The sequence below is a fragment of the Phacochoerus africanus genome, chromosome 3 (assembly GCF_016906955.1).
Source record: "Phacochoerus africanus isolate WHEZ1 chromosome 3, ROS_Pafr_v1, whole genome shotgun sequence".
Classification (NCBI taxonomy): domain Eukaryota; kingdom Metazoa; phylum Chordata; class Mammalia; order Artiodactyla; family Suidae; genus Phacochoerus; species Phacochoerus africanus.
Genome location: NC_062546.1, coordinates 9,964,255 through 10,208,047, shown reverse-complemented (window position 1 = coordinate 10,208,047; position 243,793 = coordinate 9,964,255). Strand labels below are relative to the sequence as shown.

The 243,793-nt window shown below is 47.8% G+C and overlaps 2 protein-coding genes and 1 non-coding gene across 4 annotated transcripts; all 3 read right to left on the bottom strand.

Moving 5' to 3' along the window:
- Positions 1-1,116: 1,116 nt before the first annotated feature.
- On the bottom strand, positions 1,117-144,264 carry ATP9A (ATPase phospholipid transporting 9A (putative)). 2 transcript variants are annotated; one of them, XM_047770852.1, is made up of 28 exons: positions 143,973-144,264; positions 115,540-115,684; positions 113,431-113,544; positions 109,768-109,876; positions 94,577-94,635; positions 93,020-93,071; positions 90,767-90,861; positions 87,175-87,255; positions 85,572-85,647; positions 68,760-68,836; positions 65,874-66,034; positions 63,203-63,345; positions 61,827-61,939; positions 52,827-53,039; positions 39,481-39,642; positions 27,578-27,670; positions 26,516-26,599; positions 24,633-24,803; positions 22,181-22,279; positions 19,061-19,150; positions 18,828-18,972; positions 18,036-18,100; positions 14,653-14,808; positions 11,165-11,229; positions 9,609-9,717; positions 8,961-9,018; positions 7,072-7,275; positions 1,117-5,727 (listed from the first exon to the last, which is right to left on the bottom strand). In XM_047770852.1, the coding sequence occupies exons 1-28, from the start codon at positions 144,257-144,259 to the stop codon at positions 5,591-5,593; spliced, it is 3,363 nt and encodes a 1,120-aa protein (XP_047626808.1). In that variant the 5' UTR covers positions 144,260-144,264; the 3' UTR covers positions 1,117-5,590. The 2 variants fall into 2 exon arrangements, with proteins under 2 accessions (XP_047626808.1, XP_047626809.1); XM_047770853.1 differs by lacking the exon at positions 143,973-144,264 and adding an exon at positions 143,543-143,565 and having other exon boundaries at positions 3,870-5,727.
- Positions 144,265-154,128: 9,864 nt separating this feature from the next.
- Positions 154,129-174,419, bottom strand: SALL4 (spalt like transcription factor 4). Its single transcript, XM_047770850.1, has 4 exons — positions 174,139-174,419; positions 160,546-162,864; positions 158,754-159,034; positions 154,129-156,237 (listed from the first exon to the last, which is right to left on the bottom strand). Exons 1-4 carry the CDS (start codon positions 174,266-174,268, stop codon positions 155,815-155,817), a joined length of 3,153 nt encoding a protein of 1,050 aa, XP_047626806.1. The 5' UTR covers positions 174,269-174,419; the 3' UTR covers positions 154,129-155,814.
- A 9,006-nt stretch (positions 174,420-183,425) lies between these two features.
- Positions 183,426-183,560, bottom strand: LOC125123820 (small nucleolar RNA SNORA11). Its single transcript, XR_007134196.1, has one exon. It is a non-coding gene; the product is annotated as a small nucleolar RNA SNORA11 (small nucleolar RNA).
- Positions 183,561-243,793: the final 60,233 nt, after the last annotated feature.

Here is a 243,793-nt window from a genome sequence, read left to right as displayed (position 1 = left end):
GCACAGGAAAAGTACTGTCCCGCTGCTCCTGAGCGCATGCGTCCCCAGAGGGCCCAGGGAGCCCCCCCGGACGGAGGCACAGCTCGTGTACAAACCCCTTTCTAACCCTTAAGCTGAGAAGGGCCCTTGCAGCTGAGAGCCAGGGAGCGGATAGCAGCGGCCCACCGCGCCCAGAGCTGCAAATGCAAACGCCGGGCCAGGTGGATGCGGCACTGGCTTCTTGAGGCAGGAGTTTCCACGGCCGGGCCCCTTTGGAAGTGAGGACAGCGGCTTACAAATGGCGGAAGGCACACGTGCAGACTACATGCGGCTTTCTCAACCTCGGCACTTTTGCTGTTGGGCGGGTGATCCATCCTCTGCTGTGGGGCAGTCCTATGCACCGAAGAGCAGTGTCCCAGCATTGTCCTCGTTAGACGTCAGCAGAGCACCACCCCCCACGCTGTGACAACCAGAAATGACGTCAGACATGACCCCATGTCCCCGGCGGGACAAAATCACCCCTGGTTGAGGATCACTGGATTAAAGGACTAGAACACGATGTCCTTTGCATCCTACATAACAGCTTAAAATCCACTTTTCCCTAAAACTTAAGCGACCGGGTTCCTAAATCTTCTATTACTCGGTGGGAAAAAAAAGAGGGATCTACTCAATACTCTGTGGTGACCTAAATGGGAAAGGAATCTGAAGAGGAACAGACATATAACTGATCCACCCTGCTGCACACCTGGAACTAAGACAACATTTTTAAGTCAACTACACTCCAATTAAATTTTTAAAAAATAAAAAAAAAAAATTGAAAAGAGGATCCAAAGCAATCAAGGACTGTGTGCATAAATAAAATATGAATCACAAAATATGTTTGCCTTTTTTCTATTTATATAGATCATGTTTTGAAATTCTGACACGTCTGGAATAGTCAACAGCACAGAATAATAAATAATGCATGGGTCTGGGGGTTTTGTTTTGCTGAAATTAAAATACTCTAACTGGAGAAAAAGCTATTTACAGTTTACGTACCACGAGATACACACAAAACAGGAGCATTGTAAGAAAAAGCCCTCATTTTGACACCAGAATTTCATGTTTCTGCACAAATTAAAATGATCCCCGAAGGCAGAAAGTACACAAGCTTTATTGGGCAACAGCGACAAGCCACGCTGGCAGACAATGAAAGTCGAACCGCTCAAATCACGCAGGATCACATGTGTCATCACAGGATCAAGAATTTAAATCATCTGGGAGTTCCTGCTACATTCAAGCTCTGTACCAGAGCTTCCCTCTAATCAAAAAATGCTGTCCTGGTGAACACTTGCCATGAGGATCACAGATAATCTACTACTGAGGACGTCGAGACCTCGAGAAGTTCACGGTCCCCCCCCACGCCAACGAGATAACACAGGAGCCGCAAGTTGGGGGACAAATGCCGCGCTCCCCACCTGCCCCCCACAAATACAATATTCAGGGACACTGCCCAGTGACACCAAGAGACAGTGTCTCCAACCACACGGCCTTGGAGAAGACAGAGTCACGGGGATGACGCGCTCCATGAGACGGTGCCGCACAGCTCCAAGTGCGAGCAGGGCTGCTCACGTGCGTCTCGGTTCCGCCCCAAAGCACAAAGTACATTTTTTTTCCAAGATGGAATGGGCATAGTAAATGGAAATCTTTCCTAAGAAGTATATATCAACAACTGCAAGGAAGTTTTACATTAAAAGAAAGGGAGAGGGAAAAAAAGCTGTAAAGCTCCTTGTATATTTCTTAATGAGAACACAGCCAAGAGGGACGGGACTTTAATGCAATAAAACCAAGAAAGTCTTCAAAACACTTGAGGTGACCTCAAACACACGTACACACGTTTCGAACACACAAAAAAGGTCAAAGATACAAACGGCTGATGGCTGTGACCTCAAGTCGGACGGAGCACAAGAACGTGTAGGTCCCATCTGCAGTTTCGGCAGAGGTTTAAAATGCTGCCCCACAAAGGCGTGACCGCGTTCCCAACCCCACCCCAATAAAAGCAAAAGAAAGTATAAAAGCAAAGGTCTGGAGGAAGAAAAACAGGCATAATCGTGTCAATTTCCAATGAGCACAAAAGCCAAAATACACTCAAAAATATTGTCAATACAACCCAAACTTTCAGCAGAAAACATGGAGGAATGGGTAATCAGACGCTGGTCTTTAAGATAACGGCTACGAAAAAGGGTTTCACTTAAAGGAATCGAGTCTGGGATCTGGATGTAATAAAGCTAAAAGTGGGAGGAATCCCCGCTCCGGGCCTCCCAGCTGCAGGTGGCTATACACAGATGGTTTGCTCCAACGCCCAGCCGGGCCCCAGAGGCTCTTCATCGCGCTGGAGTGAAGTCCTTTGCCCCAAGCAGCCCGAGTCAGTGCCATCCAGTCTCATCAAGCACCAATGACAACACACTCAAATGCACGTGCCCATTCGCAAAATTAGACAGGCAGAAAGAAGAAATCCCTCAAGATGGAGAGGCTTGGAAATTCCCACTGTGGCTCAGTGGGTTAAGAACCCACCATAGTATCCACGAGGACGCAGGTTCGATCCCTGGCCTCGCTCAGTGGGTTAAGGATCTGGCATTGCGGCAAGCTGCAGTGTACGTGGCAGATGAGGCTCGGCCCCCGAGTGGCTGTGGTGTAGCCTGGCCGTTGCAGCTCTGATTCGACCCCTAGCCTGGGAACTTCCATAGACCACAGGTGCGGCCATAAAGACAAGTGGGGGGTGGGGGGGAGATGGAGATGAACATCTGGCCATTTTCCCAAAAGAAGGGAGGTAGGTAGGAAGGAGAAAGAGATGCCAAACGGATCCCTCGCTTCCCCACGCACACAACCTCATCCAAAACTGTAAGAAGAATAACCGTAAAATAATAAAAGTCAGCTATTTCGACAGAAAACACCTAGTATGGTTGAAGGGCAGGGGGAGTGGTCATTTTTTCTTTGAGGAAAAGTATTTAAACCGAGCTGTGTGCCCGGGGGCCTCTGGCCTCACATTAAACTGGCTGTCGGAGACTTGGGGCCACTGAGTTCCAAGGCGAGGGGCGTCTTACGGTGTCCAGGCTGTCTCCTCGGCTCCTCCCCGACCGGTGAACAGAATCCTTCTGCTTAAGGTTTAAGAACTCAGGAGCGTCCTGTGCGTACGACAGCTCAGGTTTGGGGTTTGTTTCTCTGCCTTCTGCCCACCTCCCCGCCAGGAAAGCGCCGTGTGTGCTGGTGCCCTGCCGGGGTGCAGCCTGCTGCGTGCAGGGCAGGGGCAGACCTTCTCTGTGACTCTGGGCTCCCGCCCTGGGGGGGGCTCCGGGGTTGGAGAAGCAGGCGCGCGTCAGGCCCAGACACTCAGGACCTGAAGCGGGGGGTGCGAGCAGGCTGCCCGCAGGCGGGGTGGCTCTCCAACACGGCCACGGCTGCCCCTCGCCCTGGACTGCCTCCCCCAGGACAGCCTGGACAGGGTGTGGTTGAGACGACAAAACAAGGAGGTTCACTGACAGCAGAAATAGGCACCTGTGACTTCTAGGCACGGCTCCGATCACATTTGGGAATTAAGGGAAAGAGGCCATTTTCTTTCCCCGTCTCTGCTGGAAACATATAAACATTTCCCAACGAGGGATCCACAATCAAGACCTACCTGCAGGAGCCACCACCGGTCTGTGAACAAGGTCAAGTTCAGGGCTTGGCAACTCAGAGCAGAACTACCTTTAGACTCTCAGTTTTACAGGCTGACTTCCAAGCTGACAGGTGCAAAGATGCTGGGCACACCTTTCCGCTGCTCCACCTCTGAAAGCACATGAGCCACCCAGCTAAAAAGTCAGACTGGCTCACCCTTTCTCACAGTTTTGGACAAAGATCTTCATCTTAAATAACCATGCATTCAACACAACGTTTATTTTCTGTAGATGCTTTCTGTGTGGCAGAGATGGCTGGAACAGAAGGGGGGAAAAAACTGCAAAACTGCAAGCTTGAAACACAAAGAGACGTGATGTCATAGCTAATTTACCCGTGCCCACAACGTACTGTTATTCTGGAAAGCTGTAAAAGGGCAACAGAAATACATGAGCATGGCGAGGGCTCCAAAGTCGAGGACCATCTGCTCCTCGGGTCCCCAGCTCTCCGAGAGCGAGCCTACCCTAGCTCGGGTGCTGGCCATAACCTATACCTGTGAAGCACATGAGGAAGTACCAGGCTGACGGGGTGGAAGGTACAGACTCATAAAGACTCAATCACAAACCGAAGCTCTCACAAGTCAGCTCCTGCAGATCCAGCAGCTTGACCGTTAGGGCACATGCACATGTGGCCTCTGCCAGGAGAGACTTGAAAACCCCAGAAAGCCTTGCCCTGCCACGTCCAGTGCTTGCAAATTCTCCTCTTGCTCTGAAACAAGAAGCCACAGCTTTATAAGAAACACACCCGCCTGGGCCCCAGCCCGGAGGGGAGAAGCATCTCTATTCCCAGCTGCCTTTCAGCCAGTCCCCCCCGCCCCCCCAGAACCTGCAGGCAGCAGGACGGAGCCCGGTCCCCTCCCAGTGGGGCTCCTTGCTCGAAGCTGCCACTGATGAGTGGTAATGCTCAGAGATGCCTCTGCCTCTGTCCCTCTGTCCTGGGTGACTCCTCCTAACAGGAAACAGATTTCGGTGGCAGAGCCCAGTCCCTGACCCTTTCACTTTGGACTTGGAAGGTCTGAGCCACATGTGCTGCGCTGTCTGAAGAATGAGCCCAGTCTCTTATCACACTGTCGACACATTTAGGGGCTGCTCAGTGGCACGTCTCCTGCTAAGACAAGGCTGCTGAAAATGCCTGAGGGTGTCCTCAGACAGCCCCGGGCTTTATAATCAATACCAGGTCTGAACAAAGCAAGACAACACCTCGGAAACTTTTTTACGAGGTGGCAGGTGAAGTTAACTCTGGGGCTGCAGATGCTGAATCAGAACAAGGGTGACGTGTTAGATTTACGTCGCGCGTGCGCTCTCCTCGTTCACTTTTCTGTGATCCTGGGAATCCAGTACCATTTCAGGGAGCAAGGCTGCCTTAAAGAGGATACTTAGCGTTTCCAAGTTGAGATTATCGTCTGGTTAACTTTTTACCAAACATCACTGTCTTTCCCCCCAAACCTACACCAAGAGCTTCATCTTGCTCTGAAACCAGCTTTTGAAGAGCAGAAAGACGCAAAAAGGGCACACACATTAGGGTTGCTGAAAACACCAACAACGAAATGCCCGCTACCATCTTCCACGAGACAGCCACTTTTATCACAGGACAACAAAATTCAAGTCATGAGGAAGCCTGCACAGTGACCCCATACGCAAATCTCTCGGCCGAGTCACCAGTGTTCATGCGGTCACATTCACTCGACTCCGCATCCCCAGAGGTGCGGCCAGGCTGGCATGGGCACCGCCGAGGAGCCCCCCCCTCCTGTCTCCCTGGTGTTGGGGCCCCGAGGACGCGCAGAGCCTCTTCACGGGGAGGGGGGGCTGCGCCGGGGAGCCGCTGCTGTACAATCCACAGGCGGCGGGTCGTAGGAACGCAACGTGAACTCCGCCCGCCGGGAAAGCGCGGAGACCGGGTCCTCTGCCCAGCACACGGCCTAGGACGTGAGCTTCGAGTAGCTGGGAGGGGAGAACCGTCGTCGCAGGTACTTGAGGACGTAGAGGGGCAGGCAGCTGACCAGCGTGATGACAGACACCTTCCACAGGAACGACAAGGTGGCGATGAAGTACACGTCTGCAAGCAAACGGGGGACGGCGGTGAGCGGGCAGGGCCGTGGCCGGGGGGCGGGGGGACACGCACAGGTGGCTGCCCCCCCCACCCCCACCCCAGGGGATGCGCTGCTCGGTCCACCGGCCGCCTCCATCCTCCTCCCTCTGAGCGGCCTCAGGAGCTCCTGGATCTTCCGTGAAATGCTATTTTCACCAACTCAGAAAACTACCGGCAAAAAGAAAAACCCTTCCAGGTGCTTTTGATTTGGACTCTGACAGCTGGCGCTCTTCCTTCTCAACCCAGCAGCAAGCGATGCAAAAACCCGCGTTTCTGCTCGCCAGCAACTTTCTCCCGTCACCTCAGGGATGGTCACAGACGCCAGAGCTGGGCCTGAGGGGGGTGTGCGAAGGGGGCGGAGGCCCCTCCTCAGGAAGCGCGTGACCTTGGGGGGTGGGCCAACTCCCCTTCCCCCTGCAGGACAGTGAACCCTGTAGCTACAAGGTTTTTGCACAAGGGGAGTGACAGCTAGTGGTCTGCAACAGCACCAGGAGTGGACACCACGACAGATACCTTCCCCGCCTCTGGAGCACAGGCCGAGGAAATGCAGCAGACACTGAGAGAGCACCTACTAAGTGCCAGGCCCAGGGCCCCACCTATGTGCTGCTCACCCAGTCCTCTGGCTGGTCCACGTCTAAGGCCACCAGCCAAAGCTTCCTGAGGGCAAAACTCACATCTTCTAAGCCTCTGTGACTCCTCGGCCTCGAACTGAGGGGCACACAGTAGGTGCTCACAAAATCCATTCAGAGGGACTTTTCAAACAACTATGAAACTGTTCTAAGACTACGATTTTTGTGGGACTGATCTTTCTTCCTTGATCAAGACCGACTTAAGGAGCATCTGCTGATAAACAAGAGGTGTGATGGAAGACACTTCGTTACGGCAGTTTCTCAAGCTACCGACAGTGCTGTCCTGCTGGACTATCATTTACTCTCCGGCAGGACAGGGATGCTCACATGTCCATCGCTCCACAGGGCCCAGCACAGTGACCAGCTGCCCGGAGAAGCCCACCAGGTCCTTGCAGGATTAAACAAATCCCCGTCTAAGCCTGTGGGCATGGCGTGGTTTTAAAGAAAGTACTCCATATGGAGATTATGGCCCAAGGGTCTCAGTTCCAAGAGGCTGATTCTCAGTTGCCACTTGTCCCAAGGGATGCTGGGAAGAAAGGGGGGCAGTGAGGACCGAGGCCTGGTGGACCAGGGGCCCAGGACACCAGCGCTGGCAAGACTGCCTTCCCTCCTAGGTTGGTGGAACCCCTGGACCTGACAGGTGGGCTTTAAATGTGGGGGGGTGGGGGGTGGGGGTTCTTACCGATAAACTCATGCAGGAACACCAGGGAAGCGATGTAGCAGGCCAGGCTGAGCAGCTCCGCCACCGTCATAAGCCAGTGCCAGGTCTGGATGGTCAAGGCCACCATCAGCAGCTCCGTGAGGATCAGCGACGTGAAGGAAATCGCCACGATGTGCACGAACTCTGACTCAAAGAGCAGCAGCGCCCCGTACATGATGGTGCTCCCTGCAAACACGGGCCGAGGCCGGAGCACAGGGGTTCACTTGTCCGAGCAGCCCTTTCTGCTGGCAGCCGGAGCCCCACTCTTTTTTTTTTTTTCCGCTCACAGCCCGTTCCTTTTTTTTTCCCCCCATTCAGACACGAAAGGTACCACTTGCTAAAGAGGTTAACGAGAGGTACTTTATGGAGGTTTCAGAAAGAGGCATTTTCCTACGTTCCCTGCTGACCTCATATCATACAGAGTCTACAACTGGACAGAGAAGGAGAGAGAGGAAGAAAGAAAGAGAGGGGAGGGGAGGGGAAAAGCAAGAGAGGCAGAGGGGGAGTAACTAGCTGGACTGGGTGAAATCAGAAATAGAAGTTTTTAATGACAGACACAGCCATCCACCAAAGTACAGATACCATACGCTCCCACTTAGATGAGGGATCTAAAGCCGTTCTATTCACAGGGGCAGGAGTAGGCCGGGGCTTACTAGGGGCCACGGGGAAGAAGGAAAGAGGCCTCTGTGGCTGAGTGGAGTTTCGGTTCTGCAAGAGGTGAACATTCTGGAGATCTATTTCACAACAATGTGAATATGCAGAACACTACGGAATGGCCTATCTTCAAAAGGTATGATGGTAAATATTATGTTGTCTCCTTTCCACCCTACACACACACACACACATGCACACACAATGATAGAGGCAACCAAGAGAGACACTCAAAGAATTAGGCATTTACACTGAGGAGAAAAGTATAGGTAAGTCTTATCCAGTGTCACAGGAACTGAATGGATAATATCCCCCATTGATCAGAAACACTAGCAGCAGGAGAATATTACTGAAAAACAGAGACAGGAGACCTTAAACCCGAAAACGCCTCAAGGGACTGCCTTTTATAACAGCCCTGGGGACGGGGCAGGTGCAATGAAGCACCCCCGCCTGTCGCTATAAACTTTCATGCAGGATTGGTTTCTTCAACCAGACACGCGTCTCTCGCTTTGCTATCCTTCACGTCGTCTTAATGACACCTTAGCCTCCTGCTGACAAATCCAACTGTCTCTACACTTTGACTGTGCATCCCACCGGTTTACAAAAAGAAAAAGAGCAGATCCCTAATGTACAATGTATATTTGTAACTTACATGTGCTCCTGCGCAGACACAGATGGCAGGAGCACCGTGCGAGTTTGTCAGCTACCATCATAAAACATACCTAGAGACAGAGACTCTAAAAGGAGTGAGGAAAAAACACTAGGAGAGGTTCTGCTATTTTCTTCTCCCAGTCCAGCAAGTCGTTTTCCAAAGCCTCTACGGTCTGAAGGACCCTCTCTGGAGGAGACACGTAAATAATGTTTTTCAAAAACTATAATTTGACCTCAGGAAAAAAATAGCAGAACATTCCAGAAACCAACCACTTTTTGTTACAATGACTGGAACACCCTAGCAGGCTTGGTTCGTACGAGTTCTATTTTTCGCTGACTTCGTCTCGGTTACGCTGACAGCCCCACCTGGCCCGTGTGACTTTGTACCGAGTGATCAAGTCCTTAGAACAGCCTGAGAGGGGTCTCCTCGGGGCTCAAGGCCACACTCCTGACTGCGCTTTTAGGATTCTAGCTGCTTCTCTTCGTGTTCTACAGACAAGAGAGCGGTAACGTTGACCCCTGGGCCAAGGCCAGGGCACAGGACAACAGGCGGTCTCCCTCTCCCTTACCTTGATAGATGCTGATCAAAACCCAGATTAAGAATGTCTTGTAGGACAACGGCCGCCCCTGAGGGAGGGAGAGGAAGACAGAGCAGGTGACCGCGGGCTCCTCCAGCCGCCCTTAAGCCACTCTTCACCCACCAGACAAGGCAAGCTGCCTGTCTGCCTCGAAAAAGTGGCGCGCACACATCTAAATACATTCGAGAAATTATGTGTTTTAAAGAGAGTGAATACCAGATAGAAACAAATGCTCTTTATTAAAAACCCCTGGAGGACAAATGCTCTTTATTAAAAACCCCTGGAGGACAGATACATGAAATTACTCACCCACATGTTTTCAGAAGTGCACACAAGAGCATTTCGAGGGATAGACACAAGCTGCAGCTATGAAATGAGACTCTTGGGGGCTTTTTAAAAAGTCCTAGTTGGTCTGTTTTCATTTCATATCCCTGCACAGTTTAATATTCTTTACGTGTGCATAGGTTACTTTAAGAAGAAATATTAACCCCCAGGCCTTCCTCCCAAAGGTAAGAAAGCCTCCAGGTCACGTATTCACATTGGACACGGAGGGTGTGTGTGAAATACGGTGCGAGAAGGAGAGATGGAGAGAAGGAAGAAGAAATGAGGGCTGGGAGGGGAGGAGGGGGCTCCACGAACCTTGAGGAGATCCTTGTAGAGCTCGGGGTACAGCATGGCGACTTCTGACTTGACGTCTTTGTCCAGAACCAGAGAAAACACGGGAAACATGGTGTAAATGGTGGAGTACCTGGGAGAAAAAACCACCACAGGTAAGACTCATCCAGGGGAACCGAGCGATGGGGTCCCCCCCGGGCCCCCCCACCACCCCCAACCACCTCTGGAGCCCAATTTCCACTCATTCATTCAACTGTGTACGGAGTGCCTAGAAGGTGCCAGGGCCACTCTGAAGCAGTGGAGACTCAAGATGAAAAAGAGAGAAAAATGCCTGCCCTCGGAAAGCGTCCGTGCTAGTCAGTGAGTCAACAACCAAATGTAGTAAACGTACCGTGTGCGGGAGGTAAGGGTGGAGGAGGAAGACAGGATGCAGAAGGGGAAGTAGTCATGGGAGGGGTGCGATTTTTCAGGGAGTGAACCAGAGATGCGACATTTGAGGAAACACCCACGAGAGTGAGAGGCAGCTACGCCAGTATCCGAGGGAAGAGCATCCCAGGCAGAGAAAACAGCAAGTGCAAAGGCCCTGGGGTGGAAGCGTGTCCATCCTGTTTGGTGAATAGCAAGGTGGCCAGCGTGGCTGGAGGTGAGGGGGGAAAAGAGGAGACAAAAACCAGGAGGGAAGAGGGCGCAAATGACGGGAGGCTGTGTGGAGCATGGCTCAGGGGATCCCTGGCTCTATTCTGGCAGGTTCTGCCACTTTTCCAGAAACGGACTAAGGACAGTCTGTTTTTCCAATTAGAAGCAGGCAGGATGTCAGTGCCTCCTTGCAGGCTGAACATAAGAAGACAAGAGGTACTTTGTAGGACTGCCCTGGGACCACCGGCCTCTCTGTGCTTCCCAGCCTTGGGACCCAGGAGAGCCCCCGCTAGCATCTCTCTCTAGGGCATGCGGTACCCAGACTCCACCTACCTGCATAACGCAGAGACTGAGCACATCCTCAGGAAAGGCCAAAAGGAACGTCACAAATTCCAGGTCAGGAACAGGGGTGGGTTTCATGGCAGTAAATGCCCAAGGGACACTGTGTGTCACAGGTCCATGGCACGCAGTGGCCAAGCTCTATGAGGGGTACCCCAGAGAGACCACGGCTCCAGCCCGCCTCAGAGACCCAATGGTGGGGACAGTTTGCTGCGGGCAGCCATGGGGGGGGGGTACGTTCCAGATCCCCCTTCCACTATTCCTAAGACTCCAGTGAAATTACCGAGACTGTGAAGCTTCAAGCCTGCCTGGCTTGCCAATGAGCTGACAGCTCAGGGTCTTGAGGGCAGGCATTTTTCACTCGCCAGGTACAAAGGTGGGCCAAGCGTTCTGGACCAGGAGCACGGTGGACTCCACGTCCGCAGCCCGCTCAAGGGCTTCCCAGTTCAAAACATATCATTCAATCAGGTTCTCAACCACTTGGCCAGACCTGCCTTGACTGGCACCTTGGGGACGGCAGGGTCTTTATACAATGTTGCTTTTTTCTTCCCCGGCATTTTAGGGAGGTTTCACTGAAAATTAATACCTTGCCTGGGCTTCCTTACCCAATGATGAGGAATCCTTGATAGAGAGGAACGGAGGCAAAGTAAAACACAGAGGAAAAGACAGCCTGTGCCAAAGAAAAAGGAGGACGTTACCAGAATCCATGACCAAAGCCCTTATGCTGCATAATAAAAATAACCGCCCCTGGGGGAAGGATGGAGCGGGAGCTGGGGATCGGCAGGTGTAAACTCTGATAGTAACAGATGCATACACAACAAGGTCCTCCTGTGCAGCCCAGGGAGCCATACTCAATACCCTCTCATAAACCATAATGGAAAAGAACGTGAAAAAAGTACATGTATGCATAACTAAATCACTACGCTGTAAGAGCAGGCGTTCATACACTATAAATCAACCGAACCTCAAGAAAACGAGTTTTCAAAACACTTAACACTGTACTTACATCTGCACTGTTACGGTGCTCATTTAATTCTCACAGCAACACCACGAAGCAGGTACTGTTATCATCATCCCCGTTTCACAAATGATGGAAGTCAGGCACAGAGAGGTTAAGTGACTTTCCCAAGACAGCACAGCTCATCGGTGACAGAGCCAGGAGCCACAGCCTTGGCATTTAGCTGCAGAGTCCTCTCTCAGCCCCTCTGTGACCATTCATTACCTTCTATGAGCTGCTCGGGAATACTCTGTATCTGATCTCAGTGAATCTTCAGAACAACCCATGAGATCAACTCCTAATACCCCCTACATCTTACAGAAGGGGAGACTAAGCAGATAAATGGCCCTGCAGGACTCAAGCCTAGGTCTGACCACGACCATTCAGAATGACTGCTCCTCCAGTAGCGCAACCAATAAACAAGCTGGCGTGTGTACGGAAAACAGACAGCAAAGAATGTCCTCCACCAGGAGGCTATGCCCCTGCTACTCTGGAGGGTAGCACCACAGGAAACGTTTCGCTTCTCAGATTACATGTTTCACTGTTCTTGGACATTTTTAAAGAGCCCGTAGTTTGTGCTTTTGCAATTAGACAAAAGCAATAAAGACATTTACAGGCCCCCACTGAAATGTCTGCCTCCTGATTTGGAAAGTATTAGCTATATGAGCTACTGGGAGTGAAAAAAATGGGCTGGGGAGGTAAAATCAGGTTGGCTGCTCTTCCCTGTTTCTCTGAACATCTACTGGCCATCAGAGGCCAAGGGACTTCAAAGCTAATGTCTATGGTATAAAACCCAGGGCAGGCCAGGGAAAACTGTTACCTAAAGACTTTATAAAAAACTGAACACGGAAGGAAAAGGCTGGGCCAGCCTCAGGATGTGAACACGCATGTAACACATCACCTCCTCATCACCTGCCAGGGGCTCAGAACAGGGGGCATCTAGGCCCTGGTCATGGGCAGCCCTGGCTGCACCACGGTCATGATATCAGAATGGAAAGGTACAAACCACTTTTCAAATGACTGCTCACCCGGGCTGGCAGCAAAGATGTCAGGGGTTCAGTTTGGCATCAACAACAGGAGTCTCTTTCTCTAAAAGGGCCAGACTGACCACAAAGCCCTCACCTTGGAAAGAGCACCACGTAAAACAAAAACACCATGTCTTCGAGTTCCCACTGTGGCACAACAGGATTGACAGCCTCTGGGAGGCACTGGGGTACAGGTTCGATCCCTGGCCAGGCACAGTGGGTTAAGGATCCAGCATTGCTGCAGCTGCAGCTTTGGTAGCAGCTGCAGCTTGGATCTGATCCCTGGCCCAGGAACTCCATATGCCACAGGGCAGCCAAAAAAAAAAAAAAAAAAAACCCACCTTGTCTTTATCTAAGAGGCCACTGTCAAGGTACAATTCTAATGGAACTTGCTCTCAGCCAGCCACTTTCAGCACAGTGGACAGGTGGGTTTTTTGTTTTGGGGGGTTTCTTCTTTTTTTCTAAAGTGCAAACAACAGCTCCTCTTCCTAAAATGTTTTTTTCTGAATCGCTGTTCAGGGTAACACACGGGCCTTACAGAAATCAGCTCATCCAGCCAGCTTTTGTGTGCTTGCCCAGGGACAAGCTGATTAATCTCCCAGTGATTAAAACCATGACATTACCCAGTTCAGTTGATGAGCTAACATTAACGAAAAGTACAGATGTGGTCTGATGAACCATAGCAGCTGTTAGAGTTTAGATCGTGTCAATGAAAATCACTTTAAGGCTCCCTCACTCATAAATGCAATGGATATTGAAAACATAAACCCCCAAAGGCATGAGGAGGCCAGTGGAGGGTGAATTAAGCCACACCACTTGACCCCTGAAGGCAGGGTGTCTTTCAAGTATGATTAAACACCTTTGCCATAAATTAAAACAACGCTGTAGTTTATTTGCTGGCCTGTTTTGTTGTTATTAATAACGGTAAGGATGCCTTTAGCACCTGATGCCTTATAAACCTCCCTGCTTTTCAAAGGAGCCCTGTCAGAGGGGCAAAGGCCAAGATGCTTGAACGGAGGGATGGAGAGACCTGATCCCCAGTTTTCAGGTGGAAAGACTGAAGCCCAGAGTGACAACGGGACTGGCTCCAGGTCCCAGAGGCAGCTGGTAACATGGTCAGGGCCACGGCTTCCAAGATACATCATTCCTATGTCCTCGTCCCTTTAACTGGGGGTATTTTTCACCTAAATGCCCAAGGAAGGAAATGTGCCGGTAGTTGTTCAACACCCAGAAGGTTTTCTTCCCCTCCCTGTGGCCTCCTTCTTAGGACACACTTCATTGCTCCTGCCTGAGGACAGACTCCGAAGGGGCCTGTGGCCGACAAGGCGGGAAGTACCTAGAAGCCACAGCCTAGAACCCCTCTGTGAAAAGGCAAGACCTAACTCGCTGGGAAGCCTGAGGCCTGAGCTAATGAAGCCAGGCTGCGCCCACCAGGCACTCCCTGCGATGGTGGCCACATGCCCCCTGGATGGAGGCAGAGGGGAGACCCTGATCGAGAGGGAGGGGCCGCGGGGCCCTGCCTGGGTGGACTAACTCTCCGAGGGACAGTGCCTCAGCCTTTCCTTCTGCAGAATGGCCACGGGCTACCGTGAGGACCGCAGGGGACCCTGCCCTGTGAACACTCAGCCTGACGCCTAAGGCAGAGGACACACTCAAGACAAGCAAGTTGTGCTTCTTTTGTGGCTGTTCTCCGCTGGTCCCGAACTCTGCATGTGGAAAACCCAGGGCTGGCATTTTCATGTGGCATTTAACTCTGCAAATTTCCCTCTGGCAAACCAATGAAAATGACTCGCCCCAATTATAAGAGCCCCAGTCATCTACCCTACCACCCCCTTTGCACCAAGCCCCAACCAGGCACCAGTGCCAACGCTCACAGCCGCTCCACACAGCAAGAGTGGCCTTCGCCCCCAACACAGGAAGGCTGTGGGGCACTCTGAGCGCTAGCACCTGAAATGTGGTGGTGGCTGGGGGTTGGACTTAAATTGGCCAGGTGGGGTAACAGCCCCAAAGCAGAGAAGGAGTCTCAGGTATGGACCATGCCAACCACACGACCGTGCACCTGCCCACCCACCTGCATGGTGCTGATGCAGAGGCTCCTGTGAATCACAAACTGGCTGAGGGCGGCCGAGCGCTTGTAGCTGTTGCGGCCGTGCACCATGAGCAGCCGGCCAAGGTGCTTGAACTGAGTGATGGAGAAGTCTGCGGCCAGCGAAGCCTGCTTGCCTTCCTAAAATCCAAGGAAATCAGGCACCATCAGGAGCGCGAGAGGTCAAGGCAGACTTTTTTTTTTTTTTTTTTTAATTGAAAAAGCAAGACACTCTAAGGAGATCTTTGAAGAACTTCAATAGAGAAATTCTTTGGTTTCCAGCTATACGCAGTTGGTGGTCTGAGTCTGAATCTGATTTTAAAAGAGGAATTTATTTAAATAAAAAACATTCTAAATCACAGTCATAATTGGGAGGTCGAATGACTGAATAGTAAGCCTTGGGGGTTAGGCCCAACCTCTAATGTGTATCAGAAGCAATGAATTGGAGTTCCCATCACAGCTTAGCAGAAATGAATCTGACTAGCATCCATGAGGACACAGGTTCAATCCCTGGCCTTGCTCAGAGGGTCAAGGATCCGGTGTTGCAGTGATCTGTGGTATACGTTGCAGATGCAGCTCAGATTCTGCGTTGCTGGGGCTGTGGTGTAAGCCAGTGGCTACAGCTCCAATTTAACCCCAAGCATGGGAACACTCAGATGCTGCGGGTGCGGCCCTAAAAAGACCAAGAAAAAAAAATTAAAAAAAATAAAAAAAATAAAAAGACCAAGAAGAAGAAGAAGAAGAAGCAATGAATCCTTCAAAGATAGGTATTCAACACTCAGCTCTCTTAAAAGTTAAACATAAGACAGGGAAACTGAAGCTACTAACAGTACTAAATTGAACATTCCCAAACGTACAGCTTCACACATTCACAGAACTGGAAATAATTTATAATGCAGCCGTGGAATGGGATTCTCTAATTTGTAAAGGTACATGACAGATGTCACTAACGAGACCAAAGGACGTCACAGCCTCCAGGTGTGGTGCAACAGCAAGGCATGAACTCCCCTTATGCACTCCTGATGCCAAAAACACAGAACCTGAATCCAACCCATCTGTCCCAAAGACAACCTGGGATGTCCTACAGCTGTCGCAATGCTTCAAAAATATCAATACGCTGCCTCCCCCTACCCACACACAAAAAAGATGGAGAAAAGTGCTCTCCGTTAAAGAAAAGTAAAGAGATGTGAAGACACGCTAATAAATGCAACGGGTGATCCTTCACTAGTTGTCGGCGAGTTCTTTTCAAATGTTCTAGGGACAACGAGGGAGATCCAACCATGTTATAATATTATCAGAGCAGCGGTGCACTTGCGGTGATGCTACTGCTTTCCTCATGCAGACAGAATGCCCCTGTTCTTAAGAGATCCAAGCTGAGCTATACGGAGGGAACGTTATTATATCTGCACCCTACTTTCAAACGTCTCAGAGAGAGAGGGGTGAGCAGGGAGAGGGAGAATGTGGCAAATGTTAGCAACTAGAAAATTAAAGCAAAGAGCAGGCAGGAGCTCCGTGTTCTACTCCAACTTTTCTGAAGGAGTTACGTTTTTCAAAATAAAAAGTTTAAGGGAACTAATGATGTATCTACAAGTTCTGATGTAGAAGGAAGTCGAAGATTTAAGCAAGTTGAGTTTAAAAATGGAGAGTATGTTTTTAATTTCAAATTATACATAAAAATAGTATATATACAAGTTTAGGATGTGTATTATGCATCTACACATGTGTGTGTGTGTATATAATTGTATATATACCCATAACTAATAGCCTGCACATAAACAAAAATTCCAGAAGAATAACCAATGATACTAGTTTGATACAGCAGTCTAAAAGGATAGGAGTTCCCTTCATGGCTCAGCAGTTAATGAACCCAACTGGGATCCATGAGGATGCAGGTTGAATCCCTGGCCTCCCTCAGTGGGTTAAGGATCCATCGCTGCTATGAGTTGTGGTGTAGGTTGCAGACTCAGCCTGGATCTGGCGTTGCTGTGGCGGTGGTGTAGACCAGCAGCCGCAGCTCTGATTCAGCCCCTAGCCTGGGAACCTCCATGTGGCGCGAGTGAGGCCCTAAAAAGCAAAAAATAAATACATTAAATAAAATTAAATAAAGGATGTACTTGTCCATTTCTAAATTGTTTCAAATTTTTACAGTGAGCGCTTTTTACTTTTATATTCCCAAACCCAAAGAAACCAGAATATAATTTATTTTATTTTATTTATTTATTTTTTTTTGCTATTTCTTTGGGCCGCTTCTGCGGCATATGGAGGTTCCCAGGCTAGGGGTCGAATCGGAGCTGTAGCCGCCGGCCTACACCAGAGCCACAGCAACGTGAGATCTGAGCCGCGTCTGCAACCTACACCACAGCTCACGGCAATGCCGGATCGTTAACCCACTAAGCAAGGGCAGGGACTGAACCCGCAACCTCATGGTTCCTAGTCGGATTCGTTAACCACTGCGCCACGACGGGAACTCCCCAGAATATAATTTTTAATAGAAAGAACAATGTTTTAGTTCTATGCATCATCGTGTAAAGAATTCTATGAATATAGATTTCAGACTTCACATCTTCCAGGATCACTTAACTCTGCAACTTCAAATAACTGTCAACTGGACGAGAACCAGAAAACCAGAAAGAAAAAAAAAAGGGGGAGGTGAAAAAGAAAAAAAAAAAAAAAACAACATTTTTGGATTAGCCAAGTGCATGAATATATGGAAGGAAATGCAAAGAGGGACATCTCTGGCCCTCACTCGAGGCCTCTGTACTCTTACTGTACATAGAATGCTAACAAAAGTGGTGCCCAACCTTCTCGCCTACAGTCATTTTGAAATCAGAGACAAGAGAGAGCAGGGTGAACTATGAGGCAAGCACACAGATGACAGGGAAGGAAAGAGAAAAACTACTATATTGCAACATACAAACTAAAAAATTGCAGCTGTCACAGCCTTTTAGAGAGGGGCAAACCAGGCCACATTCTTCCATAATCGCCCAGAGATCATCCCACGGCGTGGTAACTGACAACGCCACCAGGGAAAAGTTTGAAGCACATTCGCTATATCCTAAGAACGGAGCAAAACACTGTTTTAAAAAAAATTAGGTTTTGGCAAGCAAAGACTCAGCATTTGTCTGTCTGTAAGATACAGCTGGATCTCTGGCTTCGAGGTAGTAATACGAGGTAATTACGATACATGGCTCCTTATGCTCTGTAATTCTAATCTAGAATTTCCAGAAGCATTCAAGCTGCGTCTTGGAGGGAAGAAGAAACTCCAGCTGGTGCAGCAGGGCAGCTCCCAGCCCAACAACACAACCACCTAACATCCCGACAACGACCGCTCTGGAGAAACCAGCACCCCCCCCCCGCCACGTGCTCACCTTTCCCTCGACGCCCACGCCACAGTCGGACTCCTGGATCATACTGACATCATTGCCTCCATCCCCTGGGACCAGAGAGAGAAAGACGGCAAGAGGGGAGAAGCAGAAACGTGACCCCACCATTCACTGTGACTTTAAATCATCACACACCCATCGCCTTTCATTGCATGCTAAGTGCCTTTTCTGCTGTTTCACTTAACCGCTCCACCAGGCCACAGTACCAGGTTCCTATTTTACAGGCAGAGGAGCTGAGAGAGATCAGGTGACCGGCCCAGGGTCCCAGCCACCAAGGGGCAGCAGGGGGACCGCGTCGGCATGTGCTGGTGCCCTGCCTCTGAGGTGCGGGTGCTGTGTCATCAGCATTGACAGACACCCTAAGTAGGGAACTTTTACTGTGACTGCAGCTAGCACTTCTTAAAATGTCCTTTGAATCCCCATAAGCAGCACTTGAGGGAACCGCTGTTACTCTCCCTCTCTACCGAAGTGCAGGCCAAGGCTCCCAGAACCCCCAGCTAGGCAAAACCAGCAGATCGGGGGCTCTAGGCAGCGCGGTCTTTGCCCCCATGCATTGCTGTGTCCCATGTCACCTCAAAGGAAGTGCAAGCGAAGGAGGAAAGCCCTCGGCATGCTTTTAATATTTCAAAGCGAAATAGTAGAAATAATAACAATAAAACAAAACTAGGGCCAAAGACGGTATGGGGTAAATGTCATGACCTCAGGACCCCTGTGGCAGAGCCCAGCCACCGCGCTGGAAGGCGGCTCTGCGCAGGTGCGGGCACCGCGCAGCCCTACCTACTGCGCAGGTGAGCTTCCCGGTGCGCTCCTGGAGCAGGCGCACGATCTGGGCCTTCTGGGTGGGCGCGCAGCGGCAGCAGACCACGGCCGGGCACTGGCAGGCCAGCTCCATGAACTCGTACTCGTAGTACTTGAGGCAAACCTGGCGGGGATGGGGGAGAGCAGGGTCGGCCCAGGTGCCCTCCCCCACCGCAGCTCCCCGCCAGCCAGCAGGGTGCGCCCGCGCCCACCTCCAGGGAGTCTCCGGAGATGACCAGGGCGCAGTCGTGCTTCCTGCGGAAGGCGTTCAGCTCAAGGTGGGCCTCGCCGCGGTTGGTCACCTGGAAGGGAAGACAGGGTGAAGGAGGCCTTGCTGTCCGGAGCTGGGGGAACAACAAACAGCAGCTTCCTGCAGGCAGCGGGAAGACAATGGGCACCGGCGGGGACCCCCGCCCCTCCCTGCCACCAGACCCAGAGCCAAGTTAAACCCTGCTTGTTATGATTCTGTGGGAATCCGCAGCGCCTGTGTACCAACCACCCCCCTGCGCTTCCCCCAGAGTGGCTGTGACCCGCATAACACAAACAAGAGAAAAGGCGACTGTACTTTCAGTCTGTGCCAGGCGCTGTGCTAAACGCTTTTCATGCATTTTCACAATTCTTCCGAGGTGCACGATGATAACAGCTCTACTTTGCCCCTCGGGAAACTGACGCAGAGCATGCTGTGGTAGCCTGCCCACAGTGACACAGCCCGCCCAGGGCTGAGCAGACCTCAGGAGCCAGGCATCTAACAAAGGCAATCAGCTTTTCTATAAAGGACCAGATGGTAAATATTATACGCTTTGTGGATCATACAGTCTGCCACGAGTACCCAACCCTGCTGCTATAGTGCCAAGGCAGCCACAGACAATACCTACAAGTGGGTGGATTTGGGGTTTAAATAAAACTTTATTTACAAAATCAGGTGGCCAGCACGCCAGCCACAGATTGCAATCCCTGAATCCTACAGCATACCGTGTATTCTCATTATGTGCAAGAGTCATGCTCTGTAAAGTCGCTGTGAACACTGAGTTAGTGACTACTGACCCACTGCTCCTGGGGGAGATACAGGGCAAGGCTATGAGCCTCTGGTCACAATATTTTTGTCCATCAGTCAATATACAACCTCATTTTTCTAAGTGTCTCTGTTTAAAGACATCTTTTAAAATACATATTTTTGAAATAAGTCAGAGAAAGAAAAATGCTGTATGATATCACTTATGTGTGGGATATTAAAAAAAAATCAAACTAGTGAATATAACAAATACAGACTCACAGATACAGAGAAAAAATCAGTGGTTACCAGTGGGGAGAGGGAAGAGGTGGGGGGGGGCAAGCTAGGGTGGAGGACAAAGAGGTATTAAGAGGGTTAAGAGGATTAAACTACTATGTATAAAATAAATAAGCCACAAGGATATATTGTACAGAGAGTTCCCGTCGTGGCTTACCGGAAATGAATCTGACTAGTATCTATGAGGATGCAGGTTCGATCCCTGGCCTTGCTCAGTGGGTTAAGGATCTGGAGTTGCCGTGAGCTGTGGTGTAGGTTGCAGACATAGCTCGAATCTGGCGTTGCTGTGGCTGTGGCACAGACCGGCACCTACATCTCTGATTCGACCCCTAGCCTGGGAACTTCCATGTGAGGCAGGTACTCCCCCTAAAAGACCAAAAAGCGGGGGGGGGGGAGAGGGGAAATTGTACAGCACAAGGAATATAGCCAATATTTTGTAGTAACTATAAATGGAGCATAATCTTTAAAAATTGTGAATAACTCTGTTGCACACTTGAAACAATATTATACATCAATTATACCAGGGTATGTAGATATGTATGGTTTTAACTTAAAAATGTTTATTGAGGAGTCCCCTTCGTGGCACAGTTGGAAACGAATCCAACTAGGAATGATGAGGTTGCGGGTTCGATCCCTGTCCTTGCTCAGTGGGTTAAGGATCCGGCGATGCCCTGAGCGGTGGTGTAAGTCATAGACATGGCTCGGATCCCCTGTTGCTGTGGCTGTGGTGTAGGCCAGCAGCTGTAGCTCCGATTTGACCCCGAGCCTGGGAACCTCCATATACTGCAGGTGCGGCTCTAAAAAGCAAAATAAATAAATAAAATAAATTTTAAAATGTCGATGGAGATACACGTCTACACAAACACACATACACAGACATGTATGGTTGATTCACTGACACTGGATTCATGGCCGGCAGCTCTGTAAGTCACGCCTGCAGGAAGCTCACCTCCAGGAGGCACATCGCAGCCTTCTTGTGCTTAGGAACACGGTCAGCCCACTCCAGCTCTGTGCTGGGAACCGTCTTAAAGAGTGAAATTGCTAACACACACACACACACACACACAAATGCAAAAAATCGCACGACTACGTCAACTGAAAAGCTGAGACAAGGAACCAGAGTGTCGCCTTGCTCCACCTCGGCAGGAACACACACACATCTGGCGACTCAAATTTTCCCCCGATGTGCGTGTGTCCGTACGTGACTCTGGCAGAACCTCCAGTACCATTTTATGGGCTACAAACACATTTTAGCCAGTAGGCTAATTTGCAAGTACGGAACTCAAGAAGAATGAGGATCTACCGTCCCTGCCTCTACACGCTGCTGGTTGTGCTCTTCCCCCAAAGTGCTGGGTTTCTCAGTGTGCTGTGGACCAAAAGCAGGGGTGCGGTCCCCCCAGAGCACCTCTGGTTGTGTGGCTTGGTGGCTCTGATGGCATATGAGTGGGACCACCACATCCTGCCCCTCACCTCCCGACTCCTAAGGCCACTCACAGCCCTCAGCTTCTAGCTCCGGAGCAGCTCCGAAAGCTGGCACTGTCAGTGCAGGGCTGGTGCCCAGGGCAGGGGCTTCTCACCGCCCTCCCTACACAACCTCCTTCCAAAAGCCCGTCAAGGTCTTCCTCCAGGAGGGCAGACAGGCCAGTATCTGCAATCCGGGATTATTTCCTTTCCTTTCCAAGGACGTGGTTTTCAAGGGTTCAGAGAAATCCCGGATGTGCAATCTCACGTGTACAAGCTTATCTACTTCCTTCATGCTGATGGTGCCTGACTTCCAGCAGCTTCTCCAAGGGACCGCAGCCCCCACCAGGTTAAGAACACAGGTTAACCCAGCGCGGTCACCACTTGCTCCTGCTCCGCCGCTGGAAGGAATCCTTCAGCCTTGCCTGGGTCATTCAGTAATTCCACCCAAACCAACGATGGGCGCGTCCCCCCACCCAGGGTGCTTCCCCCTCCCCCCGGGAGGGGCTCATTCAAGGTTACGAGGTTACAGGGCAAACGGCAGCATCACCCCCACGAGGCCCCAAAGCAGAGAACACTTTACCAGCCGAAAAATGTGGATGTCTTGGTTTCTGGTCACCAGATGTGCATTCTTGGCTGTGCATGTGGCTGTCTCCAGCTTGTCCCCCGTCAGCATCCAAACCTGAAATTACAGCGTGGAAGAGATTCTCTTTGTTAGCGTTTGAGGCCGGCCTGTTCCCTGTGTCAGCTGACTTTCCAAACACATCAAGCTGAACTTGATACATTCCACTGACCTCCTAGAAGCCTATGATGTCCCCAACGTACTGAGGAAAAGTCCCGGTTCAAGGGCTTCCAGACTCCGGGCAACCACTGCTGGGGGCGGCAACAGCCGGGACAGCACTTTTGGAAAACTGGCCACATGCTACAGCGGACCCCAGGAAGCTCAGCCTCTGACCTCCTAATCCCCCTGCTGGGAATTCTTCTTAAAGCAGATAGATAAGAAGTCTGACGGCTGAGGGTCGCTTCTACAACCCACGAGAAGCACCGATTTGTCACGTCACACAGGGTCTTTCCACGCGTCGGGAGCCCCCATGCAACCTCGGGGGGCTTAACCCTGACTATAAACCCCCACCAGTAAATGTGCCAGGTCCTTCCTCAGGCTGTCCGAGAGCATTCTGCATCTGACTGCTGTGGGCTCAGAGAGGGTGGGCGACTGGCCCCGGGGCCACACAGCTAGCGCCTGTCCTGACCAGGCCCAGCACCCAGGTCTTCCTGCTCTGCTGGTTTACAGTTAACCCCTGGTCTCTCTGCTGCCAGCAGGGGTTGAGTGGTTGGAGTCATTGGACAAAGGAACTCCCAGTGGTAGGATGACTGCAGGAAGGAAATTAACCAGGAAGGTTCCCCGGGGTTCGCCGTGCCGGGTACCTGTCAGATGCCATGCATTTAATTACATGTTCTGGGCACTGTACCTTCCCCATAGCATCATGAGGCGGGAAACGGAGGTGCTGAGGCATCTGGCCACTTGCCAAGGGCCCCAGAAGTGGTGGATGGGGAGGTGGGATCCGAACCCAGGCAGCAAGTTGTCCGGGATGAAGGCAGGGGACCAGGCTGGGGGGCTCTTGCCTCTAGGTTTGACTCTAATACGCATCAGCATTTTCCCTCAATGTCCCATCTGGCCTTAAAAATCATGTTATTTTACGTGATCTCGGTTTGGTGCCAGTTTTCAGGGTTCGCTGTAAGAAAGCAACACTCGGGGGGAACCTGGGAGGCTCAGGTAGGTTCTAGAAAACCATGGATGAGGCATCGGCACGCTGAGGCTCACGTCCCATGAGGGGACAAGAGGAGGACGCCTCGGGGACACTCTAGTCCCAGGTCTGCACTTCCCAGCATGAGAACCTGCACCGGGAACCCTCCTGGCTCGGTCTCAGGTGCTGCACATGCAAACAGGTGAAGAAGGAAGTTCCCAGGTCCTCACACCTCCCGGCCTGTGAAAGACCCACCTTAGACCCCAAGGACAAAGGAGCCTGACCCCCAGCTACACACTCCCACCCCTCCTGCAACGAGGGGACCCAGGAAGAAAAGTCCAGAGCACACCCTGCCGATAAAACACTTCCACTTTTAGAGCAAAAACCCTCGGGATGCAGCCAGCAGCAGAAACTGGACTCTCCTGCACTCCAAGAGGAGAGATCTTAGAAAACGCCGGGGACAAACACCAAACACCCTGATGCGGCACAAACGGGCCTTTCTGACCTCAGGCTTTTCCCCCAAACAGGTCTCACCGGCGACTTCCTTGCCAAGAGCCAGGTCCCTGAGCCAAAGATACGCGATGGAATTCGGTTTACAGGCCACGCACCCACACAGGCAAGTGAGCCTCCCCGGGGCTGGAAGGCAACAGGGGCTGCTTTGTGACAGCAGGCTCATCCCTCCTCTCACAGCCAACCCGCCAGCGAGCCCTCCTGCCGGACACGGCCCCAGGACACGGCCCAAGCAGGAGCTCCCGAAGGGGCAGGCGGCAAATGCACTTGTTTTCAGGACAAGCTGTTGAGAGAAGCCGCGCCCCAGGCGCCCTCTACTGGCCGATCTCAGGATGAAACTCCTGGCTACATATTTTTTGGTTCCAAACAGCCAAGTACAAAAATGTAAATACAGCAGTTTGCTGCGGCAGGCAGTCCCTCTGGTGGGTGGTCACTCCTTCATCCAGACCACCAGACAGATGGCAGGCGAGCCGGTCACTCAACAAGAATGTAACAAGCATCCCAAGCGTGCAGGACCAGAGCTGGTCCTGAGAGCAGAGGACATGCTCGTGGTCCTGCCTTCACAGAGCACCTGCCAGTGAAGCAAACACACCAGACGTCTGCCGACCCGGCGGAAGTGACGTCAGGGCTCCAGGTCGCTGTCCACGCGAGCCTGGCTCCAGCACGCCTCCACCCTGCCCATCTCCCCCTCTGCTGGAGGATCCCCGGGCTGCTCTAAGTCTGGGATTCATCTCCCTGCGACAGGCCCCTGCAGCAGTGGGTCCCGGAGGCTCGGCCTACCTTGATGCCGGCATTCCTCAGGGTCTCCAGGGTGGGCCTCACGTCTGCCTGCAGCTGGTCCTCCACCCCCGTCAGGCACAGCAGCTCCATCTCCATCTCCAGGCTCTCGATCACCGTGGCCACTTTGAGGGAGCGGTCGTGCACGCTCAGCTTGGCCTGGACGTAGCGGGCCTGAGACACACCCGGGGACATGGTCACCACTCAGGGTGGGAGGCTCAAGGCGGACCAACTGGCACGAGGAACGTCTCATCCCCCAACACTGGGCAGGGACCCCAGCACCTGGGTGAACCTCAAAGGGGTGAAACCAAGACCTTCCTGCCTCCTTCCAAGTTCCTCAGTCCAGATGCTGGAGCCGAAGCTGCCAGAGTTCCACCCTTGCTCTATATGCATCTGCTGTGCAATTTCCAGCAAGCTGCTTAACTTCTCTGATCCTTAACTGTTTTTCTCCATGAAGCAGCAATAACAGCCCCAACAGCACAACTCAAGATCTTGAAACACAGTGGGTTCTCCCCACACAAAACACACTCTGTAACCAAGAACACTTGACCACCAGGTTTTCTTAAGACAAAGTCCCACCTCCAAAGATCACTGAGGCAGCCCTTCTGTTTACTCCCTTTAAAAAAAAAAAAATATTCTTTTTAGGGCTATACCCGCAGTACATGCAAGTTCCTGGGCTACAGGTTGAATCAGAGTTGCAGCTGCCAGTCTATGTCACAGCCACAGCAACACTGGATCCGAGCCACATCTGTGACCTAAGCCATAGTGGCAACACCAAATCCGTAACCCACTGAGACAGGCCGGGGATCGAACCTGCATCCTCACAGAGACAACACTGGTCCTTAACCCACTGAGTCATGTCAGGAACCCCCATGTCCCCTCTTTACAGTGTTAGCAAAGATACGGTCGTCTCAAAATTGGAAGAATTTATCAGGGCTAGAACTCTTTTTATTTTTCTTTTTGAGGACTTGATGTTTCTCCCTCTTTTTTTTACTTTTTTTTTTACTATAGCTGATTTACAATGTTGTTCCAATTTCTGCTGCAGAGCAAAGTGATTTGGTTACACATATATATAATTCTTTTTAGAGTTCTCTGTGCTACTGAAGGGCTAAAACTCTTGTTAAATAAAACTTTACAAAGAACTCAAGCATATAAAAGAGACAGACCCAAGCACGGTTTCTCTGGGGAGAGCAGAAAAAGCCCCCGCAGCCTTTCCCCTGAACCTCGCCTCTCCCCGTTCCTGCCACATGTAAATACATTCAGTCAGCTCTGAGCTGGGACTAGGCGTACAAAGGCCTTCCCCTCAAGGAACACACAATCCATGGCACAAAATGAAAACTAGCAGGACACATTTATACTGGAAGCCTTGGCCACAAAAGTCCATGATCTGGTTCAAGTCCAACATTTTTTACAGCTTAAAGATATGAGGGCTCCCAGAAAGCTCACTACTTCAAATTTGAAACTTTCATTTCAAAGTTTCCAGGAGCTTTATAATGACTGCCCTTAGTGTGGGCTGGTAGTATAGGAGCAAACCGGACTGATAAAGTCTCTGCTGTCAGAAAGACTTTATTCTGGAAGGAAGATACATTTTAAAAAGTTAAAATATATACATAAAAGAAGTCATTACGTTGATGATAAATGCCCTGAAGGCAGTTCACCAGGGTGATGGCTGGGGAGGGATGAGGTGGGGCTGCTTAGATGAGGGATCCAAGGCAGAATGCTCGGAGGAAGCGGCATCTGAGCGCCGACCCAAAGGAAGGGGTGGGTGCACGGAGCAGCGGGAGCTCCAGGTGCAGAGGAGAACGCGTGGCTCAGAAACCACGTGGGTGCGGCCAGAGCCGAACGCGGGAGCGGGAGGGCTAAGAATGACAAGAACGTCCACTCACCTCAAAGTCCTGATACTGCTCCTCCGCCAGCGACTTCTTTGCCACCACGAGCACCCGCAGCCCTTCCCGGGCCATGTTTCCACACTGCGGAGCAGACCGCGGTCAGCGGGAGCCGCGCCCAGGGCGCACGAAGCCCTGACGCCCCGCGGGGGCCAAGGCTGCGGCAGCGGCGGCGGCGGCGGCTACTGGAGCACTGGCCCCCCCAAAGCATCTCTCTCAGCAGAGCTTCTGGGGGGTCCCAAATTGAAGTCAAGGCAGTAGGATGTCACAGACGACTCTGGGTTTCTGGCTCGCTGGAAAGACTGAGCCTGTGACCAACACGGGGGCGCCTCCCCAAATGACCACAGTCGGTGACGCAGAAAGGTGGCCGCTTCCATGGGGTCCCAATGGAAACGACCTGAAAAACGGAGGGGTCCTGCCCCCCGCCCCACCCCCACCCACTGCAGCCACTTCCCACTGCCCGCCCTGGGACAAGGCGGCCTGTGACTTGGCCCCATGACGCTCAGTCCCAGTAGCCACACCCTTGTCTGATCTGCTGCCCTGAGTGCAGGCTGGACCCCGGGCCTGGTTCCTAACAGCACAGGGCAAGGCGAGGGGAGGTCCCCTGTGAGAAGGTGGCTTCCGCCTGCTCTTGGCTCCCTCACATGCTCTCTCTGGCGAAGCCAGGGCCACACTGTAAGCTGCCCTGGGGACAGACCCACATGGCAAAGAATGTGCCACCTCCAGCCAAGAGCCACTGAGCAGCTGAACCCTGGCCATGACCACGAAGTGAGCTTGGAAACAGGTCCTGCCCCGGTTGAGCCCTCAGATGAAACCCCAGCCCAGGCAACCCCCTGACTGCAGCCTAACAGAGACCCTGCGCTGAGGACCCCGCGAAGCTGTGCTTGGATTCCTGACTGTAAGAAGTGACACATGACATTCTAAGCTGCTAAGAAGCTTTGGTGTGATGCGTTAACACAGCCACAGAAAATGAATCCGGGGACCCAGCCGGTTATCCCACGCCAGGGACCGACCCCAGAACACTCTCCCAAGCCCCGTTTTCACGGCCCGTGTCCCACGTACCTCTTCCTCCAGCCAGTCGTTGTACTGCACGATGCCAGCCATGACGACATCCGCTCCCTTCATGTAAAATGTAATCTCTCCAGTTGACTCATCCTGGGGGGGGAGGGGGGCAGGAGGAATGAATAACCAAGAGGGGCACCCGCCTCCTGCTCCAGTGCCCGCTTCCCAGCGGAGCTGCTGCACAAAGTGTCCCCAGCGGACGCCAGTGTTTTCTCATTTGGCCCAAGATAAAAAGCAAAGGGGGGCTCACTTTGGGGCGAAGGCTACAGAAAAGTAGAAGAAAAGTCAAAGCATGAGGAGAATCGTTCAAGGATGAACGCAAGATCAAAAGGACTTCAGCACTTGGTTTTGAAGGCTACTCCTACTCTAACGGGAATGGACTCCCACGCCACGAGATAATTTCAAATTTATACATGGGTCTGTCACGATCACCAAAATGTGGGCCACCAGAAAGAGCTGGGAAGTAAGATAATTCTCGAGCTCAGGGTTTCTCGACTTGGGCGCTGTGAACATGTGGGGCTGGAGGAGTCTTGGCTGTGAGGGGCTGGACCCGGCACTGCACCATCTTCTGCAGCATCCCTGGGCCTCTGCCACTAGATGCCACCCTCAGCCCCCACAATGACAACCAAAAGGTCTCCAGGCATTAACAAACGTCCCCTGGGGGCCACTCTGCCTCAGCAGAGAACCACTGACCTAGATGATGCCAGACCCTCACGTCTGCCCGAGCACGTAGCTCGAGAGCCACTCCTCCGATTTTCAGTTCACACCAACCAGACTTCCTGGGGAGAGGGTGACCTCCCAGCACAGGCATCGGATGCTGAGTCCTGGCACCAGCTCCCGGCTGTGTGCGCGGGGACAAGCTACTTGTCCGCTAGATCTCAGTTTCCTCATCGATAAGACAGGGACCCTCACAACCTTTCCTGCAGAGACGGTTGTGGCTTCAATGAAATCATCTACACAAAGCAGGGGGCAAAGGACCACCACAGGCAGAAGATGCTCCGCCAGCGTTCACAGGCCTGTTGGGATGACAGGAACTCAAGACCCACAATCGCAGGGCACTGTAGGCAGTCCTGGGGCTCAGAATGGTGTGGTTTTGCCCCCAGGGGACTTTGGCAATGTCTGGAGATGTGTGTGGCTGTCTCAACAGGGAAGGACTCCTGGCATCTAGCGGGCAGAGACCAAGGATGCCGTTCACATCCTCCGGGCACAGGACAATCCCCGCGGAAGAGAACCATCCCGCCCTAAATGGCTGAGAAGCCCTGGCTTTAAGGACCACTGGTTCCTTTTCCCATGACTCTTCCTCAGTGACCTTCACCAGGGAGCCTGGAGGCAGCAGAGACGGGCAAGGGTAACTGAGCTCAGCCATGACCACCTCGCGCCTAAATCCTCCTACCCCAGGAGCCCCGAACGCAAGCCTGTGAGCTCCTCATGGGATGTGAAAGAATACCCAAGGTCAAAGCAGTGGTACAGGTTCATCCTCTAAAGCCACGTCTGGATGCTGCGACTCACTGATAATCTTTTAGAACAACAAGCTTACTCATAAAAGCACCCGCAGGCCACAAAGAGGCACCTGCACGTTGAAGCTGTCAGACGTGCAGGCTGCCGCTTTGACGGATGGCATCTATGCTTGCTTGTGACTCGGGCCAAAGACAGCGGTGGGGTCTGAACATGAAAGCATCCAAGTTGGTTTTTTTTTCCTTTCCCCTTCACCCAAATGGTGCTATGGGAAATAACGCCCCCTCCGCAGCTTCCTCTACTGCAGAGGGGGCTCAAGAGGGCTCGGACATCACGGCCAGCATAAACACTGTATCGTCCGTCTCCGCCCATTAGTCATTTCCTCTCACCAAGTTCAGCACAAGGTTACTAGGTTCCCATGTTATGGCAAGATTACGCCATAAATTTACAGAGATGGGCTGGGTGTGTTGCATTGTTTTGGGGCCTCGTCTTTTTCCACTGTGGTCTGATTCTGGCACCTGTTCCAAGGCCTCTTTTCAGCAGACAATGGCAGGGCATGATCTGATCTGTACCAACCATCCAACTTCACCTTGCCACGTGGGAAGAGTGTCGGGAGGGCAGGGCGGCGGCACATCTTGAAACAACAAAAACAAAACCGGCGACAGAGACGAATCCGCAAGGCCCAAGGAAAGCAGCTTCTCTGCCCTCACCAACCTTCTCAGAAGAGAGGTGCAGGCAAAGACCAGACCCTGCTCAGGGAGGGCTAAGAAGATTCTGCCAAGTACCGTCTCACCCACGGTCAAGAGGGTTGAGGACCCAGGCGACAACAAAACTAACTGGCACCAGTCACCAAAGCAAGTCGAGAAACGTTTTTATAACTGAGTAAAAACCTCCTCACTTTGGGTAACCAGGCGGTTATTTTCAAATAACAGACAGGAGAGAGGGACACGTTAGGACAGACTTTCTCAGGAGCTCCCTGGTGGCTCAGTGGGTTAAGGATCAACACTGTCGCTGTTGTGCAGATTTGATCCCTGGCCTGGGAACTTCCTCATGCTGTGGGGAAAAAAAGAAGAAGAAGAACAGAGTTTCTTAGCCCTGGCACAATGAACATTTGGGCTGGGAAATTCTTGGTTGGGAAGCTATCCTGGCCTCTACCCACTAGAGGCCAGTGGCACCATCCTGAGTTGTGACAACCGAAACTGTCTCTAGATGTGTTCCCACAGCCCCTGGGAGCAAGACGACCCCAGGAGGAGAACCGCTCATCCTGGAAAGGAGAGGCAGATTTCTGCAAGTGGAGAACTAGCCCAAGAGCCTTGATTGCCACCCAGAAAAACCAGAGATAAAGTGGGAAATAGGTCAGAAAGCAAAAATACTAGCAAAATAATATGCATTTCATTAAAGACAGATGGATGTGCCCGGATTCGCTGTTGGCAGTAAGAAATGGAAAACAACTTAAGCATCCAAGAAAGGAATATTTAACTCAATAAAGCTACATTCTTTTCAGCAAAACCCCATGCACACATTAAAATCATAAAAATGATGTTTTAATGATACGAGAACATGTTCACCATACTTATTGTTGGAGGGGTTTATTTAGGAAGATTTACGTGGAGTTTGGTGCCAATTTTATCAAAATGGTGTAGATGTTTACACGCATTTATGCTTAGAGAAAAACAGAAGGGAAATGCCCTGAAAAGGTAATTTGGGGTGGCGAAAATACAGATGATTGGTTCTGATCCCCGTCTTTACATATTTATTTGTTCTGAATGCCTTAATGCAATACTGATTTTTTTAAACTGTAATCTGGGAAAAGCAAAGTGCTTTTTTTTTTCTTCTTTTTTTTGTCTTTTTGCCTTTTCTAGGGCCACTCCCAAGGCATATGGAGGTTCCCAGGCTAGGGTGGAATCGGAGCTGTAGCCGCCGGCCTACGCCAGAGGCACAGCACCATGGGTCCGAGCCATGACTGCGACCTACACCACAGCTCACGGCAACACCGGATCCTTAACCCACTGAGCGAGGCCAGGGATCGAACTCACAACCTCATGGTTCCTAGTCGGATTCGTTAACCACTGAGCTAGGATGGGAAGTCCTGCAAAGTGCTATTTTAAATAATGATGGATTTGCCCATCCAACAGCAATCCACACTTCGAAGCACAAGGTCCCGTTTTCTTGCTATGGGGAGACGCACAGGTCACACCTCATGAAAAATGACGTGTGGTATCTGGACACGACAGCCCTCCGAGACTAAAGGAGGGGTGACGTACGCCAGCTACTTATTCTAGAATGGCTGATAGTGGGCACTATGGGATGATGATTCAACCCTCCAATGACTTCAGCAGAGCCCACGGCCCTAGGCCTTGAAAAAAGGAAGGCTGGACCAAAATGAAAGTAAGTTCACGGGAGGTGGTGACTCTCATCCCCAGGAAACACCCACCCACAGGATATGTGCGGCTGCTCCCAGGCCACGGATGCTCCTGCTGTCGGAGCTGTACTCACGATACGGTTTAGAAGGCGGGGCCAGGCCGGGTGTGGACCAGTGCAAAGAGCAGCAGCTGCATCTCACGCCAAAAACTGCCCAGGATATACATTTGGTAGGGTCTGAGGACCTGCCGGCCTCAGGGACACAAAAACCCTCTAAAATGTGCTGTTTTCAAAGCACATTCATTCTGTGTCACTGGATCGGCAGAACAACAGCTCATGGGGCTATTTCTTTTCTTTTTTTTCTTTTCTTTTTTTTTTTTTTTTCTTTTTAGGGCCACACTTGAGGCATATGGAGGTTCCCAGGCTAGGGGTCAAATCGGAGCAACAGCTGCCAGCCTACACCACAGCCACAGCAGCGTGGGATCCAAGCTGTGTCTACGACCTACACCACAGCTCACGGCAACACACCATATCCTTAACCCACTGAGCAAGGCCAGGGATCAAGCCTGCGTCTTCATGGTTTCTGGACAGATTCGTTTCTGCTGCGTCACGACGGGAACTCCCATGGAGCTATTTCCGACCTTCACCTGCAGAAGCGGTCTCTTCAACGGCTCCCACTTTCCCTGTCTCCTGGTGTTCACACCCCTGTGTGGTCCCTGCCCCCCAAGTGACCTGCTTCCACTAACAGAATGAGGCCAAAGTTCTGCAACCATATGCCGTCTGTCCTGTTTACATCTCACAGACTCACTATGACGAAGCCAGCTGACGCGAGAGCCGGTCCAAGGAGAGGCACAGCACGAGGGGGGCCTCTGCCCATCAGTCCAATGACCACAAGGAACTGACCCTGCTGACAACACTGATTCACCTGGAAGAGGATCCTGTCCCAAATGAACCTTGGATGTCTGCAGCCCCCGAGACCCCGAGACAGAGTGAGGCTGCGCCCAGACTCCTGGGCCCAGAAACCATCAGATAACATCTCCGGTGGTTTTCAGCTGCCACATGCAGGATAATCTGTCATGACGCCGTATGTAATTAACATGCTGCCTCAACATCACCACGGGTACTCTACGGGCTTTTAAACCACGTCCCTCTCATCATACCCAACCCCAGGTCCCGGCAGTGATGAGTATGACCTGGGAGACAGACATCCTAAGGCGGAAGCCAGTGCCGACTCTTATAAGTAGGTGAACCTGGGGGGGATTCTTCATCTCCCCATGCATACTTCCCTTTCTCCTCTGTCAAATACCAACCACGACGGTATCATGAGAATTAGATGAGTATTCATAACAAACAAAATAGACTTTGAAATGAAGAATATTTTAAGGGACAAGGAAGATCACTACATAATGATCAAAGGATCAATCCAAGAAGATACAACTTTAAATATCTATGCACCCAACATAGGTTCACCACAATATATAAGGCAACTGCTAACAACCTTAAAAGGACAAATCGACAATAACACAATCATAGTGGGGGACTTTAACACCCCACTTACAACAATGGACAGAGGAACCAGACTGAAAATCAATAAGGAAACACAGGCCCTGAATGAAGCAAGAGACCAGATGGACCTAATAGGTATTTATAGGACATTCCATCCAAAAGCAACAGAATACACATTCTTCTCAAGTGCACATGGAACATACTCTAAGATTGATCACATCCTGGGCTACAAATCAAACCTCAGTAACTTTAAGAAAATTGAAATCACATCAAGCATCTTTTCCAACACAACACTATACAACTGGAAATCAGCAACAAGAAAAAAACTGCAAAAAAAAAAACACAAACACACACACCCATAAAAAAAAAAAAAAAAAGAGTTCCTGTCATGGCTCAGTGGTTAACAAATCTGACTAGGGACCATGAGGTTGCAGGTTCGGTCCCTGGCCTTGCTCAGTGGGTTAAGGATCTGGTGTTGCCATGAGCTGTGGTGTAGGTCACAGACACGGCTCGGATCTGGCATTGCTGTGGCTCTGGTATAGGCCAGTGGCTACAGCTCTGATTCGACCCCTAGCCTGGGAACCTCCATATGCTGCGGGTGCGGCCCTGGAAAAGACAAAACGACAAAACAACAACAACAACAACAAGAAAAAACACACAAACACATGGAGACTAAACAACATGCTACTAAACAACCAACAGATCACTGAAGAAATCACAGAGGAAATTAAAAAATACCTAGAAGTTGGAGTTCCCATAGTGGCTCAGTGGTTAATGAATCCGACTAGGAACCATGAGGTTGCGGGTTCGAACCCTGGCCTTGCTCAGTGGGTTAAGAATCCAGCGTTGCTGTGAGCTATGGTGCAGGTTGCAGACACAGCTCAGATCTGGCATTGCTGCAGCTCTGGCATAGGCCAGCGGCGGCAGCTCCAATTAGTCCCCTAGCCTGGGAACCTCCATATGCTGCGGGCAGCCTTGGAAAAGACAAAAAGACAAAAAAAACAAACAACAACAAAAAAAACCACCTAGAAGCAAATGACAAAAAAGACACAACACTCCAAAACCTATGGGATGCAGCAAAAGCTGTTCTAAGAGGAACGTTTATAGCAATACAAGCCCACCTCAGGAAACAAGAAAAAGCTCATATAAACAAGCTAACTTTACATCTAAAGCAGCTCAAGAGAGAAGAACAGACAAGACCTAAAGTTAGTAGAAGGAAAAAGATCAAAAAGATCAGAGCAGACATCAACGAACTAGAAACAAAGAAAACCATAGCAAAGATCAATGAAACGAAAAGCTGGTTCTTTGAAAAGATCAACAAAATTGATAAACCCTTAGCCAGACTTATCAAGAAAAAAAGAGAGAGGACTCAGATCAATAAAATTAGAAATGAAAAAGGAGAAGTAACAACAGACATCACAGAAATACAAAGGATCATAAGAGACTATTATATGCAACTATACGCCAATAAAATGGAAAACCTAGAAGAAATGGACAAATTCTTAGAAAGGTACAATCTTCCAAGACTAAACCAAGATGAAATAGAAAAGATGAACGGACCAATCACAAGAACTGAAATTGAAACTGTGATTAAAAAACTTCCAACAAACAAAAGCCCAGGACCAGATGGCTTCACAGGTAAATTCTATCAAACATTTAGAGAAGAGCTAAAACCTATCCTTCTGACAAAATCCAACACCCATTTCTGATAAAAACCCTTCAGAAAGTGGGCATAGAGGGAACCTACCTCAACATAATAAAGGCCATATATGAGAAACCCACAGCTAACGTCACTCTCAATGGTGAAAAGCTGAAAGAATTCTGGCTGAGATCAGGAACAAGACAAGGATGTCCACTCTCACCACTACTTTTCAACATAGTTTTGGAAGTCCTAGCCACAGCAATCAGAGAAGTAAAAGAGATAAAAGGAATCCAAATTGGAAAGGAAGAAGTAAAACTATCCCTATTTGCAGATGGCATGATACTATACCTAGAGAATCCTAAAGACTCTACCAGAAAACTGTTAGAGCTCATCCATGAATTTGGCAAAGTTGCAGGATATAAAATTAATACACAGAAATTGATGACATTTCTATATACTAACAATGAAAGATCAGAAAGAGAAAGTAGGGAAGCAATCCCGTTTACCATCGCATCCAAAAGAATAAAATACCTAGGAGTAAACCTACCTAAAGAGACAAAAGACCTGTACTCTGAAAACTATAAGACATTGATGAAAGAAATCAAAGATGACACAAATAGATGGAAAGACATACCATGCTCTTGGATTGGAAGAGTTAATATTATCAAAATGACTATACTACCCAAGGCAATCTATAGATTCAATGCAATCCCTATCAAATTACCAAGGATATTTTTCACAGAACACGAACAAAATATTTTAAAGACTGTTTAGAAGCACAAAAGACCCAGGATAGCCAAAGACATCCTGAAAAATAAAAATGGAGCTGGAGGAATCAGGCTCCAGGACTTCAGATTATACTACAAAGCAACAGTCATCAAAACCGTATGGTACTGGCACAAAGACAGAAACATAGATCAGTGGGACAGGATAGAAAGCCCAGAATTCAACCCACGCACCTACAGCCAACTAATCTATGACAAAGGAGGCAAGAATATACAATGGAGAAAAGACAGCCTGTTCAATAAGTGGTGCTGGGAAAACTGGACAGCCACATGGAAAAGAATGAAATCAGAACACTCCCTAACACCATACACAAAAATAAACTCAAAACGGATTAAAGACCTAGATATAAGACCAGACACTGTAAAACTCTTAGAGGAAAACATAGGCCAAACACTCTCTGACATAAACAACAGCAACATCTTCTCAGATCCACCTCTTAATGACAGTTAAAACAAAAAAAAAAAAAACAAATGGGACCTAATTAAACTTCAAAGTTTCTGCACAGCAAAGGAAACTCTAAACAAAATGAAAAGACAACCCACAGAGTGGGAGAAATTCTTCGCAAATGAATCCACTGACATTCCTATTACTGATATTCCTATTACATTCCTATTACCTCCATTCCTATTACTACTTACTCTTACTACTAATTATTAATACCACTATCACTAATTTGCTATAATACAATCAACAACCCTGACCCCTAAGGCATGAAATACTTATGTAGACAGGATGGAAGAGATTCTCATTTGGTTTTTAAAAAACCTAGAAAAAAGGGTTCCCTTCATGGCTCAATGGTAATGAACCTGACTAGTAACCATGGGGACACAGGTTCGATCCCTGGCCTCACTCAGTGGGTTAAGGATCTAGCATTGCTATGTCTGGTGTGGGTCACAGACACAGCTCAGATCTGGTATTGCTGTGGCTGTGACACAAGCCAGCAGCTATAGCTCCAATTCGACCCCTAGCCTGGGAACTTCCATATGCCACCAGAGCGGCCCTAAAAAGACCCCCAAAAAACCAGAAAAGATGAGAGAGTCTTATTCCCAAGATTCTCATGATCTGAGGCAGAGTTTTTTCCAGCCAAGCCAAACAATGTGAAGAACCTTTAAAAATACCAGGGAACCTTCCCAATACCAAAATAGGACTGGGCTCAAGGATGCTGCAATTTTTTAAGCTCCTATGGTAATTCTGATGAACAGCCAGGTTTAAGAACCACTGAGCTGAGTGGCTTATGAACACAAGGCTTCCAGACTTCCTAGAAAGGAAAGTGTAAGTAAAACCACAAAAAAGACAACAAGATATTAATTCAGATGCTTCCGATTGGCAAAATTTTAAAAGTCTGACACTATCAAGTGCTGCTGAGGATGGCGAAATACAATGGGACTAAGATGAGACGAGCTCTTTGGAGAAAATGTTGACAACATCTGACAGAGTTAAAGATGTATACATTCTACACCCCAGAGAGTCTACCTGAAAAACACAGACATATGTACAGTGCAGACTTGAGCAGACAAGGCTATGCATGGCAGTGCTCTTTCTCCTGGTTAAAAAATGTGGCAACAACCTAAATGTCTATCAACAGGGAATGGCAAGAGACAGAGGAAATGAGGTCTATTTGCAAGATGTAATACCTTAAGTCACCTAAGAATAAATAAAGTGGAATTATGTGTATGAATACAATTTCTTTTAAATGTTAAATGAAAAACAGGAAGTGGAATAATGATACCTATACTATGATGGCATTCATAGAATAAAAACATGAAAATCCATGATACATAGTATTTATACCCAAATATGCCTGATAATAGTATTTTGAAATTCACAGGAATGATGAAGAACTTAGGGTAAGAATGGAGAAGACACACATCTAGAAAGGGCAGATGGGACTTCCATGGCGTGCACAACATTTTGTTCATAAAAATTTTCAAACGACAATACAAACCAAAACATGGATGAGTACACAAATACAAGTTTGAGCAAGTGAACTCAAATTCTGAGGGTATCCACTGTACCACTTCCTTTACATGAGGTTCAAAAGGAGACGAGCCAGTGGTAGAAGTGGGGACAGTGGTGGTATCCATGGGGGGAGGAAGGATGCGGTCATGAGAATGGGGCAGGAGGGAGCTGCTGGCCTGATGGCGGGAGGGCCTCTGCTCCTTGCCCCGGATGCCAGCTGCATGGGCGTGTTCACTTGAGCTGTACACTTCTGAAGTTTGCACTTTTCTCTGTGTATGCTGTACCTCGGTAAAGTTCCAAAAAATATAAAAAGAATATCCAAAGTACCATGAATGCTAAGGGATTGCTGTATTTTTTCCCATACCTTTTGTGATCATGTGAATGAACTATCATCAAAAATATTTAATGACAAGGATGTCAAGACTGTTCAATAGGGAAACAACAGTCTCTGCAGAAAACGGGGCTGGAACAAGTCCATATACCCACCCGCAAAAGAATGAAGTTAAACCCCTACCTCATGCCATATATAAAAATAACTCAAAATGAGAGTTCCTGTTGTGGCTTAGTGGGTTAAGGACCCAATACTGTCTCTATGAGGATGTGGGTCCTATCCCTGGCTTGGCTCAGTGGGTTAAGGACCCAGTCTGCAGCAAACTGTGGCATACATCATGGATGTGGCTTGGATCCACTGTTGCCATCGCTGTGGCCACAGCTGCAGCTCCAATTCGACCCCTAGACTGGGATTCCCCTACACTGTAGGTGTGACCATAAAAAGAAAAGGAAAGAAAAAAAAAAAAAAAAACTCAAAATGGATCAATGACCTCAAAAGATAAAACTACCAAAAACTTCTAAAAGAAAATATAAGGGTAAATTTTCATGACCTCAGATTTAGCGATGGACAATCAGATATGACACCAAAGTCAAGAACAACAAAGGAAAAAATAAACTGGACTTCATCAGAATCAGTAATTTCTGCGCCTCAAAGGAATTTTATCAAGAAAGTGACAAGACAAGCTACAGAATAAAAGCAAATGTTTGTATATCATAACTCTGATAAGCATCTAGTATCCAGACTATATAAAGACCTCTTAACCCAACAAGAAAGACAGCCCAATTAAAAAGTGGGCAAAGGGCTTGAACAGACATTTCTCCAAGGAAGAAATACAGGTGGCCAATAAATATAAGAAAAGACGCTCAGTATTCCTAGCCATTAGGGAAACACAAATCAAAACAATGAAATACCATTTCCTAACAACTAGGAGGGCTACAATTTTAAAAAATAGGAAAATAACAGGTGTTGATGAGGATGTGGAGAAACTAGAGCCTTCATACATTGCTGGTGGGATATAAAAGGTGCAGCATTTTGCAGAAAACTTTGTAGGGTCCTCATAAAGTTAAAAGATAGAATTATCTAGCAATTAGGAAAAGGACTCAGCTATTCCATTCCTAGGTATTCACTTGAAAGAAGTGAAAACACATATTCAAATCCTCATATACAAATGTTCACAGTCACACTATTCACAATAGCCAAAAGGTAGAAACAACCCAAATGTCTGTCGATGGATGAATGGATAATCAGCGTGAAATATTATTGGCCATTAAAAAGAAGGACGTACAGATAAATGCTGCAAGACGGATGTGTATCTTACAGATACACAAGGTCACATACCCTGTGATGCCATTTATATGAAATACCCAGAATAGGGAAATCCTAGAGACAGAAAAGAGATTGGAGATTTGCAAGGACGAGGAGGAAGGTGGTGGTATGGTAGGGACTGCTTTATGGGTACAAGGTTTCCTTTTGAGGTGATGCAAATGTTTCAAAACTTGACAGCAGCCCTGGCTGCAGGAGAGATCCTGAAGATACTCAATGCCAACAGATGACACGTTTAAATAATGTGGATTCCACCGCGGTAGAAAACAACATTTAATAAAAGAAGAGCGTGTACAAGAGAAATGCCCAACCCACACCCATTAGACCTTCCCCTCTGGACCTGGGTTAACCAAAAGCTGATCAGCAATCCGAGACCTGTCCAGTGGAGGAACTACCTCTCTCTGCTGAGGGAAGCCTGGACCACAGACATCACGATAGAATCACAAAGGGATGAAAAAGCGTGTGGTGCCACAGGGACACACACAGCCGATTTGGGGCATTTTTTAAGCCAATTTAAGTCATAAAGCAAAGCTCACTCACCCTCACGATGATGCCCATGCGTTTGCTCTCGTAGGTGAAAGGGAAGATCTGCAAGATGGTGAAGTTCAGGATCTGGTCGCCAGGGGTCCTCAGCTGCATGGACGACTGGTCGCGGCCCACAAGCGTTAAGCCCACACTCTCGGTCCACTGCACCAGGGCCACCTAAAAGGGAGAAGGGTCAAAGGTCAGACATACAGCCGTGGGTGCCTGTTCACAGGTCAAGCAAATGAACGCAACGGTGGACAGAGGAGCAGAGACGGGTGGCGTGAGCAGTGAGTGCCCAGTGACAGCCCAGCAAAGGCTCCTCTGGTCCCGCCGGAGCTCCGCGCTTACAGCTGCCTTCTCCAGGCCCAGTAGCGGGCCACATACCAGAGCCGCGGCAGAGAGAGACGCACGGGTTCAAAGTGATCCGTGCAAGCACGGAGCAGGACTGGAAGAATCTGCACCAGGCGGGCGGCAACTATCGGGAAGAGCGGAGGTGCAGCCGGCTGGGACCGGTGCCGCCCCCGTCAGGCTCCCCGTAGCGCTTCGGGCACACTCTGCCGGGAGGGAGTCCACAGCAGTCCTCCACTGGGCAATCCGGCCCCCCAAGGACCACGTGGCAAAGTCTGGGTCATTTTTAGTTGACCCTCCACTGGGGAAGGGGTATCTGCTACTGGCATCTCGTGGGTGGAGCCAGGGATTCTGCGAAACATCCTCCAACACGCAGGACAGCCACTACCACCGAGAGCCACCACATCGCAAATGGCAGCACTGCTGAGAACAAGGACGCCAATCTGCAGGGAGGAGGACACTGAGGCTCGGAGAAACTTATTATCGGGGCCTGGGGTGATGGTCCGAGGGAATGGCCAGGCCGGGCGAGACCCCGGATCTACCCGGCACAGTCCCGCCCCCCAGAACCCTCCGCACTTCTGGACGCGTGGTTTCCTCGCTGGCTGGGAGGGACTTTCTCACAGCCTGAGCAAGGCTCGCTTCACTTCAGGTCAAAGGCATGGAGGAAGCAAATTGCACGACAGGGGCCAAGCTGGTCAGGCCAGAGGTGGAGAGGGCCAGGTGGGGACTGCACGGGGGCGGCAGGGGAATAGACAAGAGCCCCATCGGACGGAGGCTGCGAGAATGCGGCTCCAGGCTGGCCAGGCTTCCAGTTTCTCAGGAAAAGCCAGAAATGTGACCTTGTGCCTGAGATCTCTACTTCTAAATGTGAGCAATGAAGCTGCATGCCTTAAACACCCATGAAGAAAGAAAATAAATCGCTGTCCACAGAGGCATCTGGTCTGGGTCTTCAGACAAAGAAGCAAACAGCAGTGGAAAAGGTGGGGGCAGAATGGGGAGCTGGGGAGGGGAGCCCACCAAGCCCTCACCCGCACTGCCACCTGGAGGGGGGCCCTCCGTGCTGGGGCTGGGGGAGGCGGGGCTAAGTATGAAGACCCTCGGTGTGGGGACCAGCTGCAGGACAAGGTCATCTGCTTACTGGTCAGAACAGCCCACGGAGGCGGGAGTGAGCAGCCGGCTCTACCTGAGGGATGAAGAAACACTCAGACAAGGTGAGACGAGCGGCTCTCAGCGGTCTGAGATGAGATCCGATCCCAGGTCTAGCTGACCCAAGTAGGAGGCCCGAGGCAAAAGGCAAACCCGGGTCCCGCAGACGCCCGTCCTCCAAACAGAGGCGCATGCACCTCGCGCGTCCTCAGTGCCTGCCCGGCCACCGCTGGCTCACTGTCACCGTTAGGCAGTTGATGAGAGGCATGGCGGGCAGAGCAACAGCCCCCAGAGATGCCCACAGCCTAATGCGCACTGAGCTCCACCTCCAAAAAAGGGGCTAATCAAGTAATCGTCAATTATTTGTGGTTATTGGGGGGGGGGTTGCTATTAACCTGCATAATTTTTGGAAACTCATTCTCTGTTTAATCTAACCACTCTGAATTTCAACATCACATGTCTTCTCTGCTAACAATCTTCTTTCAGAGTTTAAAATGAACAAATCTGGGAGTTCCCGTTGTGGTGCGGCAGAAACAAATCCGACTAGTATCCATGAGGATGCAGGTTCGATCCCTGATCAGTGGGTTGGCACCTGGCATTGCCGTGAGCTGTGGTGTAGGTTGAAGATGCAGCTCGGCATCTTCTAGGCCAGCAGCTGTAGCTCCGATATGTCCCCTAGCCTGGGTACTACCATATGCTGCGGGTTTGGCCCTAAAAAGCAAATAAGTAAATAAAAGTAAAATAAAATAAAATGAACAAATCTGGGAGTTCTCTGGTAGCCTAACAGTTAAGGATTCAGTGTTGCCACTGCTGTGGTATGGGGTTCAATCCCTGGCCCAGGAACTTCTGCATGCCCTGGGTGTGGCCAAAAAAATAAACTAAAATGAACAAATTTGTAAACATCAGTATATGTAAAATAATCCCATCTGTATATATAAAAAAAACTTGGGTATATGCATTAAAATGCTTATAGGATTAAGAGAAATTACTTCTGGCTTTTATTTTTCTCTGTACTACGAAAATATTCTAGCAACTACATGCATGTTTTATTTTTAATTGTGATTAAATAAATGTCCCAGCACAAGATAACACACACACAGGTATCTGCCAGCCCCAAAAGCTTGACTAAATTTACCCCTTCCTTTACAGACTCGTTTAGTAAAAAGAAGAAAATTCTTTTCTGGGTGCTTTCTAACACTAACTGGGTTCATCCTTGCTTTTAAGCACCTGTTACTTCGCCCCTTAAAAACTGACTTCATTGTTCTGCAAAGATGTGAAAAGCCTGTGACACTGGGCTTCAAGGAGATATGATTATTCCCCTAAAGCCTGTTCTTAACTTCAATCAAGAAAGAATCTGGAATTCCAGGATGGCATGGCTTTCAGGGCTGTGAAGGCAGTTCTGGCCTTGGCCATCCAGGGACACCCCTTTCTCCCCAAGCCCTGGACCCCACAGGACGGTGCTGGAGGGCAGGTTGAGCCATAAATCTGAAATGATCAGCAGTGACAGTTGTTCGTGGGGAAGAGTGAATTACAAATGGAGGCAAACACCTTCTCACGGGCTTTCTTCTAGCACAGCCCCCTCCCCACCTCCACCCGTGGGTCCTAATCAAAACCTCACAGGCCTCCCTGGGGGCTGATTCCGACAGGATATGAGCTCTGCGGGGGCTTTTCTTTCTCACCTTCCACTCTCTAACTCCGACCCACATCCAGACTGCCTTCATTTAAAGCTGCTTTCCAGCAGAACACATCAAATGCCCCGGGCTCCTAGTGGGAAGAGACCGGTTTAGAACTGGGGGGGGGGGGGCTCACCAACCCTTCTCAACTGCAGCGGGGACAAACATTTCAGGGGGCAAGTGAGACAACTCCGCTCCTGCCCCAAACAAGATGCTAGAAACGAGGCTGCTGCGTCTAGTGGGGCTGAGCTTCCACTCCAGAGAATCCTTCATGTCACCAAATCAGAAAGGATTCCAGGGTCCTGAGTTCACTGCCCTTAACAGCGCGAGTTGAGGTCTCAGGGCGCCTTGGGTCTGAAAACCCACAGGTCAGAAGGGCAGCAGAAAGAAATCTCTCAGAAGGTAAGTGAAGGAACAAATAAACTGGACACAAATTCAAGTGCTGGAAGCCAAGAAAGGGGCAGAGGGGGATTCTGGGCTCCGTGAGTCAGCTGTGTGTTCTGGTTTTGGGGTTAGGAAATCAAAAAACAGCGCCTGCTTACCCCCACTCCAGCTTCCCCTCACCCACCCTGCCCCCTGAAGAAAAGCCTATCTGAAAAATTCTTGCCAGAGCCGTCCATGAAAGGGCTTTTTCATCATTTCTTGGTCAGCAATGCGCCACCTGTGACAAGTTTTAATAATTTTCCCTTTGTACCTGGGAATGTGCGTTTGGGAATTCCGCCAGGAGGCCTAAGAGCCTTGAATTCTTGTCAAAAGCAGGAAGCAGGGCACATACTAATCATGAGAACATGCATGAATTCGATATCTCATTAAAGGGGTTGGTTCTCCGGTGGCATTCGACAAGATAAACAGGCTTACAGAGAGTGGCCAGTCTTCCTGAATCCAGGCTTTCAAGATGAGAGGTGTATCCACGGACCTCGGGTATTTTTTGCTTAGGAATTAAGAAACAGAAGTTCCCACGGTGGCTCAGTGGGTTAAGAACCTGACTAATATTCATGAGGATGCAGGTTCGATCCCTGGCCTCCCTCGGTGGGTTAAGTATCTGGCATTGCCATGAGCTGCAGTGTAGGCACCAGACACGGTTCGGTGTTGCTGTGGCTGTGGGGTAGGCTGGCAGCTGCAGCTCCAATTGGACCCCTAGCCTGGGAACTTTCATATGTTGTGGGTGAGGCCCTTAAAAAAGAAAAAAAATCAATGGACAAGATGGTAGAATTGAAAGACCATTCCTTGATCCAAATTTCTTGGCTCCTACTTGAAATTCAGCCTCCTATCATTTAACTGATAAAAATAAATCTTTGAGAAGGAAGAATGGCGTCACCTCCATAAATACACAGCCCTTTAGCAACAACTATTTACTTAGGCCCATGTTGGGCCAACAGTAAGGTTACATGGGACAGAGCTTTTGCGTGTATGGCCCCAGATGACCTCATAGCGAACACCTGGGAAAGCTCATTTGACCGTTTTCTACAGTGTCCTGAAAACCCCACCGTCTTGTCTTATGCAGAACGCCCCTCCTCTGAGCAACCCAAATCCTATTTCAAGATCATACCCCAGTGGTTAATCAGTAACACGACGGAGGATTTTTTCCCTTAAGGTCCCGACCTCTGTGCTCTGACCTCACCCTTGGGTCCGAGGGCCTGGCCATGTGACGGTGGAGCCCCAGCAGCCTCTTAAATCTCTCTAAGTCAACACCCCACACTCAGCGGTGCACGCGTCTGAATGCTGGCATTGTCCGGGCCCGGAGCTGAGGCTCAGGCACGAGGAGGCATTCGGGGAACCCAAGAGGATGTGGTCGTGGAGGAAAAAACAAACCTCAAGGCTGCAAATGGGCTGGAAGAGGGCTGGCCCCGCTCAAGGCCATGGGCTTGCCTTTCCCCGGGGCGGGGCGGGGGGGGGGGCTTATCCTCACTCTTTGCAACGGGGTTAAGCAAAATGTAAAATGAGACAACTGGGACCTTTCATACATGCTCAGAGATGTGCAAAGAGACGGAACACGCAAGGCAGTATTCAGGACACTATTTATGAAGGTCAAAAGTGGGGGTCCACCTACATGTCATGCTTGGGAGAGAGAAAAAATAACCCATGGTTATCTAAGCAGGAGAACAGAGTGCAGCCACTAAGAATCTTCTTATCGTGGCCGGTCCAGAAGGGGTAACACAAGGCACAAATTGAGGTCATCCAACGTATACTATGTTTGTTACATATGCACACATGTAAGATTGGGAGAAAAGACATCAAAATACTTTTGGCTTTTTTCTTCTCTAATTTTCTTCCTTTTCTATAACTAACAAGTTTATGTGACTCTCATACCTAGGGGGGAAACTAAAAATAAAATCTGCGGTGTACCTTCACTGTCCACCCCTTTTTTGTATCACCCCACCGCATTACTCCAGCTCTGTGACATCTTCACGGATGCAGGAATGCCCTCCATCCAGAGCCTGTGCGCCAGGAGAGACCCACTCGCTCCTTGCCCATCTCTCACGACGGCACGCAAGTGGCGCCTTTCTCGAGGAGAGGAGAAACGCCTCCTTCTCAGTTTTCCTTTCTAAGAGCAGGATCCCGAAGAGATGGACCGTAAAGCAAGACACTCAGGAGGCAGGTTTCTGGGGTCTGACAGAAGACAGCTGCGGTCACCAAGCTTGGAAGCTTTTCAAGATGAGAAGAGAAAGAATGGATCCACACAGACAGTGCCACTGAGCTGGGGAGAACTCACTCTGGAACCTCGCCCGGGTCCTCCACGAGCTCCCCAAACACAGGTGTTCACCTCACTGTGGCACCTGTGAGTTTACAAAGAACGTTCCAGCCACCATTCCGTGGTGGGGAAGCCGTCGCTCAGGTTACGAGCCCCGCCTCTGGACGAGGGCCGCCTGGTTTTAGTCTCACCCGCCATGCAGGCTTGCAGGCAACTCCTCAGCCGTCTACACCTCATTTGCAAACTGGGCACAATGAGTCACTCTGGGTCATGAGGAATCCCCATCGCACAGGTGCCCCCTTCTTGCCACTGTCAGCATCACTGCTCCCTCTCGTCTCAAAGGCCAAGAGCTCAGTGTACTGTATCGGCCCCTCTTCGCCAAGGAGGAGGAGGCCGAGGACGGCCTAAAGTCACAGGCTAATCGATCAGACCGGGCAGTTACACCTGCCGGTAGCTGCCCTGCGGGTGAGGGGCCGTGTGGGGCCCTCGTCTATCAGGAAAATTAGTGAAAAGGAGGGTCTTGAAATGCAGATTCTCATTTACGCCATTGCAAGGTGACAAGAGAAGACACGGTGACCCAACATTTTAGTAAAACTCAGCCTTCCGCTGACACCCCTGCAGAGCGACACTGCCACGCCAACGTGCTTGAGAAGACGAGGTCCTTTTGGAAAGCAAAGTGCAGAACCGTATCTACAACCGACAACGGTGCACTTAAATTTTTAAAACAGGTTAATAATTAAAGGGTAAGGGAAATTCTAAGAGTGCAAAGAGTTATCTCTGCAAAGACAGACCTTGAAAACATTGGGTGGCTCAGAGGCAGGAGTCTGAGGGAGGAGGCCCTGGGGAGACAAAGAACGGGGGTGCCGGGGTAGGACAGAGACGGGGGTGCCGGGGTGGCCACACAGGACATTCTAAACATTACCTAGAACTGGTAAGTAATGACTCTGAAATTACTGAGCTAGCACAGCCACATACACAGAGAAACTTTTGGAAGTTGCCATCATGGCTCAGTAGTTAACGAACCCGGCTAGTATCCATGAGGATGCAGGTTTGATCCCTGGCCTTGCTCAGTGGGTTAAGGATCCAGCACTGCCGTGAGCTATGGTATATGTAGGTTGCAGACACAGCTCAGATCCCAAGTTGCTGTGGCTGTGGCTGTGGCATAAGTGGCTACATGTGCTCAAACAGTACCTGGGCACACGTCATGGGCACATGTGTTCAGGCGCACACACACCCACCTGTATACATATGTGCCCAAGGAGACGAACATACACATACGCACACTTAGGCCCTACAGGACCATGAAAACCACCTGACTTCCTCAAGGATGCTCCTTAAGCCAGTTCACCCTCCTCCGTCCTCGTACCACAGGCTGATTCTATTCCCCAGACACATACAACTCAACTGCGTGTCGACTTAAACGCCCACATTTAGGCAAAACCTGGGAAACTATACCAGAACATAAAAAGCGGTCACCACCAAGGTGAGAATTGGAGGTCATGTTCCTTTTTTGAATCTACAATTTCTAATTTTTCTGTAATGAGGACATTAGTACTTGTGATTTTAAAGGCAAAAAAAAAAACCCTATCTCAATATGAAAGAATTCATGGAAAAGAAAAAAAAAAAAAATGGGTCCCAGGGTGGCTCCTACCTGCTCATAGGAGGCACTTCCTTGACCACTCACACCAAGAAACAGGCACATTAAAAGTCGTGTCAGGAGTTCCCGTCGTGGCGCAGTGGTTAACGAATCCGACTAGGAACCATGAGGCCGCGCGTTCAGTCCCTGCCCTTGCTCAGTGGGTTAAGGATCTGGCGTTGCCGTGAGCTATGGTATAGGTTGCAGACGCGGCTCGGATCCCGCGTTGCTGTGGCTCTGGCATAGGCCGGTGGCTGCAGCTCCGATTCAACCCCTAGCCTGTGAATCTCCATATGCCGCGGGAGCGGCCAAAGAAATAGCAACAACAACAACAACAGACAAAAAAAAAAAAAAAAAAAAAAGTCGTGTCACCGTGAGCCCCTCTCCTGCACCCCACCTCTACCGCTGCCAATACCCTGGAAACACAGAATGCCATCAGGGCTGAAACCTGCTTGCTCGAGCATCTTAGGGACACTTCTGGGCCACATGACATCTCTTTCGCTTCCCCTGGGAGTTACTGTACATGCAGGGAGGGCCTGGCCTCCCTCCCACCCTCCGCCAGGGCTGTAATCAATAGCTGGAGAAAGACGCTTCAAGGCTCCCCAGGCGGAACGTGCACAGGAAACAAGCTTAGGAAATCCTGCTTTCTGTTACAGGAAATGAATCCTACGCCAACTGGTAGAAATTACTCTGGCAGCTCCAACGTAAAACGGATACTGGCTTCTGTGTGTATTCCAGCCACTGACCTTGCCCGCGCCAGCAATGTTTTATTGATATAGAATTTCAAAGGTAGGATTCTAGACCCAGCCACGTCTACATGGATTCCTATAGGGACCGGGAAACAGAACGGCTTTCTAAAAGGTTTCACTGGAACTGGATTTAGCCTAGGTTCTGTCACGCATATTTACATAAACAGATTTATACTTGGAGGTACACATCTTTTGAAGGAGTTTAAAAGGCTGGCGAGGAAAACACTAACAATGGGTATATTTTTGGTTTAGTAGCATGATGGTTTACTTTTTTCTGATCTATATATGCATGTGTTCTATCCTAAGCATGACATAACTGTGTAACAACAAATAATAAAGTTGTGGGGGAAAAGGGATTCCAAGAAAGTCACACGGACCTCTGTGAAGACACCAGAGACCAAAAGAATCTCTTAAACAAACAGGAGTTCCCATCACGGTGCAGCGAAAACGAATCCAACTAGGAACCATGAGGTTGTGGGTTCGATCCCTGGCCTTGCTCAGTGAGTTAAGGATCCGGCATTGCTGTGAGCTGCGGTGTAGGTCTCAAACTCGGCTCAGATCTGGAGTTGCTGTGGCTGTGGTGTAGGCCCGTAGCTGTAGCTCTGATTTGACGCCTAGCCTGGGAACCTCCATATGCCGAGGGTATGGCCCTAAAAAGACAAAAGACAGAACAAACAAACAAAAAAAAACAAACCACTACTCAGAATCTTAGAAAAATGAGACCAATCTGAATCCAAGTATAATTAATGGACAGAAAGAGATGAAGGGTTAGCCTCTTCGACAAAAAGGAGCTGAGATGCACACAGCATTCCATGGAAGATGTGCCTTTATGGAAAAGTCTTTGCACAGCCCTGAAGCAAATATAGCAAAGTTCAGTGGGATGGGGGCGGGGGGGGGGGGGCGGGGACAGGCAGTAAAGACCATCACACGTGCACGTCCACACCCAAAAGGAGCCCAAAGGCACCAGTGCGGATCAGATTGCCACCATCTGGAACTTGTTCCAACTCTATCAGATACCCACAAGCTATGGGCCCCTAGTCCTACCCACCCAGAATCTAGTCCTTTTTCACCCTGACATTCTGCAGTATCCCCCTCCCATTCCCCAGTGGAAAAGCAAGATCAAACAGACTCACCCTGGCGGAGAAATGGCGACAAACGTGATGAGCTCTGGGAGTCAGGGCACAAGTCCCAATACAACAGTAGGCGCAGGCGAACCTCTCCTCTCCCCTCCGCCTTCTCTCCCTCTGCACACAATTCCCATCTCAGCACTGGGACCAGGGCTACCACATTCTTCACCCCCAAAAGCCCAGTTCCAATATTAATGGTCACAGATGAACTGGGCTTCGCAGCTCAGGCTGGTCCACGAATACGGAGCAGAGGGGTAGCAGGAGTCTCCCAGGGGACACAGCCCATTGCCCCAGAAAAGGAAGAAGGAGGGACTGGGCAGGGAAAAACACACCCAAGCGTCCTTCCATTTCTGAGCCCCGGAAAAGATTCCTCGTGCCATCCGCCCCAACCACATCAACCACGGCTCACTGATACTCGGATGAGTCCAGGCCCTCAGGACACTTCAGGTACCAGCGAAGCCCGTCCTTTAAATGATTAAAAAGAAAAATGCTGGGGAGTTCTCGTCGTGGCGCAGCAGAAACGAATCCGACTAGGAACCATGAGGTTGCAGGTTTGATTCCTGGCCTCGCTCAGTGGGTTAAGGATCTGGTGTTGCCGTGAGCTGTGGCGTTGGTCACAGACGTGGCTCAGATCCTGCATTGCTGTGGCTGTGGTGTAGGCCAGCAGGTATTGCTCTGATTCAACCCCTAGCCTGGGAACCTCCATATGCCACAGGTGCAGTGCTAAAAAAGACAAAAAAGAAAAAAGAAAAGAAAAATTCTGGGAAGCACTCTGGTAATTTACTTCACGAGCCTTAAACACACTCACTCAGTGTGACGCCAGGATTAAGTGACTACTAACTAAGGGCCACCCAACACCCTCTTCTGGGTCCCACGTAATAGACACACAGTGAGAACAAGGAAGCTGCCCAGGTGTGGAGCTGGGAACCCGAGAGTCATGCGCTCAACTGTCTCCCTCCTGCAGCCCCGGGGGTGCGGGCTGTTGTCTAATTTAACGTGGAAGCCACAGTGCTGGCCGCGGGAGGCCCTGAAAAATATCTGTCGAATTAATGAACCCAATCCCATCATTTCTAGAAATATCAGCTGTAAGGATGCTCACTGCAAATGTTTATAAGCAGTGTGGCTCAAAAACAGAAATAACTGAAATTCCAAAAATATGAGAACAGTTAAAGATATTGGGGTCCATACACAGGCAGTGAGTCTGAAAAACTGTGTTTTAGCAATATTCAAGAAAATTGAGAATGAGGCATGATAAAATATTAGGTGAAAAAAAGGAGGATTCAAGCCATGCCTATATTAAAATTCTCAGGGTTGTTTTGGGGTGGTTTTTTTTTTTTTTTTTTGGCTTTTTACGGCCGCACCTATGGCATACAGAGGTTTCCAGGCGAGGGGTTGAATCGGAGCTACAGCTGCCAGCCTACACCACAGCCACAGCAACGCTAGATTCGAGTCATGTCTGCAACCTACACCACAGCTCACGGCAACGCCGGATCTTAACCACTGAGCAAGGTCAGGGATCGAACTTGCAACCTCATGCATACTAGTCAGGTTCGCAAACCACTGAGCCACAAATTCTCAATTTTTTAGGAAAATGAAAACATAGTGGAAAGTGTACATATCAAAGTAATAAAAACTAATATTTAGTAGCTTCTGAAAAATAGTTACATAAAAGTTTTAGTAAAAACAAAATTAAGAGTGGGAGTCCCTGCTGTGGCACAGTGGGTTACGAATCCAATTGCAGCAGCTCAGGTTGTTGCAGAGGCTCAGGCTTGATCTCTGCCCCATCACAGTAGGTTAAGGATCTGGCATTGCCCCAGCTGCAAAGTGGGTCAGAGCTGCAGCTCAGGTTCAGTCTCTGGCCTGGGAACCTCTCTGTGCTTTGCTCTTCTCTTCCAAAAATAGGGGGATAATGGTCCCTCTTAGTTGACGATTGAGACCATATGCAGAAAGTTCTTCAGAGAGACCTGATGCACCCAATGCTCCAGGAAAGCTACCTACTGTTATCTTCTACGAGTGAGGCTGCAAATAACCCATTTCCCTCTAGAAAGAGAAATTTCTTCTGAAATTTCTAAATGTTCCATACTCCAAAAAAAAAAGAAATGCTTTCATACCCAGAATAGAAGATTTCTTTAAGAAAGAAGAAAGGACGGAAGACCAAAAAGAAAAAACATCCAAATGTTAACAGGCTGGTAAAACACAAACCTATGTCTAAACTACACTTAATTTGGCGGCAAAGGATACAAGACTATTTTCCTGCCGGGCAAGTGGGTTCCCTGCCGACACTTATGCAGAAAGCATTTCATTGGATGACACCCTAAAAGAAGGAGTCGGGGGTTTCTTACAGAAAACACTACACAGGCAACTGTATCACCAGGTCCTATGCTCTCGAACATGGAATCACATAAATTCTTTCTGTTTTAACAGGAGTTGATGCTTAGATATGCACAGCAACTTAAAACTATGTGGCCTCCTGGACTTCTTCAAAATTTCAAATTTCCATGTTTCAAAAGACACCACCAAAAACATAAAAGATAGACTTCAGAATGGGAGAAAAGAGTTAGAAATCATAGCTCGGATAGGAGGCTCTTTTCTTTTTTGGCCACCCCATGGTATAGGGAGTTTCCAGGCCAAGGATCAGATCTGAGCTGCATTTGCAACCTGTGCCACAGCTGTAGCAACACAGGATCCTTAACCCACTGTGTCGGGCTGGGGATCAAACATGCATCCCGGTGCTCCAGGGGCACTGCAGAATCCACTGCACCACAACAGAAACTCCCTGATAGCAGGCTTTTATCTCGAATTCATGAAGAACTCCTACAACCCCGTAACAAAAAGGCACACAGCACAATTAAATATGGGCCAAGGGTACAAATATAACTTTCTCCAAAGAAGACACACAAACAGCCAACAAGCACATAAAAAGATACTCAACATTGTCAGCCATGGGAAACACAAATCAAAATCACAGTGAGACTGGAGTTCCCTGGTGGCCTAGCAGTTCAGGATTCAGCGTGGTCACTGCTGAGGCTCAGGTTCGATCCCCGCCCCAGGAACTTCAGCATGCCATAGGCATGGCCAAAAAAAAAAAACAAAAAAAAAACACAACGAGATTTCACTTCAAACTCACTAGATGGCCTAGAATCAAAAGGCTGGACAGCGACAGGTGTCAGCAAAGAGGCAGAGAAACTGGAATCCTCGTACCTGGCAGGTGGGAATTTAAAAGAGTGCAGCCTTTGTAGGAAACAATGTGGCAGTTTTGCAAAAGGTTAAATATAAATTTGGCATGACCTCCCAACCCCTCTCTTATGTGTACACCAAGAGAAATGAATACATATACATCCCCTCAAAAATCTGGACACAAAGGTTCACAGCATAATAGCCAAAAAAAAATGAAAAGAGAGACAGAAACTATCCAAACACCCACCAACCAATGAATGGCTCAACAAAACATAGTACTAGCCCTTCGATGAAATATTATCCATCCATCAAAAGGCATGAAGTGTTGATACACGCTGCGTGAAAGAAGCCAGACACAAAATGTCTCATCTCACAAAATGTCTCCCCCTCATGGGTTGGGGGGAGTGTTAGGGGATCGTGGGCAGAGAGTACTTCCTTTGGGGCTGATAAAAATGCTCTGAAATTGATTACGGTAATGACTGCATAACTCCACGAAAATACTGGAAAGAAACCCATTGAACTTGTATCCAGTAAATGGAGGACTTACAGTCTAGGCATGTGGTTTTACCAGGACCCGTGCCCCTTACACCCTGGCTGTTTAAACCACAAGCGAGATCTCCTGCTCTCTCCTAATTCAGGATGTATCTCAGATCCAAGCTCTACATCCTCCAGAGGAAGATCAAGCCCCGCAGGCACTTGAAAGCGTGCTTCCCCGGCAGCCCAGCCTCATCCCGGCTCCGACTGCCCTGCCAGGTTCCCCCTCAGGATCAGGTGGAGAACGGGCAAGGGGGCCCCTGTGTGCCCTAGGCTTACCTCGTCCGGGCTGGACGCCTGGTACACGCGGCAGGAGTCCTCGTACTGCTTCTCGGCCTCAGCCTGGTCAGTCACGCCGTTGGACTCGTACACGGGGGTCACGTTGTGGCAGAGCGCGATGGCTTTGACGGCTTCGTGCACACGGCTGCTCATGGTCCTCCGTACTTTGGTGGTGAGCGCTGGGCCCTTCTGAGCCGGCGGGTCCTGGGACTGCTGCGGGAAGAAGAAGTGGAGGAGAAGGATGACCAGAGGCACAGAAGGACCTGGAAAGGGAGGAAGAACCACCATGCAGACGCCCTTCTTTCTGCTGCCCTGACGCTTGTCACTCTCAGCGATGCCCACAGAGACCCTGCCCATGTGCGTATAATCCTCAGGGATCCAATCATTAGCACCTGGACCAAAAAACAAGTGCAAAATAAATAGAGGGAAAAAATGACAATTTGGTGAGTGTGGGTGATTCTAGCTGGGACCGTGTGAACCTGTCTGCCTTTCAGTGGTGTTGGGGGCCCCAGGGCACTCCAAGAGATGCTGGGGCTTCAGACCAGGGCTCCTGGACCTCAGCACCGCTGACATCGGGGGCGCCTGTGAACAGCAGGATGGTTAGCAGCTTCTCGGGCCTCCATCTGCTGGATGCCACCTACTCCACCCTCTCCATCTACTCCACCCTCTCCATCTGCTCCTTCTACTCCACCTACTCCTTCTACTCCATCTACTGGATGCCATCTACTCCGTGCCATCTACTCCATCTATTCCATCTCCAGGTATAACAGAAGCAACCCTTCAGATGTTGCCAAATGCCCCATGGAAACCAAAATCATCCCCTATTTAGCACCACTGTTTTAAATGAACATTCCTCTTGGGTTAAAACTGAAGACAACAGGGTCAATGGGGGTCTAGAAGGTGACAAGCAACCCAGGGCCAGTCCAGGGAAAATACCGGTAATCACCAGAAGGAAGCCTGGCTGGATGAACACACCACAAAAGGTACTGAGAACTCCACTTAGGGTGGCTTTTAATGAGTAAATTTAAAAGTGCTCAAGCCTTGCCTTCCACATGGACTAGACCTAACTCCTGTCTCAGGAGCAGTTCCGGTGCTTATCCAGCCCTCCATTCATACCTTTCAACACATGGCTTGACCTCCTAATGGGTAAGAAATGGTTTTAAGGGTTGAGAAATCTGAGTTTTATTCGTGGATGGGGTGTGAACAGCTGTGGGACCTTGAATAAGTCCCATCTGCCCTCTGGGCCTCAGTTTCCTATAAACGAGAGGAGTGGGCTAAGGAGTGGTGTTCAGCCCATGGACCGAACAGGGGAAACTGAGAAACGCAGCACCAGCAAACGTGGAGGAAAAGCCACCCCATTCCCACCCGTGCTACACGTCAGGCACTAGGAAGGCCTTGCTTTGAAAGAAAGGGTTCTATTGCCTTAAAATGTCATTGTAAAAAAATTAAGACCACTGGAAAGAGACCACTTGTTAATAGTCTACAGCTTAGGGTTCAATAAAATTCAGATCCCCTAAGAGATCCAGGCGATTAGCCTCAACTTGCGTTGCCCATTGCCTAGAACGCAGTTCCCCAGATCCTTGCAGACCTAGCTCACTCCACCTTATGACTCAGACCTTAATTCAAATGTTGCCTCCTCCAAGACACCTTCCCCGAGCCCCCTAATCCACGCGGCCCCACGTGCCCTCCCCACCGGAAGCCATGCTTCCCTGTTACCATATGTCTTATTGTCTCTCCTGGCTGGCTTGCTTACCTGATAGTTTTTGGTACACCATGAAAACAGATAGCTTGTCCACTGAATTCTAGTACCTAGGGCAGTAAATACTCGCAACAGACATTCGCTGAACAGATGCACCACTTAATCTTCCTGAGATGATGGTGAAAAGTCCTCGCTTGACACAAATTTTTTTTCCATCTCCAAGCAGAAATAAATATCAAATTGACCAACATCCGTTCCAGATTTTAAATCACAGTTTGGGACAAAGGAGCTGCAATAGTCTTCCTGCCTCCCTAACTGAGTCTCGGAAGCTAGAGATGTTGGCAGACTGACAGAATGCTATGTTCCATTAAAAACATGTTTCATCCCACCGAGGAGAAGCAATTGGATCTTTGAGAATGGATCGAGTTTTATACCCATGAACACATGGGTGCCCAAAATAGAGAACAGATGGGTTATGAGAAACAAGAAAAGGACTTTCATTTCATTTTTTAATACTATTTTTAGCAGTGGCATTAGACTCCTCAGGTAATTAGACAATTACTAAATTATTCTGGTCATACGGGCACACACATTGCTCTGGCTTCCTGCTCTGTTAACCTCTGGTGTCAAAAGGACACGAGTTTCACTTCCAGGCCAAAGGGCACTGCATGGTAACAATAATTAGAGTAATATATCAGAACTACAGTTTAAATGAATCATTATTTGCCAAGTGCTTTTAATTATAAAGAATTTAACTAAGATTATAACGAGGAAGAAGATTTACAGAAAGGTTCCCTCTCCTGGAGAGACTAAATCAAGAACGTTTTTCCGAGTTCTGTAATTTATGTTGTGGCCATGGACGCGTGTCTTCATTTTTTCGCCCACATTCCTCAGCACCTGGACCAAATTATTATTTACCATCAGGAGCAATAACAAGACCTTTGACAAAGTAATTGCTCTGGCTGGCAAGTTTTAGGAACAGTGGGCTTGAGCGAAAGGCTGAGTGAAGCGCGTCTCTCACGAACCTCCCGTTTATAAGCAATCTGATTGTGTCCACAGACGCCAAATACTCCCGCTAACACTTCAACTGTGGGAGAAGGCAGAACGTTGGGGGTTTGCATTCCAGGTGGAACCACGTCAGGGCAAGGCAGAAAGAGAAACAGTCCGGATTTTTGCAAAGACCTCACGCTCAGATCAGGGGACCACTGGACAAGAAACGAGACGATGAGGGCCATGACCCCAGCCCAGCATCGCAGGTGACGGGTTGACGGTCTCTGCGTTCATTGATCGCTCTCTGAAATTGATGCTAATCCTCTCCCCTTTTTCCTGCGAAGACGTTTCAGGGAAGGGGGGGGTCACAAGCACTGATTCTGCAATTCTCCTTTAACCTGCAAATAAAAGGCTCACACACACACCAAATGGTAATCCGCCTACAACGATGTAGTCGTTAAGGCTCTAGGAATTCCCAGGGCTCGGCTAGTGGTCCTATGAGGTCCAGTCTTCAGACATCCCCACATTCCCCATATGGAAGAGTTTCACATTGTACAGTGTTTATCTCCAGCCTCCTCCCCATAGGCCCTTTAACCTACACACATTTCTTCCTACTTAAAAAATACCAGGGGAAAATAAAAACAGATGTGGTAGCCACAGAGGCAGGGTGCGACTCTTTTTGCCCTGAGGGAGAAGGCACGGGTCCTCTTAGGGAGGAGGGCAAGACGGCTCCAAAACAGCTCCTCGCGAGTCACGAGCTGGATGAGGAATCGAGGGCTCCACGTGTGCACGGACTGGGGCCTTTGGGTGGGGACCTCGCGCCGTATAACGCTTCCATCATCCTAGGGCCCCCCAGCCAAGAAACCAGACTCAGGGACTCAACGGGAAAAGAGGTCTCCCTTTCTCACTAAGAACCATGGCAGGGGCATCTCCCAGGGAGAACTCCTGCCTGTGTTTCAGGAAGGAGTAACACAAAAGTTATCTGCGGAGTCACCACGATCGTCAGTTTTCTTTCTAAAAGCAGTGAAAACATCGCCCCTTATGGACATCCACAGTATTAATGCACAGCGCGGATGGGTTGCAGTTGGTAAAAATATATTATTGAAGAGAAGGCGTTCTTGTTTCGACAGGCCCCCTTTTCTCCCCAAATAGAGCTCAGAGGTGATAACCCATTAACCTCAAAGGGCCACCCCCACAGAGACACGCTCAGAGCTGCTACCTGCAAATGAATGAACTGACTTACAGGCTGATTAAGTGACTGCCTCAATACAATGTTTACTATTTAATAGCAGGCGTCTAGCGGCATGGCAAAGGCCACACATTTCAATTTGTTGAAATTGAACCACATATAACACAAGGGTTCTCAACTTGGGAGATTCTGCCCCGAGCCGTGTCTGAAGATATTGTGGGTTGTCCCAAGCGGGGGAGGAGTGCGGTCCAGGCATCGAGATGGGAGAGGGCAAGGATGCTGCTGAATATCCCACAGTGCACCGGGCGGCCCCCTGTGACAAAGAATGAGGGACATCCTGAGCCACATATAAAGCCACTGCCACCATAAAAACCAAGGTCAGGACAGTAAGGTCAAACTGTGTGCTAAAATGGATCCCGTCAATTTAGGATTTGGATTTTTTTGCATGTTGAGTTTTTGTTTATTTGTTTGTTTTTGTCTTTTTAGGGCCACACCCACAGCATATGGAGGTTCCCAGGCTAGGAGTCCAATGGGAGCTGTAAGCCGTGGGCCTACACCACAGCCACAGCAACACCAGAGCCGAGCCGTGTCTGTGACCTACACCACAGCTCACATTAACGCCGGATCCTTAACCCACTGAGCGAGGCCAGGGATCAAACTGCATCCTCATGGATGCTCATCAGGTTCGTTTCTGCTGAGCCAGGATAGGAACTCCCTACACATATTTTTAAACTTTACACATGATTTTGATGCTCAACTCCATTTAAAAAGAAAATATGGTGACTTGTTGAAAAGAAAATGAAACGAGAGAGAGAGAGAAACAAAGTACCCATCTCCGCAGACACACAAAGGCAGAGAAATAGCTTGGCATTTTATACACCTAGTTGTTAACACTGGTTATCTCTGAGTGCTGTGAATACAGGTGATTTCAAAGTTTTTTCTTTGCACTTATCCATATTATTTTTTCCCTGCACAAACAGCAAAACATATATCCTAAGAAAGTATTAGAATTTTTTAAAAGAGAAAAAATAAAGTAAGCTCTATGTCCCAGAGACAAACACACAGACAAAAAAATTCTTCCTCAAAAAAACAAAAACAAAACAAAACAAAACAAAAAAAACAAAAAAACACATAACCTGCTCTCTAATTCCTAGGGATGCAGAAAGCAAGAAGCACACTGTCTGGGCTGCAGTACATACTGACAAACTGAATGTAACCTGTGTGGATACGTCTTTTTGCGGGGATGTACGCCACAAATGCACACTTTCACCAACATTAAAAAGAAGAAGAAAAAAATGCTCAGTAGATTCCAACTCTAACAAACCCTAAAACAATATGAGAGAAAAATATGAAGTGAAAAAAATCACAGTTCACAGAGCAACATAAGTGAAATAATATCAACTGGCTCTTTTTGGAAAATAGGAAGGTACAGGAACAAAACAACCTAGAAGAGCACTCGACAGCCCTGGTCATGGTCTTCCCTGCAGGAGAACATCCCAAGGCCCCACTTTCCATAACAAGTAACAGACATAAAACACATGACTATACACCTCAGGTAACACAGACTAAGTGTCTCAAAATATTTTGAACATGTTGCGAAAAAATTTAAGTACCTTCCACATATGTATATTTAAAGTGTATAAATAGTGCACTGGAGTTCCTGTTGTGGCACAGTGGTTAACGAATCCGACTAGGAACCATGAGGTTGCAGGTTCAATCCCTGGCCTCACTCAGTGGGTTAAGGATCCGGCGTTAATGTGAGCTGTGGTGTAGGTCACAGATGCGGCTCAGATCTGGCGGTGCTGTAGGCTGGTAGCAACAGCTCCAATTAGACCCCTAGCCTAGGAACCTCCATATGCTGTGGGTGCAGCCCTAAAAAAAAGACAAAAAAGCAAAAACAAACAAACAAAAAAAAGGTAGACAGGTAGTTGCCAGGGGCTGGGGTAGAGGTGAGGAATCTAAGAGATGGCGGTTCCTTTTGGGGGTGACGAAAATATTCTGAAATTAGAGAGTCGTGAGGATCTGAGCAGTATAGAGCATCTACTAAGAAATGCTGAACTGTACACCTTAAAAGGTAAAACTCATGGGTTGTGAATCATCTCTCAATGTTTTCAGGGTGCCAACACATAAATAAGTCAAAGAAAAAAATCATCAAATCTCCGTAGCCTGTCATGCATTTATCTCATAATGTGTTGGCCATTTTCTTGTGGGTTCCTTGGGCTGGTACTTATTTAATAAGCTGGAGCTTCCCTGCGGGGACCTTGTAAAGCCACCTGCCCTCTTTATGAGGTTAGTTAAATAACATCCCTAAAACCAGTCACGTGGACAATCATAAAACACAATCTGTATTTCAACGTTCTGAAGACAAACAATCGTGGAATTTTGACCCCTTCCGCGGGACACCCCGAGGACCAGAGCTGACAAAGATTTGTCCGCTCTACAGAGTGAGGGTCCCGGGCTCACTCTGAGTGCTAGCAGTAAGCGTTAAATTTTGCTTTCATTTGGAAGATGAAAACGAAATGTGGACACTCTAGTCTGCACCCCTCTGCACCCCACCAGGCACCCAGAAAGCTCTGTTCTGGAGTCCACACACTTAGAGGAGTGATGGTCTGAAAAATCTCAGATCGCGGTAGCTATTCTCAAACGCTGCTCTACTTTGGAATCTCCTGGTTTACCTGTTACAACTGTAGGTCCAGGCACTACTCCTAGAGATTCTGCCTCTGTCCCACAGTGATCTGATCCAGGAGTTCCAAATATTCTACTTTAGGAAACACTGTTACAAAATCCTACCATTAAACGCTAAAGGTCGGATGAGCGACTGTAACAACCTCAGGAGAATCATTTCGGGGTGGTTGGTGCAGAGAGTGGACAGTGGTGGTGCTTCCACAACTCTCTAAGTTTCCAAAAAAAAAAAAAATCAATGAATAGCACATTTCACATGGCTGAATTTTACAGTGTATATTATACCTCAATAAAGTTGTTCAAAAACACGGGGGAGGAGCTCCCGCTGTGGTGCAACAAGATTGGCGGCGTCCTGGGAGCCAGTGGATGTGGATTTGCTCCCCAGCCCCGGGGCTTAGAACATGACTGTGGCTCCAATCTGATCCCTGGCCCAGGAGCTCCATATGCCAACGGGTAGACAAAAACTACAGGAAAAAACAAACAAACAAACAAAAAACCCACAGGGAAGGCTTCATACTTGTCACGTAGCTACTGCAGGGTTTTTACATGTCAGAAGGATACACACGGCCTCACTGGGGCGGCTGGTGTGCACACACCCCCCACATACCACACTCAGCTGTTTAAAACCCGAGGTCAGGATGGGCAAATCAATTTATGAGCTTCCACTAAGGAAGCGTGATGAGCTAGAGTCCCCAGTCAGAAAGGTTGTTTTTTGACTTTTAACACTTTATGAAGAGCGTTATCTGTGCTAGACGAAGATCAGACCACAAAAGCTGAACTATACAAATATTCTGGGAGAGTCTGGCTTCTGTAAATACCACAAGCTCTTAAAAATCCCCCCGGGATGGGCAAGGGTGTGCCTCCGCCCGGGGTTCACACCGTGCGGTCTATGAAGCTGTCTCATTAACCATCAGCACCTGAGAGGGGGCGCCTGAGAGGGAGGGGCTGAGAGGGAGGAGGGACTCAGCGAATGACAATTCACGCGGTGACCCTGCAGGAGCCCAGAGGCACAAGGACTGATGGTTCAAAGGGAAAAATATCCCAAGACACAGGAAGCCTCAAACCCCGAGAGGCAGCTCCCACTACAAGGAAGCAGAGAACCCACAGAGGGGGGCCCGTGCAGACAGCCAGGCAAGGGACCGTGTGGTTCCTGCCCGGCGAGCGAGAGGGAGTGACAACACAGGCCAAGTAGGTGACCTGGGGGAGCGAGGCGGTGACTGAGGGCTGGCGGTGACGGGGCAGGGAGCAGGGGCACGTGCCACACCCTTGGATGGAGCTAGCAGGGTAACCAGGAGTGGGCCTAAGACAGGAGCATCCCGGAGGAGCGGGCAGAGGGGGTGCAGGAAGAAAGCAGGGGTGGGGGACACCAGCCTCGTCACCCACAAGCAGCGGTGCCGAGCGTGCAGGTGGATTCCAGGCAGGACGGACACACACAGGAGCCACCAGCAGGGCAAGGAAGCTGGCAAAGAAGAGACCACCCAGAGGGTGACACTCAGGGCCCACCCTGGACCCCACGTCACCTCGCAGAGGAAGACGGGTCAAGGGAAGGGAAGGAACCAGGGCTGCCTGTGGCTTTTCCTCCGGGACCAATTGAGTCCCTGTGATTTTTTCATCATCTTCCACAAGACCGTCGAGTGGAAAAGAGACAGGACCTAGAGCTGCCGAGCTGATGACTGTTTCACAAGCAGCCCATTAACTACAGCTGCTTTGGCTCATAACCAGGGAAAAGGGAAAAAACAAGCTGTTAGTAAACTTAAAGCAAAAGCAACCATTAGGCTCTCGAAGCTCTTTCTGGCACCAGTTACTGGCAAAGAACTTGTTCTTGTGTTTTCCTCAACATCCTTAGTGTTTCGGCAGATTAGCCCTGGGGATGAGGCAGATGGGGAAAAGCCTCAACGGCAGGTTTATTCAAAATGTGAAGAATGAGGGGACGCCAGGGATTTGGAAGGAAACGGGGGTGGCGAGGAGGAAGGGCTGCTCATGGGGATGGGGTTTCTTTTGGGGGTGATGAAAATAAAACAGACTGTGGTGGTGGTTACATAACTGTAAATACACCCCAAAACACTGAATTGTATACTTTTTTTTTTTTTGTCCTTTTAGGGCCGCACCCACGGCATACGGAGGTTCCCAGGCTAGGGGTCTAATTGGAGCTGTTGCTGCCAGCCTACACCAGAGCCACAGCAATGCCAAATCCGAGCCACGTCTGCGACCTACACCACAGCTCATGGCAACGCCGGATCCCTAACCCACTGAGCAAGGCCAGGGATCGAACCCACCACCTCATGGTTCCTCGTTGGATAGATTTCTGCTGCGCCATGACAGGAACTCCCTGAATTGTATACTTTCAATGGGTGAATCGCATGGTATTACAAATTCTTCTCAACATGGTGTTAATAAATGTAAAACAATCGTTTTGGGGTATCAAAAGCAAAGGCTTTACCTGGGTGTAAATACTAAAAATGTGGCTTTGAACTTCATCCATTGAGTCGAGTCCATAGGCCACGGTGCCCAGATGGAGCCGCTTGAAAACCATCTCATTCTGGGTCAGTGTTCCTAAAACACAAGACAAATGAGTAACTGTGCCTACATCCTGGAGCTCTTATTATTATCAATAGTAATGACAGTGTTTTGTTTTGTTTTGTGAGAGTTTACTATACATCACACGCTAATTTCCATATTGCTCCCGCCAAATTACACATCTGTGATATTTTGTCAGCCAGGAATCCCAGAATTTCTTCTGAAAATAGAAGCCCAGGGTTCCAGGGGAAATTATCACCCTCGTTCCCTGGGATGGTCCAGAGAGTGTCGATCAGGGTGCCTGACTCATTCCATTGGCCAAGAGGGTGCCACGTGACATACATGAGGCCAATCAGAGTCTGTCTTGAAAGAATCTAAACCTTGAGCAGACATATCCAAGGATGAGTAAGGTCCAGTCACAAAACTATCCTGGGTTCCTGATGCTGACACAGCCAGAACTTTCCTGGCTGCTCTGCTTCCTGAAACCTAGTGTTCCTCTGATTTCCCAGATCTTTGCAATAGATTCCCTTTTGTCACATGGTCACTAGTGGTAGAGATGAAGCTTAAACCCAGGTCTCCCCACTTGCTCTCAACAACCAGTATGACAACCTCATAACTTGGCAACGTTAAACTGCGGGACAGCATTTTGAGATGTGGTTATGAGGTCAGGACTTGAAGCCAGACTGAGTTCAAAGCCTGCTTCTGCCACCATGTGCTTCTGACAAGTAACTTAACCACCTAACCTGTAAGTGACTTAACAAGTCCTAACTCACAATGTCAGGGGTTGGAGTAAGTATGTGACTATATATCAATACCCAGGACAGTGCTTTTGCACATAATTAGCACTAAGTACGGCTTCGCTGCTACTGTCATCATCACCAAACATCATCCGTCAATCTTCATCGAAAAATGAAGAACGGGAGTTCCCGTCCTGGCTCGGTGGAAACAAATCTGACTAGTTTCCACGAGGACGCAGGTTCGATCCCTGGCCTCACTCAATGGGTTACGGATCGAACCCATTGAGTTCGATGGGTTACATCCAGTGTCGCCGGATGTAACGTTGCAGACGAGGCTCAGATCTGGCGTGGCTGTGGCTGTGGTGTAGGCCGGCGGCAGCGGCGGCTATAGCTCCAATTCAATCCCTAACCTGGAGACCTCCTTATGCTGCTGGTGTGACCCTAGAAAGACAAAAAAAAAAAAACCACCAAAGAGCAACCGCATGCATCTCTCCTGTCTCCAGAAAGAGATACCAAGCACCCTCTCTGACCCTGAATCCCCGTGAAGGCCCCGGAAACTCACCGGTCTTATCCGTGAGTAGGTAGGAGATCCGCCCCAGCTGCTCCGGAATCGTGCTGGAGCGCACCACGGTGCCGGGGATCTTGGAATCCCGGCGGATCACCCAGCTGTACACGATCTTGCCCATGTCCAGGTTCACACGCAGGCTGGTCAGAAAAGCAGAGCACACGGCTTCACAGGACAGACCTGAGACCCCCGGATCTCTCTTTTTCGTCAACAGCAAGGACTCTAAATACACGTCATTTGTGCCCTAACACCTGGGGCTGCTCCCTGCGAAGCGGGCCGGCCGCGGCCGCTGGGACTCAAGCCACAGAGGACACGAGATGTCGGTCACCACGCTCAAGTTTCCGCGAAGCTATTCCGTCATGGCCCAAAATAAAATAGGGCAATTTAGGAGTTCCCATTGTGGCGCAGCGGAAACAAGTCCAACTAGGAACCATGAGGTTGTGGGTTCAATCCCTGGCCTCGCTCCGTGGGTGAGGGATCTGGCGTTGCCGAGAGCTGTGGAGTCGATCACAGATGAGACCTGGTGGTCTGGATCCCGAGCTGCTGCGGCTGTGGCAGAGGCCGGCAGCTACAGCTCCAATTCGACCCCTGGCCTGGGAACCTCCATAAACCCCAGGTGTGGCTCTAAAAAAGCAAAAACATAAAAATTACTGAATTTTTTAAAATACGAAAATTTAAAATACTTCTCAACTGCTGAAAAGGTGGCTGGTTTAACTTTACTTTGTAAAAAAAAGAAAAATGACTAGTCCTCTGAGCTTATATATGTTGATACTTTATCCTTTTGTTGTTGTTGTTGTTGAATTGTGGTAAAATACACGCAACATAAAATTTACCATTTAAGGCATTTTAAGTCTAGAGTTCAGGGACCATCAGCACCTTCCCCTCCAAAACCTTGTCGTCTTTCCACACTGAAATCTCACATCCATTCAACAATATTTCCCACGTCCCCTGCTCCAACCACCACTCCAGGCTCTGTCTCGATGAACCTCACGGTTCTAGACCCTTCGTGTTGTCCAATCACACACGATTTGCTCTTCTGTGTCTGGCTTATTTCACTTAGCGTAATGTTTTCAGGGTTCATCCATGTGGCAGCATGTGTCACAATTTTCTTTCCTCTTTAAGGCTGAAGGATATTCTATTTTATGTATTACACTCATTTTAAAATATCTTATTGGCATTCCCGTCGTGGCTCAGCAGTAAAGAACCCAACTAGCATCAATGAGGATGCGGGTTCCATCCCTGGCCTTGCTCAGTGGGTTCAGGATCCGGCGTTGCCGGGAGCTGTGGTGTGGGTCGCAGATGCGTCTCGGATCCCGCGTTGCTGTGGCTGTGGTGCAGGCCGGTGGCCACAGCTCCGATTAGACCCCTAGCCTGGGAACCTCCATGTGCCGCAGGTGGGGCCCTAAAAATACAAAAACGAAATGTAATGAAATAAAATATCTTATTGCAAAAAAGTAAAAACAAATCTTCAAACTCATTCGTAATCCTATAAACTGGTCAAATTGCTATTTCACTAGCTAGCCCTGAAGAAGATTCAACACACAAATTTTCTGTCACGTTGCAGACAGAACTGTAAAGACGATAAAGACATATGCTGCGGCACAACCACTTTTTTGCTGGCGATAAACTAGACTTATTTATTCTCTGAAACCATCATCCATCCAGAGCATGATGGCGAGGGGGTTCATTTCCTTCTGCTGGTCATGTTTTTGCACCAAAACCACAATCTCTGTCCTCGGAAAAAGACAAAGTCTAAGTGGGATGACATAAATACACAGAAGAACAAAACAAAAAACAGAGCACGACATCAAGGGTAAGACAGAGAGTATAAAGTTCTGAGGGAAAAAGACACGGCTTATGTTAACCATTGTTTACTGATTGTTCATCACGGCGGAGGAAACAAGTATCCGACAATATGGGTACAAATAAATTATTAGGCAAAGAATATCTACTTGGGCAGTTCCAATAAATGATGAAGTATATCTGATGCAGAAAGATATTCGCAACACATCCTCTGTTAGAAAAAAAGTATGCAGTGGATTGTTATGCAGAGCAAAAATCTCCTTTTTCTAAAATGGAAAGCAGTCTAGAAAAAATATATCCCAAAATATTAACAGCAATTATCACTTAGTTGTGAGATTAGAGGTGATTTTTATTTTATTTTATTTTATTTTGCTACTATGAACCTTCTTTTTTTTTTCCTACTATGATGATCTCCTACTCGTACTATTTTTTTTAACTATTTCTTCAGCCTTCAAATGAAGTGGGGAAACAACCATCTGGCATGTGCCACCAAAGCCTATATTGCTAATCACTCACACTGAGCCCAGACTCAGGCTCAGAATCCTTCTCAACACAGCACTGCCAAGAGCCACCACCAACCTCTTAGAGCTGGCGGACGAGATGAATCTACGTGGCACGCGTGGTGTAGACTGGACAGGACAAGGCCTTTTGAGATGAGAGTAATTCAAGGACGGATGGTCCAGGGAGGAACGAGCCCATCCAGTGCTCCAGCCACAGAGCGCAGCCCACACCCCTGACCCTGCCTGTTCTCGGTCAGCACTCTACGAAGGACCAGCCCCTTCTCGAAACCACGAAACCACAACCTTTGAATGTGCAGAGAGGAGAAAATGCCACAGCACTTGCACGCGAGCTCGTTTCTGCTTACCTGATAGGAATGATGTTGGAAAACAAGAGGAGGAAGCGGATGATCTGCAGGTACCAACGTCCGGCAAAGTGCTGCAGGGCCACCATGACCAGTGACACCACCACCAGAGCGCCGAAGAGGATCTTTGTGAGGCAGTTCACTTCCAGGTCAAACAGGCCGATCTGTGGGACAAGGCGCCGAGGCACACCTGTGCTGAGCTGGTGCCACCCACAGCCCACCTGGAGAACTGGTCCTGCAGCCACGGTCACCCCGGGTGTGACAGTGGGCTCCACAGGCTGCCAGACATCCAAGGGACCTCAGTGATTTTTTTTTTCCCTCTTTTTAGAGCCACACCCATGGCATATGTAAGTTCCCAGGGTAGGGATTAAATTGGAGCTGCAGCAGCTGGACTGCACCACAGCCGCAGCCACACCAGATCCAGACCACATCTACGACCTACACCAAAGCCTGCAGCAACGCTGGATCCTTAATCCACTGAGTGAGGCCAGAGATCAAACCCGCAGCCTCACGGACACTATGTTGGGATCTGAACCTGCTAAGCACAACGGGCACGCCCGCAGAGGTTTCTGATTTCAGTTTTTTCTCAATGACTTAAGGCCTAGTCTGGGGCTCATACAAGCAGTTGACTGCCTCCTTGGGAGGTGCTGCTGTGCCTGGCGGGGTCTCTACCGTCCTACACAGGGGCTGTGAGCGACACACCACACGCCAAGTCAGTGCTGCCTGGAAATTCGGGGCACACACCACTGGTGGCACCTGATTTTTAGGTGCCGCATTAATGAGCGGTGTTGTTTTCATCGTTACATATTTATTCGAATGCGTATTTTTCAAAAGTGGAACCAGCCCATGAAGCTCCTAACTCTGCAGAAACATGACCCCGGAGAAGGCTAAAACATCAAACAGGTGACACGTGCAGCTGTGAGGACAGTCGTCAGGGTGGCTGGAACGAGGGCCGAACTGACTGGCATCTGTTCACGGGACTGGCGGGACTCACTCCGCGAAACTCCAACCCTGAGACTCCAGAGGAGGGGTGGGGCTGAGAGCGGGGGTCATGATGTCAAAGGAGCAGTAACGGGGGCAGGGGACAAGGGACAAAAGGCAGCCTGCAGAGCTGGGCATGGGTTTGAATCCAGGTCTACACCACTTGGCCAGAGGGAAGCACTTCTCCAGGCCACTTCTTTTTTTTTTTTTTGTCTTTTTGCTTTTTCTAGGGCAGCACCCATGGCACATGGAGATTCCCAGGCCAAAGGCCCGATCGGTGCTGTAGTTGCTGGCCACAGCCACAGCAATGCGAGATCCGAGCCGCGTCTTCAACCTGCACCACGGCTCAGGGCAACACCGGATCCTCAACCCACTGAGCAAGGCCAGGGATCGAACGAGCAATCTCATGGTTCCTAGTCGGATTTGTTAACCACTGAGCCATGACGGGAACTCCATCCAGGCCACTTCTTTTCTTTTCTTTTCTTTTTTTTTTTTTTGTCTTTTTGTCTTTTTAGGGCTGCATCCGGGGCATACAGAGGTTCCCTGGTTAGGGGTCCAATCAGAACTACAGCCACCGGCCACAGACACACAGGATTCGAGCCACGTCTGTGACCTACACCACAGCTCACAGCAACACCAGATCCATAACCGAGCGAGGTCAGGTATTGAACTCGAGTCCTCATGGATCCTACTCAGGTTGGTTAATCTCTGGCCATGATGGGAACTCCTCTCCAGGCCACTTCTTGAGGCTGTAAGAGCACCTATGCTCACATGCAGGGGTGGGGAGGGGGGAGTGAGGATTCAATAGGATATACATGGAGGACACCGCACGAGACACGGCAAACAGCAAGGACTAACAACTCACTTTAAAAGCTTTTAGGAGTTCTCATCGTGGCACAGTGGAAATGAATCAGACTAGGAACCATGAGGTTGCAAGTTCGATCCCTGGCCTTGCTCACTGGGTTAAGGATCTGGCGTTGCCGTGAGCTGTGGTGTAGGTCCCAGATGTGGCACAGATCCTGCCTTGCTGTGGCTGTGGCGTAGGCCGGCAGCTGCAGCTCTGATTCGACCCCTAGCCTGAGAACCTCCACATGCCGTGGGTGCAGCCCTAAAAGACAATAAATAAATAGACGCTTTTACAGTGTTATGTGTTCCTTCTCCGGCAGCCCTGCTAACTGCACTGCACTTTGCAGATACTGCATTTACCAGCTGCAGGTGTGTGGCAACCCCGTGCTGCCAGATGACAGTTAGTGTATTTTGGCCATAAAGTTTTTTGTTGTTGTTGTTTTGCTTTTTTAGGGCCCCACCCATGGCATATGGAGGTTCCCAGGCTAGGGGTCCAATGGGAGCTACAGCTGTCGGCCTACACCACAGCCACAGGCAACATAGGATGTGAGCTGCGTCTGCCACCTCCACCATAGCTCATGGCAATGCTGGATCCTTAACCCACTGAGCGAGGCCAGGGATCGAACCCACAATCTCATGGTTCCTAGTCAGATTCGTTTCCGCAGCAACGAATTTTTTAATTAAGTATGTACATTGCTTTTTTGACATTGTGCTTTCACTGCACACTTACCAGACGACAGAATCATGTAAACATGATATTAGGAAACCCAAAATTCGTGACTTGCTTTACTGTGATAGCCTCTCTGTGGTGGTGATCTAGAACCCGACCACAGCATCTCTGCGAGCTGCCTGAACAGAAGAACACACACGGATGTGTTACACGTGTGTGTGAGTGTCTAGTCACATAGATACCTAGGCGCATATCTGTGCATGAAAAGGCAGTAAGTTTGTCTAAATGAAATCATCCTGTCACGTGTTCTTGGTTTTAAATCCAGGGCCTCGCCCCCCAACACCAACCATCAAACTACATCAGGTCAGAAGGTTCTGTGACCACGTACGCACCTTACTTCGAGGATTGGAGGTGTTCATGACACTCCGGAGCTCTCTCCCCGTGTAAAGAACAACACCCACAACGGTACCTGGGACGAGAAAAACACGCGCCCAGGAATCGTGAGTACAGGCCGGCTCGCACGTGGAAGAGTCAGACCCGCCTGAAAGGTTTCCTCCACCCAGTGCCCACTCCGTGAGCCCGTCACAAAGACCTGGCAAGACCCATGTCCACACGGAGTGTATGAAAGCCCCCAGCCACATGCGGCCCCTGACATTTAAATTCAACCAAACTCAAAGAAAATACAGCCTCCCTTTTTCACCAGCCCCATTTCAGGTGCAAGAGTTGCGTGAGAGTGGCCGCCAGGTGGGACTTTGAAGCCAGCGTTTCCACTACTGCTCCAAGCTGTACTGGTCGGTGCTGGCCTATGAGGTCTGACACCTCTGCAGCAGGAGAGGTGGGGGAACAGTGGCCTGAGGTGTCCAGAGGTGTAACCAGAACATTCGGGAGCTGTCTGTCCAGATGACAATTCCTTCCCACCAACTTCCCCACCACTCCCCTTGCATTCTGCGCCCCCCTGCCCCAATCATAATGAGAGGCATCAACCCTTAGAAACAATTAATAGAAGAAACACAAATGGCCAATGAACATGAGAAGAGATGCTTAACCTAGGAAAACACCAAAGAAATGCCAGATAAACCATTTTTATCTCCATCCTGTTAATTAAAGACCTGAGAACACTCGGTGTCAGCTAAGAGCTGCGGAAATGGACTCCGTCACACAGGCTGCTGGCTGGGGTGTAAACTGGAATAGCCTGCTTTGGAGGGAAAGGGGCAGTATCTATCACAAATTTCCCTTTTGTCTCCCCTGTTGAGTATGTGTGCCAAGAAAACACTCCACACAGTGGGACAGATGGACAATCAAGACGGAAAGCAAGACGCTGGCAGGCATGGGGCATGGCGGGCGCCACTGTCAGAGGCCAGAGAGGCGACCCGTTTGTCCTGGGCGGCCGGGGACGCCGTCTCTGAGCTGAAACCTGAAACATGAGAGGGGAGCAGCCCTGCCACGCTCTCGGGAAAGACCCCAGGAATCCAAACAAGCTGGCCTCTGCTGGATAAAGAAAATGCAACCTCTCTCGCCCCTTCCCCTCGGATACCACATCAGAGGGGGGGACCAAAAAAGCCACGAGTGTAAACGGGGTCGGTAAAAGAGCCCAACCCTGGATGAAGTGCTGGGGCTGTGTCTGCAGGACAAAGAGGCCTGGGGGGAGACACGGAGCCCCCCCAGCTCTATGCACACAGTGCTTTCTATAACGGGACTCCCTTCCAGGGAGGCTCCGGGCAGATGGCAGGCCAGGGAGGGTGCCCGCCTGCTCCTGGGCAGATGGCAGGCTCTGGCGAGCACAGGCTCGGCCCTGTGGCAGATGGTCAGACCATGGGAGCTGGTGGGAGCCAAGCCTGGGCCAAGCAGGGGCGGCTGCACGGCCATGGCCCTCATCCCAGGGTGGACGTGCTCGACTCAAGCCCAATATCCAGGGTTCGAGAGGGTCTTAATAATAGGGACCCCAAGGGGAGTGCCCCCATCCAGCACCTGCCAGTCTCAAGGCCTGCAAAAGCTGTAGGAAATGCCCCTTCCCCCGACGCCTCTGTGCCCAAGACCACAACTGTCTCCAGGGGACAGGAACCCGCCTCAGCCATGCTGAGAGCTGTACTGGGTTGGTCCGCTCTGTGCACGAAACAGTTTTTTGCTTTCTTTTCTTTTTCTTTTCTGGCTGCCCCACAGCATATGGAGTTCCCAGGCCAGGGATCAGTAAAGGTTTTGAATTAGTTGCCAACTTTTAAACAAAGGAGCTTCCATATAAAAAACAGAGATTTCTGGCTCCTGGAAAACGAGAAGATCTGGTGCTGCTGTGTCCTCACTGCACGACCAGCAGGTGCTGAGCTCAGCCACTCCCTTTAGCCAGGCTTCTGCTCTCCGCTCCCCTCAATCCCCAGCCAGCCCGTGAAGACCTCCCCACCTACACGCCCCCGGACCTCTGAGCCCGCTTCCTAGGCTGCTCCCCCGCAGTCCTCCTCGCCCTCTACTGCCCGCAGACCGTGCCATCCTCTCCATTCTGCTGGCCAGGTCTCCAACGAGCCAGGCTGCTGTGGTCGGATATTTCTCCAAGTCCTCTGGAGCCCTCCGCAGTAGTGTGCTGCTGGGGTCGGACCTACACTGTGACCCCTTTAACCCCACCCGTGACAAGATAAACGGCGAACCCCAGAGAGCAGGCTTCCAAAACATTGACAGCAACTGGACGCCGCTCTGACGGTGGAGCGTGCAATCCCAGGACAAGTCCCGAGGAACAGAGGACACACCAGCTGGCATTACGAGACCTGTGTGGCATGACCTGCATGCTGGACATACACAGCAGTGCCACAGATGGATCAACCTGCTACAGACTGGGGGTGGGGGCAGGGGACCAGGAACTGGTCCCTCTCCACAGAGTCTAAGAAGAACAGAGGTCTGTTACATCCAGGCTCCTTCTCTGCCAGGCCCCCTGGCCGCCCCCACCCCTTCACTGTCATCATCCCAGTGGCTCAGCCTAGCAGCACGGAGAAGAGGTACCATGGCAACTGTATCCTCTACACACTGATGCCAGCCAATGCAGCTGGACCTTTAGCCCTGCGTGGCAAGCTTTTTTATTCTTTAAACTTCCAGTGGGTACCAGTGGAATGACCAAGACACAGGAGGGAGATTCTGAAGGGAACACAAAAATAAAATCTCATATAATTAAGATGACTCTTGATGGCCGTTTCTAGAGTTGAGCACCAAGAGTAAACGGCTTGCATTTAGCTCCATGTTTATTACATTAGAATCAGAGTATAGTCAGACGTCTACGTGGGGAGAAGCAGGGGAAACTGAGACCAGCTAAGGAAATGGTAACTGCCTAGCTTCTTCGACTCACTCCAAGATATACGCCCACGGAAGGGCACGGCAACCCAGGCCCCGGATCAGAAATCACTGCTCTCCTTCTCTCCCCACATCACCAAGCACAAAGAGAAGAATTTGCACACGTGAAATAAAATGCATGTTTTAACTCCACAAGGCATTTCTGATGAACAGTTTGAAATCTTTCATCGTCAAGATTCCAATTTGTCTTAATCTCTCTAAGGCTGTGGGACCTTAGGCAAGTGGCCTAACCTCTCTGAGACTCGTCTTCATTCCATTAAATGTCCTTCTTTAATGTTGTGAGAAACATTAAAGAAAATGGCAGCAAAATACTTTGTCAATAAAAAGTACCTGATAGGGAACCACATCCAATCACTCGTGATGGAACAGGATGGAAGACATCATGAGAAAAAGAACGTACACATACATGTAACTGGGTCACTTTGCTGTACAGCAGAAATTGACACGTTATAAACGAACTATAGTAAATTTTTTAAATAAGACTTATTAATCTCTGGAACTAAGGCTGATAAGCCTTCTCAAACTCATTCCCTCCACCCTCAGAATTCTCCACCCTTTCATTAAATCACTTTCCTCTAACTGGGTCCAGAGGAAATTCATACACCATTCTCCTTTTTCCTCCCATCGCCTCTGCAATTTATATTAAGTTCAGAAAAAACCATAAATCCATGAATGTGGAGACAAGGATCTTTGGGTAGGACCTAGCAAGAGCTTGGCATTAGTATAAACAGGTGCTCAAGAAAGGTTTGCTGCGTGGAAAGAAGAAAGCAGGAAGGAAGGGGAAAAAAATTATCAGGATTGGGAGTTCCCATTATGGCTCAGTGGAAACAAATCTGACTAGCATCCATGAGGACGCAGGTTTGATCCCTGGCCTCGCTCAGTGGGTTAAGGATCCGGCGATGCCGTGAGCTGTGGTGTGGGTTGAAGACGTGGCTCAGATCCCATATTGCTGTGGCTGTGGTGTAGGCCAGGAGCTACAGCTCCGATTTGACCCCTAGCCTGGGAACCTCCACAGGTGCAACCCTAAAAAGACAAAAAGAAAAAAGAAAAGAAATCACCAGGATGAAAACCATGCATGTGGACATGTATTTCTTATTGAATATTAAAATGATCAAAACAAGTACCTAAGCAAACAAACCGTCCATCACCCCTATCCCCACCCACCCACGAGTAAGCACTAGCCAGACTGCGAGAAATGAAGTGTGTGCTCTTCATGTTCTCGCCTGGGAAGGAGGCGGGCATGGCACAAGCCTCCCCGAATGAATTTCAGTCCCATCTGTGCCAGGTGCAATGCCACCCACGGCTTTTAGCCCCATCTGCTCTGATCTCCTCTAAGAGCTCCCCCGTTCCGCCTGAAGAGATGGGCATCTGACCCAGGATGCTCCCCATCCCGGGGTGTGTGCTTTCTCATGTTACATGTCCATTCCCCCCGCCCCAACGCTGTCTCTCTACCCAGGGCCACAAACGCAAACTGGCACAAGTGTCCAGAGCTGTGGTTTGAGCCAAGGTAAGACCCTTTGCTAGTTATCCTAACTTCACTCCTTAAAGCAAGACGATTCTCAGAGGAAATCCAAATACAAATCCACATCAACACGCCAAGAAAACACTGGTGTATTCTCATAATTTTACAGCAGGGAAGACTTTTCTCAGCATGTCACAAAAAACAGAAACCATAAAGAAAAAAACATCAATAGGTCTGACAATATAGAAATTTTAAAATTTGTGCCAAAATATCATTGAGATCAACTGGAAAATAGTCATTGCAATTAAGATAACAAACTAAAGGACAATATTCTTACCATCCTTATAAAGAGTTCTTAGAAACCATTTTTGAGTTTTTCAAATGAACTCATCAACAGAAAAAAAAAAAATGGGTATGGGGCATAGAGTGGCAATTCATACAAATTTTTTTTTTGTCTTTTTGCATTTTCTTGAACCACTCCCACGGCATATGGAGGTTCCCAGGCTAGGGGTCTAATCGGAGCTGTAGCCACTGGCCTACACCAGAGCCACAGCAACGCGGGATCTGAGCCACGTCTGCGACCCACACCACAGTTCATGGCAACGCCGGATCCTTAACCCACTGAGTAAGGCCAGGGATCGAACCCGCAACCTCATGGTTCTTAGATTCGTTAACCACTGTGCCATGATGGGAACTCCATACAAATATTTTTTTTAAACTGCAAGTAAACTGTAAATATAAAGAGAAATGTTTAACTTTACAATTTTTTTTTTTTTTTTTTTAGGGCCATAGGTATGGCATATGGAAGTTTCCAGGCTAGGGTTTAAATCAGAGCTGCAGCTGCTGGCCTACGCTACAGCTCAAGGCAACCCCAGAACCTTAACCCACTGAGCAGAGCCAGGCATCGAACCCGTATCCTCATGGGTACTAGTCGGGTTTGTTTCTGCTGAGCCACAACAGGAACTCCACAAATTATTTTGAAAAGGCAATTCAATACGTTAGATAGTTATTCAATGTCCATCAGGTGGGCAAAAATTTGAAAGTCCAACAGAACATGGTACTGGTTAAAGGTGTATATATAAGACTGTCAGGAGTGTGAATCAGAAAAGGGAAGTTTGTGTGAATCAATTTTTGTACAATGAATGTGTGTATATATGTGTGTATACCTATGCATTGCATGTGTGTGTGATTATATAGATTGGCCCTTTCACCTAGTAATCCCCTTTCTATAGGGGATTTCCACGACATCAACATTGAGACCTTCTATCTGGAAAAACCAAATAAAGGCAAACAATAAACTGTAAGAAAACGTTTGTGACACATGAGAGATGATAGCTTGATGCCCTTTCTTTTATAAAGGACTCCTACAAGTCAATAAGAAAAAGAGGAACCCAGGAGTTCCCTTCGTGGCTCAGAGGTTAACAAACCCGATTAGGATCCATGAGAAGGCGGGTTCAATCCCAGGCCTCTCTCAGTCGGTTGAGGATCCAGTGTTGCCATGAGCTGTGGTGTAGGTCGAGGATGTGGCTCGGATCTGGCGTTGCTGTGGCTGCAGTGTAGGCCAGCAGCTACAGCTCCGATTCGACCCTTAGCCCGGGAACCTCCACATGCCACGGGTATGGCCCTAAAATAGCAAAAAAAAAAAGGGGGGGGGGGAGAAGAACCCAGAAGGAAAGTAGATAGGCAAAAATATTCACAAATGATTTACATGGGGAAAGATGTTCAACCATATTCACAGATAAAGAAATACGTACAACAATAACAAGATACCATTTATCACCTAACAGACTGGAGACAAACAAAAATAGTAATTTTTAACTCCTGCATATTAAATACACCCTAACATTTTTAAAAGCCGGATGACATATAAACGGAATCTACAAAATAAAACTAACTAGTGAACATAACCAAACAGAAACAGACTCACAGATAGGGAGAATCAGTGGTTACCAGTGGGGAGAAGGAAGGTGGGAGGGGCTAGACAGGGGTGGGGGCCTAAGAGGTACAAATGTATAAAATATATAAGCAACAAGGCTAAGCTGCACGACAGGGAATGCAGCCAGTATCTTCTCATAACCATAAATGGAATACGACCTTTAAAAACTGTGACTGTGTTGACACCTGAAACCTATGTATTACTGGACATCAACTATACCTCAACAGAAGAAGCTTTGAAAAAGGAAAAGGAACAGATGACAAACTGGATGGGGGGAAAATGATATATATGAGGTTTAGGCACCAAAATAAGAAACTCAGAGTTCCCATTCGTGGCTCAACCGTGGCAAACCCAACAAGTATCCGTGAGGATGCAGGTTCGACCCCTGGCCCCACTCAGTGGGTTAAAGATCTGGCGTTGGCGTGAGCTGTGGTGTAGGCTGGCAGCTGCAGCTCTGATTCAACCCCTGGCCTGGAAACTTCCTCCATATGCTATGGGTGTGGCTCTAAAAGGACAAAAAAGGGAGAGAGAGGACAAGATGGCGGAGGAGTAGGGGGACACGCTCGCCCTCTCCCACAAACACAACAAAAAAAAGCACATCTACAGAATAAATGACTCGCACAGAACAGCAACCAATCGCTGGCAGAAGAACCTAAACTCCAATAACGGCAAGAAGTTGGTGACATTACGGGGCAGAACGGGAGAAAAGAGGAGAGTGAGAGAAGGTGAATCCGAGCGGGACGGGCGCTCCCGAAAGGGAACTGCGGAGGAGAAAGGGATCCCGCACCCTGGAAAGTCACCTACACGGGGGAAAGATCAAAGGAACCGGAGGAATCTCCAGATGCAGAGAAGAGTGTAGCAGTAAGTTGCAGTACGGAAAAGCTGATCAAGAACCGAACGGACCATCTGAACTACGGGCACAGTCACCAAAAATTGAGACGCCTGGGTGGGGGCTGGGCACCGAGACCTCGCCTCCAAAGGTTGGTCCCCGAGAAAGGGCCAGGGGACGCCTGGGTGGGGGCTGGGCACCGAGACCTAGGCTCCAGAGGTTAGTCCCCGGGCTGGGGGGTGCTGGGCGGAGCAGAAACTGCTTGGGAGGTCTAGAAACCATTTGACGGGGCAGAGACTGCCTGGGAAACTAGAAAACAAAGCTGTCGCAGAGGAAGGGAGCAATACTCTAGGGGCAGGGAAGTGGAAAGCCGAATCAGAGGGAACCTGGGAAAAGAGCCTGGTCTGTGCCCGTGCTGGGGAGGGGAGAGAAGAAGGGGTGGGTCCCCATAGAATACCCCCCACGCCACAGCAAGCTTACAGGCCCGCTAGCTAGCTGAAAGCTGTGCTTCCCAGTGCATCCCCTCCCCCCACCCCCACCACCCCCTACTCTCTCGCCGAACCTGGGGCTGCCTGCCATCCAGGAGGGCTGGCCTCAACAATTGCCTGAAGCCTACCACCGCAGGGGCTGCCCCTGCACAGGCCTGCTTGCCCTTTGGAGGGGCTACACTTCCGCAGAGTAGCACCAAACACCACCAGCCCCCGAGAAAAGGCCTGCAGCCCAGAAAAGCTAGAACAAGCCTAGCTAGGCAGTGAATAGATCTGCCTAATTCCCGGACGGTTATTCTGAGTTGGGCTGCCCCGGGGAGGAGCCTCTTTGGTTTCCAACAGCCCTGCTACCGGCCCAAGCCCCCAGGGGGTGCCCTAGTGGATCAGCTGCATAGGACTGCCAGCTCCAGGCAGGACCCCCTACAGCCCAGAAAAGCTGCAACAAGCCTGGCCGAGTCAGGAAAAGATCTCAGATGGTCTTTCTGAGTCGGGCTGCCCTGCGGAGGAGCCTCTTGGGTTTCCAGTGGCCCTGCTACCCGCCCAAGCCCCTAAGGGGTGCCCCACTCCCACGGAATAGCTGCTCAGCACCACCAGCCCCCTAGAAGAGCCCCGGCAGCCCAGAAAAGCTGCAACAAGCTTGGCCAGACTATGAAAAGATCTGCCTACATTCTCAGGCCAGCCTTCTCAGTTGGGCTGCCCTAGGGAAGAGCCTCTTAGGTTCTCAGTGACCCAGATAGATGCTCCAGCCCCCAGGGGGTGCTGCACTCCTGAGGAACAGCTGCCCAACACCGCCAACCCCCTGCAAGAACCCCACAGCCTAAGAACACCAGAGCAAGCTCTGCATGACCAAGTGAAATCTGCTACCATCGTGGTGTGGACCTCCCAGTCCTGTCTGCCCTCAGGAAGTCCTCCTTTGCTTCAAAGAAACACTGTTAGCCCCATCAACACTCCAGAAAAGCCACACTGCCTCAAAAAAGATTGACCAACAACGCCAGCCCTCAGGAAATATTCCACGGCAGTGACAAGGCAAACACTGCCCGATAACGGAGAGTACAACTCCCTCAGGAGAAAGAAAACAACAAGCAATATGAAGAAGCAGAGAAATCACCCCCAGTCAAACCAACAGGAGAACTCACCTAAAACAGTCAACAATGAAACAGATCTCTGCAGTCTGACAGACCTGGAGTTCAAAAGAGAAATAGTGAAAATACTGAAGGAATTAAGAGAAGATATGAACAGTAATGCAGATACCCTCAGAAAGGAACTAGAAAATATAAGGAGGAGCCAGGAAAAACTAGAACATTCATTTGCAGAGATGCAAACTGAACTAAGGGCAGTAAAAACCAGAATGAATAATGCAGAAGAACGAATCAGTGATATGGAAGATAGAATAATGGAAATCACTCAATCCGGTCAACAGACAGAAAACCGAATCAAAAAACTGAAAAGCAATATAAGAGACCTATGGGATAATATAAAGCGGGCCAATCTACGCATAATAGGAATTCCAGAAGGAGTAGAAAAAGATAAGGGGATGGAAAATATATTTGAAGAAATTATCGCTGGAAACTTCCCAAATCTAAAGGATGCTGGGTTCAAGATACAAGAAGCACAGAGGGCCCCAAACAAACTGAACCCAAATAGACCCACAGCAAGACACATCATAATAAAAATGGCAAAAGTTAGTGATAAAGAGAGGATCCTAAAGGCAGCAAGAGAAAAACAGAATGTTACCTACAAGGGAACCCCCATAAGAATATCAGCTGACTTCTCTACAGAAACACTACAGGCCAGGAGGGAATGGCAAGAGATATTTAAAGTGCTAAAAGGAAAAAATATGCAATCTACACTACTCTATCCAGCAAGAATATCATTTAAAATAGAAGGGGAAATAAAAATTTTTTCCAACAAACAAAAACTTAAAGAATACTGCAACACAAAACCCAGGTTAAAGGAAATATTGAAAGGGCTTCTCTAAACCAAAAAGAAAGGAAGGAAAGGGAAGAAAAAAGAAAAGGAAAAAAAAAAAAGAAGAAGAAGAGGAAGAACTAGGACTGAGGAAACCACAATCAGAGAGCAGTCACTCAAATAAGCCAGCATGCAGATTTAATCATGAACAGGCCTCAAACAAAATAAAATTAAAAAGAAAAAAATAAAAAAGAGTCATCAAAACCATAAAATGTGAGCAAGGGATGTTAGGAAGTAAATAACCCTTTTTGTTTGTTTGTTTGTATGTTTCTCTTCTTAATTTTAATATAGTAATGAAGTGTTTGAACTTACAGGACCATCAGGTTAAAACACACAATTATGGGAAGGGGTTAGCATACTTAAAAAACAGGGCAACCACAAGCCAAAACCAAATATTGCATTTGCAAAAAATGAAAAAAAAAATACACTCAAGCAGATAATAACAGGAGACCATCCAACCAAAAAAAAAAAAAAAAGAAAGGAAGAATGGAGAACCATAGAATCAACTGGAACACAAGGTTCAAATGGCAATAAATAATCATCTATCAATTATCACCTTAAATGTCAATGGACTGAACGCCCCAATCAAAAGACACAGAGTGGCTGAGTGGATAAAAAGGCAAAAACCTTCAATATGCTGCCTACAAGAAACTCACCTTAGGACAAAAGATACATATAGATTGAAAGTGAAAGGGTGGGGAAAAATATTTCACGCCAATAGACATGACAGAAAAGCAGCAGTTGCAACGCTCATATCAGACAAAATAGACTTTAAAACAAAAGACATAAAGAAAGACAAAGAAGGACACTACTTAATGATTAAGGGATCCATCCAAGGAGAGGATGTTACTATCGTCAACATATATGCCCCAAATACAGGAGCACCCAGCTACATACAACAAATATTAACAGACATAAAGGGAGATATTGATGAGAATACAATCATAGTAGGAGACCTTCTTTCCCCCCTCACATCAATGGACAGATCCTCTAGACAGAAAACCAATAAAGCAACAGAGATCCTAAAGGAAACAATAGAAAAGTTAGACTTCATTGATATCTTCAGGACACTACATCCAAAAAAAGCAGAATACACATTCTTCTCAAATGCTCATGGAACATTCTCAAGAATCGACCACATATTGGGACACAAAGCGCATCTCAGTAAATTTAGGAGCATAGAAATTGTCTCAAGTATCTTCTCTGACCACAATGCCATGAAATTAGAAATCAACCATGGGAAAAGGAAAGAGAAAAAACCTACTGCATGGAGACTAAACAACATGCTACTAAAAAACCAATGGGTCAATGAGGAAATCAAGAAGGAAATTAAAAACTACCTTGAAACAAATGATAATGAAGACACAACCGCTCAAAATCTATGGGATGCTGCGAAAGCAGTGCTCAGAGGGAAATTTATAGCAATACAGGCCTTTCTCAAAAAAGAAGAAAGATCCCAAATTGACAACTTAACCCTCCACCTAAATGAACTAGAAAAAGAAGAACAAAAAAGTCCTAAAGTCAGCAGAAGGAAGGAAATTATAAAGATCAAAGAAGAAATCAATAAAATAGAGACTCAAGAAACAATAGAGAAAATTAATAAAACCAAGAGCTGGTTCTTTGAAAAGGTAAACAAAATTGACAAACCCCTGGCCAGACTCGCTAAAAAGAGGAGAGAAAGAACCCAAATAACCAAAATTATAAATGAAAAAGGAGAAATCACAACGGATACAGCAGAAATACAAAAAACCATAAGAGAATACTATGAACAACTCCATGCCAACAAGTTTGACAATCTGGAAGAAATGGACAATTTTCTAGAATCTTACAGCCTGCCAAAACTGAATCAAGTAGAAACAGACCAACTGAACAGACTGATCACTAGAAGTGAAATTGAAGAGGTCATAAAATCACTCCCTACAAATAAAAGTCCAGGACCAGATGGCTTCACAGGTGAATTTTATCAAACATATAAAGAGGAATTGGTGCCCATCCTCCTTAAACTCTTTCAAAAGGTTGAAGAAGAAGGAATACTCCCAAAGACATTCTATGATGCCACCATCACCCTCATTCCAAAACCAGACAGAGATACCACCAAAAAAGAAAACTATCGCCCAATATCATTGATGAATATAGATGCAAAAATTCTCAACAAAATCTTAGCCAACCGAATCCAACAACATATCAAAAAAATTATACACCATGACCAGGTAGGGTTCATCCCAGGTTCACAAGGATGGTTCAACATACGCAAATCAATCAGCATCATACACCACATTAACAAAAAAAAAAGGTCAAAAATCATGTGATCATCTCAATAGACGCAGAAAAAGCATTTGACAAAGTCCAACATCCATTCATGATCAAGACCCTCGCCAAAGTGGGTATAGAGGGAACATTCCTGAATATAATCAAAGCCATTTATGATAAACCCACAGCAAATATAATCCTCAATGGGGAAAAACTGAACGCCTTCTCACTCAAATCTGGAACAAGACAGGGATGCCCACTCTCACCACTGCTCTTCAACATCGTTTTGGAAGTCCTAGCCACAGCAATTAGACAAACAAAAGAAATAAAAGGCATCCATATAGGAAGAGAAGAGCTAAAACTGTCACTGTATGCAGATGACATGATACTATACATAGAAAACCCTAAGGACTCAACCCCAAAACTACTTGAACTGATTAATAAATTCAGCAAAGTAGCAGGATATAAGATTAACATTCAGAAGTCAGTTGCATTTCTGTATACCAGCAATGAAATATTAGAAAAGGAATACAAAAATACGATACCTTTTAAAATTGCACCTCACAAAATCAAATACCTCGGAATACACCTGACCAAGGAGGTAAAGGACCTATAGGCCGAGAACTATAAAACTTTAATCAAAGAAATCAAAGAAGATGTAAAGAAATGGAGGGATATTCCATGTTCCTGGATTGGGAAAATCAATATTGTAAAAATGGCCATACTACCCAAAACAATCTACAGATTCAATACAATCCCTATCAAATGACCCATGACATTTTTCACAGAACTAGAACAAACAATCCAAACATTTATATGGAACAACAAAAGACCCAGAATCGCCAAAGCAATCCTGAGAAACAAAAACCAAGCAGGAGGCATCACTCTCCCAGACTTCAAGAAATACTACAAAGCCACAGTCATCAAAACAGTGTGGTACTGGTATCAAAACAGACAGACAGACCAATGGAACAGAATAGAGAACCCGGAAATAAACCCTGACACCTATGGTCAATTAATCTTTGACAAGGGAGGCAAAAACATAAAATGGGAAAAAGAAAGTCTATTCAGCAAGCATTGCTGGGAAACCTGGACAGCTGCATGCAAAGCAATGAAACTAGAACACACCCTCACACCATGCACAAAAATAAACTCAAAATGGCTGAAAGACTTAAATATACGACAGGACACCATCAAACTCCTAGAAGAAAACATAGGCAAAACACTCTCTGACATCACCATCATGAATATTTTCTCAGGTCAGTCTCCCAAAGCAATCGAAATTAGAGCAAAAATAAACCCATGGGACCTCATCAAACTGAAAAGCTTTTGCACAGCAAAGGAAACCCAAAAGAAAACAAAAAGACAACTTACAGAATGGGAGAAAACAGTTTCAAATGATGCAACCGACAAGGGCTTAATCTCTAGAATATATAAACAACTTATACAACCCAACAGCAAAAAAGCCAATCAATCAATGGAAAAATGGGCAAAAGACCTGAATAGACATTTCTCCAAAGAAGATATACAGATGGCCAGCAAACACATGAAAAAATGCTCAACATCGCTGGTTATAAGAGAAATGCAAATCAAAACTACCATGAGATATCACCTCACACCAGTCAGAATGGCCATCATTAATAAATCCACAAATAACAAGTGCTGGAGGGGGTGTGGAGAAAAGGGAACCCTCCTACACTGTTGGTGGGAATGTCAACTGGTACAGCCACTATGGAGAACCGTTTGGAGATACCTGAGAAATCTATACATAGAACTTCCATATGACCCCGCAATCCCACTCTTGGGCATCTATCCGGACAAAACTCTACTTAAAAGAGACACATGCACCCGCATGTTCATTGCAGCACTATTCACAATAGCCAAGACATGGAAACAACCCAAATGTCCATCGACAGATGATTGGATTTGGAAGATGCGGTATATATACACAATGGAATACTACTCAGCCATAAAAAAGAATGACATCATGCCATTTGCAGCAACATGGATGGAACTAGAGAATCTCATACTGAGTGAAATGAGCCAGAAAGACAAGGACAAATACCATATGATATCACTTATAACTGGAATCTAATATCCAGCACAAATGAAAATCTCCTTAGAAAAGAAAATCATGGACTTGGAGAAGAGACTTGTGGCTGGCTGCCTGATGGGAGGGGGAGGGAGTGGGAGGGATCGGGAGCTTGGGCTTATCAGACACAACTTAGAATAGATTTACAAGGAGATCCTGCTGAATAGCATTGAGAACTTTGTCTAGATACTCATGTTGCAACAGAAGAAAGGGTGGGGGAAAAATGTAATTGTAATGTATACATGTAAGGATAACCTGACCCCCTTGCTGTACAGTGGGAAAATTAAAAAAAAAAAAAATACAAATCATCTAATCTTACTCAGCTTTTGAAAACTTTTCCACAACTTCCCATTGGACCTAGAATAAAAATAAAACTGCTCACATTCGTGCAACTTAAAAAAAATAATAATAATAATAAAAAAATAGGAGTTCCTGTCATGGCTCAGTGGTCAACGAATCCGACTAGGAACCATGAGGTTGTGAGTTCGATCGCTGGCCTTGCTCAGTGGGTTAAGGACCTGACGTTGCCCTGAGCTGTGGTGTAGGTTGCAGACATAGCTCAGATCCTGCGTTGCTGTGGCTGTGGTGTAGGCCTGCGGCTACAGCTCCAATTCGACCCCTAGCCTGGGAACCTCCATATGCCGCAGGAGCGGCTCTAGAAAAAGACCAAAAAAAAAAAAAAATCTATTAGGGAGTTCCCGTCGTGGCGCAGTGGTTAACGAATCCGACTAGGAACCATGAGGTTGCGGGTTCGGTCCCTGCCCTTGCTCAGTGGGTTAACAATCCGGCGTTGCTGTGAGCTGTGGTGTAGGTTGCAGACGCGGCTTGGATCCCGCATCACTGTGGCTGTGGCGTAGGCCGGTGGCTACAGCTCCAATTCAAGCCCTAGCCTGGGAACCTCCATATGCCGAGGGAGCGGCCCAAGAAATAGCAACAACAACAAAAAAGACAAAAAAATAAAAAAATTAAAAAAAATAAAAGGACAAAAAAAAGAAAAGAAAATGAGAAACTCTCACAAATTATTGAGAAAAAGATAAGAACAGAAAAACCACTAAAGGACACAAAAAAGTAACTGACCAAGAAAGAGACAAAACACCTGCAAAGACAGCCAACTTTCCCAATAATCTAGGATGAGCAAGTTGAAACAAATTATTTTTTAGTCAAATTATAAAAGATTAAAAAGAGTATCAAAATACTTGTTAGCAAATGATTTCAAAGTGGAGAAAAACAGGTGAGAAAGAGTAATTAGTTCCAAGAGATTTGGGTGGACAGGTGGCCGGGGAGACGTAGAAGTGAAAGGACTGCTGCCCGCCTGGGGTGGCCGCGGCTGTGGGCGTGGCCTTGGTGTGACCAGGCAGGGGGCAGTGGGCTGTGCTGGATCCTAAGGACCAATTTCTTTTCTTTTTTTTTGTTTTTTGCTTTTTAGGGCTGCACTTGCGGCATATGGAGGTTCTCAGGCTGGGGGTCGAATCAGAGCTGTAGCTGCCAGCCTACGCCACAGCCACAGCAACGCAGGAGCCAAGCTGCATCTGCAACCTATACCACAGCTCACGACAACACCAGATCCTCAACTCAGTGAGCGAGGCCAGGGATCGAACTTGCAACCTCATGGTTCCTAGTTGGATTCGTTTCTGCTGTGCCACGATGGGAACACCTAAGAACCGATTTCTTACTTCTTTAGTCGCCAGGGGAACTGAGGTGCCTGATGATGCTGCAAACACAGACCAGCAAGGGAAAGGAAACACGGCAAAAACCGTACAGGGAGAGCTCAGCTCTGTCCATCTGCACGGAGTGCATCCATGCTGGTCCTTCCCTTACTTGTCAGAGAGCATCCTGACTGAGCACATGCTGTACTAAAGAGCCACAACACAGCAGCAAGCAGAGGAAAACAGGCTGGTGGGAGAGAGAGCATGTTTAAAAAAGGAAAAGAAACTGATTCCTCCCACATTAAAGACAGAAAGTTACCAGTAGTGGAATTACATGTTAATAATGATACATATTTTATGTATCTATAGTAATGTAGATCTATAATAGATACTATAGATTATGTTGTGAACATATGTAATATAATAACAGCTGCACAGTGAGTTCTGCTTTGGGGGCAAAGGGCCTGGGTTCAAGTCCCAACTTTGCCTTTTCTGTGCTGTGTGACCTTGGGCAAGTCACTTAACCTCACTGAGCATCTGTTTCCTCATCTGCAGAATGAAGACAATACTAGCACCTGCCTGTTGGGCAGGTTAAGCGAAACAAGTAACACCTAGCAGGGGCCCCCGCACAGTGCCTGACAGATGGGTCCCCCCCCCCATTGCTCCCCCACATCAATGCCAGCTGCTACAGTAACGCTCAGCCCTTGGAACCACTTCTGCCTGGGTTCATCCCAGTGATCGAATCTTTCCTTCCTACACCCCAACAGGTCATCCTACAAACTCTACTTTGGCCTCAGAGATTTAGACAATTTCTACATCTTCTTGGAGTGTTAAACCCCGAGGCTGCCCCCGGGCAGGACTGGGTGGGCAGCCCTCACGGACACAACTTCCAGCCAGAGCATCCAGGCGGACCCGATCTCTGGTACAGATTAGGATGTCCATCTCAAGCGGCAATTAGGGGCTCTTCCCAGAGTGGAGGCTGTGGCAGAGTCACAGGCCAGGACAGCTCCCTCTCCAGACGTCCCCGAGGGTCCAAGGGGCAATGAGACGTCAGCCTAAGTCCCCCGAGGTGCAGAAACCCATGGAAAACACCATTTGACCGACAGCCAATTTTCCCAAGGGACAGATGATTATTCTCATTATACGAAAGGACTGTCTTTCCTTTCCAAATTGCTAACACATTCCTCCCCAAGGGCGCCGTACCTGACGCGATGACCGTGCCGGCCCAGAGCGCGTTCTCTATGCTCAGGCTCTCGCTGATCGGAGGGTCGCTGTCCTCCTGCAAAAGGCCGAATGGACACAGGCTTTAGCCACCGACGTCTGAGCAGAACCCATGTCTCCAGCCTGCCCGTCTCGAGAAAGGAAGAGAGGACGACCCGTGATGGACGTCGACGGCCCGGCCAGGGGAGAAGGGCCCAGCTCTGAAACACTTATCCTTGGAGGCTGAAAAGGATGGTTCGTGATCTGAGATATGCGGGCGTCTAACCCTGAAACAACGCTTTACAATGTGAGAACTAAAACGAAGGGGCAAACCAAACAGAAACGGCCCTTTGCTGGCCAATCTTAGGGCTCACAGAACAAGAAGGGGAACAACTCCATTCCCATTCTACAGATTTACTATCCAAATTTAATTCTGAAATCCAAATTTAATTTCTATTCTGAAAGGCTGGGACATGGCTTAAAAATTATAACCACGCACAGAATTTCCTTGTGGCTCAGCAGGTTAAGGATCCAGTGTTGCAAAGCTCCCGGTGTGGCTCGGCAGTAACGAACCCAACTAGTAACCATGAGGACTTGGGTTCAATCCCTGGCCTTGCTCATGGGTTAAGGATCCGGCATTGCCATCAGCTGTGGTGTAGGTTACAGGCGTGGCTCGGATCTGACGTTGCTGTGGCTGTGGCGTAGGCCGGCAGCTATAGCTTCGATTCGACCCCTAGCTTGGGAACCTCCATAGGCCGCGGGTGAGGCCCTAAGAGACAAAAAACAAAAACAAAACAAGGATCCAGCATTGTCACTGCAGCGGCTCAAGTCACTCCCCGATCCCTGGCTCAGGAACCTCCTCATGCCGTGGGTGTGGCCCAAAAAAAAAATTTGGACAATGCTGGTCGCTGGTCAACCGGACCTGTAGGAACAGCAGAGGATGCAGGTTCATGTGAAGGAGACGGAAAGAGTAACTGCTTTCAGACACGGGAATTAACTTGAATTACAACACGTAGCTCTAAGCTGTCAGGTCGTTCAAGCTGTTCAGAGGCCGAAAGAAAATCCCACTTGTGTCACTTTTCCTAAGAAACAAGGTCAGCTTTCAAGACAGGTCCTTCTGAAGGGAACTTCACCCCCACCTGGCATAAAGCTACCCCCCCCCAACAAGACTTGTCCACACGCTGTTCCAGCTGGGCAGTGAGCAACAACGGCCTGCATAAAACAACTGCCTGCACAGATGAACCACCTACAAAGATTAACTGCCCTCTGTAGGTCTACTCCTGGTACAAAATCGCTCAGTCATGGGACTCGACCCCCTCCCCACCCCGGATTGCGTAACCTTCCCCTCCTTTTTACTGTTCCTGCCATAAACTGCCCCCCCGCCCCCCGATTTCCGCCAGGGATCCCTTATTAGCCTAACACTCCTTGCCGCTGCTGCTGGCACCATGTTGAGCTCAGCCCATCCGTTTCAGATGCCTTAATAAACCTTGCTTTGCTGGGGGGAAAAAAAAAAAAGAAAAAAAAGACCTGTCCACACTTCCGAGCAGACCACCACCCCTGACACACACGCCAGGACCAGGGTCTGCCCGGAGCGAGGCTCACTTACTCTGGTAAAAGTGCCCACGAAGTTGTGGATGTCGATGTTCGGCTCTTCGGCGTAGACATACGATCGAATCTGAAGAAGATCCTGTTCCACGGAGGAGACGTTTCGGAGGCACGATAAGGTGAAACAAAAACAGTGTATGATTAAAAGGGATTTCAGGGAGTTCCCGTCGTGGCGCAGTGGTTAACGAATCCGACTAGGAACCATGAGGTTGTGGGTTCGGTCCCTGCCCTTGCTCAGTGGGTTAACGATCTGGCGTTGCCGTGAGCTGTGGTGTAGGTTGCAGACGCGGCTCGGATCCCGCGTTGCTGTGGCTCTGGTGTAGGCCGGTAGCTACGGCTCCGATTAGACCCCTAGCCTGGGAACCTCCATATGCCGCAGGAGCAGCCCAAGAAATAGCAAAAAGACAAAAAAAAGGGGGGGATTTCAGGAAGCATCCACTGCTTTTCAAAAGGAACTGTATTTTCCAAACAGGCTCTCAAAGTCATGGGGCAGGTGGAAAAAAGACGGAAAGCCTCCAGTAAATAAGTTGAGAAGTCACCACCTGCAATCTCCCAGGACACTCCGAGACCCTAACGTGAAGGCTGCGTGTTTACCTGCGTCACCCCCCAGCCGGCATTTCCAGAAGTAATCAACAATGCAGCTCCCCCACCGCCTCACCCTGGCTCCCGAGAGCTGCTCCTATTCACTGAAATACTCGCTCATTCAACAAGGGGGCTCTAGGGCACCTACTCTGTCCCAAGCCCATTGAGGAGAAGCCACTGGAAAGGGCAGTGAGGTGAGAGAGTTTTAAGAACATCTTACACCCATTAGGACAGCTACTGTCCAAGAACAGGAGACACGTATTGCTGAGAATGTAGGGAAGCTGGAAGCCTTGTGCCCTGATGGGGGAAATGTAAAGTGGGGCAGCTACTGGGGAAACCATGAGCCAGTGCATCCAAAAAATTACATGCAAAATTACTGCATAAATAGCAATTCCACTTGAGGACTGAAAGCAGGGCCTCAAAGAGATATTTATACACCCAGGTTCACAGCAGCATTATTCACAAGAGCCAAGGGTGGCAACAGCCTGAGGGCCCAGTGACGGTTATGTGGACAAACAAAATGTGGCATGTACATGCAACGGAATATCACGCAGCCATGAAAAGGAGGGAAGGGAATTCTGACACACGCTGCAGCAGGGACGAATTTTGAAGATGCTGAGATAAGCCGGTCACAGATAACTACCATGGGAGTCCAGTTATCTGAGGCCCCACAGTGTGAACTTCACAGAGACAGAAGAAGAATGGTGAGGGGAGAGGGGAGACAGGAGGTGGTGGGTAGCAGACAGTCAGTGTTCCATGACGAGGAGTCTGAGGCTGGAAGGTGGTGACGGCTGCATGGCGACGGGAGCATCCTGAACACCACGGAACTGCTGGTGATTCCATGTGTTCTGCCACATCGCTCCTTAGCGCCAAGGGCCTGGAGTGCAGTCGAGGCTACTGGCCACCCCTCAGCAGGCCCAGCACTCGCTGCCAACCCCCCATATGCAGACGTGCACACCGCTGCTCCCCGGTGCTGGTAAGAAAAGGCCCAAAGGGTAAGAAAAGACCATGCAAAGGGGAAAAGTCGCAGGATCCCATTGAGGAGAAGCCACACTCCACCACCACGTGTGCATTTGTACATCTGTAAGAAAGCACATGAAAAAGGACCTGGAAAAACTGCTGCTGACTTCCCAGGAGCCCTGGGCAAACGGGGTAAGATCCGGGGCAGAGGCTGCAAGCAACACACTTCACTCTTTCCTCCAAGAGCCCTCCAAATAATTTGAGGGGTTTTTAAATAAGAATGTATTTGCGTGTTAGGTAAATAGCTCCATACAATTCTTTTCATCTATATGTCTGTCAAAACGCAGCTCCCCAGTTAGAGCTGTTCAGCCACGAAGGCTGAGAGCTCCCTGCTGGCACCACCGGGGGAGCCCGCCTCTCTCTGGACGGCAGCCAAGGCCTGGAGCAACCCATGTTCAGTAAACGGGGTGACGCTCCCAAGGGCACATGGAGAAGGGAACTCAGAGCCGCGGACCCGGCGGGCACCTGCATGATTCCAGGCTCTTCTGGACTGTCTCCCGAAAAGAGCGCCTCAACCATTCTGAGGATCAGAACCTTTCTTGGGAGAAATCTTGCCAGGAAGTGAAAGACATCACCCAGACACAAAGAGAACCCCTTTGCTGAAGGAGCCCCATCTCAGGGGTTTGACAGCACCTCTGAGGATTTCCTGGGGCTCCTGATGGATTAGAAACTCATCTGAATTCCTGGTCTAAAAAAATAATAATACTGATGGTGCTATAGGCTACTTCTTTTTTTTTAATCTTTTTCTAGGGCCGCACCCAAGGCATATGGAGGTTCCTAGGCTAGGGGTCTAATCGGAGCTGTAGTTGCCAGCCTACACCAGAGCCATAGCAACGCGGGATCTGAGCCGCATCTGCGACCTACACCACAGCTCACTGCAATATCAGATCCTTAACCCACTGAGCGAGGTCAGGGATCGAACCCGCAACCTCATGGTTCCTAGTCAGATTTGTTCCTAATCTGTCCACTGAGCCACAACAGGAACTCCCAGGCTACTTCCTACTGGCCGTGAAAAAGCATCAATTCCATGGGCATATTTATTATTACGTTAACGCCCCTAAGACACAGAACTTTCTCTTCAGAGTCCTCCCTCACAGGATGCTGGACAGAGCGGCTGTGATCAACGGTGGCACAAGCCCAAGAGAAGCTTCTGGGTTGTGCTCGATCCTTTCCCACCACCCCTGGGCCATGTCAGCCTCTGGGCATTAAATGACACTCTGTGAGTCCGTGACCTGGTCCACGGGCCACGTCGAAGCCACGTGGCTTACATTTAAACGTCTTCTTTGGCTCCCTCCCTACCTCACTCTGCAGATGAAGGCATGAGTGACTTGGGACTGAGGGAGAAGTGTGGGGCCCCAGGGAGTTTTGAGGGCCTGTTGGTTCTAACTGCTGTGGTCACCCCCTTAGACAGGGCCTGTGTGCTGTGCCATGCACCGGGTACAGAGCCGTGAACACACCAGACGGGACCCTGCTCTCGACGACACCGCCGTGAGGTCAGCGGAGGGGGACCGATACAGGGACTTGTGCACAGAACGTGGGAGACGGGGCTCTGACTGTTCCCGGGGGGCAAGGGCAAATGTCGCAGGCAGAGCGTGCCTGGCGGAGAGGCCCTGGAGCCAGTGGGCAGAGGGGAAGAGCCAGAAGTGGAGCTCGAGGCCTTGGCAGAGAGACAAGGACCACAGGAGCAACTCTCAGGATGCCGAGACACCTGTGGAAGATGCTAGCATGGGAGCGACATGCTCCGGGCTGTCTTTTAATTTCATGTCAGGCTCCCTGCAAAGGTTTCCTAAGTGTCTAAGCTTCCCTCGGAAGAGCGCCCTCCCCATGGGCCAGGTCTGCAGTCGCACGGTCACATGGTTTGGGACCCACGAGCACCCCACCAGCCCCTTCCTCACACCTGATGGCCCGTGTCTGGGCCCTGAGGGGTCTGGGTGTGAAAGCCCCGCTGTGACACAGTCACCAGCAGGGCTTCTGCAGGGCAGGCTACTCACGGCGGCAGTGGGCAGCCTCTGCGTGCAGGCCACGGGAAGCCGAAGCTTCCAGTCCGTCTCCCCGTCCAGCTGATCCGTCCGCAAGAAGCAAGACCCTGTGGAAGGAAGTGGGGCGCCGTCCGTTCACCTGCGATTCAAGAATCCTTCCCTTGGCAGCTCTCAGCAGCACCTGCTCTTGATTCTTGTAAAAACAGCCGTCAGTGGCCAGGGACCAAGAGGGAAAAATAAATAACTCGGTTTCCCACTTCCTCCAGAAGCTCTGGGGTCAGAAAGATGGGGGTTCAAATCCTCGCTCTGCCACTCACAGCAGGAGCCTAGGCTAGCTCCTGAACCGTGCTAAGCCTTGGTGTGTCCTATCTATAAAACAGGGAGAAACGCAGGCCTCATAAGCTTGTGGTCAAGGGTTCAGTGGCAGCTGGCACAGGGTAACCAGCACGCCAGTCCTCACAGGGCAGTGGGGGAGGCACACCCTCGCAGGAACCGGACCTCCTGGGTTCAAGCCCAGGCTCCCCTCTCGCCAGCTACAAGGCTCGGAGGCAGACACGTGGCCCCTCTGGGCCTCAGTCTCCTCGACTGCACAAAGGAAGGTGTGACAGTGCCAAGCTCACGCTGTATGGACTGAAGAGCTGATCCAGGCACACTGCTCAGAACACGTAAAGGACCACGGGCTGTGGGCACGCTGTGTGGACTCACGGCTCAGTCTGAGGCGTGCGAGTCAGCCTGAGCTCCACGTGTCATCAGACAGAGAAGGTACTCGATTCGCTGACACTGCAGTTAGACCTCAGAGCTTTCAGCAAGATCCCTTCTGCTCTTTTTTCCATTTTGTTTTTGGAAGAAAGAACACCTGAGGAGCCTAATCCCTAATGCTCCATTTTCACTGGCTAGGACCCAAGAACCAACTTGGAGACAAAGCTGCAGGGCGTCAAAGTTGTTGGCATCGAGGCCCTCCCACCCCCACCCCCACCCCCACCCCCGGATTATTATTGTATTATTAGTATAAAGTGTTACCCAAATTCAATTCATAATAAAACAGAGTGCAGCAACCTCAAGGAACGTAAATGTGAATTTTTCCCAAATTCAAAGATCTCTGATTGGGTCTGACAGGCAAGAGAAAACCAGCCTTATTTCTACAGAACAGATTAAATAATAACAAATAAGAGGAAAGGACATCGGAGTCAGCCGAGGGGGTGGGCAGGTGGCAGTGGGGCAGCCGCTCGCTCGGGAAGTACAGCCTCCAAGCGGCCCTGTGCTCAGAGCCTGGGGGTGCTCCGTCGTTTCAGACAAGGGGCTTGAACACCCATGGGTCTGGGTTCCACAAGGCGTCTTGTGCCGACTGCCCTCAGACACCGAGGGACCCCTGTAGCCACAGTGAGGAGGGCCTCAGAAGAGGCTTGAGAGGCTCACTCAAGCCAACAGGCTGTAACAATAAATAAATTAACAGGGAGGGGCAACTACAGCCCCACCACTCATGAGCCAAGGTGGGGAGAGGCCACCCACCCCTCTCCCCAGCTTCCCTACTGCCCCATCTTGTGACCTACTCCCAGGACCTCCTCAGAAGAGAGCTCATGTCTCTTTGCTTCTGTTCATCAGACACACTTCCTCACCCGGCCAGCTCCTGAGGTTGAGCTCAGCGCAGCCCAGAGGGAGAACCACAGCCACCGCGCGCGACCTGCCCAGCTGTGCCTCCGCAGAGGCCCGACTACATTTGTCTGGATCAAAATCGACTGACCTCCACACACTGAAAATCCTTTTTTCTTTTTTCTTTTTTGCTTTTTAGGGCCATACCTGCGGCATATGGAAGCTCCCAGGTTAGCGGTCGAATCTCGGGATCTGAGCCACGTCTGCGACCTACACCACAGCTCACAGCAACACTGGATCCTTAACCCACTGAGCGAGGCCAGGGGTCAAACCGGCATCCTCATGGATACTAGTCGTACTAGTCAGATTCATTTCCACTGCACCCACACGGCTGGGATCCCGTGTTGCTGTGGCCGTGGGGCTGTGGCCTAGGCCAGTAGCTGTAGCTCCGATGGGACCACTAGCCTGGGAACTTCCATATGCCACGGGTGCAGCCCTAAAAAAATAAAATAAAATAAAATAAAAAAGAGACTGTTCTATGAAAAGAAACGTTTTTGATTTGCCTTCATGGCTCCAAAATGATCATCTACTTTTGTTACACTTTCAAATGATTATTTTGCCAAATTACCACTGAAAGGTTAATGGTTATTTTCCAAATTGATCCCAGATGTTTACCGTTTTTTTCTGATGTCCTCAGGAAGATCATGTCAGCAGGGACCCGCTGGTTCTGTGTCAGGAACAGAAAGACTGTTACTGGGGTCACCCCCAAGTCCCCTCGCTGCAGAGGGGGCAGCCCCAACCCACAGCCCCTCTGCAGCTTCTGCCTTAGTCGAAGACAGGTCTGGGGATTTACCTGCTTTGTCAATCGGAAAAATCCTGCACGCGGCTGTTACATTACTAATCCCCTATTGAAATCTTATCTCGGAAAGAGAGCTTCTAGTTTTCTGGCGAATCCAACCATTACCTCCTGAAATTCCAGCCAGCGGACCTCGGGGCCGAAAGCCTGCTCCCCGGGCTGGCTCTCTTCCAGGCTGTCTGCTGAAACTAAAGACACACACACACTCGCCTCACGCGCTCTGCTTCGACCAATTTTCCGGCGTGATGTTTGGCTTCAAGGGGGATTTTAATAAGGCAGTCAGGTAGTAAGAAGCAACAAAAGCCGGTCTCCAAAAAAGAGGGTGGCCAATGGCAGCCCTCATTTCATTGTGAACAGAAGGCATGTGACGACATAAAAGGGGTTTGTGGGGCTCTCTGAGCTGCCCTCCAGAAGAGCTTCCCTTTACCTCCACCCAACGGTGAGTTCTCGCATTTAATCCCTTTAAAAGAGCATAGTGCCCTTCCTACAGAAAGAAGCTGGGGTACAATCCTTGTGGAATCACATATTATTCCAAGTCTCTCCAGGGCCGCCCCCCCAATGCAGTACCTCCCAACTACACACAGTGAAAAGTGGTGTGAGTGTTTGTGGAATAACAAACACATCAACGGTGCTGTCTTAAACACGAAATTTTGCCCTTTTTGCTCTTCTTATATTACCCTTAACCTCTACTCCCCATAAAACGACAGAAAAGCACAATGTTTAAGTCAAAAAACGGGAGCCAAAATCCTTCAAAAGGTAAATGACAAACATTTCCATGTCCTTATGCAACCAGCAGACTTCTAGGAAAAACTTTGTAAGTTATAAAAATAAACTTTTTTTAAAAAAGGAGTTCCCATCGTGGCTCAATGGCAAAGAACATGACCAGCATCCATGAGGAAGCAGGTTCAATCCCTGACTCCACTCAGTGGGTCAAGGATCCTGCATTGCCGGGTGAGCTGTGGTGTAGGTCACAGATGTAGTAGCTCGGATCCAGCATTACTGTGGCTGTGGTGTAGGCCTGCAGCCGTAGCTCTGATTCGACCCCTAGCCTGGGAACTTTCATATGCCATGAGCGTGGCCCTAAAATGACAAAAACAAAAACAAACCCTCCAAAACAACAAACAGGAAATCAAAATTAATTGTGCTTATAAGTGGGACTTCTGGCCAACCAGTACCCAAAAACCTTGAAAAAAATACTGTGTGTGTGCATCTCATGGAAAAGAAAGATTCTTCTCCCGATAAGCTGCTGAGTGGAATCCCAGAAAGCAAACATTCAGTAAGGCCACCAGAGACACAATACACGTCAGGACGCGTGAAGCAGTGGCCAGGGCTCACCGCCCCCCACCGCAGAGTCACAAGCTGCCACACCCACTCACCTTTTCCACGATGATAAGATCTCCAACCTGGATGCTGCAGCTCTTCACCTTCACTGTCCCTGCAAAGAAACGGGCCCAAGAGACGTGACGTCTGACTTCATTTCAATTCTGACCAACTCCACAGTGTCCACCAGCCTACAGACCCAGAAGTGTGTCCCCCACCCCCACGCCCACCCCGGCCACACCCACCCACACACACACACACACACACACACGAGAGAAGAGGGAATACGGTCAACACTTAACTCTCGATACCTCCACCAAGAAAGAGGCTACCCCAAAATGACGGATTTTTGTTAAATTTGCAGCTGCTAGGGAGCCTTGCTCTATATGACTATGATGAGACCACACGACTCTTGCCGACTGTTTATCTGGATAACAGGAGCTGACATTAAACACTAATTCTGTGCTAATATAGATACGGACACACTGGTGGCTTCACTCGCGCCCCTCTACGGCCCCAGAAGATCCCATCTCTAGTTTTCCGACAAGGAAAGTGGGCTCAGAGACGCCCCACCTTCCGGGAGCCCACAGTTAGAAGAGGCCAGCCCCAAGAGTCCACGCCCAGCAACTCCAGAAGATGGAAGAAAGAACAAGGAGTTCCGATCGACTCGAAAAACATTTACTGAGCATCAGGTCCTAGGAATTCAAAGATCAAAGACAGTCCTCCCCCCGTGAAAAAGCTCACAGTCTCAGAGAGGAATCGGCAGGCCTGTCCGGGGAAGAGCAGGACAGGAGGTGGTGTGGCTGTGCAGGCCAACAGGCGGCCTTGGCATTCCCAGCAACTTTCTCCCCAAAGGCCAACAGTCTTCGTGTGTGTGTGTGTGTGTGTGTGTGTGTTTGTGTGTGTGTGTGTGTGTGTATCTTATTTTTGTCTTATTTTTTATTTTCCTGTCTTTCGTCTTTTTTAGGGCCACACCTGCAGCATGGAAGTCTCCAGGCTAGGGGTCGAATCGGAGCTACAGCTGCCAGCCTACACCACAACCACAGCAACTCGGGATCTGAGCCACATCTGTGACCTACACCACAGCTCACGGCAACGCCCGATCCTTAATCCACTGAGTGAGGCCAGGGATCGAACCTGCAGCCCCATGGATGCTAGTCAGATTTGTTTCCACTGAGCCACAATGAGAACTCCTGTACATTTATATGTTAAAACGTAAGAGCTGTTCTTGGTTCCTGGACTGTAGCAAACAAAAAGAAAGGTGGTGAGCTGACTTGGCCCACTGGCTACAGTCTCCAAACCCAAGAGCTGGTAAAAAAGACAGCCAGACAGATGCTGTTAGTGCAAAATAGCATATGAAGTGATGGAGTGAGTCCAGTGCATGAAGGGAGCAGAGGAAGGAGACCTCTTCCTCTGAAGGCGGACAGGGACCAGGGCCCGGCACCCAGAAGGCTCTGCACTCACCACTCAAGCACCATTAACTGGCACACCTACTGGAGGCCAGGCCTTCTAAAGGTGGGGACACGTGGGACGCACGCTGGAGCGGAGGGAAGGCGGCAATAGACAATAACGAATGAACAGGTCAGGGGTGGGGAGGTGTCAGCAAGTGCTTTACAGGAGAGTCCGGGTCAGCTTTAACCAGATGGCGGATGCTGGTTACCAGCATCAGATAAAAGGAAGGCACAAGATGGGAGAGACGGATGAGTACACGTGTGTGCGCCTGCAGACCGGAAGCACCGCATGGAAGAGGAAGAGATGAGGGGCTGGTGGGGCCAGGTGGTCCCGCATCCAGGGAGCAAGCCTATAAAGGAGGTGCGCCTTGATCCTGGTGATGAGTCAAATTCCCATACAAGGGAGCAACAGCATTAAACCTCTTCATGTTATGGGCGTCTCATAATAAGCCCATTTAACTTATAAACATTCAGCAGAGAGAGGAAACAGAGTAACGACCCTCAGTCCTCCTCGATAAAACAGATGTCCCAGAGCAAGGGTGACCGGGAGTCAGGAATCTCCTGTCCCTCACTGTGGACTCCGTCATTCAACCCATACCCAGCATCCACCACCTGGGAACTGGCGGGAGTTTCTTTAGGGTTAAATGGAACTTAAAGACGCTAATGAAATAATCGCAGTGTGCAACTCTAGATTTTTAGGATTTTCCACACTATTGGACACTTTTCACCTAATTTAATGCCGTGGGTCACTTTAGCAATTCCCCACTGTTGGGCTGTTGCAAAGCATTCCAATGACTTCCAGAAAGCCCATGGCCAATGGCATGAGCTGGACAACCCTCCACTGCTTGCAAGATGTTTAAATCCTCCCCGTTAGAGCAGCTCCCAGTACGAGGTCAGCTTGTGATAGAGTCTCGCCTTCCTAAAGCACAACTCGGACCCAATGGCCTGAGCCTGGGCACCCTCACGAGAGACCCATCAGCCTCAACCGTCCACAACGTCAAAGCCTTTACAGAAGGAATGTAGAACAAACGCCAACCCTAGGAGGCGGCTCCTTAGAAATGGCGAAAGGAACAGGGAGCCAGATGCGCAGAACTATGTTCCTGCCAGAACAATTCCTCTTGTCCCACTAGGGGGCAGCAGGACAAACACACACAGACACATGGTGCTTTCTGGGGAGCCATCAAGGCCTTCCTCGAAGGAAGCTCGTAAATTCAGCGTGGCCCCCTGCGCCGGCGAACTTTCCCTTCCCCTGGGCTCCCCTCAACTTTCCCAAACATAAATTTACACGTTGTCTTGGGGTTTACGACCAAAATTTATGCTGGTGGCCTGACCCAAATCATCAGTGAGCCTGTGTTCTGATCTTTCAGAGCTACTTACGGGATTTCTCTTAATATTGAGCCCTAAGAAGGACACTGTTATACTGCTTATGAAATAATAACCGCTATGGATACGTGTGTGTTAGGGAGACAGAGGCCAAAACCAGGGGGCTTAGACTGAAAGGGTTAATGGGGACTGTTTCTGAGATGAAAGGAGATCAATCCTTTTCTTTGGCATACCTCCTTTCTGAATTCTTCAAGGATTTTTCTAAAATAAGCATGAGCTGCTCTTCCAATAAGAAAAAATATATACAATAAATTAACGTCGCTCTAACTTTTAAGTGGCTGGGCCCAGATTTTCCCTTCTACGACGGAGTCCTGATTTATGATCTCGGTTCATCTGAACTCTGCCTCTCTGTCCATCTGCTCTACCTCAACCAAAAAAACCTTTCATCTGCCATGTTTGCAGAGCAGTGTCTGACTCACCCCAGCAGGCCGATCCCTCCCACAAACCCTCCTACTGTAACGGGCCGTCGGGCACCCGGCCGCCGGCTCCATCTCGGGAGCCAGCCACGCCACCACGAGGTCACAGGCATTTCTCAGCCACAGCTCCCTCCTTAGCAGCTTGGTGCTCAGCGGGCATAAGCCTCAGCTCCGCAGCCTCCACAACCACAACGGGAGACCCTCAGACTATTGAGCTAACACACGAGCGGGTCCCGACCTTCGTAAATTTGGGCTTCCAGGACCACGGTGACATTTCTGGGTGATCAAAAATGTGATGTTTGGGCCTGCATGCAGGACACGCATTTAGTGGGTATCGGTGTGCCTGTGTGTCCTTTCTGAGAAAAGACAGAAAAGCCCAGAAGCATGAAAGGAGGCAGAGCGGCAGGAAGGAAAGAGAAGGGACGCAGACACCGCTACCCGCGTGCAGCGTTCATCTGATAAAACGCCCGTCTCCGAGGAAGCGGCAGGTTGGTGGGAAGGCACAGCCGGGGCACGAGGAAGAGGAGGCAGAGAAAGCGGACCACAGTGGGAACTGAAGGGCCCGACCGGCAGCCGCTGGAATGAACTCCCGGAACAAGACAACTCTTGAGACTGTGGAGGAGGCCCCCCCCCCGCCACGATTTCTAGTCTCATGCGAACCACCGTTCTGAGTCTTCTACCAACGTCCTTGCACAAAAAGGAAGAACAAGAAACTCTCACACTCTGGCAGAGCTTCCCAGCATCCCAGTAAAGGAATATGAGAAATGAAAAAGAGCCTTTTTTTTTTTTTTTTTTTTTGATAAATAGCATATTGGGAGTTCCCGTCGTGGCTCAGTGGTTAGTGAATCTGAATAGAAACCATGAGGTTGCGGGTTCAATCCCTGGCCTCGCTCAGTGGGTTAAGGATCTGGTGTTGCTGTGGCTGTGGTGTAGGTCGGTGGCTACAGCTCCGATTTGACCCCTAGCCTGGGAACCTCCATATGCCGAGGGAGCAGCTCAAGAAACGGCAAAAAGACAAAAAAAAAAAGAAAAATAGCATATTGATAGCAATTATCACCTACCTCGAAAGAGGCGCTCTCCCTACAGTCCATTACCTGGTGGTTGGAAGGAAATTCGCTCCCAGCCCCACAAACTTCTCAAGCACTCCTATTGTTTCTGTTTTGTTTTGTCATTTACCCTAGAGATTCCCAAGCACTCCTATTTATTTATTCTTTTACTTACTTATTGTCATCTACCCTAGTAACTCCTAAAACTGCCAGAAGCAGCACGCCTCTTGGGCCTGTGACCCGCGTATTCACCCAGATGCGCCCCCGCGTGGATGAGTGACTCCTGTCTTCCTCTAAAATTCCTCACCACTTTTGCACAAGGGAGCCCATATTTTCCTTCTGCACTGAGCCCCACAAATCACGCAGCTGGTCCCGAACAGGAGTGAACACACCCGGTCACATCTTCATCCTGATGCGCACAGGAAAATCCGGCCGTGGTCTGACAACTGAAACCCCGCAAGCCTTCCACAGTGCCCCCCAGACCAAAACGTTTCTCTTTCGGATCCCGTCTCCCCCAGACTCCCACGTCCAGGCTCTGGGACTCTTGCAGATCTTTGTAGAAACCCCACAGAAACAGGGTAAGAGATTTTTCAAAGGTTAAGCAGCAGATTCTCTGCCAGCCATATCTTAAATCATGAAATCCTTTCTAGAAAATAAAGGCATCCCATTCAGCTTTCACCACGTCACCCAAGTCACCTCGGAGCCAGAGCTGATACCAGGGAACAAACTTCCAATTACTAGAGCTGTTTATTTCTGCAGAAATGGACCTCCAAGCCTTTCGTAAGCAAACCTATTGAGCTCAAACCATGCTTTTCATGGATGAGAGCTTCAGAATAAGGGCAGTTTGTCTACGTTGCAGAGAGAAACCAGATGTTTCCCTTGAGTCGAAACAAGCAAATGACAATTCAGTCAAACTGCAGAACGGCCCCCATTAAAAAAAAAAAAAAAATTACATAAATTCCAGGACACTAGTCCTCGTGGGCTGATTTTTTGACCCCCAAACACCTCGAGCTATACTTCTATTTTCCATTGTGCCTGCAGGACACTGATGGCCTTTGTAGATCTCTGACAGCGATCCCCATGCACTAACCCTGGTTAATGTATAACCCTTTAACTTGCACTCTAATCTGGCTGTGACAGTGATGAGCTGTAAATTCTACAGCATGTGTACATTTCCTGAGCTTGACACAAAAACGCCTCTGCAGGCTCAGCAGAGTGCACGGGTTTTAAAGTTGAAATTTTCGTAGCCCAATCGGGTCGTAGGCATTCCCCAAAGCCCAAGAAAAGACTGTTATTTGAAAACAGCCAAAGGGTAGAAGAGCATTATTACAAATTCCACGGGCCACTTCCTGGGGCTTTTGTTTAAAATAGCGGGAACTTTAAAAAAAAAAAAAAAAAGGCTGAAGTTTAAATTTAACAAGTTTATACCCAACAGAGGCTTTTAAAATAAATATATAAATGGTGCCCCCCCTGCTTCTGGTGCCCAGTAATGATGAAATAGAGCAACAGCACCCACCAGGGGGGAAATACCTTTGGGGAAAGATAACAGTGCAATTTGCAAGTGAGATTTTTTTTTTTTTCCAGGGTGTTTTTTTGGTTGTTGTTGTTGTTTTTAAATTTAACAGTAGATCACCAGTGATTTGTAATAAAGTGAAACTGAGTAGTTTGGAAGAAGAAAAGCAATCTTATTAAAAGGAACCCTTACAAGGGTCTGAAATAACAACTGTGCATCTGTCAGACAACGTGGGAGAAGAGTGTGTGACAAGATCTGTTTTAAGTAAGACTTGTCAGCGCTGAGGCTCTGAATCTTAATGAAACCTGGGAAGGGAAGAATTCTTTGCTTCCTGAGCTGCATTTGAAATTGTCAGTAAAGACCTTTGCAGTACTTATCCAAAAGGCTGTCACTGGAATTCTCTTCTCTAAAAAACAAGGATAAAACAATGTTTAGTGTTATCCCATGTCTGACCAGAGCTCCCACTTTGAAAACATCAATGGTCCTTGTGTTTAAGAATACAGAGTTTCGGTTTAGTTCACCAAGGGCCCCACAACTCCCCATTAATGAACCCGTTCCCTGCACTATCTACCCTCTTCTGATGAGCGCCAATGGCTTACGACGCCCTCAAAGAAACACAGGTGTGTCCTTAGGCCTCAAAACTGAGTCACATTAAATAACGGGGCAAACTGGATTTTGAATTAAACTTTACAAGAGACCACTCTCAAATGGAAGCATGGTCCTTGAGGTTTCTCTGTAACTGGGAAAGGGGAACAGAGCAGCATGGAGGAACAATCCAGAAAGAATCAGCAAGAGGAAAGACAGTTGAGGGCTCTACACCCATATGCACTAAAAAGCTGAAGACAGGCGAGATTCTGTCCATTCTGTGCAGACCTCTGGCTCACGATTAGGGTCCACCCTGTGCCCAGATGTCCCCAGCAGGAAAGAAGCATCAGCAATTGTGTTAATTACGCTTCTGTTTGCACTTTCTTTCCAGGCTAATTACCCACTTGCTGCGTTTAGCCCTTGATCACAAGCTAGTCTGGGAAAACATTCCTGGTATGAAGACCCATCTTGTGAAAATGCAAATCCAACTGCCCCTCATCACCTGTGAGAATCAAGACAGGACCCCTCCCCCTCCCACCCCAACCCCCCCCCCCAATGCAGAATTAAAGCTTTGGTTTGGGAAGGACAAGCATAAAGAAAAATAATACATTTACTGATTACTCTTTCTTGACCCAACCCAAATCCTTCAAGTAACAAAGTTCTGCCGGGTTTGCTACCATTTCGAGATCCTCCCGCTCTGGCTGTGGGGTCTCCAGTGCCACTGAATGCTATTAATGTTGAAGACAGCTCTGCGGTCAAAAGCCACAAAACTCACACGAGTCCAAGAACCTCTCTTAAGTCTCTGACCAGGTTTAAGTGTGAATTTCAAATAGGAGAGGGGATGTTTATTTTTCCAACAGCATCATTCCTGTGTGGCTTTCAACAGCCTGTCCGCCTTAGAATGAGGAGGCTGTACTGATTTCTTTAGACTCAGAAATGTGTTTTTAAATGACTTAAATCTAAAAGCCCTCCTACAGCATATGTATGAAGGCCAAACACTGTGGCAACCATGGAGGCGTTCTACACAAAAGTGTCAACTGGACAGGGCGGTCCTTCGACTTCCAGGCTAAGGTGCTACTTCAGACACAGCTCCAGCCCTCCAATAGCTGCATCACCTAAGACAGGATTACTTTCCCTCTCTGAGCCTCAGTTCCCCATCTGTAAAAGCTACCTCCATAAGGCTGTTTAAAAAATTACAGGACTTCCCTGGTGGCACAGTGGGTTAAGGAGGTTGTCACTGCCGTGGCTTGGGCTGCAGCTGAGGTGCAGGGTCGATCCCTGGTCCAAGAACTTCTGCAGGAGTTCCCGTCATGGCTCAGTGGTTAACGAATCCACGGGTTTGATCCCTGGCCTTGCTCAGTGGGTTGAGGAGCCGGCGTTGCCATGAGCTGTGGTGTAGGTCGCAGATGTGGCTCAGATCCCGCGTTGCTGTGGCTCTGACATAGGCTGGGGGCTACAGCTCCGATTAGACCCCTAGCCTGAGAACCTCCATATGCCGCGGGAGCGGCCCAAGAAATGGCAAAAAAAAAAACTTCTGCATACCATGGATGAGGTCAAATAAATAAACATAAGATAAAAAATTACAGACCAGACCTTGCCCAGAACCTGGCTGGTTTATGGTAGGTAAATTCTTACTTTTGTTTCTCCTCCTTCCCAATTTGGTCAGCATTTTTCCAAGCAGTTCTCATGCCATCTTCTCCCTGTGACATGCCGTGATGACAGATTCCCTGATTACAGAAGGAACCTTCCCAGGGTCTCAGGTCCTCATTGACCTACATGGTCTTTTCTTCTGTGTTTCCAGGAAGGAAAAGCTCAGGCTGAATTGAGAAGAACACACTGGAGTAGAACTTGGGGTACCCCATGCTCCTAGCCATCACAACCTGTGACATGTGGAGAACTCTTTACCAGGCCACATCATGGGCATGTGATCTGGGTAAGGGCACAGGGCCCTGCACTCAGAAGGGGCCATGACAGAACTGCCAAAGCAATCCTGAGAAGAACAAAGCAGGAGACCTAACCCTCCCAGCCTTCAGATCATACTACAAAGCTACAGTAATCAAAACAGCATGGGATTGGCACAAAAACAGATATACAGATCAAGGGAACAGAACAGAGAGCCCAGAAATAAGCCTAGGATAACTGATGGTGTTGGGAAAGCTGGACAGACACATCACATCAATGAAGTTAGAACACACTCACACCATGCACAAAAATATACTCAAAATGGCTTAAAGCTTAAATATAAGACCAGACACCATAAAACTCCTAGAAGAGAACACAGGCAATGGAGTTCCCGTCAAGGCACAGTGGTTAACAAATCCGACCAGGAACCATGAGGTTTCGGGTTCTATCCCTGGCCTTGCTCAGTGGGTTAAGGATCCGGTGTTGCTGTGAGCTGTGGTGTATGTAGGTCGCAGACACGGCTTGGATCTGGCGTTGCTGTGGCTCTGGCGTTGCTGTGGCTCTGGCGTAGGCCTGTGGCTACGGCTCTGATTTGACCTCTAGCCTGGGAACCTCCATATGCCATGGGAGTGGCCCTAGAAAAGGCAAAAAGACAAAAAAAAAAAGAGAGAGAGAGAGAACACAGGCAAGACATTCTGACATAAATCATACCAATGTTTTCTTAGTCTCCCAAGGCAAGAGAAATAAAAGTAAAAATAAACAAATGGGACTAATCAAACTTAGAATCTTTTACACAGCAAAGGAAACCACAAACAAAACCAAAAGGCAGCCTCCAGCCGGGGGGAGATATTTGCAAACTATTCAATCAATAAGGGCTTCATTCCCCAAATATACAAACAGCTCATACAATCCAATAACAGCAACAACAACAAAACCCAACTGAAAAAATAGGTAGAAGCCTAAATAGCTATTTCTCCAAAGAAGACATACAGATGACCAATAGGCACATGAAAAGAGGCTCCTCATCACTAACTATTGGAGAAATGCAAGTCAAAACTGCAATAAGGTACCATCTCACATCAGTCAGAATGGCCGTCATTAAAAAATCTACAAATAATAAATGCTGGAGGAGTTCCCATCATTGTGCAGCGGAAATGAACCTGACTAGGAACCATGAGGTTGCGGGTTTGAGCCCTGGCCTTGCTCAGTGGGTAAAGGATCTGGCGTTGCCATGAGCTGTGGTGTAGGTCACAGACGCGGCTTGGATCTGGCGTTACTGTGGCTGTGGAGCAAGCCAGCAGCTGTAGCTCCAATAAGACCCCTAGCCTGGGAATCTCCGTATGCCGCGGGTACGGCCCTAAAAAGACAAAAATAAATAAATAAATAAATAAATAAATGCTGGAGAGGATATGGAGAAAAGGGAACCTCCCTACACTGTTGGTGGGAATATAACTTGGTACAGCCACTATGGAAAACAGTATAAAGTTTCCCCAAAAACTAAAAATAGGGAGTTCCCGTCGTGGCGCAGTGGTTAACGAACCCGACTAGGAACCATGAGGTTGCGGGTTCAGTCCCTGCCCTTGCTCAGTGGGTTAACGATCCGGCGTTGCCGTGAGCTGTGGTGTAGGTTGCAGACGCGGCTCGAATCCCTCGTTGCTGTGGCTCTGGCGTAGGCTGGTGGCTACAGCTCCGATTTGACCCCTAGCTTGGGAACCTCCATGTGCCTCGGGATCGGCCCAAGAAATAGCAACAACAACAACAACAACAAAAAGACAAAAGACAAAAATAAATAAATAAATAAATAAAATAAAATAAAATGGCCAGGATCTATATAAACAGACATCCTTGGATTATATTAAAAAAAAAAAAAAACTAAAAATACGAGTTTGTTCTATGATCCTGCGATTCCTGGGCATATATACAGACAAACCTATATTCTGAAAAGATGCCTGCACCCCTATGTTCATAACAGCACCATTTACAATAGCCAAGTCATGGAAATAATCTAAATATCCATCCACAGATGAGTGGATAAAGAAGGCACTGTGTGTGTGTACAATGGAATATTACTCAGCCATTAAGAAGAATGAGTTAATGCCATTTGCTGTGATATGGATGGACCCAGAGATGATTATACTAAGCGAAGTAAGGCAGAAAAAGACAAATACCATGTAATACTGCTTATATGTAGAACCTTAAATATGACCAAAATCAATGTATCTACAAAACAAAACCTGACTCAGAGACTTCGAGAACAGACTTGTGGCTGTCAAGGAGGTGGGAGGTTGGGAAGGGAAGGATTGGGAGTGTGGGATTAGCAAAGGCAAACTATGATATACAGGATGGATAAACAACCAGGTCCTACTGCACAGCAGAGGGAACTATATTCAATATCCTATGGTAAACCATATTGGAAAATAACATAAAAACCCATATACATATGTACAACCAAGCCACTTTGCTGTACAGTGGAAATCAACACAACACTAAGTCAACTATACTGCAATGAAAAACATTTTAAAGGGAGGGGGCATTTACTTGGTTTAATGCTCTGCTGTCACCATCTTGAAATTCGGAATAATTTTTGAACAGGGACCCCATGTGTTCATTTTGCATTAGGCACTACAAATTGTTTGTTTGTTTGTTTTGCTTTTTAGGGCTGCACCTGCGACGTACAGTAGTTCCCAGGCTAGGGGTGAAATTGGAGCTGCAGCTGCCGGCCTACGCCACAGCTCTCAGCAACGCCAGTTCCCTAACCCACCGAGTGGGACTAGGGATCAAATCCTCATCCTCCTGCATACTGATCACGTCTATTACCACTGAACCACAAGGGAACTCACAGGCACTGCACACTGGATAGCCAGTCCTCTTTCTTCCCATCTATAAGACCCAGGAGGCAGGTCCCCTCTTCTGGGATGATATTATCAGTTCCTCTCTGATGGGCTCCCATAACCTCCAGCTTATACCTTCATTTATCCACCCACCAATATTTAATGAACTGCTACCATATCATCAGTGCTGCCTTTCTTGGGCACAGACCAAACCCCAGCACAGTGCTAAATTCTCCTCCGGCATTCAAGAGTTATTTTACAGCAACTCTCTAAGGCAGGGATCACTGTTATCCCTGATTTACTGACAGGTTGAGGGATCTACCTACACTGCAGGGAGGAGGTGGAAGCAGGGCTCTTGAATCCAGGCAGAGCATAAACTCAGAACCAGTATTTAATTCAAATGCCAGGCACTGTGCTCAGAACCAAGAAAGGGGACAGTCCTTTTTCTTTTTCTTTTTTTTTTTTTTGTCTTTTGTCTTTTTAGGGCTGCACCCCGTGGCATATGGAGGTTCCCAGGCTAGGGGTCTAATCAGAGCTTTTGCTGCCGGCCACAGCCACAGCCACAGCCATGCCAGATCCGAGCCATGTCTGTGACCTACACCACAGCTCACGGCAACACCAGATCCTTAGCCCACTGAGCAAGGCCAGGGATCAAACCCGCAACCTCATGGTTCCTAGTCAGATTCGTCTCTGCTGCGCCAGGACGGGAACTCCAAGGAAACAGTCCTTATAAGGGCCACAACACTCATGCCACTGACATATAATTACTAGTTACATGATTTAATCATTCTATTTAGACGCCTGGATGCTTCACTGGACTATTAGTTCCTTTAAGTCCCAGCCCCACGTGTCTCTCTCTGTAACACAGAGAACTTTCACAGACTTTAGGAAGTAACGGAGTCTCAAATAAAAGGTTAGTTCTATATGTAGCCTAATTTTATTATTAGAACACTTCAATTACTTCTTTTTTTTTTTAAGATGGCCACACCCATGGCTTATGGAAGTTTCCAGGCCAGGGACTGAATGTGAGCCACATGCAACATACGCCATAGCTGCAGCAAGGCTGGATCCTTTAACCCATTGTGTCAGGCCAGGGATCGAACCAGCGCTTCTGCAGTGACCAGAGCTACCGCTGTCAGATTCATAACCAACCCTCTGCGCCACAGTTGCAACTCCTTCAATTGCTTCTGACTGAACCACTGACAGTAACATTAAAAATTAATCCATTAGTGATTTCCAAGGGTTTCTGTTCAGTTGCGTAAAATCAAATTTTTTCCTCAAAATTCAAAACTTTGATGAACATAATGGCTCTAAAACATGCCAGAATCTGTGCCACTGGCATACTTAAAACTATATTAATTCCTGCTTGTCGCAAATCTAATTTTGAGACAACAGACAAACACAAATTGAGGAACAAGCTACAAAGTAACTGGCCTGAAACTGGCCTATCCTTTTCAGAAGTGTCAATGTCATAAAAAAGAAATTGGGGGCTCTCTGCCAAGTTGCAGGAAATTAAGGAGAAAGGACAACTAAATGCAACTGGCAAACCTATACTGGTTCCTGGATAAGAAAAGAGGAAAAAAAAAAAAAAGCTATTAAAATTATTTCAGGAGTAAATGTATATGAGATTAATAGCAATGTCTCGATGATGGATGTTCTGGTTTTGTAATTACACTACGTTAGGTAAGAGAAAGACCCAGTAGGAATTAAAACACCGAAGTATTTGGGAGTTAAATGGAAACAATGTCTACAAGTTAATTCTTTAATGGCTTAGAGAGAGTGAGGCAAGAGTATTAAAAGCAAGAGGTTAAAAACTGATGCCCTGCGTGAAGGGCAAAACCGAGTTTCTTCGTGATTTTTGTGACGATTTTGCTAGTGAGAAATTATTCCCCCTCCCCTGCAATTTTTAACTATATTGATACACGCACCGCTATAACTCATCAGGAAATGATGCAGCATGTAGATAAATAGCATGGCCTGTAATCTCATGATCAAAGACTTGATATTTTGGTTTCCAAACTTTTTTGAGCACTCAAAACACTGTTGAAAAGTACATTTTAAGATGCCATGTGATAAAAAGAGAAAACAGTCCAGCACGAATATACATATATGTATGTTTCCCGTTGCTTTTGGGCTTCCTAAATGAAGATCTTGGCACAAAGCTGTCCCCGAGAGAATACTATTCAGTAACTGAAGGGTAAATTCGAAAAAGGCTTCTTTCTCTTCCTCTCTCTGAAATCTTCCAGTTTGAGCTTCTTACTCTGGTAGCCCTTCCCCCCAACATGTATCAAATAACCAACCTCCCCTCCCTGGCTTTCCAAGCTGACAGTTTTCTTCACTGCTTTGGGGGGGCTTTCAAAACAAATTGCACCGCCAGGACCCGGGTTAATATTCAGAACTCTGCTCGGGGTTCCCCCTACTGCGGGATTGGCATGACAATGGAAACCGCGGGCACAAAAGGAGACCCACAAAGGAAGACACGTTTTTAACGCTAGAGCCATCTGCCAATTCTCCTTAGGATCTTTTCAAGAACTGCGAGGAGCTAAAGCAGGGGCTGAGAAAGGGGTCTGCAGGGGAGGGCAGAAAAATCATTCACGGGAAAAGCAATTGCAATATGAAAAGGACCAAAGAAGGTTTGGAGCAGGGGTGGATGAATGAAAGGAATCCCAGGGCCCCTCCTCCCAAGCGCTAAATAGATCTACCGCACCCTCGCCCGTGGGGCTTTTGTCGGTTGCCAAGCATTTTAAATGTTATAGTCAGAATATGTTATTAAGGGAGGATTTAATATACACGAACTGTCAAAAAAAAAAAACCCTCCAGAGGGGTCTTCTGATCACTCACGTGGAAAGCCAAACCACCTGCCTTTGCAGAGATTATGCTGGGTTTTCTTTCTTTCGGTAGCAAAACGTCCTAAATACAGTAGTTTAACAATAATAAAGCACTTCTATGCCAACTCTAAATCCCCCCTTCTCCCAGAGACTTGCAACTTCTTAAGACCACCAACTATGAAAATCTATTTCAGTGCACTAAAACAAAATAGTTTCAGGCCCTCGGGGGATTATACTAAAATTTCTTTTTATTTTCCTTTTCATGGTGGGGTGGGGAGGCAAGGAAGCCTTAAATATATTTCTCCAACATTTTTTTTCTAGAAGGAAAATTCTACTCAAAACCTTGACGTCTGAATGGACTGCTTCTTCAGAAGCAGAACGCACTTAATAACATAAAGCAGATCACACCCTGCCTGGGTACGAGCGAGCTCCTTAGGCATCTGTCTTCTTATGTCTTTCAGAATTCTCAATTTCCTGAAGGCAAGGCAGTTTTCATTCCCCTCGGCCACTGCTACAACATCACTAATCCCTGAATGAGATCAGCAATCTTAGGGGACTCGAGCTAACATTCTCTCATGTCTGAATACAACCTTACAGGAAATCTATGGCAGAATTTGCAGCTGGAAATACCAGTTGACACTCGGTTGCGTTGTATTGCAGGTTCTCAACGGTATATCGGAGTGGGTTTTTTAAATTCCACCATTTCAAACATTCAAAAATTAAAGGTTACCTAGTCATTCCTCCTTGGGTCAAACTATTCCTCTCTGCTCTTCAATCTTGGGAATTTATAAGATGGCTTCAAAGAAGCCTTCACAGAGGCAGTATTTACTATGTAAATCTGGCGCCTTCTCAAAAATGAAGATTGCAAAGGTGTGACATAGGTGTGTAATGTTGAAAGAACATCTAAAGGCAGCACTTCCTCTAGGAAAGGGATGGATGACAGAGCGGGGTGGGGGTGGGGGGCTCCCCCCCCACCCCCGCCTCCTCACCCACATGTGGAGAGGCTGAGCACGCAGAGGAGCCAAACCACAGAATTCACTTCCAGCCTGGAGGCACAGGTCAGCCAACAGGACTGGCTCTAAGAGGGCAGGGCAGCCCAGGGACACGGCCAGTGTCCCCCCAGGCCCCAGGCACACACTGGCCTCTCCTGACGCCACTCAGAGTCCGGACACTTGCGGCCCTAGGCCTTGAACTCTGCTCCCCGGACTGTCATCAGGCCAAGATTGAATTGCAACCCTGTGGCCCCTGGAGCCAGACGGCAGGGGGTGCCCCAGCGGAGCCAGAAGGCTGACCTCTTGCTGTGAGTCGGCTGTAGACCTGCGAGTTGACTTCCTTGTCCCGGAGGTAGCATCGGATCTCCTCCACCGCCTCCCGGATGATGGTGACGGCCAGCACGAAGCCCTGCACAGAGAGGGAGAAGGGGTGAGCCCCGCAGAAAGCCACCTTCCCTTCCTGGGGCGGGGACAGAAAAGGCCAGAGGCCACTCAGGAGGGCTGCAGGGCAGGACCTGCTCATTATTCCAAATGTACAAGCCCTGGCCAGTCCCCTTCTCCAAATCTTAAACCCTGGAGAAACCCTCATGGACACATACACCCCCGCTGACCGCCACCTCGGGGTTCCTGGGAGTGGGAAAGAGAAACACCAGAACGAGCAAGGGCTGAGTGAGGGCGAGTGCTCGCCTTGGGCCCGAGCTCAACGCCCCCTGGGGCAGCTCATCAACGAGAGGGCCACGCTCCACGGGAAGAAGCTGAGGCGCCCGGAGGTTGGAGCATCTTGTCCAAGGACATAAAGCACCTAAGGGATAAAGGGGGACTCCAGCTCCAGTCTTTGCTCTTAAGAGCCACGACGTTCACAGTCACATGTTCTGCATCTGGAGAAGCTTGGGTCGGTGGAACCAGTAAGACAGAGCCAGGACACAAAATGAGATACACGCCTGTCTGCAGGGACCTGCCAGTAGGGAAACCAACCCTTGGGAATATAACAATGTAACACCATCCAAAAAAAACCAACAAAGACTCCATACACTGTTAAAGGATTCTCCTTAACTACTTACTGCTTAGATTGCTCTGCAAAGAAGGGGACTACGAGGGGGTGGGGACTTGAGTCTTACCTGTGATGCTTTAAACTTCTATAAAGAAATCACATGAAAGTATTAACCACCTAAGTACCCACCAATAAAAAGAAAATTCTAAACTGCCCAACCTTCCCACATCAGATTCCCCAACTCATAAAATCTAGTGGGGGACTAGGCTGTGAATCACCCAGAGGAAGAATCTATTTTCACCTAGATGTTTTCCCCTTGTGTCAATAAAGGCAAGAGCAGTCATTCATTTTTCTTACAAAATACCCTTGTCACCCCTCCTTTTAAAGTCGACTTTTTTAAATGCAGAGAGCACAATGGCCCCCAAGGTTAGCAGTAGTGAATTCTTTGAGGATTGCATTTTCATACTGTTTAACCCGTGAAATATATTAACTTTGATTCAAAGGACTTTAAATCTCTTCTGTAAATCTAGCCAGCGATGTGCTGCTTTGTGCAACTCCTCCAAAGGCCCATACATCTTTACAATCAAAGGATTACTCCTGTTTCCAATCAGATGGAAAGTACACACTGCGGCCAGAGCCAAACTCGTACATTTCAGAACAAAAGCATAACCAGACCACATACGGAGGGGACAGAAAGCCCTCTGGAAAAGCAGAGACCAGGTTTTCAGAACCCCACCCCCACCCCTCCCCCATGCTGCTGTTTTGTTCTGGGCCAGAACCCAGGTTTCTGTTGTTTGTTTTTTCAAATGGTCCAGTTTCTCTTTCTCGCTGCGTGGGCCTGGCTAAATCCCATCACTGTCAATGGGAAGTGTGTGCTCATTTCAATGACAGGAGCCGCTAACCTCCCTGCTGCAAATAAATCCCGCCTCCCCCGCTACCTACGCACCCGCCCCCCCCCACACACACATACACACAGTCCTCCTGAATCCCAGAGGACATGCCACCTCTTAAGCTAGAAATTGCTTTAAAAAGAGATGCACATGCAGTCCAGAAATAAACTCCAAACACCCAACTTCAGAGGTCCTTAATCACCACAGACACTGAGAAAGAGGTTTGAATGGGACTGGGGGTTATCTGAGCTCGTAAGGAAATCAAGAGGTGGTGACAGTGAACAGACAGGAAATTCCGAAGGTGCTGAGACCCTTCTATATGTATATCAAAAATAGATTAGCCTTGGACTTGCCAGGGAGTTCCTGTCGTGGCTCAGCAGAAACGAATCTCATTAGGATCCATGAGGACACAGGTTCAATCCCTGGCCTTGCTCAGTGGGTTAAGGATCCAGCATTGCCATGAGCTGTGGTATGTAGGTCACAGACATGGCACAGACCTGGCATTGCTGTGGCTGTGGCGTAGGCCAGCAGCTACAGCTCCAATTAGACCCCTTGCCTGGGAACCTCCATATGTCGCAGGTGCAGACCTAAAAAACAATAATTAATAAATAAATAAATTCCTTCTTCTCTTAATCCTATCTACATGCATCTTGGTTAACCAAATGGAAAAACTTACGCCACCTACGGCCAAAGTCCACTCCCCAACACAGATGCCAATGACAACGGGAATGAAGTTGCAGGGATGCTAATAGGTCTCTACCACAAAAACCATTTGGATAATGGGTTTATATGACAGGCTGGGCAGAGGAATACCAAGAGGGGAGAGGTCGCAGACCAGACATCACGCCTGAGATGCAAGAGCTGGGAGACGGGGAGATACACAGCTGCCCTCGTGAACACCTTGGGATCCTAACCCACAAAACATAAACATGCACATGATATATAATCAACGAGAATATAAGTTAGAGTGTGTATAAAACAGAAGCACTTGTAAGAAGAGACTGAGAGGAAAGAAGAGACTGAAAGGAGGTCCTTAATCACCACAGATACTGAGAAAGCGGTCTGAATGGGGTCAGGGCTTGTCTGAGCTCCTAAGGAAATCAGAGGTGGTGACGGTGAACAGACATGCTTAAATCTTTTCTACTTTCAGCATCTTCTCCTGATGAAAAAAAGCAACAAGACTTGTGCCAAGATAATTCAAGTGTTCCTTCTGAGTCTTGCTCAGGGAGAAATAACGTCTCGGGAGGAAAAAGAGGCCAGTTCTGCCTTCTCTGTCCCCAGATACGCTGGGCTTCCCTCTGTTCTTCAAATACTTCCAGCACGTGCCAACCTCAGGGCCTTGGCACTGCCACTCCCTGTACCTGGCACACTGCCACCCCCTCCTCGTCTTCCCTCCCCCCTCCTCCAGGGACCTTTCCTGGCCCCCTGGCTGAGCTTGGCTCCCCACACCTCCCTGCCTCCACCTTCATGAGCTCAACAAACATCCCATCTCTCCTAGGACCTGTTCACCATCTGTCCCCCCGATAGCCCCCTCCATGCTTCATTCACAGCTGCATCCCCAGCACCCAGCACCACGCCTGGCACACAGCAGGTGCTCAACCACCTCTCCAAAGGCAAGAAGGAAGAAAAGGCGGCACACGATGGACCGAGGGACACTGGGGTGACTCCCGCTCCAGACACAGACGTGCAGGAGTGGTTACCTGGTCCCCCTTTGCACTGACACAGTCCTCGGACTAAACAGAAAAGCACTCACATAGCACGAGCCCCAGAGTCAGAGGCCTGGCCTTTTTCATGACCACTGTGCGCCCAGAGCCTGGAAGCAGGTGATGCGCAGGAAGCAGGCAGGAAATAACCGCTGAAATGACTCCCGAGCGGCGGACAGAGGAATGACCGGCTCAGGCTTCACAGGGGCCGGACCGGGGGTGGGGCCACCGAGCGTTAACACGCAAATCTTGGGGACTCCCACTGCGCTGGCCTGAGGGCGTCCTCTCCCCTGAAAGGCCACCATCCTGCTTCAGACGCTTGGAGGAGAGAGGCAAAGAACTTTCTGTTTCCCACCCTCTGATGGGTCCAGATACTCACCAGGGGGACCCAGTAGGTGTAGAGCGCGCCGAGCCGCATTTCAGGGACGAACTGGGAGCAGGCGAGAAGCAAGAAGTAGAGGTTGAAGAAGTATTTGAACTGGTTAAACAGCACCTGGAGTGGACAGAGGAGCAAGAGGACACTCGAGGCTGGCTGGAGGCGGGCGGATGAATTTAGAGGGAGATGAGGCACATTTAAAAACATCCCCCAGGAGTTCCTGTTGTAACTCATCGGGTTAAGAACACAGCTAGTGTCCAGGAGGATGCAGGTTCGATCCCCGGCCCCGCTCAGTGGGTTAAGGATCCAGCATTGCTGCCAGCTGCGGCGTAGGTTACTGACACAGCTGGGCTCTGGCCTGGCTGTGGCTGTGGCATAGACCAGCAGGGGCAGCTCTGATTTGACTCCTAGCCTAAGAACTTCCCTCTGCCCCATGTGCAGCTGTAGAAAGAAAAAAAAAAAAATCTCCCCAGAGGACCACAACTCACACTGAACCTGTGTACACAGTTCACACACCTCTATTTGCTGTTGACGAACATACACGCGGCGGGGGGGGCGGGGATACACTTTGTCAAAGTAAAGAAGTAAGTGAAGCAGGTGGAAACTAAACCCAGGACACCGGTGACCTCCGGGTGGGGAGGGTAGGCTGGGCGCCTCCACGGCAGCTATTAAGTTTTACTTCTTAAACTAGAAGCAGAAGTAAGGCCACTCAAAATGCTGTTGAAGAAGAGAGTTTAGAGGGAAACGCTTAGGCAGTAAGGTTGAATCCACAGAGCAAGATAAATTGCTATCTCCATGATATGATCTCAAGGCCATGAAACAATACAGCAGAATTTCATCCCGTGTGGCAGGAAGGGTTCCGGAAGAGTTTCAACTGCCACTGGGTGCCCTGGGCGTGACACTGATTCCACCTGACTCATTTTGGCCTTCGGGCAAAGAGCAGAGAGGAGCTGTCTCGTCAGAGCTAAGGCATGCACTGCCACTGTTTGGTCCCTTGCTGAGATGAAGAAAGTGGCACAGGGTGTCTCAGAATTTCCATGAACAAGAAAGAAACTTCTGGAGTTCCCACCGTGGCTCAGCAGTAACAAACCCGACTCGTATCCATGAGGACATGAGTTGGACCCCTGGCCCTGCTCAATGGGTTAAGGATTTGGCGTTGCAGTGTAGGTCACAGACGGTGGCATGGCTGTGGCTGTGGTGTAGGCCGGCAGCTGTAGCTCCGATTGGACCCCTAGCCTGGGAACCTCCATATGCCGCAGGTGTGGCCCTAAAAAAAAAATGCAAAAAGAAAGAAATGTGTACTGGCCTTAGGATACTCAGCTTTAGAGGGCCAGGGGAGGGGGAAAGCCAAGCAGCAAGAAACGTCGTCAAAAATCACCCTTAAAGAAACAGTCAGGTTGACCTTAGTCTACAGTGTAATGTATTTGTATTTCCATGTTCTCTCTCAATAAATCAAGCAATATCAGCGATTTTTTTTTTTTTCTTCCAGCTTTGGAATGGATTGCTGCTGCTGCTGCTTCTGAAGTCAATCAGTGTATTTTCCTCTGTATATCCACAGAGGACACAGTGGATAAAAACAGACATTGAACTAAAGGGTACGTTGGGGGGAAGGATTTCATAGTACTTGTCCACGGATCTGTATAACGTACGAAAGCTAAGACTGCAGAGAAAAATATGAAGCAAAACAAACATTAAAAAAAGTATTAATAAAAAGTCTTTCTCTGGATGATAGTATTAAGATTTATCTTTTTAAAAAAATTGTCTGTACTTTTATCTCTCAACTTCTCTATTCTGAATATGAGTTTCAGGATGATAATTGAGGAAAAATTTAGGCACTGAATTTTTTTTTTTTTTTTTTTGGTAGCAAAGCTAGGTCCAACACACCAAATAAATGTGAAGTTATCAGGGGGAGCCTCACAGCCTTGCAGACAGAGGGCAGACCCTTTCCACAGGCTCAGGACCAGGGAGGACAATGGCCAGTGTCTGAGGCAACATGGAAAAGGCACAGGGCATTCACAAAACCCGCCACGGGGACCTGGGTCTTAAGACTGGTGCCATTACATACATTTGACATGGGAAGAAGAAAAGGATATTCTCCCGACTCGTACATACCCCAGGCAAAAAGGTGAAGAAGTTGTACTTCTGATTGTTGATGACATTCCGAGGGTACCTCTGGTCCCTCTTCTCGGGATGCCCCAACCAGACCGTGCGGGGCCTGGGCTCTCCTGCACCACAGCATCTCAGCCACTCACAGCACCTGTGGAAAAGAGACACGCCCACACCATCAAGGCCACGCCCACACCATGGAGGCCACGCCCACAGCCATCCTCTCCTCCCAAAATGTCTTCCTCTAAAGCATCATTACTGGATCAGAACCACAGCCACACCTGGGGCTTCATCCTTCAGTGGGGGGGGGGTGAAGAGCTGAGTATATGCGGTCCAAATCAAAGATGCTTCATCCCCAAGCCCAAATCATTTCAAAAAGTAGGATTCATTTTTAAAATCATAAGAGTTAAGTTAAAAAAGTAAACACATAGCAACAAAGACTACTACCAGTTCGATGTTTTCCAGATGAGAGAGGAAAAGCCCAGGTTTGTTGAATAAAGCATCAAATTTGCAGAGATGTGAGAATGGCTGAGTCTGGCCTTGAACCAGGTCCATCCGTCTTATTCTAAAACCCAGGGTCTTCCCACCCCAGCCCCGTCCTATCAAGGATGCTGTTACATAAGCATTACTATAAAAAGCAGAAAGGAAAGAATCTCCGTCCACAGCCCACTCTCCTTTTTAGCAACACGTTGGACAAACACGCCAGGAAGATGATGACTCGCAGCCCAGCATAACCTGGAGATGGGCCAGAGGGCCAGCTGTAGGCAGACCAACCCCAAGGGCCACCGCCCTGGCTGTCCCCAGAGGGAAGCTCACCAGACATGCCCACCACCAGGTCACCTGTGCCAGGCCAGAGACACCTGGGAACCTGCCTGGCTCTGGTAAAACTAAGCTGCTCTGAGACACATACCACCACCACCTCCACCTGCGCCAAAATAAAGCTGCTCATCCTTCAGGAGGTCCTGTAAACAAGGCATTTGGAGAATTGCAAGCCCTTATAAGCACTTGTTATGGGAATGCCTGGTGGAGCTGTTCACCCCACTGCCTGCCCACACAGGCTGGGAGAGAGGAACCCCAGCCCTGCCGGCCCCTTGAGACGCTGCCAACTGCAGGCAAACCGTCCAGACATGGCGATTACGACTTGCATAATTACTTGTCAGCCTCAGACTCTCGGTCTCCCCCTCCTCCTAAGGGCCAGCAGGCCCTGTTGAGGTGCAGGGGGTGCAGGGGGACCAAGTTAAGCACACACACGCCCTGGGCACCAGGACTCTATGCCAGCAAGTTGCCTGTTCACTCCAAGTTTCCAGGATGAAACACGATGCTCTTTTTTAAAAATAGCATCCTGGTTTCAGTAAACTGGTGCTGGGGGGAGGATGGTGGTGGCTCTCAAGAGGACAGGTTTCACTTCTAGCAACTCATTTGTGTTGGCCAGGGACACACGCAGAAACCCCGAGGAGTCCAAACCCATTCTTGCCCTTGGGTGTGACTCACCCAAGCTGGCCGCGGGGCAGACACAAAGTGCTGAATGAACAAAGGAAGGAGGAGGAGAGGCTGCATCTGCTGCAAGCACACCTTCCACCTGCAGAGAGCTTCCCCATGGTCACGACTGACTCTTCGGAGAACCAGCCATTCTCTCCCCATCCTGCGATGATCCTGTCATGATGGCTCCCAGAGCTGTGTGTTTCCAACGAATGGTGAAAACGAATTTAAGAGAACCCCACACTACCAGGCTGATGTCACGTGAGTTTTGTCTGTTTTATTCTAGCAAAAGAGTTTGCACAGCAAGCTACCAGGTCAAACTCTTCAGAATGTAACCTGCAGGTGTGCACGTGTGCAGAGGCCACTCCAGGCAGCCCAACTGTGGGAGGAGAGACCAGAGACCATCTCCTGGTCATCAGCGACGGGCTAGTCAATAAGCAGGGACCATCTTTAAAGAAGGAGATGGAGCCCTAAGCACTAACTGGCCCCATGTGTAAGATAGGCTAAACCAAAAAGGACCTACAAGTTGTGTCCAGGATGCCTTTCTGTGCATGGAAGTGAGAGGATAACATGCAGACAAATGCCTGCACGTGCAGCAGACCTCCTTGGCGGCAGAGAATACCTGCAGCCTTTGCAAAGGAGGGGCTGGGGGGCCCTTTTCCCACGTGCCCTCCAATCCCACTGCACATACGGTACCTGTGGGACTAGATCTGGGTTTCTTTGTTTTTTAAGCTAAATTCATAATAGTGAGCATTCACTATTATGCAAATTCATAAAATTATGAATTTTATGAATGCACTATTATGTAAATTCATAAAATTATGTAAATTCATAAAAGTGCTCATCTGGTACAAACTATGATTCCAAGTCCTTTGGGGACTAACTTTGGAATAGGATCTACTTCCTCACAATGTCCCTGCAAAGAGGGGAAAGCGTTTGGCACAAGGTCAGATGAGGACTGTGCGTCACCTGAGCCCAGTGTAACGAGCCCCAAGCCCATCTCCTGTAACCGCCTTTGTTGTCACCTGTTTAGTCACTTTCTACCTGCCCTGGATATAAGCGGCACACTTTTGATCCAGGATGAGTCTGACTTCTGGGTCACCAGCATATACTAACTATTTGATAATAACAATAATACCTAAGACAAGACATCATCACTTCCCTGCTGTGGCGCATTCATTTGCCTTCGCTAGCACAAGACAGACCAAGGCCCATCTCCTGGGGAGCTTAGACTCTCCAGGAGGAGGAGAGACAGTCAACAACGACCCAAAATAAACTAAGGCGCAGACAAGAGGGAGTGGGGAAGGGGCCTCACTCCAGGAGACTGGGTGGTCAGGGAGACTGGGGTGACAGCTGAACCAAGTGACAAGAAGAAACATGCCTGCAGCAACCAGGCAAGGGCGTGCCATCCAAGCAGATCATGAGAGTAAAGCCCAAGCTTCGGGGGCAGAAAGCATCCTGCACGTGTCTGCACAGAAAGCAGCCTAGGGCAGCTTGAAGGCACCCAGCGCAGGGGACAGGCTAAAAGATGAGGTCAGTGGAGGAAGAGGCAGAGGCGGATGACACAGGGCCTTGTCACCAGGGCAAGGGGCCTGGATCTTACTCCATCCACAGTGAGGATCACTGAAGGGATACAAGCACAGGATAGCATGACCTGATTCACTTTTTTTTTTTTGGCCGCACCCATGATATGTGGACGTTCCAAGGCCAGAGACCGAACCTGCACCACAGCAGTGACCCAAACCACCGCAGTAACACCAGACCTTAACATGCTGAGCCACCAGGGAGCTCCTGGCTTCCACTTTTTTCAAGGTCCCTCTGGCTTTGTGCCTCTGGCGTAGGCCGGCAGCTGTAGATCCCATTTGCCCTCTAGCCTGGGAACCTCCATATGCCTCCATAAGACACTGCAGTGGGCAAGAGGAGAAGCAGGTAATAGGTGTGAGATTTCTTTTAGGGGGGATAGTGAAGTGTTCTAACACTGTGGTGACGGCTGCGCAACTCAGCGAACATACTAAAAATTGCTGAATTATACACTTGAAGTAAAGGTTAAGTGAGGAGGGCTGGGCTGGGGTCTTGGGATTCCATACACCACAGTGGATGCACACTGTGGGACAGGGAATGACTGGCCAGTGGGGACCACAAAGCACAGGGCACTCGGCCCAAGGTTCTGGGATCATCTATATGGGGAAAAAGTCTGAAAAAGAAGAGTGTGTGTGTACACATACAGCTGAATCATGTTGTTGTACAGCAGAAATTATCACAACATGGAGTTCCCATCATGGTGCAGCAGAAACGAATCCGACTAGGAACCATGAGGTTGAGGGTTCGATTCCTGGCCTCGCTCAGTGGGTTAAGGATCTGGCGTTGCTGTGAGCTGTGGTATAGGTCGCAGATTGGGCTCGTATCCCACATTGCTGTGGCCATGGCGTAGGCCGGCAGCTACAGATCCCATTTGCCCCCTAGCCTGGGAACCTCCATATGCGGCAGGTATGGCTCTAAAAAGACAAAAAAAGAAGTTATCACACCATTGTAAGTCACTATACTTCAATAAAACTTTAAACAATGAAAATAAATAAATAGGTGAACTGCAGCATATGTGAATTATATCAATAAGTTTGCATATTAACTGAAAAAAAAAAAAAAGGAAACAGAGGGATCATTTAGAAAGCTGTTGACATCATCCAGAAAGACCAGGGTGGTGGTGGTGAGGATGGGTGAGATGCTTAAAGTGTTACAGATGTGGAAGTGCATTCTCTTTTGTAAAAAATTAAAAATAAAAAAAGAAATGCATCATTTCATTTAAGTTCACAAGAATCCGACATGGTATGTACTAGCATCGTCCCCATTTTCATGAGGGATAAACTGAGACCCAGAGAAGACTCAGTTACTTGCCCAAGATCTCCTATTCCATCCTCTCCCGAGGGGTGGAAGTAGGCTCTAAGCCCAGGCCTGTGTGATCCAGATCCTGAGCTAAGAGCCTGAGAGCACCCTGCACAGCCGTGAACAATCCCATCAGCACAATTATTTCCCAGCTCTATTTTTTTTCCTAGTCTCTCCTCATTTCATAAAATTGGAATCCTTCGCGGCCATCATCGAGAGCAAGGGACTCATGCTGCTCAAACGGGAGCTCTCCCGCATGCACGTCAGGGCTCAAGAAAGGGCCAGGCCAGGAGAGCCCCGGCTGTGACCTTTGCTAGAAATCCAAAGAAAGACATGCTCCTCGCCCTGGAGTTGTTAAGGTGCCGGAAGACAAGCCGGGGGCTGCCGGCAGCCACCTTGCTCCTGCTGAGGGGGAGTCAGCCTGGCAACGGCGTCGCAAGGAGGAAGCAAAGACGCCCAGAGGCTCCTGACCCCCTCTGCTCAGGTCTGCCCACTCCCTGGGCTTCTCGAGCCTTAGGCATCAATAAATTGGGTTTGTTTTCTCTTACTTTGCTAAAGTCAGTGTCAGGTGGGGGTGCTCCCCACTGCCCCAGCCCCCCGACAGCCCCGGCTGCCACACGGCTGCACAGTCCTCAAAGCCTGTGTGTCCCCACTTCTATGCTTTGCAAGGCTGCTGCAATCCCCCGACAGCTCCACCCTGACTCTCCAGAGCCGCACCGTCCCACGGGGTGGCTTTACGTTTAAATTACTTAAAAGAAACAGGTTCCTCACTCCCAGCAGCCGTATTCCGAGGGCTCCGCAGCCACAGCCACAGCCACGGACTGGACCGTGTAGACTCGAACATCCCAGCACAGCAGAGGTCCTACGGGACGGCACCCCTTTAGAGCATCTTTTTTTTTTATGTTTTCTTATTTTTATTTATATATATGTTTTTTCTACTGCACAGCATGGTGACCCAGTGAGACTTACATGTATACATTCTTTTTTCTCACATTACATGTTCCATCATAAGTGACAGAGCATCTTTTTAAGGCATCTCCTTCCACCCCTCTCTTGAGCCAACGTCAGTGCCAAAGGACACACACGGGAACTCTGGTACGTGGTCCCCATAACTGAGGGCAACCTGCCTGAGCAGGTTCCCCAACCTCAGCCATTTTCACACACACTCGGCATTTCACCACAGCCAACGACCCTGATCATCTAACTTGATGAGTTTGCCTAAATGTGCTCATCTTCAATCAGCCTTTTTCAACAAGGAGCAGGAGGTGGGCCAGCATGAGAACACCCTGCAAAGCAGAGGTCGGCACCCACCACAAAGAACCCAGCCCCAAGTGCCGGGTGTGCCCAGCTTGAGCACACCTGCTCTAGATTTTATTTACATGGATATATCTTAAAAGGTAATTTAATACACCATCGTAAATGGTAAACCAGGAGTTCCTGCTATGGCACAGCGGAAATGAGTCCAACTAGGAACCACAAGGTTGCAGATTCGATACCTGGCCTCACTCAGTGGGGTTAAGGATCTAGCGTTGCCATGAGCTGTGGTGTAGGTCAAAGACGTGGCTTGGATTGGCGTTGCTGTGGCTGTGGTGTAGGCCGGCAGCTGTAGCTCCGATTAGACCCCTAGCCTGGGAACCTCCATGTGCTGCAGGTGCAGCCCTAAAAAGCAAAAGAAAAAAAAAAAGGTAAATCAGTATTACTTGCTCTAAATAATAGTTAAACATCAAAATCAACACAAGGAGAAGCAAATATTACTAAATTCCCACTGGACACAGTGGCTCTGAGCCGGAAGCCTGCTCCCTGCTTCTCCTTTATTGCACGGATGCTAGCAAGAATCTGCTGTACAAAAGTGGCCCCTGACAGGGTTAGAAATAGTGCAGGAAACTGAAAAAAAGAAGTAAATGTCTCACTCTGTCTCAATGTGACTTAGTTCCTGTCCACGAATTACTCAGACGTTACCGCTGTCGTACCTGGAGCCATCGTCTGCCTGCGCTGAGGGAATTACTGTCCTGCAGCAGAAGCCTTGGGCTTGGTGGCACACGTACAAGCAACAAATTCCCCCGCTGGCCCCATCAGTTGAAAGCGAGGACATAGCCGGCAGACACCCTCTTGGCATGTGGATCTGTGTACCCACGACTCTCAGACTCTGTCTTCCAGCAGCTGCCACCACACCTTGCCCATCCAGGACAATAGCCCCCCCACCCCCTCCCCAAGAAGGCCAAGAGGGCCTGTTGCCTGGAGCCGTGGGGCCACAGCTATCACCCATCCTGGTGTCATGCATTGCTGCTGCTGCTGCTTCTCAACACCAAACTGAGCTGTCACTTGCCCGGACAAATGAACTCCTATCCCATATTCAAGACAGAGCTGAGAGAAGGGCTCCAGGATAGAATCCCTGAGCAGGAGAAACTCACAGAGAGGCTGAAAAAGGAGAAGCAAGAGTCACAGCTTCAGAAGAGCAGGACCCCGCCGGCTGGAGGAACGATCACTGGCTTCTAAGGCAGACAGACCTGCATGCAGGTGGCCGCCCGGCTCCAGGGCGGCGCTGCGGCCCTTCATCTTCCGCCTCCCTGTCTGTAAAATGAAAATAAGATCTGCCTTGCTGCATGACTACGAGGATTAAGGATTTTATACATAAAGGGCATAAGACAACACCTAGCACGTAAGAGCCATTCAACTAATAGTGGATGTTATTTCACTTAAGGTATGTTTCCAGATTTAAAAAAAAAAAAAAAATGAACGTTTTCTCACTTGTCACAAGCAACAGCTATTCAACTAGGTTAACGCGGAAGGCTAGAAATAATTTAGTTTACACTGCTTCCAGCTTAGACAATTTAAACAAAGGAAAACCCAAGGAGACTTTCTTATGACTTGACTCTAAAACAAACAAAGGTTTTGATGGCCAAGAGCCGGCTGACCAGATGTGCACTCTGGCCAAACACAAGGGCAAAGCAAATATTCCAGGGGAACATGCCAAGGGAACAATGTTTCTGGAAAAGGTAACTACTGTAACAAGGACTTGGCCTCCAAGAAACAATTATCTCTGCTCTGGAGCCACGGCCATTACCAGGCCCTCAGCAAATATTTGCTAAATTGCCTGCATGACGCAGCCACCTTCCCCGAAGCCAGAGTCCAGGAAGCTAAAGTCTCGGCGTCAACACTGGGAAGATCTGAGAAGATGTAAAGAAAAATTAAAAGCAGCACAGAGAACTGAGAGACACAGAGAACAAACTAGGGGTTCCCAGTGGGGAAAAGTGAAATAGGGGTAGGGGATTAAGAGGTACAAACTGCTATGAATAAAGGAAATCAGCAACAAGGATACACTGTACAATACAGGGAATGTAGCCAACATTTTGTAATAACTATACACCGGAGTACAACCTTTAAAAGCTATGGTTCACAATGTTGAACACATGAAACTAGATAATATTGTACATCAATGATACCTCAATTAAAAGAACCAGATGCAGGAGTTCCCACTGTGGCTCAGAGGTTAACTGACCCAACTAGCATCCATGAGGACGTGGGTTGGATTCCTGACCTTGCTCAGTGGGTTAAGGATCCAGCACTGCCTCGAGCTGTGGTGTAGGTGACAGACGTGGCTCGGATCTGATGTTGCTGTGGCTGTGGTGTAGGCTGGCAGCTGCAGCTCTGATTAAACCCCTAGCCTGGGAGCCTCCTTAAGCCACAGGTGCGGCCCTAAAAAGAAAAAACAAAACAAAACAACAGGCAGTCTCACTGCTGGGAGGAGCCTAAATCAGTATAACCTTGAGGGAGGGCAACTCAGTGACAGCTATCAAAATTACAAGTGAACAGTCAACCTGTCCCAATTGTTTCCCTTTGAGATGGGAATAAAGATCACTCACTAACATTGCAAGTAATAGCAAACCACTAGAAATAACCTAAACCTCATCAGTAGTAAACTAGTTAAAAACAGTTTGGTAGGTAAGTACATTCATCAATAGAATCCTATAATGCTGCCCCCCAAAAAAAGGGAATGAAGAGTTTTTATGCCCTGATATGGAAGTAGCCCAGGATGTATCATTAAGGAAAAAAAAAAATTGTATTGTGTAAGATGTACTAACAATTGAATAAAAAAGGAAAAAGTCTATGTGTTGTGTAGATAGGTACAGGTATCAAATAGAGGCACTGTTTTGGTAAATGGTTAAGGCTGCTCTAGAATGACACTGAAGAAACTCAACTGTGGCTGCTGGAAGGAAGAGGCAGTTTTGCTGAACGGAGAGGCGTGGGATGGAGACTGAGGTTGCAAAGTACACACTCCTGGACCTTTTATCAATGAACCATGTGACTCTGTGACTGACGAAACTTTTTAAACTTAAAAACTACAACAACAACAAAAAAAAAACCCAACCCTGCTGCCCAAACAGTACACAGCTCTCAGTCTGCAGCCTGAACTCAGCCACGCCCCAGGCCTGGTATACAGCAGGTGCTCAAGTGCTCTGTGTGAATCCCTTCCTATGCCCCAGGGCGCCCAGCATGCAGGAACCTTACCCCATGCTTGGACACTTTAGCTATGCCATCTGAACAGGTCTTGTGTGGCAGCACCCAGGCAGCACTGGGCACACAGCAGCACCCCCACAAAATGCCACAGAACTGGACGGAATGAAATGATTAAATGGAAGGCAATTCCCCAGACCCCAGAGCAATAAGCAAGAACATGTATAAAGCACTCAGTGTGTGCCAGGAGCTGTGCTGAAGCCATCACTGTGACTCACTTCCCTGAATCCTCACCACCGTCCCATGGGTGGGCTTATCCTCCCTTCCCCGCCCCCAGCAGAGTCCCGTAGGTGGTGAGGGGCGGAGCCAGCTGGGGGTTCAGTGGGCAGACCCCAGAGCCAGGGCTCTCGACCACGTGACTGGAGACCTCATCCCACAGCAGCCTCGTGAGCCACCTCTGCACTGTCTGGACAACCTAGGGAGGCGCCCAGTGACAGACACGGCAGGACACAACACGGTCCCCAGTGCCACTGCCCAGGCCCACCCGGCTTCTCCCTCCAACCCACGGCTGGCCTTGACAACAGCTGTCACTGCCATTGCTCTTTTCAGGGGCCACAGGCTTGGGGTCTACACCCTCAAGGTACACTCAACATACATTAACTCACTTCGTCCTCATAACCCCTGAGCACTGTTATCAGGCTGGTTTTCAGAGAGCTGAACTCACTTGCCCCAGGTCATACGGCCAGTAAGAGCGGAGCGCAAGGTGAAGGGAGGCAGTCTCGCTTGAACCCGGGCTCTCAGCACTCCCAGCAGGAACCCCTCCTCCTTCCGGGACGGGGCTCCTCCCCTGCTCCCATGGAGACCTGGGCCGCAGCCCCAAGACAGCATCCAGCCGGCGACAGCATCCAGCCGGCGTGGCACCTGGGCGGGACGTTGGCGCTGAGACAGCCCCAGGAAGTCTGCGGGGGATGGTTCCAAGCGCGCTTGAAACATGCAGAGGTTACACCACCTGTCGCTTGAGAGTAGTTCACCTCTGCAATCAGGAGCTACAGGAGAGGAGGGGCTGGTGCCGGGGCGGCTCAGGTGCAGAAGGGCCCTCACCAGGGAGCATGTCCGCACCTCTCCTAACGATGCTGCTGCCTGGGACCACGTCCCTGGGCTCCAGCCACCGCGCTGCAACCTTCACCTCTGCAGGGAAGCAGACGTGCCCTGGGCCCTGGGGTCTACACACAGCTTTGTCATGAGAAATGTATACGGAAAAACTTTATTTGTTCAACAATATGTATTGAATACTTGCAGCAGCCTCCCAAACATAGCTCAAGTAGTCCCCAGATGTAACCCCCAAACACACCGCCACCAGGCGTTAGGTTCGCCAGGTACAGCTACAGAGCGTTACCACGAAGCAAGCTTGTCTTCAATCCACCACAGGCCCCTTCCGCCCTCCAGCTCCTCCTGCCTCACACGTGAATAAACAAGAAACCCTATTTGTGGCAGAGAAAGAAAAGCATGTGTTTTTACTTCTTTCTCGCTCTTTTTAAATATTCCCAATCTGGTGGGTACCCACTGGGCAAAGGGCAAAATTAAAACGGCAGGTAAAGGCCATCGGCCATTATCCTGACCCCGGTACACCGGCCACTCTGGTTTCGCCAGGTGTAAAAATGACAGAGTCCTTCCAGAAAGCAGCTTAGTAACCACTACATGGTAAGAGCGCCCCTGAATTCCCATGAGTTCCATTTAACCCAGTGACCTGAGGATGCTGGGGAAACTGACCAAAACTGTCCAAAAGAAAAACCTGTGTATCCAGGTAGCCTCTACAGACTAAGTTCTAATTTATAACAGCAAAAACCAACAGAAATAATGTCACCTAATAGCCAACCAGAAAAAAAATTATGGAGCAGAAGGAAACATACCTAAATGTTTCTCTTTTTTTTTTTTTTGGTCTTTTTAGGGCTGCACCCGTGGCATATGGAAATTCCCAGGGTGGGGGTGAACTGGAGCTGTAGTCGCTGGCCTACACCACAGCCACACCAACGTCAGATTCTTAACCCACTGAGCAAGGCCAGGGATCGAACCGGTGTCCTCAAGGATACTAGTCAGATTCACTTCTGCTGAGCCACAACCAGAACTAATACCTAAATGTTAATAGAAGGTAGGGCTTTGATTCTAGCTACTGTTATCTTTAACTTTTCCAGAAGAGGAACCACTGGGAGTTCCCTGGTGGTCTAGTGGTTATGACTTGGTGCTTTCACTGCTGCGGCCTGGGTTCAATGCCTGGTCTGGGAACTGAGATCCCACATCAAGCCAGCGCACACCAGAGGAACCACTGACTTTCCTTTAACAGGAATTGTAACTTTTATATTGGAAAAATAAAATGCTAGTGTTTCAAAGTCCCTTGTGGGGCCCCAGGGCTGGGGAGGGCTCTGAGTGGGTCAGGTCCCTCCATGCGCCATGCAAGCCCTCTCCAGTTTGGCTGTACAGGGGTCATTCTCTAGCAAGCCCTGATCCCCCAAGGCTCCTTTCCATCACTTGGCATCAAACAGCCCCGTGCTGCCCAGGGGATAACTGGAGACTGTCAGACAAAGGCTCAGCCTCAGTCAATGCCATGGCCTGAAACATGAGAAATCTCGATGATGCAGCAGGAAGCTGCTGGGACCCAGCGAGGCCCCAAATGGGGGCATCTCCTGCCAAGCAGCAAATATGACATCAGTGTGAGATCCACAGCCCAGGCCTCTGACCAGGGGCAGGTCGCTGCATCTACAGCTAAGTCCTTAAAGCTACAGGCTACGTGAATGCGGGGCAGAGTCAAAGTCTGCATCCCCTTTTCTGTGAAAAAGGAGGGGTGTGTTGCTTTTCCTCTTTATGGCTCCAAAACTCAGGACACACCTTCACTGAGGTGTGGGAAGAAGGCGAGATCCCCTGGGCTTTTCATGCTCCTGTCTGCCGGCAGCTGACCGGCCCAGTGGGGTCTGCAGCTTCTGTTCTCCACTCACTTGCTCACTCAGTTGCTCAGCAAGTATTTATTGAGCCCCTACGACCCACTATGTGCCAGTCTTTGTGCTAAACACTGACACGTACAAACAAGAGAAATGAGGGCCCTGCTTTCATGGAGCCTATTCTGCAGGTGGGAAGGGTGGCAACAGAAAACAAACCCCTGACCCCCACCCCACCCCCAAAAAAACCCAAAAAACAAGATGACATCACTGGATGGGAGGTGGCTCCCTTAGAGCAGGTGGTCCAGGAAGGCCTCTCCAGAGAAGGGATGACTGGGTGAGACAAGGCAGCAGCTTAAGCGCCGGGCTATTGAACCCCTCTCAGCCTCAGTTTCCTGGGAAGTTGGAATCATGACAGTAGTTTCTATGGGACTACGCTTTGCTGCCACAGGATAGTCCGATTAAACTACATAGGCCCTAAGAACCCAACGGAGTGAACAAAATTCTTACTAGAACTGCTATCACCACTCACCAGATGCAAGCTCCATGCTGGGAGGGACTTGCGTCTCTTACAGCCCCAAGGTTAAACTGGACCAAGGGCAGAGTAAGTGCTCAATGAGTAGTTACAGAAGAGATGAAGGGCAAACCTCTGAAATGCCCAAAACACAAGGCTAAGATTCTGGTGTTGGGGGGGAGGTGGTTATAAGCACTGCTGTTTTGTGTCACTTTGCAGATCTGGTTCATGCAAACTGAATGGGTGACTTCTCAGGTCTGGGGTCTATGCCTCCTCCCACTTTCCTTTTGTGTGTCTCTGGAGTGATTCCACTTTGGCAGGCCAGCATTCAGAATGAGTACATTCTTTATAAAGTGAAAACAAAATAAGAATCAACTTGTGACAATAGAAGGGCCTGGTTGTGTAAATTAAAAGATGTCTATGCAAAGAAATAAGAATGTTGCCATCAAAAGTTGTCACTTACAAAACACATCATGATACAAAAAAAAAAAAAAGCCTTACATTAAAATGCCAAGTGAAAAAAAAAAAGCAGGAAATAAAAACACATGTGCTACATGGTTATAATTCATCAAACTATGTCCACACGGAAACAAGACAGGAAGAAAACAGCATATGCTAAAAGGTTTGTGTTAACTGTGGTTGCCTTTGAAGGGAAGGTTACATCAGTATCTCATTGCTCAGTTTTCTCTGTTCTCCAATTCTTCTTTAACACGCATGTACTTGTGGTTTTAGCATGTTACACTTTTTTACAGTTTCCCTTATAAACTACTCAAGAAGAGGGTGCTTGGTTGTAGGGTATACAGCAGTAGAAATATAATGCACACATGAAATATGTAAACCAAAGTCACCCCTGATTAAAAAAAATCTAAAACAAACAAAACAAAACCAGATAAATCAACTGTAGAATATACTGCGAGGAATCAGAGTAGAGACAAGGAGTTCTGTTAGGAGAGAGACTGTAATCTTTGAGCTACTGTGCAAAGTTATAAGGAGACAAAATAAAATCTTTAAGGTCAAAAAAATTAAGAGTGTGCTTGGTCAGAAAGGCAAGGCCACTGGGATGTGACATTTTTGCCAGACTTAGGTTGAGGGTTCCCGTGAAGTGGCTAGTCTGTATGTCTAAAACCTGACTTGCGGTCGAGAAAAGGAAGCCTCTCTCAAATTATTAAAAAAAAAAAAAAAAAAAAATTCTTGCAGCACTACCATGCTCCCATGAGGACAGTTAAAATGAAAAATAACAAATACCAAGTGTGGGTGAGGATGTGGAGCATCTGGAACTATCCCGGCCGGAAAATCACAAATTAGTACACTTTGGAAAATGATCGATTTCTACCAGAGCTAAACACAAAAATATGAACAGGAAAGAACAAATCTGACTCCCCCTCAGACAGTTTCTTTAACCTTTGTGTTCTACTGCCTTTGCTTGGAAAGAAATAGAATGTTGCCTATGTCCTGAAATACACTGAACAGCCCATTCTCAAGGCTCTAACTCTAAGGATGTAACACTTTTCCATTCATATAGAGATAAAAAGTTGCAGAACAGAGAATTACATTTGTCCTATTGGAGGTTTACAAGAACACTGTGATCAGACATACATGGATCCCTATAAGAACAAAGGATTCTGACACCAAGAAGTTTGCAACAACCAAGCACGGCCCCGCCCCTTTTTAGTACAAAAGATGCCTGAATTCCGCCCTGGGCCAGGGGTTCTTTGGGACACTAGCCCACTAGCTTCTCTGTCTGCTGGGCTTTCCAGATAAAGTTGCTATTCTTGCCTCAACAATTCACGTCTCAATTGATGGCCCTCTTGTGCTACAAGCAGTACAAGCTTAGAGACAGTAACAAATACCCCCAAGGGCCCAACAAAGCCACCTACTCCAGGTACGCAAGGTACCCTCCGGAGGGTCCACAGCAGCGGAGAGCCCAAACTGGAAGAGATGGATGGGACAGGTTGATTTATCCGAACTCAGCTATGTCATTCCTTGTACAAGAGCCTCTACTTATCTTTAACCTGGAGAATAGAAAAAAGAGGGAAGAGGATGGGGATGGGGGAGTTGTCCAGTTTTAAATTTTATTTGGACTTTTATGGGGACTGACATAAAAAAGCTACAAAGTGCAAAAAGACAAAAAAAAAAATCATTTGGAGTTCCCATCGTGGCGCAGTGGTTAACGAATCCTACTAGGAACCATGAGGTTGCGGGTTCGGTCCCTGCCCTTGCTCAGTGGGTTAACGATCCGGCGTTGCCGTGAGCTGTGGTGTAGGTTGCAGACGCGGCTTGGATCCCGCATCACTGTGGCTGTGGCGTAGGCCGGTGGCTACAGCTCCAATTCAACCCCTAGCCTGGGAACCTCCATATGCTGCGGGAGCGGCCCAAGAAATAGCAAAAAGACAAAAAAAAAATAAAAAATAAAAAAAAATAAAAGCTACAAAATCTCCAGAAACCAATTATTTCCTTGTGGAGGTAACAGAGAGATTTTAGAAGTAGATGTTTTATACTTTCCCTCCCTCATTACATGAATGTCTCCCCTGCAGAGTCTGAATTAAGAAAATAAGGACAGGAGAGTTCCTGCTGCAGCGCCTTGGGATTGGTGGCCTCTCTGCAGCGCCAGGATGAAGGTTTGATCTCTGGTCTGGCACAGTAGGTTAAAGGATCTGGCGTTGCCACAGGTGCAGTGCAGGTCAAAACTGCAGCTCAGATCTGATCCCTAGCTGGGGAACTCCATATGCCATGGGGCAGAAAAGAAAGACAGACAGAAAGAAAGAAAGAGAAAATACGAATTGGGGAGTTCCCTGGTGGTCTAATGGTTAGGATTTGGCACTTTCACCACTGTGGCCTGGGTTCAATCCCTGGTCTGAGAACTGAGATCCCACATCAAGCTGTTGCTGTGGCCAAAAAATAAAATAAAATAGGGATCAGTACGTGAACTAACTCTGAAAACACATACTACACTTCTGAAGAACTTATGGTTATTAGGATAACTTAAAGTTTCTATAGTTTCCCTCTGTCACATCACTTCTGCTCTCAGGCTCCCCAGGAACAATGGAGTACACACGTACTTATTTCCAAATCGCTGAAGCCTCGCAAACCCATAATTCCTTTCCCCTCAACAAAAACCATCTGCTCTAAATGCCCATTATAGAAAAACTCAAATAGGAAAGGGCATCAAGACAGGCTGCAAAATGCAATTTGCTGCATGAATTCAATTTTAAATCAGCCTTTTAAAAAAACTGAAATGCGTTTTTGAGTTTTCTAAGCCAAAAGCTTTCCTCAATTTGTCATCTGCAAAGGAGAGCTGTCAGGAGGATAAAATGGAATGATTCACACAAAACTCTTAGAAGAACGATACACACCTAATAAGCACACAATAGCGATTAGCAAATATTACAACTCTCATCAAATTAATCTAGCACAATCCAAGTGACAAGAATTAACACATCAACCATACAAAACACAACCTGGAAATGTGACCACTGTAAACTCTTGAAGCAAAAGGAAACATCTGGGGACAGTGCCTCTGCCCTGTGGAGCACGTGGTATGTGTTTTTAGGCTGGGGGATGCGGGGGAGTTCGGCTCTAGGGGACATGACTTTGCAACATGTTTATGGAGACTGGACTGCCTAGAGAAAATCGGTCAAGAATTCATCATCAGTTTAAAATAAAAGTTTATTAATAACACCAAGAGATTCCTCACCTACCAAAATAACCATGAGGTGCTTCCTACGTTAGTCTGTTCACACTGCCATAATACCACAGGCTGGGTGGCGTACACAAAAGACGTTTATCTTCTTAGAGTTCTGGAGGCTGGAGGCTGGCAAGTCTCCAGATTGGGCGCCCTCGGAGGTCTCTCTCCCGGGCTTGCAGACGGCCGCCTTCTTCCGGCGTCCTCACGGGCTTTCCTCGCCCCAGGAGTCTCTCTTCACGGCCTAATCTCTTCTTAGAACACCGCTCAGACTAGTTAAGAGCTCCCCCTAACAGCCTCCCTCTCCTTAAAGGCCCTGTCTCCAAACACAGTCGCTTTCTAAGAGGCTGGGTTTGGGCTTCAACTCATAAACTGGGAGGAATACAAGTCAATCCACCTCACTTCCCGAAGTCCTAACAGCTCATGGCTTCCTTAGTTACTGAAGGCGAAAGCCCAACACAGTTCACACAGGAATTTCTTGCCCAACGGGTTTTTCCTTCTGGCTTCTGGGTTTTGTTTTTTTTTTTGTTTTTTTGTTTTTTTTTAAGACAGAATGAGTCACCCTAAGAGGACCACAGGCATTCCGCTCCTATCAGCTGCGGTTCTGTCCTCTCCTACTCCCCCGCCCCCTCCCCAGGGGCCGGGCCAGGTCTGAGGCACCTTTGCCTGTCACCACTGGGGGAAGGTGCTACTGGCATCTAGAGGGTAGAGACCAGGGATGCTGCTGAGCATCCTCCAAAGCAGAGGATCATCAAACCTAAAATACCCACAGAGCCGGTGTTGACAAGCCCTGAGGTCTAGCCTGGCTGAGCCCAACTTCATCTTGTGTCGCTGCAGATGGCCTGGCGGAGGGTGGGAGAGCCTGCCAGGCCTGTTCACACCACAGGCCACTTCGTCCTCAGGGAGGGCGGCCACTGGGAGGAGGCAAGAGCCTCCAGCACACCCCGATGTCCGGTTCACACCAGAAGCCTTTCTTTGCACCGGCTCCTTCCAGCTGTTCTTCCCCACGATCCCCTCAAACTTCAGACAGTGATGAAAGCAACATTAAAATCTCCAATCAGGAGTTCCTGCTGCGGCACAGCCAGTTAAGGATCTAGCACTGTTTCTGCAGAGGCGAAGGTTTGATCCCCAGCCCAGCACAGTGGGTTAAGGATCCAGCATTACCATGGTTGTGGTGTAGGTCACAGCTGTGCTTCGGCTTCAACCCCTGGCCCGGATGTGACCCCTGGCCTGGGAACTTCCATATGCCATGGGTGCAGCCCAAAAAAAAGAAAAAGAAAAAGGATCCTACATGGTAAACTAACGGTCATTTAAGAATCATGTTTTTTGGAGTTCTCTTGTGGTGCAGCAGGTTGAGGATCGGGCATTGTCACTGCAGCAGCTTGGGTCACTATTGCGGCATGGGTTTGATCCCTAGCCTGGGAAGGTCCACATGCTATGGACATAGCCAAAATAAATAAATAAATAAAAATCATATTTTTCATGAAAAACTTGGAAAAATAGAAAGAATTTTTAATCTATTAGCAGAATCAGCTTATCCCATTTTTTTCCCCCTTGTAACAATAATACTGTATTCTTAGACCATTCAACAGCACCATTTGAGCACAAGCCACCACTTCCTAAACGGCAAGCATGCCATACCCAGGGCACACCTACAAACCTCCCAAACCATCCCTGACTTCTCAGTCCACTGTTTTTTACTGAACCCTATTCTAAAGGGAAAATTCCTGCCACTGCCACAAAGAGCAAACAAGTATCACTTGGCACAAAGAGAAGGAACCACAAACATAATCGCCAACTTTCAACGTTTGGCCATGAGCTGCCTGAAGGGATCTTAGGTGATGCTTCCCACAGGCCAAGCTCTGAATGCCTAAGTCACATAACAAAACAGACACTAGCTTTAAAAAGTGTCAGCATCTTTTGGAGTTCCTGTCGTGGCTCAGCAGAAATGAATCTGACTAGCATCCCTGGGGACACAGGTTTGATGCCTGACCTCGCTCAGTGGGTTAAGGAACCGGTGTTACCGTGAGCTGTGATGTAGATACCATGAGCTGCGGTGTAGGTCGCAGACACGGCTTGGATGTGGGGTGGCTGTGGCTCTGGCATTGGCCAGCGGCTACAGCTCCGATTTGACCCCTAGCCTGGGAACATCCATATGCCGCGAGGGCAGCCCTAAAAGGCAAAAAAAAAAAAAAAAAAAGTATCAGCCCCTTTCTATCTTTTTACCTACAAGTCACCTAAATATATGTTACAGCTAGTCTTTTTCTTTCCAAAATAAGCCAAAGTCCCCTGGCTCTCAGGAGTGAAGCTGCAGGCGTGTAATGTCCGTGCCCAAGGGTAGCCATGAAGTCCGGCCAGCCCTGACTAATGCCTCTCGTTTGCAGCTGTTCTGACAAGCAACAGCCCAAAGTCCAAAGACGGATCCATCAACGTCCTGCCTCTTCCCTCCTATTTGCTGCATGGGTGGCTGAGGTCAAGGTCAAATGGCCAGCCTCTTTCCTTGGGGACCGGTGTGCAGGTGGCTCCCTGGACTTCCTCACGGAAGCCCGAAAGAGCAGAATGAGTGGGGAGCACCTGGTCTGGTTTTGGGGAGCGCCGGAGAGGCCCACAGCAGGGATTCTGGAATAGAGAGTGGATGGATGGCACAAGCGCCACAGGGCTGGCAGACGGGGTGCAGCACTTCCCGATGGGCCGGTGCCAACGTTGCTCTGGCTGTTCTCCTCGAAGGGAACAAAGAGCTGTGAACGCAAGCGGCACTCCGGCACAGAGTGGGGAAGCCTGGGGCCCTGGATTTCACCCACCAGCAAAATCCCCACAACCCCCCCAAACACACCCCCACACACCGCCACCTAACACCAGGGTGTCAACAGGAAGACACTGAAAACACAGCCACCTAAATACAGCCCATCCTCCTAATTTTGTGAGCTTTGTTTTTGCCAGTTCACCTACTGCCTAAAACCTGTAACCTCACAATCAATACTCCCAGCACCCTGGGGGCATTCACGGACATGCTCAGAGTGGAAAAAAAAATCTGAAGTAACCCACACGCCTTCCCCACTGAGGCTGAACAGGGCAAGGCTCTGCCTTCTTGTCTCTGCTCTCATACTGTACACAGTGTCCTCTTCATGGTCTGTTGAGTGCCATGTGTGCCTTTTTGTGCTTTTTGTTATCTAGTTCAGAATCAAATGGCCCGGGCGCAATCAGTATTCCTAAGAGCAAGAAGCCTGTGATGAGCCTCTGGGAGAAAGATACATACATGTTACATAAGTTTCCTTCAAGACATGAGTTATAATGTTGTTGGTCATGAGCTCAATGATAATAAACCAACAACATTAATTAAATAAGGTGTTTTTCTTTCTTTCTTTTTCTCTCTTTTTTTTCTTTTTTTTTTTCTTTTCTTTTTTTTTTTTTTTTTTTTTTTGCTTTTTAGGGCCATACCAGCAGCACACAGATGTTCCCAGGCGAGGGGTCGAATCCAAGCTGCAGCTGCCGGCCTTCGCCACAGCCAGAACCACACAGGATCCAAGCCACGTCTGCCACCTACACCACAGCTCACAGCAACGACGGATTCCCAACCCTCTAAGTGAGGCCAGGAATGAAATCTGCATCCTCATGGATACCAGGTGGATTCATTTCTGCTGTGCCACAACAGGAACTCCCCAAATACGGTGTTTTTCAATAGAGACATACCTAAAACAAGACTCTTTTTTTTTTTTTTTGGTTTTTTAGGGCTGCACCCTTGGCATATGGAGGTTGCCAGGCTAGGGGTCTAATCAGAGCTGTAGCCTCTGGCCTACACCACAGCCACAGGAAAGCAGGATCCGAGCCACGTCTGTGACCTACACCATAGCTCACGGCCAACACCAGATCCTTAACCCACTGAGCGAGGCCAGGGATCGAACCCACAACCTCATGGTTCCTAGTCGGATTCGTTTCCACTGCGCCGTGACAGGAACTCCCCAAGATTCTATATTGATCATTTGACCAAAATGCTGTAACCAGCATCTGGCAGGAACCTACCTAACCTTGTATTTCCCGTAGAAGCAGCGATTCACTGTTCGCTAATTCAGTGCTGAGGGACTTTACAGGACAGAACTACTGCAAATAACAAGAATCTGATGTACTGTATTCCCAGTACGATCTCCATCGTGTCAAAACAGAAAGGCATCACAAATTAGAAGTGACAGCTTCGATACAAAGTTCAGACCATTCAACAGAATGAACATGTCTGTATAAAGAACTCCCGGAGTTCCTGTTGTGACACAGCAGAAGCGAATCCGACTAGGAACCATGAGGTTGTGGTTCAATCTCTGGCCTCACTCAGTGGGTTAAGGATCCAGCATTGCCGTGAGCTGCGATGTACGTCGCAGACTCGGTTTAGATCTGGCGTGGCTATGGCTGTGGTGTAGGCCGGCACCTGCAGCTCCTATTGGACCCCTAGCCTGGGAACCTCCATATGCTATGGGTGGGGCCCTAAAGAGCAAAACACGCACACACACACACACAAAAAAACACTCCCTATTCGGGCACCATTCTAAGTTCGTGGGAACAGTGACTCCACACCCCTGATGCACCCTGGTCCCAGCACAGTGTGAGCACGTCTGCAAAGAAGCACATGGCCTGCAGCAGCCCCGTCATCTGAGATCGGAGATGGCTCCAAGCAGAGACAAGTCATCTCTGGCTATTGTCTGGCCAGAGTTCTTACTCAACCAAACGCTCCACAAAGTTCCAGAAAGAAGAGGAGATAACGTTGTCCAGTGCAAGAGTCCTTCCTTGCAGGCCGAGATCAATTTCCGACGTCCTCCAAGGACTTGTATCTACTCTTGCACGTATTCTGCCCGGCCTCATGGGCACTATATGTCCCATTTTACAGAAGGGAAAACCGAGGCGCAGAGGGGAAAACACAGTGGTCTGGAGTCATACTAAAAAAATGTCAAATCTGTAATAGGGCAAAACTGATTAACCTAAGTCTGTAAGCCTAGAATCCAAACTTTTAACCGCAAAGCAACAAACCCAGCATCCTGTCGTGGGCATTTCAAATTACAGTCTATAATATTCTTATCTGTATTCTTACAGCAATTTTTAAAATGCAGTAGACTTTAAACCACTGCCACGCCCAAATTCTCTACCCTGAAGTCATTTGGAAAAAGAAAGAGTCCATTGTTACTGGAGTGAAAAACAAAGAGACAAAAGCTGCAATGAAGGGATGGAGCTGATCAAACACCCAGCCCCAGCCGGGGAGCTCAGAGAAACCCTCCCGTCCTCCCCATGCAGTCACACGCACCCGCATGCTCATTAGTTTCTGCCACTCGTTCTTGGCCCGGGTTAAAAGCTTTGCCTTTCTGAGCCTCAGTTTCCTTATCCGTAAAACAAGGACCAAAACCAAAACAAAACCAAACATCAAGAGAGCCACTGCGCAGCTAATTCAGAGCCAAAAGACTGCAGATTCTAAATAAATATTAGTTCTCCTCAGTGGTCACAGAAGGAGCCTAGCATCCTGTTGCTACACCCCAAGCAAAGTGTAAGAGTGAGGCTTGAGATGTCTCTGCTGTACCCACCAGGCAGGGGGCTCGCTGGCCGACCCGGTGGGCCCCCCGGGGTCTTGACCCAGGTCTGTGGGATGCACCAACTGCACGGGCTTCCCCTTGCTGCTGTGACAAATAACCTCGAATGAATTATCTCACAGCTCCGTTGGTCAGGAGTCCAAAGCGGGTCCACAGGGCTAAGCTGAAGGTGTCTGCAGGGCTGTGTTCCTCCTGGAGTCTCCGGGGGAGAATCCCTTCCCTGACTTTTCCACTTTCCAGACCCCGCCTGCATTGCTGTACTCACGGCCCCTTCTCCACCTTCCAGCCCGAGGCAGGGCACTTCTGGCCACTCTCCAATTCTGAGGCTCCCTTCTCCTGCCTCCCTCTTTCAAGGACGCTTGTGATGACCCTGAGTCCACCTGGATAATCCTGGAATGCCTCCCCATCTCAAGGTTATGAACTTAATCACACCTGCAAAATCCCTTTTGCCGTGTAAGGTAACATATGCTCAGGGCCAGGGTTAAAAGTGGACATCTTTGGGAGGTCTCTGCCCACTACACCATACACACTGTGACCTCTGGAATGAACCAGGTTTCATATTATTTGATTCTTTTCCACTAAATGTTTGACTTCCTGCATCTGTATTAGTACAGCTTATAAGATCTGCACATCGATAATCCACAACAAAACAAGTCTTTGCTAGAATATGGGTCTTGTATTTAAAGATAAAAATTAAGGAGTTCCTGCCGTGGTGCAGTGGAAACAAATCCAACTAGGATCCATGAGGTTGCGGGTTCCACCCCTGGCCTCGCTCAGTGGGTTAAGGATCTGGCGTTGCTGTGGTACAAGCCGGCAGCTACAGCTCTGATTGGACCCCTAGCCTGGGAACTTCCATATGCCATGGGTGCGGCCCTAAAAAGACAAAAGACCAAAAAAATAAAATAAAATAAAAATGAAGCCATCTCACCACCCCAACACCACCTAAGCTGACGTCCCTCGGTGGAGGAAAAGCGATAAAGGCAGACCGAGGGCACCTGGGATGTCTTCTCCTTGCCTGAGATGTCCTTCTCCTGGTACCCAGGCTGCAAATTCCTCAGACACCACCCACCTACCCTGACTCAGGTCACACTGGGAGGACATGCAGACCTGAGCCCATCAACCAGGGAAGATCTCTGAGCCAAGAAAATCCATAAGCAATTAGTAAGCAGCAGCTTAAGAACACCCTACAGATGTCTTAGAGACTTAGAGTTGGCAACATCTAGACTTCTTCCTGGACCACCCAGAAAAGGCTCTTCTCTCCCCATTCCCAGGAACAGAGGCTTCGCTCTGCTTCTTTTGCAAACTGGAGATCTGCTTTCTCTCAACAAGGATTTACTGGGCATCTATCTGTGCCAGGTTCCACGTGATGATGATTAACTTGTCACCAGCCAGGGCCCCATGGTGTTCCCAGCTGAATATCACACGTCAAACTGCAACTGTGCAAAAAAGAAGAGGAGCAGATGCTCTGAGAGGCTGCTGCAGCGGGATGCGACCTGCCCTGGGAACAGCAGGGAAGCCTTCCCTGAGGCTTAATGGAAGACAGAGCTTTGACTAGATGAAGAGGGGAGAGAAGGACCTTCTAGGCAGAGAAGAGCATGTGCAAAGGTCCTGCATCAAGAGGGAGCTGAAGGGGCCAAAGTGTCTCAAGGCAAGATTAGAAGGAGGCAAGGGCCACAGCAGCAGTGTCCAACAGCACCTGCCGTGACGGTGGAGATGAATGCTTGTATCTACGCCAACCGATACTGCGGGCACCGGCCACGTGTGGGGACTGGACACGGAAATGTGGCTGGTGCCACTGAGGAACTGCATATTTTTTTCTTTTGTCCTTTATCTTTTTAGGGCAGCACTCACGGCGTACGGAGGTTCCCAGACTCAGGGTCTAACCGGAGCTGTTGCTGCCAGCCTACACCAAAGCCACAGCAATGCCAGATCCAAGCCGCATCTGCAACCTACACCACAGCAACGTGGAGACCTCACTGAACAATCAACAGCGTGGACTCAGGGGGACAGTGATGATGATGATCAACAAGAGGTTGGGCGAGGGAGTTCCCGTTGTGGCACAGCGGGAGCGAATCCGACTAGTATCCATGAGAACGCAGGTTCGATCCCTGGCCTCGCTCCGTAGGTTACAGATCCGGCGTTACTGTGGCTGTGGTTGTAGGCTGACAGCTGCAGCTCCGATTAGACCCCTAGCCTGGGAACCTCCATATGCAGCGGGTGTGGCCCTAGAAAGACAGAAAGAAAAAAAAAAAAAAGAAGAAGAGGAGGAGGATGGGCAGGTGGCAATGGCGATGCTAAGGGAGATGTGAGCAGATTCCAGAGCCAGTCAGGGGGCAAAAGTAGGAAGTCTTGACAAAGGATTAGCAAAGAAAGATGAGGATCCTGGAGATTCTGCTGCTGAAGAGATGGCACAGCCTTCTCCGTGCACGGGACCCTGCAGGAAGAAGACCAGGTTTGCGGTGGGCACTAGACCATGACGTTGGCTTTGGCCAGGCTGAGAGCAGGAGTCAGAAGGAGGACAGGAGGACTTGGTCCCTGAGTAAGGTAGTCCCGGAAGCCATGGACATAGATGAGCTCAACCCATACTTCCAAGGGCAAGAGGGTCCAGGACAAACCTTGAGCCACTGCAACACTGAGTGGTCAGAGGGGGGAAGACTAGGCGGGAGAAGCCACAGGGCCCTTTCGGGAGACCCAGGAAACACCGACGAACTCCGTCTCCAAAACTCACCTTAGACAAGAGAAGTGAAAGCACGTGTCACACAGAAACTTGAAAGTTCTTAACAGTGTGACTTATAACAGGCAAATACCGGAAATAATCCAAACGACCATCTTGGTGAAAAATCAAAATATGGCATATCCATACAGTGGAATTCTATTAAGCGATAAAAAGGAACATAAAACCATTATGCTAAGTGAAAGAAGGCAGACACAAAGACAACATATTGTATGATTCCATTTACAGGAATCTTCCGGAAAGGGCAAACCTATGAAAACAGAAAGCAGAGCAATGACAGCCTAGGGATTAGCTGCAAACAGGCATGAGGGAACTTTTGGAGGTGATAAAAAATGTCCAAAAACTGGATTGTGGTGATGGCTACACAAACTCTATAAATTTTTTTTTTTTCCTGTTTTGGTCTTTTTGTCCTTTTAGGGCCGCACCTGCGGCATGTGGAGGTTCCCAGGCTAGGGGTCCAATCGGAGCTACAGCTGCTGGCCCGCGCCAGAGCCACAGCAACTCCAGATCTAACCTGCGTCTGCGACCTACACCACAGCTCACAGCAACACCGGATCCTTAACCCACTGAGCGAGGCCAGGGATCCAACCCGCAACCTCATGGTTCCTAGTCAGATTTGTTTCCATGGCACCATGATGGGAACTCCTTAAATTTACTTTTAAAATATCAATGAATTGTACTTAACAATGGATTTTATTTTATGTTATGTAAATTATACTTTGATAAAAATGTTTATTAAAAAAAAAAGTAAAGATAGACTATGAAACTAAACAGCTCTTTCTTAGGCCAGTTCATATCCAAAATTTCCTAGTCACCCACATCTAAATACACCAAAAATCCAAGCATCCTTGTCCAATGTGGCTACAAGATGCAGAAATGTTACTAAGAGAAACATTACAGAGCCTCAGTTCCTCTAGAGTCCAGGCTCCTTGCCTTTCTACGGCATCTGTCACACCAGGGTCTCTCCACACCTGGAAGGAACAGTTTATGTAGTTAATCATTTCCTGGATTTGACCAGGAAAGAGCAATGGATTCTATACTGTTTCTCAATTTCCTAGCATCAAAGTTCCCTCCTCTCAAAGGAGCATTCTGGAGATCACCCAAAGCAAACCTCACACAAAGACCTAATTATTCCTCTTTGCCCCAGAAAACACCTAAGAGGCACTGAGCACTGAGTGGTCTAAACTTAACATGAATTAAGCCTCAAAACAATCCAAGGAGGTATATATAATTATTGCCGCTCCCGCTTTACAGAAGGAAAAACTGAGACTCAAGAGTTCCGTGGTGGCTCAGTGGGTTAAGGATCAGACATTGTACTGCTGTGGGACACGTTCAATCCCTGGCCCAGGAACTTCCACATACCACAAGCATGACCAAAAAAATAAACAAAAAAAGAAAAAAAAAACAAAAACTAAGACCCAGAGAGATAATTTTCCCAAGTCACAGATCCTCAGCTTGAACCCAGCTCCCCAATCCCATGCCCATGTTGCCACAAACCAGTCTCTGGTGTTTCAGCAAGAGAAGAATGCCATTCAGCCAGAAGCAAAGCACACAGGATGTCAGAAGGGTTTCCAGCAATGTGAGGCAAATGCCCTGTTTCCTAACAAAACCACTGTTAATAGTTTTCTCAACACTGGGATGTGGTAACTTTCTCAAGAGAGAAAAGAGCTTTGGGGCTACAGGATTCCTCCAGCAAATAAATGCCATGTCTTGGCAACATATGCTAAGTGACCCCGGCATTAATTATACTCTCCCCCCTGGGACATGTGGTACCTAGGTTCTTGGTTTTTTAACCACAAAACCCCAACCACCATATAGCTTCAAGCCATTAGGTAAAATGAGCTATCAGGTTCAAATCCACCCCCCTCACGCTATTCCTTTGACCTCCGACAAATTATGTAGCATCATGGAATCTTCGTTTCCTTGGCTATAAAATGAAAAAACTGACTCCAAAAATCCCCACAGCTGTTACGAGGGTGAACACTGTCATTTATCTCAAGTGCTCAGTAGAGAGCCTGACCCGTCACACACCAGCCTCGTTTTCCTTTAAGTGGCCCTCCTCCGTAAATTTTAGGGAGACTTTCCATCTCTGCTTCCAAACAGCAAGATCCCTACCTTGACAAGGCTATTCCTAAAAATGCAGATTCAATACAAGGACATATAGGCAAACGCCTGGAATTCCAGACACATGATTTAAATTTGAGTCCATGTCACTGACGAGGAAAGAGATTTGTTCCAAAGTGGCAAATTCTAAAAGAAGAGTGACCCTCCACTCCAGCACCAAACAGAAATCTTTTTTTCCCAACTGTCTGTACCACTCCCTCTGGGCCCCCTTATTAATGGTGTATAATTCTACCAAGATTATCATCACTTTTAAATAATTATTTGCAGTTCTACCTCATGCACTGAATCAGAGGTTCTCAACGATACCAGCACATTAAAATCACCCAGGGAGCTTTGAAAAAATAAACTAGGTAAGACAGATAAAGATATTCAGGTCCCACCCCAGATTCTTATTTCAAAGAAGGGATGGTAGGTGTTCCCACAGATCCAGGTGATTCCACGGTCAGCACGCCCGCACCTGTTGGGCAGGGCTTGTTGAACCTATCTTTGCACCCAGTCACTGAGCACAGCCCCCCCACACAACAGGTATTTTATCATTGTTTGTGGCACAAATTAATAACTAGAGGATCTGAGAGTCCCCGCCCCCATTGTATTAATTCATTAAAACATTTACTGAGAGTACACATTACATGCAGGTACTAGTCTAGGCAAAAAGTTCAAGTTAAATGTCATCATGCTTTAGCCTCGACAGAAGACAGTGAAGGAAAGGGTGGAGGCTCTCCGGGTCTCTGGTCAGAGATCCTAAGTCCAACCTGCATTTTACAGCATCTTCCCAGCAGTCCCTGACCTCACTGGGCTGGTATCCTCCTCTCCATGACAGCAATGGGGCCGCCTCACTGGAAAATCTAAGGAAAGCTGGACAAAGACCCCACAAAATGGCAGCTGGCATCATTCCTTTTTTTTTTTTCTTTTCTTTTCTTTTTTTTTCTTTCAATAATTGGATGCACACCTGATGAAGCCACCCTATAGAGGTCCACCCTCCCCACCCCCTGCATCCAGCAGCTGACGCCGCAAAAAGAGGCCGCCACAGGGAAGTGCCCAGAGAGAACAGGACGCTGAAGCAAAGGGCGGGACCGAAAGGCCCAGCGCCGCCGAGCTGCCGGTCTCAGCCTTCACCTGGGCAGCCTCGGGAAAATGCACATTTCCGGGTCCCACCGCCAAGACCTGATGGGCAGGTCTGGCGGGGCCGGGGAATCTGCATTTTAACCAGCTCCCCTCAATACCCCCACCCCCACCCGGGGGGTCTGTCGCAGGCAATACCACAGATCCTTAAAACCTCAACAACAGGTTACTGCCATTCTCCGAAGAGGAAGACTGCAGGCGCAAAATACCAGCTTGTCCTCTCTCTCCAAGTGAGGGAACCCCCTCCCCAGGCTGCCCAAGGTCTGCCGACGCGGGAAGGCCCAGCAGGTGGCAACCCTTAGCCCTGCCAGGGAGCTCCTACCCTCAAATTGTAGGGAACCGTGGGGAGGGGATCTTAAATCGACCAGTAGGAGCCCCTTTCGCCTTCCTATGGCTACCGGTTCGGGTCCCGCCAGGGCCAGAAGGCGAAGGCGGCTATCTGGGGGCTGGGACCCGGACGCGCTGATGGGGACCCCGCGGCAGGTCCGCGGAGAAGGCCGTGGCTCCCCTACCACCACCAATAACCTGAGCATATCCGGGCTCCCGAGGGCTGTTCCACGCGCAGACCAAGGTCTGCTATTGACCCAGTCGACATCACAAGGCCAAGGAGTAATCAAACAGGAAAGAAAAAAATGCGTAAAAGGCCAAGGCCGATCCCAATTCCACTGGCGTGTAAACAGCGCTGGGCGGGCCGGGCTTCTCGGGGTTTCTGAAGGAAGGTGGGCAGTGATGAAACGCAGCCGATCGCTTGGGCCCAAAAGGGACGCAATCGCGCCGAGGCCCCGGGCCGGGGCTGGAGCTCCCTGCCCGCCCGCCTCCCGGGCCGCCCTCCTCCCGGGCCCGGCCGCCGGCTCATGGCGCCTGCCAACCTGTCAGGCCCGGCCCGGCCGGCCCGAGCGCCAGGCTCCCGCCGCGCACGGACAAAGGAGGGCGGCCGGCCCCCGGCCCCGCTCACCCGGCGCGGGGCCTGCTGTCCATCCGCTTCTTCTGGCGCACCGGCTGCAGCGGGATGTTGTCCGTCATGTCGCCCGCGCCGCCTGCCTTGGCCGCCGCGCCCCCTGCGCCGCCTGGGCCGCCGCCCGGTCCGGCCTCCGCGCCGCCGCCCGCCGGCGCCGCGCCGCCCCGGGGGAGGAGGCGGCGGCAGCGGGCGGGCCTGGCCCGCAGCGAGGGGGCGAGCTCGCGAGCGCCGGGCCACGCGCGGAGCCGCCCGCGCGGCCCGACGGACGGACACGGGCGCACCATGGGCCCGAGCTCCGCGCCGCGCCGCGCCTGCCACGGGGGGCGGCCGGCTGTGTCCGCGCTGCCGCCGCCGCCGCAGTGTCCCCGCCCCCGGCCCGCGCCGCGCGCCCCCCACGCGCGCCCCCCGGCCACGCGCCCCCCGCCCACGTCCCGCCGTGCACGCGCGCGCCCGGCCCCCGCCCCCTGTCAGCGTCTGACTTTCACCTGCACACAAGCAGCCGTGCACACATGCACAGGCTGTCACACTTAGCCGGCACATTGCATCCATCCTCTCACAGGCTCACTCGTGCACATTCACAGGCGAGCCGTACACACACACTCATTCTAGCCCACTCACTCTCCACCAGCATCTCACATTCACAAGCAAACATGCACACCTGCACGCATACACCCTGCCACACTCACCTCCGTTACCCACCTTCATCCACCCTGGATCTCAGGCCTCAGACACACGTGTACCCTCAGGAATCACAGTCACACAGGGACACACACCCTACCTCACTCCACTTTCCAGACTCTCTCACCTTCCTTCACCATCACCCACTGTCTCCCACCTGCGTGTCTGAGATTCACAATCACACACATACACACACTCATTCTCACACTCACTCCTTCACCTGCCTCTAGGGCTGACATGCCCTCTCAGTCACGCAGACACACTTCAACCACACTGACTCACAACCTCACATGCACACACCCCACTCCTTCACCCAGACCCACTTGTGAACCCCCACACTCTGCCACTCGGTGTCCAGGATCTACTGACTTCCCAAGGGCCAGATCAAGTTTTGAGAACAGAAAGAAAATGAGTAAGTGGTGGAGGAAGGAAGGGGGGAGGTAAAACATCCATATAGTCAAAGAGCCTCAGAAGGTCATTCCGTATAAATGAACCTACTGCAACTAAAGGAAATTGTTCAGTACTTACACCTAATACATTTCAGTAGTGACACCCGTCAGGGGCTGGTGCCTTTTGTTGGCTGTGAATAAAGACGGAGCCACCAAGTATCTGTATCTGGGACCCCGGATCAAGGAAGGAAGATCCCAAACCAAGAAGTGTGACTTATCTCATGTCCCGATGAAGTTCCTCAAGAAAAGCATGTCATTAGAAGTTGCTGCCCTGCACCTTTGAAGGGAAAACAGCATTCTTTGACTCACAGACCTGATCTGCTTTGCTTTCTGCTTTCCCTGTCCCTAGGACAGTGCCTGGCATGCAACATGACACATAGCACTCCGCAAATGTTTAGTGAGTGGAGGAAATGGACACATCCTGACCCACCAATTATGGCATCAGAGGAGGCCCCACCCTCTCCCACCTGCTCCCCTGAGGTCCCCTCTCAAACCCCACCCTCCTCAGACCCTCTCCTCCACTCCACTACCACATAAGGTAACAGAAAACACTACGGAGATTGTGACCCTTTAATCCAAGGTCCCCCATACAGCAGATGTTTGATAAACCTGAGCTGCTGTTTTCATCAAGCACCTGAAACATACATAGAATCCTGCACTCAATCCTCCCAAAGCCCTGCCAGCTAAGCCTAAATGAGCAAACCTATTTTATAGGTGGGAAACAAACTCGGAGACGCTTGCACAAAGTGACATGATTAGGAAGGAACTAGGGTGGACTCCAAGACCTGGTCTTTCCTGCTCTAGAAGGCAGGAAAAATGCCCTCCAGTGACCAGGTGAATCAGTTATCATGACATTTCCAGGCACCTACTAATCCTGATTTCACATATTTTCCAGCTCCAAACCAGAGAACTAGAGGCAAATTACAAACTGCTGGGCCTCAGTTTCCTCCTCTGTAAAATGGGGATAGTGCTGGCCTCATGCAATTGTTGGAAGGAGTAAATAAGCCAATCATGTGCATTAAGCAATTCCAAGAGTACATACACTGAGGGAGCACTCTGAAAGGGTCATTATTACAGGACTTTAGAAGAATTTGGGGCAATACTAGGACCATGTGAAGCACCTAGCACCCTGAATGCCACATGGTAAATTCTGATCAAGGTTAACCACTGCAATTCCTCCTCCTCCTCTGAATATTATTATTTTTCCTACTTAAAAAAATGAACACCATAGTGTTATCAAGTGGTGCTCTCTGGACAAGATTCTAGGTAGATTTTTGAAATATAATTTAGTTAATAGATTTTTTTTTTTTAGTAGTTAGAACAAAGCAGTTAGTACAGAGAGCTTCCATACACCTACCCCAACTCCTCCGTATCTCAGACCCACCTCCACCCCAAACTCAGCAGGTTTCCCTTATTAGCATCTGGCACCAGGGCAGTACATTCCATTGGATCTCAATATTTTCCTTCTTTTCGTTTTGTTTCTATTTTCTTTTTCTCCAGTGAACAAAGATCACTTCTACAATGTTCTTCTTTAAAGTAAGTTTTAAAAGATCAAAGTGCCCCCTCTGAATCACTAAAGGCAATGACATTTTCAGATGAAAAAAAGAGGTGATTTTTATTGCCTTTCCAGTTGCCAAATTTCTTTCAGCAAGCTTTTATAATCATTGCAGACGTCACTTTAAAAGACTCCCTTCCAGCAAGGCAATCTCTCAGGAAAGGAGGCACTTAAAGCTTTTCTCTCTTGAGAGATCCAGATGTTTGCATGAGATGGCAGAAAGCTTATGGGGTCTGCAGAAACAGGGGAGGGGCAGAGGTGGGCAGTGATGGGATGAGGGGCACAGTATCCCTCTTCCCGGCCCAGCCCTGCCCACTTCCCAGGGTCCTAGGAATGTCATCTCAGGGTCCTGCTTTCTGCAGAGTAGCCCCTTTCAGTGGCCCTGGCCAGCATTCTCCATCCAACAGGAAGCTGCCGACCCCTAGAAATCTGGAGCAGAAGGATCTTTGACAGATAAGCCAACCTGGTCCAGTCTCTTTATAGAAACCAGAGAAACTGAGACCCACGGAAATCACCCAACCTCACCCACAGATGCTGGACTCAGGATAATCTATCTAAGACTCTCAGTCCAGGACGTTCCGCTGTGACGCAGTAGATAAAGAATCCAACTGCAGTGGCTCAGGTGGCTGCAAGTGGCAGGTTCGCGCCACAGTCCTGCACACTGGATTGAAGGATCCGGTGTTGTTGCGGCTGTGGTTCAGATTCATTCCCTGGTCCGGAAACTTCTATGCGCCTTGGGTGTGGCCTTAAAAATTTTTTTTTAATTAAAAAATTAAAAAAAAAAAAACTTTGTCCAGCCCATCCTGAAGCCTTATAGCTGGCCAAGCTAGCTGCAAATGCAGCTCCAAATTTCCAGAGTGCTGGTGGTGAGTGGACAAGAAGTCAAGCACACAAGCAAGGGTGAAATGGAGCAAGGGGAATGGGAACAAAAAAATGAATAAAGATGTTTTGGGCCCACTCAGGCTGGGGCGAGAAGAAATGAAGTTTTTTTGGTACCTAGAATCTTCTCTCTGCATGAAAGCTCCAGGCATTCCTGAGAGCAGTTTCTCAGTCCCCACGATCGACATTTGGGCTGAACAGCTCTTTGTAGGGGGCGCTGTGCTGTGCTCTGCAGAATGTTCACCAGCATCCCTGGTCTCCACGCACGAGAAGCCAGAGCGGCTCACCCCCATCCCCCCATCTGACCACCAAAGATGTCACCAGACATTTCAAAGGGTCCCAGGAGGGCAAAACTGTCCCGAGGTGAGACCCCCTGGGTTAGAATGTGAGGTTAAATCATTGTTAAACTTCCAGTAAGGCTATGTCTCTAACGCTAATCTCATCTTCCCACTCCCCCTTTTGGGACAGAAAAAACTCTGTAAGCACTTTCCACAAGCAACTGTATCTAACGAGGATTTCATATTACTTTGTTACTGTTTTTTTACCACCAAAAAGACACCGAGGACTTTAGGGAAAAGACCGCTGATCATTCATCCTTTCCGTCATTTTGCTGAGGACCTACAATATTCCAGGCATTGGGGACAGTTAATAAGACACACAGTCCCTGCTGCCTAGGGCTGAGCGCTCTGTTGATTGCTAGAGATAAGATAAAGACCGAAATGAGCAAGGTGACCAGATGACCCATCTGGTACCCTCTTCAGGGTTAGCTGTGTCTTTTCCCTGTCTTTGAGCTCTTCTACAATCCTCCTCCTTGCAGAAAACCCATAGCAACACCGATAATTCTTCTCCGTAGAAATGCAAATGGACTTCATCCAGCAGGATATTGGATATCCTGTGGATACTGACCCTCTTTTGAATCTTTATGTAAATTCACTTCAACTTCCCTGATTGTCTGAAATTGGGGAGTTCTCTCAACTTTTTCAATTCTTTCAATCAGCTGTAAAATGACACCCATTCATTTGACATTTGTACAAGTCCTGATTTTTCCTTGCTAAAATGCTATATTTTAACAGGGTAGACAGAAATGAGTACCCTGAATGAGACATTTCAGAGAGTGCAAGATGCCATGTGGATAATACAAGAGGGCAGTGTGATAGAGATGGGCTTTTGTCAATCACCCTTACTTGATAAAAAGTTGGCAACCCTAAGCAATTCCCTTCTATTTCCCCTGTATTTTTATTTTTTATTTACTTATTGATTATTTTCATTTTTTGGCTGCCCCTCCGAATATGGAGCTCCTTGGCCAGGGATCAGATCTGAGCTGCAGTAGCAACCTAAGCCTCAGCTGCTGCCGGATCCTTTAACCCACTGTGCCGGGCGGGTCAAAAAAACCCAGTCCCACCAGAGGACGCAGAAGGTCATTCATTTCACTGCTTTTAATTTAAGGACCAACAATTATCCCATAGGGATAAAATAAACCTTCATATCCTTTGTTCCATGGCTTGTCTGCAGAACCCTGTTATTGCAAGTTACTTTTTTGCATAAAATAATAGATCATTTACAAAGGGTTGGAGGGTGAAAATGATAGGGAACAGAAGGGAAGAAATTCAAGTCTTTTGGGATGACCATTCTTCTCTCAGAAACGACCCTTTCAAATATTCCTTGGACTTTTTTTTTTTTTTTTTGGTCTTTTTGCTATTTCTTGGTCTTGGGCCGCTCCTGCGGCATATGGAGATTCCCAGGCTAGGGGTCCAATCGGAGCTGTAGCCACCGGCCTATGCCAGAGCCACAGCAACGAGGGATCTGAGCCGCATCTGCAACCTACACCACAGCTCATGGCAACGCCGGATCGTTAACCCACTGAGCAAGGGCAGGGATCGAACCCGCAACCTCATGGTTCCTAGTCGGATTCGTTAACCACTGCGCCACGACGGGAACTCCTGGACTTTTATTTTACGTCTTTTTGCCTTTTCTAGGACCGCTCCTGCAGCATATGGAGGTTTCCAGGCTAGGGGGTCTAATCAGAGCTGTAGCCGCCAGCCTATGCCAGAACCACAGCAATGCAGGATCCGAGCCACGTCTGAGACCTACACCCAGCCCAAGGCAACACCCCCGGATCCTTAACCCACTGAGCAAGGCCAGGGATCGAACCTGCAACCTCATGGTTCCTAGTTGGATTTGTTAACCACTGAGCTCGAAGCTTTCTTTAAACACATTTGTGAGGTCTTATCGTTTTTTTCTTTTACAGGCTACACTTGCAGCATGTACAAGATCCTGGGCCGGGGATCAAACCTGCGCAACACCAGACACCTAAGGCACAGCAGATCCTTGACCTGCTGCCGAACACAAGAACTCCTTTGAGTCCTTATCTCTTGAGAAGTAAATTTACTTCCTTATCCTCATTTTGGCCTAGTTTAGCTAATGCTCCACTTTTCTTTTGTTATTTAGAAAGCATTGGAATTAATTACAGCAAAGAGATAACGACATGGGTTTGGGGGTTTTTTTCCCTTTGCTTTTTTTAGGTAAGAGTCTGAATTTTCAATGGGTGCCAAGAGCACAAACTCCTTGACCAAAAACAATTGCTTCTTGGGGAATATTAGGAAACTTTGATAGCTCTGAAAGCCAACTCAATTTCTTTGAAGAGAAATGAGCTTTCCTTACTTAAGTGGTTAATGATTTCGTTTGGAAACAAGAAAACAGAACTGGGGCAACTATTAGGACTGAGGACAATCACTCCACAAGAAGCATATGCTTTCTCTGCTGGGAAAAGAAAAAAAAAAATCCCTTTAAATGAACACATTATCGTTACAGAATCCATAAAATAAATGGTGCCAAGGAGAGAAGAAAGCAAAGAAATGCATTAGCTTAGATCTTAAGACAAGGTCAGAATCACGAGCTTAGCCAAATGCAGCTCTTTGATGAATTCAAATAGGCTTCCCCAGCACCAAGGAAAAAGCCCAGAACCAGCAAGATTTTTTCCTGCCATTTTGTCATTTCCAACCGCAAGCATCCTTGGGATAATTTGCCAAAGGTGGTGGTGAGGCGAGAGGTAGAATGTACATGCAGGAACCAATGAAACGTAACTCTTACTGAAATCCTATTGCTTATGTGACTGTATTTAAAGACACACAGAAAACCCACCTTAAAAATTTCCCCACCAGCATACTTTCCCAACCAAGTACGCCACTGCAGGCAAGTCCCCAGGTTTATAAGCTGCATCACCTTGAAGGTAAAGGAGATACCCACTACCTGGTGCCATCTGACCCACATGACCTCATTCATGTGGGTCAGAATGAATCAAAAGAAATCTACCTGACCCAGAGTTGGGACAGATTCGTCTAAGGCCATACTATCCCGAACATGCCCAATCTCATCAAAGTTGGGACAGAAGTAGCATAGCATAGATTTTCTGAACCAACAGGGGAATCAGTGATGGTTAACATACTGAATGCTTCCCAGGTCCTCGATCAGGTGAGCATCGTAATGCATAAGCTCACCATCAGCCTATGAATCAAAGATTATCCCCATCTTGAAGACAAGGTGTCCGAGGCCCCAGGTTACCTTGCCCAAGGGCAGGCACCCAGCCAAAGTGTTGAGCTGGCACTTCCTGCCAGTGTTCTCATCATGAACCCCTCTTTCCCCAGATCTGAAATGGTTCATCTCAGTATCACGAATCTTGTTTCTGGACTTTATATATATCCAGACATGTAACTTTCCTGCTTGGGATCAGTGTCTGATGAATTGCAAACAGCAGGTCACGCTGCTGTTGAAATTGCCCCTGAAACTCCATTGAAGGACTGTGCATGAACGTGCAGACATTTCAACACCTTTCTGATGTTGTAGTTTAAACGGTCACCTGACTCAATGGCTCTTGGCAAACACTGTGGCCAAAAAGGTCCAACTTTTCCACCCAGAGGTGGGCGCATCCCAAGCTTTCTCCAGGCCATCTGCCAAGTGCATGCGCCGAGTGCAAAGCACCAAATCCTTCTCTGTAACGTGTCTTTAAGAACAGGTTCTAGGGAGTTTCCATTGTGGCTCCCTGGAAACGAATCCAACTGGCATCTATGAGGACATGGGGTTCAGTCTCTAGCTGGCTCAGTGGGTTAAGGATCCGGCGTTGTGTAAGCTGCGGTGTAGATGGAAGATGCGCCTTGGATCTGGCGCTGCTGTGGCTGTGGTGTAGACCAGCAGCTGTAGCTCTGATTCAACCCCTATCTAGGCTGGGAACTTCCATATGGCACAACTCCAGCCCTAAAAAAGCAAAAAATAGACAAATAAAACAGGTTCTGGGTGCCAACTGAAGGCAGAGGGCTCGTAGGAAAGTTGTAAGGTACTTTTTTTTTAAAGTTTTTTGAGATGTAATTGACAAAAAAAAAAAAGTTTGTTCTTCAGGTCAAAGGTTTTGAATACATAGAATCCTGGAGGAAGACAAAATAAGGCCAGCAGTTAGAAAGAGTTAAAAGAGTAAGTTCTAGGAGTAGGTTAAGAATTCATATTGTAACTGCCTCTGCCATGGCTCAGGTTCAATCCCTGGCCTGGGCACTCTTCTATTCTGTGGGCACAGCCAGACAAAGAAAAAGTCCTATGGCAGCTATACTGCTCACAATCTACTTTTCAAGAATTGGCTTCAAAGATTGGGGCCAAGGAGTTCCCACTGTGGTGCTGCAGAAACGAATCCAACTGGGAACCATGAGGTTGCTGGTTCAATCCCTGGCCTTGCTCAATGGGTTAAGGATCCGGCATTGCTGTGAACTGTGGTGGAGGCCGGCAGATGTAGCTCCGATTAGACCCCTAGCCTGGGAACCTCCATATGTTGCGGGTGCGGCCCTGAAAAGACAAAAAGACAAAAGACAAAAAAAACAAAAAACAAAAAAAAATTGGGGCCACTATATACACACAGTTATGGAAACAAGTGCCGGCATACTTGGAAATATTCACAGTCTTTGTCCTAGCAACCCCTCAAGTAGGATTTTACCCTGCAGTCAATTCAAGTCCAAGAAAAACTATACTCCAAAGAGGGTCGAAAGCATTTAGTAAAAAAATTCTGAAGGAAACACGAATAGTCTAGTAATGGCTGATTAAACATTTTTGTATTCTTGCAGATAGTTAAAAAGGGTTAGCCAGAAATGGTCTTTTCCTGGGAAAGGTATCTAAAGTATGTGGGAGAGGAGGAAACATTATTTTTCACTAAAGAAAAACAATTCTCACACATGGGAATCTAGAAAGACATAAAAACTGTAGGTTAGTATCAGGCACAAGAAAGGATGACAATTGTTAGTCTCAAGTATCTAGACTAACTAGGGCATATTCGCTTGGATCCTTCCTTCCATCATCTAAATGACAGGGTTTATCTTGCTCTGAGTCAACAGAGTAGCTGCTTCACCTTCAATTTAGAAGAGTTGAGGTCAGAGAACAAACCAGCTTTGGAGAGCAGGGGATCCACCTGCAAAGGAAGTTGACATGTAGAACAGGATGCTGTGGTACCCGCATCCATGACATCATGACTTGCTGCTGGCTCTTGCCATCAGGTTGGCGAAGACAGAAACCAAAGGTGGCAAGAGGGTACTTTGCCAGGAGGACATCAAGGTCCTGCCCTTGTGCCTCTCCTCCAGGAGCACCCATCCCATCAGCCTGACTCTTCCCCTAGAATTAAATGCTACCTCCAATGCGACCCTTGGCCCATCCCCTTCTGAGCAGCCAACCCTCAAGTATGAGATGATTAAAAAATACTGTTTCTTGGAGTTCTTGTCATGGCTCAGTGGTTAACGAACCCAACTAGCATCCATGAGGACGTGGATTCAATCTGTGGCCTTGCTCAGTGGACTAAGGATCTGGAGTTGCTGTGAGCTATGGTGTAAGACACAGATATGGCTTGGATCTGGCATTGCTGTGGCTCTGGCATAGGCTGGCGGCTACAGCTTTGATACGACTCCTAGCCTGGGAAACTCCATGGGCTGTGGGGGAGTGGGGGAAGGCCTAAAAAGACAAAATATATATGACACATACACACACACTGTTTCTCTGCCCAATGACTTGTACAAGGGTAGGATGGGTTGAGAGGTGGGATAACCCACATGACAGTCTTTCCATGGTCACAATTCACTAAGAAGCCAAGTTCTCTAGGAGAGGACTCTAATAAAATGCCTTAGAAAGGAAAGCTACCAGAGTTCCTGTTGTGGCTGAGCAGGTTACAAAATCAACTCATATCCATGGATGCAGGTTCAGTCTCTGGCCTCTCCCAGTGGGTAGGGCGTTGCTGTGAGCTGTGGCGTAGGTCACAGGTGCAGCTCAGATCCCACACGGCTGTGGCTGTGGTATAGGCTGGTAACTGCAGCTCTGGAATTTCCATCTGCCACAGGTACAGCCCTAAAAAGCAAAAAAAAAAAAAAAAAAGGGAAGATAGCAACCAGCCACCAGCTGTGTGCGGGGAGTGGGTCAAGCATAGAGGTAACCAGATATGTAGCTTTGATTCCAAGACCTGGGGCGGGGGGGGGGGGGGGAGGAGGGTCCCCAAGGCTGCTGGAAATGATTGCCAAGTAAGGATTCTCAGGTTTAGAGCAGAAACTACCAGAAAAACTTACGAACACACCTGGTAGGGGAAAAAAGAACCATCCAAAATTTATTCTCCAGACAGATGGACAGCATCAGCAGGTAAAACTACAGGGGTTTCTCCGTAGATCATACATTCAACAAGGCATTATTTATTAGCTTAACAAGTGAGAAAGCCTCTGGTGTTGTCTTCTGTAACAATATCCACTTCACAGTGTAAACAGGTACTATTATTGTGATCACTTACAATTCCAGAAGGAAAGGCACAACTTGGCAAAAAAAGGGAAAAAAAGTATTTTTTTTTTTTTTTGGATCCTAAAGACGGGTGCAATCACGGAGAGACAAACTTTTGGTAATAGTCACAGTCCACTCTTCCACAAAGAGGGGCAGAAACTTCTCCGCCCAGAAATGTGGGTCTTTCTTTCTCCTTCCTTGTTAAATCCTTTTGAGTGACGCTTCATCGTCGGTTTCATATTACATATACAAAAAGGGGATTAAGAAAAAGAGAAGCACAAAGACATCTACATCCCGAACGTCCAGCTGCTCCCACCAATACAGCAACTCTTAGGTTTAAGACAGGGCCTTGGATCACTTCAGCGGTCATCCAATAGGAAAATAGAGACTATCGCTACAAAAATAACAAATAAATGAGGTAGATAAATTAAAGCTTTCACATCCAGGACTTGCCTGTTCCAACTTGGTAGCCTTCATGCAATAATCAGGAAAAAACAAAGTCTTCATAATTACTTGGCAGCAAGTCATCATCAAGGAAACTGGGGTACAAATCAGGCTAAGAAGTTATTAGTAGAGAATAAGAAGGACACCCTTCCAAGAGTTTGTTTCTTGAAGAATGGAGACCCAGCTCTTCGACGGAGTAGGCACTGGTGAACGGAATTAAGTCACCTAAGGTTCCCTGCACAGGTGCTCACCCTCTCCCGGCTTAGGAAGAAGGAAGCATCTGGAAAGCAGAGGGAGGGTGTTGGCACGCTTGGGGCTCCACCTGAACTGTATTTAAATAAGCAGCAACACAAGCACTGACACTCCAAGGACACAAATCAGTCCACCTGAGGGCATCCTACTTAAGGTGCCAAGGCTGAAAAAAACTTTTGGAATTCTACAACCTTGGTTTAAAAAAAAAAAAAAAAGTACATTCAAAAATGAGGGAGAAAAAAACAAAAGAGGGGAGTTGGGTGGGTGGGTGAAGGGTTGGGAGAATACAAAATAGGTTCCTAAAGAGAAGACAGACCTTGTCCATGTACCCGCATACAGTCACCCCAGACACACAGTCCCCACCCCCCAACCCCCAAACAGGCTAAACAGCTGTCTTCTCCATGGTGGTTCAACACCTTCCAACTTGAAATAGGGGACAGTCTTTGGAAACAGTTGCTCTGGGTGATACAAAGGTTTTATGTATAGTTTGTTGCAAGTAACAAAACTACTTTGCAAGACCCGCTTCTTTCCAAAATTAAAACAAAACAAAACAAAACAAAAACCAACTAGTCTGTATTTGTTTTTCGCATGAATGCTGTTTGTGTTTTTGCAAAGCAGCATAGCAACACTGGGATTGAAGGACGTGCCTGAGGTTGTGGTCACAACTGTAAACATTATTTGCACATCAATAAGAAAACAAATGGGGGATGGTGGCTTTAAAAAAGCCAAACTGAAAAAAAGGTACAGATCGAGAGAGGTCACTGCCTGCATCGCTCCCTGGCGCGCGTGCTCCTTTAGCTCAGCTGACCGCAATCTTGTTTTCTTCCAGGAAGTGAGGAAACTGGTGTTTGGCCGCGCCCCCGTCGGCGGCGCCGGGCTTCTCCGCCTCGGCGCTGATCGCTGACTGCGAACCATCCATCTTGGAGAGCGCGGTGTTAGCGGCCACGGAGCTGGCCCCCAGGGACACCGGGAGGGTGGGAATGCCCCCGCTCTGGATCACGGAGATTTCATTGGTCTTCATGGCCAGACCACCGTTGAGTAGGGTGGTGTACTGGTTCCACACCACAGGGTCCACGTTCACCGAAGGGGCCAGGATTTCCTTGGGGAACATCTCGGGGACCCTCTTTCCGTCCGTCCCTAACAGAGCAATGGTGTTCTCGATGGCCAGCTTCCGCCCGCGGCGCGCCGAGCTGTTGTTGGCCCCATGCGTCATGTAATGGACCTACGGGCAGACAGACAGAAAGGTTTCCACCGAAACAGACGGGACTGCGTGTTGGCAAACCAAAGTCAGGTGTGCCTTTAGGTTCTATCTAAACAGCAGTTCCGGAGTTCCCATTGTGGCACAGTGGTCAACGAATCCGACTAGGGACCATGAGGTTGCGGGTTCGATCCCTGCCCTTGCTCAGTGGGTTAAGGATCCGGTGTTGCTGTGAGCTGTAGTGTAGGTCACAGACGCGGCTCGGATCCTGCACTGCTGTGGCTGTGGCGTAGGCCCATGGCTACAGCTCCAATTTGACCCCTAGCCTGGGAACCTCCATATGCTACAGGAGTGGCCCGAGAAAAATAAATAAATAAATAAAAATAAACAGCTTTTCTGGCCGCCCTGGGGCACATGGAGTTCTCAGGCTGAAGATCAGGTCCAAGCCACAGCTTGGACCTCCGCCGCAGCTGCAGCAATGCCAGATCCCTGTCAGGCCAAGGATCCAACCTGCATCCTGGTGCTGCACGCACCACAGTGGCAACTCCTAAACAGCTGTCTTAAAAGAACTTATATTTAAAAAAGACAAATGGGCAAATCTCTAAGACCAGTAGGTTGCATCAATGTCGATACCCTGGTTATTATTTATTCTAGAGTTTTGCAAAATTCTGCCCTGGGAGAGAAACAAGCAACATGTGCAAGGCAGCTCTGGATGAGGGCTCCCTTTGTGTGAATCGACAATTACTTGTATAAAAATTTGAGATAAAAAAAATAAATCTTGCAGCGTTCCCTAGGGGTTAAGGACCCAGTGTTGTCACTGCAGCGGAACGGGTTCAATCCTTGGCCCGGGAATTTCTGCATGCCGAGGGTGCGGCCAAAAAAAATAAAAATTTTTTTTGAAAAAAACAGACCCTGCCCTGATGGAGCTGACATCCTAGACACTCCTGTGTGTCAATGACAGTAATCAATGCTGCAGAGGAAAATAAGCCTCTTTGGGAAGATTGCAGCAGGCCACGGTGAATGACCATTATTCCACCTGCGGTGGCAGGAGAGGCAAGGGCGCTGATGAGGAAAAGAGATCCTGCAACCCACGGCTTCTGCAACCTGGCCTCTTGACTGCAATTGTTTGCCTGGTCTAGCTTTTGACTTTTCAAATCCCTTCAGCCTTTTCTTCTCCATATTTTTTCTTTTAGGGCCGCACCCACGCATATGGAGGTTCCCAGGCTATGGGTTGAATCGGAGCTATAGCTGCCAGCCTACACCACAGCCACAGCCACAGCCACACTGGATCTGAGCCTCATCTGCGACCTACACCACAGCTCACTGCAATGCTGGGTCCTTAAGCCACTAAGCAAGGCGAGGGATCCAACTGGCATTCTCATGGATACTAGTTGGGTTCATTAACCACTGAGCCATGACGGGAACTCCCCTTTCAGCATCTTTAAAGAGTTGAAGAATGGAGTGGGTACTAGGGTCCAAGTTGGGATTGCAGATTAAGTTACTTCATGCTCCCCCCCTGACATTCTTGCCACCTTGACTAAAAAATTAAAAGGATATAGATTTTTAAAATAGGCTTTTTTTTTTTTTTTTGCCACATCCGCAGCAAGCATTGAACCTGTTGCTACAGTAGCCAACAGTCAAGAGGCTGTGGTGACAAACACCGGATCTTTAACCCTCGAATTCCACATGGGAGCTCCTTAATCAGTACTTTTATTTTTTTGGTTTCTGAAGTTTCTAGGCCATAGGCCAGGGATTGAATCCCCACCATAGGAGCGGAGGGACCCAGGCTGTGGCGTGACAGTGACAGATACTTAAACCACTGAGCCACAAGGGAAATCCGAATGAGTCCTTTTGATTCCTAAAATGATGCAAAGTCTTCTAGGTCAACTGTAAGATGAAGCTTCAACATTTTTTTTTCTAACTAGTCTGTAGAATTCAACTAGTCTACTCACTGGAGAGGCAGAGAAAAGAGGGCCAGAGAAGCACACCTTACACAAACTAGAGGCAGGGCCAAGAGGAAAACCCAGGTCCCTCGTTCCCGTCCTCTGTCCTTTGGGCACTTTCCATACTTACATGGCAGAGTCCCCCACCCCGACTCCCACCCCAGCCCCCACCTCGGCCCCAGGTAACTTCCTAGATGGAACCAACTTATGGTAACAATAGTTAGAGGCCAGTCTCTGGAAGGACCCAGCTGTTCAGTTTGAAGGAATGGCTGATGCCCCGGAGGCTCTCCTCTTTTAACTCCAGAGGTACTACAGTACACACATTTAAACTCATGGTATTTATTTCAAGCTAGCAGGCTAGGAAAACAAAAACACGCACAACTCCTTTAAGGATTTAGCAATATTAGGTGATAAACACGTGACAGCTACGCTTCAGACTCAGCTGTGGATATACAGGCACTGACTGCAACCAGCATCCCAATTTCAGAGATGCTATGATGTCAGAGAAGCCTGTGTAATAAGTAGCCCACTTGGCCCCTTAGAATGATGCCACCTGACACGGAGCCCCGATCCTGCTGAAACCCTCAAGAAACTCACCTTCAAGTTGCCTTTGGTGGTAAAGGCTCGCCCGCATACATTACACACAAAAGGCTTCTCCCCAGTGTGAGTGCGCTCATGAATCTGCAGAGCACTGGCAGATGAGAAGTTCTTCCCGCACCGCGTGCAGCCGTGCTGCTTGGCCTGTCGTCGGGGTTGGGCCGCTAACAACGGTGTCATACCTGGGGACATGGTCGCAGGACCAACAAACGCACCAGGAACTTCAACTTTGACGTAGGTGGCGGGCTGGGCTCGGATAAACGTCGATGGAATGCTTCGACCTGATGTGCACAGAGGAGGAAAAAAAAAAAATCGCAAGCCTTTATCATCCCACAATCACTCATTTGTCAAACCAAAGAAAGAGCTTCGACGACAGGTGCCCCGCTGCCTGAGCGCCTGCAAAAATGGCTTTCAGGAAATGTTATCTCAGAAGTTTTGCTTGGTCACATGCACAGAGATGAATGACTCCAAGATTTAGAGAATTTTTACGGATTTTGGCTTTTAAAAGGTAAGGACGAGGAGCTCCCGTTGTGGCTCAGCAGTAACAAACCTGACTCGTACATGAGGACAGGGGTTCGATCCCTGGCCTCGCTCAGTAGGTTAAGGATCTGGCATTGCTGTGAGCTGCTGTATAGGTCTCAGATGTGGCATGGCTGCGGCTGTGGTGTAAGCCGGCGGCTACGGCTCCAATCGACACCTAGCCCAGGAACTTCCATATGCCACACGTGTGGCTCTAAAAAGCAAAAAAAGAAAAGAAAAGAAAAGAAAAGATATGGGCAACACACAAACCCATGCAAAGCAATTCAAAGTTCACATTCCTGTGTAAAGTAACCTTTAAAGTATGCCCTGACACCATCCTTCTCATTCTCTAATGTTGCTATTCCTCCCATTTTACCATTAATGCCATCAATAGGTATCCCAAAAATTTATTTTTGGCCTCAATTGAGGTCTGCAAAAGTTTCTAGGCCAGGGATCAAACCCATGCCATGGCAACAACCGGAGCCACAGCAGTGACAATGCCAGATCCTCAACCCACTGAGCCACCAGGGAACTCCTAGGCACCCTTTAATTTATACTTTTTTTTTTTGGTCTTTTTGCCTTTTCTAGGGCTGCTTTCCGTGGCATATGGAGGTTCCCAGGCTAGGGGTCCAATCGGAGCTGTAGCCACCGGCCTATGCCAGAGCCATGGCAACGCGGGATCCGAGCTGCGTCTGTGACCTATACCACAGCTCACAGCAATGCCAGATCCTCAACCCACTAAGCAAGGCCAGGGATCAAACCTGCAACCTCATGGTTCCTAGTTGGATTCGTTAACCACTGCGCCACGACGGGAACTCCAATTTATACGTGTTATTTAAAATAGGTTCGATTCTCTTCTCTCCCTTAAAAGTTATCAATCTGTGAACCTTACACTAGGGCGTGGGATTTCAGAATCAAGGAACTATGGCCAAAAAGCAGTGCCCATTTTCTCAAGAATTCTTCTCCTGGAGGATTTACTTAATATTACCTATATACCCCCACATGGCTCCAACACAAAAAGTAGAAACCAACCAAACATAAGCACACTATCCAAACCCCATCTGCATGAACCATCCTGAATGAGAGCATGCCAGTACTAGGACAGAGGTCGTCATTACTTCCTCCATCCACAAGTACAGACAGAGAGGCCAACTGCCCTACGGAAGAGCTATTTCACATACACCACTCTCTCCACGTGTCAAGTTCAACCCAGGTTCACTGTGGATGACCTTGTGCCCAGAATGGACCCAAGTTAAATCCAAAGCTCTATCACCTTCCATCTCAGTGCGGCTGTGCTCGGAGCTGTCCGCTTTGCTGCCAACATCGGGAGACTTGGACTTGATGCTCTCGGCTTGGCTATTGGCCGGAGAGACTGCCTGGAAGGAGGTGGCCTCCAGGACATCTGGACTTCGGCTCTGGTACTCCTGGTCTCCCATCACTGAGGATGAAGAGTCATTGGTCAAGCCATCGCTCTCCACTGAGCCGTTTTCTCGGCTGCTCTGTCGCTGCAGGACAAGGGCAGTGAGTCCCCCCTTTCCCGGGGCATCTAGGGAAGCCATCATGGTCAACCCCAGAGTGGGGGACGCCGAGTGGACGCCGGGAAGAGGCACGGCGACCTTGGAGGAGCTGCTGGGGGCCTCCTGGGCGCAGACGTCATCCACGTCGATGCTTTCCATGTCATCCAGACAGACGGCGCCGGTACTGCCGTTTTCACTGACCACCATCGGCTCAGGACCCGCAAAGTCACAGGGATTCTCGGGCAGAGGCGTGTTGGGAATCTGGCCGCCCATGTGCATCCGGATATGCTGCTGCAACAGGACGGCGTTGGTAAACTTCTTCTGGCAGATGGGGCACGAATGCTGTGTCTTTATGGACGTGTTGGTCCGGTGGACCCCTAGGTGCGTCTTCAGGTTGCCTTTGGTGGAGAAGGCGCGACCACAGATCTTACACTGGAACGGCCTCTCCCCGGTGTGGGTGCGGTAATGCATCTTGAGGGAGCTTTGGCAGCTCAAGACGCGGTGGCAAATGAGACATTCGTTGGGGTCGGTGGTAGCCTTGTCGATGTTCTCCACCAGCTGCTGCAGTTTCAGGGTCTCGGACCCCGGCTCGGGTGCCCCACTCCCTTGGAAGCCACCAACCCTGGGGGAATTATGGTTCGGCCCCCCTCCGGGCAGGATGGGTCCCTCCTCATTTTCTGGAGAAGGCCCGGGCTGCGAGTTTTGCTTGAGGTCCTTGGGGTGAGTCCCCGAAGAGAGATTCTGAGGTAGCCCTACATGGGGGGTCCCCGTCGCAAGGACAGGTTTGCTGTCTAAAGAGAGACCGGGTTCATCTACGGGGACAGGGCCAGAGAGTGCACAGGGAATGCCGTTGCCTGCCGTCATCTTGTCGTGGAAGTCAGCAAAAAGCTGGGGGTTCGCCTTCACCTGGGGGTGTCGATGAAAGTGCACCTTGAGGTTGCCCTTGGTGGTGAACCGGTGGCCGCAGACAGAGCACACAAAGGGTCTCTCTCCGGTATGGGAGCGGAGGTGGATCTGCAAGGAGCTATCAGTCCCAAAAACCTTGCTACAGTACTTACACTTGTGCTTGTAGAGGGCCTCGTCCTTGGGTTTGCCATCCACCGGGGACACACTCGGGGGCTTCCCTTTGCCTTTCCTGGACGGGTCTAACGCCCCCGCAGAGAAGGGGCTCTGGAAGAGCACAGAGCCCGGGGCCTGAGGTAGCAATGCACCCGGGAGGCGCGATAGCACACCGGGGAGCACCCGGGTCCCATCCGGCTTCAGGGCGAAGGGCGTCAGCCCTGGGGACACGGAGCTGGCGGCGGGAGGGATGTTGGTGTGAGGTAGCTTGGCTGGTTTCAAGGTGTCCAGAGACAGACCCGGGCTTCCCGCTTTCTGGCTGAGCAGAGCCACGGCGGCCGACACCTGCTGGGACACGTGGCTGCCCAGCGTCTTGAGGGCATCGGCGCCGGCCACGCCCGAGTGGAGGGCGTGCGAGGCCCACATGTTCACCTGGACGCGGATCTGCTCGGTGAGCTGGATCTGCTGGAGCTGCTGCTGCTGCAGGCACAGGATCTGCTCCAGGACCCAGGGGATGCTGTTGGCGCCCGGCAGGGGGGCCGGCGGCGCGTCCGCACTCCGCTGGTTCACAGCCACCTTGGTGCCCCGTAGTGCTTGAAGCGTGACATTGGTGTTGGCCACTTTGCCTTTGGGTAAATAGCTTATGTCCTGGGGTGTGGGCGGCAGGGCAGCCTCCGTCTTCAAGTACACAACGGACTCGGTCCCCGGCTTCTCCTTCGTGTCCCCGGAGCCGCCCCCCTCCTCGCTGTGAGTGTCCTTCCTGCTTGGGCTGTGTGGCTGCTGGCTCAGCACAGCCCCGGGGAAGTCTTCCGAAGGCACCGGCCCCTCGCTGTCATTCATGATGAGGACAGGGGGAGTCTTAGTGCAATTCTTCTTATGGTCTAAGAACTCGGAGAAACTGAAGAACTCGGCACAGCATTTCTCACAGATGTGGGTCTCCTCTCGCCGAGGCCTCTTTATCCCCGCTCCGTCCGCGCTCACCTCGTCACCAGTCCCCGGGCGGTTCATTGATGCACCTGTGACAGGAGAGAGACAGCTAAGAACCTCGATCCAGAAAATGATGTATGTGGGGCAATTTTTTGGCAAAAACCACAACTCACAATACAGACACCTTCATGACCTGTGTCCCAACAAGCAGAAGGCTGTGTAAGGGGACGAGGCATTCCAAGAGTCAACGATCCAAGCACTCGGGTAGAGAGGCCAATCCCAACCACCGCCCCCCCCATGTCAAATCCTAACCCCAGCCCACCCAAGCATGTGACCTTTGGAAGGAGGGGGGGGGTCCTCTGCAAATGTCATTAGGGTGGGTCTCAAGCCCAATTCCTGGTGTCCTTAAAGAGAGAAGAAAGGTAGGTGAGAGATGGAGGTTGTGTGAAGATGAGGCCAGAGTTACCGGCTATAAGCCAAGGATGGCTGGACACCAATAGAAGGGAAGGAGGAGGCCTGGTACAGACACACCCTCACAGCCTTCAGAAGGAATCAACCCTGCCCACACCTCCATTCCAGCCCCGTCCAGCCTCCAGAACGGCGAGAATACATTTGTCTTAAGCCATCCAGTTTGCGCCAACTTGTTAAGGCTGCCCCAGGGACACTCAGGCAATTTATTAAAACAATCCCTTGGCGCTCTGCCCCACCCCCACTCAGCGCTGGACTGCATGCCATCCACAGACATGACACTGGAAACCCACTCGCTCCTGAGCTGCTCAAATCCACCCTGGGCCCATAACAAATCTGCAGTAAATCACTCGTTTAAACAACGCGATTATGAGGAGGGACGATGGAGGTACCACACACAAGGTGAATGCAGACAGGGAGACCAAGCTGATGTGCTGAGCAATATTCTCACATAAGAAAAAACTGGGGAGTTCCCATCATGGCTCAGTGGTTGACAAATCCGACTAGGAGCCATGAGGTTGCGAGTTCGATCCCTGCCCTTGCTCAGTAGGTTGAGGATCTGGCGTGGCCATGAGCTGTGGTGTAGGTCACAGACACAGCTCAGATCCCCAGTTGCTGTGGCTCTGGCATAGGCTGGTGGCTACAGCTCCGATTCGACCCCTAGCCCGGGAACCTCCATATGCCGCAGGAGCGGTTCAAGAAAAGGCAAAAAGACAAAAAAAAAAAAAAAAGATTGCACGTCCAAGAAAAATACTTAAGTTTCCTGATTACGAAAAACCTATAGAAATGCCTTAACAGGTCATTAAAGGGTTAATAAGCCGTTCAACAAAGAAAGAAGCTGAAGAAAGGAGGAAGGGACGGGAATGGTGGATTTTATTTCTGGCTCTCCAATGGCAACTTCCACGACTAACACAAAATCCAACAAGCCTTATTTTGAGCAGCTGCATCCTAAAAAGGATTGGTCCTTGGACATCTTTTGTAATTGGGCCCCACTCCCTTCACAGTGAGTGCTAGTTTGCACATTTTTATGAGTTGGGTTTTTTTTCTTTAAGTTTTATGGAAATATAGTTGTCTACAATGTTGTGATAATTCCCGCTGTATAATAAAGCGATTCAGTTAACACATCCACACATCCATTCTGTTTCAGATTCTTCTCCCACCAAGATTATCACAGAATATTGGGTAGAGTTCTCTGTGCTATACTGTGTTGGCCAGTCATTCCCTATACCACATACGCCAATCTCCAACCCCCAGTCCATCCCACCCCTCAATCTGTCCCCTTTGGTGACCATAAGTTTGTTTTCGAAGTCTGAGTCTGTCAGCCTGCACATTAAAATGCCTACCTTGGGACTGTGCTTTAGCCAGATGCCTGGGTCCTGGTAAGTGGAGAATCTCTAAGCTCCTTTATTGTTCTCATTTCCTGGCTATCATATATATACATATATATTTTTTTCTTTTTAGGGCTGCATCTGAGGCCAATGGAGGTTCCCAGGCTAGGAGTCGAATCAGAGCTACAGCTGCCAGCCTGCACCACAGCCACAGTAATGTGGGATCTGAGTCGCATCTGCGACCTACAGCACAGCTCACGATGCCAGATCCTTAACCCAACGAAAGAGGTCAGGAATGGAAACCTGCAACCTCATGGTTCCTAGCTGGATTCGTTTCCACTGCACCACGATGAGAACTCCCCTAAAAGTTCCTGCACACCCTACCACTAAAAGTCATACAGCACACTTCAGACCCAGCAACTTCAGGTGTGCAGATCTAAACCATGGGCATTTGCACAGGCAGACAAAAATCCATAAAGAAGGGTATTTCCACAGAAATGTTCACAGCCACAAAAAAAGGTAAATTTTGGTTTACCAGCACTGCACAAACTATGCAGAATTTCCATATGTCCTGACATGGAGACAAAAATTAAGTGGAAGTTATAAAAATTATGTAGCATGTGGCCATTTTTGTGGAAAGCAAAAACCCATTTGAAGTTACGAATACGCAAGGAAGATACCAGGAAGGATCCATTTATTTTTAAAATAAAATTAACACTTTTTAGGAGTTCCTGCTGTGGCGCTGTGGGTTAATAATCCAACTGCAGCAGCCTGGGTCACTGTGGAAGTGCTGGTTTGATACTCCACCCAGGAACCTCCATATGCTTCGGTGAAGCCATTTAAAAAAAAAAAGGTAGGAGTTCCCACTGTGGCTCTGTGGTACAATAGGATCGGTGGCATCTTTGGAGCACTGGGATGTGAGTTGGATTGCTGGCCTGGCACAGTGGGTCAAGGATTCGGCATTGCTGCAGTTGCGGCTTAGATCACAACTGTGGCTTTGGATCTGATCCCTGGTCCAGTAGCTCCATATGCCACACGGTGGCCAAAAAAAGAAAAAATAAGTATTTTTAAAATTTTGAAGTTTTTAAAAAAAGTAAAAATGAGCACTTTTTAAAGCAAACAAACCCATTTTGCATCTCAAATTCTTGAGATTGTATTTCCCAACACATGGGGCTTTTTGACTGAGGAGTCAGTCAAAAGTTTTGGGAGAAAGGTTGGTCTTGAAACAAAAGTGTGTTTCTGTTGAGATAGATCTAGTTTTCAACTAGATTTTCAAAACATGGGTTCCTTTAAATGGTCTTATTAAGCTGACAATGTTTTTAATTTCAAATTAGGTAATAACTGTAAATTTTGCAAGGTGCGTGGGGTAGGGGTGGGTCAGGGAAAAGAAAACAGGTCAGGATCAAGTTAGTATAACAGGTTTGATATGGTGGGCTTACCTCTCAAGATTTCTTTTTTTATTTATTTTTTTGTCTTTTTGCCATTTCTTGGGCCGCTCCCGCAGCATATGGAGGTTCCCGGGCTAGGGGTCGAATCGGAGCTGTAGCCGCCAGTCTACGCCAGAGCCACAGCAACGCGGGATCCGAGCCGCGTCTGCGACCTACACCACAGCTCACGGCAACGCCGGATCGTTAACCCACTGAGCAAGGGCAGGGATCGAACCCGCAACCTCATGGTTGCTATTCGGATTCGTTAACCACTGCACCACAACGGGAACTCCCCTTTTTTTTGGTCTTCTTAGGGCCGCACCCACAGTATATGGAGGTTCCCAGGCTGGAGGTCCAATCAGAGCTACAGCTGCTGGCCTACACCACAGCCACAGCAACACCAGATCCGAGCCATGTCTGTGACCTACACCACAGTTCATGGTAACGCCGGATCCTGAGAGAAGCTGAGAGAAGCCAGGGATCGAATCCGCAACCTCATGGTTCCTAGTCAGATTCATTTCCACTGCGCCTCGACGGGAACTCCTCAAGGTTTCTATTAAATGTATACAAACATGAACCTGTGTTAAGTTATGTGATGAATTTACTGTGCTTCAGTGGTCAGTTTCTCCATCTTTTCTATTTCCATGGCTTATCCATGGTCAGCCCGACAACTTGGGCTGCTGAAAACAAAAAAAGTCACTTAAAGCCTCTCTTAACAATCCGTCTCACCTCCTACTGTGTGCAAAGCAGGGGCTAAAAGCCTGATGATGAAAAGATGAGCAGCCTGATAGCCTCCTGCAGTCCAGACTAGAGCCTCCAGGTGCCCCAAGCGCCACACTACCCTGGTGCAATCTCATTAAACATCAGCCCCCTTACAGAGGAGAAAAACAGACTCCAGGTAATGTGACTTGCCCGAGGCAAGACAATGAAAATTCTAGTCATAGATAACTTCTGAGTAATTATGCTACTAACAACTCGATGAGGTAGAGCCTACTACACTTAACAGAAGGGGACATCGAGGCACAGAGGACATTCTCGAGTTTGTGCATCTGGTCAAGTGCAGCGCCAATGTTAAAACCCAGGCAGGGGGTTCCCGTTGTGGCGCAGTGGAAACAATCTGACTAGGAACCATGGGGTTGCGGGTTCAGTCCCTGCCCTTTCTCAGTGGGTTGACGATCTGGCATTGCCATGAGCTGTGGTGCAGGTCTCAGATGCGGCTCGGATCCAGATCCGGCGTGGCTGTGGTGTAGGCTGGCAGCAACAGCTCCGATTAGACCCCTAGCCTGGGAACCTCCATATGGCGCAGGTTGCAGCCCTAAAAAACAAACAAACAAACAAACCCCAAAACCCAGGCATGCAGGACCCAGACCCTCCATTTGAACTCTTCCTTCAGCCGCTTCCTATCAGACTACGTTTCTTTTGTTGCAAATGCAACTCTCTTTCCACCCACAGAAACCCCAGAGGGACAGGAAAGCTTGAGGGGTGGGGTGGAGGGGTAAGTCAGGACACCTCTGAGGCTGACATGGAGTCAGCAGGTAGGTACCTTCTTCCTTCCAGCCCCACTCCTCCTCCAAAACGATCATCTTTCAAAGAACCTAGTTTAAAATATTCGTTAACTCCCAGAATCCTTAAGCTAGTATCCATTTGCTACCTTTCCCAAGATTTGTAATGGTGCTTGGCGCGCGGGGGGGGGGGGGGGGGGGGGGGGGGCAGTTAAGTAACACAGTCTTTCCGGAAAAGCAACTCTGGTAATTATGTGTCGAGAACTTTAGAGTGGAACTTTTTAAAAAAGTTTCTCTCCGGAGAGAAAGAAATCCAGGCTATGGGTAGGAACATAGAAACAGATACAACTTCAGACTATGACCATACCAGCCTGAAGACACCCAGTCTCGGAAGCTGAGCGGGGTCCGGCCTGGTTAGTACTTGGATGGGGGATATAATTTCTGCAGAGCACAACCCACCACCATCATCTTTTTGTGTCATTCTCCTTCCGCCTAGCAATTTCCTCACGAGGAATTTACTTTGTGATACCAGGAATACAGGGCTCGTGTTAACCAACAGTCTAAACAAAAACGGATGTCCTCTGATCCATCAATGCAGTTCTGATTAAATAAATCAGGGTACAGAAAAAAGATGACTTCTTTGTAGCCTACGAAAATAAAGTACATCTTTCGGGCTTGCTCTATAGGACAGCCGCCCTAGATTTATTCCAAGAGGAGGAAAAAAATGTAGAGAACAGGATGTATATATAATGTTTCCATTTGTGCTTGGGGATAAAGATTTAAATATGTACATGGGAAACTTTGGAAATAAGAGACCCTGTGGCTGGTCTCTGCTTTTTGGTGCACAGGCCTGGGGTGGAAGAGGAGCTTGCAAAGTGTATACACTTTCATACTTTGGTTTCTTTTTAATTAGCATGTTACACATCTCGTCTCAGCCATTTTACTTCAGGAAATCTATTAAAGAGTCTATGTACAAAGGCTCATTCTGCTTTGTAAGGAAGGGCCAAGGCAAAACGACTACCTACCACCCTCCACAAACGGCAACAAAGCACACGCTTCAGACTCTTACACCTTAACACGCTTATCTTTGTAGCCACATAAGTAAGCGCCTTGGTTCCCAATTTGCAAATGTGGAGACTGAAGCATGGAGATAGCTGACTCAAGGTGCCACACTGCTGGCTGGAAAACACAAGAGCTGGGAGTGTGTTAAGTACTATTCATTCAAGAAGGACACTCAAGTTAGTGTTCTAATTTATAACTGCTTCTTCTAAAGCGGTTTCTCAATTTTTTCTTTTTTCATTTTATCTATGAAGGCTTTTAAAGCATTTTTTCCTAATCACCCCTCCAAATGCTAATATCACAAATATATTGTGTATCTATTTATATACTATGGTCTAAGGTCACAAACCACTGCAACATCAATAAATGTTTTTGCTCCCCTACCCCCCCCCCAAAAAACAATTTTCATCGGTCTTAAGGATAACATCTCCTCACTGAAAATGCAGGTTCTAAAGCAGGTATTCTTTAAAGCAGGGTCTATGCACAAGATAGGAAAAAAATGGCAACCTTATTTTTGTTACGAAGCTGACTTCAAAGTTAACGTTTCTTGCCATTATAAATGGGGGGGGGGACACGCTCCAGTGGTATCCACAGAACCTGTGTCTACATAATCGACAGAAAACAGGTATTTTCATATGCTCTTAATGCAGTTGTATTACTGGAAATTCTGGTTACCTAACTGCTAAGATCTTATTTATTGGGTTCATAAAGAAGCACGTTACCACATCACAAAGGTTTATTTTTATTTTTTTGGCGAACTGTATCCCAGTGCAATTTATTTCCTTGGTGTCACTGTGTATTTTATTTTTATGCGTTTGAATCCATGCTGTGGAGGGGGACTGTGGCACAAAAAAGGTTAAGCTCCCTGCCCCAGAAGGATCCAGCAGTTCCCAAGAGTGATTTACAACCTGAATACCAGCTTGCCCTCACTGTATACACAGACTCGCCTCTTCTGTAGCCTCTTCTGTAGCCTCGAAGCAATACCGCAATACCGGCAACATCCCACTCGAGTCTTAAAACAGCAGGAGCTCTGTTTGCTGGTGCAGTAAAAAGTACTTCTACATCCAGATCACCCCTGGCAAACACTGAAAGCGTATTTGCCAAAGAGTAAGAGGACTCTGTTATGAACAATTGCCCGGTAGGCTTAAGTTAACCCTTCCCCAAAGGAAAAAGCAAAGTTCAGAGGGATTACACAGCAACTAGATCGCCCATCCTTGCACCCCACCCCCACTCCGAATTTTAGGAATGTTATCTCTCAGCATCTAGTTATCCAATAAGTTGGAAGAATGCAGTAAACCCAGCAGGGGTCTTAGATTCAATCACTGCCAAATGGATAGAAAATACTCTTACTATTGTATAGGAAGAAAGGCTCCTGGGCTAGAGGCCAATCAAATTCTAGAGGTGGTGGAAATGCTTAAAAAACAAACCTGTATATCTCGAGAAAAGCGTTATGCCTCAAGCTTATCTTCTTTTTTTCCATTCCTATATTAAAAGAACTACAATGAGTAGATTACCTAAAGGACATAGTATCTTCTACCCTACCCCCACCCCAGGATAATTGCCCACCAAAAAACAAAAGGAAATTGAGATGCCCTTCCGTCCTGAACCAGTTCGAAGGTTTTAAATTTGCATTCAGCAACTTGTAGGTGGCAAATTTGAGCTGTCTTAAGTTCCTCCTTAATTAAGGTATCAAAAAAGTTGTTCCAATTAGGCTTGGATCAAATTCAAGGAAAAGAACCAAAGTTTCTTTGCGCCAAGGTGTGTGAGCGCTGCTATTTACGCTCTAGAGATATGTCCCATTTTGCCTCAACTGGAGCTCATCTTATAAGCCATTTGTAAACTCCACGTAGGCGGCAGCTTTTGCGGCCTCCTTCGCCAGAGTTCCCTAGAACAAAGACTGGCACAGACTCAAAATTTGGGAAAGAAATGGATGGGGGTGATTAGGGAAGATGCGGTTCTCGTCTGGACTTAGAGGCTTTTTAAAAGAGTTAGATGCTTTTTCAAGTAACTGAAAGCACAACAGGTTAAGAATGATGAAGAGGGAACTTCTTAAACCTCTTCCCATCATTTTTCCCAGGGCAGCAAAGCCCAAATCACCAAACACCAATTCTTTGCTTTTATTTCCTACTTATTCCCCGGGACCTCTTCATCTAAAGCTCGCAAAGGCACCTCTCAAAAATTAAAAGGAAGGAGAGATCAAACTCAAAACCAACCACACTCAGCACCCCTGGGTCCCTCATCAAAGCAACTGATAGAACATCCCATTCCATAACCAATTCCTCTAAAACCTTGATAAACACCACAGGGTCTTGGATTTAGAGCCAGGCTCAAATCAAACCGGACAAGGCAACCCTGGGCAAGTCACCGCAACCAGGAGCTGAAGTTTACTCTAAAATGAGAATTATGGATTATGTACCCGAGGTCCCCAGCACAGAGCAGGCGGCAGATAAAACTGCAGAATTACTTCACTTGGCAGTTCAGCACCATCTTGACACAATCAAAACCAAAACATTGTTATTTTGAGCAAAATTAATTACTGATCACATTTCCAACACAGTGAGCCTTCAAACGATCTAAACAGGACCCTTCATCTCCACAAAGTAGAAGGAGAACCCAAAAGCTCAAAAATAGAGTTCTCAAGGTTACACAGCTGAAAGTCACACAATCAGACTGGAATGCACATCTCACTCTAAAACCTTACAAAAGACTTAACTTCATTTAAAAAGAGGAAGCAATAACTCTATCCCGGCCTCCCAAGATGGCTCCCCCACCCACCACCTTGAGGAAGGCAGCAGAGGCTTGAATAAGCAACTATCATTGACTTGTGCAATTTCTTTTTAATGGAACAAAAGGGGCTGTGGGCAAGTTGCAGCCCCTCTTTCAGAAACTCGGAAACAGAAAGTCAGCCTGCAACATTAACTAATGCTACTATCACGACTTTCCTCTCCCTCAATTAAAACAAGAGCTCCCAAGTGCCCTATTCTCAGAATCCTTACTGCCAGTGTAGGTCATTGCAGTTTAGAAACTGGGGCTAGGCAGTTTATTTGAAATTTGGGAATCTTAATCATTGACGGTTGTAATCCAGTTTGGCACAAAAGGCATTTGAACTCTTTTGAGAAAATGCTAATTTTCCTCTGCGAAGCATGAGTCTCCTGACCACCTGCAGATTTTTCTGATCTGCTAATTGATCGCTGGACTTCATTTTCCTCTCTCAAAACGTGCATTCTTTACAAGTGGGTCTCTAATTGGCTTTGCAAAAATTTTAAGACCAGGCTAAACTGGATTTTTTAAATCACACACACACACACACACACACACACACACACACACAGGCTGCTCAAATGCAAAATGCATTCACTGCTTGTTTGGGAAAACTACCTTCTGTCCCATGGTGGCAACTGGGGGTTCTGCAAACACATTCTAGGACCGGAAGAATTCTTTCCAAGAACTCCAAAGATTTAGCAAAGAATACCTGGCAGAGTCAGGGATAGCTCAAGCAACAGATTTAAGTCCCCAGGCGCTCCCTTCCCTAGCCAGAGCTCTCCGACCCCCTGCCCCAGCCCGTCCCATTCTCATCCATCAGGTGTGAGCCGGTACCTGCATGGGGACCCGCCTCTCAGCAAGGGCGAGGTTCCAGGCTGGGTCTCCAGGGGGCGCCCGCGCGTAACTCAGCCATCCACTCCCAAGCCAAGCGATCAATAGCAACTCCCCCTCCCAAATCGCGGAGGGAGCGCACTGCCCCGCCGAGATCCCAACCAGCTCCGGCTAACTGACTGCAAACTCCAGCCTGCGTTAAGAAGCAACCCCCGTAACAAGCTACCCTTAAGTGCCAACCACAACCAAAAGCCCCACTTAAGTGCGCTCACCCAAAATGTAGGGGGTAGGGGGAAGGGGAGGTCAGAGCAGGACCAGGGGAGGGGTCAGAGCCAGGAGCTCGCCCCTCCTCTCGGGAGGAAGCAGGCGGGCGGAGGGTTAACCCTTTTGTTCCAGGTGGGCCAGGCAGCGAAGCCTCTCCATTCTCCCCCCACCCCCTCCCAAGGCACAAAGAGAGTCCACTCCTCCGACCTCGGGTGCGCGCTGCCCCGACCATCGGACGCCCCAAAACGCACAGCCGCCCCCTCGGTCAGGCCGATCTCTTTAATTTGCCGTGAAGAAAATGTTATTTGGAAGGAAATAAGGATGATACATTATCTTATTTAAAATTAAGGAAATTTGCTACATTCCCTCCGCGAAATAAAGGGTACGGTAGCAAAAAAGTAGCGACCGTCTCCCCAAAGGAGTTGTGGCTCGGATTGCCTGGGGTTGCCGCGCACACCTCATCACCGGTTGGGAAATTAGAAAGCAGGCGGCGAGGGAAGTCATCAACAAGGCCCAAGAGGAGGTTAAAACGCCCCCTCCCCCCACGCGTACGCTAAAAACTTATCAGGCGACAATTTGGCGGGCCGGGACGGAGGGGAGATAGTGGGAAATCGACTCGCTCCTAAAGCCCCTTGGGTGAAATGACTAGGAAGAGAGGAGTTTGCTCGGCTGCTCCCGACCAGTCTAGGGGTCCCGAACTCCTCCCGACCCCGGGGCGCGCGGCTCGGAAGCGTGGGCCGGGTCAGCCCCGGGAGCTCGCCCTGGCCGCGACCGCCCAGCCCTGGCCCGACCTCTCCCCTCTGGCCCCGCCGCGCGCTTTTGGAAAGCCGGGTGCCCTAGAAAAGCAACGCAAAACGCCAGACCCGTGCACCCCAGCGGGGCTGCCCGTGCGCCCGCGACCCCCGCCCCTGGGGCTCGCACCCCTCCCGCGGGCCGCGGTTATTTTTAGGAAGTCGGAAATCAAAGATGGCTGGAGGTCAGGCCCCGAAAGGTTAGAGCGAAGATCGGCAGGCGGCGTAGCCCCGGGAGAAAAGAGGAAAACCAAAAAAAAAAAAAAAAATTTTAAAGGGAAATACTGTGCCCTTCTCCTCTACCTCCTCGGGCCCTCCAATGCCCTCCGCAGCGCGGGTGGCCCGCACCCCAGCTCCAGCGGGTGGGGAGAGGTCGCGCCCCCTCCCCCCTCTTGTCCCGGGAGGGGCGCGTGCAACAGATCGCCCTCCCCCAGGGGTCTTCCAAGGGTGCGCCCCTTCCCCAGCTTCCTGGAAAAGCCCCCAATGGGTGAAGGAAAGAGTGGGGACCCCCGGGGTCTTTCTTTTAAAAGCGGCGCCAGGGAGGGAGGAGGGGAGCCTCGGTTACAAGTGGGGGGGGGGAGGTTACCAGTGAGGGGAGTGGAACCAATTAAGAGAGGGGCAGAGGACAAGGAGAAGCGAACCTTCCAGGAATGAGAAGGACGGAGGAGAGGCTGGGGGTCAGTTTTACAATAAGAATAGAGAGACCTGGGGGTGAAACTTACACAAGAGGGGGGAAGCGATAAAAGCGTAAAATTAACAAGGGCGGGGGTGGGGAATGGTGCTGCCGCTCCTCCCTGGAACTGAGTCCTCAGATCTTGGCTCCAGAATCTGCGCTAGGAGCCTCCGGCTCCCCCAAAGCCCGCGCCTTCGAGGGTCCCGCGAGCGTCGGGGAAACTGCCCGCGCCGGCGTGCGCCCCCAGCCCCACTCACCCGGCTCCCCGGCCACCGGAGCCGCTGGGGCCGCATCTGCAAACTCCGCGGCGGGCTGCTGCGGCTGCTGCTCGCCCTGGTCCTCCTCCGAGTTGATGTGTTGGGGTTTCGCCTGCTTGCGCCTCGACATGGTGCGAGCATCGGGGAGCCTTGGAGAGCCGCGGTTATTTGCCCACTCCACCACAAATTCCTGGAGTTGGGAAATTTACCCCCCTTCGGCCAGAACGCGCATGTCCCAGTAATTATTATTATCAATAATGCATTGCGATTTATCATGAGCCCTGACAGCTGATTGGCCTGGGTCCAAGACCTCAGAGATCATTTAAATAAGCCCTCATTGATCAGGGAGGGGCGAGGCATTCTGGGCTTTGTAGTCCGGCCCTGCAAGCGACAAAGGCGTGTTCATCAGGGGAGCGCAACTAATTAGCATCCGGGCTCAGATTGGCTGGATCGTGGACGAAATCAGAGGGGGGACCCATCCTCGCTTCAGCTATTTGAGTCCTTGGAGAGAAAAAGAAAAATAATTGTGTACTTACTAAAAACTAGAAGCTTCCGTAAAAGTTTTAGAAGAGTATAATTGGTAGCGTGCTCCAAAAATTACTTTTGTAAGGTTGATATCCGCGGAAGCCGGGAAGGAAAGTCTTTTCAGTGGGATATTTTGGCTCAAATTTTACATTAAAACAAAAACAAAAAACAAAAAAAACCCTGAAAAACAAAACGACAACAAAACAAACAAACAAACAAAAAAACACACACACACACACACACAAAAAACGAAGAAAAAACCTGGGATTTGACCCATGTCCCCTCCCATCTCCTTTTTCTTTGAAAGGTTTAAATTGAGTTTGAAGAATGGTGAATGCTGATATATTCAACCTTCCCACCTCATCTCAGCTCTTAAAGTGGCCTTCCAAATTTCCAAATTTCAGATTATCCCTTCACCACGATATATTTCCTTTAAATGCTAAATGATAAACTCCAGGATTTGTACTAACGAGATTTGGTTTATTGTCACGGTGCAGACCTTGGTTTTTAGTTTTTGGTTTTTTAATTTTAAAATGACTGGATACTAAATATAGAAAAGGCAGATTAAAAGCGAGTGTAGTCAGAGATAATATCGAAACAACAAACGGTTGCATTTTCCCCCCCAAGCCATAAATGTCTGATAACATCATTTTATTACTGAGAGATGATTCTCTTAAATCTCCCATGGAATCAGCAGTGGGCACTGCTGGAGTAACTGGGTGTTGCTAAAATAATCGTCATTGGAATTTTTTTGCAATATGGACTTTAATATAGAAAAGATGTATAGTTCAAAGTGATTACATCACCCTGACACCGGACGCCTGCAATTTTCTAAAATTGTGTGTGTGTAACATTATATATATTATGTATACGTATAATATGTATTATGTATATACATATATGTACTGTGTATATGTATATATTATATACATCTCTACAGTAAATCTCTATGTATTTTATTCTATTAACTGCCTTGCATGATGTAAATACTCAATAAATGTAGAATAAATGGTGAAAACTTCATCCAAGTCTTTGATTGGTGTTTCCCTAGTGCCTCTGGGCATGCGTCTCTCTTTAGCATTTACTTTATTGTAAGGAACTGTGCAAGTATAAACTCTTCTCCACATTTGTACATTGCATTTTCTTGATTAGTTATTCATCAGGTTCCCAGTGTGTAAAAATTTTTTGTAAGCTCATTGGGAATGCAAGCAAAACAGAATGCTAAGCTCATAAATATGTTCACCTGGGTGTTTGGACAACCCAAGGCAGAAAGTGAATCAGCTCGACCATCTTTTTGATATTCATGGTCATGAATAAAAACTTAGTGAAGAAAGGGAGGGTAACCTCCAATTTTTGAGTCTCTGAAAAAGCTGGGTGTTGTTTTATGTTAAGTTCCTTAAGCCAAAATAAGATAGAATTACAGTCAACAGCCAAGTTGGAAAGGTAAGAATTTGGCTGAATAATGCATGGAAGCCGTTTTGAATTCTCATACTGAGTAAAAAAGCCAATTAATGCCTGCCTTGCTCACTAATCTGCTTATATTCCCAACACCTTTCCCATGAAAGGAAGTGTGGCAGGAGATGTAATTTATCCATCTGAATGCATGTGCAGCAGGTTTACTGCTCAAGAAATGTTAGTGGTGTAAGGAAAACTTGAGGTAAAATATAGTTGTTTATATGTATTTATTTTAGTTGGTAATAGTGAAAACATGGTAGCCATTTCTGCTCATAACCAGGCAGTAAAACTGTGCCTCTTTAGCCTCCAAGTGATAATAATAATAATTGATTGAGCCCCTGGTAGGAGCCACAGATGGCATGAAATGCACAGTTTCTTGCTTCATCTACCAAGAGAGATCAGTACTGTTTTGTCCATTTTGAAAAAGAAGAAACTGAGGTTTCAGGACATGAAGGGACCTAATGAGGACGCGGATGAGTTCAACCCCTAAGTCTGACTCCAAAATTCTTCTATCACATCCGAATGCCTGTCATCCGGCTCTGGATGAATCTAGGCAAGACAGCTGAACAGGCGGAGATTGGGGCAAGAGAAAACTTATGTTAAGCCTGTCTTGAAAAATCTGGGGTCCGCAGAAATAACTCCTACAGATAAAGTCAAAGTCAAGTGTTCCTCAAAGAAAACCTTGCCACGAACATTATATCAAGAAAAGAAAGACACAGGAGTTCCCGTCATGGCACCGTGGTTAACAAATCCGACTAGGAACCATGAGGTTGCGGGTTCGATCCCTGGCCTTGCTCAGTGGGTTAAGGATCCGGTGTTGCCGTGAACCGTGGTGTAGGCTCAGATCCCATGTTGCTGTGGCTCTGGCATAGGCCGATGGCTACAGGTCCAATTAGACCCCTAGCCAGGGAACCTCCATTTGCTGCAAGAGCGGCCCAAGAAATGGCAAAAAGACAAAAAAACAAAAAAAAGAAAGAAAAGAAAAGAAAGACACAGTAAATGTTTTGACTCTTTGAATCTACCTCCCACTTATGAGCCGTAGCCAGGAGCTGGTACACCAGAGGTGAGGTCAGATGCTACAACAAAGGGGAGGGGTGAATGAAGCCCGAGGGGCACAAGGCCAGTCCCTAATCCAAGGTAAGTTTTGGATTATTCATATTCCATAAACAACTAAAACGCCTGGGTGGGATCAGCATTAGAAAAAAAAAAAAAAAGATTATTGTAAAGGATAGTATTAAACTTTTGAATGCCTTTTCTAAAATTTTTTTAATTTTTTTATTTTTAGGGAGAATTGCAATGATTTTTAATTTTTATTTATTTATATATTTATTTATTTTGCTTTTTAGGCCACACTCGCGGCATATGGAGGTTCCCAGGCTCAGGATCAAATCGGAGCTGGGTTGCTGCCGGCCTACACCACAGCCAAAGCAATGCCAGATCCGAGCCTTGTCTGTGACCTACACCACAACTCGTGGCAATGCCGGATCCTTAACCCACTGAGCAAGGCCAGGGATCGAACTTGCAACCCCATGGTTCCTAGTTGGATTGTCTTCGATGCCCGAGACGGGAACTCCTTGATTGCCTTTGTTAGGAGACTGGGTTTATGAATAATCCGGTTCTTCTCACTGTTTGTCCCAGGCAGAAATTGCCGGAAACTGACTTGGTTACATCTTCCCCTAAATCTATAAACACTGAGGCTTTACTGTGTCTAAGGGCCTTTGGGATACAAAATCCCAGTTTCTCCTCGTTAAAATCCTTTTTGATTCCCATTTCATGGACTGGGAAACAAACTCGAAGCTTCCATTCAGCGCCTGTGGGTGCTCATGGTCGGTCGTAGGCTGATGGTATGAACTCGGAATCTTTCTGGCTTAAGGGTACAGGTCTCCAGGGTGCTCAGACCTTCCAACACCGCCCCCCAAATCCCACCTCTGCTCTCTTCTGCGAGGAATTTTCTTCCCTTCTACTCTTTGCCTCTCTTCACTTGCCGATTTCTACTAAGCCTCCAGTCTCAAAGTTTTCTCCCTAAAACCGGCTTTCTCTCACCCAAATTAGAACAATCTCACCTATTAGTGTCTGTCTTCGAGAAGCCATTTCTTTCCTTTTATAGCGTAGTTATAGCATTATAGATTGAATTGTATATGCATTTATCGCTTGTTTTTCACACCGCAGGCTCCACAAGGGCAGACACCTTCACCACAATGTCCCTAGCCCTTGGCCATGCGTAATTAGAACTCAAAAGTCACAATAAGTAATCCTGAAAAAATGAATCATGGATGAATGATTTTGGAGGCCTAATTATAAACAGAGTATTGAAAGGTAATTACAGGAGATTCCTGGTGGCTCAGTGGGTTAAAGATACGGCATTGTCACTGCTATGGCTCAGATCACTGCTGTGGCATGAGTTTGAACCCTAGCCTAGGAACTTCAGCATGCTGCGGGTGCAGCCCAACAATAAAAATAAAAAAATAAAATTAAAAGGCAATCACTCTTATTGGAAATGTACAATGGCGCAACCATTGTGGAAAGTTGTGTGTCGGTTTCTTTAAAATCTAAGCGTGGAATTACTGTATGATCCAGCATTTCCACTTCTGGCTATATATCCCAAAGAATTGAAAGCAGGGGCATCAAGAAATACTTTTTCACCCACATATTCACAGCAGCATTACTCACAGTAGCTCAATGGTGGACACAACCCAAGAGTCCATCCACAAATGAATGGATAAACAAAATATGGTGTGTACATACAATGGAATATTATTTAGCCTTTAAAAAAAAGAGGAGCGCCCTTTGTGGCTCAGCGGTAACGAACCCAACTAGTATCTATGAGGAGGTGGTTCAATCCCTGGCCGTGGATTAAGGATCCAGCATTGTAGTGAGCTGTGGTGTAGGCTGGCAGCTGTAGCTCCTATACCACCCGGAAGGAAGGAAGGAATTCTGACTCACCTGGATGAGCCTTGAAGACATTCTGCTAAGAGAAATAAGCTAATCACAAAAAGACAAATACGGTACGATACCAGTCAAATTCTTAGACACAGAAAGTAGAAGGGTGATTGGCAGGGGCTGGGGGAGGGGGAAGTGGGGAGTTACTGTTTAATGGGTATGGAGTTTCAGTTTTACAAGATGGAAAGAGTTCTGGAGATTACACAATAATGAGAATGTTCTTCATACCACTGAAGAGCACTCAAAGATGGTGAAGAGGGTAACATTTTACATTGTGTGTCTTTTACCACAATTGGGAAAAAGGCAATTACAAAGTGATGGTTGCCCAACTATGCACATTTATTAAAAATCGCTGCGGGAGTTCCAATCGCGGCTCAGCAGAAATCAATCTGATTTGTATCCATGAGGACACAGGTTCAATCCCTGGCCTCGATCAGTGGGTTAAGGATCTGGCATTGCCATGAGCTGTGGTGTAGGTTGCAGATGCGGCTCGGATCCCGCGTTGCTGTGGCTGTGGCTGTGGCTGTGGTATAGGCCAGCAGCTACAGCTCCGATTAGACCCTGAGTCTGGGAACTTCCATGTACCTCGGGTGCAGCCCTAAAAAAAAAGACCAAAAAAAAAAATCGCTGAAGTGTACACTTACAAAGGGTGAATTTCTTTTTTCTTTTTTTTTTTTGGTCTTTTTAGGGCTGCACCCATGACATATGGAGGTTCCCAGGCTAGGGGTCAAATCAGAGCTACAGCTGCCGGCTGACACCACAGCCGAAGCAACACGGGAACCAAACCACATCTGCAACCTACACCACAGCTCACAGCAATGCCAGAGCTTATCCCACTGATCGAGGCCAGGGATCGAAACTGTGTCCTCATGGATATGAATCAGATTCATTTCTGCTGAGCTATGATGGGAACACCAAAAGGAGTGAATCTTATATGTAGAGCATATCTAAACGAAGCTGTTTTTAAGAAGGTGATTAGACATTTGGTTGTCCCTATGATTGAAACGGGCTATAATTACGTGCGTGTGCGGGTTGTTTGTTTTTTCCTATGTGGGATTCCCGGCATCTTAAGTTTGAAAAGACGGAACTGGCAAGGCTGGCATCCATAGATCACGGTCTGCAACTGCAAAAGTACTGGCCTTTCGAGTCTCTAATTATTCATGCCAGGAAATGGCCAAGGGGACCAATGGATGTGGTAGCTGCTGCTGCTTTAATTTGGGAAATTAAGTTTGGATTCGGGAAATATAAAGAGTGGTTTTTTCTCAACATGGACCAACCTCTTGGAGGCTATGGACTTTCATCGATTTGATATCTGCCTGCCTCAAAGAGAAGGCTTTATATGTCTGGAAATAACTGTTCAAATCTAGAGATTTAGAAGTTGAGCTAAAATTGCTTCAGAAATCATGCTTGTAATTCACTAGGAGTGCTTTATTATGGGGCCAAATGTCCACTTTTCTGAGTGTCCTGGCCCAAAGCCCTTCCATTGGAATGATTTATAATTGCAAAGTCTGGCTAATTGCAATAATCACCACTTAACTGATGATATGCCCCCCCCTTTTTGATATCTCTCTGCTTGTTGCCATTTTATCAATCCCAAATTGGTATTGAACAATTTCTAGCTCTAATTAGTCTTTCCCATTAATATATCTGCTAATATATTGACGCCCACACTGTGTATTCAAAAAAAAGAAAGAAAGAAAGAAAAGAAATAAAAAAACATATAACTATTCCAGCAAGTTCATTAAAACGGGACTGAAATGGAATTCCCGTTGTGACTCAGTGGTTAACGAACCTGTCTAGTATCCATGAGGATGTGGGTTCGATCCCTGGCCTCGCTCAGCGGGCTAAGGATCCAGTGTTGCCATGAGCTGTGGTGGAGGTCGCAGATGTGGCTCAGATCTGGTGTGGCTGTGGCTGTGGCGTACGCTGGCAGCTGTAGCTCTGATTCGACCCCTAGCCTAGGAACCTCCATGTGCCGTGGGTGCGGCCCTAAAAAGGCAAAGGACAAAGCCAACAAACAAAACAAGCAAACAAACAAAAAAACCCAGGACTGTATTGTCAGAAATGAGAATTTCTCCTACAGTTTCTTCTGTTGAAGAGGAGAAGGACTAGGAATGAAAAAGTTGACGGAACTGGGTTTTTCTGTCCCTTGGTCTCTTGACCCGCTCCCTAGCCATGCTGGTCTTTAGGTCAATCTGTGGCACTCACAGGCTCTAGAGAATGTTGATTCCCTGAGTCCAAGCCAGTGGTCCTCAGTGGGGGGTGATTTTACCTCCTCCCCCACCAGGGGACGTTTGGTGAGAGTGCTACTGTTATGTCGTGGGTAGAGGCCAGGGATCAGGCTAACATCCTACAGTGCCCAGGACCCAAAGTGTCAACAGGGCTGAAGCTGAGAAATGGGTCCTTACGGCTAAGGATTTCGAGGCCATATTAGCATCTACCTAATCCTTTTTTTTTTGTTTGTTTTCAATAGTAAAATACTTTCTAATAAAACAAAGTGCTAATCACAATCAAATCCTCTTATCTTCTATAGAGAACAAACTCGGGGTTACGAGTTGGGGAGGGGATGAAGGAGGGGGAATAGAAGAGGAGGGGGTTAAGAGGTACAAACTATTATGAATAAAATAAACTACAAGGACATACTGTACAACGGGGGGGGGTACCTTTAAAAACTGTGAATCACTGCATTGTACACCTGTAACTTGTATAATATTGTCCATCAACTACACTTCAAAAACAAAAAAACCCAAACCCTGTAATCTTCTCCAGGGGTGCCTTGTTAACCTCCCCCCCGACCCCCACCCCCCCTGGGGTGGGGGGGCGAGGGGCTAAATCAAATCCCCGCTTTCTGGCCTTTTCTCTCAAAGACTGTACAGTCTCATCTTCACTTGTGGGGGTAATGTGAGTAATTTCTCTGCTGCTTCTGCAGATGGAAGATAACATTCTAGCGAATTTTCCTCTGATGTCTCTTCCATGACTACCATAACTTTTATAGCGTCGAGATCAACTGGAAAATACCTTTGGGGGTTCTGTTCATTTCCCTTGGACGGGATACCCCAAGTCTCCTCTGCCTCACGCAACACAAGTCTTCGTCAATGTGTTTTGTTTTGTCATTTTTCACTGTGGCTGAACCTTTCGTTTAGTTCACTCATCCCGATAGACATTTTTGCGTTGTTCTTACGACAGGTGACATGTCAGTGAACTACCAGTTCACACAGCGGTGTGCAAATTTTGGATTTCTTTTCTTAAGACCGCACGTCCTGAATCTTGCATTCACAACCCTTCAGAAGCTTTTCCAAAAACACTCCCTTCTTCCTTTATGGGCTCTTGTGCAAGACATGAGCCTCGGAAATGTGAGTGATCGAGCTGAGAGGGTAAAACCATAAACACGCTTATCAGGACATTCGCATATTTCGTAACTGGACAGGAGAAATGTATAGATTTTCAAAAACAAGTTGAAGGTTCAATTGATTGAACAATTTTTCCGCTCCAAATGCATTCCGTAGCCCTCCCATGGGTAGCGGTGCGGATTCATTCTTTCAACGTCTCTGTATTGGCCCCCACGATCTTTCCTAAAAATTTTCTTGCGCTCTGCCAGTTTTTGATTATCTACCAGACACACACCCTGCCGCCGCCTCCTCCTCAAAAAGTCCCTCTTCTGAACTTGTCTTTTAAAAAACATCACTGAGGAGGCACTTCTGCAAATTTACTTCGAGCGTTCTTTATTATAACAAACCTGGAAGAGCTAAAAGCCCAGCACATGGGAAAGCGGGCTGTCATAAATATCTATCTGTCATTGCAATATAAATTACAACTGAAAATAAACTTGTCAGAGAACTCTGCCCCCCACACAAAAAGTGAGATGGCTAGAGCCAGGCAATTAAGAATGTTAATTGGCACGGAGAGCAAAGCAAAGGAGAGGCATTGTTAGGATGACTGGTCTATAAACACCTACATGGATTTTGTGAAAGGATCATCTTTTGACCATGAAAGGGAATATAAAATGTCCCTGTCTTTGTCTGAGTGTGTGGAGAGATTTTAACTTCTTTTCTCCGCTCCGACTGCCAGATCCACAAATGACCTGGCTCTGGTGTGGCTACAAAGACAGACGGCGATGAAGCCGTGACAGGGAGAGGAAGCGGGACAAGCAAAAAGAGCAGAAGGAAGCAGAGGCTGAAGAAGCAAAGTACGAGGGGGAGGTGATAAAGGAAGAGGAAGAAATCAAGTCACCGACAGAGAAGGAACCCAACGCCTGGGAAACAGAACTAGAGTTAATTAAGCCCAGGGAGGAACAAGAAAGTATTCATCTCGTTTTTGCCCCCCAGGTGACAAGAAAGTTCCTTTCTTTCGGTTGGTTGGTTGGTTTCCCATGTTGGGTATTTGCTTATAGATAGGCCATGCGTTTTGGGCCCCTTGTCACAGTGAACCCAGCTTCCCACTGGGTGTGTTGTAAACAGAGGAGCCATTTCTTCAGCCCCCCACCCCCGGTCTGAGCACGCCCCTCAAAGTTCAGTTTCTTAAACGTGGCAACATGGACAAGTCCAGGTAGGGGGTCTTGCCTTGGTGATTTCCCTCCAAGCATCTCAATCTCTCCATACCTGCTTCCTTCCCCAGGAAAGGGGGAGACTCATCTCCACGTGGGGCATCACCTCGAAAATTAGAAATGATTTTCCTAAGGCCTCTGGCCTGTGATTGTTGGTGTTCAAGAAACATGGACCCCCTTCCTCCTAGAGCAGGAATATTTATCTAAGGTTTCTCAGAATATTAAGTAGATCTGCAACATCCAGGATACTTTGAAGGTCAGGAGGTGTTTCCTGGACCATTCATTCATTCATTCATTCACTTTTCAGAGCCACACCCTTGGCATGTGGAGGTTCCCAGGCTAAGGGTCGAATCAGAGATACACCTGCCGCCTACACCACAGCCACAGCGACGCAGGATCTGAGCCGTGTCTGTGACCTACACCACAGCTCACGGCAATGCCGGATCCTTAACCCACTGAGCGAGGCCAGGGATCGAACCCAAAACCTCATGGTTCCTAGTTGGATTCGTTTCCGCTGCGCCACAAGAGGAACTCCTGGGTGCTGAGAATTTTAAGATGAAGAACTCAAGTGGTCACAGTCTAAAATGAACCCCCAAAGGAGGTACCTTGGGGCTCAGCAGGTTAAGGATCTAGCGTTGTTGCTGCTATGGCTCTGGTTGCAGCTGTAACACAGGTTTGTCAGTCCTTGGCCTGAGAACTTCCACATGCCCTAGGGCCCAGCCAAAAAAACAACAAAAAAAGAACGAACGTCACCACTATTGGGTCAGGCAAAAACGGTGGTCTAGGGCACATGGACTCTGCCTAGTGTGGGGCTGGGGTGGGATGAAGTTGTGAGAGGCGTAGCGGAGGATGCATCACCTTCTGGACCAGTCACTCCATGACAGAAGGGGCCCTGGTCACCTCACTGCATAAACAAATACCTTTAATATGTGTCACCTAGGAGTGAATGCTATGGAGACAGTGAAAGCGGGGGTAGAGAGCGTCAGAGGATGCTTTTTTGTGGCGTGATGAGGAAAGACCTCACTGATAAGAAGACATGTGAGCGGAGACATGAAGGAGGCGAGCGAGAGAGCCACACCAGCGTCTGTGGGAAGAGCATTCCTGGCAGAGGCAACGGCCAGTGCAAAGGCCCTGCGGCAGGAATGGGTTTGACATGTTTGGAGAACTTTCAAAAGGCCACTGGGGCTGGAGTGGGGTGAATGAGAAGGAAGGGAATGAACACACGACACGGATGGCCTTCGAGATCTCGACTGTAGGCGTCTTCTTTTCTTTTTTTTTGGCTGCACCTGCAGTGTATTGAAGTTCCCAGGACAGGGATTGAACCTGTGCCGCAGCTTCCGCAACGATGGAGCCTTAACCCGCTCCACCACAAGGGAACTTCCATGACTCTAGTTTTTTTCTTTTTTTAAAATATTTTTTCTTATAGTTGATTTACGATGTTCTGTCAATTTCTGCTGTCTAGCCAAGTGACCCAGTTGTTTATGTATACATATACATACATACATATATATACATATGTATATATACATCCTTTTTCTCATATTATTATTATTTGGGGGGTGGTACCCCTGCAGCACATGGAAGTTCCCAGGGTAGGGGGTGAATCGGAGCTGCCACTGCCAGCCTACACCACAGCCACAGCAACACCAGATCTGAGCCGAGACTGTGACCGACATTGCAGCCTGCAGCAACACCAGATCCTGAACCCACCGAGCAAGGCTAAGGGTCAAATCCACATCCTCATGGACACTAGTCGTGTTCGTTACCACTGAGCCACAATGGGAACTCCATTTCTCGTATTATCTATCATCATGTTCTATCACCAAGTGATTGGATATAGTTCCCTGTGCCATGACTCTAGTTTTTTTTTTCCCCAATCAAAAAAAAAAAAAAAAAAGGAGTTCCTGTCATGGCGCAGTGGTTAACGAATCCGACTAGGAACCATGAGGTCGAGGGTTCAATCCCTGGCCTTGCTCAGTGGGTTAAGGATCTGGCGTTGCCGTGAGCTGTGGTGTAGGTTGCAGACTCAGCTCAGATCCCGAGTTGCTGTGGCTCTGGCGTAGGCTGGTGGCTACAGCTCTGGTTGGACCCCTGGCCTGGGAACCTCCACATGCCGCTGGAGTGGCCCTAGGAAAGTAAAAAAAAAGACAAAACCAAAAAACAAAACCAAAAAAAACCAGGAGTTCCTGTCACAGCTCAGTGGTTAAAGAATCCGTCTAGGAACCATGAGGTTTGCCCAAGAAATGGCAAAAAGACAAACAAACAAAACCTGTGGTAAAAAGTACATAACATGTAGCATCTTCATAACCGTAAATCGCACAGATCAGCAGTATTAACTGCGCTTACACAGATGTGCAACCACCCGTCCATCTCCATCACTATTTTCCTCTTGCAAAACTGAAACTCCACATCCATCAAATAACAACTCCATTTTTCTTTCAACCCAGGCCCTGGCAACCACCTTCTACTTTCTTTGTTTTTTGTCTTTTTAGGGCCGCACCCACGGCATATGGAGGTTCCCAGGCTAGGGGTTGAATTGGAGGTACAGCTGCCAGCCTCCACCACAGCCACAGCAACGCCATGTCTGAGCTGCATGTGCGACCTACACCACAGCTCACGGCTGCCACGCTGGATCCTTAACCCACTGAGGGAGACCAGGGATTGAACCCACACCCTCATAGATGCTAGTCAGGTTAGTTAACCACTGAGCCACGATGGGAACTCCATCTACTTTCTGTCTGCGCATTTGATTGCTCTGGGTGCTTCACTCAAGTGGGATCATACAGTTATTTGTCTTTTTGTGACTGGCTTATTTCAATTAGCATAATATCCCCAGGTTCATCCATAGGGTAGCAAGGATCCGAATTTCTTTCATTTTTAAGGGGATATTATTATTATTATTGTATGCGTGTATCACATTTTTGCATATAGATGCACCTATCAGTAAACATTTGGGTTTCTTCCACCTTTAGCCATTGTGAATAAGGCTCCTATGAATGTGGGTATATAAATATCTCTTCTGATCTGATCCCTGGCCCGGGAACTCCATATGCCATGCGGTGGCCAAAACAAAAACAAAAACAAAACAAAAAAACCTGGGCTTTCAAGTCTTAGCGGTATATACCCAGAAGTGGAATTGCTGGACCATATGGTAATTCTATTTTTATTTTTTATTTTTTTTCATTTTAGGGCCACACGTGCAGCATATGGACGTTCCCAAGCTAGGGGTTGAATCTGAGCTACAGCTGCCAGCCTACACCACAGCTACAGCAATGCCAGATCTGAGCTGCGTCTGTGACCTCCACCACAGCTCATGGCAACGACGGATCCTTAACCCACTGAGGGGGGCCAGGGATCAAAACTGCATCCTCATGGATACCGGTCAGGTTTGTTACTACTGAGCCACAACGGGAACTCCAATGACTCCTAGATTTTTTTAACCTGAACACCTGGGTGGAAACAAGTGCCGTGTACAGAAATAGGGAAGTCTGGAGGACGTCAACATGGCGTGTGCGTGCGTGCGTGCGTGCGTGTGTGTGTGTGTGTGTGTTGGGGGGAGGGGTGTTCATTGTTCACTCGGCACTTGTTACAATGGACACGCCATTTGTAGATTCAGGTGGAAAGATTAAACCAGGACTTGGATAGAGCTGTCTGGAGTTCAGGGGTGAGGCCCAGGCCACTGAGACATCAGCATGGGTAAGATCGTCCTTGACGCCTTGGGACTGGTTGTGATCATGTAGGCAGTGACGGGAGAGGCAGGAACAAGGGCGAAGATGAAGCCTGCGGAACTTTGGGGTTTAAAAGGGGGAAGTTGAGGAGTTCCTGTCATGGCTCAGCGGTTAACAAACCTGACTAGCATCCATGAGCCCTGGCCTCGCTCAGTGGCTTAAGGATCCGACGTTGCCGTGAGCTGTGGTGTAGGTCGCAGATGCAGCTCGGATCCTATGTTGCTGTGGCTGTGGTGTAGACCAGCAGCTACAGCTCTGAACCTCCATATGTCATGGGTGAGGCTCTAAAAAGCTGCTGGCTGGCCTGGGCAACACAGAGACGGCCAGTCACCAAGAGAGACTCCAAGAAGGCCCAGGGGCAAAAGCTGATGGGAAAGGGTTGGAAAGAAGTGGGGGGAGGTGGTGAGTAGAGTGAACCCTTTGGAAGATGTTTCCTGGTGAACGGGGGAGTGGGGGGTGGGGGGTGTGTGTGGCAGAGCTTCAGAGCGAATGTGAGTTTAAGCGAGATATTACAGCAGGTGTTGGATGACCAGGGGAAGAGGCGTCCTCGATAATGGGAACAGGAGAGAAAGGAAAAATTACAGAGCAGTGATCTTGGAAGGTGGGGAAGGCTAAGGTGCTGGCTTAGGATATGGGACCATGGAGTTGGCCCATAACCGCGGAGAGGGAGAATATTTGGGTCAGGAGAAGTGGGCTGATTGAACTTGGGAATGAGGGGACGTCCTCCACCGACAGACTCCATGTCACGGAGACGAGAAACAAGGGGCAGGAGGGAAGCGAGCGGTGAGTCGGAGGAGAGAAAAGAGGGGTAGAGCTTCCACGAGAGACGGAGGTGCCTGGGAGAGGGAGCTGGGGCGGGTGGCCACTGGACGGTGGCGGGTGTCTGAGAAGCCCGTCCTTGGTTGTGAGATTTCCCAGCCTTCTTTAGCTGTTCCCATACAGGTGCAGAATGGGCAAAGGGCTGGATTCCCTGAGAACGGGGTTTTAGCCAAGCAAGTCCACAAAGAGAGCAGGGGCATCCGGGGTCAAGGTGAAGGGTATCATGATGGTCCAGAGAACCCGAGCCTCATAGCAGGGGAAGCAGGTGTAGGGAAGGGAAATGAGAGGCAGTCAATGGGGAGGTTATGGACTCGGGGGCCCGAGGAGCTAGAAGAGTACCAAGTGATGGTTGGAGAGAGAGATGCTTGCTCTTGAGCTGCTGGAGGAGATGTGGTTAGTGGCAATGAGGAGAGTCTGAGCTCGGGCGGGGGTGTGGACCAGATCCCCACCGGAGGGGCGGGCCAGGAAGGGAGCAGCTGGGAATCAAAAGGTTCTCCATAGATATGGAAACTGTCAGGAAGCATTGCAGGTGAGTGAAATCCTGAGTCAGGTAACAAAATCTTCAAAAGCTGAGCAGCAGGGGCTCTGGGGTCTGCAGAGGATGCTGTGAGGCGGGGCTGTGGATAGGGAATCCTGAATGGTTTGAGGAGAGGAGAGGCAATGAGCTGCAGGGGGACGGGGTGTCAGAAGGAAAGAGCCACCCCCTGTGGGGGCTGGAGGGGAGGCTGTGTCCCCTGGGAGAACCCAGGGTCAGGCAGAGCAAAATGACACAGGGATATTTCAAGAAAAGGGTGAAGATAAAGGAGATTCTTGCCACGAAGGATCGGAAGGCCCTGGGGAAGGATGGGGCTGGAGAGTGGGGCGAGAAGCGCCTGGGTTTAGGGACTCAGTTATTTAGGGCCGGGCACTGTCCGAACCACCGCCCTAACCACTGGGCATGTATTTCATCATTCACCCCATGGGCAGTTACGACTCCTATCATACCTATTTTCCAGGGGAGCACATTGAGGTACAGGAAGGTAAATGACTTGCCCAAGGTCTCACAGGCATAGGCCAACTTTCGTTTTTAATTTTCTTTTTTTTTTTTTTGGACTTTTTAAGGCCAAACCCGTGGCATATGGAGGTTCCCAGCCTAGGGGTCCAACCGGAGCTGTAACTACTGGCCTACATCAGAGCCACAGCAACACCAGATCTGAGCCGAGTTTGAGACCTACATCACAGCTCACAGCAATGCCAGATCCTTAACCCACTGAGCAAGGCCAGGGATCGAACCCACAACCTCATGGTTCCTAGTCAGGTTCATTACCCACGGAGCCACGATGGGAACTTCAGGCCAAATTTCAGAACTAAGCAAACTCCTCAGGACTTTATAAGGCGTCAGCAAACCACAGACCGAAGCCCAAACCCAGCCTGCTGTTTGGTTTTGCGTGACCTGTGGACTAACAACGGGCTGTGCAGGGGGCCATTCGCCATCGCCTTGAGGATACAAAATTTTTACTTTATTTTTTTATTTTTTGGCTGTGCCCATGACATGCGGAAGTGCCCTGGCCAGGGACTGAACCCGAGCCACAGCAGTGACAACACCAGGTCCTTAACCCTCTGAGCCACTGGGGAACTCCCAGAACATTTACTTTAAACTCCAAGCAAGCAAAATGTTAGCCTCCAAAGGAATTGCATTTTTCTTATTCATAGACCTATATTGAAAAAAACTACAATCAAGTATTGTTATTATATTTTGAAGTTTGTCAATAGAAAATTTATTTTCTCTCGTGTGTTTGCCTCAAACACTTATTATCCTCAGGTTTGCCTCTCAGTTCCCAAAACCTAAACATCTTTTTGTTTTCTTTGGCTGTGCCCATGGCACATGGAAGTTCCCGGGCCAGGGATTGAACCCTCGCCATAGCAGTGACCTGAGGTGCTCCGGGTGACACCACCAGATCCTTTAACTGCTGGGCCACCAAGGAACTCTCTAAAGTATGTCTGATAATGGAAAAAAAAATGTTTTTAATCATTTTAAAAGTTAATAAAACGATGACTATCCAAGAAAAAAAAAAATTCTATCTGGTCCTTTATGAGACATTGCTTGCCAAGCTCTGGATTCTATTCACATCTTTCTCGTGGAGGAAATACTGAGCCACGTTAGTCCTTATTGTTGATGCTCTTAGTCTCCTCATCAGCACCTCATTCACAGGACTTCAGACAAGCTGCCTGGAAGGCATGTCAGAAGCGGTGTCTCTAGATGTGAAATGAGTGAGTGAAGGCATGAGTGAGGGGCTGGGAGCAGTGAAGGAGGCTAGCATGGGGTGGGGGGGCCTTGATAGCATCTCTCAGCACGACAGAGACACATCAAGACAGGGAGGAGCAGAAGCCAGTTTGGTTTCAGAAATGTCGGAGGTGAGAGTTGATTCGGTCAGCATAAACCCGGAGAAGCTAACTGAATCTAAGCCAATCCACCATTGTCTTCCGTATCTGACCCCTGACCGAAAATTCCATAGCTATGCAGAAAGCCCTGTGTACCTCTGGGATATTTTTATAGGGCGTAGAAATGAACTGGGTGTGATGGGGGTGGGGGTGGGGAAAAAGATTCTGGAAGGCTGTTCCTCTGAGAAGCGTTCATCAGGAAAGACCAGTATTTAACAGGTCCCAACTAAATTAGAGACGAGATGCTGAGGCCCTGACATATTCTGCTCACAATTCCGAGAAAGAGGTATTATTGTTCCCATTTTGCAGATGCAGAACCAAGGATGGGAATGGCTGTGGCCTGTCTCAGGGCACACCCGTCGGAAGCCACCGACCCAGGCTTTCTATCAGCTCGTCTGCCGGCAGGTCGTCTCTATGCATCTTCATGAAACCCCTGTGCAGGCAAGGTGCAAGGCCCCATGATTCAGCAAAGAAGGGCCTGTCTTGGGGTGCTCCCGTCCCAGACAGGAGACAAGTCACCGATGCACAGACACACAAATCCGTGCGGGTTGTTATGTGAGTTGAGAAGGGTAAGATAATTAGAGTGACCGGAGACGGAGGCCCGGCGCTGAGTTGAGAAGTTCATGGGTGACCACTCTGGGTCCAGACCTGATGAGCTGCAGGAAGAATGTTCTAAAAACAGCAAAGGCCCTGAGGCAGGAATGAGCTTGCACAGGCTGAAGATCAGAAAGGAGGCCGCTGTCCTTGGACAACGCCCAGCACGGGAATATGCAGTCCCACCTCGGCCAAGGAAGTGGCCCCAGGTGGAGTTATCTTTGTGTCAAGGTTCGAGAAAGGTTGCAGGCTGGCTGGGACCGGTCTCCTTTGAGACTGGTCTTTCTTGCATTATTTGTAATCATTTCTTCTATACCAATTTTCCCCTTTTTCTTTTCCTTTTCTTTTTTGAAATAGTTTATTTTATTTTATTTTATGGCCATACCTGCAGCATATGGAAATTCCCAGGCCACCCGTGTTGCAGCTGAGGCAACATCAGATCCTTCAACCCACTGTGCTGGGCCAGGGATCGAACCTGTACCTCCACAGGGACCCGAGCTGCTGCAGTCGGAGGCTTAACCCAGTGTGCCATGGCAGGAACTCCCTTTTCCTTTTGTTTTTTGGCCCCCAGCTCTCACTGGAATCATCCATGTTGAAATGAATCGGTCTGTTTTCAGGAAAACATGAACAGCTGCTTTTTTTTTTTTTTTTTTAATTGCCACATCATTGCCAAGAATACCACCATCGCTTGTGTAAATGAGGCTCTCGGTGAAACCAGGGGCTCAGAATCTCAGCTTTGTGTTCCGACGTCGGTTCCCTGCGCGACTAAGCTTCTTGACCGTGACCGTGTTGCCCAAATTTGGTGCATTTTCCTGGGAAGAAGCTCTCCTTGGATTCTCAAAGGCTCTGGCCCAGCTCCCACTGTCCTGCATCCAGACTCCTAAGCAGGCTTTCCGATGCTTAGCACTATTGACAAATCAGGGCTGGATCACGATGTGGGGGGGCTGCCCGTGCCTCAGGGGGTGTTTAGCAGACTCTCTGGACTCTGTCCACTAGATGCCAGGAGCGCCCCCTCCCTTCAGCAGGACAAATAACAGTGTCTCCAGGTGTTGCTATGTGTTTGCCGGAGAGGAAGGCAGAATTGCTCCTGGTTGAGACACCCTGCTCTATTTTTTTTTTTTTTTGTCTTTTAGGGCCGCACCCACGGCATATGGAGGCTCTCAGGCTGGGGTCGAATCGGAGCTGTAGCTGCCAACCTACGCTGCAGCCAGAGCAATGCCAGATCCGAGCAGCATCTTCCACCTACACCACAGCTCACGGCAATGCCGGATCCTTAACCCACTGAGTGAGTTTAGGGATTGAACCTGCGTCCTCATGGATGCGAGTCAGATTCCTTTCTGCTGAGCCACAATGGGAACTCCGAGACCCCCCTGCTCTAGATGGCCCATGGGGATGTGAAATATGACAACAGCTGCCAGTTCTGGGTTCTTCTGCACCTCAGCCCTGTTGCCCTACAGCACTGCTCCCCTCCTGCTTCAACGAGTCCTCCCCAAGCCCTGGTCCTTCCCAGAGGCCACTGACTCTGAGACTAGTAACGCTTACCTTGCCCAGACGGAAAGAACTCTTCACAGGAGCCAAGGAGCCCACATACATGGCAGACATGCCACCACTCGGGGAGACGAAACTAAGCACTTGGAGCGACCATGATAAATGTCATCACCCCAAAGAGCAACTATTTTAATAAACATTTGTAGAATATTTATTATTATTATTATTATTTTGCTTTTTAGGGCCGTGCCTGCAGCATATGGAGGTTCCCAGGCTAGGGGTTGAATCAGAGCTACAGCTGCCAGCCTACACCACAGCCACAGCAAGTCAGGATCTGAGCCGCATCTGTGACCTACACCACAGCTCGTGGCATTGCTGGATCCCTAACCCACTGAGCGAGGCCAGGGATCGAACCTGCCTCCTCATGGATACTAGTCATGTTCGTTTCCATTGAGCCACGACGGGAACTCCCACTTCTGCAAAATATTTATCCACTCAGTCCATATTTTGATTGATCAGCATCCCCCTCCTTAGTGTGGGCTTCGCAGCTTTGATCCTCTGCTCAACAGCTGCTTCCCCAACACCGACGGGGTGCCGGGCCCAGACCCCCAGGGCAACCCAGCAGTGAGCGGCGGCCCCATCCCCTGCCCTTTACTGTTTCCGCAGCAGAGGACTTTCGTGCCCACTGCAGCCTTTACATATTTATTTGTCTCGTCCACTAGAAAGCAGCTGGGATTTGAGACTGTTTCTTCCCTTCTGGATCCCAGCCTTTAGAACAGGGCTTGGCTCACAGCAGGGAATTCCATGGGATTTTGGGGAGAAGTCTGTGGAAGCTTAAAAGAGGAGTCTTGGGTGGGGATCGAACTTGGGGAGACACTGGCTAATAGATGGTTTCAGAACTGCGGGAGCAGATGACCAATGGGGGAGGAGGTGGTTAGTGAGAAGTCGCAAGGTACTTTGGGGCGGTGGTCCCAGAAAGGAGGCGGAGCCTAGAGGGGTGGGTGCCGGTTAACTGGGGGCTCTTTCCTGTGAGGAGGCAGGGCTTTTCTACTCTCCTGAGCATCTTTTTCTTTTGTCTTTTTAGGGCCCCACCCAAGGCATATGGAGGGTCCCAGGCTAGAGATTGAATCAGAGCTGTAGCCTCTGGCCTACACCACAGCCACAGGAACACCAGATTTGAGCTGCGTCTGCAACCTACGCCACAGCTCATGGTAACACCAGAACCTTAACTCACTGAGCAAGGCCAGGGATTGACCCTGCGTCCTCATGGATGCTAGTCAGATTTGTTTCCACGGAGCCACAACGGGAACTCCTCTCGTGAGTATCTTGAAGCTGCTGAGAGGAGATGGGAAGGGCTGGAGAAAATGCCTATTGCATTTAGAGATAAGGGCTAGGAGGCCTGGGAGCACTTTTGGTGACAAGCGTGATGACACTTTCCGTGGAGAATGGAGGCCGACGTCAGGGGAAATGAGGATATGGTGACAATGGCCTTTTGATAAATGAGGCTACTAAGGAGAAGAAAGGGATGGGACAGTAGCTGGGAGGGAATGGACAGCCAGGGAGAATTTTTTTTTAAAGATGAGAGAGATGTTGGGAGTTCCCATGGTAATGCCGGATCCTTAACCCACTGAGCGAGGCCAGGGATCGAACCTGCAACCTCATGGTTCCTAGTTGGGTTTGTTAACCTCTGAGCCATGAAGGGAACTCTCTGTTCTCTCCACTTTACAGATGAGAAAACAAAGGTACTGAAAGGTAAAGTGACCTTGCGAGGTTCCCACAGCTGAGACCCCGTCTGCATTGGAACCCAGATCTGCCACATTCCATAGCCAGACTCATCAACCTTGGCTTTAAGGCATGATCTCCAGCCAGTCCCTAAAATGATTCTGGTTTCTGAGGCAGAAAATCAAAGGGAAGCCCCTGCAGGTAGGATTTTAGGTGTGTTCCAAGGTGGGACAATTACAATCTCTGTGTAGGATTTCAGGTCTCTGAGATATCTTTGTGAGGCTTACATTTCAATATCCTCCAGATTATGTCTCTCTCCTTCCCACTCTATTTTTTAAATTCCTTTAGTGTTTTGCTCGCGGTCTGTTGGGTGTGGCTGAAAAAAATTTAAACTGGAGGAATGGAAGCTTCTTGCTCAATTTATCAGGTGACCGAATATCACCAGTTATTATGATAATACGTTCTCGGTCAAAGCTTCTGAGCCCTTTACATGTATAAATGAAGTTCTTCTTAAGGTCGTGATTTTGAACCTGAAGTTCAAGGTCGGCAGATGGGATCAGGATGCCTTTGCTATGGTTTAACAAAAAAAATTTGTTCTCCCAGGGAAAAAAGTCACAACTCTCATCAAACGTTCATGACCTCCCCTCTTTCTGCTTCCAAGTCTCCACCAGTTTCTTTCAGAACTTCTCCCCACCACAGGGCCTTTGCACCTCCCTGCCGGGAATACTTTGCCTTCCCTGATCTTGTTGATGACTCAAACTTGAGCCCTAGTGTAGGCATTTTGTCATTAGTCCTTTCTCTCCTTCCCCCCTGACTTCACCAGGCTCCTTCACCCATGGCCCTTGGAGAGCTGGACCCCTCTCTACTAACATTTATCGTGGCTACAATTTTGCTTTATTTGTGAGTTAATTTGCTCTCCCAGCATTTATCACAGTTATAATTTCGCTTTATTTGTGACTTTCTTTGACCAAGATCTAGCTCTTCTAGACTAAAGGTGACACCTGAGAAGGGGCCACATCTATTTTACCCAATCTTGGATGCCCAGTGCCTGGTATAGTGCCAGACACCTAGCGGGTACCCCGAGCTGTGGCCATTGAGCATGGCCATGACCCAGCCTGAGTTCCAGATCTGAAGACCGAGGTCCAGAACATACCGCTGGTACCCATTGATCATGTACCCAAACCCATGCTGTCCACACATGCTACTGCCCTATGTTTCCAAAAGTACCTTTCCTTTATCAAGACCACACTGCACAGAGGTTCAGAGTATCCTCTGGAATCAGACTGAATGGATTTGACTCCTGGCTCTGTCTGCCAGCTATGTGGCCACAGTTAAGTTGGTTCAGCTCCCTCTGGGACTCACTTACCCATCTGTAAAATGGAGATAATAATATATACATCATACATCTCTTAGGATGAATGCCATTGAGTACTTGGGGCGTGGACTCAGGTGAGCTACCCTTTCCATACACTAGACTCTTACTGATTTTTACCCTGAGCTCCTAGAGATGATCAGTCTGAGTTTCAGACACATGCATTTCTTGAATGTCTCAGCTTGAATTGGAGGTTGTAGGCACAATGCCTAAACACAGTGCAGGAATCTGTCTTCGCTGATGCATCTCCAACCGGCTAAACTCCGTTTTCTAAGGAGCACTAATTACTTATAAGAGATGGGACGGCAGGAAGTGAACGAAAGAATAGATACATTCTCAGGATCCAATGACAGCTTGGGCATCTTGGGGGCTGAGCAGGTCAGGGGATGAATTTATTGGCTTCCATGTCAGATGCTCTGCGGGTCATGAGATATGCCTTTGGTCCTGACGTCAGCTAAGGGTAGATCTTCTGCAGGATTTGTCTGTCAAGCACATTTGCTGAAACATCTTGGTTTCATTACATTTATGAGTTTTAAAAGCATGTAAAATATTTTATGTGGTTCTTGCAAAAGGGTAGCAACATAAATAACCAGCCGGGATAGGAAGATTTTTCAAGAGATGGGGTCTGTGGGCTCGCCAGTGTCAGCTCTGCGGGCATCCTGCGTGGGTGGAATATTTCCCTTTCTCTTTTCTTGTTCCCGCTCTGTGTTCAGGAGGCTGGCCTTTGGGGACTGTATTCTCTGGCTCCTGTGACATCTGGCGTTTTTTTAGCTTCAGCCCGTAGGGAGCAGGGGCTGGAGAGGGGAGGTTCGGCAGTGGCTGTGTCCCCCTACTGAAGGCACAGCTCCTGTGGGATGGTCCTCTCCTAGTTTTCCCAGCCCTACTGGTTTCTGTACACCTGTGTAAATACCCCCTTCCTCAGACTCTCCTCAGTTACCTGCTGGAGTGCGCCTTCCAGTGCTTGCTGGAACCCTGAAATGGATTCACCTATTAACATCGGATTCTTTTTTTTTTTCCGCCTTTTTTATGGCCGCACCTGTGGCATATGGAAGTTCCCAGGCTAGGGGTTGAATCGGAGCTGTAGCCGCTGGCCTACACCACAGCCACACCAACGCCAGATCCGAGCCGTGTCTGCAACCTACACCAGAGCTCATGGCAACGCCGGCTCCTTAACCCACTGAGCGAGGCCAGGGATCGAACCTGGGTCCTCTTGGATACTAGTCAGATTTGTTTCTGCTGAGCCACGATGGGAACTCCTGCTGTGGCCATTTGGATGTCTTCAAGAATCTCAGATTTTCTTCGTTTCCAACCTCATGCACAGGGAAAAGGGCACCCTGACAACCCAGTTGCTCAAGCCATCCCCGACTCCTCTTATCATCTGCATTTCACTCCATCAGCAAGCCTGGTGGCCATCCTTCCAAGGACACTTCTTATTCCGAGTCCATCCCCTCCCTTCATCTCTCCCAGTTAGATCCCAAAACAAGGTGCCGTCATCCTCTCTTGGACAATGTCTTAAACACTAAGCTTTGTCCTCTACAGCTCATCCTCTGTATAGGAGCTGAATAAGTCTTTCTTTCTTTGTTTCTTTTTCTTTTTTCTTTTCTTTTTATGGCCACACCTGCAGCATAAGGAAATCCCCAGGCTAGGGGTTGAATCGGAGCTGCAGATGCCACAGCCAGATCCGAGCCGCATGTGCAACCTACACCACAGCTCATGGCAATGCCAGATCCTTAACCCAATGAGTGAGGCCAGGGATCGAACCCACATCCTGATGGAGACTAGCTGGGTTCTTAAGCTGCTGAGTCACAGGGGGAACTTCCCAAAGAGATCTTTTAAAAACATGGATCACATCATGTCTTTCCCTTCTTAAAACTCTTCATGATTTCCCACTAACATTACAACGAAATCTGTAATGCTTTGCTCTGGCTTCCCAGGCCCTGGTGAGCTGGTCTCAGCCTTCTTCTCCCATGTGACTTGCCACTCCAGCCACACAGGCCTTCTTCTTGGTCTTCCTCTAATGGAACAAATAGATTCAGCTGCAGGGCCTTTGCACTGCTGTTCCCTTCACCTGGAATGCCCTTCCTAGCGCTCTGGCTTCTTTCCACTTTGTTCGGGTTTCTGTTCAAATATGACCCCTTCATAGGGGTTGGTCTTCCTTGGCCATCTTTTCCTGGTTATGTTGGCTCTCCTGCTCCCTCAATTTAATGGTATTGTTTTATAGCCTTGTCCTCATAGCACTTACCACCCTCAGGAGTTACCATATTTATGTACTTGTTTATTTATGGTCTGCCTCTGTCATCAGAATGCAATTGCTCTGTTGTCTAATCGCTAAGAACGCCTTTGCTCACGACTGCATCTCCAGGGTCCAGAATAGCACAAGATGACAGGCCCTGCCCTTCTGGCTTCTCTTTCCCCTACCTGAACAAAACCACCAGCAAAGGAAAGAACCAGCTGTCTGAAAGAGCTGCCAGCATTCTTGCTTTGGAAAGAAGGCTAGGGCTGGGAAGCCAGGCAGGATCTAGAACGGACAAGCCTTGGCTCCTTATAACTGCAGGATCCCACAATGTAATGCGTGGGTGGGCTGGAGTAACAGATCCACTTGGAGTGGGGGGCCGGGAGCATTGCGAGGTGTTTAAGCCTGTCAATAAAAAAAAGTGACCGCTGCTTTGTATCTGGAGCTACTCAAGGGAAATAAAGCCGTTTGCTTATAAAGAATTTCCATAAACATTTCTGAGGATGTGTATTAGGGGTAATCTTGGGATGTGCATTAAACTAAACAGGGTAGTATAAACACAGGAACAGGCTGAAAGAGAGAGAATAAATGGCCCAGCTTTGCCCTGGCCCCATGGCCTCAGGCAGAAAACCAGTCTTCAGTTCTTTATTTAAAGAAGGTGGAGACAAGAGCGGGAGGGAGCCAAGGGCAGCCCCGCCACCAGCAGATTCTTGAACAATCTCTGGAATTAAGCCTATTTTTTTCTTTCTCCTAATGCTCAGGGCTTTGGATTCCTGAAGTCATCTCTGGCAAAACACAGAGAGGTGGCAAAAAACCATGAAGAGGTGGCACCATTAGGAGGGTGCTCGATGCCAGGCCAGTTCTAAAAGCTCCGTGTGCACAATCTCATTTCAGCCTCCTGATACCCCTACGGGGAAGGTTACGCTATGGTCTCCATTGCACAGATCTGGAAACTGGGGCACAAAAGCGTGATGACCTGCGGAAGGTCCCAAGCTACCTGGAGCAGAAGCTGGGGTCCAGAGTCTGAGCTTTTCCAAGGATGCTCAACTGAAGGAAAGAAAATGCACCCCGACTAGCATCATCTGCACGTTGTCCCTGAGCCTTTGGATTTATTCTGAGGAATCCAGGGCACACAGTGGCACGAATCACGTGCTTCCGCTCCGGCTTTCATCATTGGTCTGTGCAAGATGCTTCTCAAATTTATTGTTTATGTAGTCAACGGATGAATGTGTTAGCAAATTTACAAGGCTTAAAAGGGTGTAACAGGGAAAGAAGGACTCCCTCTCTCTCTCTCTCCCTTTGCCTCTCTCCCAGCCACTCCATTCTCTCTGCCCCAGGCCCCTCTGGGATCAGTTTCTCTGTGTCTCTCTCTAAAGTGAGAGTTCACACACAGGCAATAACATGCATATGTGCACACAGATGCCATTCTGTTCATACATTGTCTTGCTTCTTTCTTTGTGGTTGTTGTTGTTTAACAATGTATTTTGGAGTTTATTCCATAGCCCCACCTAAAGATCTATGTCATTCTTTTTAATGGCTGTATAGTATTTCACCATATGGATGAACAGTGGTTAACCCTTTACCTACACCTGAGAATTGTTTCTAGTATTTTGTGATTATAAGCAATGCTCTGGGTTGGTGGGTGTAGGACAATGTGGGTATAATTTTGTATATATGCATGTGTGTTTATAATTTCATGCATATGTAAGTATATCCACAGGATCAATATACAGGAGTAGAATATTGATGCCCTTTACAAGGCAATTTAAAGTTCCCTGGTGGCCTAGCAGGATAAGGATCTGGTGTTGTCACTGATGTGGCCTGGGTTCAATCCCTGGCCCATGAATTTCCACATGGCACATCCCCCCCCAATTTTTTTTCTTACAATTTTCCCTTTCATCTCCATCTCCAATTCCATTTCCTCCTCTGTCATGTACAGCCACGTTTACGCATTGAAAATGAGTTATTCCAATCTACTATCTATGTCTTTATTTATTTGTTTATTTATTTAGGGCATGCTGGAGGCATGCGCAAGTTCTCAGGTCAGGGATCAAACCTGTGGCACATCAGTGACCTGAGTCACAGCAGTGATAATGCCAGATCCTTAACCTGCTTCGCTACAAGGGAACTCCCTATATCTCCTATGTATGTGGTATATCCTCAAATATACATAAATGTGTATATACATGCATATATAAAAATATGTGTGTGTGTGTGTGTATATATATATATATATATTTATGGCTGCACCATGGCATATGGAATTTCCCGGGCCAGGGATTGAATCCGAGCCACAGCTGTAATCTGTACTGCAGTGGCAGCAATACTGGATCCTTTAATCCACTGGGCCAGGCTGGGAATGAACTTGTGCCTTCTTCACAGTGACCCAAGCTGCTTCTTTAGTCAGATTCTCTCTCTCTCTCTCTCTTTTTTTTTTTTTTTGGTCTTTTTGCCTTTTCTAGGGCCGCTCATGCAGCACGTGGAGGTTCCCAGGCTAGGGGTCTAATCACAGCTGTAGCTACCAGCCTACGCCAGAGCCACAGCAACTCGGGATCCGAGCCGCGTCTGCGACCTACACCATAGCTCACGGCAACGCCAGATCCTTAACCCACTGAGCAAGGCCAGGGATCGAACCTGCAACCTCATGGTTCCTAGTCGGATTCGTTAACCACTGAGCCACAACGGGAACTCCTTTAGTCGGATTCTTAACCCACTGCTCTGCCACAGGAACACCTATACAGGATTGTTTTGAGTATGTTTAATTGATATAAATAATGTTTTACAAAGTATTACAAAGATTCCTTTATATCTTTCACCGCTTTCTCTTCTGTTAATTTTCACGTCTTATGTAACCATCTTGTAATTATCAAAAGTAGGGAATTGGAGTTCTCTGATGGCTCAGCAGGTTAAGGATCCGGTCTTGTAACTACATCAGCTTGGGTCACTGTGGTGGCACAGGTTCAGTCTCTGGCTTTGGAGCATCCACATGCCAGTGGGCCTGGCCAAAAAAAAAAAAACAAAAACAAAAAACAAAAAACCCCAAACCAAAACCGAAGCAAATCTTTAGTAAACACTATTAACTAAACTCTGGACTATTTAAAAATGTCAACCGTTTTCCCATCAGCGGTTTTGTTCTTTCTGTTTCAGGATCCCACCTTGCATCTCCGACAGTTCCTTCATCTTTCCCCGTTTTTTATAACTTTAGCACTTTAAAAAAATTCTTGTCAGGAATTCCTGCTGTGGCTCAGTGGCTAATGAACCCGACTAGTATCCATGTGGCTCAGTGGTTAACGAACCCGACTAGTATCCATGAGGACTAGTATCCTTAATCCTCAGTGGGTTAAGGATCCGGCACTGCTGTGAGCTGTGGTGTAGGTCTCAGATGTGGCTCGGATCCCACATTGCTGTGGCTGTGGTGTAGGCTGGTGGCTACAGCTCCGATTGGACCTCAAGCCTGAGAACTTCCATATGCTGCGGGTGAGGCCCTGCAAGAACAGAAGAGAAAAAAAAGGAGGCTAAAAGCAAGCTGCAGGGGAAGAAAATGTACACAACACACTATCATGTGTAAGAGAAACAGGGGCAGTAAGATTCCATATCTAAACCTGCGCACAGATATTCCACAAAAATCTGTCAGAAATGATGGAGCGGGACCTGGGTGGAGAAGTGACGAGGGTTGGGGGCGTCTTTTCCTTGTCCCTGTTCTTCCTAGCTTTGGGATCGGGTGACTGTACCACCTTTTCAACTATTTGATTTATTTAAAAATAATCTTCTATGGAGATAAATTTCAACGTTTTTATAAAACGCGACGCCAAAAATTTTTACAATAAAAGATAGGAAACACAGGAAGGCGTTTAGGAATGCAAAGGCAACATGTCCCAATGGTGTCTAACAGCATAACCTCGCTTTTGATGTAAAGGTCAACTGCAGAACTAAGTTAGCTGGCCAGCAGGTTGGAGCAGGATTAAAACATGGATGAAGTCGGCTCTCCTAGCGCCTTATCTACACAGAAATTATCTTCAACAATGGCAGTCGAGCAGCTTTCTCTCTCTCTCCCCCCTCTCTCTTCCTCCCTCTTCTCCCACTTGCCTACATGACCTGCTTCACCGTCCTGGCACATTAAAGGCAAATGTACCTCCTTCGAATGTTCTGGAAAGAACTGCAGAGAACAGAGATGCAGGGCTCCAGGAAAGACGAATATCACTATTATCACTGATGGTTTGCTGATCATAAAGTCTGCTTCCTGGGAGGCAAGACTCAGAGAAACTCACCCAGTTTGCCCGAGGCCGCTCAAATCTGAGGTCAGAACACCTGGGAGAGGAGGTTATAACTTAAAGATCTGGTTGTTTCCACACGCCTGGATCCACTCATTCAACAACAATTTACGGAGCACCCACCATGTGCCAGGCCAGGGTGGGGGCCAGGGCGAGGCAATGAGGGTGCCCGGCGCACACAAAGTAAGGGGCCTGCTTTGCTGCAGCCTCATCCTTACACATGCCAGGCACTGTTCTAGGCAGGGAACAAAGCATAATAAGCATAGTAAGTGGGAGAAAGGAAGGAAGAAGGAAAGAAGGAAGGGAGGGAGAGAGGAGGGGAGGAAGGGAAACTGGACAAATGATCAGGCCCTCATTTTTATGGCTGGGTATCTGGTGCTCATTGGTTCTGTGAGAAACAGAAATTTTGCCCACCATTCATCTTCGAGTTACCTAAATGACCTCACACAGTCTTGCTTTGGTTGGTTTTTCACTCAGCTTCCCTAGGCTGTCCTGCGTGGCTCGGGACTGGCTCGGACAAAGGGACATCCCATCCTGGGTGCTTACCAATGCCGGGTGCTATAGATGCACGGACCACGCTAATCTCTGGAGTGAGACCCTCGATTGTCACCATCTTCCCAGACTTCCCATCTTCCCACAGTTTGTGTGTAACCTGGGAGAGGTTGCCAAGTTAAAGAAGACTGGCCAAGACGAGATTTGAACCTGATGTAGTGCCAGTGGCCCCTGAGGGGGTGCTCTTCCCCCCTCCACATGGTTGCTTAAGATGGGTTGAGTCTGGTTGACCCTTAGTCCCTTGGGTGTGGGCAGGAGTCAAGATACAGCCTTGAAATGCAGGCAGGGGCTGCTCTTTCTCCCTGTCAAGAGCTGCGCCGGGCAAAAATCTGTCACCCCAGGCAAGCCCCGGAGTGCCATCATTCCCCGTCATCCTACCTGTTGGTCCGGGCTCAGAGAGAGGTTCTAGCTTAGCTTTCCACCATCCCTTTGAGATGAAATCTGTAGGATGAGGTAACTGGAGAAAGTGGGCAGGAAGAGCGTTCTGGGCAGAGGGAACAGCATGGTTTCTAGGGAGCTGGGCGAGTAAAAGGAACTGAAGTCCTTGGTGCTGAAGGGCGCAGAGCAAGGAGGAGGGACCAGGGAGGAAGAGGCTGGGGAGGAAGACGGAGCTCTGCTTGGGAAGAGCCAGTGTATGAGGCTCAATGGGGCACATCTGTGGGTCTTGTGGGTCTTATGGGCTTTGTCCATGGGATTCAGTTTGGGTTGAGGCTCGTTCACCCTGGCTGCAGGTGGAGAACCCGCTGCAGGGAGTAAGAGTGGGTGGGAGGACCGGTGAGGAAGCTTCTGCTGATCTATGGTTGGGACGGAGGTGGTATCAGTGGAAGTGCACATGGACAGGTCCTGACGCAGTATGGACATTTGGTGATGCCGTGCAGGACGGTGAGCAGGGGGCTGGGGATCTCTGGTCCCTGGCCAAGCACCTAGAGCAACCGTAGATCCCACAGCGACCTTCCAGTGACCCTCTCCAATTCAAATCATCCACCCTTCCCTTGCACAGATGAGAAATGGCATAGAAATCTGTTCAGTGAAATAAACTGTGGTCCTCTTTGGTTTTCTCTGTGCTAATTAAAATGCCCAACGGAAACTGGTTTTTGGCCAATGATGTGAATTATGTTGAGAAACTAGTATTTACTGGTGTTCCCGTCGCGGCCCATTGGCTAACGAATCCGACTAGGAACCATGAGGTTGTGGGTTCGATCCCTGGCCTTGGTCAGTGGGTTAAGGATCCGGCGTTGCCGTGAGCTGTGGTGTAGGTTGCAGACGCGGCTCAGATCCTGTGTTGCTGTGGCTCTGGCGTAGGCCAGTGGCTACAGCTCTGATTAGATCCCTAGCCTGGGAACCCCCATATGCTGCGGGTGCCCTGAAAAGACAAAAAACAAGAAGAAAGAAACTAGTATTTACTCTCTTCTGTCTTTTTTTTTTTTTGTCTTTTTTCCTTTTCTAGGGCCACTCCCACAGCATATAGAGGTTCCCAGGCTAGGGGTCTAATCAGAGCTATAGCCTCTGGCCTACACCACAGCCACAGCAATGCCAGATCTTTAACCCACTGAGCAAGGCCAGGGATCGAACCCGCAACCTCATGGTTCCTAGTTGGATTGGTTAACCACTGCGGCGAGATGGGAACTCCTCTTCTCTCTTCTCGCCTGTTGCAGTCTCAAAAGACTTGCTATTGGTGCCAGGATATGAGCATGAACAGATCAGTAACAATTCTGGTGTCATTTGGGACACACTTTCCTTAGCAAATCAAAACTGCTTCTAATATCACCACTGATATTTTAAATCCAATGCAATCAGTTTGGGAAGGTCTCAGAGGCTTTCCAGATGGAAAAAGCAACGAAAGGGAATTTTCTTTCCTAAAAGTTAATGATAGATAGATAGATAGATAGATAGATAGATAGATAGATAGATAGACGCACATACTGTTCATCTGGTTCAAGAGTCCTTATCCACATTATCTTCCCAAATGAGCCGGCAAGGGAGGAAGAGGCAAGTTTCAGAACATAAGTAGATATGATTCCATTTACAAAAAACAAAACAAATCTAAACCAAAAAGAAACCCAAACCCAGCTCCTCTGGGAGCTTGTTATACACGGGGAAGCTCAGATCTCACTGCAGACACACTGAATCACATGCCGCATTTTAACAAAATCCGTAGATGAGTCTTTAGTACATAAAAATTTAACAAGCACTACCGTAAGCTTCTACATTTATAGACACACACGGAACACCCGTTTGCGTGTTGTATCTAGGTACATATCGGTCTGTATCTATACATGCATCTATCAAGATGCTCCTAAGAATATGTATCTGGATAGAAATGAGGGGACACAGACAGGTCTGGAACTACGCATACAAACGCACAGTGGTTAATTTTGAGAAGGAGAATGGTGGTGAAGGGGAGGTCCAGGGGGACAGTCACACTTTACCCTGTATCCTTCGGGATGGTTTATTTATAAGTTTAAGCTACAGGGAGAACTTGTTAACATATGATTTGGGTAATCCGAATTTCAGTAGTAAGATAGTGTGAAACAGAAAGCATGAAAACCAGCCCTGTGATGAACAGGAACAGCTCAAGTCTCCACCTACGACAGGCTAATAAGAAACGCTTTGACCTACCGTTTCCCCTGGGAGGGACGCCCCCGTAGAACTCCTCACACATGTGTGAGATGATGTCCAACCAAGATTAGCCAAGGGAGCACTGTTTGTAACAGCAGAAGATCAAAGGCAACCTAAACGCCCATCAGCTGGGAACGGTTACATAGGTTATGGAGCACTGACAGTGGAACAGTATGCAGCCGTGGAAAAGATGGATGAGTTCTCTGTGTATTGAGATGGAACAGCGGCCAAGATCAATGGGTCATCCATCCATGGGAAAATGTGCCCAAACTGTAAGGTATGGATGGATACCTTGTAAGAAAACAGGGTGGCTGGGGCACATATATTAATATTTACTAATGATACATGCACATCTCTGGAAATCACACCACCCAGAATAAACTGGAAGGGGTGGACTCTGAGAAGGGACACGGGTGACTGCAGGACGGTAGTCAAGAGAGACTTTGCACTGTGCGCTCCACTCTGCTTTGTGAAGCACTTGGAAGCATTACTATTCAGAACTTTACTAAAACAAGAACAAAACAAAACAAACAGAAGCCTCTAGGGTTCTCTTTATTCCCCTGAGAACCTTTACTCATGGGAACTGCATCTGGGGAACTCATTGTGAATCTAATAACCCAGTGGCTTGGTTTCCCATGAAAAGAAGGCTGCTTTTCACGGAAGGAGAGGGACGGTCTCATCCTCACAGGACACACACACATCCCCATGTCCCTTTATTGCCATTCGCCCTTTACTGCTCTCATTTTATGTGGCTCAGTTTTTTTTCTTAAAGGTCCCACCAGTTTTCTTTAAAGAGAGGACCCTGCATGCAAATGTTTGTAATTTTGCCCTTAAACCATTCCCCCCACCATCTCATTTAAAAAATAATAAAGATCTTATTCTAGAATTAAAACGAATAGGAAACGGCTGGTTTCATCTCTCTTTTGCCTACCCCCAACTACTGAAATAAAACTAAATTAAACCAGAAGTGAACAGAAACAACAGAGAAGAAAAACATGTCAAAATCAGGATGTTTCATGCCTTTTGTAGCCTACAGTCCCAGGACCGAGAGGGGGGTGGATTCTATTGAAAAATAACATTTTCCAAAAACTGGCACATGCTTGTTACAAAAACACCTCGATCGTTTTCAAAGTAGAGAAGCAAAGCCAGAAATACCTTGTTGTTTAAATGGCAATTTCCTTATCTTCTTCATGTTTTCCTGAGATCTGAATCATGCTTGAGAAAAAGAAGGAAACAAGACAGAAAATAATGCTTGCTTAGGTAAATATAATCAGCTAAAGAAAGCTTCCTAGAAGGAGCATAATTCACTGAGTCCCAGTTTATAGAGGCAGTCCCCAGACAAAGGACTTTTGTGGAGGGATCAGTCTTGAGTTCACTGTAACTTACCATATACAATGGGACAGCTTCAGAAAAGAGGTTTCCAAGTTCCATCTTGGTTATCTAGGAGCACCCAAAGGAGGGGGGCAAAGAGAGAGAGAGGGCGAGAGAGGAATAAACATCTGGAATGTTCCCAATTATCTTCCTAGTTAGCATTCATGAATGCATGAAACGTTTTTTATCAGCCCGAGTTCCATGCATTTCTCAAAATACGAAGCTTCTATTTTCCCCTGGACCTGTTTTTGGATCAAGAGAGGTCCAGGGCATTTGTAAATTCATGTAAATACTTTTCCAAAGAATGCTAGCGTTGCAATGAACATCTCATTGTTTAGGTTAAGTGCCCTTTACATTTTGATGTATATATAGCTGCTGCGTCTGCCCATCAATAACATACATATAATATATACACATGTAAATTTTGAAATGTTCAACAATTAATTGTGCAATTATCAATTTTGTTAAAAAATATTTTGCTCTTGGGATCGAATGACTTCTAAAAACTAAGTTTAGGCAGTGTCTCCTGTCAATTAGTGTGATACATCCTAATATTACGTTAGCATAAATATAGAATTCATTTATGAATTAGCTTGTATAAAGTTCCGTAGGTCCTTCAATCTAGAGCCCCAGCAGCCAATAAAAATATCTCTGAAAATTTAGGCAAAACAACCCTATGCTTTCTAGCAGATCTGACCCCACCTGCTGTCCAGTTCCATTTGCTATGCGTCTTAAAGCACATTTCAGATTTCTCATTGTCATTCTGTCCTTGTAGCCTCAGGAGGTGAGGGTGAGGCTCAGAGGGGGTGGGGGTTTGTGTCCAGGTGTGGCAATTCATCTTCAAGTGTTTCTTAATCTTCCACTGTATGCAAATACTCTGTGCGATAAAAAGAAATATAAAACAAAATCCCTTTAGCAAATTGCAAACAAATCCTGTGGATTAGGTTTGAAAGGTTGTATAAGACAAGATTCTTGACCTAGGCATTATAAGCAAAATGCAAATATAAATTATATGAGATATCTTGTTTTCAGTTATCAGATTCATAGATATGAAAGTCTGATAACACTGTCTTTGCAAAATGTGGGGCAGCAGGCTCTCAGACATGGCCTTGGTGGGTGGGTGAGAGGGGAGTTAAACTGGTTTAACCTCCTTGGGGGGTGTTGGGAAACAGTTACTAAAATAAAAGATGTACACATCCTTTGCCCTCCTAATTATTCTGCTGGAAATGTATCCTACAGACCCTTTACTGAACACATGACAAATGATCTGCGCTCCAGGAAATACATTGCAACATTGTATATAAAAGGTAAATAATGGAAGCAACCCACGTGTCCATTAGAGGAAACTGTCAAAATAAGGTATGGTCATCCATAATATGGCCTTATATTTCTGCAGCTGGAAGCAGCTGTGTTTGGACTAATATAGAATATTCTATAAGTGGTAGAGTGAAATGAAAAAAAAAAAAAAAAAAGCCCCCAAACTGCGTTTTGGAGGCTACCAATTTGGTTGAGTGGAAAAAAAATATTAGGCTGAGCCATGTGAAGGTGCCAATATTAGATCATTTTTGAAATACAGACACAACAATTTCAAATGATTCAATATGACATATTTGTATTTATATATTTATATAAATATTTGTGTAAACGTATATATATATATAAATTTGTAAAATAAATTTTAGCTTTTTTTTTTTTGTCTTTTTGCCACTTCAAGAAGTTGCCGCTCCTTTGGCATGTGGAGGTTCCCAGGCTAGGATCTAATCGGAGCTGTTGCTGCCGGCCTACGCTAGAGCCACAGCAACATGGGTTCCAAGCAGCGTCTGTGACCTACACTGCAGCTCACAGCAACTGCAAATCCTTAACTCACTGAGCGAGGCCAGGGATCGAACCCAGAACCTCAGGGTTCCTAGTACGGATTTGTTAACCACTGAGCCAGGACGAGAACTCCATAACTTTTAGCTTTGAGCTATGTGTAGACTCTTGGGCAGTTGCAAGAAGTAATAGCTCAGGCACTATTTACCTAATTCCCCTAATGGTAACATTTTACAAAACTTTGGTATAACATCAGGGCCTGGGTGTTGACTCTGATATAGTTAAGAAACAGAATGTTTCCGTCACCAGGAGGCTCCCTCCTGCTGTCCTGTTATAGCCACACCCACGTTCCTACCCCTCCTTAACCCCAGGCAACTGCTTGTCTGTCCCACCAGCTACAGTAAGAAGCTATAAGTATGTTAAGTAAATGGAATTATATAGCATGCACCCTTCAGGACTTTTTTCATGCATATAATTCTCTGGAGGTTCATCCAGGTAGTTGATTGTATCAGGACCTTGGTCCTTTTCGGTGCTGAGTCCTGCTCCCCTAATGGATGTACCACCGTTTATTTGTTGAGGAACTTCTGTGTTATTTCCAATTTGGGCCGATGGTGAATAAAGCGGCTATGAACAATCCACGCACGGGTTTCGGCATGAAAAGGAAATTTTATTTCTCTGGGATGAATGCCAAGAGTACAATTGCTGGGCCACACGCATGTTTCGTTGGCAAGACACTGCTAGCTTGTTCGCTGGAGTGGCTGGAATATTTGACACCAGGGGAGCTAGTTTCTCCATGTGCTCACCTGCATGCGGTGTTGTTACTCCTTTCTTTTTTGGCCATTCCCATGGACAGGTAGTGAGTGCTCCTTCCTTGTGATCTTACTTTGCGTTTCCCTGAACGTTGAACACCGTTCCTGCGCACGTTCGCCCTCTGCATGTCCCCTCGGGTGACATTTCTGAGTCTGTTGCCCATTTTCTAATTGGGATGCTTATGTTACTGTTTGAGTTTTGAATCCTCATACATATAAGGATATCTATATATCGGCCATCACGAGGATACTTCACACTGCCTGCTACTGTCGGGAGTGTGATTTGTGAACAGTTTTTCTGGGCTGTCTTGTCTTTTCATCCTCTTAATAGATATTTTACAAAGCAAAAGCCTTTACTTCTTCTTTTTCTTATTTTTATTTTTGCCTTTTTAGGGCCGCACCTGCAGCATATGGAGGTTCCCAGGCTAGGGGTCGAATCAGAGATACAGCTGCCGGCCTGCACCACAGCCACAGCCATGCCAGATCTGAGCCATGTCTGTGACCTCCACCACAGCTCATGGCAACACTGGATCCTTAACCTACTGAGGGAGGCCAGGGATCGAACCCCCATCCTCATGGATACTAGTCGTGTTTGTTACCACCGGGCCATGACAGGAACTCGCCTGCCCAATTTTATGGGTTGTGCTTTAGGTGTCAAATATATGAACTCTTGGCCTAGCCTTAGACGCTGAAGATTTTCTCCCATCTTGTTTCTGACAGTTTGATGGTTTATATTATTTCCCAAACATGCTCTCCAGAACATCTGAAGATGATGGCAGAGCTGGCAGCAGGGGATATTGAGAGGACAATGTTTGGTCAAGTCTGGTCACTGGCAAAGATACATATTGTCTCCATCTGCATTTTGGAAGAAACACAGGTGAAGCTGAGAAGGTTCCTCAACTTTTGCTCCTCTTTGTCTTTGTACTTCGCAATGCCTTTAGACGGTTCCAGAAAAGCCAGCGAATTTCCTTCAGGAAAATAATTCAGACTTCATCTCCATATTATTAGCAAGCAACACAGTTTGTAATTGCAAAGGACAAGGTCCTTTCAACACATCCTCTTGATCCCAGTGGTAGGAATTAAATAATAACTATGGTGTAATTATTAATAATGAAATGATTAGTACTAAGAATGAATAAGAATTATCCCCCTTTGTCCAACATGTCCCAGTTATCCATTCTTTACATCTGCTCTTTTTGTTTGTTTGTTTGTTTGTCTTGGCTGCCCTGAGGCATCTGGAGTTCCTGGCCAGGGATCAGACCCCTGTCACAGTTGTGACCTATACCACAGCTGCGGCAACACAGGCTCCTTAACCCACCGTGCAGAGGTGGGGGGGGGATTTGAACCTGTGTCCCAGTGCTCCAGAGATGCCACCAATCCTGTTGTGCCACTGTGGGAGCTCCTTACATCCATTCTTATTGCATGCTCAGAGAAATTGCAGGAGGAATATGCTTTTCGTATAATTTCCCCTCTTTTATTCGGTCACACCCATGGCATGTGGAAGTTCCCAGGCCGGGGTCTGAATCTGAACCACGGTCAAGACCTACACCACAGCGTGGCAACACCAGGTCCTTTACCCACTGTGCCACAGTGGAAACTCCACATAATCCCCTTTTATAGCTAAGGCAATGGAGGCTCTGAGCCGTGAAGGGGCCGGCAAAGGTCATGGCTATAGGTGGGGGAGAACGGGATCTTGAGTCCTAGAGCACTAGAGGGGGTGTTCTTCAACCTTTTTAGGATTCAGAGATGCCTTTGAAAATTGCACTTCAATGGAGTTCCCGTTGTGGCGCAGTGGCTAACGAATCTGACTGGGAACCATGAAGTTGTGGGTTCGATCCCTGGCCTTGCTCAGTGGGTTAAGGATCTGGGGTTGCCATGAGCTGTGGTGTAGATCGCAGACACGGCTCAGATCCCGTGTTGCTGTGGCTCTGGCGTAGGCCAGAAGCTACAGCTCTGATTAGGCCCCTAGCCTGGGAGCCTCCATATGCCGTGGGAGCGGCCCTAGAAAAGGCAAAAAGACGAAAAAAGAAAAAGAAAAAGAAAAAGAAAATTACACCTGAAGAGCATCCACAAAATTAATATCTGTGCTGGGAAAACTGCCTATATTCAAACACATGGACCTTTCCCTCACACCATACACAAACATTGACTGAAAATGAATCAGTGATGTAAAAATAGAAGTTAAAATCTTAATGGTAGGAGAAAACATGACCTTGGATTTGGCAATAGATTCCTACATATGACAAAAAAAAGCATGAGCAACAAAAGAAGTACAGATAAATTGGACCTTATCAGGAGTTCCCATTTGGCTCAGCAGAAACAAACACAACTAGTATCCATGAGGATGCGGCTTAGATACCTGGCCTCATTCAGTAGGTTAAGGATCTGGTGTTGCTGTGAGCTGTGATATAGGTCACAGATGTGCCTTGGATCCTGAGTTGCTGTGGCTGTGGCTGTGGCTTGGCATAGGCCGGCAGCTACAGCTCTGATTAGACCCCTAGCCTGGAAACCTCCATATGCCACAGGTGCAGCCCTAAAAAAAGCAAAAAAAAAAAAAAGATCTTATCAAAATTCAGAATTTTTGTATATCAAAGGACATCATCAAAAGACAACTCACTGAATGGGGAAAAAATAATTGCAAATCACATATCTAATAAAAGCCTAGTATCTAAAGCATATGTAAAATCTTTTACATTTAACAACGAAAAGACAACCCAGTCAAGATATGGGCTAAGGACTTTAAGAGACATTTTCCAAAGAAGATGTACAAATGACCAGCAAGCATGTGCAGAAATGCTTCATTAGGTAGTAGGAAAATGGAAATCAAAACACAATGAGATACCACTTGAGACCCTTTAGGTTAGCTATTATAAAAATATGACACAGGAGTTCCCTGGTGGCTCAGTGGGTTGAGGATCTGGCCTTGTCATGTTGTCCCTGCTGTGGCTCTGGTTCATTCCCTGGCCTGGAAACTTCTACATGCCACAGATGCAGCCAATACCCCCCTCCCCCCAAAAAACCCCAACAAAACACAGAAATGAAAATGGAAAATAATAAGTGTTGACAAGGATGTAAAAAAATTGAAACCCTCATACATCACTAATGGGAGTGTAAAGTGGTTCAGTTGCTATGAAAAATAGTCTGGTTGTTCCCCAAAATGCTATATATAGAGTTATTCTATGATCTAGCAGTTCAGTTTCTAATATTCAAAAGAATTGAAAACATGCACTCAAATACACACACACCCATGTGCACAGCAGGACCACACACTATAGATAAAAGCTGCAAATAACCCAAATGCTCAGCAACTATTGAATGGATGAACAAAACAGGGCTATAAATACACTGGAATATTAGCCATTCACAAAAAGAAATGACGTGCTGATACTTGCTACAAAGAGGATGCATCTCAAAAACATAATGGTAAGTGAAAGAAGCCAGATCTAAAAAGCCATATGTTACAGGATTCCCTTATGTGAAATAGCCAGAATAGGTAAAATCACAGAGTCAGAATGCAGGTTGGTGGTTGACAGGGGTTGGAGTGAGGGTGGAACACAGAACAATTGCTTAATGAAAATGTTTTGTATTAGAGAGAGGTGTAGCTGCACAATACCGCAAAGACACTAAATGCCCCTGGATTGTTCCCTTTAAAATGTTAATTTTATGTTCTATGAACTTCAGATCAATTCTTTTTTTCTTTTCAGAGCCATACCTGTGGCATTTGTAAGTTCCTGGGCTAGGGGTTGAATTGGCACTTCAGCTGCCGGCCTACGCCACAGCCATAGCAACTCAGGATCCAAGCCACATCTGTAACCTCCGCTGCAGCTTGCAGCAATGCCAGACCCTTAAACCACTAAGGGAGGCCAGGGGTCAAACCCACATCCTCTTAGATACTAGTCGGTTCTTAACCCACTGAGCCACGATGGGAACTCCTAGATCAATTTTTAAAATTAGAATTTGAGGGAGTTCCTGTTGTGGCTCAGTGGAAATGAACCCAACTAGGACCCATGAGGATGTGGATTCGATCAGTGGATCCAGTGTTGCCATGAGCTGTGGTGTAGGTTGCAGATGTGGGCCGGATCTGGCATTGCTGCAGCTCCGATTCAGCCTCTAGCCTGGGAACCTCCATATGCCGAAAGTGCAGCCCTAAAAAGCAAAAAATAAATAAATAGAACAAAATTAGTTTTTTTGTTTGTTTGTTTGTTTTGTTTTGTTTTGTTTTTGCGTTTTAGGGCCGCACTCGTAGCATATGGAGGTTCCCAGGCTAGGGGTTGAATCAGAGCTGTAGCTGCCAGCCTACACCACAGCCACAGCCATGCCAGATCCTAGCCAAATGTGGGACCTACACCATAGCCCATGGCAATGCCGAATTCTTAATCCACTGATCAAGGCCAGGGATTGGACCTGTGTCCTCATGGATGCCAGTCAGATTCATTAACTGCTGAGCCACGACGGAACTCCCAAAATTAGAATTTGAATCCAGGCATTTGGAGATCAGCTGCCCTTCAGCATGGATTTTACTAGAGGCAGCACAGGGATAACAAAGGGAAGAGCAACACAGGCATATCTCCTTTGGGAAAGATGTGACGATTTATTTCATTTATTTATTTATTTATTTCCGCTGTACAGCATGGGGACCAAGTTACACTTACCTGTATACATTTTTTTTCCACCCTTTGTTCTGTTGTGACATAAGTATCTAGACATAGTTCTCAGTGCTACTCAGCAGGATCTCCTTGTAAATCCATTCCAAGTTGTATCCGATAACCCCAAGCTCGGGCGGCCACAAGTCTATTCTCCAAGTCCATGATTTTCTTTTCTGTGGAAAGGTTCCTTTGTGCTGTATATTAGATTCCAGTTATAAGTGATATCATATGGTATTTGTCTTTGTCTTTCTGACATCTTTCACTCAGTACGAGAGTCTCTAGTTCCATCCACGTTGCTGTAAATGGCATTATGTGACGATTTATTTGATGCTCATGTCTCAAGTCATTTGGCTGCTGGTGTCCAAGAGCACTGGACTTAGAGCCTGAGAACCAATATTTCCCAACATTTGACCTTGACTGAGCCACTCAGACTGCCTGAGTTTTGAGCTGCTCTGTTTCACGGACGCACCCCGCTCCACTGGTAGCTGTGGGTTTGGGGAGCAGTTACGGACGTGTGCACTGTTTCTCCCTTCTCTCCTATCGCGCAGGCTATCAGGGTGCAGACGCTGCTGCAGACAGATGGGGCATCAGCCCAGGGTCTCAGAGGCACCGAAGAACCGGCTGGTTCTGTCCATCTCATCCAGGAACCGGTCAGTGGGATGAAACCATTGAATTGGCTATTGTCAACAAACGAGACAAGAGGCTGTCAGGTTTAGGGACTGTCCCTGGTTTTGCCGTGGGCGGATGCCACTCTGACGGTCAGGTTATAAAGGCCACCCCGGCCAGGCTGCCTCACAAAGGCCCTGCCAGTATGGATGGAACCCTGGCCCTTGATGACCACAAGACATCGGATAAGAAACTGTTCAGATGCGACAGGGAACACATTTTAACAGCCCAAAGAGGTGGAATTATCAGAGGGGTGTAAAAGGAGCAAAATTATTTTGGATAAACCATGAAAGAATTTTATTACCCAGTGATGTTATAAATCAACTTCTCCGTAAATGCAATAAAACAATTGTTTAGTCTGCATGATTCATACCACAAACCTTGGATTCTGGGTTTTGATCTTATTGCCGCAATAAACTGTCTAGACAGCAATTAACAAACTGTTTTTCCTTCAGATGTTCGGAGTGCCAGTGCAGCGGGAATCGGCACTTAGAAATTCAGGGGCTTCTTCCTGGCTCCTATTAATTACTGGGTTGGGGTAAATGGGAAAAGCCCCAAATCTTGTCGGAATTAGCCTCCTGCAAGTGTCCTCCTCTCCTGAGCATCGGGCACCACCACATAAGGCTGATTTAGAACTGGCAGGAAATCTAAACATTTGGATGGGGGGGGGTTGCTAGTTTAGCATCACTTTAGATGCTAAAATGAACTTTTAAATGTTCATTAAATGCTTTAAAATGTTCATGAAAATGAACTTTTAAATGTTGCCAGAATGAACTTTTAAATGTTCGAAACATGCAAAGTCTAAGCGGGACACCTCAGATCCTCTGGGATGAGCGGAAGAGACAGTGTTTTAACGGCGACAATTTGTATCTATTGAATTCCCTAAGGGGCAGGTGCCCCCCCACACTATTTAAGTCAGTCTTCACAACAGTCCTAGGAGGAGGGCAACTCTAAAGGAAAAGTAACTTTGCACAGGTTTCAGAGCTGGTGGTAAGAGGTTAGGATGAAAATGAACTCGTTTTTAGGATGAAAACTTCTCTCTTCCCACCAGGTCACACTGTCTGAACTGATGGAGAAAAAATACACCGGATTCTAAAAGGTCCTACCTTTAAAGTCCCGTGAGCACGGGGCTGTCATTGGTTGGTGCCTCTGTATTATATGTATAGCTTTCAAATGACTGATGAATGAATGTCCCCTGTGCTTGTGGATGGGGGATGTGGGCTGGAGAGAGAAAGTGGTGAGAGAGAAAAACAGGACACCACTTAAATGTCAATCAGTAGGGAACTAAACTGTTACACCATGGGATCGAGCCAAACTATAGATGGAATAAGACATAGTCTGAAGAAATGAGAGAGACAGGTTTAGGTAGGCTTGGGAAGCTCTGCATATATCATTGAGTGACTTAGAGCAAGTCGTGAGACAAAACACAGAAAACACAGAACAACGGTCTTCGTTCCCTGCAAATGCATGATCGCACACGCATTGAGAAAGTCCTGGGAGTTCCCGTTGTGGCGCAGTGGTTAACGAATCCGACTGGGAACCATGAGGTTGCGGGTTCGATCCCTGCCCTTGCTCAGTGGGTCAAGGTTCCAGCGTTGCTGTGATCTGTGGTGTAGTTTGCAGACGCGGCTCAGATCCTGCGTTGCTGTGGCTCTGGCATAGGCTGGCAGCTACAGCTCCGATTCGACCCCTAGCCCGGGAACCTCCATATGCCGCAGGAGCGGTTCAAGAAATGGCGAAAAGACAAAAAAAAAAAAAAGAGAAAGTCCTGGAAACCTACATTCCAAATCGCTGGCTGAGGTTTCTAATTTATGAGTTGGAACCTCCTTCAACACCCACACGATTATTATTATCATTTTTTAATGTTCCAAACTTCTAGCATTTGGTTTTCAAGGCAATGGGAGGAAAATTTACTGGCTTGTTGCTGGAAAAGGTAACACGGAAAGCATCAGTTCTGCTCTTGTTTAATGTTTGTATATCCTTGAGAAGAACCTATGTGCAGACAAACCATTCATTCCTTTATTCTTCCCTATATTCACATCGGGGTATAATGGTTCAGCATGCTTACTCCGGAGTCAGGCAGAATTTTATATTATTTTGGGTTTGTGACTTAGCTTTCCTGAAGCTTAGCTTTCCTGAAGCTTAGTTTCCCTACATTGAAAATGATGGGAAGGATGAAATTAAATAATCTGTGTAAATTTCCTGGCACATAATAAGGGCTTAAAAACATTCACCATTATTTTCGATCATCCATCCATCCGTCTATTCATTTGTTCCCTCGCCATCCCGCCATCCATTTACCCATCCCCCTCCCTTCCAGCCCTCTTCCTCTCTTCTTCCGTGTGTCAGCATTCCAAACTCCCTCCTTTTCCTTTCTTCCTACCTTCCCACCTTTCAGACACTTCTCTCTCCATCCATCCATCCTTCCGTCCATCAGTCCATCTGTCCATCATCCACTCATTCAGGCATCCCTGCCTGGTGCTCCACGCCAGATCGTTGAGATTACAAAAACAAATAACACACAACCCTTGACTCCATGGGGAGCCCAGCTTAGATGAAGAGACAGAATTAGGCCTCTGGCTGTAGGGAGTATTTGATCCTGAAGGGACGAGAGAGAGAAAACCTGGGAAACTGTTTAACTTCCGTCCCAGCCCTGGTGGTTGTTTAAGAAGATATGTGAAACCCAACTATCTCCCAGGGCTCTTGATGGCTCAAAGCTCAGTGGATGAACATGGCTTGATCAACACAGTCGGAAGCAGTGCAACGCTGCCCTTTCTGTCACGCCCCCTGCGCCCCATCAAACAAAAAAAAAGGCATAATTTTGGCTCCAGGGTGACCGTCTGTCATGCTCTTCAAAACCATAAAGGCTTCTCTGGGCTTATGCGATGTCGTTTCCCTGCCTCTTTCCACCAACTGCCTCACCTCCATTTGGCATCAAATACGGTGCATGCAGGGAGGGTCCTGCCCAGGCCACCCTGGGGATCGTTGCCGTATTTATAGAGAAAACAGGACTCCTCAGACTAACAGGATTTGCAAAGGAAGGCTCTCCTAGAAAGGAATTCCAGGTTTCTCTTCTGAAGGCTGAGCAGCAAGGCTGGAGGCGGCAGTAAATCTCCAGAGAAACTGACTCTGGGAGAAATTTCCCTCCTGGCAGCAATTCGAGGGCAGGGGAGCATTTCATGCACAATCTTTTGTCTCAGCCTCCAGGGAGCTGCCAGTTTTCATCCTGGCCCTTAAGCAGGCCTGAGCATTGGTCACTATCCTTGTCCTTATGAGACTCAGTGTCTTTTGGGAGAGACCAAGAAAGAAGCTTGGAATGACCACTAGGTGTTATTAAATATTAGAATGAGGGGTAATGAGCCTGTTTTGTGTATTTTTTGGTTATAAATGACAGAAATAGATGAAGCCAAGCAGGATTTTTGTGGATTTATTTTTTGGCCACACCTGTAGCATGCAGAAGTTCCCATCCAGGGACTGAACCAGTGCTACAGCAGTGACCCAAGCCACATTGGTGACAATGCTGGATCCTTCACCTACGGAGCCACGAGGGAACTCTCAAGCAGAGTTTGTAGTTTTATAAAACTGGTTGAGCTGGTACCCACCCATTTGATGTTCATGACAACCCTGCAGGTTTATCTGCCTTCTATACCCACTCCCCCCTAGCCTCCCTGGCACCCCCCAGTCTGTTCATGCAGCCAGAGGGATCCTGTTAAAACCCAAATGACAGGGCACATCCCTTCTGCTCAAAACCCTCCCCCAGCTCTCACCTCCCTCAGAGTAAAAGCCAAATCTTGACTACGAGGTACAAGATCCACCCCCCTCTGATGTAATTTCCTGGTTGTTGGAGGCCATGGAAACTGCTGAAGGATGCAGTGAACAAACTGGGCACACGTGCAAAAGCACAACCACAAGGAGAGAGTCTTATCATTAACGGCATCTGATTGTGCTCATTAACCTACACCACTTTCTCTAATAAAAGGCATGTGGGCTGAAGCCCAGGCGTCTTTGTGGTGCGAAACAGAGTGCCTCCTGGTCCCCCATTTTGTAAAGGTAAGCATCTCCTGTGATTTACTATGCTGAGCCGTCCCTCTTCCAAGATCTCCCGTTGCCCTGCAGCACTGGGCGCGGCAGAGTGGTGCCCAACGTGGGGCATGCACAGCATTTCACACAGTTCTTGATCTTGTTCTTGAAATTCTTATTTTCTCTCCTTTTTCTGTTTTTGCATCAGTTCTGAGTGCGCGAATCCTTTTCTAGATGCAAGATGGTCGTCTCTCCTTCTTCCTGAAACGGCTCAACATGTAACTCACTGCACAGAGTGCTCAGCTCTTTTTGACAGATGGCAATGCTTTTGATGAGCCTTTCTTTCAGGCTTCCCCCTTCGGCAATCATCATGTCCAGGGGGATCTTAATATGCTTCTTTACAACCTCTGTTCTTTGTAGCTGATGGTCCTCTAGAATCCCAATCAATTCCCATATTTCCCGAAGGTGATTCAGGGCTTTCTGGAGACATACCATGGACTCTTCTGCCAGCACCTCACTTCTCCTCATGGTGGACGGTCCAAGCAGGTGGGCATCATGGCCCCTGAACTTCTCCGCACGGGCTCCAGGACAGCCACCAGCTGCAAGCATCCTCAGGCATCCTCAGGCATCCTCAGGCATCCTCAGGCATCCTCAAGCATCCTCAAGCATCCTCAAGCATCCTCAAGCATCCTCAGGCATCCTCAGGCATCCTCAGGCATCCTCAAGCTCACTTATCATCCTATCAGCGCTACAGTGGCTGCACCTTTTTGGATTCCTGGCGGGTGTGTGGAGCGGTGGCGTGGAGGAGGGCCGGCTGACATGCGACTTCCCAGGAGTGGCGCTGGGAGCATGGGGTTGACGTGGTGCTGCATTGTGGTTCTGGCTTCATGGAGGGACAGGCCATCCTTGAAGTTCATCTTATGGGCCAGGCTTCCCCTGATGGCCGAAGACCACAAGGATTGGAGTGGGCCCCATGGACTCCATTCCTGGTCTGTCTTGTCGTGGTCTCTGAAGTCTCAGGGAGGAGGCTTGTTTTACACAGATGTACCTTATTCATGGCTGGAACTTCAAAATGAGAAATAGGTCTCTGTTTCGCTGGTGTGTGTCTTGTGTTATGCATGTGTGGCGTTGCTAAAATTCATAAGAGAGCTCTCCTTGGCTTAAAGGAAATTAAGGGCTTACATAAGTTTTCAACATACCTAAAGTAAATGAATTTTTGGTTCACGTGAACTGCAAAAAATTCAGTATCAGATATTTATTATTAGATGTTAATATCAAAGTTTATTGCTCTAATATAGACATGTCTTTAGAGTCCTCGACATTACGTAAAATTCCTTATTGTACCTGGGTTTAATGGAGGAATGTAACTGCATTTTATTAGGAGAAAAGAGTCTGTCTTATAGCTTGTTATTTTGAATGGAAAGATGGGGGACAGAGTCCTAGGGATACAGAAAGTGATGTGGGTTCGTGGGACGTGGACAATGAGAAGAATTTTGTGCATGGTTGGGGCTTAGTTTAAAATTTCAGTAAACTAATTTTAAAAGTAAGCTAGTGCAAAACTTGAATTTGGGTTTGGTCTCTGTAAAAAGAAGGCTTTTCTTAAGTCAGGGAAAATCCAAGCCGGCCTCTGGGTTCTTCCCGGCTCCCTGGCAATTCCAATAATGAAAAAGAAATGGTTAGAAAACGTGTTTTCCACTTGGAAGACTTTCTACGTCCTAATTTGGCTATATTTGGTAAAAATGAGGGTAATTTTAAAGAAAGACTGTTGTGATTCATAGTCCAGTTTTGTATATTGAGATTAGTGTTCGCTGTTTAAAACTCACCTCCCTAATAGTTCTCTGCTGCTATGTTACATTATTATAAACTTAAATTATTTCTCTTAATAATTCAAGTTTGTTTCTGAAGTTGATTGTCATAATTTGTTTCTGGGCGACTATCAGATGTTCCATGATAGCCAGGAGAATATATATACATTCTGGAAAAGTATCATTTAAAGGGTTGTCTCCAGGTTAGATAAAAGGTTTTTTTTTTAAATCAGGAATTCTTAGGTGCCATAAAAAAGAGTGAAGAAAATTACCTCTTAAATGTATATTTCTCACTTAAGAAGGGCCTCTGCATTGGACTGGTCTATGGAGAGAATTGGTGACTTCTCTGATTAGAGAATCAAGGCTCTAATAAGAAAAACACCAATGCCTGGACAAAAAGGAAGACAACATCAGAAGCTGATCACTGTCCTAAGATTGCCACACCTGATTCGTATGGTTATTTTACTTCTGATTTACCCTGATGGGTGTCTCCCCTCCAAGGCTCTTATTATTGCTACAAGGTGGGGATCCCCCACCCCTGGCCGGTGAATAACCTGTTCTGACACAGGCCATCAATTGTTTGGTTTTGTTACTCAAGCTCAATTAGCAACAAGTGAGACTTTAGCCAATCGCTATAACTTTTTGCCAGGCTATATTAATTTAAATCGAGACTCCTTAATTTTGGGAACAATGAAACTATCTAGGGATAACCAACCTAATAACACTAGGAAATTGGGCTGGATGGACAAAGCCAGTATATAATTTCCTTCAAAGATAAGAAACGACTAGCCAGCTGAACAAGGTGAAAGCTCTTGAATTTTTGTTTATGACTTTATTACTAATAATGTTATATTTTTATTAACAGCTTTCATAAAACTGCTATTTCTTGCATTGCCAAATTTGTAACAGAGTCTGATAAAATGATAGTTGGCTTGGATCTGGCATTGCTATGGCTCTGGCATAGACTGGCAGCAACAGCTCTGATTAGACCCCTAGCCTGGGAACCTCCAAATGCTGTGGGTGTGGCCCTAAAAGGACAAAAGACCCCCCCCCAAAAAAAAGAGTAGATCTCACGTTATTTTTTTAGCTACAATATAAATAAGTTTGTAGGCTGCAGGTATGGCTGGATCCAGGTGCTCAACCTGTATCCTCAGGTCCTACCTCTCTCAGCCTCTGGATTATTCAAGCCAACTACTGACAAGCCCGTTAACAATCCCAGAAGAAACTAAGGAGCTTCTCTTTCACAAGTGTTTCAAGAGAAATCCTAGGATTTTTTTCTTCCTTCCTTTTTCTTCTCTCTTTCCTTCCTTCTTTTTTTTCCCTTTTTTGTTGTGTGGCATATGGAGGTATACAGGCTACAGGTTGAATCAGAGCTGTAGCTGCAGGCCTATGTCACAGCCACAGCAACACCAGATCTGAGCTGTCTGCCAACTACACACAGCTCAAGGCATTGCTGGATCATTAACCCACTGAGCAAGGCCAGGGATTGAACCTGTGTGTTCACGGATGCTAGTCAGATTCATTTCTGCTGAGCCACGACAGGAAATACTTATTTTTTTTTTTTTACAAGCTGCACCTACAGCATGTAGAAGTTTCCAGGTTCAGAGTCGAATTGGAGCTGCAGCTGTGACCTAAGCCACACTGCATCCAGACAAGTCACATCTGTGAGCTACACCAAAACTTGTGGCAATGCTGGATCCTTAACCCCTGAACGAGGCCAGGGATCAAACTTGCATCCTTACAGAGACTATGTCAGGTCCTTAACCTGCTGAGTCACTATGGGAACTCCAAGATAAGCTTATGTTTTCTTTTTTCTTTTTCTTTTTTCTTTTTTTGGCAACCTTAAGGCATATGGAGTTCCTGGGCCAGGGATCAGATCCAAGCTGCAGTTGTGACCTTCCTAGCAGCTGCATCAATGCTGGATCCTTTAACCCACTTTGCTGGTTGGGGAGTGAACCTGCGTCCTATTGCTGCAGAGATGCCACCGATCCTACTGAGCCACAAAGGAAACTGAGAATCTTCATTTTGGGCCTAAATTGCAGACCTTTCCAGCAGGGAGGAGGTGTGTCCCTGGGCAGAACTGTCAGAAGAGCCAGGGCTATCTCTGAACTTTATTATTCTGGGTCTGAGGCCTTGTACCCATCTATGGAAAAACCTGACTCTCAGTGAATGGGGTTAAAAAAAAAAAAAAGAGAGATCTCCACAGAGTTGTTGGGAATACCAAGCTGCATTACCAAATAAAATTTGAGGGAGTTCCCATTGTGGCTCAGAGGTAATGAACCTGACTATTATCTGTGAGGACGGGGGTTCGATCCCTGACCTTGCTCAATGGGTTAAGGATCTGGTGTTGCCATGAGCTGTGGCATAGGTCATAGACGTGGCTCAAATCTGGTGTGGCTGTGGCTGTGGCAGAGGCCAGCAGCTGTAGCTCCAATTCAACTCCTAGCTGGGGAACTTCCATATGCCATGGGTGCCGCCCTAAAAAAGACAAAAAAAAAAGACAAAAAAAATTGAAAGGAGGAAACCCCTCAGATTAATCTGTGTTCTATCATCATCACCATCTACAAATGTAGAATAGATATAAATATAATTTTTTGGCTGAGGTTATATAGCTGGATTTGCACAAGTACATGATGAGAATGTACTTTATTTGCAAACATTTTATTAAAAAAAATTTTTTTTTGTCTTTTGTCTTTTTAGGGCTGCACCTGCAGCATGCGGAGGTTCCCAGACTAGGGGTCGAATTGAAGATACAGTTGCCAGCTTACACCACAGCCACAGCAACACCACATCTGAGCAGTGTCTGCGAGCTACACACAGCTCATGGCAACACTGGATCCTTAACCTACCGTGTGAAGCCAGGGATCAAACCTGCAATCTCATGGTTCCCAGTCGGATTCGTTTCCACTGCGCCATGGTAGGAACTCGCTTATTTGTAAATATTTTTTATAGCGAGAAAGGTACAGTCTTTCTCTAAGCTTTTCTAACATACTGTTCTTTTAAATTAACATGCGCTCCCTCTGAACCTGCTGGCCTGGACTCGAGGCTCAGGTCAGAGTGGGGGAAGATTTTTTGAACAGATCCTGGTTCGGTTTGGGGGAGGCTCACAAGCCAGGACCAGCATCTGATCCACAGGGGAAAAAAAAAAAAAAATCAAAAGGATAGAAGAAACAGCTCCTTTTTCAGGAAAGGCCATGATGTCTCCAGGCATAAAGATCCCTGGAAAAGCTCATATTCTAGGACACGACACTCAGGACAAGGCGAGGAGTGTTGCCTTGTCCCCAGACAGATGCCCTGTGGTCTCTGCACCCCAGCTCTACCTGGAATGCTCTTCCCTGACTCACTCTTTTCCTCCCACTTTCATCTCAGCAGTAGTGAGTCTCCCGCTGATGGGAGCATTCAACCAGAGGCTGAAAACTTCATGGTGGAGATGTCGCAGAGGTGACATGATTTTTAACATTTTAAACTCTGAGATTCAATGGCCCAGTGATTCTACTGTCTTCAGAGTCAACAAATTCATGGATATTGATGAGTTCCACCTGAGACGGTTAGGAAGCAGAGCTATAGTACTAAATGGGATCTGACTAAAATAGAGAGCAGGCTGCAAAGTAGACTGTGGGCATATGCGAGTGCCCGGGACGCCTCAAATTCTTCTCCTCTTTACCCTTATTTGCTCCCATCAGAAGTTCTCAGCCCTGGAGGACTGCACTTTAGAATCACCCAGGAAACCTCTAAAATCTGTATGCCTGAGCCTCAACCCCAGACCAATTAAATCAGCACCCCTGAGGGTAAGCCCAGGCACCAGAATTTTTTTGGTCTGTTTTTTAGGGCCCACCTCCAGCATATGGAGGTTCCCAGGCTGGGGGTTGAATCAAAGCTGCAGCTACTGGCCTACACCACAGCCACAGCAATGCCAGCTGCATCTTCGACCTACACCACAGTTCATGCAAACACCATATTCTTAAACCCACTATCTAAGGCCAGGTATTGAACCCACATCCTCATGGATACTAGTTGGATTCTAACCCACTGAGCCACAACGGGAACTCCCAGGCATCCATCAGTATTTTTGTGTTTTTTTGTTTGTTTGTTTTTTGTTTTGTTTTTTGTCTTTTGTTGTTGTTGTTGCTATTTCTTGGGCCGCTCCCTCCGCATATGGAGGTTCCCAGGCTAGGGGTTGAATCGGAGCTGTAGCCACCGGCCTACGCCAGAGCCACAGCAACGCGGGATCCGAGCCACGTCTGCAACCTACACCACAGCTCACGGCAACGCCGGATTGTTAACCCACTGAGCAAGGGCAGGGACCGAACCCGAACCTCATGGTTCCTAGTCGGATTCGTTAACCACTGCGCCACGACGGGAACTCCCATCAGTATTTTTAAAGTTCCACAGTTGATTGCAAAGTGCAGCCAAAGTTTTTTTGTTTGTTTTGGTTTTTTGTCTTTTTAGGGCTGCACCCACAGCATATGGATGTTCTCGGGCTATGGGTTCAATTGGAGCTGTAGCTGCCAGCCTACACCACAGCCACGCAGGATCCGAGCAGCATCTGAGACCTACACTACAGCTCACTGCAATACCGGATCCTTTACCCACTGAACAAGTCCAGGGATCAAACCTGAGTCCTCATGGATGCTAGTTGGCTTTGTTAACTGCTGAGCCATGACGGGAACTCCAATGTGCAGCCAAAGTTGACACCCACTGTCAGGTGATCTTAGCCATCCCTTTGGCTTTAAATAGGCAGACAGCTTCAGTTGTGACCACTTCCTCGAGGTCTAGACCAGCTTGTCTTTCTCCTCAACATTACCATTGAAATGTCTATTGGACATCTTATCTTGCAAGAATCAAGTAGATTGTTTTCTTGAGACATGCTCCTTCCCAGTCCTCTCCATCTCAATGACTGACCAATCACTCACTTGGTTCAGGTGAAAGGTGAGATTAATTGACTGATTTATGCTGCATCTTGACATGGAAATTCCCAGATCAGGGATCTAATCTGAGCTGCAGCTTCAAGCTACACCACAACTGCAGCAATACTGGATCCTTAATCCATTGCACTGGGCCAGGGATCAAACTCATGCCTCAGCAGCAAGCAGCAACCCAAGCTGCTGCAGAGACAAGGCTGGATCCTTAATCCACTGTACCACAGCAAGAGCTCTGGTGAACATCTTTCTTGATTCTTGTTCTCACAATCCATATCAAATCTGTTAAGAACTCCTACTGGTTGAATCTCAAAATACATCCCTGTTCTAAACCCTCCTCACCATCTCCCCAGCTGAATCTTTCCAGTCTGGTCTCTTCCAGCAATCAGAGTGAAACCTATTAAAAAGGGAAATTCAGCATGAAAAGATGCTCAGCATCATTTAGTCTTTGGAGGAATACACAATAAACCACAATGAGCTATCACTACAGACCCACTAGAATGACTAAAATCAAAAAGACTGACAATGCCCTATATTGGGGAGTGAACAATGGGATAAATACTTTGGAGAACTGGAAGTTGGATGACCAGCAATTCCACTGCCGGGTAATGCAAACCTATGTCCACACAAACCTCATATGAGAATGTTCATAGTAACTTATTCTCAATAGGCCCAAAGAGGAAACATCTTTACTCACTCTCCTGTCCATCTCCAGGAGAGTGAGTAAACAAACTCTGGTGTATTCACACAGTATTCAGGAAAAAAAAAATTACTAATACATAACAGCAATGTAAAAAACCCTCAGAAATTATTACATTGAGTGAAAGCAGCCACATACAAAAACCATACTTGTTGTATTTATTATTGCATTTATTTAAAGTTTTGGAATAGAAAAAGCTAACCTATTGTGATAGAAAATGAATTTGTACTTGCTTCAGAGGTGGGGTTGCATTAACTGAGAAAGGGCATGAGACCCAGAAACCTATGGTCAATTAATCTTTGACAAAGGAGGCAAGAATATAAATGGGAAAAAGGCAGTCTCTTCAGCAAGTGGTACTGAGAAGATTGGACAGCTGCATGTAAATCAATGAAACTAGAACACATCCTGACACCACGCACAAAAATAAACTCAAAATGGCTTAAAGACTTAAACATCAAAACATCACAAAACTCCTAGAAGAGAACACAGGCAAAACACTCTCTGACATCAACCACACAAATGTTTTCTTAGGTCAGTCTCATAAAGCAATAGAAATAAAAACAAAAATAAACCAATGGGCCCTAATCAAACTTATAAGCTTTTGCACAGCAAAGGAAACCATTAAAAAAAAAAAAAAAAGATGACCTATGGAATGGGTGAAAATATTTGCAAATGATGCAACCAACAAGGGCTTAAGCTCTGAAATATACAAAAAACTCATACAACTCAACGGCAAATAAACAACCCAACTGAAAAATGGGCAGAAAACCTAACTAGACATTTCCGCAAAGATATATGGATGGCCAACAGGCACATGAAAAAATGCTCAACATTACTAATTATTAGAGAAATGCAAATCTAAACTACAATGAGGTACCACCTCACACCTGTCAGAATGGCTATTATTTATAAGTCTACAAATAGCAAATGCTGGAGAGGGTGTGGAGAAAAGGGAACCTTCCTACATTGTTGGGAATGTAAATTGGTACAACCGCTATGGAAAACAGGATGGAGCTACCTCAGAAAATTAAATATAGAATTACCATATGATCCAGCAATCCCACTCCTGGGCTTATATCTAGACAAAACTTTCATTCAAAAAGATACATGCATTCCTACGTTCACTGCAGCACTATTCAGAATAGCCAAGACATGGAAACAACCTAAATGTCCATCGACCTATAAATGGATTAAGAAGATGTGGTATAGATACACAATGGAATACTAGTCAGTCATAAAAAATAATGAAATAATGCCATTTATAGCAATATGGATGGACCTAGATACAAGTCAGATTTGTCTCTGCTGAGCCACGACAGGAACTCATGGATGGACCTAGAAATTAATCATACTAAGTGAAGTAAGTCAGAAAGAGAAAGCAAATATCATATGATATCAATTACATGAGGAATCTAAAATATGGCACAAATGAACCAAACTACAAAAGCCTACACTGCTGTGTCTCCAGACACAGCTGGTCCTCAATAAGGATTTGCTGAATGAATAAACTGGATGAATGAGGAATTAATGGGTCGACAAATGGAGACACAGCTTTGGCATTCGGATAAGAAGTCTGAATGGGAAATTTCTTCGGAATCATAACCATATGGAGGGCATATGTTTCTACACTATCAAAATTGTTCAATAAATACTTTTTTTTTTTTCTCTTTTTATGGCTAAACCTGCAGCATATGGAAGTTCCTGGGCTAGAAGTTGAATAGGAGCTGCACCTGCAGGCCTATGCTACAGCCATGGCAACATCAGATCCGAGCTGCATCTTCAACCTATGCTGCAGCTTGTGGCAACACCGGATCCTTAATCCACTGAGAGAGGCCAGGGATTGAACCTGCATCCTCATGGAGACAAGGTTAGGTTCTTAACCCACTGAGCCACAATGGGAACTCCTCATTCAATAAATATTTATGCCAAAAACACTACAGAGGGAACTTGGAGACACATAAAATAAAATATAAATGAGCTTTCAAAGAGCCCCCTGTTCCATTTTAATTCATGTCTTCACAACAAACCTAGGAAATAGATGCTATTTGTGTCCCCACTTTGGCGGGAGGCACTTGAGATTTAGAGATACTGGTCGCTGTCACACAGCTGTAAGACAGGGCCCCGGTCTGTCTGAGGCTAAAACGCGTGATCTTTGCTGCTGCACTACCTTTTCTTCTTCGAACTACTTTAAATTTAAACAATTTTAAAGTGCATTTTAAAATTGCGTAGTATCTAAGGGATTTAAGAAATGAGATTTATAGTCACAAATTAGGGTTCACCTCTCTTTTTTCCAATTAAAATTTGAATATATGAAAAACAGATCTTTAGGAGAGAGGCCGTGAGTGTGAAGAATCACAGCTCTGCAAATAGTCATCCACTAACCACTTTGCGGAAGAAAGGAAACTTTCCAGTGGAATCTTTCCTATTGCATCCCTCAGAGTTTCTTTTCCAATACCATCTGTACATGGAATTTTATGTTTTTATTTATTTATTTTATTTTATTTTATTTTTTGTCTTTTTGCCATTTCTTGGGCTGCTCCCGGGGCATATGGAGGTTCCCAGGCTAGAGGTCTAATCGGAGCTGTAGCCACTGGCCCATATCAGAGCCACAGCAGTGAGGGATCCGAGCCATGTCTGCAACCTACACTACAGCTCATGGCAATGCCGGATCCTTAACCCACTGAGCAAGGCCAGGGATCAAACCTGCAACCTCATGGTTCCTAGTCGGATTCGTTAACCACTGTGCCACGACGGGAACTGCTGTACATGGAATTTTAGACCGATAGCGCCTTGCTTTTGTTTATAATATGGCTGAACATATATATATCACTAAACAATTATTCTCTCTTTTTTTTTTTTTTCTTTTTAGGGTCGAACCCGAGGCATATGGAATTTTCCCAGGCTAGGGGTTGAATTGGAGCTACAGCTGCTGGCCTATGCCACAGCCACAGCCACAGCCACGCCAAATCCAATCCCTGTCTGCCAACCTACACCGTGGCTCACAGCAACGCTGGATCCTTTAACCCACTGAGCAAGGCCAGGGATCCAACCTGCATCCTCAGGGCTGCTGGTCAGGTTTATTACTGCTGAGCCACAACGAGAACTCCTCTTTTAGTTCTTGCAGGCTTTGGGGGAAACATACTACAAGCATTTTTTTACTTGCTGTTTTTGCTGAATATTATGTTCCTGAGATTCATCCAGAAATACTATTAATTTTTGCTGCTGTATATTATCCTCATGGGTAACTATCACATAATTTATATGCCCATTTTCTTGTGAAGGAACATTTGTGCTGCGTCCAGATTTTTTGCTATTTCTCACACTGTTGCCAGGAGCCTTTCTGTCCCTCGTTCCTGGTGCACATATGCAAGACATTTCGAGGGTACACTACCTAAGAGTAGGATTGCTTAGTCATATAGGACACCTTCATCTCCAGCTTTACCTGCTAGTTCAAACAGCTTTACCTGTTTTTCAAAGTGATTATACCAATGACAATTTTCACCAATAGTGAAAAGGAGTTTTGGTTGCCCTATGTCTTCACCAACATTTGCTGCTCTTAAACTTAGTAGTTTTTGACAATCTGGTCCTTTTAATTTGCTTTTTCTTTTATTTGTGCTTTTTATTTTTTCTTCGTCTTTTTGTCTTTTTAGGGCTGCACCCGGGGCATATGGAAGTTCCCAGGCTAGGGGTCGAATCAGAGCTATAGCTGCCAGCCACAGCCACAGCCACAGGCACAGGCACAGCCACAGTCACAGCCCCAGCCCCAGCAACGCAGGATCTGAGCCGAGTCCGTGACCTGCACCACAGCTTACGGCAAAGTGAGATCCTTAACCCACTGAGCAAGGCCCAGGATCCAACCTGTGAACTCATGGATACTAGTTGGGTTCATTAACCACTGAGCCATGATGGGAACTCCCAATTTGCATTTTCTTGATTATTAATGAGGTTGGTCATCACCTGTTACACTTGTTTGGCATTTATGTTTCTTCATCTGTGAAATGGCCATTCAAGTATTTTATCCATTTTCACTTAAATCTTTGTCTTTTCTTACTCATTTGTAGCTCTTTACATATTCTGGATAATCTTCTAATAGCTGTAAATGCTATAATCTTCTCCTAGATATTAGCTCATCTTTTCAATTTGTTTGTGATGTCACCATATTTATCAATTTATTGTGTTTTAATCCAGCTGTTTTTATCAATTTTTTTCCTTTATGGATTGTGTCTTTTATGAGGAATCGTTTCATAACTTAAGCTTATAAGAATATTTTCCTAATGTAAATTGGTACAGCCACTACGGAAAATAGTCTGGAAATTCCTCAAAAAACTAAAAATAGGGAGTTCTGGAGTTCCCGTCGTGGTGCAGCTGAAACAAATTCGACTAGTCACCATGAGGAGCTTGCACATGCTGTGGGTGTGGCCGGACAAATAAACAAACAAAACCCTTAAAAAGAGTTGCCACATGACCCAGCAATCCCACTCCTGGGCATATACCCAGACAAAACTATAATATGAAAAGATACATGAGGGAGTTCCCATCGTGGCTCAGTGGAAACAAGTCTGACTAGTATCCATGAGGACACAGGTTCGATCCCTAGTCTCCCTCAGTGGGTTAAGAATCTGGCATTGCCATGAGCTGCAGGAAAGGTCACAGATGCGGCTCAGATCTGGTGTTGCTGTGGCTGTGGTGTTGGCTGGCGGATACAGCTCCAATTCGACCCCTTAGCCTGGGAATCTCCATATGCCACAGGTGCGGCCCTAAAAAGACAAAAAAAAAAAAACAGGAAGAAAGGAAGAAAAGATACATGAACCCCTGTGTGGATAATAGCACTAATTACAGTTGCCAAGACATGGGAACAACCTAAATGTCCATTGACAGAGGAATGGATAAAGAAGAATGAATATATATGTGATGGAGTATTATTCAGCCATCAAAAGGAATGAAACAACATCATTTGCAGCAGCATGGTGCAACTAGAGATTCTCATACTAAGCGAAGTAAGAAAGAGAAAGACAAATATCATATAATATCTCTCACACGTGGAATCTAAAATAAGACACGCATCAACATATCTATGAAATAAAAACAGATTCACAGACATAGAGAACAGACTTGTGGTTGCCAAGGGGGAGAGGAGTGGGAAAGGGAATGATGGAGATTTGGGGATTAGCAGAGGCAAACTATTTATACAGGATGGATAAAAAACAAAGTCCTGCTGTATTACACAGGGAACTATATTCAATACCCTGTGACAAACCACAATGGAAAGGAATATGAAAAAGAATGTTTATATATGTTTATATATGTATAATTGTAAATTATACAATGTTATATATGTATAATTGTAAATCAACTATGCTTCAATAACATTTAAAAAATAAAACAGGAGTTCCCGTTGTGGCGCAGTGGTTAACGAATCCCACTAGGAACCATGAGATTATGGGTTCGATCCCTGGCCTTGCTCAGTGGGTTAACGATCCCGTGTTGCCGTGAGCTGTGGTGTAGGTTGCAGACGCGGCTCAGATCCCGCGTTGCTGTGGCTCTGGCGTAGGCTGGCAGCTACAGCTCCGATTAGACCCCTAGCCTGGGAACCTCCATATGCCGTGGGAGCGGCCCAAGAAATAGCAAAAAGACAAAAAAATAAAAAATACAAAATAAATAAATAAAACAAAATATTTTCCTAAATTATCTCCTAGATATTTGCCTTTCATATTTAAATCTTTAATCATCTTGGAATATATTGTGATTTTGATATATGATTCACATACCATAAAATTCACCCTCTGAAACAGATTTATGTATGCTCTGAGGACAAGATGTAATTTTTTTTGGCTGCACCTACAGCAGGTGGAAGCTCCAAGGCCAGGGATCAAACCCGAGCCACAGCAGCGACCCCTGCCACTGCAGTGACGTCAGATACTTAACCTGCTGAGCCACACGGGACCTCTTGACAAGATGTAATTTTATAAAAATTCTATATTTTTTCCTATAGGTAACTAATTATCTTGTACCATTTATTGAAAAAAAAATCTCTTCTTCCCACAGACCTCTACTACCATCTTAATAAGTTAAATCTTATTATAGTTAAAATTTTCCATGGCTATGTTCCCGGGCTCTGTGTTCCACTGGCTTTGTTTTCTCTCCTTACACCAATACTACACTGTCCTAATAGCTACAGATTTATAAAATGATCTTTAATCCTTGGCAGGGTGCATTTCTCCCAACTTGTTTTCTGCGAGACTTTCCTTGACTGTTCTTGGCCATTTGCTCTGTCATAAAAATTTTAGAGTCAGCCTGTTAAATTCTTTAAAAACCCTAATTCTCCTGGTTGAGCCCATTTTCACAAGTTATTTTTTCTAGGACATAATCCATTTTATCCGAGTTTTCAAGTTTATTGGCATAAAGTTATTCATCATGACCTTGTACTTTTAAACTTTGCTGCATGTATAGTTATCATCTTGTAATATAATTTATTTGTTCTGTTTTTTTTTCTTGATACTTTTAGCTGGATATCTGTTAATTTTATTAGACTTTCAAACTGCATTGATCCTTTCTTTTGCATCTCTGTTTTCCATTTTGTTAATTTCTGCCTTTATTTTCATTATTTCCTTTCTCTGTTTTTTTTTGTTTGTTTGTTTTTGTTTAGCTTATTCTGTTATTTTTTGGACTTCTTACATTCTTAAGCTTTTAATTCCCTTGGTCCCTCTAGGCACTGCTTTAGTTGCAACCTCTAAGTTTTGGGTAGCATATTAATTACTGTGCAGTTATAATAATTCCCAAATTCAATAACCATGAATAACCATGCTTCCTCCTTTTTCACCATGACTTTTTCAGAATGTGTTTTAAATGTTCCAAATGGGTGGGGTTTCTACAGTCATCTTTTTTTTTTTGTCTTTGTCTTTTTGTTGTTGTTGTTGTTGTTGCTATTTCTTGGGCCGCTCCCGCGGCATATGGAGGTTCCCAGGCTAGGGGTGGAATCGGAGCTGTAGCCACCGGCCTACGCCAGAACCACAGCAACGCGGGATCCGAGCCGCGTCTGCAACCTACAGCACAGCTCACGGCAACGCCAGACCCTTAACCCACTGAGCAAGGGCAGGGACCGAACCTGCAACCTCATGGTTCCTAGTGGGATTCGTTAACCACTGCGCCACGACGGGAACTCCCTACAGTCATTTTTTGTTATGATTTCTCACATGTCGGAGGACATGGTGTGAATGATAAATAGGACACTTGACGAAGGGTGCTTTATTTTTCTAGTGAAGAACACACAATGATATTATTTCTTTTCATAAGTATATGTAAGTAAAATTATTAAAACATCGAGGAAAAAGATAAATTCCAACTTCAGGCTGGGGGTTTTCCCTAGAAGGGATAGAGAGAAATGAATTTGTGATGGTCTGGGATGTTACCTCTAACTGTTATGACTTTTTTCCTCTTAAAAATTGTATAAAAAGATATTTGAAACGAATCTCGAGATCCACAATATTTCCAGTGGAACCTGGGGCAGCCTCTGTAATCAAACATGTTGTTACACTTGCAATAAAATGTCTGTATTCCAGGGAGTTTCTGTCTTGGCTCAGCAGTACGGAACCCAACTAGTATCCATGAGGACTCAGGTTCAATCCCTGGCCTTGATCAGTGGGTTAAGGATCCGGGGTTGCCATGAGCTATGGTATAGATGGAAGACATGGCTCAGATCTGGTGTTGCTGTGGCCGAGGCATAGACTGGTAGCTACAGCTCCGATTCGACCCCTCGCCTGGGAACTTCCGTATGCTGCAGGTGTGGCCCTAACAAAGAAAAAAACAGTCTGCAGTCCAAATTAGGGAAATGTGAAACCTGAGGATTATAAATAGCCTCTTATCCAGTTACTGGTGTTCAGGGCTTTTTATATTCTGTGAGTGCTAATAAACAATCATGGATCTGTAGGTATTAACATTTATTAAATCTTGATGGTGTTGCATTATTTGTTTGCATTTCTTCCAAATGTACTATTATTAAAACTTGTGTTGGAGTTCCCGTCGTGGCTCAGTGGTTAACAAATCTGACTAGGAACCATGAGGTTTCGGGTTCGGTCCCTGCCCTTGCTCAGTGGGTTAAGGATCCGGTGTTGCCGTGAGCTGTGGTGTAGGTCGCAGACGCGGCTCGGATCCCAAGTTGCTGTGGCTGTGGTGTAGGCCAGAGGCTCCAGCTCCGATTCGACCCCTAGCCTGGGAACCTCCATATGCCGAGGGAGCAGCCCTAAAAATGGCAAAAAGACCAAAAAAAAACAAACAAAAAAACTTGTGTTAAAAGATTAGAGAGACTCTTCTCAAATTGCTTTCCTCCAGGTATTAAATGAAAATATATGTTAAAAAAATAGAGTCTATATGCAATGTGGATTGCTGGGTTGATTTTTGGAACAGAAAAATAATCATGGAAAAACTAGCGCCATTCAAATAAAGTCTGTAGTTTAGTTAGCAGTATTTTTTTCCCTTTCGTTCCTTCTAGGGCTGACCTATGGCATATGGAAGTTCCCGGGCTAGGCCTATACCACAGTTTGCATCAGTGCCTGATCCTTGACCCACTGAGCAAGGCCAGGGATTGAATCTGCATCCTCATGGATACTAGCTGGGTTCTTAACCTGCTGAACCACAATGGGAACTCCTTTAGCAGTATTTTTTTGGCCTCATCTGTGGCATGCGGAAGTCCAGCTGGTCAGGAATCCATGCCGCAACAGTAACAGTGCTGGATCCTTAACCCACCAAGCCACCAGCAAACTCCCTAGGTAGCAGTATTTTAGCAACGCTAATTTATTATTTTTGACTATTGCAAGATAACATGGTAATATGTGAACCTTAGGGGAAGCGTACGGAAACTCTGTACCATCATTTGTACCACTTTTCTGTAAATTTAAATTGTTCCAAAACAAAGCGCTTATTAAAGAAAAAAAAAGGGGGGGGGTACCACTCAGTGTTGGTGAGGGTATCAGGAACCCTCACATGCTGGTTAGGTTGAAACTTTTTGTTTTTTCGTCTTTTGTCTTTGTAGGGCCACACCCAGGCTCTGCCTTCATATGGTGTCTTCCTTGTGCCTCTGTCCCTTTTCCTCTTCTTACAAGGACACCAATCCCTAGGGTGAGGGCCCACTCTGCTCTAGCATGACCTCGTCTTAACTAGTCACTTGTGCAATGACCTTATTTTCAGACAAGGTCACCTTTGAGGTTCTGGGAAGGGAAAGAATTTTAGGAGCACGGAATTCAGCCCAGGACAGTGGACAATTTAAATATGGATCCTGGGAGTTTCCATCATGGCTCAGCGGCAACATATCTGAACAGTATCTGTGAGAATGTGGGTTCGATCCCTGGCCTTGCTCAGTGGGTTAAGCATCTGGTGTTGCCTTGATCTGTGGTGTAGTTCGAAGTTTCGTCTTGGATCCTGCATCGCAATGCCTGTGACGGAGGCTAGCAGCCGTAGCTCTGATTAGACTCGGCCTGGGAACGTCCATCCATACGCCACGGGGGTGGCCCTAAAAAACAAACAAAAAACAAACAAAAAAATGGATCCCATCCCCCCACCCCTCCCCCAACCTGGTAACACCCGTCCTGGGGTCTGTATCCTCAAGGAATATTCCCACAGGTACCCGGCACGGCGGGCATACAGGGTGTGTTGCACACTTTGTTTTAGCAACGATAAACCAGAAGCCAGCTCACTCTCCGTTGCTGGTAGACACAGCCAAACTGTTTCAGTCACGTTCAGAAAAATCTTGAAGCAGTTTAAGAGGATGAAGGACCCCAAGTAGTAAGATGAGCGCTTTTTTCGAGTGAGAAAGGAAAGCTATGGAACAATAAATACTGTCTGATCCAAGTTATGCATTTTTTAAAAACCCGCATACAAACATAAAGCAATGTCTTTCTATGTAGGTCGGCCTGCACGGAAAAAGATCTGAAAAGTCTGAACAGCACAGCGACACTGATTCTAAAACTTTTTGCTTGTTCTGTATGGTTTTAACATTTTTGCAACTGAAATGTTTTAATCTACTTCTTCTTTTTTTGTTTCTTGGCTGCGCCAGCAGCATGGGGAAATTCCCGGGCCAGGGATTGAACCCACGCCACAGCAGTGACCTGAGCCATATTCTTAACCTGCCAGAAGGGACATTAATGCTACTTATTAAAATTAAAACAAATATTTAACCAAGATGCAGATCCGGACACATAACCGATCCCAGTTTTGTAAATATATTCTATTCCATAAACACGCATACTTCTAAAAATGTATAGAGAAAAAGGCCTGAATGAATTTACCCAGAGTGTTAATAGTTGTGAGGAGACGGGACTCCGAGCTGAGGGGTTGTGGTGGGAATCGGGGAGGTAGGAAAGGATACATATAATTGTCCACTTTTAATTTTATACACCTTTTCATTTTTATTATTTGGGCACGCCCGCAGCATGTGGAAATTCCTGGACCAGGGGTGGAACCCACACCACAGCAGTGACCCAAGCCACTCCAGTGGCAATGCTGGATCCTTAACCCTCTGTGCCACAGGAGAACTCCTTTATACACCTTTTTAATTGTTTGAATATTTTCTTCAACCTGGAATGCAAGATACATTCATTCTGTAATTTAATATTTTAGTAGTGTTTCAGAAAAAAATTTTTCGGACGTTTAATTCATTCTCAGGGTCCGAATTTCCCATTGACCATCACAGGCATGAAAGGCCAGGCAAAGCTCCGGGGACCTGGATGGCTCCTAGCCCGAGCTGGTATGTCACGTGAGTGACTGGCACACATACACTGCAAGAGCAGAGGACAGTTCCCTCCACGGCTTTCCATTCTGAAAAGGAAATGATGAGCACGGCCTTCACAATGATACTTTTTTTTTTTTTTTGTCTTTTTGCTATTTCTTGGGCCGCTCCCGCGGCATATAGAGGTTCCCAGGCTAGGGGTCGAAGCAATGATATTTTTTTTAAATTGCAAATCTCGGACTTCCCGTCATGGCTCAGTGGAAACGAATCTGACTAGCATCCACGAGGATGCAGGTTCGATCCCTGGTCTTGCCCAGTGGGTTAAGGATCTAGCATTGCCGTGAGCTGTCGTATAGGTCACAGAGGTGGCTCAGATCCTGCCTTGCTGTGGCTGTGGTGTAGGCCGGCAACTATAGCTCTGATTCAACCCCTAGCCTGGGAACCTCTGTATGCTATGGGTGCGGCCCTAAAAAGACAAAAAAAAAACCAAAAAACAAACAAACAAACAAAAAACCCATTGTAAATCTCTATTTATTACTTTGAAACTGCACTGTCTGATATGGTAGCCAGCAGCCACATGTGGCTCTTTAAAATTAAATTAATTGAAATGAAATTCCACTAAGAATTTCATTTCTCAGTCACACTAGGACCATTTCAAGGGCCCAAGAGTCCCTTTGGTTAGTGGCCACCATGTTGGATGGTATAGATTACAGAACATATCCATCAATGGGGAAAGTTTTGGTTTAAAGCGCAACAACATGTAAACATTCGTTTATCTCATTTGGTAGGATTTTTACCATGGGAAGGCATGTTTGTGTTCTAAGTACTCAGTGCCATCCAGGGAAAGGTAGTTTAATGGATAACTTCTCTTTAAGCCCCCACTTTTGAGAGCAGGTCATGTTCAATTCTGGGCTTATTATCCCACAGACCTGCCACCCTAGTCCCCCTGTACCCACTAAAAACATCCCGGGGAATGAAAGTTGGTACAACCACTACGGAAAACAGTATGGAGATTCCTTAGAAAACTAAAAAATAGAATTACCATATGATCCAGCAATCTAACTCCTGGGTGTCTGTCCAAAAAAACTCCAATTCAAAAAGATAAGTGCATCCCTATGTTCACCGCAGCACTATCCACAATAGCCAAGACAGGGGCACAACCTAAATGTCCATTGACAGATGAATGGATTAAGAAGATGTGGTACATATAGACACAATGGAATACGACTCAGTCATAAAAAGAATGAAATAACGCCATTTGCCGTAACGTGGATGGACATAGAAATTATCATACTAAGTGAAGTCATTCAAAGAAAGACAAATAGCATATGACGTCACTTCCATGCGGAATCTAAACTATGGCACGAACGCACCTATGCACCTGTCTACAAAACAGAAACTGCTTCACAGACATAGAGAACAGACTTGTGGTTGCCAAGTGGGGAGGGGAAGGGAGTGGGATGGACAGGGAGTCTGGGGTTGGTAGATGCAAACTATTACATTTAGAATAGATAGACAACAAGGTCCTACTGGAAAGCACGGGGAACTATATCCAATCTCCTGAGATAGACCATGATGGAAAAGAATCTTGAAAAAGAATGTGTATATATATATATATATATATATATATATATATATATATCCATGTATAAATGTGTATATAGCTGAGTCCCTTTGCAAAATGTAGAAATTGGCACAGCATTGTAAATCAACTACACTTTAAATTAAAGAAAAAAAAAAATCCCAGTAGATCCTATGAAGTATTCCTACATTCTGGTCAAACTGGTTTATGAAAGCATGATTGGAGAAGTCCAGTCTTGCAGGCGGCCGGACCCGCCTTTGTGTGGCCGTAATCAGCTTATTTATGGAGGACAGAGACGGCTCTCTGAGAAGATGAAAGATTTGATGGTAAAGGAAAGCAGAAGCTCAGAGAAGCAGGTTTCTCCTTATAGCAATGACTCTCCAGATAAGATAAATCACCAGGGACCATTAAACCTTCAAGAAGAGTGCTCGTAAACCTCCCCTCGAAACTCACAAAGCGCGTTCTCTCCCGGAGTGGCCCCGGTGGTGAGGGGCTCACAGCTTTTCCTAAAGCACCAGCCAGTCACAGTTTTACCCTCCTGGGCTCCCTGCCCAGGACACTGAACCGGAAAATCACTTTCAAGGTCATTCCTTAGGGTGGCCAACCATCCCTAGTTTGCCCGGTACTGAAGAATTGCTTGGGTCTAAACCTTGGAAAGTCACAGGCAAACCCAGATGGCTTGGTCCCCCTACTTCCTCTGTACCTTGAGGACCAGCAGTACCTGGGCAATAGGACTTCTTTTTCATATTTAGCGACCATTTATTGGGTCCAGCAGAGATAGCTCTTGCTTTTCCTCCTTTCATTCTCTCAACCCAATGGGGGTGGTGGTATTATTCCCATTTGACAGGTGAACAAACTGAGGCTTAGGAAGCAGAAGTGAGTGGCCCAAGGTCACATGGAAATAGTATCCATGTCTCTGCAGCCCATGCTCTGACCTGCTCTATTTCTCCTCCCGTGCAATGGGCATCTCTGGGGTTTCCAGAAGCTACTTACCAAGAGAAACTTGGAAAAAGGCATATTTTCCTTGTTAACCAGAGGGTAGGAGAAGGGCCCCGGAGGGTCAGACTTGCAGCTGAATTGCGTTTGCATGTTCAAAAGTCAAGTCTACTTTTCTGTAACTGTCGGGACCTTTTCCTTGGCAAAGACCAGGTTGGGAAGATGGTCAGTAAATCACTGGCCAAAGTACCCTGGCTGGGACTGCACAGACCCTGTCTTTGGTCGCCTCACTGCCTGGGTGCTCTCAAAACAGGATGACGTGAGGTTTCTCTGCCAAAGAGTGCAAATCAGAGTTTGGGACGCCTGTGACCAAAGGCAAACCTTGACTTCACCAAGGACCTCTCCAGACGTGAGAGGTGGCGGCATCCCTTTTATTGAGGCTTACCATGTGCCAGGCAGGGCTTTCTCTCATTCCTTTCCCAAGTCTAGCTACCTATGAAATAGATACGATTGTTATTCCCACTCAGAGATGAGGAAACTCAAGGGTTTGTTGTCCCCAGGGGACTCGTGGCAATGTCTGGAGGCACCTGCGGTTGTCACACTTGGAGAGGAGGTGCTCTTGGCATCTAGTGGGTAGAGGCCAGAGATGCTGCTAACGTCCTACAGCACAGGACAGCCCCCGTCCCCTGCAACTAAGAATCATCCGCTATGAGGGGCAATGGTGCTAAAGGTTGAGCCCTGTCAACCAAGAAATAGCCCACGGTTCCCGTCGGACGGGGTCACCCTGGAGCTTGGGGATCTGCCTAGTGTTTCATACCTTGCAAGAGGTGATATTCCATCCCTACTGCCCTCACCTTCTTGAACCTTGGAGAACAATTACTCAAAGGGCAGCATAGGAGGATAGAGATTTTGTATTTGGCCGGTGCTAGAACAGTGCTAGGCACAGAATTGGTGCCCAGGGAATACAGGTTTGCATGAATGAATGAATGAATACTAAGAACCATTCATCCAGGGCTTTTCGTCTGCCAGGCTTCATGCCAAGCATATCGCCAGCATCACCTCACTCAATCCTCAGAACCTGTCTCAGAGGTAGTACTGCGGTTCCCGGTCTCAGGTTACAGAGCAGGGGGCAGGGCTCACAGAGAAGAGGACACCAGGGTCCCACAGCTGGACAGTGATGGAGGGGGTCTAATGCCTTGTAGGACAAGGACAACTTTCAGGGCTCAGATGCAGTGACCTTTCGCATTGTTCTGGAATTTATGAATATACCCTTCTTTGTTGCACCAGCCTTTTTCTTTTTTTTTTTTTTCTTTTTTCTTTTTAGAGCCACCCCTGCAGCATATGGAAGGTCCCAGGCTAGGGGTCAAATTGGAGCAGCAGCTGTTGGCCTACACCACAGCCACAGCAATGCCAGATCCAAGCCACATCTGCAACTTACACAGCAGCTGGTGGCAGTGCCAGATCCTTAACTTACTGAGCGAGGCCAGGGATTGAACTCACATTCTCATGGATACTAGTTGGGTTCTGAACCAACTGAGCCCCAATGGGAACTTCTCCCCTACTTTTTGTTTGTTTGTTTAATGAGTTTTGATCCTAATAGATACCATAGACTATACAATAAATAAAAGAGCTTTGGAGACAGCTTAAGAAAAGGCCCCAGTAGTAAAGCCATGCTGTGATCAAGAAAAAGCTTGAGGGAGGCCCTGTAGTGGCACAGTGGAAACGAATCCGAATAGGAACCACGAGGTTGCGGGTTCAATCCCTGGCCTTGCTCAGTGGGTTAAGGATCTGGCGTTGCCGTGAGCTGTGGCACATGGCACAGATGTGGTTTGGGTCTGGTGTTGCTGTGGCTGTGGTGTAGGTTGGCAACTGCAGCTCCGATTAGACCCCTAGCCTAGGAACCTCCAGATGCTGTGGGTGTGGCCCTAAAAAGACAAAAGACAAAAAAAAAAGTTTGAAATAAGATTTCACAGTTGGAGTCTCTGCTGTGGGGCAGCAAGGTCAGCAGTGTCTCTGCAGTACCAGGACGCAGGTTTGATCCCCAGCCCAACACAGTGGGTTAAAGGATCTGGCCTCACTGCATTGTAGATCACAACTGCCTGGCCCAGAAACTCTATATGCCACAGGGTGGCCAAAAAGAAAAAAAAAAAAAAGATTTTGCAGTTGGCTATGAAGCCATGTAGGAATTGTCTGGAGCGTGAAGTCACCTTGGCCAGAAGGGCAAGACAGTGTCCGATCCGGGGGCCCAGCCTTGACTTCCCAGGATCCCTGCCAGCAGGGACATTTTAAAGAGTCTACCCAAGATGTGGGCTCTCCATTGTATTTCCATTTTATGACATCTTTTTATATTCCAGAGGAGAAGGTTCTGAATAAAAATGAGCCAGGCTTTTAGGGTGCCTTTTTATTATTAGCATTTGGTAAAAAAACAACCTTAATGAGGTGTTAAGAGTCATCCTGCAGCCTATTGTGCGAGAGGCCAGGGAGCTCATAAACTCCTGAAAAGCCACAGGGCAATTTCTGATCCTTGATACCACCCCTTCCGGACAAAGCCTCCCAGGGCGCATCCTTCGTTCTGGGGCTTCCGGCAATTTCCACGCCCTAGCTGCTTTAGCCACAAGCTGAATTAAACCTTATTAAACATCTCGACAAGCTGCTCACTTCGGAGAAACTCTGCTGGGTCCAGGCGGCATAAAGGCAATTTAACACGAGTTTGGACAGAAAAGTCCTAGGGCTGAAGGTTCACATTTTCCTCCTCACTAGTGAGGAACAGAACTGCAATAGTGCTAGAAGGAAAAAGAAGAAAAAAGCAACGACAACTTTTGCTTCTCAGCAGGGAGAAGAGTTCCTTGGCAAATAGATACAGAGGTATTTTACTAATCAGTAAAGTTCTTCCTGAAATAAGCTTCATTTAAGGCTGAGGGTTTTTTTTTCCTCTCCCCACAGACATGAAATCCATCAATGATGAAAAAAATCAGCCTCTGGGCTGGGATGGGAGAGACACCCCAGGTTTAATTTTGGAGGCTATAATGTGAAGAAAAAGGGAAATAATTTAATCCTTCAGAGCATCCTCATTTGGAAATTTAAAAAAAAGTTAATTTCCTTCTTTCTTTCTTTAAAACATAGTTTTAAGGATCCGGCGTTGCCTTGAGCTGTGGTGTAGGTCGCAGATGAGGCTCAAATCTGGTGTTGCTGTGGCTGTGGTGTAGGCCAGCAGCTGTAGCTCCAATTTGACCTCTAGCCCGAGAACCTCCATATGTCGTGGGTGCGGCCCTAAAAAGCAAAAAAAAAAAAAAAAATTTATGCTCTTACCTGGGGCACATGGAGTTTCCCAGGCTAGGGGTCGAATCGGAGCTACAGCTGCCAGCCTACGCCACAGCCACAGCAATGCCACATCCGAGCCACGTCTGTGACCTACACCACAGCTCACAGCAACGCCAGATCCTTAACCCACTGAGCAAGGCCAGGGATCGAACCGGCAACCTCATGGTTCCTCGTAGGGTTCTTAACCCACTGTGCCACAACTCCATCATTTAAAAAAAAAAAAAAATCTGCATGTCACAATATATATTGACCCTTCCTCGCTTTACTGAGTTAAATCTTATAATTGGTCAATAACGCTGTATTATATCCTTCTAAGAGACTGGATCCTAAATGTTACCACACACACAAAAGAAAAGTATGCGGCATGACAGACCTATTAGCCAAGGCTATGATGGTAATCATGTTGCAACATGTAATTGTATCGAATAAGCATTTAGACACCTTCAACTTACGCAATGTTACGTGTTGATTATATTTCAGGTTTTAAAAACATCTCATAACTGAATCTTAGATTGATATTTTTCCATTGCTGGTAGGTTGGAATGTCAGCATTTCACAGCATCCCTGTTTGATTTTCATAGTTCCTTTTAACAGAATACAATTTATATTTAACGTGAAAACATATTTATATTTCCCTTAAGAGAAATATGAAGAAAAAGAAAAGTGTGTGACGTTTTGCTATGCAAGATTTTACGGTGTTTTCAAAATCTAAGTAATTCACACATGAAATTATGTTTGTTTCCTAGGTCCCCTGGAGAGTTTTTTTTTTTTTTTTTGGTCTTTTTGCTTTTTCTAGGGCCGCTCCTGCCGCATATGGAGGTTCCCAGGCTAGGGGTTGAATCGGAGCTGTAGCTGCCGGCCTACGCCAGAGCCATAGCAACGCGGGATCTGAGCCGCGTCTGTGACCCACACCACAGCTCACGGCAATGCTGGATCCTTAACCCACTGAGCAAGGGCAGGGATCGAACCCGCAACCTCATGGTTCCTAGTTGGATTCGTTAACGCCACGACGGGAACTCCTGGAGAGGAATTATGGGAGAAAAACCCCACAAGGCTTGGTGGCGGG

Bases quoted from the DNA above. Each gene is read 5' to 3' on its own strand.
- ATP9A (XM_047770852.1), bottom strand. From the start codon at position 144,259: ATGGTGCGCCCGTGTCCGTCCGTCGGGCCGCGCGGGCGGCTCCGCGCG. The intron at 93,072-94,576 runs GTGAGTGGGTGT...TTCCTGACACAG, and splicing joins ATCTTATCATCGTGGAAAAG to AACCAGCGGGTCCCTGCTGA. The intron at 11,230-14,652 runs GTGGGTGGGCAG...TCTTTGGCACAG, and splicing joins TCTGCATCAGCACCATGCAG to GCTGTCTTTTCCTCTGTGTT.
- SALL4 (XM_047770850.1), bottom strand. From the start codon at position 174,268: ATGTCGAGGCGCAAGCAGGCGAAACCCCAACACATCAACTCGGAGGAG. The intron at 159,035-160,545 runs GTGATAGAGCTT...TGTGCACATCAG, and splicing joins CAGCCGCACTGAGATGGAAG to GTCGAAGCATTCCATCGACG. The intron at 156,238-158,753 runs GTGAGTTTCTTG...GTCTGCCCGTAG, and splicing joins CCACCAAAGGCAACTTGAAG to GTCCATTACATGACGCATGG.